Source organism: Tamandua tetradactyla, chromosome 1 (genome assembly GCF_023851605.1).
Source record: "Tamandua tetradactyla isolate mTamTet1 chromosome 1, mTamTet1.pri, whole genome shotgun sequence".
Taxonomy (NCBI): Eukaryota; Metazoa; Chordata; class Mammalia; order Pilosa; family Myrmecophagidae; genus Tamandua; species Tamandua tetradactyla.
The window spans coordinates 222,188,848-222,477,205 of NC_135327.1; the positions used below are offsets into that span (position 1 = coordinate 222,188,848).

A 288,358-nucleotide genomic window follows, 5' to 3' on the forward strand; every position below is an offset into this window, starting at 1 on the left:
CTAAATTCCACACCTCACTAAGCTGCCATCTTCGGAATCCTATCCCTTATCACCTTTGCCGTTACCACACCCTGATCCAAGCCACCATCATCTCTCACCTGGATTATTGCAGGAGCCTCTGAGAGGGTACCCTTGCTTCCAGCCACCCACCCCTTCTCTCAAAGTGAAAGTCAAAGTTTCTACAGCACCTACAAGCTCCCACATGCTCTGGATCCTGTTATCTGCCCAACCTCACTTCCTGCTAATCCCCCTGTGGCACTCCACTCCACTATACATTAGGCATGCTCCAGCCTGGGGCCTGCAGTGTTTGGGAAGTCCCTAAGACCATCTCAGTCCTGACACCAACTGCAAAATTTGGGTTCCCTGAGTTCACCCTCAGATTTGAAAATTCACTAGGAGGAGTCACAGAACTCGCTGAAAGCTGTTATATACACAGTTACTGTTTAGTACAGTGAACGTATATAGATTAAAATCAGGCTTGGGGTGAAGCACAGGGGCCAGAGGCCAAGAAAGTTCAACACATGGAGCTTCCATTATCCTCTCCTGGTGGAATCGTGCAGAGTGCTAACTTTCCCTGGAAATGATGTGAGATAATATTCATAGAAAATTGCCAACCAAGGAAGCACACCTGAATCTTGATGTGCAGAGTTTTTATTGGGGCTTGGTCATGTTCATATTGACATTGTTAACTGCCCTTGCAGTTGACCTTTAGTCTCCAACCCCTCAGGAAATCAAGTTGATATCACGTTACCCAGAGCCCCCACTACAAACCACATCATTGGACTATGTGGTATGACCCAGGACCCCCAAACTAACAAAGATAGTCCCCAGGCAGGACACCCCCAAGGCTTAGAGAACATCTCCCAGGAGCCAAGGGTCAAGGCCAGACCCCTCTTTGGGTAATGTTAATTCTCTAATAAAAGGGAGAATTGTGTTCTTGATATTCCTCCATATATGGCCAACCCACTCATCTCAAGTCTTGGCTTCAATGTCACCTCTCAATGACTTTACCCTGACTGGTCTACTCATCAATTACTTTTGCTATTCATCATCTGGGCTCCCCATGCAAGTATGTGTGCTTCATGGGGGCAGGATTTTTTGTTGTTGTTCATGATACATCCTGAGCACCTGGAACCACATAAATAGATGCTCAGTTAACATTTTCTGAATGAATGAGCAAGAAGAATGTTTCTTTTCACCAACCATGGTCACACCTTATCACTTGGGAACTGAAGCCACCCCACCTGTGCTTCCATGACCCACAGAATCCCTGGTACTTCTGTAGTCCAAACACACCCTCCCACTTGCATGGGGAGTCCAGACGATGAACAGCAAAAGTAATTGATGTAGAACAGTCAGGGTAAAGTCATTGAGAGGTGACATTGAAGCCAAGACTTGAGATGAGTGGGTTAGCCATATATAGAGGAATGTCAAGAACACAATTCTCCCTTTTATTAGAGAATTAACATTACCCAAAAAGGGGTCTGGCCTTGACCCTTGGCTCCTGGGAGATGTTCTCTAAGCCTTGGGGGTGTCCTGCCTGGGGACTATCTTTGTTAGTTTGGGGGTCCTGGGTCATACCACATAGTCCAATGATGTGGTTTGCAGTGGGGGCTCTGGGTAACGTGATATCAACTTGATTTCCTGAGATACCTCTGAATCTCAGAGACTACTGCAGACTGAGACTTAAACCGCTGACACCAGTTTAAGCCAAAGATGGAACACAATATGAGAAAGAGCAGAATTCCATGGCTGCAGTGTCTCCACTGTGGCTCTTGATCAGAGAAAGTGTGGACAGTGCAACACCAGTTGGTCTGGTCTAAAGACCTGGGTTAATCCCAACCACTGCAGTTATGAGCTGGGACAAGCCATGTGTCCCCATCTGAGTGGGTGAATGACAACTATCTCACAGTGGTTTGGCACTGGTCATATGGATTATTTTGCTCAACAACCTAATATATACTAGGTATTTAATTAATGATCACTGAACCATAGTATTTGCCATTTTATCCCAGGAAGCCTGGTTATATTTGCCATTACCTGGTGGTCCAGCCTTTCACAGGCTCTTTCTAGAGCTGCAACAGTGGTTGGGTTGGTAACCACCCACATGACAATAACAGCTCACAGGCCTGACCGTGTAAACCAGCTGTCCCGGAGTGGAAAGCTGAAAGATAGGAGAAATACAGCACATGAAACGGTTGTTTATGTAAAAAGAACTGACTCGTTCATTAGTTATTATTAACTAACTAATTAATTATCTGTTAGTACTTTCTAATTGTAGGAAGGTATCCATGAAGATACAGTAGAGAGCAACAGATACACATTCTTGGTTCAAATTTTTAACTTCAGGAAGAGTTTTAAACTTTCCTCACTCAGGACCAAAAAAAAAAGGGGCGGGGGGGCAGTGGTTTTACATATCAGCCACCATTCCTGCTTGCCTTCCCACATATGTAGGAAGCCTTCCCACTCACTAGTCAGTGCTCAACTCCCTAGCTAGCTTCTGTTGTTGGTAGAGAGAGGAATGCTCTTCCATTCGGTAGATTTTGCATCTCCCAGCTGGATTCTGCTTCTTTTTATTCCCCTTTGTGATCTGAGTAAAGATGTATCTGCAGCTTCCTTATCTTCCTCCTCTTTAATTTATGGCGAATTCCTTAACAATACAAACACCACTCACTTATTAAAATGCTGACTTTCACCAAGTTCTAATAGATATGGGACATACTTCTATGCACCAAGCACTGTGCTAGGTTTTACAAACATCTCACCATTCAAAGAAGGTCACAAAGTCCCCACTGTACAAATGAGGATGTTCACACTCTGAGAGGTGATTTGCATGAGAGCTCACAGCTAGGAATCAGCAGAGTGGAGACTTGAACTCAGGGGCCACCTGACTTTCCTTCCTCTGCTTGTCCAGGCTGATAGCTCAGTGTTTGCCATGGAGTGGAAGCCAGTCCCTGTTGTCCCCAGTCCTCGCAGGGCACTGGCCTGCCTTAGTGCCTCCACCTACCAACACAGAGTCTGCTGAGACCAGAGAGCTGCCCTACCCTACAGCATGAGTTTCATGCAAGCTGGGACCTTCATGCCTCTAGTGAGTTAAGGCACTCGCTAAGTGTCAATAGCTGTTGAGCTAAACACCAGTCTCCTCGCCCATGGTCCAGCCATTTTTCCTCATTATTTCTGGCTCCCACACCAGAGCCCAGCTCTCTATCAGCTTCTGGGCTGGTGACCTATTTAGCTGGATCACTGTCCACTTTAGGCCACTGTCCACTGGAATTGCTGACCCTGTCTCACCCTCTTGCTAGTGACCAGCTCATCAGATGGACCTGCCTTCTCCAGCTACCCCACTCCTATGTCCATCCAATCCCATTTCCTTCTCCAAAACCATCTGTGCCTCAGTGGGACCAGCCTGCTGCAGGATGAGAGTGGGCGGGAAGTGGGCATCTGCCTACCACACGTGCCTTGAGTTTTTCCCAGTGACTAGAATAGAGTAGGCTGACAGCATCCTGCAGGTTCAGACATGAATTGACTCCTCTGCTCATTACTCTCCTGGACACGGTCCTCCAGGGCTGCCAATGCCGTCTCTGTAAGGTGTGCAGCACAGGGCCATCAGAAGTGACTCCACACTCTCTTCAAGCTTGGCAGCTTCTATGATTTGAACGTCAAATGGTAAACCTGACACCAAAGAAATAGCCAAAGACAATGAGACCCTGCCCTGCACCGGTGGGCAGGGAGACAGACTGGTGGGAGACGGATTGAAGCATGGCGGTGGGTGCTGCTTGCCATCTAGGACTGGAATAAGACAGCAGCAGAAATATCCGTTCCCCTCCAACAGTAAGAGAGGTTCAGACAATGAGCTGAGGGTTTTTGCCCGAGGGTGCAACTGTTTCCAGGGCAGGAGTTTCAATCTTTCAAAGAATCTTTTGTAAGCTCTTATGAGCCAGATCCTATTCTAGGTGCTGGGATACAGCAGGAAACCAACATGGTAGGCCAAGTTCTGCCCACCTACAGCTTAGTAGTCAAAGAGGGCTCACTCTCCTCACTGCTTGCCCCTTGTATCTTTCACTTCATAAAATCCCAGAGAGCTTTCCTTATTAGCATATTCAGGAATACTACATTGCATCAAATGTCGGCATGGCATTCCATTGTACGAAGGCCAACATTCCTTTAACTAGTTCCCTGTGAAATCATTTCTCATGTTTTGCTCTAACAATGCTGCAATGAATATTACTGTACCTGTCTTAACTTATTTTCATGAATAAATCCATGGAGTAGCGAACTGGCTGAACCCTAGGGTACATGAATTTAAAATTTTGAGGATATTACCAAAGCAGAAGGCCTATTTCCCATGCATTTACCAATACTGGGTTTTAACATACATTTTGGTTTCTCCAAATCCAAAAGTTGAAAATTGGTCTGTGGCTTTGATCTGCATTTTCATTAATTCACTTGTTCCACAAATATTTATTGAAGGCTTCCTGTGCGCCAGGTAATCTGCTATATTGTGAAATACCCAACGAGTTGCGCAGTGAACCATGTTCTCCCAGCTTCCATTAGCTATTTATATTTCTTCTTCTGAGAAATGCCTATTCACATCCTCTTGCATTTTTTCTCTCTGGTTGTTCATAGTCCTCTTTCAGATTTGTAGGTACTCTTTGTGGAGTCCTTTCCCATTTTTCATGCATTGCAATTTTTTTCCCAGTTTGCTTTTGGTATGTTGAGTTTAGGTTTAGGATTTTTAAATTTGGCTTTTTTCCTAGAAAAGTTTCCGATGCAGTAAAAATAAGTTAGCTTTATTTTGTGCCATTTAAGTTTTGTATCTAGCTTACAAATGCCTTCTCCATCTGAGATTATAAATAAATCCTCTCATAATTTCTTCTGTTTTTATGTTTAAAGTTTTAACATTTAAATGTTTGATCCATCTAGAACTTCTTCTAACAGGAAAGATTGAGATCCAGCTTTATAAGTTTCAAAATTGTTGGTCATATTCACCTGTTTTGAATATGCTTTTGTTCCGCACTAATTGGAAATGTCACCTTTATCACATCCTAAGTTTATATTTATATTTTGGGTCTTTTCTGGACCAGCTATTATGTTTTGCTATATTGTCTATCAGTTATGTAATTTGTACATTTTACATAGTGTTAATGTGTATATTCAGAAAACATTATAGTAATATTTGAAAATTATGTTTAAGATACTTCCAACGAGCTTTTTAGAGAAGAATTTTCCTAATAATCTATACATTTATCATTCCAGATGAACATTAGCATCAGTCCATCAAATTCCTCCCAAAATATCTTATTGGTGCTATATTGGAATTGCATCAAATATATTAACTTGAGGATTTTGATACTTTAAAAATATTGTCTTCTTATAAAAAATATGATGTTTCTAATCTAAGCCATATTCTACATCCCATGGAAGAGTCAAAGTTTTTTCACATAGACCCTATACATTTCTATAGTAACTTTATTGCTATAGCAAATTAAATCTTTATGTCCATTGCACTGTCTTTTTAACAAAGCTACTGAGTGTTGCATATCAAACCTGTAGTTAGCCTTCCTACTGAACACTTTTTTCTCTAAGAGTTTTCTATTTTCGAGATACACATCACTGAAAATGAGAATTTCCCCCTCCTCCTATACAAAAGTCCTGGCTCTTATTTCTTTTTCCCAATTATATTAGCTAGAATTTCCAAACAGTATTGAAAATAATAATGGTGACAGTAATCACACCTTCTTGTGTTGAACTTTATGGAACTGTCCCTGGTGTGCTGTCACCAAGCACAATATGATGGTAAACTTCGTGTAGTTGTCCTGGTCTCTTTCCCCAGGTTCTGGTTCAAAGGTCCCGACTCCAGAGACGCTGCCATGGCTATATGTCCTCTAATCCCTCACCCTCACTCTCCTGCTCAGGATCTTATTACATCGTATTATTTTTTCCACAGCGATTATTTGGGTATTTATTGTGCATTGTGTTTGTGTGTGTGTGTGTGTGTGTGTGTGTGTGTGTGTGTGCTGTATGGTGGAGTCACATTTCATTCTTTTTCCATCTGAGTTAGTGCATGGGCCAGGAATCAAACCCAGTCTTCTGCATGGTAGGTGGAAATTCTACCACTGAACTACCTTTGCACTCCCTGTGCATTATATTTTGAATTCTAAATTTCTTTTGTACATTTACTTTACAAAATTTATCATCGTTCTACTTTTACTTGAAAGTAAGCTCCATTAGTGCAAGAACCTGGTCTGCCTACTACAAAGTACATTTATATTTCTTGAAATTTATGAACATCGTACCTCTCCACTAAGAAAGAAAAATGAATGCACTTATCTTTCTTCCCCTCTTCTTACCAACTCCCATTTTATTATTATTTCAACACTGCTACATTTGATTGTACTCCTTTATCATATTTCACACAGTTCTTAAGCTGTATGTGTAAATTGCTTCCATAATACCAACAATGTTTTTACCGTCATTCCCCATCCATCTCTTGGTTAGATTTTGTCAGCAGTGGTTTTCCTAGAGGTCCCACGAGTGCAATAGTCTCTGGTTCTTTCATGTTTGAGAGTCTGTTGTCTTTACATTCGAACAACTTACTAAGTATAATTACAGTGTCATAATAAATTTTCTTAGACATTTCTTAGAACTTCATGGACATTGCTCCATTATCTTTTGTCAGGAAATGTTGCTCAAATTAGGCTCTTCTCCCACCTCCCATTCTGCTAGTGGGAGTCAGTAGTATGCTGGTTACTTGCTTGCTTGCACTCAGATTCATTTCTCTCCCTTCTCTTCCCTTCTCAGTATTGTAGGGAATGTCCCAGGATCTCTTGCCCTTTTGCTGCTGGGTAAGTTCTGCCATTGCAGGCACCCTCAGACCACCAGAGGAATGGAGGAGGGGCGCTTCAGCTGGCATCTTGGCCAGTGGCTGTCTTTTCCTTGGATCCAGCTCCCTTCACTGCCCCTCGCCAGAGTCCCAGCTCTCTTCTTTGTAATTGCCTAAAGGCCAGCCTGCCTTGCTTTCAGCATAATTAAAGGGTGTGCTAAGCTACACTAAAATTTTCCATCTTTCCTTTCTTTCTGGCCATCACTTTTCAAAGGTAACAGAACAAGTTTATGCTCCTTTCATTGTTTTGATGTCTGTTGAGCAATATTTTGGCTCTTTTTAAAAACTTTTGTTAGGCAATGGGGGAATATTTCACCTGTTCTTACCCTGTAATTCCATTGTCAGTATTTTAGATAGTATCTTTGGAACACGTGCTTGTGAAATAGGTATAGATTGATTTAACTTGAAGCTGCACTAGTCTTTTTACAATTAGAACTCCCACCAATCATAGTAATATTTCCTGTCTGCCAGTTTAACAGTTTTAATTCTTAATGATAATAAATGTCAAGGCACCAACATGTGTAAAAGTGAAATTAAAGCAAAAAGCTTGTTGACTTGAAATTTTAGATAGTGACTCGGCTCAAGTTTTCCTCTTTAATCATGAATTTATTTTTAAATAAAATATATTTTGAAAATATTGAGACTGAAGGCTTCTTCTCTAGGAGTAGGAACAAGGCAAGGACGCCCACTGTCACCACTGTTATTCAGTATTGTACTGGAAGTCCTAGTCAAAGCAATTAGTAAAGAAAAGGAAATAAAAGACTTCCAAATTGGTAAGGAAAAAGTTGTAGATGACATGATCTTACATATAGATAATCTTGAAAAATCCCTAACAAAGCTACTAGACCTAATCAACAAATTTAGCAATGTGGCAGGGTACAAGATCAATATGTAAAAATCAGTAGTGTTTATATATACTAGTAATGAATAATCTGAAGAAGAAATCTTAAGGAAGAAAATTCCATTTATACTAGCAAGTAAGGGAATATCTAGGAATAAATTTAACTAAGGATGTAAAGGACTTATATATGGGAAAATATAAAGCATTGTTAAAATAAATCAAAGCTCTAAATAAATGAAAGGACACTCCATTTGTGGATTGGACAACTAAATATTGTTAAAATGTGAATTCTACCCCAAATGATTTACAGATTCAATGCAATCCCAATCAAAAAGCCAATAGCCTTCCTTCAGAAATGGAAAAGCTAGTCAACACATTTTTATGGGAGGATAACGGGCTCCGAATAGCCAAAACCATCTGAAAAAGATTGACGTTGAATGACTCATACTTCCCAATTTTAAAACTTATTACAAAGCAACAGGATGGTACTGGCACAAGGACAGACATATAGATCAATGGAATCAAACTGAGAATTCAGAAATAGACCCTCACATCTATGGCCAGTTAATTTTTGACAAGGGTGCCAGGTCCACTCAATTGGGAAAGAATAGTCTCTTCAACAAATGGTGCTGAGAAAACCTGATATCCATATGCGAAAGAATGAAGGGAGATCCCTATCTCAAATCATATACAAACCAGCTAAAAATGGATCAGAAACCAAAATATAAGAGCCTACACTGTAAGACTTCTAGAAGAAATACGAGGATGCATCCTCAAGAGCTTGTGTTAGGCAATCACTTCTTAGACATTACACAAAAAGCACCAACAAAGGAAAAAAATAAATGGGACATCACCAAATTAAAAATCTTTATTCATAAGAAAACTTCATCATGAAAGTAAAAAAATCTACAGAAAGGAAGAAAATACTTGCAAACTACATATCTGATAATGGTTTAATATCCAGGATATACAAAGAAATCCTATAACTCAACAACAAAAGGAGAAACAATCCATTAAGAAAATGGGCAAAAGACTTGAAGAGACATATCTCCAAAGAAGATATACAAATGACTAATAAGTACATGTAAAGTATTCAACATGATTAGCTATTAGGAAATGCTAATCAAAATCCCAATGAGGGTGGTTCAGTGGTAGAATGCTCACCTTCCACATGGGAGACCCGGGTTCGATTCCTGGACCATGCACCCTCTCTCACAAAAAAATAAATAAAACCAGTGAGATACTATCACATAGTACATACCCACTGGAATGGCTACTATTAGAAAAATGGGAAATAAGTGTTAGGGGGGATATGGAGAAATAGCAATGCTCATTCATTGTTGGTGGGAATGTAAAGTGGAGCACCCGCTGTGGAAGACAATTTGACAGTTCCTGGGAATGTAAAGTGGAGCAGCTGCTGTGGAAGACAATTTGACAGTTTCTCTGAAAGCTAGGTGTAGAATTACCACATGACCCAGCAATTTCAATTCTTGGTATATACTCAAAAGAATTGAAAGGATTTGAACAGACATTTACACACCAATTTTCATAGGGGCTTTATTCATAATTGCCAAAAGAGGGAAACAATCCAAGTTTCCATCATCAGATAAACGGATAAACAAAATGTGGTATACACATACAATGGATTATTAGGCCATAAAAAGAAATGAAGTCCTGATACATGGGACAACATACATGAACCTTGAAGACATCATGTTGAGTGAAATAAGCCAGACACAAAAGGACAAATATTGTATGATCTAACTTATCTAAATAATTAGAATAGGCAAGCTCATAGAGGCAGAATCTAGAATACAGGTTACTAGGGTTGGTAATAGGGAGTTAATGATTAATTGGTATAGTTTCCGTAGTGATGGTTGAACATTATGGATATAACTAACACCACAAATTATATATTTCAATGTGGTTAAAAGGTAAAATTTTAGTTTATATGTTACCATAAAAAAATTTTAGAACTGTACAACACTGTGAACCCTTATACTATACAGTTAATAGTATATTATTGTTTCATCAATTTTAACATAGGTAACACACTTAATAAAAAGTGTTATTAGGGAAATCTGAATGAGCCCATTATGGGGTACATATAATGGCATCAAGTGACTGTCCATTTTAATCTTCCCACCCCTGTCCTGAAAGCAGGCGATTCTCACATGCCAGCCACTTTCCTATAGAATGGATGTGTAGTACAGATGTGCTATTAGTGATACATGTTAAATGTGACCCAAGAGTGCCAGGTTCCTGCCTATACCTGCCCTACTCAGGATTTGAATGTCAAGGTATTTGAAAAAGATGGACAGACCTATTAAAGCAGTTCTACGTTGTAAATTCAGAACTCAGTCTGCATCTTACATGACTCACATCCAAGCCAGCCCTTCAGAAGGGCCAGCTCCCACTGGTCCATCTACTTAAGCTTGTTACTCCTAAAATGTCTTCATGGAAGGAGAACCTAATTATTGGGTCAGTTGATCCATTTTATACTAACAATTAAAAGTTTTGTAGTTTTGATAATTTTTTTTAAAGCCCGTATTTGCCCTTCCTTTTCTCTCCCCAAAGGTGAAATGGCCATAAACAAAACTGGAACATTTTTAACCATTATGCAATTTCTTAAATCCCTTTTCTGTCCATTGTTCTTTATTCAATATTCATAATACATTCAACAATTTTCACAGACTACTTACAATGTATCAGGCACTGTTCATTTGAAGAAAACCATAGCTGAGTGAAGTATAGTGGCGAATTCTCTTTGAGATGGGTCAGCAGAGGCCTGAGAAGACTGTATACAAATGGGCAGCAAGCTACACAAATCTCTAGGAAAAGCCCTTTCCAGGAAGAGAGAAAGCAAATGCCAAAGACCTGGGGTGAGAATGCAGTGTGGCTGGCACGCAGGAAGGGATGAACTGGCAAAAACGAGACTGTTCAGGGACTTGAATGCATAAATCATGGTTAACAACTTTGGATTTTATTCTGAGTGTTATCAGCACAAGATTTTGAACACATGACATGACCTAGCTTCCATTTCACTCGGGCAGCTGTTTTGAGAATAGACTCTGTGAGGGGAGATGTGGGAGGAAAAGGAAGTAGAAAAGGGAGAAAGGTTAGGTTTCAGGGGTCCAGTTCACCAATTGGGGGTTGAAAAGGTTTTGGTGGTAAACAACACCAAAACACATTTTGAAGGCAGAGCCTATTGGTCTTGGTGATGGATAAAATATGGGGCATCAAGAGAGAGAGAGAAAAAAATAATAATAATGGATGACTCCTTGGTTTGGGTTTCAAATAACTGGAAGATTGTATTGGCTACAAAAAATGGGAATGCCGAAGAGTGAGGCCCAAGGTGTACCTTTTGGCCATGGAAAGTCTGAAATGTCCGTTATATATCCAAGGATCGATGCTGACTGGGGCTCAACTGACATTGTAATGGAACTTGGCAAGCCCTATGACGAAATCACCGAAGCAGACTGCACTTTATGGCACTCTTAAGGCTCAAGGGGGCAGAGTCCAGCAAATGAATCAGGACCCAAAGAACCTCAACGTTTAAGCAGAATTTTCATTACAACAGCACAACTAAGAAGTTATATTTGGAAACTACTGTAACATACTACCTGCTATTGTTTTATCAGTAATCTGGTATTTTAAGTTCCCCTACTCAAATGCAAATTATACACTGCAAGATTATTTCAAAACAGACTGTTCTGAAAACACTGCACAATAGTCAAAACGTATTTATTACTTTTTAGTCATTTTGTACACTCCAGTACAGATACAAGAATATAGCCATATTTACAGGTATTGAAAAGAAATTCAGATTCAAAACTCCACAAACAGTAGCTTCAAGTCCTAAACTACAGTAGTTCTGGTGGGCAGGGTGAATTATTTTGCACCTCCCTTCCCCACCTTTGAAATAGGGTTATGTTAAAACAGACAAAAACTGTTTTTGAAATGGTTAACAATCCATTCCTTGCAAAGTTTTAAGCGCCTTCTTCCTAAAATTTTGTGAGACAGAAATATAAAATTTAGAAGTAAAACCATTCATTTGAGATATTAAAAGAAACAGTATCTTGAAAAAGAGATGGTGCATAGAGCTGTATTTTCAGCGAGCTTAACATCTGGGAATTGTAGTCCAAGTTTTAAAAGTAAAAATTACATTGACTAAACAGAAAAACAAAGGCAGGGCAAGCTGGTTCTTTAGGGGAAACACTTTCTAACAGAGCCATTGCCATAAAATACATTTTGCTACAGTATCACAGTTTTCAAGGTTTCAATATAGACTATTGTCTCTTAAAAAACAAACTAAAATAAACAGTACTGGCCACGGTGGCTCAGCAGGCAGAGTTCTTGCCTGCCATGCCAGAGACCCGGGTTTGTTTCTGGTGCCTGGCCATGCAAAAAAATAACAGTAAACACCCTGAGGTTTCAGAGGGGCTGTTCAGTAGCTTTATTTTCAAATTATCTGAACCAAGGTGTCCACCAAAATGAGATACATGTTCAAAGCCATGGCAACAGGCCAACTAGGTAAAGAATAGTCTAGGATAGTGTGCCCATTTAGTAGTAGATATGGCATAGTTATTTCAAGGTGGTTTATAGCTGGACACCATGTCTGTATTAAAGTGCAATATTTAAAATAATTCACTACAGAATCATAAGTGAATCAAACATCGTAAAAATATTTCCACAAAAGATTTTGATTTTTTGCATGTTTAAAAACTTGCCACCAAGAAATTTCTATTAGGCATCTTCTCCAATGTATGAGTAATTCATTTAGGGATGTAAACATCTTTTTAAGCAAAGGAATAAAGTGATAAAGATCAATATGCTCTGTTAGCAAACCAAATTCAAATTTACCTCAAATCACAAGTCAAACTGTATACAGTTTCTGTATTCAAATCAGGAAACATCATAAATAAAAAGATTCTAACTTAAAGCTCTTCAGGGTTCCATTCATATGCACTAGTTTGGCAAACGTTCACATTCTCACAGGTATGAACATTTCATGATATTAATTCATGACATTTGTCTTACAAATTTAAGAGTATTCTTAAATTACAAGAAGAATAAAAATCAGCTTCCAGAGAAAGATTTTAATTCTTAATTGGACTGGAACATTTTTGTATTTTACCAAATATCATTCATACTGTTGCTTACAATCTGCTTTTATTGAAATGTCTGAGTGTTAATTTCCATACTTTAAGATATGCTTAAAGAATAAGAAAAATTTGGAAATTTAAGTTAGTAGCCCGTAAAATAATATATTCACGTCTAACATCACAAAATAAGCCCTTGGTGCTGGCAGTTCTGAAAGCACATGAAAATCTGCCAGAACAGATTAAAAAAAAGAAAGAAAAAAAAACCCTCTGTAAATCGGAAGAGTCAAGATTTTTAAATTAAAAGATCTGTCTGCAATCAGAACCCTTGTGATTTAATTCAATACTGGCAGTGTCATGCTAAGGCCATGTGGCTAATATTTTAATTAAGAAAAAAAAAGCCAAGGTAATTTAATAGTAGCAATAGTTTCTTTTTTTATTTTAATATACTTTAGGAAACAATATACAAAGCTGAGCTTTTCCCACCATTTCCAGATAACAGCAGGAAGCTCCAATTACACAAATTTCGCGTTTTGTGATGGCTAAGAACAGCAGTCAGCACCAGACTTGAACAGTTAGCTACAACACAAACATCCTTCAAAATGAAATGTCATAATAGCAAGACAGGTAAACCAGGGCTTAACAAATGACGACCACTTGGGAAATGACTTAATTGTTCTTGTTGAATTTCGTATTTCATTAAATATCTTATACACAATCTCCTGTTAATAAGCTTTAAACAAAACCTTCCTTAAGGAATTACTTCAATTAAGTATAAATATTCAACAAGAATAGTTCTGATAAAGAATCCCCAGGTAGTTCAAATTCTAATATGCACTGACCGAAAGCAAAGAAAAGTAACAATTTTTGTTTGTTTTAACATGTTTATTACAACAGATACAATTCACATCTGACTAGCTTTGTTTCCTCTTTCCCCTCCCACAACCATGTTCATTGGGCTTTTTCCTTATATTGGAGCAATCAATGTACTTTCAGCACACATGCCCAGCAGTACTTTTAAGTCCATTCTTACAGGGTGCAATTGGATTTCAATAATTTATACAAACAAGTGGGTTATGCTCAATCACTGCAATTTTAAGCTACTGTACACAGGAATGAAAAGGTTATAGAAAAGTGCCATAGCAACAGTGCCTTAAGAAAGGAGAAAAAGAGGAGCCTTAAAAAATGGATAAAATCAGATTGAGGATTTCAGAGGGAAATGGAACACACGGGAAATGAAAAACATTTCTCTGCAAAATAAATGGAGAAAGCACTGCTCTTGATCAGGTGCAAGTGTGGAAACAGTTGTTTCATGATATTTTGTACACTGCCCATAAGGTTCAAAATCGTATCCTTAAGACACAGATCGCCTGGCGCTTGCACTGAATTTCTGAAAATGCAAGATTTCTGAATGATAAATTAACCCCCCAAATTTTTTTTTTAAAAAAGCTAATTTTGCAGACAGGTTTACATGTAAAAGGCTAGGTATTTAGCCACCTCAGCATTGATTAGTTTTGGATGTCTAAGCTCTGTTACACATGGCTTCCCATGGCTTCACTCTACAAAACATATTTACAACGTGAAGAATACATCTACAAGAAATCTACACTTCAAGGGTTTTACAAATCAATCTTGTAGCTTTCCCCTGAATTGACTCTTACAGATCCCCATCCCCTTGTCATTTCCTTTGCCCAGCTTAACGGTCCAAAGTCTACTTAAATGCAGCTCAAAAATGTTAAGATTGGGCAATAGATTTACAGTTCCTGTACTCAAAACCATGTGCAATTATTCACATCTTCACACCATGAAGGAATTCTGATTTTTTAGTTTTTCGAGTTCCTTAATCTGTTGTCTCAAAAATAGTATCCTGGAAAAGAGAATAAGACATCAGAATCTGTGCTCAAATACATATTACCTAAAGACTGAACTTCTGACTGCAAAAATACTTTTTCAAATAAAATAATCACTAATTAAGATTATAATTAAAAACTGTCTTAGTCTACAGTTAAGACAAAATATCCATCCAATAGATACTTATATATTAGAAGTAGTAGTAGGGTGACAAATGCTAGGATTTCTCAAATTACATTGAACATAAACCTATTTAAAATTTAATTATTCCATACTCTGTATCATATATATTTTTTAAGTCAGTATAAGATCCATCAGTACTGAATGTTTTCTGGGTAGCAATATAGGAAGACAAACCAGGTGCAAGAGACCAATCATTGTGAAGAGCAATTCTTAATATCCATGAAAATGGAGCTAAATTAAAGTCCGATTGATAGGCGTATTTAAAACAAAAAATAAAACACAAACCTCACTAACTAGACTCCCATGGACTTCATGCAGTCTTTCCTATTATGACCCCTCTTTTCTGAAAACGATTTATGGCCTACACCAGTGATTTAACAAAATCACATACTGACTTGGTATCTGTGTAGTTCCCTAAGGTGCAAAAAAGAAGAGTATAATTTTCTAAAAGCCAAATGATGTGTGTAGAAAGACAAAATGATGTATGTTAGAACTATTTTTAGAATAATCCTAGAGTTAAAAAAAAGAAAGATGCAAATAAATCATATCATGGATAACTAAACTCCTGTTGTAATTTCCAAGGGATCTATAGCACATGAATAATAGAGTGATTTGAAAGATCAATTGAAACAAGCACCTTCAAATAGAGTATTACCTCCAATTCAAGAGAGGAGGTAATAGAGGAGGCAATAGATCTAATAGGTAATAGATCTCCAATTCAAAAGAACTTTATAAACAGTTGCTGCCAATATTTCACTTTTTAAACAATCTATCGCTTACAGAGTTGTAACATAAAAAAAAAAGAATTTTAAATGTAGCCTTGAGGTATGAGAAATAAAATCTAGAAATAAAATCATTTACCAGGAATATTACTGAATAATGAAAAAAGCAGTTACAAAATTATGGAATGTGACAAAGCAAAATTTCATAAATGAAATGTGATGCATTCTTCAATCCAACTTAAGATCCTGTAATTCTAAAATACATAAAACTGATTTCAGTGAAAAACTTACCTTTGCTCTCGCAAAGTTGCTTGAATTTCACATACCCGAACTAAAGATCTTAAATTTTTTAATTCAGTACAAATTTCTGACATGTGAACGCTTCCCATGTTATGGGCTTCTTCACGCAATCGTGATGCCTATGATAACGAAATTATAATCACATAAAATATCACATTTAACACATACAAATTAAATATTAAATTACTGAGTAACAGAACCAAGATTAAAGTATATAATCTTTTTCCTTTAATTCCACAAATATGCTAGTGAATCTAAAGGAAAAGTGCTTTTAAGAAACTGCCTCTAATCATACAAGGTTCTTTTTAAAGATTTCTCAAAAATATAGTATTTCTGATCTCATGATAGAAAATACATAAATAGAACACAGGGATTCACAATTTGTGGCTAATAAAAGATGCTAGGTCAACCAAAGGTAATGTCATTGCTACAAGTTCAGGTATAGTATTGATAGAAGGGCTTCACTATATTCCAATGCCTTAAGACACTACATATCTCTGTGAACTTTCAAAACATTCTAGTTGTCCAGTTACCTGGAGAGGAAAGGAGAGAAAAACAAACAGCAGTAATTGGAATGTCCTACAGAGTCTCATCCCCAAATAAAAATGTGTCCTAACTTTTAGTTGCTAATCTAGTAGGGAAGTCATTAGGTTAAGGTTTAACAGACTATGAAACTACCGAAGTGGCAGAGTGGAAAAGCACACTGACTTGGAACCCTGTACTACCTAGGTGACCCTGGGAAATCGTACTTTGTCTTAAGGACTTCATCAGTAAATCGGGAAAGGATTATCTGCACTGCTTAGTAATTTCAAGAAGTGGAGAAGAAAAACAAAGGATTTTGCACAAGGTTAAATGCTTAGTATTTGACAGTGACAGTTATAATGAAAATTACATTAAAATATTTTACGTGAAAAAACAAAAATTATTTCATGAACCACAATGTAAGTACACAACAAATATCTCATGAAATGATTAGGGACATTCTAATTAGAAATTAGTTATTTCAAAATATAGCTTGAATTTAATGGTCCAAATTAGATTTTCTTCAAGTACATTTAAATTTTATTTTCCTAATCGCCCAGAAGACCGTTTTTCACATTTTAATCATGTAACGCACCTGCTTCTCTGCATGATCTGCAGGCCATCCTTGAACATGTTTTATGAGATTTTCACTGAAGTGTGCTGCTAGCGTAGGTGTTAATGAACACGTAGGTCGGGCAGATGAATTCTGTGGCACAACTGTTGCATTTGATGCATTACTACTAGAAGAAGTATGATTTGGACCCGGTGACGGACTTCTCTGGCTAATGAAAGCAAAAACACAATGGAATGTGTAGAAACTAAAAACAGTTTCTAGGTACCCTAAATTGTCTTTTAATACCATCTACCAATTTGAAAATTTCTAAATTCCCAGGAGAAATTTGCTACTTTCCTTCAGATAAAATAAAAAATCCAAAGTATATTTATATCATGTATTTCTCAGTGCACTTTGGGGGAAAAAAAGAGAGCCTTGTAACACTGACATCAGAGTTAAATTTACAGTAACTAACTGTACTCTCCAATTTTGTCAGCAGAACCTGTTAAACTTGTATCCACAAAACCAGTAAGAATGTAACAAAGAAATGGTCACATTTTAACATGTAGCTATAAGGCACATTTGAGATTGTATCTTATATTCATTTAGATAAGGAGAGGAGAAAATACACATTCCTTTTGGCTATTCAGCATCAGAACAAAGCGATAAATCAGAGGGTGAATGTATTGTGGAGCAAAATACAGGCATTTTGTTGGGTAGCAGTCAATGAGTACAGTGGCAAAACAAGACCAAAAAACTAGGGATCTGAGATTGGTTATCTCCATTTAAAATTATTTGGCCCACATTAATAATTTTTACATTGATTACATGTCAAAGTGATATTTTAAATATATAGGTTCAATAAAATATATCACAGAAATTAATTTTGCCTGTTTCTTCTCATGTTTTAAAAATCTGCCTATCAGAAAATTTAACACTATGCACATATTCCTGCTGGTGGCTCTCATTTCATTTCCATTGGATAGCTCTGCTCTAGAGTACATTTGTACCCAGCCCATGTCATCAATACTGTAATAAAACTCCTTTCTGTAGAAAACAACAACAACAACAAAACATTAAAAAAAAGTGTTTGGGCCAGGGGCTAGGGATATGGTGGTGAGAACCAAAAATTTAATCAACCATGTAGGTTTCCTACCTGCTTCACCAGATTTGGCTCTAAAAAATTTCAGTTACTTCCAAACACTAAATCTCCCAAAGGATGAAGAGTTTTCATCACTGATATTTAAAATAATACCGCATTCTCTAAAGATAATCTAAAAGTAGTATTTCCCAAAAACTTTCTGAGCGTGGCAACAAGATGATTATTTTGAAGGAACAACTCTCATTTGGATATATAAGCTGAAATGGTTGTTTAGAAAACAATAATAGAACAAGTTGGATTATTTTCACCTCATATAAAATAAAAATAGGAAAATCAAATGAAAACCATTCTTTCAACAAATTTCATTTAAACGTGTACTGTTAATTACCAAAGAAAAGCAACACCACAATAAGGTGCTGTTTAAAGAACAGTCTGTAACATGTAAGAGTTGAAGCTGTATTAGGAAAGCCTGACATACACACCAGTTGGGAAACATTAGCCAATTTTTCAGATGTGAAATTTTTGGTTTCACCAATATACTCACAAATCTAAAACTGCAATGAGGAGGCTAAAAATGATATAAATCCAACTGATAAAGTATTGTAAACACATGTGTCCTCTTTGTGCAAGTATCCATATTTTTAGTCCCATCATATACCACTAAGTAAAATTCTAGAGAAAAAGAGCCACTTTCTTCAAAGTAATCCAAGCTTCACCAAATGACAACAATCTACTTGTCTAAATTTTTTACAATATATAAAATGTTATTAGGCTATTGACCCTTCTAAGATTCAGTTCTATTACAGATATCTATTTATAATATTCAAATAATATAGTATACCACACTGAAGAAGAAAAGCTACCTTGAGCGCTGAAGACTTCGAGGAGAGACAGGTTCATGACCTTGCTGCTTGTCAGCAGTTACAGGCTGCTGAGCGGCCGATTGTGAAACTGGTCCTTGCTTAACTACAGGAGTACTAACCTGCAATTTCAAAATCTGATGAGACAGGAGTCTATTACATAAGGAAACAGCAGGGAAACTAGATAAAAGCAAAGTTCTAGTATCAATGAAACTTTCCTATTATTTCTATTCTTCAGTAACTTTCTAAGATGAATTGTCTTAATTTTGTTCCATAGTATTAATATCAGTGATACATATTTAATCAGGCAAATTACTGGCATTTAGGTCCTATAACCATTCCTACCCGTCACCACTCAAATCTTGTTAATAATCTTAGTGTAAAATTCTGGAGTTTTTAAAGAAATGGAATCACATGACTTGCCAAAGGTCACAAAAGCTAGACGACAGTCATAATTTGAAACCTAGATCTAATTTCTTAATAAAATGGCCTAAGATTGTAAAGTTATTTTAATAGCACAACCAGCATAACCAGTTTCCTGATTTTCAGGCAGGCTACAATACCTTCTCTGATTTATTACTTCTAAAATGATAAAAAAAAAAATACATAACTATGTCACCACAACATATAAATACAGCTGCTCAGATTCCAACTAAATTTGGAGGGAATGTACATACTAGGTCTGTCAAAGAATAGGCTACGGCCCATACAAAATTCAATGTGAAACCTCTTCAAAGAAATGCTACCTTATAGAATATAATGCTATGCCAATGGGGATTCATTAAGCATTCATTTTCAGATGTCATAAGGAAAAAGAACAAGGAGTTTTGAATATGGGCCTCAAATTAAAGGCACAAACGCAGATGGAACCATTTGTGATTCTCTAACCAAAAGTCCTTTTATAAAGAACATTTTTATAACTTCCATATTAGACTGCAAGAGCAACTGTTTTTAAAAACAAGAGAAAGTTTTTGAATTCAAAAGGCCAACAGCCATGAACAGTTTGAAACTCTAATTTTATAAGTGACTATAAACTACTAACATCACCACTCATTTCACTTTTAGCCACCATTTATTGTATAAATACAATAAAGCCCCGAAGCTTTTAAGCTCTAAAAATAATATTTTTTTTGCTGAGACTTACATTTTAATTTTTCTTCCATCAACATATAGGTAAATTATAAGCCATCACATTAGTACACCCTAAGATTACAATTCAGGATTTTAAAAATCAATCTAGATCAATAAGATATCCTAAATCACAAACAGACCAATGTTGCAGGTAGGAAAGGGAAGAACCAACTGGGAGGTCTAAGCTGGTCTACCACCAATGTAAGCTATGTTTTAACACATTCGTATTTTCAGATTTCTGCTTACAATTTTATTTGAATAGAATTCTTGGCATTAAAAAGTTTCAAACAGCCCAATGTTCAAGCTCAACCATTAATGTAAAAATAATTTTCTCCTACTTATTAAGAGTGAAAAATCACAACTTGTATATAGTGAATTCCAAACTTCCCAATGTTTTACTGGTGGTATGATAAAAGGCCAAATAAGATTTACTTAGGAACCCTGGACAAGACTCTAAAATAAATTATGTGGTATAAAAGTTGACTGTCCCAATGTAAGGTCCTGTTCAGTGTGGCTTAGTTAAAGGGGTTCTGGACTCAGAAAGACCTAGGTTTCAAATTCTAACTCTACTACTAAAACCAGGCTTAACCTCTCTAAGGTTCAATTTGCTTATCTATTAAATGAAGCAAATAGTTATTTTGCATGATATGAATGTTTAATATAATGCACACACAGTTTTTAGCATAAACAAGTGACTCATTTTTTGAAATAAAAATATTGAAGAAATATCACTGGAAAAGATGTTGTCTTTTTGAAATTCAACAAATATTAAGACCCACTTAACATAACCTCTTTTCCTCCATGCCACAAATTCCATAGCAAAAAAAAGGGAGTGGTATAAGACAGTATACAAGAGTGACAGATTCAAGTCTCCCTCCTCCACTCCTCAATGAGCTGAGAGATTTCTTCCCTGTGTCTCTTATTGCTCACCCACTACCACCTCATACTGAGAGGAGCTTTCTCTACAATAGATTCTAAAAGTTATTAAACGAATTTTCCAAAACCAAGTGCTTCCTTTTCCAAAGTGCTCTCAAAGGCAACATACCTTTGGCTGTGATGAAACAGGAGGAGTACTAATCAAAGGTTTGATAGGGACTGTATTGGTTTGAGGTGTGCTTATTCTTGGAGACACATAGGATCTCGGGGACGATGCATCAGATGTTAAAGACATTGGAGACTGATTAGACGGCTGGGCTGTGAAAGAGTGAAACAACTGATTTCAAATACACCAAACACCTGTGTAATATAAGTGGGGGATTATCTTCCCATTTACCCCCCCACCCCCAAGAATCTGAGACATTGCCTGGACACCTGGGACTAAATGAGCTGGTCTCCCCATATGTGTGGAAGATAAGCACACCCAGTATGGTTTTCTCTCTTCTCTCTCCCTCCATCTTGTCCTCTTCTCTTTAGAGGTGGGAGCAAGAAGCTAAGCCTTAACCTATTCTCATGTAAAAGGTTTCCTTACTATCGCTCCTATTTTCTTTCTCATGTTACACTAAGCTCAGTTCTCCTCTCAGTCTTCTGACTCAGGAGGCCAGCCAGAAAGTGCTAAGTCTGTTCACAATTATACTTCAATTTTAGACCAGGGATTCCCATTCAGTTAATCAGCACAATTTGTTCTGGAGTAAAACATTCCATTAAGAACCTAAATTCTAAAATCAAATACATATTATAAACGTGATGGCAATGCCTTAAGATATAAATGTCAATTGTCCATTAAAAAATAAATAAATAAAAATACTATTGTATGTTAGTGTTACAAAAATCAAAATAAATAAAATCACTATTATATTCACTCTCTTCAAAGACTAATAAAAATATACTATTAATTGCAAAACAAAATTAATACAATTCTAGTCATATTTAAGAATATGAATACCTTGTGTAGAAAGTTGAGCAGCTTGCGAAATCAGAGAAGTTATGTTGAAAGCAGAGGGTCCAGCAGTCAGAAACTTATGAATTATAGACTGCAGTGAAGCTTGTGTTACTGCTGCTGTAAGAACTGAAAACACAGTATTTCTTAAATTTAAACAGGAACAGAGATACATGTGTATTAGTAACAACTTGGGAATCCAAAAGGAACCCAGGAAAAACTGAAGCATTTGAAACTAGAATTCTCAAAACGAGAAGTCTAGAAAATAGAAACAACATAATGGGTCGAAGGACTTGAGATGACTTAGCTCTGAAGTAGAGAAAAAGAAATTTAATGGATTTACAATAAAGGAAAACAATAGATTATCCCAACTATTTAGCTATGTATAAATAAAGTGCTTAGGGAATTATTCTTGGGATTTGCTGGTTAAATGGTAGCTACTGCACTTAACTGTTTTATCAGACAAGCTGACCATTCAAACCACACCAACAGCCACTCCAGCAATCTTTTAAAAATGAATTGGGGGAATAATAATAATAAAAAAAGGCCATGTCCTTAGGAAGGTCATGTATTTTCTAAGCATAAAAAATATTTTATTATTGACATTTTCTTATGTCATAGTTTCCTAAAACTGTTTAAAGGCCTCACTTAGAAAAATTTACCTGCCACACAAGGATGACATAGTACCCTACAGAAAAAAATCAAAATAGAGAAAATTTGAATAAAAGAACAGAAGACTAATGACTAATCGGCCTGAGAGTTCTGTTTGTAGGACAGAAAGAACTAAACCACTTAACACTATAATTAAACATGCTATGTGGAAATGTATACAAATAGAAAATGACTGTTCGAAGAAAATTGTGCAATACAAAAATAATCTTAGGACTTAATGCTTAAATCTGAATGGTTTTATGGATCACATCCACTCTTTTCAGACTTCTTCTAAGAGGGTGGCTCCTAAATACTTTAGAAGCATATTAAAAAACAAAGGTTAGAATCAATCAATGCAAAATTTTATATAGTATCTCCCTGCTCAGAATTTTTCCCAAGTCTTGTGTGATGGAAGTAGCTGAATCCTATTCTCGTAGGAATTAAAATATTTTTATATTCCAAATAATTTCCCTGTACAAGTTTTAGAAATAAGCTTTTCAATACCAGTTCTAACAGATACTGTTTTTACTCAAAGAAAAATTCTCCACATACATTTAGTACACAGAATGTCTTACCTCCAGCAAGTCTTGAAAAATGTACAGAAAATCCAAGCATCGCTAACTCAAATACACTACCAAAGGCCTCTATGGAGGATATGAATTCCATATTCCAAAGAATGAAGTTCAAACATGAAATTTCAAAATGAGAAAAAAACCATTCCTAAAATAGGGATTTTACTAATTATATAATTTTGCACAATGCAAATGAATTTGTAAAACTTATTACCATAAAAGCTTACCTTCATTTATTTTGGATATATCCACATTAGAATTATTAAGCTGCAGAGTGGCTTGCAAAGCAGGGAGCAACTGTCTAAGAAGATTTGGATCCTGAAGTAAGGGAGGTATTGGTGACTGTGGGACAGGTGAAACAGGGACTGCAGGAGCAGATGTCAGAGGTGCAGATGTGGGATTCAGTCCAGAAGCAGAAGATGTGGAAGGAGTTGTGCAAGAATGTGATACCGATTTGTCTCCTGATGTAGATTCTAAATAAAAAAGAGATGATAAAGTTGAAAAAACATTACTTGAATTGCAGAAACCGGAATATCAAGCGAGCATCTCTAATGCATCAGGGACCAATCACAAGGAATGTGATATAATCTTCACAAGGTGGTACACACAGCAAACACCTGAATGAACACTGAGGTAGGCATTTTACCCCTATTTTAACAATGAACAAGAAAGATTATGTAACGTGTTTAAAGTCACAAAATATCACAAAGCAGTGAATCATACCCATGTCTGATTCTCAAAATTCTACTCTTTCTACTAATAACACACCTCAAGCACTGTATATGTTAACCACAAATTCAATTAAGCTTCAATCAGGATAAAGAGACAACATAACTTCATTTGATTTGTACACCTGATAAAATAAAGGTAAAAAATATTTATGACCACAATAAATCCTATCTAAATGTGACAACGGCCTTAAATACAAACCAGGATAAGAACCATGGTGGTTCCAAGTAGGGAAAGGATGTGATGAGAGGAGTCTACTTTGATTTTTAAACTTAACATTTGAATTTTAGAACTACACACACCCACCTTATTATAATTAAATATATAAAGCAATGTGTTAGTCTCTAAATCATCTAAAAATTATTAGCACTAAAAAATACATTAATAGCAAAAAATAGTATTTAGAAATAAACAGGGTATGTAACATTCATGAAAATTATCATTATTTGAAAACTGTCATTTCATGTGATCTAAATAGATTCAACGCAATTGCAGTCAAAACTCTAGAGCATTTGAGAAGATGATTCTGTAACTTATGTGTAAAAGTTATAGATTAGTAAGAGTGAAGAAATTTCAGAAAAAAAAAAAACACAGCTAGTAGGAGTGGTCCTACCAAGTATCAAAGCTTAATTTTTTTAAAAAGAAAAATTTAAGGTGGATTTAAGTCTCCTGAAACTGGTACACATAAGGAAGTGGATTTCTAAAATTAGAAAACAGCAAAACAAGTAAATCCAAAGTATCAGTAATCAGATTATTTAAAAGAAATCCTTTAATGAAGAAAGCAAATAACCTACAGAAAAATGAAGAAAATACATGAAATGAAAAGATATTTCACAGATAAAGAACCTTTGAATGGCTAAAAATTGCAAGAAAAGATGTTCAATCTCATTAATAACTGGAAAATTTAAATTAAAACCAAGAAGATATCCTTTATACTTATCAGACTGGAAAAAATTAAAAAATTTGATAATACATATGGGCATGAACAGAGTAAAGGTAACATTTAACATTTCCGATAGAGAGTAAATACATACAACCACACTGGAAAACAATTTGGTATTATTTAGAAAAGTTGGAAGATGCACTGACTTTTGGATTTGTTAATTCCCATTAGGTTATATCATATCCTAGAGAAACTCTTGACATATGTGTATAGGAGAAACATTTAACCATTTGCCTAATAGTATTGGGCTCGTTTTATTTAAGCACAAAATTAGAACCTGACCCAAAGTCCAAAAACAAGAGAAGGAATAAATCATGACATTTTCATATCATGGTATTTTAGTAATAAGGTGACTTCACTGGTGAAAGAAGAAAAAAAAAGGAAAAGAGAAAGAGACACTAAAGGGAACATGATTCAAAATGGACTATTAAAGATGTTCATTCATATTATTTTACAATATTAGCCTAAAGAAAGTAAATATGCAGATTTTCTGAAGTTTCTTTAATTTCCAACACATATCTACTTCTTAAATTTTCGAGCTCTTACATCCATTATATGGCTAAGACTGCTGTTACAGAGTCACTATAAGAGAATGTCAGAAGAAATGCATTTGAATATTACACTGCATACTGCATATTATAAGTGCTTGATATTTGTATTTCTGTTCTTCTTGATTAATCATGATCAACTTGGAAGGCCTAGGATTTTAAAATTTTTTGTGAAGTACACATTTTAAAGGAGGGCCCCTGAATCTAGCAGACCACTTATCATATTCACCTTTGCTGTTTTGGATTCACAGACAAATATAGGAAGGAACCTGAATGCAATAATAAAAAGATTTTTTTTTCTTGTGAACATGCGCTTTAAGTTACTACATTTTATGGGGTAAGGTACAGACTGTATTAGTTATTGACACTGTCAAATCTCTAAATCATATCCCTTTATTTCATATACAGCTTATGGGTATCTTGATTCTATTTTAATGAAACAATTCTGTATTTCTTTTTGCTGCATATAAAATTAAATTTGGACTTATATCCCTCTTTGGAATTATCTCCATTCTTTTTTTTACTTCTAACGTGGATTTTCTTATGCTTTTTAATGACAGGTTTGAAGGAGGTATGAAGTGTTAACGGGTTTTTGCCCTCTCCCATTACTTATTTATTTTTAATCCATATCAACTTGTCTGTCGATAAGGTAGATAAGGACCATCAGACACAAGGTTTTCACCATTACAAAGTCACACTGCAAAAGCTGTATCATTATACAATCATCTTAAAGAGACATGTCTACTGGAATACAGCTCTACATTTTCAGGCAGTTCCCTCCAGCCTCTCCATTACACCTTAACTAAGAAGGTGATGTCTATTTAATGTGTAAGAATAACCTTCAGGATAACCTCTTGACTCTGTTTGGAATCTCTCAGCCATTGACACTTTATTTTGTCTCATTTTTCTCCTCCCCCTTTTGGTCAAGCAGGTTTTCTCAATTCCTTAATGCTGAGTCCCAGCTCATTCTAGGATTTCTGTTCCACATTGCCAGGAAGGTCCACAGCCCTGGGAGTCATGTCCCACACAGAGAGGGGGAGAGCAGTGAGTTTGCTTGCCGTGTTGGCTGAGAGAAGCCACATCTGACCAACAAAAGAGGTTCTCTTGGGGGTGACTCTTAGGCCCAATTTTAAGTAGGCTTAGCCTATCCTTTGTGGGGTTAAGTTTCATATGAACAAACCCCAAGAATGAGGACTTGGCCTATTACTTTGCTTGTCCCAACCGCTTGTGAGAATATCAAGAATTCTCCACTTGGGGAAGTTGAATTTTCCCCCTTTCTCACCATTCCCTTAAGAGGACTCCGCAAATATGCTAACTTTGTTGTGGAACTGACAAATCTAGCCACAGACTTGAAAAATAAACAAGAGGTTAAAAATTTTTCAGTACAGTCCTTCAATCCAAACAAAGGAAACACTTCAAAATAGAAAACTGACAAACATCACCAAAATAAATCAATAAACAAAAATTAAACATCCTTAACCTCTAATTTTAATAGCTTTATTTTTAATGATGCTGTATACGTCAGGGTCCTGTAGAGAAACAGACCCAATAGGTGATATCTGTAAATATGAGATTTATAAAGGTGTCTCACACAACCGTGGGAATGCAAGAGTCCCAAATCCATAGGGCAGGCTGCAAGGCTGGCAACTCTGATGAAGGGTCTCGACAAACTCCATAAGACAGGTTTGCTGGATGAAAAAGAAGTGAAAATTCTCTCTGCTCCCTTAAAATTCTCCAACAGATTGGACCAAATTCAACTGACTGGATTTTCTCATTTGCAGAAAACACGCCCTTAGCTGATATCAGTCACAAGTGCAATCAACTGACTGATGATTTTATAAACCAGCCTTCCAATTAATCAACCAGCCACAAAACATTCTTACACCAAGTTTGGCCAGTGCTTGCCTGACTAGACAAGTGGGCATTATCATCTGACCAAGACGACATAAGAATGCCATCACAGATGCTAAGGGCATATTTCTTTTGTAATTATGTGAGAAAAGAGTATAGACAGGTAGTATGGAGACTAATCAACATATGGAATCCTTGGGCATGTAACATTAATGAAGGCCAGACTTTCTCTATTAAAATGTTTGATTTTGAGTATTAATTAACTGCTATCAGATCCACCAGTTGTGCTTTTTTGTTTTGTTTTGTTTTCAAATACAGATAACTGGGACTGCACTATATAGACCAAATGAATCGGGCCTGGGGAGGTCCAGGCATAAACAGGACTTTCAAAGCTCTGTGGGTGATTCTAGCAAACCCTGCTGGTTATGAAAACCTAAGAGAATCCCTCCATGGTTGCTTACAACTTAAAAAAAAAAAAAAGCAAGATATATATATATCTTTCAGTACATGGTGGATTGAATAGAGCAAGGGTAAGATAAAGACAGGAAAGCCAAACCTCTTTTCTAGGCAAGCCTTCAGTATACTATTTTCAAATAGGCCCACCTATCCCAACAAAAAACATACCCATACAAAATGCACTTCTAAAGCATTTACAGGTTAAACAACTTTACTATTACTTGCCTCAATCAGTATGCCTAACTGAGAACTAATAATTGGCTTTAATACAAATATAAAATGCTGTTCTTAGGAGTCTTGGCTTTATTATTAAAATATTACAAAAGAGAGAACTTTTATGTTTAAGGGGTTAGTTGGGTGATGCTCCTCTCTGTTCAGAGGAACCTAGCACAGACCCTATCACAGTACCCCAAGTTAACTCCTTAAAAGATACGTATATGTATGCAAGTATACACCCCTGCCCCCACTGGTTCTGTTTCTCCAGAGAATCTGATAGTTTCCATAAACAATACATAAAGCAGGCAATGAATAGAGATCATTTTATGTTATATTTATAATAAATCAACTCTATATAGTCTTACAGACAAATTTAACTTATTTAGGTTTATTTTAAGTAACCTCAGGAAATAAAAGCACCTTTATTTTATACAGAAAGGCAACAAAACTAAAAAGAACAAGTAAGAATATCAGTGTCAGTGTTTATATTATAGAATGTTTTAATTAACATTTCTAGTTGTCTGAAACCTTCTAAGCTCGATTACGACTTATTAGGATATTTAAGTTTATACAGATTTATATCAAACTGAACATATAAAATTTTAGATCTTTGAGAACAGCTAAAACCTAAGAAAAAATTTCCATGAGAGACTAAATGTAGCATTTTGTATTAGAAGCTATTTCAATTGGCTCTTCTGCTCTTAAAGAATACCAGACTCCAGTTTCATTCTTTCCAATGCAAACTTTTCCAAGCAATCAAGAAACCTGCCTTATTTTCAAAATTCTTTTCCAACCAGTATCTGGCAATGGAATGATATTTCTTTTTAGCTCCAGTATTTTTATATTGTGTGTGTGTGCCTAAAATCTTTTTGAGGAGATCTAGTGGTCTCCTCGTAAGCTATTTTAAAGTTACTTGAACTAAGTTACATTCTCTTCTGATGTTTCCATGACTTCTTCATGATGCTTCCATGATCTCTAACCAATCTTTGACTTTAACAACAGGCCAAACGCATGTTAAGACTGTGACTTTATTTTAAATAATGTGTTTCTTTAGGAAATTAAACCGTCACTCCACACCATTTTATGCTTGCAATTATTAATTAATTTATACTACCAAATTCTGCCAGTAGGGGGAGTAACATACCAAAGATCAGACTTCACATCTGTAACCACAACCTAATTTTTTTAAGGTTTAATGTAGTATTACTCAACTCTTCTAACTACAGGCACTCTTTCAGACCATCCTAGAAAGCATAAACCGAAGTCAAAATTTATTTCTGACCACTTTCTGGTACATAAAAAATCCTTTTAGATACATATAGTAAGAGCTGAAAAAAATACTGCACTTTAAAAGTAAATCGATTTCTCAATAAAAATATTTAAAAAACAAAAAAAAGTAAATGGTAAAAAAAAAAAAAGTAAATGGAACCAATTGCACCTGTAATCAAATAGGCAAAATAATGTTTATTTTAACGGAAACAGAGATTTTTTTTTCCGCATGGGCAGGCACCAGGAATTGAACCCAGGTCTCCGGCATGGCAGGTGAGAACTCTGCCAGTAAACTATCGTGGCCCCCCCAGTACCAAACACTTTTAAACGTGGGATTACTGGACTAGTCAAATTTCTCTCCGTTTACTTCCTATGTTTTGATAGTGGCTGTAATGCTGTATAGGACATGTGAACCATAAAACTCCAATTACTGCTAAAAGCCAGAATGTTTGGGATTTTTTGTTTGTTTTTGGGGGCATGGTCCAGGAATCAAACCCAGGTCTTCCGCACGAAAGATGGGCATTCCAACCACTGAACTACCTGTAGCACCCAGGCTGTTTGTTTTTAGAAACACAGAGCGTTATAAAGAAAAACACAGTATGTAAGGATAGTAGGAAAAACACGTAAGTTTTTTTTTTAAAACATCTGTTACATAAGCTTACCACGACTTTCATTTTCATTTGCTTCATTATATAATTCAAAAATATTGTAATTGCTGCACAGTGTCCCATCTTACGGATGAATCAGAGTGTTTAACCATTTCCCTTGCAATTAACATTTGGGTTGCTTCCAATTTTTCATGACAACAAATGCTACCAAAAAATCCTTGTGTACAATATAACTACTCAATCTCCAGGTGAAATAAAGGAGAATTACTGGTCTAAAAATACGTATATTCTTAAACCTTAATAGAGTTTGCCAAACTGACCTCCATATTAGCAGCACCAACTTGCACTGTTTTCCTGCATTCAATTCTCAAGGACGAAAAAATGGTTTTTTAAATCTGAATTTTCATATGCACAGAAATCGAATTTTTGTACTAAAGTATAAATTTTACTGAAAAATACAAAATTTTGATTCCTTTATAATTGTCTGTTCATATCCTTTGTTCATTTTTTATTGGACCTACTTACATTAAGCTGTATTGATTTCTATGTAACTTTAATATAAAGTTACAACGTCTCATATACATTGCAAATTATTTTCTCCCAATTTGAATTTGTCTTTCCATCTCTATGGTATCTACATCACAGAGAAGTTTTAAACATTTTTATGTGTTCAAATTATCAATTTTTTAAGGCAAAATGCATTTGAGTATTGCTTAAGAAGGCTTACCTTGTCCCCAAGCAATATTTCCTAAAATTCTTATCATCATGAATGTTCCTCCTGTCCACTGTTCAGAGTATCATCTTTATGACAGAATAAATTCTTCCACTAATGTATTCAGTTATTTGCAAATATCTAAGTAACTCTATGGCCTATCTTTCTAATTTTTCCATGACTGTTTAGAAATTTTGAATATTATTTTAAAGCAAAGCAATAGAGAGCTGAACAAGGGAGGCCCAAGCCACCCATTAGGGGCCATCTAAGCGGGCTATAAAAGGGTACTTCGGTGGTGCAACAGTGGCTCAGTGGCAGAATTCTCATCTACCATGCCAGAGACCCAAGTTCAATTCCTGGAATCTGTCCATGCCAACAAAAGAAAAAAGTAAAAAGGTACTTCCTTAACACATACTGAAAAGCCTTTTAGAAAAGAGAACTTTATTTCAAGCCTCATGTTACACATATTCACACCTCATATTAATGAATCACTAACTCCCTCCCTACTTCTCCTCGTCCCTCCCAGTCAGAATAAGACTACGGAACCAAAATGTAATCCTGTGACTACTCATGATAACCCACTGACAACTAGACTCAGGTCACTGAATAGGTCTGCTTCTGTGGCTACTTTTGTTTTGTTTTCAATCTTATCTATCTCCATAAAACATAATCCTAAATTATTAATGAAGAACACTGATTAAGGTCATTAAATTCACTAAAGTCTTCTGACTTCAGCACTCATTTGGGCAAAGCAAAGACAATGACCCACACACCTCCTGCTTATTTTGCCATTTAACCAAATCTGGAAAAGAGGTTGGGTAGAGTTAAGGCCAGTTTAGAATGGTCATTGTAGTCATAAAAATCAGTTTTAGGATTTTAAGTGTAACAGAGTTAGTGTTATATGGCTGTCCAATGAAGTAATCTTACCAACAGATGATAATAGTGTTGCTATAACACAGGTACAGCTCTAAAAGGAGATACCTGACCCTATTGTTTTGTACTCCCTAACACTAGAATTATTCCCTAAAACCAACTGGCTGGACAGCTTCTCCAAGCAAGCACAGATTCTGAGTTACCTTAGCCTCTTTACCTTGGGGCTAAGCAGATCTAACCCTACTGCTGGTATACTGTATTCTGATGCCCAACACACATACACCTTTACTTTTCTGTTTTTAAAAACCCTGACTAATGAGGGACTTCCTCCAACCTCAACAAACTTATTACCATTCTTTCAGTGATTTATCTTACAACAAATATTTATTAACCGCATATTATTTGTCAATCACCAGGATATGGCAGTACTAAGAAAGATCTCATGCTAATATAATTTAATAGAGCACCCTACCCTCACATTCTTAGGATACAGCTTAGCTACAGAATGAGTACATAAGACCAGCAGACTAACCTGATATGAACCACCAACTCAATTTAAATAATTAATTGTTAAGGGAATTCCAAATTAGGGAAATCATTAAACTGATCAGACATTCACTAGGAAGCATAATACAAATAACATGGAGGTCTCCTTAAAGAAAAAACAAAAATGAAACTTCAAATTAACACTACAAATTTAGACTAACTGAAAACAATCCAGTAAGTTCAAAATTACCATATAATTTATTTAAGGAAATAAAATTGTTATTTAATCTACATGCAAGGACTGGAAAGTGCACGATTTGCCCTATATATGTAAACAATTCCATGGTAATCAAGTTCTTTCCTTTAAGTTAAAAATTACTATACATATAAGCCTGTACATAATGGTTGTGTTCTCTCACTTGTCGGGAATTCTGAATGACTAAAGTCCAAATTAATGTAATTTGTTGCATCTTTCATTACATATAGTACTGTGGAAAGAACTGTGGCAAGAACATGGATTTTGGAGTAGAAGCTCACACTCGTCAAGTGTGTGAACTGTGAGAATTTTCAGGCTCCTCATACATAACGTACAGATATCTTCCTTCAAAGAGCTATTTTATGGATTAAACTAAAACGTACACAAAACACCTAGCATCAAATCTAGTACACAGTGAATTTTTAATTATGTTAAGACAGCAATGGTGGTTGAAGCCTCAAGGAGTAAAAAGGTAGAAGGTAAACAAAGTACAAAATTTCTGTACTAAAAAAAAAGTCTGATCCTATGCTGGGATACAGTCTAACTGAAGATATTAAAACTATAATGTGATGAGTGTTTTGGTAGACTAAAGCACAAAGTGCTTGGGAAATACAGACTGGTAGAAGTTATCTGACACTGAGAACCCAAAAGAGTTGGGTAGTAAAGAAAAAGTACTGCGTTCACAGGAAAGAGCATGTCCTTCTATTTAGCAAAGCTCAGAACATGAAAGAGTATAGTATGTTCTAAGAAATGCAACAAGTTTGTAACAGGTGAATTATAGGGAATTTAAGAGTGGAATGGTTGGAGATCAAGCTAATAAGACAGACTGCAACTAAACTGTTGAGTACTTGCTATATTCTTTACTAAGAAGCATGGATTTAATTCTTTGGATTACAGGAAACTAATAAAAGTTTTCAAGCAAGGAAGTGACACAGTCCAATTTAAATTTCACAGTAATGCTACCATAAGTGGATAGACTGGGCAGCGGACAGCAGAAAGTTATTTCAAGAGAGATGACATGAGTTGGAGTTCCAATTACGTCAGTAGTGAGAAGAGGTGAAATGGAGTTTAAACTCAGAAAAGGGAGCAGGATTTTTTTTTCTTTAAAATGACAGGTGTTTTAAACTAAATTTTTCTGTGACAAGTATTCAAATAAAATGACAAGTACTGATAAACAGTAACATCCAATAGAAAGTATTACTACGCTGATGCCTAGTATATTAATACAAATTTCATCACTCAAGAATTCTCTTGGTAAATTTATTAGGGTAAATTTGAAGTGCACAAGTGCAATTTTGGTACAAATCATCTTGAAGGGATCTGCCAACATTTGGAATGACCCATTAATTTGTTTAATGCATTGTGCACTGTATGATAAAAGTGTATGGTTCAGTTACACGTAACACTAGCGCTACGGTACCAGGGAAATTCAAATAGCATATATCAAAAGAGACAGGAAATCAGAAGCAAAATAAATCCAACTCTTTGAACCCTTTGTCAACAAATTAAATCAATGTGAAATAATGGGTCAGGTAACAGATGACAGGTTTACATTACAGACTCATCAGGTACCTGCAGCATCTCTGAAAGAACATTTTAAAGCTCCTCAGAACATACTAAATAAAGGTCTGCTCAGTCTCCTCATGCTAATTTGTTTACTACTTGCTTTTTACTTTGACTCTTCAGACTTAAGTTCCAATTCAGACATTAATACTGCTTATCTTATGGTCCGAGCCTTTACCATGACTTAGTTTTCCAATTCTCAAACTGAAACAAATAATTATGCAGAAATGACAGGTTTAAAAATGTCTGTATTCATATTAGATTTTAATAAAGGGAAAACTGAGACAATTTCTGAGCTAATCCATCAAGCCAATCATCACAAAAAATAGAAAACTATTTTATATAAATATGAAGGGACAATCACTTGGCTTTGATAAGTCAGTTATTTACAACACTGTTAACCGCTATAATTCAGGCACCTGACTTCAATGTCAAAAGGCGAAAAACAGTACAGAGCCTTAGTAACTACAAACTAAAAAGAAAAAGCTAAATATGACTAGTTCTAGACCTAAGTCTACATAGTAACATTCTAAAAGTAGTTTAAAAATGTATAATAAGCAACTTATTTAAGCTAAAGGAAATAATGTAATAAAATAAAACTCAGAAACTCTAGTTCAACGTGCAGCATCTAGTAATAACGGCATACCTTTTCTTTCTGTTTTCTGTGCAGGGACAGAAGATGTGGGTGTAGGCAGTTTTGATAAAGTAGATGCTCCATTAGCATCAAATGATTTCTTTGGCTGGTGATCAGACTGTAGCGTAAATGGACTAGAAGGAACAGTGCTTGGGGTAGCAGTTGGATGAACCACTGGTTTGATGGGGTGCTGAACTGGCGTAGAACTACTGTGAGTCTCTGCTCTTGGCAGTCTGTAGTCTCTGTCATTGTGTCTGCTTGTTTGAGACAAAATATTCTGTGGGAGCAAACTACTGGCATCACTGGAATGCTTGTCTTCCACTTTAGTTCACAGTTCGAAAAAAGAGATGTTGGAATGATGGAAGGGGGAAGAAAAAAGATTACGTTAGAATCCTGTCTGTAACATCAGCTAATTTAGCAATATATTTGTTCTTATATATCTTTTTATAAAACTGCAAGCCCAGTTACTGTCTGCAGTTTTACCACTAGCATATAAATATCCAAATACTGGATAAGTAGTTTTAGCTCAATTGTAAATATTACTATATACTCAGATTTCATTGTACTTTCAAGTGGGCCACTAGATATTTTCAATTCGTTAGAACCACACTGTAGTTCAAACAAAACATTAAACATACAAAAAAAAAAAATTATCTGGAATTCTAACGTTTACTCAAATAAAATAAAAGTAAATGGTCCATTCTTTTAAACTCTGGAACATAGATTCTGACAAAGACTTAATTACCCAGTGTTTATTAGCCTAATTTTTCTGACTCCTAGGCAACTAATTAGTAGGACCTAAAGTAGTTTATACTAGGAATTAAAAGACCTCTTTTTATGATGAACTATGTATTCAATAAGTAAACAAACTACTAATATTTTAAATAATGCTAACAAATACCAGAGTTAGTTATGAATCATGATGCATAATGCTATCTAAAAACAAAGTTCTATCTATAGCCACAACACAGCCAGAAAAATCCATTTATTATCACCAGTTATATCATAAACACATCCTCTCCCAATTTAAATTCACAAAAATATCTTAACCTCAGAAATAAGTTCTGAACAGTTCAAATTCACCATAAAAGCATTATGCTTCCACAGAATAGCAAAAAATAAATAAAAAAATTTTAAAAATTCAGGTATCATGCCAACAAAATCTGTATTTATAAAAACATCTCCATCCTAAACAATAGTTCAATCAGCAAGTAAATAAAGTAACCTCCAAGGAGAAAAGTACCTTAAGATTCAAACACATGATGTGTAATATTACCAAAGGATGCCCCCCTCTCTGTTGGATATTGTATTTTTTTCCAACCCATACCTACTCCAGTTCTAGAAACCAAGACAGCACAAGTATGCTCAAACTACAGGTCAGTCTGAATTTGTCAGTACCCGACTATTCAAGCCTATGCTACAGCAAAACAAAAGGTTCTAAGATAATGATAAAAAAATTAATCAACCAAAAACTTAAATACATATTGAAATACAAGGTCTTTTGACTTACAATAAAGGAATATTAGTATTATAAATTACACACATAGTTTATCAGAAAAACGTACAAAAATAAGCTGAACCGACAAAAGTAACAGAAAACTGAGTAATCACAGAACACAAACATCTGTTAAATGACATCAATTAGTCAATAAATCAATTTGCACACACATAAAACTTCAAAATTTTTATTCTAGGTTTTCTTCCTTTAAAAGATACTATGACAAACAGAAGCCTTTACGGACAGATATAACCAGAATAGCACCAGGCCTGATTCCCAAAAATCCTTCCATCACTTGAATACCTAGGACTTTCATTTCCTCCACCAAGAAAATTCCCTTACAGTTCTGTATGGCTACAGTTAGTACATCAAGCATATTCAGATGAAGATTAAAAATGATACTTTTAACATTTATAACTTTAAAAAAAAGCAGCAATACTACAGAACCAAGGAAGCTATCTATGGCTATAGCAGTTCTTTGTTCTCACAACTACAGATTGAATAGTTATAAGGCAATGACTCTGATTGGGGCTGATTAGTATACATTCCATTCCATCACCCCCCAGCTGTCAGGACTAGGGAGAGGAGACGTTGCTACTGGGTATCTAGTGGGGAAGGACCAGGGATAGCACTCAACATACTAAGATGCACAGGACAACCCCCACAACAAAGAATTATCTGGCTCAGTTGTCATTAGTGCTTCTGTTGAAAAAACCCCAAGATTTCTCTATTGATGGAGTGATCAACCCATGAGACACAGGTCTGATAAAAAAAAAAATCTAGTAGAGGTCGTATCTAATTAAAAATTGTATCCACACAATTTTCAAAATCAAGTTATGCTAAACATCAACATTTTCTAAAAATCTTATATGGTACATTGCAAAACAAACAAACAAACAAAAAAACCTTGACAGAATCTACTTTTCTATTTTTATCTCTTTATATGTAAAATCTTTCCACTCCTGCTCCATCCTCCCCCTCATTAATGGACAGTTTAGAACTACAAGCCTCACAGTAAGTGAACACCAACGTATTTAACACATGGGAAAACTCTGCCAACATTTTTCAGATAGTCAAAGTTAAAACCCACAAATGGCCTACTAATTTTATTTCCATACCAAGCATAGCTCAACAGATCAATGTTAAAAAGAAAAAAAGGATAGGGGTGGGGGTGGGGGATAGCTTAGGTGATTACTTCAAAAAGAAAAAAAAAGTAATGCAGACTACATTTCAAGCACAGATCCAATGTGATCATCTGCAAATCTAGGAATTTATCTTAAGGGAATAATCAAATAAGTAATCAAAGATGTGAATCACAACATGGTTTATAGCGGGAAAAAGTCTGGAAACACCCAAGTATCAATAGATAGGGGATTATTTATAAATGAAGGCATAATCAAACAATATAGTCAATCTAACAAATGTACAATTATAAACTGTTATGGAAACATATCTATGAATCCATGAAATATTATTATCAAAACAGCTTACAAACAGTAACAAATAATCTTATTTTTGGTGCAAAACACACTATAATTTTTATATGCATTTATATATACATAGAAAAAATATATATACCAAAATGTTCCTAGGTCAGGGGATTAAAATTTTTTCACCATCACCTTCTTTTTTGTTTTTAAATAATGAATATGGCTTACTTCTGAAATCATGAAGAAAAAAGCAAGATAAAGACCTCATTTTTGAAAGAAAAAGATGCAAACTTAAACAATTTAAAAGACACACACAACTCAGATTTTTTTTTTCTTAGAGGTGGTTTATTAAAAAAAGAAAAAATATTTCACTTCCCATCTATTTTTCTACCAGATCTCTAATTCCTTCCTTCATTTATACCACCCAAAGGAGGAGGAGTGACTTACTGATTGATTACTTTGGAAAGAAGAAAGTAGACGCTCAGCTCTGCTCTTTTTTCTCTCTGGGAGTTCTCAGCCACCAAGGGGAGAGGCCTGGCCCAACCCAGGGCAGCCTGATCCTGGGATCAACTTAGTTGGCATTAGGCTCTTATAAACATCACATCCTCCAGCCTACATCTTCATATATTAAAAACAGGTGACTTTTTTAAACCTCATTTGCCATTCTTCCCATATTGCTCTCCACCCCCCATTTGTTCAGAGGTCCTCAAGCTGGGTGCGTTTTATTTACCTCAAGAGGAAAATCTTTGTCTCAGTTCTAACTGCTTTTCAAAAGTTGCAGTTACTTAAAATATTAAGTGAAATGGGACTAGAACCCAAGCCTTCTGTCTGAACATATAATGTTCGTAATTCTACTTCAAATAAATCATTTTCTTTTTAAGAACTAAATAAAATGTCACCAATAGGTTTTAGAAGACTAAATGTTTCAAAGAACTATCTCAAACATGTAGCTTAGCAGAATTATATCATTAATTTATATCCCCTTAAATAATTTTTACCATCAAATCAAAGAAACCAATATCCCTCACTGTGACCACTGTACCAAATATGCCCTTCACGTTTTGTTTTGAGTTAACACAAGAATTTAAAACACCGAAGAATTCTTAGAGAATTTAAAATTCTTCTCAAAATTTAATACACCACTAAAGGACTCTATGTGGCATTTACTTTTCATCTGGGGCAAAAGAAGCCACTGGGAACAGAACATCTTTAGTGAGGCTTTAAATTTAGAGAATAAATTCAAGACAACAACTGTAACACTACTCTGTGTACTGTGAATAAAATTTGGCCTCCAGAGAACAGTATGGTTTGTAAATGAAGACCGCCTTTGAACAAAAGGGGAGAGAAGCTTTCCAGTAGGCATTTCAATAATTTGGGGGAGACTTAGAATAGAGATGTTAGAGAGACCTATGACTGTGGCAAAATTATGTTTCCAAATATAAGATAAACAAGTTTCTCACTAATTACACAAAACACCAACAGATACATCTCTATGTCAGTATCTAGATACTAGATTGAAACTTAGTGAGTTTTAGAAGGAATTTCAGTGTCCAGTTTAAGAGGATACAATTCAGGGGGAAAACGCTCCGTTTATAAAAGAAGTCAAATCAAAACGAATTTTTTTTCAATCAACACAACTGCATTACTTTCATTTAAGGCAGTGATAACTATCTATACTATTCTACTCTGCATTATTTCCTTTTCAGTTAACTTTTTAGTGGAGGTTGGGGAGCAATCCAATCAATGCGAAAGAAATTCTGCCTAGTTCTATTATGTTAGTTTACATATGCAGATGGATTTGCATATAAGTTAACGAACTAAAGGAATGAACTGAACATTAAACTGTTTCAAAGACATACTTAATACTTACTTCCACCGGCAAACCCACTGGTGGCTGTTGCTTGCATCACCTCTCTTCTGTAATCCCTATCTTTTGGGAAGCTATTAACTGCCATCTTGTTTGCTTCTTTTTGTCTTTGCTCTCTAAAAATAAAAATAGATGAACCCATAAGATCTACGATAAGTATACGAGTCTCCATAGAAAATCTCTAGTAAAATGCTTAACAAAATAGTACACGGAAAATAAAAGAACAGAACATGGCCATAATGTAGTTTAACTGATGTGGGAAATGGTTTGCAGCCAAGAGAAGACAGATGGCAAAACTGTAATTATTTACACCACTCAACCAAAACTCTGCCATGCTAATATCACATATATGCAGGAAATACCTCATCAATGTCCTGTAAGAATTATGAAGATGTCTATCACAAATTATTAGGAAGATACACATGCAAATTAATAATATAAATTTTTCTGTCAAATATACTGACTTCTCACAAGGTTCATATATACAGCTGCTTATCCATCTTAGATTTTTAAAGTAAAGAGAAATTGTGGGACAATGACCACAGACGAAACTGTAATTAAAAGGGGGAGCAAGGAGTATTGCTATAGGGAACCTAAAATTACAATGTTTAATTCCATAAAATGTCAATCTCTAAAATCAAGAATAAAAAATGTTGTTTAATTTAGATTAAAAGCAGATACCTTTCAAGCCACTCTTTTGGTTTTTCCCACTGTGAAACTTCTGTTCGACAATTGTAGTAGTATTTTTTTCCAGAAGAGCTAATGTGCTCAGACCAGTCATCTGCAGAATCATAAGGCTTAAAAATACATTTTAAAAATCAGAAAATGTTAATACTATTTAACTACTTGATATGAAATGTCAGTAATTTTCAAACATACATATGGAAAAAGACTCATGAGATAAAAGTATCCTGACCCAGAATGTAATTATTAACCACATTCTGACTTCAGAAAAAATTATAAAACTCCCATAATCATAATCTTAGTTGCTGAAATGTAGTCACATGGGAGCAATCCCATTCGTAACTGGGTTCTCTAATTTTATGGGTTCACATGGGTTCTAAGATCTTTAGAGGATAACTATAAATCCTGTGTGGTGCAACAAAGAATAACCTGCTTGCACTTACTATTACATAGTGGAAAAAGGCACACCAAAAACTATAATAAACTGTATTACAGAAAGTAATTTTTAAGTAGCATATTTCTCTTACATTATTCTTCTTTTAAAAGAATTCATTTCAAAATATGGGAGAAGGTACAAGGAAATGTAAGAATTCTTTTTTCTCAATATGCCAACCATAAACGATGAAGTGGGAATAATATGTAACACTTGGATCAAGATGGCATTTACTTAATTTTAAGGTAAAACAGAACACTTCTTCTTAAATATTTTTCTCATTCTAAAGATAAAATAAACACAAAGTGTATTAAATGCCATCACTATGTTTGCACTTTGAAGTCTGAGACTGGTCAGTTAACTAGAATCTGCCTCCTATAATGTATGGGGTCACCATCATCACTCACGTTCCTGCAACTATAATTTGTCTTTCAAAAATTCTCAAATATGCTCTCCTGCACATATTTTACAGGCACTATATAATTCTGATGAAATGAGAAAAACCCGAGAGGCCCAATTTTCATGGAACTGTTTCTAGAAATGAAAAGTTTAATTGTCTGCATTGGCCCTAGGAAATCTGGTACAACTCCAAGTATTCTCATTGAATTTGTAAATGAAATAATGTTATACTATGGTAGCTCTTTCTTCTGGATTCACCACAGTGTAGAGCGACACATTTTAAAACCTGAAGAAAGGAACTCTTGTTTCCTATTTCCTCCTCCCTCCATCTTAATTTTATCAATTAGGAAACAAGCTGAGAGAATTTGTCAGTTGTCCACAGACTACAATATTCATTAGTGGTATAAGAAAGGACCAAAATTCAGGTTTCCAGATGCCCATTATTTCTACTAAATCAACACCAATTCTAGAAAAGCCCGAATAATCTTGAAGGCAGTTGGAGAAATATTCTATGTTCTGTCTTTTGCTTATGCTCTCAGGTTTACCGGTCAAAAAATTATTTACTATCAGCTTGGTGTCTCCCAATTTCAAAAAGCAGTAACAAATTAATTCTTAATCCTCCTAGCTTCCAGAACTGTACAACAATCAAGCTGGAGAAACCCAATCACAAAAGATCAAAATCAGGAAGTTTTTCTATCAACTATCTCCACCCCTATACCCTAAATCATGGTGCAAACTGAGCCCTTTTATGGACCTATCTGCAAGATTTGGTTTGTCTAGAGAGTAGTTAAATGGGATTACTGGTTTGGTCTGCGAAGGAGAATGAGATTTAAGTTACTGGGCAAAGGAAACTGGAGGACATCCATGTGACCTAGGCCAGCAGTGCTCTTCAAAGTGACGGTTTGTGCCAAGTTCAGGAGAAGCACAATGCTTTCTTCAACAAAAGTCTTACTACTTTAAGGAGAAAAAAACCCAGTTGAACAAAATAGTGACTTAATGGCAGTGAATATACTCTCTCCAGGACAGCTCACATACCAGGATCTTGAAAAGCACTGGTCAAACACACCATACTGGTTTTGCTACCCAGCATATCAAATCCTAGGGTAGTACAAGTTAACATCTTACTTAACAAAACACGTTCCAAGATACAAAATTACAATCACATACCAGTAACTTTAGCTTGTCTTCCCCTCCCCACTTCCATCCTCAAGAAAGAAATTAAGAAAAAAAACTTCATGTAATGAGGTGATTACTTCTTAAAATACTGTTGTGTGGCCACAGATGATAAATTTCTTGATTTAAATAAATCAAAGAGCTAAATTGAAGTTAAAAAAAAAAAAAAAAGCCTGCATACGCCCTTAGTTTCCTACATTAGGCTTCCAACAGTTGTCAACATATGCTCTAAAGCAGCCGTTTTCTAGATACCCTTGGAGGACTCCCAAGATCCTTACAGAGTATCCACCAGAACAAAACACCATCTTCACAGTAAGACTGAAAATTTTCGCCTTTGTCATTATCATTGTACCACAAAAACATGGAAGTTTCTCCAGAGGCTATAGGACATTTGATAATCCAACAGCACATGCAGAAGCTATATGAAAATCCAGGTATTTTCTATTCAGACAGGTATGAAAAAGATGTGCTTCCTTTTGTTTCAAAAAATAGGTATTTTTTCATAAAAACGTTACAGGTGTTAACATGTAATTGTTAGTAATTGAGATTTTTTAAGCGAATTACTTTAAAAGTTTTTCAGCTCTAATTTTTAATATGGTTAATATTGATAAGACCACATAAACAAAAACTTCAATTTTCAGAGTGAAAGCGAGGTTTGGAAAGCAAAAAGACTGAGAATGGCTGCTTTAAATGAACACTATCCATTCATAATGGATAGTGCAGCACCTAATAGGGCCCCTCCCTGCATGCAAAGTGCCTTTTAGGCTTTTTATAAGAATACTGCTTTTCTCTCCTCACAAAAGCATCTTCTTTACCATTCTATCTCCTAAATATAGTCACAAGCTTCTTCTCTAAGTTAAACTAAGGAAAAGAAACAGTTAATCTTGCAATGAATTTATGAATTATTATTAAAGAACAGCTCATTAATCTCATCATCAAAGATGGCCCTTTGTAAAGTTAACAAAGGTAACAAATACGAATTGTTGGCATTTATAGGAAAAATAAGGTGAAAATGATCAACTGATTCATTTAAAACAGTATCAATGCCTCATTTTATGAGTATGCCACAGCAATATAATTTACTTTACTCAGACTTGAGCTTGCACTCTTCTTCAACATTACCTCCTTTACACGATGACCATACACCGCCAGGCTGTAAACACGATTTTAGCCAAGTCCAAGGAAATTTCCAAGAATTTTTTTTTTTAACAAGTTTCAAGTTTTTATAACAAAGTATTTTATGGAGGCCTAAGAGTTTTCTAACAAATACCTATTATTTTTTAATCTTCACCCAGATTTAGACAGATTTCAGAAGACTCAACTTAAAACCTCCAGTACATGCAGAGACTATGTAGCTGATAAAAGGAGTTGGAATATGAAGGCAAAGTCACAAAAGGACTAAATTTAAAGACCTTCCCAACAAATCAAAAGTACTCCCTAGTATATAGTGTGTCTTTAGTGGGAATAAACATTTTTCTCTCTAATGAAGAAATTCAGAGCCCTTTTTATGCTCTTTTCTCTGTACGCAACATATAAATTCCAGGTCTCTTCAACTGGCTGAGTTACATTCAATCTGTTAGGGAGCATTCATTATATACTTTCCTCAGCCAAGCTGCGATCTTCCCTCCCAAGTGCTCTCAGAGCAACTTAACACGCACTGTTCAAATTATTTACTTATTTCCTTTTTATCTCCCCCACAGGTCTGAAAGCTCCTTTAAGATAGGCCACGTTTACTTAGTTCTATCTATCTACATGTCTGGAATAAGCGGAACCTTTATTTTAGATATTTCAATGAAATTTGTGGCTTCAAAAAATTCAAACTATGAGTAACAGTTACTTCATTAAATTAAACTTTTGAAATTAATTGGATTTCATGTCCCTAAGGACAAGGACCTCTATAACCATAATATCTAGTAGGTGCTTAGTAAATATATGCTCTAAGGAGATTATATATTATGGAAAGCAAGCAAGCGCAAGTTTAACCATTATAAGTAAAACTACAGAAGTTCACAGCCTGAAGTTCTTCAGATACAGCAAACAGCAAAATTTTGCTTTCACAGGAATGATGACAAAATAATGCTAAAACAGTATTTTCAAAAGACTATCCTTAGTTCAACTAATAAGGTTAGCTCATGAATAGATACATTTCCCTAAGACAAGGATAACTCTAATTAAAACATTTCAAAAACAAATGACATTAGAGTTGACAGAATTTGCTGTGGGATTTTTTGTTATAGATTCCAAAAAAGAAAGAAAGAAAGAAAGAAAGAAAATCAGGCACATTTATAATACTTACTGCATCTGAAGTTTTGCTTGGATTATTGCTTGGATTAGAAGAATGTGAATTTGAACTATGAAGAGCACTGTGGTTGTGTGAATTTTCTTGTGGAGAGTAACTGGTCCCTTAGAGAAATTAAAAACAGTGAATTACTGCTAAGTTGTATTTCATGTCTGTTTACCATCATACTAGAGAACATCTGTATATCCCTAAATCATCATTTTACATAAACATAGGAATATATCCATATTCATACTCTTTAATATACACAAACTATTTGTGAGCCTACTAAAGATATGGTTTAAAGAGTATATACACTAACTGACTGATATCTTATAGAACAGTGTCCTTTATACTATGTTAGATGAGCAAAACCTCACCCAAAACACTTCTAGCATCTTCTAGTATTTATGTATTTTATAAACATTTTATTGGGAGAAAATAGAATCACCATGCAACAAGAGAAAAAAGGTGCAAAAATTCAAACGATACAGAACAAGTCAAATTCATCCAATATTTTTCAATTACTTTATGAATTCTTAAGTAGTTCCCCCAACTAGCTTTTTAATAATTTTGCCAATTTCTCAGTTGAAACAGCATCAAGTTTTCAAAAAGCTAAGTCTCAAGAAAGGGACTTTCAAGATGGTGAAGATGGCATGGAGTGTCCTCCTAACAGGACCAAATCTGTGAAAAAACTGCTTCAGAATAACTCCTGCACCTTAACAGTCTATGCATCACAAAGATCAGAAAGAATAGCTATTATTTAAAGAAAAGCCAAACTATGAAAATCCATACTTGCAAAAACATTGATTAATGATGCAAAAAGGTTCACTACAAAATTCTCCCGTTAGTATTTCAACTTTCTTCTACATATTTAGGTGTCCTTCAGCAATAAATTGACATAATTCAAGTTGTAATTAAAATCACTGACTCGCCAATAGTTTGAAGGCTACATCATAATGAATAACAATGAGTTGAGAGCAATTTAAGTGGTTAAGTGGTCTAGGAATTAGTTAATATAACCAGAGTGGTTAAGAGTAGAAACATAAAAGCATTAACTAATTTCATCAACAGGAAAAACTAAATGGGTAAGAGGGAACTGGGTAGCAGAACAGGCAGATGAAGACTCTAATACATCCAAGTGGAAATGGTCAACAGAACTCATGGTACTAGGTATTCCCTTTTCCATTAGAAGCAAAAGGTAGGAGATACTAAATTTGTCTTGTATATAATAAACAAGCACAGAGTGAAACAAGAGTACAACAAGAGAAAAGGTAATGGCTGAACACAATGAAGGAACAGAAATAGGAGTTTATATACTATACTGTTTATACACTAGTAGTAGAGGTGATATTTACACAGGAATTTCCATTAAAATGTCAACAATACAGAGAAAAACCAATCTTATTGATTAAAATGAAAGCAGATTAAACCATCAAGAAGCCTAGATCAGATGCTCTATTTTGACATTTATCTGCATATTTTTGTACAAGTTGGTTTATAAGCTTAAATCTCCATATCTATGAAATATAAATACCACCTTAAAGACATGACAGATAGAGAATTCTAGGAAAATAAGGTATAATATGAATGATGTCTGCTGATCTGTCCTGAGGTTAAAATCCAGGGATTCACTCCACTTCAGTGGTGTTCTTAGAATCAATGAAAATTCGACTATTTACAAGCATTCCAAATTAATTACATACTTCTGGACAAACAGTATGCCTTTCACCCTACTAATAGATGCTATCAGACAGCTTTCAGGTCTATATATGGGTTTTCAGAGGGCATGACATAATAATCAAGGAACCTAAGCTTCAAGGCACACTAGCTTAAGACTCTGGAATCAAATGACAAGAAAACTGAACCAGTTGTTAAGTGGGTACTCATTTACAGAGACAGGAATTTTTGGATAGGGACCAGATTATAAATTCTATAGAATACATTTTATCTAGACCACTTATTAAACATGAGACTTCATGTTTGAAAAAAGTGAGAAGATTAAGATCAAGATAGTTTAGTAAAAAACTACAAAGATTCTTAAACAGAGTCCAAATACAAACAAATGGGGTTTTATAGAAAACATAATATAGTCAGATAGGCAACAGATCTTTAGGGTGTCAGCCAGAAAGATGCCTTGTATAAAATGAAGTCTGGGTGAATTTATCCCAGAAAAATATGAATATCATAAGATACGTCTCTCATGATTAAAAATTAGAGCTTATATCATAGATTACAAATGTTTTGGGGGTTAAGTACTTCATTTGCACTTACAACATCCCCGAACTAAAGTAAAAAAGAGGCAGAAGAGCAAAGTGATAACTCATACTCTCTCCCCAGGGGGCAGAGGAATGATGGCAGCGGTAATGAATTTCCAGAGCCATACCTAAAAGAAGTGCTTATAGTACAAATTTTGGTGGGGGACTCATTTTAATAACTCACACGAATTCTGTATCTTACCTCACAATGAAATCGTATGTTAGGTAACATGTTTTATTTTTCTCTTCCTATAACAGAAAATCTAAGGCTGAGAGAAAGAATAAGTGATCTGCAGAAGGTAACATATCCAAAGGAGAGCAAAACCATAAAACCTGAACCCAGGATTCCAATGCCAAATCCAGAATTATTCAAGTGCACAAAAGAATTATGCCTGCCTGTGAGAAAGTCTCAAGGATACTGTTAGACCTAATGAAGTAAAGGAAGCAAATGGTCCAGTGCCTTTATGCTTTCTGTACATTACACCAAGGAAAAAAACTGGCTACTTTCAAGGAAAAGAAAATTTCTCCCCAGGAAAAATAAGATTAGTGGAAAAGGGGGTGAAATTGCTCTTCTGCCTCTTTTTACTTTAGTTCAAGCTTAAGAAATTAAAGTTAGGACTGATAAAGCAAATCTTAAAGGCTTATAAGAAAGGGATGCTAGTTAATATTACACAGTTGAGTGTGGGTATGGGAGGAGGGGAATGATCAATGGGTTTTATGTTTATGCTTGCAACTTGAAGACCCTTTAGAGTAAGTGTGCTTAACCAAAGGACGTGAAACAGATATGCAACAACACGGTTGGGTACCACTGTCAGAAAGAGTCCAAGAATAGGCTAATTACAGCCTGCTGGGTAGGTCTTTATAAACAAGTTTTATTAGGTCACAACCGTAGCCAATCACAAGCATTCTCTATAGCTCCTTTCTCTCTACTAGATGCAACAGAGACTATCGCCTTGCAAGACTAGTATTTATCATCTAGCCCTTAAAGAAAAATCTGCTGACCCGTGGACTAGACAATTCTAGTGTTGCCTTCAAACTTAAAACACTAATGTACTACTATACTGCAAGATACTGACCATTTCCCTGACACAATCTTCAATATTTAAAAGGTAGAAAAATCCTTGCTTGGCATCTTCGAAAACTTCAGAAGCCAGATCTTAAGGTTAAAAAGAATATATCCCTACATTCTGAGAAAGAGAAGGCCTTAGGAGAATACTCTGGGAAACAAGCCAAAAAATGTAGCAAAACATACTTGACTCAGCAAGAAATAGGTATTAAGCAATTAGACTGCCCTCTCATTTAGAAAACGGAACTTGGATATTATAGGGAGAGCAGGAAGAAGTATATATAATACTATATGCTTTGAAACATGCACCCAGGTTTCCAGAAGGTAAAACGACCCGTTTTATTCTTCTCTGGAACCTCACTTTTCACGGATTCTGGAACTGTGAATTTGCCTACTTGCTAAAATTATGTGCAACCCCCAAATCAATACTTCTGAAGTTTTCACAATTGTTGATGGACATGCACAGAGCAGCAAAAAATTTGAGTGGCTTGACATGCATACTCCCAACTGAGATCAAACAAGGTGATGCTCTGCACTCTTATTTCAATTTTCATACTATAAACAAATATACTTTTCATGCTATATTTAATGTCACAGTGTTCTAGCTTGCTAACTGCCAGAATGCAACACACCAGAGATGGACTGGCTTTTAATAAAAAGGGATTTATTTTGCTAGTTCTTCAGAGGAAAGGCAGCTAACTTTCAACTGAGGTTCTTTCTTACGCGGGAAGGCACAGGGTGATCTCTGCTGGCCTTCTCTCCAGACCTCTGGGTTCCAACAACTTTCCCCCAGATGATTTCTTTCTGCATCTCCAAAGGCCTGGGCTGAGCGAGTGCTGAAATGAGGTATGCTGAGCTGCTTGGACTGTGCTATGCTGAGTCTCTCATTTAAGCACCAGCCAATTAAATCAAACATCATTCATTGCAGCAGGCACACCTCCTAGCCAACTGCAGATGTAATCAACAACAGATGAGGTTCACGTGCCATTGGCTCACGTCCGCAGTAATAGAACGAAGTACCTTCACCTAGCCAAGTTGACATCTGAATCTACCACACATAGGTTTTGCAATTTTGTGCTTGTTGATGATTTTGCTGTTTAAAATGGCCCCCAGCATTGTGCTGAAGTGCTGCTCTAGTGCTCCTAAGCACAAGGAGGCCATGATGTGTCTTTTAAAAATACGTGTGTTAGATGGGGTTTGCTTAGGCACATGTTTTAGGGCGGATGGCCCTTAAATTCAATGCTATTGAATCAACAATACATATTAAATAAGATGTCTTTTAACAGAAATACATATAAAACAAGGTTATGTATTGATTGGCTGCTGAAAATGGGACCAAAGGCTTGCAGAAACCTAACCCTGTATCTCTCCTTGGACCAACGGTTTAGTATTTGCTAATTTAGTGCTCACAGAGATTTCTAGAATGTAACTATCATGAATAACAAGAATTGACCATATTACGGCATTTGTGTCCCTATTCAGACTATGACAACCATTAGAATTCACTAACAGATTCTCAGTCCTAGAAGTTAAGTCCCAGTGCCATCTACAAATAACTGGGAAGAACAGATATACCCATAAAACTAAAGGAAAAATGTGAAGGACAGTATCACACTAAACCTTCTGAAACCACCAAAAGCAGGCAACAGGAAGAAAAAGACTCAATAAGGTTCAGCAGTAATTCTCAAATATTAGATTTCAAGGTTGCACAGGTTGCACCTCACCGAGACTTTGACTCACAGTACATGGGATGGGACTTTGAGATCTGAAATTTTAACAAGCATTCCCCAGATGATTCTGTACCGTGAAATGCTAAAAAAGTTAAATGGCAGAAAACACTCAAAAAATCTCCCCTGAAAAGATGGCAATATATAAAACCCACTGCGATTATGCCCATTTCACTGGCTGATGATCAAACTCTATACACACAGAGCTACCCATGTCTTCCCACACTCTTATTTATGTTTATCTTCAGGGTAGTGATGAGGATTTTACATTTTAAAAAGGGGGACAAACACTCTGGAAGGCAGTTTGGAGGATCTTCAGGAAGCTAAATATACAACTACCATCTGATCTAGCAATCCCGTTACTAAGTAAAGGGAACTGAAGGCAAGGACACAAACGGACTTTTTTTTTTTAAATTTTTAGTAATAAAATCAATCAAGATACAATTTGTGCAACTCCACACTTGGTGTGCAATCAATGGCTCACAATATCATCATAGTTGTATATTCATCACCATGATCATTTCTCAGAACATTTACATCACTCCAGAAAAAAGAAATCCAAGAAAAAAAAAGAAAAAAACTCATACATATCATACCCCTTCCCCCTTTCTCTCATTGACCGCTAGTATTTCCCTCTACCCAATTTATTTTAACATTTGTTTCCCCTATTATTTATTTATTTTTAATTCATATTTTTTACTCATCTGTCCATACGGTAGACAAAAAGCATCAGAACAATGCACAAACCAATATTTATAGCAGAATTATTTATGATTGTCAAGAAATGTAAACAGGGTGGGCCACGGTAGCTAAGCAGGCAAGAATGCTTGCCGGCCATGCCAGAGGACCCGGGTTCGATTCCTGGTGCCTGCCCATGTAAAAAAAAAAAAAAAAAGGAAATAGAAACAGCCTAAACGTTGATGAGTGGCTAAACAAGCTGTGGTATATACATACAATGGGATATTATACAGCTTTAAGACAGAATAAAGTCATGAAGCATGTTAACAATGTGACTGGACCTTGAGAACACTATGCTGAGTGAAATTAGCCAGAAACAGAAGGACAAACACTGTATGGTCTCACTAATACGAACTAGCATTAATGAGTAAACTCGGAGAATTTAAATTAAGAACACAGGTTATCAGGAGATAGAAACAGGGTAGAGACTGGGTAACTGGTGCTGAAGGAATACAGTTTGTGCAACAGGACTGAGTGTAAAAATTCAGAAATGGAAAGCACAGTAAACACAAGTGGTGAAAACGGGCATCCTTATTGTGTCCTGATCTCAGAGGAAAATCTTAAATCATTAAGTGTACTTTGCTGATTTGGGAATGTCTTTAGACACCTGTTATCAGATCAAGAGCTTCTCTTTCTAATGTGCTAAGAATTCTTTTCTTAAAACATGAATGTTTATTGAATTTTATAAAATGCTTTGCTGTATATAATGAAGCATTATATATTTTTCTTTCTTATTCTGTTAATGTGAATTATAGTGATTGATTTTCAAAAAGTCAAGCCAGTTGTACATTCCTGTAATAAACTCCCCTTGGTCGTAATTAAAACAAAACATCAATTTCAAACAGAATCGAGAGGTTGTCCTGGAGGTTATTCTTCTTCATTATGTGGATGTTCCTTTTTAATTCGTGGTGTGTTGGAGTGGCTGGAGGAAAGTACCTGAGGTTTCTGAGCTGTGTTTCAGTAGCCTTGATTCTTGATTGTGTAACTATGTAGTTTTTTCAATGTGACTAAGTGATTGTGAAAATCTTGTGTCTGATGCTCCTTTCCCCAGCGTATGGACAGATGGGTGGAAAAATAAATGAACAGTGGGGGGGGGGGGGGGGAAGGAGGGTAGAAAATTGGGTGGATTAAAAATAAAAAAAAAAGAAGGGGAACACATGTAAAAGAATGAAGTTGAGCTGGGACCCCTTCATCATATCATAAACAAAAACCAACTCAAAATGGACCATAGACCTAAATTATAAAACTCTCAGAAGAACATGTAGGCATAAATCATTTTGACCTTGGGTTAGGCAAAGTGTTCTCAGATATCACATCAAAAGTACAAGGAACAGCAAAAGAAAAAAAAAAAAGTACAAGGAACAAATGGTGCTTCCATGAACACTGTCCATCCTCAAGAAAAAGACAATCCACAGAATGGGAGAATACAGCTACATATCCCACATCCCATAAGGGACTTTATAAAGGCTCATTTCATTTTACTGTACTTCACAGATACTGTGTTTTTTTACAAACTGAAGGTTTGTGGCAACCCTGTGTCAAAAAAGTCATCAGTGCCATTTTCCAACAGCGTGTGCTTACTTTGCCTGTGTCATGTTTTAAGTAAGGTGTGTACAATTTTTAGACCTAAGGCCATAGAACACAGATTATAGTACAATGTGAACATGACTTTTATATGCACTGGGAAACAAAAAAATAATGCATGTGGCTCACTTTATTGCAGTGGTCAGGAACCAAACCGACCATATCTCTAAGATACGCCTGTATCTAACTCTACTTGTAAGAACTCTTACAATTCACAACAAAACAGACAACCTGATTTAAAACTGAGCAAATGTGAATAGACATTTCTGCAAAGATACACAAATGACCAAAAAGCACAAGAAAGGTGCTCAGCAACATCACCATTATGTAAATGCAAAGCAAAGCCAAAATGGCATACTGCTTTACACCCACAAGGACAGCTATAGAGAAAAAGACAAGCAATAGCAAGTGTATGAAGATGGAGAGAAACTGGAACACACAGACTACTGGCAGAAATGGAAAACAAAGCAGTTGCTTTGGAAAACAGTCTGGCAGTTTCTGAAAAGATTAAACTTAAGAGTTACCATATGTATGACCTAGCAATTTCACTATACTTATATACCCAAGAGAAATGAAAACACGTCCACACGAACATTTGTACACAAATGTTCACAGAATTATTTCTAACAGTCAAAAACTGGAAACAAAGAAAAAGTATATCAACCGATATACAATGGATAAATAAAATATGGTACATATCCATACAATGAACTATAATTCTGTGATAAAGAGGAATGAAATACTAATACAACCTGCAACAAGGATGAACCCTGAAGATATTATGTTAACTGAAAGAAGCCAGTTACAAAAGACCTTATGTAATCCCATTTATATGAAATGTCAGAAGAGGCAAGTCTACAGAGACAAAGTTGATTAATGGTTGCCCAAGGCTAAGGGGTATGTATTGGGGATAAAAGCGGAATGACTGCTAATGGGTACAGGATTTTTGAAAGGAGGTAATAATAGTATGGCATGTGAACTGTATCTCGATTTTAAACAGTAGCCTCTAAAATAGATTTTTAAAAGGGGGGAAAGTCTAACAAGGTTTAGTGAAAAAAAATCACTCAATCGGAAGTCAGGCAGTATGGGCTCTGATCCAGAGTTTGCCACTACTTTACTGGGGGGGAAAAAAGAGGATAACCTCTATGGTCATCTTCACTTGTCAAACATTTAAGGTATTGGTCAACAGCATGCAGACCGCTCAGGTAACATCTATGTCTGAAATGTACTTACAGATGTTACTAACCTCTTCTAACCCTCACCTGACTTTTCACTGAAGAATTAGTGAAGATTTTAAAGGAAGATTTTTATTTCCCTCCCTTTTACTTGCTCTAGGCGAGGGATCTATTGACAAGTAACAATAAAAGCCTCAAGTTTTCTACTGGCCTATGTCCTTAAGACTCAGTACCTTATACTTCATTTGCTTAAAAAAATTATCAGCATGTAACTCTAAAATTCTCAGTGATGTCAGATGTTTGACTTAGTACCAAAGCAAAGTGTCTCTATTAGCATTATTGGACTACACAGAACTAATCTTGCTAAGGAATACCTTGTTTTTCTTCCTGGTTCCATTATAACTCACTGGTTTCACTTCACTATTATAATTCATTGGGTTCACTAAAATAGTATTCTGACTACTCTCTTCATTTTCATCCTTGCCTCCCCATTATAAAACTCTCTCTACAAAATAGTCAAAGCAGTCTTTCAATCATGTATCTGGGACCAAGACAAGTCTTTGGAATTTCAATGAAAACACATGGAAGCCATTGAAACTCCTCTGCATGATCTGGTCCCTACTGACCTCCCAAGCCTTATCCTGCAATATTCACCACTTTGCCTACCAAACTTAAGCTACACTGGCCTCTTTCTGTTCTTTGATTATGTCAAATTCTTTCCTTCTCTAAGACTCCTTCATGCATTCTATTCTCTTCTTCTTGGAACACTCTGTCTCCATACTTTGCCTTTTTCTTCATCATCCTTCAGGCCACAGCTTAAATACCACATCCTCAGAAAAACCCTTCTTGACCCCCAAATTTAAAATGATTCCTTTGTGACAGCACACATCTCTTCTCAATAGCTATTTTTATGTAGTATAATTAAGTCACCTCCTACAGGGCTTCTTATGTTTTCTTGTTTTTAAATTAGCTAAGTAGCTAATCTAAGGAAAGCACTCCTTTGCGAGAAAAAGAATATGAGTTAATATTAAAAATAACAAAGCAAATCAGTTTTGGGAAAATTTATCAAATTATCCTAAGATTCTATATGAATGAGTAGAGACAATATGGTTTAAAAATTGAATGTTATCCTTTCCCAAGCTAACGCCTTAAGAGTTGCGGAATAGCAAACGAGGAGAAACAGAACAGGCCCTGGTAAGCAGGTAGGTCTCTGCAGGTAATTTTACCTCCTGACTCAAAGAAAATAACCAACTCAACTTCGAGAGCTGCATGGTACTTTTCAATATGAGAATGGCTAAATATGATCTAGAATGCAAAGGTCTCTCAAACTTTTGAGCTCTCAGTAACATTAAAACAGTAAGAAAAACTACAAAGATTATTTAATACTGAGCACAAAGAAATGTAGAACAAATTTCAGTCAAGGGAAAGAACAGGAGCAATGGGATAAAGGTGACAAGGGTTCAGAGGGCAGTGAGTGAGAACTGCTCTGACAAGAACATGGGGTTCCTAATATGTGAGATAACGGGTGTAAAACTAGGTTATGTCAAAGATTACTCAAAGAAAAAGAAACTTAGATTTCTCCTTCTGGCCAAGGAACTCTCAAAAGTTTTGTGGGCATGAAGAAAAACCGACTAAATATATCTCTCTGAATATTACACAGAAGACTAAAGAAGAAGATTCCTTTTAGAGAGATAGTTTGCCATTTTTTCAAACTTAAGCCATAAATTTTCCTTACAAGGCTATAGCTACTCACATTTCAGGTGCTGATTCATAAGTTACCCCTTACCAAAGTATATATTCTTCCTACCTCCCCACCATTTCTATTAATTGCTGTTTATATCCTTCATGCACAAATCACATTATGAAATTATGGTGCTTGTCTACTTAAATCTTGTCTGTCTCTGCTACTAGGAGGGAAACTTTTTGAGGACAGAGACCTTGCCTATCATGCCATGGTGAGGTTCCCTGTAATTACAACAGTGCTTGTGTCTGTTAGTAGACTCTAAAATAAAAATAAAATAAAGGCATGAATGGAAGCCCAAAATGTAAAATGGAAGTCACTCAAATTGCAATAATGTGGCAGGGGGTGGGCGCCACATTATCAGAATATCAGCTCCTAGCCCATTCTCTAGGCTTCATACAGCTCATTTAAAAAGGAATGATACACAGAATCTCTAAGAGACTAGTTCTCAAAAAGCTGGGTAGTAAGTGACAAATCACATCACAGGTGTCAGAACAAGGCACGTAAACTTAATTTTAACTGTTAACTATAACTGTTAAGGACACACCATGAAAGTTTTAAAAACACACTAATCAGCAATAGCCTCTGGAAATGTACCATTTAAAACATTAACATTTTTCTAGATTCCTTTGTATTATCTGTACAACAGACCATTTTGGAAATGTGCTTTCCCCCAAAATGCATGGCATTAAAAAGGAAAAAGGCAGTGTATGACAGGAGAGTTACCTCAAGGAAAATAAGTTTCCTTGTACAAGCAAAACTTTTTCAATACTACTTGTGTGTCTCTCAGATGCACAGCACACAATTTATTTTATACATCCATCTGTTTCTGCTTCTTAGGTGATCCACTTTCATACTGGGACAGTCAGGGCTATGTTTTTTGGCTACAACTGTTAGTAATCTAACATTGGAAACTTTGTGTTTAGGTGTTCTCCAACTACGAAACTGTAATCTATTAAAGGGAAATAATAAACACTGCCACACTAAACCAATTTTATACACACTGAGAGAATGATATAAATATTTCTTACTACAAGTATTTTAAAAATAGAAGCTCAGATGATTGATTAGTGGTTGGGAAGATTTGACAGTTCATAGGTGCTTGAGATTTTTAAGTATGTACCCGTTTTAGGACAACATGTTTTGGATTGAGTACCTTAAAATCTCTTCACTCTCCTCTCAGTCCCAACATTTTCATTCCCCACCACCCTTCTTCTCCAATCACAGCTCTGGCCAGACTGATGGGTTTACTGAAGAATTGTTTCAAACTTCAGGAATAAGTAATTCTGCAGTTATAAGCTGTTTCAGAATTAGATTCAAAAATAAAAGTAACCAACTGCAAAATCCAGACAGAAGTAATCAGAACCACACACAGAGCAGTTAACGTCTATATTCACCTTAGAGTTAAAAAAAAATCTGCTATCAACAGATACTGAGATAAAATTCAGGCTTCTAATAAAGCATTAACTCTAGGAATAGACAGATGCTTCCTTAATATAAAAAAGAAAATAAATTTCAAATAGCAACATCTTTACATAGCAATTATTTACTATTAGGCAATACTTTTTTTAACAAGGATAAAGTTTCCCAAACTCAGTCTATTTTTATTATTTTTGAAACTAATAACGACTTTATCTGAATTTCTAAAATAAAGAATATGTATTATTATAATTAAAACTATAGAAAAACATTAGGAAAGATAACTATAGGCTTTTTTGTACACACATATTATATCCAAAGAAATATCTTCACTCATCAACAAATGTGGCTCTACACCATCATTTTTAATGATATTATACTCTACATGTATGTGCATATATCGTATGTAATCAAACATTTATTTTCCCTAGTTACAAATTATCTGAGTATTTTTAAGTCTCAATCCAGACAAAAAGAAATCAGTGATATCAAAATATTGGAAAGAATCATATAAAATGTTATCTTAAGATATATTTCCAATTGATTTAATAAATTAGTTCAACAGAATGACTAGAATGATGTATTTTAACATCTAACTAAAGAAATCAAGGCACAAAAATCAACATAAAAATTTACATTAAAAACATGTTGGAGACCTGGGTTCAATTCCAGGTACTTGCCCATGGAAAAAAAAAAAGAAACAAAAAACAAAAAAATCATTCAGAAAGATGACAGCATGAGAATTTGAGAATTTATTTCTATATTTTCCTTCTATAAAACCTATTAAGGGGTGCGAGGGTAGTTCAGTGGTAGAATTCTTGCCTGCCATGCAGGTGACCCGGGTTCGATTCCTGGCCCACGCACTTCCCCAAAACAAACAAAAGAAACTGACAACAACAACAACAACAAAAAAACAAATGAACAAAAATTCAACAAATGGTGCTGCAATAATGGGATACTCACATGGAAAAAGAAATAAATGTGACCCCACCATACAGCATACAAACAAAACAAAACAAAAAAATCATCAAGATCAACCAAAAGAACCAAAAAGGAAAACTAATTCAATCATCACAACCCAAAAAACTGGTACTGGCAAATGGTTTCCAGAAACAACGAAATCCTTAATAAAGGGTAGGAAAATATTAAAAACCAACTTACAATTCTTCTCAGTCTGTAACGGTATATATTTTGAACTTATGGCAGGTAGAATACAAGGAAGAGAAGGCTCACTTAGCCTCCTAAACAGACATCTTGGAGTCCAATGAGTAGAGAACTAACTGCCTGAACCTGAGGAGAGTGAAGTTACTTCTAACCTGGGCCTGGACCCCAGAAGTGATCCCTGAGAACAGAATTTATTAGGTACAGTGCAAAATTCAGAGCAAACAGAACCAACTTCTACCTGCTCACATTATCACTTCCCTACAACTATACTCCTCCCACATCTCCTCACTGCCCTAGATTCAAATTATAAACCACCAAATTCAAAGGTAGTTTAATTAAAATAGTATCCCTTCGTAATGGCATGTTGAGACAGTCATGTTTTCTTAGAGGAGACAAATGATCCATTTTCCTCATACTTTTGGGAGAGTGTCTATAAGCCCCCCAAAAGGAGTGAGTGGGCTTAAGTGACCAGAAGAGTATCTAGGACAGGATGAAGAATCAGAAAATCTGCCCTCACTGTATCTAAATATGTATTTTAAAGACCCAATGAATGACCTCACCCAAGACAAGTCTACAGAAACCAACCAACATAGAGCCTACGCAGAGCATGAACCAGGGTCTTTAAGTTGAAAGAAATCTCAGGAAACCAAGAACTTTTTAGAACCAAATTTTGTTCTATCTGAAACAATAAAGCGAACATGAGAAACGAATGAGACAAAACAATGTTAAAAAAAAGCTACAAGAAACAAGGGGAAGTTCAAGATGAAATCACTTAAGAAATGCAAACAGCATTAGAACAGAAGACTCAACACTGCTGAAAGCATTATCAACTATACGAAACTGAGAAACATCATAAAGTATATGACAAAAGGAAAAAAACATTTAGCGATAAGATTCCAGATAAGATAAAGCCAGCATATGCAAACCGGAGGTCTGGAAGAAGAGAACAGAAAGCAGGGAAGTCATGACATAAAAACAGTAACAACAACAGATTAGAAGGGCTCACCTCATGCCAGGAAAGAACCAATTAAAACTGGCATACGCCCACCTATTCTGGTGAAGTTACTGGGCTTGAAGCACAGAGAAAGAATTCTAAAAGAATCCAGGCACAGCTGAAGCTTGTCACAAAAACAAACAAGCAAAAAAAAAACCTGAGGCTGGTCTCAGACTGTTCTATAGCAACACTAAATGCCAGAAGACAATGTAGTAACTTACTTCTAAGAGGAAAAAAGGATCGGACACAAAGAATTATTTCCCCAGTCAGGATGGCATTCAGAAAGTAACGGCAATAAGCGGACATTCTCAAATATTTAAGAATTCAAAAATTAAAGCACTCAATCTGGGAGTGAGGAAGTGGCAGACTACAGAACACAGGCAATCAAAAGGAAAAATCAAAGTAACAAATTCACAAATAGAGATGTTGCACTTTGAGGACTGGCAGTGTGCCGTGAATCTAGCTAAACTTACCTGTTTAATATTTCGAATCAACAGCCACTTTATGGTTACCAAGTGTTTCTTTTGATAACTTTATCGTTATGTCAAATGTCTGACAAATATTGATTATACAGCAAACATTAATTTACATAAGAACTATTTAAGCTTTTCCTTGTAAATGTTATAAAAACAAATAATAGCACCTCCCCCTATGACTCACTTAAATATTTATTAAAATAGCTTAAATAAATAAAATTAAAATTCAAAAAGATTACCTTAAATAAACTGAATATATTTACCCCATGGTATATATGGACCAAATAATAAAGTGAAAGTTATCCAGAAAGACTGATTATTATTTATGAGCAAATAAAAAGCAAATCTGGTACGGTATTAAAAAAAAAAAGTTAAATTCATCAACTTGCTAAAAAGAAATAGCTGCAAGTGAAACTCAAGTGTGAGTCTGCTTCTTTAATTTTGCTGCCTGTGACTAGGTACAGGTGTGTAGTTTCTTCTCTCACTGCATCTCATCACAAATTCTTTTGGGGGTGCTCTTTCACACTGCCCCTCATCACACAGGTCACCTCATCTAACCTCCCTGGGTTTTCTTTTCAGCTCTGTCTCCATGACCCCCGTCAACCTCAGACCTTTCTCCACAAAATCTTTGCCTTACAGAGACAAAGCCAATGTCAGCCAATTATTTCAGGGAACCCCACACTACACTTCACCGCTGCTCTTGCTCAATTCTTTTTCCTTTTTTTAAACTTCTGGATTTGACGCTACTTGAATTCCCCTTAGGAATCTCATGTGTTGTTTCATTCAAGAGCCATAAATCCGAAAACTACTAAATATAAGAACCCCAAATAATTAAGGTATACTTCATGCCAAGACTTAACTGTAAAATTTCCAAATTTAACTTTCTAAAAACTGATTAAAATTTAATGTACTAAAGGAAATTACTACCTAGAAGGGGATTTTGCTGTAGCGAATAAGCAGCACCACATCTAACCTTCTCTCTTTTTTTTGTTTTACCTCCAAACCTCATTCATTCTGCCCTCATAGAACACAATCACTGAGCTTTGCTTTAAGCCAAAATTAAGGACAGAGAAGCATCAGGTATTACCAGACATTCCGTAATTACGTGCACCTAAACCTGAATAAATTTTTGCTTTGACATACCATAAAATAGGGGGGGTAAAAACCAGTTAACTGAACATTTATTCAGCTTTAATTAGTTTAACCCCTTCAAATAAGGTATAGGATTAAACTGCCTAAATACTGTAATTTTTATAAAATTAATTCTTGCTTCCCTTACTCTTTAAAGTATGTTCTTAAAAGCATATTCAAATTCAGAAATTAACAGTAACATTATTTACTCTTTAAATCACCCCCATTATCAAGTATCTACTATGTGCAAGACAACATATGTCAGACCAAAAAGTATGTTTATGTTTACTTTAATCATTCTAGTTGAATTAAACTTTCAATTAATGTGACTGCTCTTAAGGAACTAGGGAAAAAGAGCCAGAAAGCCTATTACAAAATAGATCTTATCAAACTATCACAACCTCTCCCATGTCAGCATACCATAACTGGCTTTCTCACCCTCTCTTTCCAGAAGAATGTTCCTGTGGTCTAGAAGATGACCCTATACTATTTTACCTACCCATCTTCACCTACTGAAAAACTTAAGCTCTTTATTCTTTCCCCCTACTTAGGGTCAAACACTATTAAAACACACAGCCACACTACACACCCTAACACACACTTATTAACACAAAATTTAAAAAGCCACATTCATGGGAAAGACAGGCACCAAAATGAGGACAATAACGGGAAGACAGGGCAAAAGGGCAATCTGAGAAGAGAGTAACACACCGGACTTCCTTCAGTTGTACAGTTTTATTACTTAAATTGGGTGGGATTTACATAGCTGCTCGAGTCACAGATCATTGTCTTCCATTATTCTTTTAAAACTTTGACATCATGTCATGTTAGAATATAAACTAAGATATTTTGAAAAGGGATTTTCAAAAACTTTTAAAAAGGAAACTTTCCAAAATGAAATCTTATACAGAACATACATAAAACAAATAAAAGTGAAATTGGTCTCTGTCCCCCTTGCTCCTAACAGTGGCCCACAAGGTACTTTTTGCAGAACATGCACAGAACCAAAGACTGCAGTTAGAAAGCACTAAGGAGACATCCATTTAAGCAACCATAGCCTAAAATCAAATAACCACCCCATGTATAATTTTTAAAATGGTGCTAAAGTGATCTCCTCAGCTATAAGTACATAAATGGAAAACTGTGCACTATAAGCCACCCTCTTTATTGTTATCAATGAACTGTTAATGCTCCAATCTTAGGCCAACCTTTTCATCTGTTCACTCAATATCAACACTGCTTCAGCAATTGCCCCCTGCAATTTTTTTCCTGATCATCCCCATCCGCATACCAACATGCTGCAGTAGCTCCTAGTTTTAAAAATAGAGAGAAGAGCCCCTTCCTTCAACCCACATTCTACTCCAGTCAAAGCCTTATTCTCCTTTTACAGCAAAACTCCTTGAAAGAGTTGGCCAAATTCACTGTCTTTACCTCCTCTCCTCCTATCTTTTAAACCCACTCCAATAAGGCCTTTTTTCCTTCTAAATCCACTAAAACTGCTCTTAACAAGGGTGATTCTTAGGTGGTCAATTCTCAGTTCTCACATTCAACAAGTTTAGACCTAAGTGATTACTCCCACGTTCTTCAAACATTTTCTTCATTTGGCTTCCAGAAGACACACTCATTCGGTTCTTCTTCCTACTCCACTGGCCACTCCTGTCTCCTTTTGCAGGTTCCTCATATCCTTCAATTCTAAAAATCAGGGCTCAATCTGCAGTTTTCACTTTCTCTGTGTATAGCAGGGGGAAAATTTCCAACTGGTTAACTATAGCAATGTCCACCGTTCACACAGTGTCATTTGCACTACAATCAGTATTTGCAAGAGACCCTATAGCTGTAAAGTGGTCATTTTTCACTATATGTCCCTTTACAGGAAAACTGTAGACCTCCAATCTTTACTGGCTTTCTACAGAGTCCGAATAATATCTAGTCTTTATGCTGAAGGAACCCAGTCCAAATCTCTCCCTTAAACTCCAGACTCACAGCTACCTGCCTACATGACATCTCTATCTGGTGACTAATCTGGACTTTTAAATGTAAGACAACTCAAAAAAAAAACAAACTCCTGATTCTGCCCACGCTCCAAACTCTTGGTCTACAGTCCTCTCTACCTCAATAAATGACAATTCCAGTTTATAACTGCTTAGGCTAAAACTCCGGAAGTCAAACTTAACTACCAAAATTGATCCAGAAGATTCCAATCTCCTAAGCAGTCTCTGGGCTCCTCTTAGTCACACTGTCACTCAATATCCTCCCAATGGTTTTTCATCTTATTCAGGATAAACCTAAATTCTTTCCAAAGCCTACAATGGCCCTGCAAGATCTGGCCCCTGCTACTCCTCTGAGTTCATCTTCTACCACTTCCCCACTCTAAAATTACTCACAGACATCTTGTTCAAACATGCTCTCACAGTAAAGCCTTGACACTGTCCCCTATGCTTGGAACATTCTTCCCCACCCCCATATCAATATGCCTAGCTTCCTCATTTTTATGGAGTAGGAACTTTTACCTCCCAAAGCACATCCCTTATTCAGCTCTATTTTCCTACAAAGCAGCACTTATCTCTAATTTTTTTTTTTTTTTGCATGGCAAAAAAAAAAATTTCAGGCAGGCACCAGAAATCGAACCTGGTCACTGGCACTGCAGGTGAGAATTCTACCTGCTGAGCCACCCTCGCCCTGCCCTCTTTAACTCTTATACGTTAGTAGTTTGTTGACTGCTTATCTCTCCCCAAAGCGTCAACCTCAAATGCATAGAGATTTAACTGCCTTGTTCCTTGTTGTCTGCCACATCCAGTGTGTGACATGCACCAAGTGCTCAATGTTTGTTGAAAACATCTCTGCATACTACTACTATTTTTTTTCATGGGCAGGCACTGGGAATTGAACTGGGATCTCTGGCATGGCAGGGGAGAACTCTGCCATGGAACCACTATGGCCCACCCTACATACTATTTTTTAATTAGTGCTACTACATCAACATCTCATATAAACTTACACTCACCCCCTAATGCTTTCCTTTATATAATGCATTTGCTATATCAGTAAATTCAACTTGGTTGATTTGTACCAAATGCACTACCACTCAGTCTTCATTCTAGGATTTTTGATGTCTTTCAACTTTTCAACAGTTCCTAAAAGCAGTACTTGACCTCTAGGTGCCTTTTGACTAGTACAAAAATTATGTTCCACTCTTTTCAGAATATCTCTATTTCAAGATGGCAAAAGCTTGGGTTTGATGGAAAATTCTGAGCATACACAGGTTTGGTTCTTATTTAAATCTATGTATTTTATAAAATATTTATACAAGTAAATCACAAAGAAAAAAGTAAAGCGGCAACAGGAAAAAATTTAGAAAAATAATTTCACAGAGAAAAAGTTTTATCTCTAAAGACTGAACTTGCAGGCAGAAATAAAGAAAAGAGATAGGCAAAAACATAAAACAGGAGTTTCTCAGGAAGTCAATCAAATGACTATCTTTTTTTTTTTAACATGGGCAGGCACCGGGAATTGAACCTGGATCTTCTGGCATGGCAGGCAAGCGTTCTTGCCTGCTGAGCCACCATGGGCCGCCCAAATGACTATCTTAACATCTCTCAAAACCCTACCCAAATAAAATTCTCCAAATTCCATAACCGTTTCAAAGTTACTCTTTTATTTTCTAACTGATTTTGAATATTTAAAAAAGAAAATCTTATATCCTTTATATAGCAAGCATGATATGGTATCATATTAAAAGTTTTATAATACTGTACACCACACTGTCTGAATGTGTTATGCATTAAATTGTATGTATTGTTTACAAAGTTAACTCAAGTTCATATCTAAAAACCTGACATTAGAATCCTAATCAAGGAACAACCGTTCATTATTTGTTTTTTTAAGTAGAGAAAGCTTCCACTTAAATAATCCTAACTTAGCTGTTTTTCAGGACTGTAACCAAAGCATGCAACTGCCAGTATCACATGTTTAGAACATTACTCCCCATCTTAAAACTGTTTTGTATTAAATGGATTAAAGTGACATGTTTTTATTTCATGTAACTATTACTAGCAGGAAAAACAGTGTCCCTCAGATTAAAATAAACCGTTCACACCAGGCCAAAAATCGAGTGCTAACATAAAACAATTCACAATTGTTGTCACAAACACCTGAAAAATATTGATGAAATTAAGGCACTAAAATAAAAGAAACATTTTCCTAGAAAACAGGTTCACAGAAATCTTTACAATAGGTATGTATGTTTCTGTGGGGTTTACTAAGGTCCTCTAGTATAATCCTCAAGTGATAAAATGTCACTAAGAATGAGAAGGCATAAGCTTGGCCACTCCAAGTGGAAACTACTCAATCCCAAAATAAGTTATACCTGCTTCCAGAAAAACTGAAGTAAATTTTTCCAGGATCAAAGGTCCCATGTTCTCATAGCATCAAAGTTTTCAAGTATATTGTTAGATTTTCTGCCACTAGTCGTACTACAAGATTCTTCGTAACTCTGGTCCATAACAACTCTTACCAGGCATACAGCACAAAGCGGCTGGTAAATTTTAATGTGTATCAACATGACTTTTGTGAGCATGTAAAGGTGCAGACATCCGGGTCTCATCACCCAAAGGTTCTGATTCAGTTGGTCTTGAGTGGCATTATTAAACAACTCAAGTGATTCTGGGGTAAGCGATCCATGAACCACACTGAGAAGCATGGGACAATTTTTATGACTAAGCAAAAGCCGAAATATGAGCTAAAATCATGTTCTTAAGAACCTTGAAAAACCCAGACCAGCAGTATACTTTACAGTATTCATTCACTTTCCACTTCAAAACATGCAGAAGACTAAAGCAGGTTTAGAAGGAATGTGTTAACTAACCTAGACTTGGGAATATGAAGTTAGAGGAAGTAACTGCTAAACTAAAGCCCCCAAAGAGGAAGGAATCAACCTAGCAAAAAAAAAAAAAAGGGGGGGGCCTAGAGAACAGATCATATTCTAAGAAAAGGTAACAGTATGTGTGAAGGATCCACAGTAGGAGAGATCTTACTATTTTCAAAGAACTAAAGCACAGAAGAGGGCTGGGAAGGTAGAAAGAAATGTAGCTGCTCACTGCAATGTCTATACTTTATCTTAAGGGCAGCAGTAATACACTGAAAGATTATCACATAAAGAATGAGTAAATGTGATTCTGGCTTTATTGGGGCAAATGAATTGGGGAGAGGGGGAGGCAGTACGCCACTGCTTTAATTCAGGCAAAAGAAGCTAATGGTCTAGACAGAAAAAGTAAAAAACATTCAAAAGATATTTCACAAGTAGGATCTAAGAGACTTGGTAAGTGTGGATACTGCTACTACGGAAGATGAAATACAATGATACTGAATCAAGAACTAGACTAAAGAGGAAACCAAGATACAAAGAGCACCTAAGTTCATACAGCAGTAAAAAGCACGGCATCAGTGCGCATTCCATGGTATCACAACAGAAGCCTAGAGGTAAATGAAGAACTCTACTTTGTCTGCATATATGCACTTTTGAAAAATAACATTTTCGTCAAAATAAAGAGTAAAATTTAGGTACCAATACCTACTCAATTTATGTTAAAAGTAAGAACATTGACTGCCCTCAATCTAAAATGGCATGATAAAAATTTATAACACCCTTGTTTACAATACCTTAAGTATCTGTTGAGTAAAAACCAGAAAAGCTGTATATTTAAAATGTATAGGATATACAAGAATTCCTGTAATGTAAGTTAGCATTTCCTTAATTTTTTAAAAAGCAAACCTACCAGAAATAAAGATTGGTACCTGACCAGTTGGTTAAAGTTAATACCCAATATTTTAAGAGTCAAAATGAGCATATCCAGAAAAATGGATACTGTCTTTGGTGGACAACTTACTCTTTTTTTTTTTTTTTTTTAAACTTACCCTTAATAAAGGGTTCCTTTTAAAATTTTATCCACCTTATTTCTCAATTTAAACTTAAGTCCAAAGTATTTTCTCTTTCTCCTTTATGTATAGAGTAATGAAAATATTAAATGAACACTTGTGGGATATATTCCAAATGTCCCCACACAAACAAAAGAAGCCATAAATACTATACTGTATATGTGGGAGGCAGAGAGCATTAGTTATCATGGGTTGGGAGGACACAGCAAATATGTGAAACCATAAATCACTAAAGCACAAAAAAATCAGGTTCTCCTGATTTTATTTGGAAAAGACCTTGGGGATAATAAAATTCAATCTTGCTTTTTAGCACAGGAAGAAAAAGAAAAGAAGAAGAAAAAAGGCAGCAGCAGTCAAAATTATACGATTTACACACTGTCAAAAAAACACTAACTAGCAGGACTAAAACTACAATATTCAGATCTCAAGATGAGTCTAATCCTCTATTTTACATTTTCTCTCTCTAATTTGTGTCACTAAGTTAACAAATGATATACCTACCACCAACAGCATACCCTCCTAAAAGAAACGTAACATCCGAACTCAATAAGTAATTTTTTTTGCAGACATTAAAGGCCAGCCAGTATTCAAAGAGCTCTGACTTTTGATTTAACATTTTCTTTTTTAAGTTTCAAATTTTATTTGGCAGTATTTTCTTAATGTGAAGTTTTGACATGTGCATTAAAAACCCAGGGACCAATCAAATAGGATATTTTTAATTAACTGCACAAAATGAAATAGAAGCCTTCTTTTCCTTCCTCCACTGGCACCAATATTAATGATATGGAACGGATTACAGAAGGGAAATATCTAACTAACATGTTGTAAAGAGACAGGGTCAACAAACCAAAACTTACCAGCCTGACCAACAAGCCCGAATTTCTCCACCTGACTTTGATCAATTCTGAGCCCAAGTAAAGGAAAAAAACGTAATATCATACACCATCCCAGCACCTACAAAAATCAATTAGTGCTTTTTTGAAGCCAGAAGATGGCTTTTAAAAACCACACATACATATCTTTAAGAATAAACACTGAGAGAAAAATGAAAGGTGACAGATGTGATTATTTTTAACAAGTAAAATATTAGAATATTCAAAAACATGCACTCACCTTAAGGAGGCTCTAATGATGCCAATTCTCAAAGCATTTATCACTCCACTTTGAGGTACCACTTCAGAGCCTGTATCACATCCATTCCAATATCTTAATTCATAATCACTGAGAATGGGCTTAATAGTTTTTAAAAAATTATTCAAAGACTAAACTAGTAAATAAGGAAGAAGGCAAGCAGCTAACATTGTTTCAGATCAAAATTAAGATAGGAGTGAAGAGAAATTAAGACTGTCTGCTACTGTGACTCTTGGCTTTCCAACAAGATTTGAATCTATCCCAAAGACCAATCAACAACTGGGTCATCACTGGACTGGAACAACTTATATTCTTTTAAGGTTTCTACAGTTTAACAGGTTTACTTTAAAAAGTTATAGTTATACTGTCAAAACGCACAAGTTCAAGAGCTAAAATATGCTCATATGATAGCTGCATTCATTTTCTTCCTGATAAAAAATTATCTTCAGTTAACATTAGAGCCAGTCATTTCAGGAATAAAATTACAACAATGAATTACTAATTCAAAATAATTAGAGCAGTGATTCTCAAGAGTGAGGGACACAGGGCACCTTGTATGAGAATTTCTAGGGATGTAGCAGCTTGAAAAAGCTTATTCAATATTCAACTACAGAGCTATATTTGAAATACTATTCTGCCTAATAAATAGTAGAAAGTAAACCCAGAAAAATCTCCCTAGCTAGTGTAGCATGAAGGTTTAAGAAATAATGACTTAGGAAAAGAGCAAACATTAGTACGAAGACTTAAATAAAAAATGAGATCATACCATAACTGCATCATAACCTAGGTAAAATGAACAAAACAGCAAAGTTTAGAAAATTTACATGCTTAAATGTCTTCAATAAACAAAGATGGCATTATAAACTTAAGCTTTCAATTGAAGAAGCTAGGGCCAAGGAAGAGTCCAATAAAAACTAAAACGAGTGAAAGAGAAACAGTTGTTGCTCTATAGCCAAGAAATGAATCTTTAGTAAGTCCGATTCTTAAAAAATAGGAAAAGGTACACTGTTAGTATAAGAAAGGAGTCCCAACTATTGACAGACAAAACATATATTAAAAAACTTATACCAACATAATTTTCTAATTAAATACTGAGGGAAGTGGTGTGTGTGTGTGTGTGTGTGTGTGTAACCAACCACAGAGGGAAAGGAGCCAGAGTTCTAACGCTAAGTAAGGCAACAGGTCTAGGTAGTTTTATAGCAGAATTCCACCACACCTTTCAGAAATAGATAAATCTGTTCTGTTATTTAACCTACATCAGGGGAACAGAAAAAGACAGATCTTTCCAATCGAATTTAGATGGCGTTTCTCATTTATGGACATGAAAACAAACAAACAAACAAAAAAAACAAAAACAAACCAAAGTATCAGCACATCAAAACCTTGAATAAAAGAATACTATATGACCAAGAAAAGGTTTTTCAACATAAGAATCTTACTATAATTTATAACATTAATAAACTGAAGAAAAGTAGTTGCTGAAAATCATCTTCCATTTCTGATACTCCTGGCAAGCTAAGAAAACAAAGAAAATTGCCTTAAGTTGATAAATTAAGAGGAAACTAAAAAAAAAAAAAGCAGCATCCTTTAATTATGAAACCTCAAGGTATGCTCATTTAAGTCAGGAATAAGGATGCCCATGATCAACGTCACAAACAGCATTATCTGGAAGCACAGCTGATAGTCCATAGAGTTAAAGGAAAAAAACGTTATTTAGCGGAGAAAGATGTTTTCTAAAAAAAACAGGAGGACTTACCCTAACAAAAAGGGAAACACAATACAAATCTTTAACATCTTAGGCTGAAGTACATGAAATACCTGATATTTAATTTTTTACCCACAGAAACAGCAAATTCATATGGTTTCAACCAATATAAAGCTATGGTGACATGTTGCAGTGGAAATACACATTCTACCTTTCGTTAATGTTCCCTTTTCAGTTTTAATAAAGAAAAATAGTATGTAATTAGCAAAAATATATGTAATGATTGCCTTATACTTTCATTGTTATAAAAATTATCTTTGGATACTTTCTTACCAGTCTTTTGAATTAAAAAAAAAATAGTAAAACTTTCTTTTTTAAAATAGAAAAACTGTAAAATATTTTTAAACTCAACACATTCCTTATCAAGGTGGAAATCAGAAGTTTCCACATTAGTGAGTTTTTATATAGTTCCCATGCAGCAAAATTCAAAACAAGATTATAATAGCAAAGGAAGGCAAAAAATAACAAGCACATGTCCAAAATATAACCATTCCAGTACCTCCCTTGCCCTCACCCTCATTACTCTTGGATTCTTCCTGTACAATAGGTTCAAATTGGAATATGAGACTGCTTTTCCCTCAAAATATTCACATCAACTGCACTTCCCTTTGATTTCTTGTAATTCCCTTGTATTCTGCTGGAATACAAGAGGCAGTGCTGATAACATATGGCCTTATATTATCAAAGGTTAGCTAATGCTCCCCAAATCATCACACAAAAGTAGAATTCTCAAGACCTAAATGTATACTGTACCAATGTGCAAGGACAACAGGGGGTGGGGAGAGTGAGCAAATTGTGAATTGCCCTAACTACTAATGGTAATACTGAGGAAGTGTTCAGATAAAATGGAAGAAAGTCAAATTAAACAGTTGGGAGTAATAACCAAATCACTCCTGCTCTAGACCGACTATGCTGAAGTCTTGGCATACGGTATTTTGAAATGAAAATGAAAATGAAATTTGGCTAATTTACTAATTTAACAGCAAAATAAGTTTTGCAATTCTCTATGCCTGCACCAAAAAAAAAAAAAAAAAGAATTTCACATTTAATCCTAGTCAATGTTATGTCTGAAATCTTTTCTTTCCAGAATCAAAACATCCCTAAACTGTCAGCTACTATTAGGGAGATTCACCCCTTGCAAAAATAGAAACAAATTAAAGGAGAGATCTAGGCACTTAGCCCTACTTTTCCAAAATAATCAACACTGGCATTTAATAGTTACATAGAAAAAACAACTTATAACCCCACAAAAATGCAAAATTAAGGCTATTCTACAGTTTCAGAAAACACAACCTTGACTTGATCCTTAACATCCTTTGTAATTCAAATGCCCCATAATAAATGAGACTCACATATCTGTTCATGATATATTACATATGAGAACTTAAAAACAAGGCTGCCAAACAACTATCACACTCAGTTTTCCAACTTCCCTGGCTTTTCCCCATTACAATGAATCTTTTCACTCAACAGGCACACCTCTCTATTAAGTTGGAAGAGTTTGCAAAATTATTCTTCACATTATCAATTATTAAACGCAGAAATACTTCATCATGATCCTCACACCTTCTAACCAAATGTTCCAAAATAACATTATTTTATTAGCTACTAAATAGGACTAGTTTCTAGGAGTATGAAACAGGTCTGACTTTTCAGAAGATACCAACTGCATGTCATACACTGAAGGCAAAATATCACAAATCAGAAACAAAGATTAAAGAGAAAAACTGGCACTATGAAATTGACACATATCCTGAGTTTCTTTTAAAGTGCAAATAATCTAGTGTCAATTTTGAAATAAACCTGTTTGTTAACACCTGAAGTCAGTTTGAGTAGTTTGACTTGGGTGAAGGCTGTTTCTCAAACCCAAAGGAAAAGACAATGATGTTTAACCACAATTGTCTGCAGACAGCCTGAGGGCACTGAGGGGAGGGGAAAGGGATACTGAGCCCGTGATACGGTTTTATGTAAAACAAGAGCAGTGGATCCAGATATGCCCAATGAGATCACCACCTGAACAGGTACTAATACCAGTTAGAAACTGTTCTACTGCCACGCGTTAAAAAGTTGGCTAGTTAGCTGTTATTCAATGTATAACTGCGTACAAATTGTACCACCATATGTGAATATAGGAAGGTATTACAGGGAAGAAATTCTTGAAAACTCAAGACATGATTTGGCCAATAACCATCCTAGATTCCTAATCTTACAATTCACATTCCATAAAATCCAATTCAGAATTCTCCTTTTTTTGTGTTTACTTCTCCCAAGACCTGCAGCTTATAAATCTTTAAATGACACCAGTGTTCATTTTAAAAACTCAGTTTCCTAGGTTCCATCCCCTATTGTTCTGATTCACAGAATCAGGGAAAGCTGCATATTTAAAAGCTCCCCAGCTAACTCAAGCAGCCAAATTAAGGAACCTTAAACTTTGTGCAGCTGTTTTGTTTTGGGCTTTTAACCCCCTACATCTATTACAAAAATCTCTCCACTGCAAAGTTTTAGGTATGTGCAGGTGCCAAATTAGAATTTCCCTGCATTTCCCTCCCATGTAGCTCTCACTTGCCAGACTCCTCAGTTGGCAAGTGAAATGCCCATATTTTCCTCCTAACCCCAAAAAGAAAGCAATACTTGAACCCTAAGGCTGCTAATGGAACCAACATCTTTAGCTTTATATATATATATATATATATCTACTAGAAAACTACAGAAGTGGTTTGCAATGTGGCACATGGTCTATTTCCACTGGACATGGCTGCTCTAGAACCTTGTTACTCATGTATGGCCAGGAGCAGAATCATCATCTGTGAGCCTGTCAAAAAGGCAGTTCCCACATCTCCAGCCCCTCCTCACTGCTGAATCAGAATGTGAATGTGAACAAGCTCAGATCTCCAATTGATCAGTATACACATTCAGGTTTAAGAAGCAGTGCTTCAGAAAACTGTAATTTCATTTCCCTTAACCTATAACAAGAATCCCCAAATTTCTTCATCCATCCATTTATTGCACTGTTCTCAGCAATAGGGATACAAGGGAAGAAAACTTTTAAACTCATTCCTGTTCTGATAGGGATCATATTCCACAAAAGACAAGCAAACAAAAATTAAACAGTTCTGCTTTACCACTTGTACCTTAAACATGAATTTGTTCAAAGGCTAAGAGCGAATAATTTTACCTTCAAGAAACACTATCTGTACTCAGCTTACCTGAGTTCCAAAACACAGGAGTACACACCTTACACACCCAACTACTTCAGTTCATCCATGTACATTTGGTGTTGTAACTTTCCATCTGATTTCAGATAAAATCTTTCTGACACATGTCCACTTCCACAAGCAAACATCAAGTATTTGTCAAGGTAAAGTGTCATATTTATCATAGTATTTATCTATTTCACAACCATTTAATATGTATAAAACTATGCTACAGTTTTTAGTAGGTTTCTATCTTTTTTAAACTGACAAATTTTTGAGCGTTGTGCCCCTAAATCCATTTTTCCCCATAAGTCCTGTGGTCTTCTGTGTGTGATCTGCATACATGGTAATCTTTAGGAACACAGATGCCATATTATAGCAGAATACAAGTAAGTGATACTTTCAGGCCATGTTAAGTATGAGAACAGAATAAAGCAGAGGAAAGGAAGAGACAATGATGGAGACAGCTGGTGCAGCACGGCCAGGATGGTCAGGGAAGGCTTATGAGAAGGTACTTAGATAGACACATTACTGAAATGAAAGTGTGCACCAAAAGAACGTGTAAAAGGAAGAGCATCCCCAAAAGAAGGAACACAAAGTGCAGGACCCTAGAGACAAGAATAAACAAATTTCTTCCTGGAGGGACAGTAGGGACAAAGAAGCAGAAACAAGGGTGGTATGAGACGAGGCTAAAGAAACACCCAGAGACTAGATTACTGAGGGTCTTTTATAGGCCTTGAGAAGTAAAAGGAAGTCACTGGAGAGCTTTGAGTATGAGAGCTATGTGAGCCGATTTACATTTTAACCAGATTATTCTGGCTACTGCGTGTGCAAATAATTCTGAGAGGCAAAATGGAAGCAGGGGGACCATTTGGGAGGCTTTTGCAGAGTTCAGGCTAAGAAAAGGTGGTAGCCCAGATTAAAATGATTGCAGTTTTAAGTACTGAGGAGGGGTTATATTTGAAATGTACTTCGAATATTCTATGTATAGTAAAGAATCGTAAAAGCTGTCCAGTTTCAACTATAAACTTAACAGAAGGCTAAATACCTTAATTGGATTCTATTTCTCATCATGAAATAGGAATATTGATCAGCTTATTTCAAATGACTGTTACAGGATCAGTTAAGAAAAAAATACAAGAGCTTTAAAAATATAGCATTATATAAATCATAAAAAGGAGGATTGTTCATAGGATATATTTTCCAGTCCTAAATAACTGGTTTTGTATTGATTAAACTGACAATTAGTATCTCCAGTTCCCAGAATGGAGTCCCAGAGGTCCCAGCTCATTATTCTCTTCACTCATTTCAACGTAACAGAATGACATACTATTCACCAAAACCATTCTGCACAACAGAGTAAGACAATAGGCCAATGCTTACCTGGACAGACAATCTAGAATATATACATTTTCCGTGAATTATGGACCAAAAATCCTAGGTATGTTATTCCAAGAACTTCAAATACATCTTACCCAACTAGAAAATATTTCAATTAAGACTGTCTAAAAAGACCAAAGTGAACCATTTCAAAATATTATCATTCTGAAATAGAAACCATGAATACCTAACAACCATCTCCTAAAAAATCCCCCAAATACTCAAGTGATGTGATGACTAGAAGCCCCAAGACAAATTACTTGGCAATAGTGCTCAAATGCACAGATGCTAAGATCTTATATAGGTACGTACTGTTTCCTTAAATTAAGGGAAAAAATACTGAAAAGTTTAGACTTTAAGGCTGCAATCCGTAAACCTTAATCTATTCCTCTTGAAATGGGATACCTATTTCCTGTGGTCTTTTAAATGATCTACAGAAATCCAATGCAAAAATATATATCCAATCTACTATCTTACTATGAAGTTTGGATCAAGAGAAACAGGCAATATTTCTTATTTTTCACTAGCCAGACAAATATTTAATATTAGTCAATGATAGCAGTAAAAGCTAAACATTAGTAAATTTTAGATTTTCCATGTTTCTAAAAAACAGGTCTCTGAATATGAGCAGGAGTGAAAAACTGCTTCTTCCTAGTGAAATGTTTGGCAAGCCTTCATGTTAAAACTTATTCTAAAATATAAAACACTGACGTGTGATAAACTTGGCAGAGAATTAGACACATGATACACAGGATTTCTTTACTATCTTTGCAACTTCCTGTAAATTTAATTTCGAAATAAAAAGTTAAAAAACAAATTGTAGTCTCACCAACAATTTTCTTGGAATCTTCTGGTCCTGAGCCTAGAATATAGTTAAACCAATGAGGTCTTTCTATCTAGTAGTAAACATAAGAAGAAACAAGCAAAATCAACCTATACCTAAATGTTTCATCTCTAACACTTTATACAATTTACCAGAATAGGGAGAAACTAACTTGCAGACTAGGTCCTCAGTATTTGTTCAATCTTGTTTCAACAAAATTTCCCTCATTTATAAAACTGTTAACTGTGTGCCCTATCTACCTTTCAGGATCAATATGAGGCTCAAACAAGACAGCTAATTTTACACTACTGACACTTTATATGAAAAGCATATTTCATTTTAATAAAAATGTAAAGTTATTTATGTGACCATAAGGCTATCTTATACAATGAACAGTCTATTATTCAAAGCAAAAATATGCAACCACTACTTAACAAATTATATTTTTTAAAACTCTGAAAAGACTAATTATTCCAAATGGTCCCAATACAATTTCCTCAAAATGTTAGCATGATAATAGTAATTCTTATTTGAAAATGACCTAATAGGAGCTAAAAACTCATTTCCAAACAAGAAAAAAACTTCACGACATAGCTACAAACTTTAAAAATCGTTAGAAACAATGTTTCCCAACCCACCAAGGGCAATTTTCCTTTATACTTAAAAGATACTAAAATGCTAACTAAAGAGCTATGCAAATTTACTAGAGGTTCCACAAATCATAGTACTGGGAATCTATAAGGAAGATTCAACCAACCCAGTGAAAATGTTTCTTCTAACAGATATTTCTGCTAGTTTCTTATAATAATTTTGAGAGGTATACTGATAAAAAAGGGACAGCCCCCAAGAGACTGATAGCTTTTGGAGTAGATTTATGGAATACGTATAAAGATATCCTTCTTTCCTAAATTCATTTGTACTGTGACTCTTAAAGCTGCTTGGTAAAAAAGTCACTAAGAACTAATTCTCAAGAAAAAGAGGACAGGAAGGAACAAGGGAAGCTCTTAAAGTTCCTTAATTTTTCACAAAATGCAAACAGTTTAAAACCACATATAAACTACAAGCTCAATCTGTATTCACACTTGTGACATTTGGGAGTCAGCTACACCTTTAAAAATATACCTAGAACTGTAACTACCAAATCTAATGATTCTACCTTAAGAGTCTTGCTTTCAGTTATTTTTAAACAAGAAATTTTAAGTTTTATAAACTGATCACAGAATATACAGAAATACTCTATTTTATTAAGTTAAATTATTCACCTTAACTTGTTAAAGTTTATGAACTTGAAAGTTTTATTTCAACTTTTAAGTAAGTTATACCTTCTCATAGCCTCGCTTAATTCACAGTAGTTAATTCATATTCCTTTTATTAAATTCTAAGAAATAAGATAGCTCTAACTCTTGAAACTGCACATGCTATACTGTCAATAAGGATTTTTAGGAATGAAAACCTACCCTCAATCCCTGCTTTTTTGTTTTTATCAGTACCAGCTAAAGTCCTCTCTGGCAATATATCTGAACTGTTATTTTTCAAGGAAACTTGAGGTCATATGAAAAAAAAATCTATTAATTATTGGGCAAAAAAATAAAGTATCGCGATGTCAACAGGCACCACCAGTGAAGCCCCATCCTGAGAAAAACATAAAGCACACTTTACAAGTTAGACATTTAATTTGCTTTGTAAACTGCAAATCACAGCATGTACTTTTAAATTACCAGATACTAAAATCCTAAAATGAAAACAAAATTGAAATAAGCAGTTCAACAAACAACATGGCAACTTCTTATACTGTTAACTCTGCATGTGGACAGCACATATAATCCAACTCACATCTGACTTTGAACTAAGGTTTTGAATTTATATTTATGGATTACTCACATATACTTCGCTTCATATTTACTTAAAGATAAAAATCTAAGGGAATTCATAATGCTCCTAATAAATCATACATGAAGACTTGAAAAGCCCTAGTTTCAAACACATATTGATATGAAATAAAGGAAAAAAGCTGCACACATGCACCTGAAGTCCAACTAGTATTATATATTATACATTTTATAAAGTCCTTTACCTCAAAATGAATAATTCTCATAGAATGTAAATGAGGAAAGAATCATAATTTTTTATCTTTAAAAGACTAGACTAACTTGAAGGGATACTCAATTTCAAAGTGAAGATATCATGTTATGATGTTAGGTTTTATTTCCTTTATAAATGAATATGGCAACAGGTATATCAGAGATGGTACAGGCATGGAATTACACATGATGCTTGGTAGTTAAAACAGGGGCCCAAAGGAAGACAGGTAAGCAGCTGCAACTTGTATACAAAGTATCTGGAAAGCAAATTAGTGAGTGGGGGCATAATTTAGCAAATAGCTAGACCAGACAAAATAAGTAACGAGTTTCTTACAAATGGAGCTGATGTTCTAAAAGCCAACAGGAGGCATATGGAGTTCATACAGGAAGGACAATTAAAATAGACTAAAGAAAAAACGGGTAGTATCTACTAGCTACCACTAGCCCTTGAGCCAAAGCCTTGAAGGAGAGAGCCTCAAGGCCAGGTTACATCTTGACTCCCTAGAACATCACAACATTATTGGCAAACAGTGGTCACCTTATATTGGTTGAATAGATAAGCGACAGAATATTTTGGGAATTATTTCATCTGCACAAAATCTACCAGGGACAGTTCACTGTAAAAGATAAAAGCATTTACAGAAGTTTCCTTGTGGATCTAACCAGTTTCCTTTTTAGATGACAACAGATTAACTAGATATAGTTACTAAAAGACAATCTTAGATCCTATGGACAAGGACAAGAGGTACCATACCCTAACTCTGCCACAATCTTCAAATATTTAAAAATAAGAGAAAGCACATAGCACAGTACTGACTATACCTACCCTACAAAAGCTTGTATTTGAAATTAAATCCACTACAGAGTAGAGTTTAATAGTATAATCTCAAACTATACTAGCATCATGGAAAATATACCCACAAAAATAAAAATGGCAATAGTCTAAATAATTTTGCCAAAGAAATTCTAACACTTCAATGATCAAACCCATCTGCTATGGTTTCCAACAAAAATATGGCTTATCTGCATAAGTAATACAAAGACAGCTACATTCTGAGAAGAAACTACACTTTCCTTTCAACCAATAGTCATCTAAATTACTCCCTCCTAATGCAATCTTCTGACCATCCTTAATTTCCTTTCAGTAATTTTAAGTTGAGGAAGCCAGTGTTGCTCAGCTGATCAGTGAATAAGGCTGTTTTTTTTTTTTTTTTAAAGTAAGCTCAGTATTGAGTTAGTTGCCAATCAAGGGAGAAACACGTCACATGGTACTCCACTGAATTTTCTGAGAAACTTAAAAAAGCGCAAGCTATGCTATTTATTTATCTCCACCATTTCATCTGTTAAACAGTATGAGTGGGGAAAAGAAAGATTTCTTAATTACTTTTGTAAAACCTGGATTTTTCCTCAAGGCATGCTTTAGACATGAAACCTGGTATTTTGGTAAACTTTGGGCAAATTAAGCCTGAAAATAGTTACCAAGAATTGCTTTCATTTACTCATTCTCAGCCTCCCACTGCAAAGTGCTTGAGATAACTGAAAGGCAGCAGAAAGCGAAAAGGAAGCTCACTTTTTAAAAAGCTGAGTATATGAATGAACAGAAAATAAAAGTTAACAAGTTCCTGGAGAACATGGAAAGCATTTTAAACGTTCACAACAAAAATTTAAATGGGATTTTCAAACTCTCAGAAATCTCAGTAAACCTTTGAACTGTCTTGAAAACTTACTGAATTTCCGAATTCATAATTTATCATGTATAATTATCAAACAGATTTTAACCCTTTAAAAAGTAAAAGTTTCTTTCCGGGAAAAATGTTCTGTATTTCTCCCATCATTTAATAAAACATTTGGTAGATTATATTCATAAATATATTCTTATCAGTGTTCTAAATTTTACACATTCAGGTCAGCATCCTATTTTTACACAGGGACTGTTTATGAATCAAATAACATGACAGACATAAAATCCCTTGATGACAAAATTACATGGTAACATCCTCAAGCTTGAAATACTAATGGTGCCAATTATTTTGCATAGCACTACGTTAAATAATAAATATATGTGAAAGTTTCAACAGGAAAACTACTCACCACCATCCCTCTCTCTAACTCTGTGAGTATGCACGTTTTTGGCCTTACTGTGACCTGTGCTGTCACTGTATTTGTTTTCAGGACTATCAGATCTCCGCAACATTTTATTTGGTGGTGAAGGATCTGCGGCGTCTCGCATCTTTTCATGTCTGTGATCACCACTACTGGGGTGACTCTTCGATGAATACTTAAGTGCCTGTAAAACATCACCCCCCCAAAAAGAAAGAGAAAGAATTGAAACTTCAAACTCTCTAAATTGATTAAACTCTAAAACTTGGTGTACTGAGCTTTATGAGTTTATGTAACAAAATTAAAATTCCCATTTTGAATTCTGCCCTTAAGTTAGTGAGGCAAGTCCCAAATGCTGACAAGTTATTATAAGGCTCCTGATATAAACCATAATATCAAATGAAAAAAAGAAAAAGAAAAAAATTCACTCCATTTTGTAAATACAAGAAACCAAACACCTTGGCACATACATTCCTTAATAAATTTTTCTGGGAGTTAATGTTTGAAATCCTTTTTTGCAAACTTAATCCAAAGAAAACTAGAAACTCAGTAATACTGTAATTAACTTCTGCTCTACAACTGCGTATCTTCATATAAAAGGCTCCTGATATAAACCATAATATCAAATAAAAAAAAAGAAAAAAATTCACTCCATTTTGTAAATACAAGTGTTTTTAACTTGAGCTTTAACAAGTCTTGATATCCAGTAACAGAACTGTTTCTCCAAGTGATTAGACTTAGAAACCACTTACACAACTTCTAGTGTCATCTGATAGTTGTCAACCATTTACCAGATGTCCCCCCCACTCCGGAAACCTCAGGCACACCTAACATAAATTTTTAAAACTTTACCAGTAACAACTGCAGTAACAAAAAAGAATTTACATACCATGAACCACATATTAGAGTGAATTATACAAGCATCCAAGGATCTTAATTTTTACAGTAACAAAAACTATCTTTCACATGTAAGACAATTACGTGCACTCAAAAGAAGTCAAATGCGGAGAAATAGTTCACAGCAGAATTCTGAGTTGAGTATCAACTGGCTCTCTCGTCCCAGGCCCTTGATCGAATTCTATTCCTTCTCATCAACTTCTAGTTCCCCAATACAACAGATGAACATGCCTCACAGCTTACAGCATCGATTCCTTCACACCCGAAGCATCAAGTCGGGTCTTCCTGGCTGCTAATGTTTTCTAATAAAAGTGAACTTTCTCCAGTCACCTGTCAAAATAAGTCACTAGGCCTCGTTGGAGAGCGCTCCCGGAACCAAACACAACATTTTATGAGGGCCCCGCGGTGCTAGTTTCGGATTTGCAGCACTGAAAGGCCTGTAGCGACTTCTGAAGCCTGCGCTCGAGTAGCAGTCCCTCCCCCTCCCCCTCCAACCCCTCCACCCCGGCCTCGGCTGGTACCTGGAAAGGCTGCGAGTCCCCCCTCCGGTCGTGACAGCTGAAAAACAGGAAGAGAGGCGGCGACATGAGACATTGAGGGGGGAGGACGGGAAAACGCGGGCCCCGGCCGCCCCTCCCCGCGGGCGACCTACCAGGCGGGCCCAGCGGGCAGCCCCGCACACTCGCACGCTCCCGCCCGCCCCGAGGAGGCGACGCGAGCTGGCCGCAGCCCTCCAGGCAGCTCCCGCACACGCGCCCGGCCCCCGCTCCCGCCGCCGCGCCTCCTCCAGCCCGAGCCGGAACAGGGTTAACAACAAAAATGGCGGCTCGGCCAGCTCCCGATAAGGAGGAACAGCCCCCCCGCGCCGCCGCCGCCCCCCGCCGCCCGGCCCGAAACGAAAAGACAATTTACCCATCACTGAGTCTCTGCTGTTTCCTCGCATACATTACCATCAATGCCCGGCCTGTGAGTGTGTGGCGGGGAGGGGGGACAGCAGCCGCGAGAGGCGGGCGGGCGGCGGGGCGCCGGCACCAGGGCCCGGCGCGCCCTCGGCGAGTCTCAGCACCTCCCCGTTACTGGAGCCGGCGCTCCCGGGCCATCTCCCTCCGCCACCACGCTCACTCTCGGCCCGGCCGGCGGCGCCAACTACACGGCGGCAGCGGCGAAACGGGGGGAGGGGGGCACCCAGACGCGTCCGGCTCAGCCCCGCGGAGAGCGAGTGCCTGCTCCGCCTTCCCCTCCTCCTGCTCCGCCGCCTCCTCTCCTCCTCCCCCCGCCGCCGCCGCCGCCGCCTGGTCCCTCTCCGCCTCCTCCTCCTCCTCCTCCTCCTCCTCCTCCCGCCGCCACCGCCGCTGGTGCCGCCGCTGCCGCTCCACCAACTACATCCGGGCAACTCGGACGAGGCCACCTTCGGCAAGCATCGGCAGTTTCCGCCTCGCTCCTCCTCTCCCGCCCTCTCCTCCCGCCCCTCCTCGCGCGGCTCCGAATACCGCCTTCGGCAAACCTCGGCTCACTTCGGTCTTCCTCTTCCTGCCGGGCCTGGCTCGCCTGCTCGGACCCGACGGGCTCCTTCCGTTTGCTGTTCCTTTCGTTCGCGCGGACGTCGGTGCCAGCGTCCCTGCTCGGGGCTGATCTTGCTGAGGGACTTGCTAGAGGCCGTTTGTAGGGGCTCCGGGATGTGCAGTCAGCGAGCCGCCTTAGAGAGGAGGGCGGCGGGGCGCGGCGGAAGCCAACGCAGACTGAGGGAGGCCGTTGCGGCGCGCCTGCGCCCCGCGGCGGGCGCGGGGAATGGCGGGTGACCTTGGGCGAGCCCTCGGGCCGCCAGCCTCTTCCCTCCGGGTTCGGGGTGTGGGGTGGTCGAAGACCCCTCGGTGAGGCGAGTGGAGGGCGGTTACCAGCAGCTTTCTTTGTTTGCAGCCCTGGGAAGCGGCTCTTAGGGAAGCGAGGCCTCTATAGAAACGAGGCCTGGGCGCCTGGCTCACGCCGGACGCGGAGCGCAAGACCCGCGCCGGGCCTGGGGCTTTTACTACCACGCTCGTCGGCATTTGAGAAGTAAGTCACACACCCAGAAGCATAAAGGAAAGAAAGCTTTCTAAGTGAGAACTGGCAAAAGTGAAAGAGTTTATGGGTATTGAACAGATTGTGAGAAGGCTGTGTGTCTGCGCGGCTGTACGGTGGGGATTCCTGGATCGAGGAGGGAGAACCACTTTGGGCAGTTAATTAAGAAATTGGATTAAACTGAGATTCGGGGAAGGGCTGTTTGGAAAAAGCGTTGAGCCACGTCATTTTAAAAGATATTTTCCATCTCGGGCCTGGGAAATTGGCTGTGCCCTCCCCTCACTCTCTCCTTTCTTTGTTTCCCATTTTACTCTTTTCTAATGTCTCTTCCTCGATAAGTTCTTTGGCGAATTAAAATGCATTTGTAAATTCCGTGCTAATTAAAAATGTAACAGATTTTTGTGTGTCATTATAGGCATAATAGCAACATTGGTAAGTGGGGAGCGGGGAGTGTCGAACAGATACGCCAAAACAACAAAATGTACTTGAGGGCGGTGCCATTTAGGTGATTTTTTTTTCCTGTTAACTTCTTGTTAGGCGATCATGCAGCATTGATTTAACATGAAGGATTGTAATAAACATAAAGTAAAAATACAACCATTATTTATAGTATATAGGAAAACAAAGCAAACTGGGAAACAAGAGACATTCCTCAAAAAAAAACATATCAAAAACTAACTGAATTGGTTGCTAACAGCTTAAATTATCGTTGGGCCTAATGAGATGGATGATGGAGAAAATGACCCTGAACTCTCAACTGATTGAAAAAAATAATTATATAGCCTTATTAAATCCATCTACCAAATGTTGAAGTTGTTGCTGTTTAAGAACTGGAGAAAGTCTACTTAATGCTCACATAAACTGAGTAATTAAGACAAAAGCTGCCCGTGACTGAAATAGCTACCAGTCCTCGATTAAAAAAAAAACAAAATCAGTTCAATAGTAAAGTCTTTTGTACACTTTTGAAACAAATACATCGAGGGCAGGGGACATCAGATTAGAATACAAACGTGATTTATTTTATGATAGTCAAATGTCTTTTGCTGATAATGCTATATGAACAAGAGCACTGGTCTGAGCTATGGGGAAAACGTGTTCCTCACTGTTACGCCCATTTTTTTAAAAGCTCATCCCATTGCTCAACTTAGAGTCCATTATCTTTTCTTATGAATCCTTCCTTGCAGATATTCCCTACTCCTTTCACCCCTCTTCCTCTACCTTACGTGTCTATACCACAGTCCTAGTTAATTACTACATATCTAGGAGAGCAGTTGAACTGGACAAAAACACACAGCTAAACTGACTCTGAAGTAAATCTCTTCATGCTCCTCAGCCTTCAGGCTACATTTCCCTAATCCATTCACTTTATTCTTCTTTCTAACTGTTTCACATCTAAGACTGCCAGTGTCATTCCTCAATGGTGTCACTGGTAGCTAACTAATTATTTTGCATTTTTCTGAGAACAGAAGGAATCAAAGCAATAAAAACTTCCACCTGCTTTAACCATCGTATCTATCAGCCTTACTCCATTTGAATCCATATGTAGTACTGCACTGTCACCCTCAAAAATGATAGATAAACTAAGTTTCTATCTAAAACCAAACTTCCGCTTTGTATCGACTTCCATTTCATTCTTTATCAATTTTTTTCTCAAATGGATCACTTCTATCAACTTAAAACATGCTGTCGTACTTACCATCCTCAAACAAAAGCTCAGCCTGTATCTTTTTCCAGATACTGTGCCATTTCTCTGCTCTCCTTTACAAAGAAACTTCATTTCTACTTCCAATATTACATTGTTCTGTATCCACAACAGTCAGACTTCATTCTTACATGCCATTTACTCAAGATAATCAATACCTTCCATGTTCTCAAATCCAATTTTCATTTTTCAGCCTTCATCTCACTTAGCAGTGATTGACAGAGCTGATAGATTAACTCCCTCCTTCCTGAAACTCCATACTTAGCTGCCAGGGTACTACTATTCTAATTTCTTTTCTTTCCTACTGGCTGTTCCTTAGAGTCCTTGTCTAACCCTCCCCTAGGGTTAAACTTCCACAATATGATCTGCCTCTCTTCCCTGTACTCTCTCCCTAGGCAGTCCCATCATCTGTAACTGGATGGGACCCATGTTTGAGTCTCTAGCCCAGATCTTTTAAATACCTACCTGTCTATTCTAGTTGATTGCCCAGTGGGCATCTCCACTTCATATCTGCAGAACCACACTCTTTAATTCTTCCCCAAAACAAGTTCTGCTCAAGTTTTTCCAATCTCAAGACCTGTCAGATCCATTCTTCCAGTTGAGGCTAAAATATTTTGTCATCCTTGATTCTTTCGTACTTCACATAGACTCCATTAGCAAAGCCTGACAGCATCACCTCCAGAATATATCCAGAATCTGATCTCTTTTCACAAGCCACCATCGTTTTTTACCTGAACCTATAGCAGTGGTCTCTTAAATGAGCTCGTCCTTCTTCCCTTGCTTCTGTTTTCTCCCAGGGCAGTCAGAGTGGGCTCGTTAAGTCACGTATCATTTCTGCCTTAAAACCCACCAATTGTTTCTCATCTCACTCAGAATAAAGGCCAGAGTTTTTTGCAATTACCTGCAAGGCCCTGTGTATATTGCTTCCACTGGCATTACCTCCAGTAACTTGCTTATTCTGCCTCTGTCAACTCTGTCCTTCTTGTTACTCCATACCAAACATGCCTCTGCCTCAGGATTTCTACAGTACTGCCTCTTTGCCTGTTATACTCCTCCCTTTTGTACCTGCTTGGCTCACTCCGTGTCTCTCTTCTAATCTCACCTTATCAGAGGTCTTTCCTGGTAACTATGTAAATGGCATTCCATCACCATCTCCCAAACCCTGCTGTATTTTTCTAGCAGCATTTACTGTCTAATTTGTTACATATTTTGCATACTGGTTTTCTCCCTTCCACTAGAATGAAAGCTTCATGTGTCGCCAGAGAAAGGCAAAGGGTTTAGGTTGTAGCTTCCAATCTTGGCTGTGCCTAGTGTCTATTATCTGAGGAGACTTAAAATTATATACTGTTTGGGAGATACAGAATTTACCTCTATTGCCAATTAATGATACAAAAAATGATGCCTACAGGATCTGTTACTACATAATTCACATTATTATCCCTGCCGAGAGGAATATAGCTTATATTCTAGATGTGTGATCGAGATATGCTTCCCTCCTATCATAAGCCAAATACGAGTTCATTCAATTAAGGAGGAAAAATAGGACAACTGCAACAAATAACTATTTAGGAAAGGACAGGAGAACCTCCAGGATACCGCCATATCCAATAAAAACCCATGATAGTCAAAATCATATGGATCCTCAGAAGATATAGGCAGTCTTACATTCTTTACCTAATTTTCACCCACTCCAAAAGGTTTTTCACATTTTCTTTTCCAACCTCACTACGCCCACCCTCATTCAGCAGATAATCTCACGACCTTCCAGACTAAACCTATCAAATGGAAATTTCTTCCTGCTTCCAAATATGCAGCCCTGCCTACCTCATCCTTCAGTCTACTCAACAGATATCTATTAAGTACTTGCTGTATGTTCTAGGCACTGTCTCTATCTATTAGGGATGCATCAGTGATTAATACAAGATATAGTTCTTTCCCTCTTGAAGCTTATATTCTGGTGGGAAAGAAATGCAATAAAATAACTGGTAAAGTGCCAATGTACTTAGAAAGTAGTAATTGCAATGGAGGATAGCAGAAAGTGATAGGAATGTTGGATTGAGGAGAAATATTTCAAATAGCATGGTCATTGAACAGGAAACATTTGCACAAAAACTTGAAAGTGACAAGGGAAGAACCGGTATGGGTACCAAGAGAGTTGTGTTCAAAAAACAGTGTGATTAAAGGGTGGTGTGTGAGCAGAAAAAGTATTAGGAAATGAAGCTAGGTAGGTTATAGCAGGAAGTGCAGAAGCAGATCACAAAGAATCTTGTAGGATTTTATAAGAATGTTGCGTTTTATTGAGTGCGATGGGAAGCCTTTGGAGGCTTATGAGTAGAGAAATGACACTGGCTGCTATATTGAGAATAGTATATAGGGCAAGGAAGGCAGCAGGGAGACTGCTGTTAGGATGTCTATTGCACTGTCTTATCCTTAAAAAAACCCCCCCTTGACCCTGCAGTCCCCTTCCTCACCTCAGCCAAACTTGTTTGTGCTGTCTTACTGGTTTCACTACTTACCTCCGTTCATATTTCAGCTCACTGTGGTCTAAATAACATCACCAAAACAGATCTTTCTAAAAGCAGTGATTCTTCAGGAGGTATTTGGAAATGTGTGGCAGTGTTCTTTGGTTATTGTTATTTTCAGTTATGACTTTAGGTGTTCGGGCACTACTGGTGTTCAGTTGTTGTGAGTCAAGGATAGTAAACATGCAGGACAGTCCCTCATATTGAAGGATTATCTTTCTCAAAATACCAGACTCACCCGATTGAAAAACAATCCTAAGTTTACCAGTAACGCCCATATCCCTTGGTCCAGTGACCACTTCTCAGTTTTTTTCTTACTTGCTCTCTGAATACTTGACATTGTTAACTACTCTGTTTGCATTATCCTTCTTTGTTAGATTCTGTAATACAGCAGTGTCCGTATTTTCTTCCTACCTCTTTGACAGCTCCTCTGATTCATTTTCCAGACTTATTGTCCTCTACTCCATATTCTACAATATATTTGTGTCCTTCAAGAATGAACGCCTTGGAGTTAATGTCAGAGGAAATGGCAGATAGGAAACTCTTAAGGTTTATACCTTCCCAAAGGTATAAAAACTGTCTGAATCAACTCTGTGGATTAAAAACCTTTAGAAGCTAGCCAAAGGTTTGTGGCAACCATGTGAATACTTTATCAAGAAAAAAGCAACTGGTTCTTGATAGGAGAACTTACATTTGAACTTACTTTGGCCTCATTCTCCCTCTTCAGCTTGGCAGCAGTATTGCAGACAGCACCCATGTTCCCAGAATAGATTCCTGGTGCCAGAAGGAGCAGAGCAGACTTTCTTAAAGAATTGTCGTTGGTTGTTTTAACCTGTTTGGTGGCACCTTGAAGGAGTCGTGCAGAGATGTTGCCTTTATTTCACCTGACTTAGAACATTCCCAAGCTAGAGGTGACTGCCTAAGAGGTATTTTTCAGAAATATTTAAAGGCAAATGAATTAGCCACTGACACATGGGTCAAGAAATAACAGTTGAAGCAAACAGTAGATACCATAAAGTCTGGGAAGAAAGGTCAGGGATTTTAAAAAAACTTTGAAGAATAAAGGCACTTAAGAGCACCCAATTTAACTGCTGTGGATCTAAAATGCCATATGCATGTCCAGAGTGAAACACATTACTATGAAAAGACCTGGGAAGGCTCCTAAGTTCTCAACTTTGATTGACCTGGCTCTGCGCAAGCAGCAAGTGAAGGCTAAGCCAGGATTGTAAACTGCCTAGCTAAGTAGTTGAAGAGCTGTTCAAACACACACGGAGCCCACTGGTAAAGACTGGGAATTTTTTTTTAATTGTTATTACTGTTGTTTTCTAGTTTCAGGTATTTTAAGGAAATTGTCAAATCGCTAGCTGACTGTTGAGTGAACCAGAGACTTCAGGGGCTACACAAAAGAAAGAATTTAGACTTTACAATTTTAGTTCAGAAAAGTCACTAAACAAATAGCAGCCACCACAACAGGCAGCAGCAAATTGAGGAATGGGAAGACTGATTTCAGGGTTTACACCCTTGTAATATTTAGAAGGTCCAGTTTTCAACAGAGTTAGGCATATGGTCAAATATGGGCTATATATTGGGGAAAAAAAAAAGAAAATAGTAACTCACCCTGTAAAATGGCAAGCATCAAAACATGGTATCTCTAGTACTGAATACTCCATGTTTGTAAATATGTTCAAAGGAAATAGTGGGAAATGTGATAAGTGAGTTCTCTAAAGAGTTGAAGTCATGCATAGTAGAACCAGTAAAGGTAAGCAAACCACTGATAGAAATAATTCAGAGAGGATCAAAAAATTTAAGCCAACAAAAACCGAATGAACAAACCTGAATTTAGATCCACTGAGATTACCCAGTCTGTGAATGAAAAAAAGAAGGAAGAAAAGAGAGCCCAAGAAATTTGTGGGACACCATCAGGCATACCAACATACATACAACAGGAGTCCCAGAAGAAGAGAGGGGAGTGGAGCTGAAAGAATATTTAAATATTTAAAACCATAAAATTATGGTTGAAAAGTTCCCAAATTTGATGAAAGACATGAATCTACACATTCAAGCTCAACGAACCCCAGAGAGGATAAACTCAACCACACTGAGACATGAGGTGTTGAAAGTCAGAGAGAATTCTGAAAGCAGCAGAGAAGTGTTTCACTATGTACAAGAGATCCTCAATAAGATTAACAGCTGATATCTCATCAGAAACTATGGAGGCCAGAGGCAGTGGAGTGGCATATTAAAAATTTTGAAAAAAAACTGTCAACCAAGAACACTATATCCAGCAACACTATCATTCAAAAACCGCAGATATAACATACTCCCATATAAACAAAAATTGAGTTTGTTGCTAGTAAACCAGCTCTCCAAAAAAAATGCTAAAAGGAGTCCTTGAGCCTGAAGTGAAGGGCACTAGAGTAACTTGAGTCCAAAGAAATAAAATACACTGGTAAAGTTAGCTATATATTTAAATATGAAAGTTAGTATAATTGGTTTTATAAGTCAGTACTTTTTTTTCTTATATCTAAAAAATAAGTATATAAAATAATAAGTCATTATCAGTGGACATACAATTTAAAAAGATGTGATTTGTAACAGTAACATAAGGGGAACGGATCCATGTAGGGGCAGTTTTTGTATAACAGGAAGGCAGCAATGGAGAAATTGAGCAATAAAATTATGACCTAAGAAACAAATGGAAAATGGCAACCTAGTCTCTTTCCTTATCAGGCATTACATTAGATGTAAGTCAGTTAACTTCATTTAAAAGGCAGGGATTGGCAGAACAGATTAAGGAAACCATGGCAAGCTTGCTGTGTACAAGAGATTTAAATTAGAACCAAAGATACAAATGCAATGAAAGTGAAAGAATGGAAAAAAAATTTTCCATGCAAACATTAACCAAAAGAGAACTGTAATGGCCTTAACTACTATCAAACAAGAAATAGACCTTAAGGCAAAAATTGCTATAAGAGATAAAGAAGGACATTATATATTGTATCAGCAGAATCCCAATGTTTATCAAGCAAAAGTGATAGGTGAGTGGGAAAGTAGCACTTGAAGTTAGAGACTTCAGCATCCCAACTTCCTGTTTGATAGACGTGAACAAAAGATAAGCCAAGAAGTAGAAGATTGGAATAACAAAGCAACTGGATCTAACAGAACATTCCATCCAGCCACAGCAGAATATACCTTCTCATGTGCACATGGAATATTCTCAGTATACCATGTTAGGATACAAAATGTGCCAATAAATTTAAAAGATTGAAATCATAGATTATCTCTGACCACAATGGAATGAAATGAGAAGTTAGAAGGAAAATTGGCAAATATGTGGATGTTATATTAAGCAGTACATCAAAGAAGTTGGTAAATGCTTTCAGGTAAATGTAAGTGAAGAATCATAGCAAAAACTGATGGAATGGAGCAGAAGTAATGCTTGGGGAAATTGGTAGCTAGCCTACATAAAGAATGATTGCAAATCAATACCTTGATCTTCTACCTTGATGATCTAGAAAAAGAGCAGAGCCGCAGAAGGAAGAAAATGAAGTTTAGAGCTAAGTGAAATAGGAAAACAATCAGTGAAACAAAAAATTGATTCTTTCGGGAAAGATAACCAAAATTGGCAAGGTTTTAGCTAGACTAACCAAGAACAAAAGGAAGCATTAAAATTTTGCTTCCTAAAATTTTGACTAAAATCAATAAAGTGGTAACATTACTAATGATATATATAGGAATAAAAGAGGATGCTATAAACAATTTTGTGCCGTCAAATTAGATAACCTAGAGGAATTGGATTAAGTCGTAGAAACAAACTGTTAAAACTGACTAGAAGAATTAGAAATTCTGAATAGGTCTATTATAATCAAAACCTTCCAACAACACAAAGGTCCTGGACCAGATGGCTTCATTGGTGAATCTGTCATAAAAAACACCAGTGTTTCTCAAAACTCTGCCTGAAAATAGAGAAAGAAATGCTTCGTAACTTGTTCTACAAGGCCCATATTCCCCTAATACCAGACACACTACCAGAAAGGAAAACTATAGGCCAGTGTCCCTAACAAGAACACTTAAGAAATCCTCAACAAAATGTCAGGAAACTCAATCCAACAGCCTATTAAAAGTATTATTATAACATGACTAAGTAAATCCAATCTGGAATAAATACCCAGGAGAATTGAAAGCAAAGTCGTACATAAATGTTTAAAGCAGTGTTTTCCACAATAGCCAGAAACTGGAAACAACTAATATGGCCATTAACTAATGAATAGATAAACAAAATATGGCAAGTCCATACAGAGGGATATTCAGCAATGGCCATTAACTAATGAATAGATAAACAAAATATGGCAAGTCCATACAAAGGGATATTCAGCCATAAATAGGAATGATTTACTGGTAGCATGCTATAACGTGGAACCTTGACAACATGAAATGTGAGCAAGACTAGCTACAATAAGCTAGGTATTAATATAATTCCATTTATATGAACAATCCAGAATAGGTAAATACAGCTGAAAGATTAGTCAGTCAGGGGCTGGGAAAAGGGGTAGTGGACATGAATATTTGCTGGGTATGGAGTTCCATTTTAGGGTGCTATTCTGTAATCAGATAGTGGTGGTTGTACAGCATTGAGAATGTGCTGGAAGTCACAGAATCATACACCTTAAAATAGTTAAAATGGTGAATTTTGTGTTACATGAATTTTATCTCAATAAAAACGAATTCTTATATTTCCAGCCATGGTTATCTACTCCCATGCCTTCTGTATAATACCACCTGTATACTCACTAATTTATATCTCCAGCCCAAATCTTCTGATTTCCAGGGCTGAATGTCCAACTGCGTATGTTTCTAACGCATCCACAGATGTACCTCAAATGCAACTTTGAAACATGAACCTGAGCCCCATTATCTTACCTTTCAAATTTGGCATCTGTAAACTCTCAGTAAAGAATAAAAATAGCTCACACGTATTGAGGGCTGTGTGCCAAGAAAGCCAGTAACTGTTTTACAACTGCCAACTCTCGTTTTATCACAGGAATCTCATTTATTAATGTCTGCTTTTTGCAATGAGAAAATTTAGAGGTAAAATAACTTACTGATAATCATGTATTTTTGTTTCTTTGGAGCCAAGCCATCTTGACGTTTCAGATCCTGTTCTTAACTACTATGTTAGACCATTATTCACCTTTTCATAGACCTAAATGTCCTTGTCACTTGCCTTCACACACCATATCCAATTCATCATTAACTGCTATTTGTATGATTTCTTAAATCTCTGTCTAGTCACTTTCATCTCTTACCACCAGCCTCATTCAAGTCTCTATCTTATATCTGTATAATGGTATAATGAAAAATCTAAATATAATTTTCTCCTTTACAAATGAATTCATATCCTTTTATCCTAAAAGGTCATTTCCTGATATGTATTATTGAGCTTGGCCGCATAGAAAAATCTTAATGAATTTCAAAACCTAGAAATGTTAAAAGCTGCTCTTCAAATCTCAGTGCAGTGAAACCTGAATTCAGCAGTTTACCCTTGTTTCTTGATTTTAACTTCTGGTTCATTGTCAGTCTTTCCACACTCCTGTCTTAATTATTGGTGATTTCAACTCATTCAGTGATGATCTTTCCATTATCCTCAGCTTATTGAACACCTCCACTTCTATTCTACTTAAACCACTCCCGGGGTCATTCCCTAGTTAGATCTGCTTAATGGAAGATAAAGCCTTCCATTGTCTCAGTTTCATGCATTTCCTGTCTTTTCCAGTTCATCCCTACTAGTTAGCCATCTCCCAACATTTTTTTAACCCCAAATGTTTATACTATCGCTACTTCACTGTCCCTTACTCTCATTTCCTTTTTGCCCAGCTTAATTCCATATGCAATCATTGATCACTCTCGGGTATTCCATAACTAGTTGACTTCTACCTACCTCACTCTTGCACCCATGTAGCTGAATATAACTGGAAAAAACATGTAAGGGTGATGACAGGTCTCAGTTTAAATTCATGAACATAATCCTTAGGTGATTTCCAAGTGCTGCCAGCCACTGAAATTGTACTTCCTGTTTATTCATTCTCCATTTTGATAGTTAACTTTGCAACAGTGTCTGCAGTTCCTCTCTTCAAATATCCAACACCTACCTCTGATCTTATCCTCCGTGATAAATTCCTACTTCCTGGAGGAAAATGAACCAATCAAAAGAGAGCATCTGCTACTATATCCAAGTACTCTATTTTTCAGCTTATTATTATTCAATAACTGCGTGCTTTTCATGTTCTATCTAAAATAATCTCTGCTTGCATTCTAGAGCACAGGTTGGCAAACTGGCCTACAGGCCAGATCCTACCCATTGCCTGTTTTTATATGACTTGTGAGCCAAAGGTGAATTTTATATTTTTTAGTGGTTGGGAAAACAGTATGCAACAGAGACTATATGTGGCCCAAAAGCCTAAAATACTCACTTTGTGGCCCTTTAGAGAAAAAGTTTGCCAACTGCTCTCCTAGATTGCATCCCCTCACCTACTCAAGGATATTTATCCAGCAGTTCTCTTCTCTACAATAGCAGTTTTTTGCCCCCATATGAGATGATGTCTTCTAGCAGTGAGATTCTGTTATACCCCCCATTTTTTAAATAATAGAACAACAAATACTCTTGACCCCAATTCCCTTGCCAGTTACTTTTCTATTTTCTTTCCTCTGCAGCACAGTCCCTTGAAATAATAATCCTTACTTCCTGTCTCAAATTCTTCTCATCCTCATTTGAACTTTTAACAGGGAGTGAAAGTCCCTATCACCAAAATTGCACCTTTCAGGGTCACCAATGGCTTCTGTATTGCCAATTCCAACAGTCAGTCTTCAATCCCTAATATTTGACTTGTCAGCGACATTTGACACTGTGATAAATTCCTTGTTACACTTTATTCACTAAACTGAGGATACCACATTCTCGGTTTTTCCCCTACATTTGTATCTCCTGGTTCTGACTCTTTTCCCTGATATCTTCATGTTGAACTGTCCAGGACTAAGCCCTTGTCCTTGTTTTCTCCATCTGTCCATCTTGTAATTGTATCTAATTTCATGGCTTTTGAATCCATGTGTTTGCTGACACCTAAATTTATAACTAGCCTTGACTCTTGTCCTGAAATCTAGATACCTATATCCAGCTTTCTACCCATCCTCTCCATGTGGATATCAAATAGACGCCCCAAACCTAACGTGTGCAATACTGGAACTCTTGATCTTCAACCTTAAGCATTCAGCAGTCACCTTCATTTCATTGTTGCAGCCTCCTCTATGCATGAGACTAGAGGCTAAACCTTTGAGGTCATCCTTGCTGTCTCTTTCACAGCACATACCCATTCTGTCAGTAAATCCTGTTGGCTCTACTTTTGAATTATATCCAGAATCTGATCACTTCTCAGTTTCAGTTCTTCTGCCACCTTGATTCAACCTTATCACTTTTCACTTAGATTACTGCTTAGCAGCTTCCTACTTAAGCACTCCATGCCTACCAGAGTGATACTTTTAAAATGTAAATTAGATTATGTTACTAATCTGCTCAAAATTCTCCATTGGCTCTTCCTATTTCTTAGAATAAAACCTGAAGCCATTATAATTACCTGCAAAGCCCAGTATGAACTGGCTCCCATATTTCTCTGACCTTATATCCATCTCTCCCTTGATTATTCCAGTGGCCTTTTGTGTTTCAGGTTCTCCAGACATGCTACCATAGAGCTTATGCACAAGCTGGCTCCTCTGCATCCTTCTGTTTATCCATGACTGACTCCCTCACCTTCAAATTTTTGCTCAAAATTTATCTTTGTGAGGCCTTGTTCATCATAATTAAAATTTCAGCCCCTTTACCTGTACTCCCCTTCCTTTGCTTTTTTTTCATTTACTTATGCTATTATAAAACATGCTATATAATATACTTATGTTTGTTGTTTATCATTTATCCTTTTTGTACTAATGTACTCTCCATAAGGGTAGGAACCTGGCTCTTTCCATCACTGATTTATCTGAAGCATCAGACTCATACTTGATGAGTCAATAAATATTTGTCAGGTGAATGAACAAACAATAAAAAAAACTTACTAATCTAAATACTAAGTGATTCTTAGATCAATGCAGAAATCAAAGTTGAGATTAAAAACTGACAAACTAGAATACTTTATTTTTTTAAACATAACATGCAAACACCAACATTCTTACCATATGATCATTCCATTCTTGATATTATAATAACTCACAATATCATCACATAGTTGTATATTCATCGTCATGATCATTTCCTGGAACATTTGTATCAATTCAGAAAAAAATTTTTTTTTAAATTCATACATACCATACCCTACCTCCCTTTCATCGATCACTAACATTTCAATCTACTAAATTTATTTTAACATTTGTTCCCCCTAGTATTTATTTTTAATTCGTATGTTTTACTCATCTGTCCATAAGGTAGATAAAAGGAGCATCAGACACAAGGTTTTCACAACCACACTGCAAAAGCTGTATCATTATACAATCATCTTCAAGAAACATGGCAGCTGGAACACAGCTCTACATTTTCAGGCACTTCCCTCCAGCCTCTCCATTATACCTTAACTGAAAAAGTGATACCTATATAATGCGTAAGAATAACCTCCAGGATAACCTCTGGACTCTGTTTGAAGTCTCTCAGCCGTTGACACTTTATTTTGTCTCAGTTCTCTCTTCCCCCTTTTGGTTGAGAAGGTTTCTAGAACACTTCCTACAAAAATATGTGGAATGCAAATAAAACCAAACTTGAAACCCACCTTTAAAGGAATATAATACCAAGCATAACAGTTCTAATTTGTGATCAGTGCTCTGACTTAGAATGCTTTTTCCACCACCACTCTGCTCCCATCTCTGAGCAAGACTACTGGACTTCGCCAAGGTTACTACATTAGAACATTGGTACACAAAGTGTAGTCCCTAGACCAGCATCTGCATCATCTGGAAACTTGTTAGAACAGCATCTTCTCTTTTGAGGAGCCCTCAAGGTGATGCTGGTGCACCCTAAAGTTTGAGAATCATTACATTAGAATCAGGGAGCTTATTGCTTACTGACTTCTTTTAACAAGGCCCAGGTAGAAGAATAGAGCCTAACTACTACTGTTGATGCTAATACTACTCATGCTTAATGAGACAAATTTAATGGCTCAGACAAGTAGGCAGTCATATCATTCATGCTGGCCAGTACAAGATTATCTTTAATTCTTGGTACATTTTGTCCACCATATGAACCTTGAGTATTAGTACCTCAATTTCTTTCTTTTCAATGAAACAAAATATTAGGCAGAAGAAAATTCAGTCATGGGGTTATATGTGCCTTACAGTTTTGATCCTGAGGTCAGTAATCATGGACAAATCTTTACAGAATACTGTACTTAATATCCAGGAATATGTATTAAAAGAAATATCAAAGCTTATACTGAGAATAGTTAAAGAACCTATTAAAGGACATAAAGCAATATTACTAAATTGAAACCCATTTGATTTCTTGGATGGGACAGCAGTATTGTAAAAGAAGATGGTCCCAAATTTACATGTAAATTTAATGAAATTTCAATCACAATAGTGGGGAGTTGAGTTTAGTATTGGACAAGTTGACTCAAAAATGTGTCTTGAATGAATGAGAAAATTATGAAAAAGAATGAGGGCAGCTTTTAATACAATGCATTAAATCTTATTTTAAAGCTAACGTAATTCAAAATGTATGTTCTGGATATTGGAAGAGACAAATACTTTATGAAACCAAAAAGACCAAAAATAGATCCATGTGACTGAGAGTTCTGTCTGTTAAAAAGGAGACAGTCTCAGTCAGTGGCAACTTGGTGGAGTGTTCATGTAATTTTGTTGAAACAATTGGCTATCTATTAGAAAAGGAAATTAGATCTTCTGTTCACATCATGCCCCCAAATAAATTCTTAGTGTATTAAATATCAAAATTTTCAAATAGGAAGTATAAAGATACTAAAACAAAATATAAAATATAAGTGTAGGGGGATATACTTCTCCAGAAGCCATGGAGAAAAGATGGATAGATTTTACACATACAAATTTAAAGTTGTATGGTAAAAAACGAAAGTGAACAGATGGATTTGGAGAAAGTAATCACAGTACTTATAGAGATAAGATAAGCGAACTCTTCATACTCTGTAGAACACATAAAATCAGTAAGGAAAATAACAACTCGAGAAAAATGGATAAAATACTTTAATAGGTGAAACAAAAAGAAATACACATGGTCAGTAAACAGAAAAAGTGTTCAATCTTACATACAAAATTAAGTACAAATAAATATAATAAGCTTCCAGTTCAAGACTAGCCTGAGCACCTTCATCTACCCACCTCTCAAGGTCCCCTTTTATTTTTTCAATTTGATAACTATATCCCCTTAAGTATATCACCTCATTATTATCTTCATTTTACAGATGAAAAGCAAAGGCACAAAATATTTAAGTTACTTGGCCAAAGCCATACAGATAGTAGAAGTGGCAGAGCTGGAATATGAGCTCTGGCAGTTTGGCTCTAGAATCTATCCTCTGAACTGCTACACTGTGTTGTCTCTAAATGAGTTAAAGCAGAATTTTCAAGTATGATTCTGGGGTGATTAAGCCCTTTCAGAAGATTAAGTCAGAATTTACCATAAAAACACTAGAAAAACACATTTGCCTTTCTCATTTTCTTTCATGATAGGTGATATTGCAAAAGACAATGCAGAAGTAAATGAGAGTCCTACTGAGTTCCATTAAGCCAGATATTAAAGAGATTTGCAAAAAAAGTAAAACCATTCTTAATTAAGCTTTTTTGTTTTGAAAATATATTTCTAATAAAATATTATCATTTAGTTTATTGCTATTTTTAAATGAATTAGTAAACAGTTTATATTTTGCTCAGTTTTAATTTCTAATTAAATGTCAATTGATAAAACCCACCTAAGCAAAAGGGTTATCAGGTCTGCGCTTCTTCCGAAGTCTGCAGGGTTTTGATGTTGGCTTGTCAACAACCCATAACTCAATTTTCATCTTTATTATGTGGCCTGCTCTCTCTCTGTTTTGGTCTCTATCTAAATTTCCTTTCCTTATGAGGACACTAATCATACTGGCTTGGTCCATCCTAAGCCCAGCTAGGCCTCCTCTTAACCACATCTTCAGAGATCCCATTCATAAATAAGTACATTCACAGGATCAGGGGTTAGGACTTGAACATGTCTTTTGGGGGGACACAATTCAATCCATAACACCTGGTAAAATTACAACAGAGTGAGCTGGAGCCAAAAAGGAAGCACAAGGCTCTGTGCCAGGAAGTTACTCCAAAACAGAAGCACCAGTTCTCCAACTAATGTATGAAGCAGTTCCACTTGGCCATGGGGTTATAATGCTACACAGTTGGTTAATAGTTGCTCAGGCCCTACTTCAGATCCTTGGTTTATACAGAGCATTTTATAATGCATCTTTCCTCTGTAACCTTCTTTTGCCAAAAATTGTGTGCTGTACAATATCTTAAGACAATGGTAAGCAATTTCTCTGAATCTTTTTTCTTTTTTTACCGAGATACAATTAACTCTTCTGTGAATGAATGATTTTAATTTTTATAGTTTTAGAAACTACATAAGCTAGGACATTTCTCCATTTAAGAATGGAAACAGATCTTTAATCTTTCTTTCTGAGTGTGCTTTCTCTTGCCCCTTACTCAATGCTGGCTCATATGCTGTCATTCTGTCCTAAATGCTGTATCTGTTGTGGAAGCCTTTGTCCTTGAGCGACAGCATGCAACTTCCTTAGCCCCAGTAAAGTAGCAGTAACTCATGAGTGGGTGTGAACAAGTGAGGATGAATCCCTTTGACTTGAGTTTCTTCTTGCCCTTGTGACAGGGAGTAGTGTTAGGCAGACTACATGCATTGCCTTAAAGCCTTCTCTGTTACCTTTCAGCTATTTGTCTTTGAATCAAATCAGAAGGAAAGTCTGCAAGTGGTTTCTTGGGGCCTTTTTATTCTCCTAAATGTTAGAGAGATTATACAAGTTTATAGGTTTTGGCTAAAGGAACATTTTATTATAAATAGAGTGTGGTGTAGAAGCCAAAAGGTTTCTAATACGTTCTCTGTTTCTCTTGCTAGAGGAGGATTTCTCTGAATCCTGCAGTCAGCAATCATTACTCCTGTCAGCATTTTCTCCTTCCAGACTCTTAACGCTTCACCACAATATCATACGATACACTTTCGCAAAACCCTCTAAGCATGCATTTTCAGGTATTTTGTTCATAGTTTGAAGTCCTGGGAGATAGATCGTGGAAGTCATGAGGGCTATAGTTTAATCCAACCAGAATAGGGTTATCAGGTACCTGGTTTTTCATGCTGCATTTGAGGAAATATAATTCCTCACATGTAAATATCCAATATTTCCTACTTAATCAAGTTTCATTATCATTTCAGAATGCTGTGACTTCTGTAGGGATTTTCTTGCAAGCTCATCCTTGCCTAAATTATGTGCTTTGGACACATTGAGTTAAGCGCATTGCAGCAGGCAGCAACCTTGGCACATGCCCTTGTAGCCCAGCCTAGCATGGACATATGACTCCATCGGCATAGGTCCAAATTTGTATTGTTGTCTGCTTGCCAGGTGATATACAAGTATGCAATAATCCTGAATTTTTTCCCTTTAAAATGTTGTTCTCCATCTGGCTTTCATTCTTTCTTACACAAAGTACAGTTCTAAAAAAAAGAAAACTTACCAGCTATATCAGAAGATACAGGCATCTTAAAACAATATTTTAAAAAATTAAATTGCAAAATATGTGAAAGTTCCTTTATGTTGAAGGAATATTGACCTGTTCATACAATAAAAATCTTTTACCTATGGAACATCAGAAACATGAAAATTCTCTGTGACAAGGAGGCTTTCTCCCAATATCTGTTTTTCTTTTCTTTCCTTGTAGACTCCTTCAACTTTAGTGAGGCATATCTCTACCTGCAAGAAGACTGTAGTTCCAGTCTTCCCGGTAGCTCAATAAGGCCATGTGACCAAATTCTGGCCAAGAGGATATAAGCAGAGGTAGTACAGGCAACTTCCAGGAAATGCACTTAAAGGGAAAAGGCATCTTCTGTTGCTCTCCTTCCTTCTGCATACGATGTGAATGTGAGCTGAAGTTTAAATAGCCATCTCGGACTATGAAGTAGATGCCATGTAGAGCAAAAATATAGAAGCTTGGTTTCCTGGAATGGCATATCTGTCCCTGAGGTGCTAGCTGTAGATTTTTTTATTTGAAACACAAAATGATCTTTTTTAAGGCAATATCATTTTGGATTTTCTGTTACTTGTGGCTAAAACTAATTCAAACTGATTAATGTTCAAATGTTGAGAAAAATAATCACCTTTTGAAAATATACCATACTGTGCTCTAAGTTTTTATGTTTCGCTAATTGTAGTATCTTCTTTGAATTAAGTAATTCAAATCTAGATGATGTCATCATCATAAATAATAATAAAAAATAATAGAGCTCCAGTGTTCCTTTCTGAAGAAGTCAATACATGCAACATGTTTATTTCCTTTCAAAGGATAGCACGTCTTAGCAAGTGGAAACAGGTTATCTAAAGCAAATAACTTGCTGCTTCAAGTTTTTAAAGACAAATTCAGTATTCATTTTCAATTCTTGGGTCTAATGCAACTTTGGAAAACATCAGTGCCATGGATAATTTGGTTTTGATGAGTGCTAATGATCAAATATTAAATGAATAATACGTGAATTTTGCATAGTAGGTGTTGTAGTTTGCTAGCTGCAGGAATGCAACACACCAGAGATGGATTGGCTTTTAATAAAAGGGGGTTTATTTTGTTAGTTCTTAAGAGGAAAGGCAGCTAACTTTCCACTGAGGTTCTTTCTTACCTGGGAAGGCACAGGATGGTCTCTGCTGGCCTTCTCTCCAGTCCTCTGGGTTCTGACAACTTTCCCCGGGGTGATTTCTTTCTGCACCTCCAAAGGCCTGGGCTGAGCTGCGAGTGCTGAGATGAGGAATGCCGAGCTGCTTAGGCTGTGCTATGTTGTGCTCTCTCATTTACGCACCAGCCAATTAGTTTGAACGTCATTCATTGCAGCAGGCATGCTTCCTAGCGGACTGCAGATGTAATGAGCAACAGATGAGGTTCACGTACCATTGGCTCAAGTCCGTAGCAGCAAAACTAGGTGCCTTCACCTGGCCAAGTTGACAACTGAATCTAACTAACACAGGAGGGACTTGCTTCTAGAGTGCTGGTAATGTTTTATATATTGACCTGGGTGGTGCTACATACATATTTGCTTTATAATCACATTAAACTGTTCATATGTTAATATGCTTTTCTGTATTATGATATATCGTTCACAATAATAAAGGATTAAAGAAGTGAATTTAGTGGCTTTTTTTAAAAAAAATACACCTTTTACTTGTTTTGAAACAAATATTTTGACTTTTTTTAACAAAAAGAAATGGAAAATATGAAGTTTATATTATTGTCAGTATGCTTCCCGATCAAAAAGGTATTATTTTGGCTAACACATTTTTATCGCATATATTTGGTATTTTGGTTGAAACCATCCAGTAACCCTAACTAAGGATAATTCCATGAAGTCATCAGACTTTCTACATCTAGCATCTACCTTTGCTAAATTCTTTAATATATAGGATCTAGCTGAAATATAGCCACCTCAGATCTTTTATTTGGCCACAAAATTTGGATAGATAGATGACTAACTAGATCTAGATCTGAAAATTGTAGTATGTTTCCAAGACATCTTCTCATAAGAAATAGAGCATAATGAAATCAATTCTGGTTCCACTACTGTGCTTGGACAAAAATATGCATTTTTTTTTTTTAGTTTTAGTTCCTTTTACCTATAAAGGAGGCATAAAAATCTACCCTCATCTCACAAAGTTGTAAAAATATAGTGTGAGAATATATATGAAAGAGCTTTAAACAAGTCCTTCATAAACCTGTTATTATTAACTTAGATTTTCTTATATCCAGATAAAGACACAGTCCAGATTCACTCAAATAAGATTCTAAGTTAGTAGAAGGGATGTATCCATTAAGTTAATCAGTGCTAACACCTTAGCAGACAACCCTACTTCTCAGTGAACGGACACAACGAAGGTTTATTCCGCCACCATATATATCATGATCCAAAGTGAATCAGGTAGATCTTCTCCAGTGGTGATTCTGGGATCTGGGATGCTTCCATCTTGCAACTCCGCCATCTTGAAGTTCTTTGTTTTCAGTCCCACAGATGGGAAAGAGAAAACATGGAGAACTCACATCTTCCCTTTATGGTCTTAGACCAAGAGACATGTCACGTGTCTTTTCTTTCAACAGTCTGCTGGCCAGAACTATTTCTATAGGCCCATCCCAACTATAGTGAAATACATGGGCATTTGTAAATGAACACTGTCTCTTCCACAGGAGACTTTTTTTTTTTTTTTTTTTTTTACATGGGCAGGCACCAGGAATCGAACCTGAGTCCTCTGGCATGGCAGGCAAGCATTCTTGCCTGCTGAACCACCGTGGCCCGCCCCACAGGAGACTTTTAAAAGGAAGCTCCCTGACTTACAACAGGAGTACTTAATTTGAAGTCCATGGAATGGCTTTAAGATATCTGGGAATCCCATGAAAATTTATACAAAAATCTGGACTTGTGTTGTGAGACTTAGTTTTCTAGAGAAAGGATTCGCATCTCTCTTTGGTCCCAAAGGAGTACTTGACCAAAAGAAAAAAGGAAATTAAGAACCTCACATTGAAGGCAGCAGGTAAGAGGAGGAAACAGCCGGAGGCTGTTGTACTTCCTTTAATACTGGCTATAGTTGACTCCCTACTTACATTGGATGGTAGATAAATATTAGATGTTCCACATACAATGGATTGCACAGCATAATGGCTTAATCTTCATATCCTTGATCTTCACATTGACCATCAAGAAAATGTCCTCATTTTCTTTGTGTAAATGAAGAATCTAAGGAACATAAAGATCATGTAATATGCCCCAGATCACACAGCTGGGAAAAATGAACTGAATTGTGTATCCAGGACTGTTTAGCCTCCTTATCACATTTGGCAGTTTTAGGTGTTTGTCATCCACTGTGAGTGAAATTTAAAAGACAACATGACCTGAAAATATTCATGTTTTTGGGTTTTTTTTCTGCAAACCGAACAAACCAAATGTAAGGCTCTAACAAATAATATAGAAATTTCTGTGGTTGAATCAATAGCCTATAACATCGGAGAGATTCTGTTGCATAAGGAACTGGTTACAAACAGGAAATACTGTGTAGCAAGGAAGAAAAGTGAAAAAAAAAATCTGCCTGATTCATACCTAGATAGATAGAGATAAATAGACTACGAAAATATGTGCTTAGACTTCCAGAAAGATGGCTGACTACAGTAGCTCGAAATTATCCCTGCTTCACAGAAAAGTTATAGAAGGGACAGGAGGGTGACTGAGGTGGCAATTCGGGAGTGTGGTTGACCTGGGAGAGCCTTCTGCACCACATGCGGCATCCCTGGTTGCAGAGATGGAGGAACCAAGAGGCAGAAAGATGGAGTCTGGTGCATAGGCGTGGAGCTGCAGAATCCATGGGAGTGCACAGATGGGAACATGGGACTAGGAATTAGTAAGCCAGGCCGTGTTCCTTGGGTGTGCTACCCTCACCAGTGCAGCCCTGTGACCAGCAATTCAACCCATACCCCATGCACCTGAACCCTGTCTCCTGCTTACATTGCCTGTGCCCCAGGCTCCCCCACCCCAAGTGCAGCCCAACCCACCTCTCCTGCACCCCTCCCGAGCACTACTTCCTCCTCCCTGTTCCCTGCAGGCTATTGCCAGTGCTTAAAGGTTGCAGGCACTAACCTCCATACTTAGGCTATCCCCACACCCTTGCCCATAGTGTCACACAGCTTCACCCTGCCCTCCTGGAGCTCAGCACATCCATTTATGGCACTCCCAGGCCCACGCTGTGCGTGGGCCCCCAATCAAGTCATTCAGCTCTGGGAACTGCATTTACAGCAGTCCTAGAACCGTGCATGAGCACAGCCCTCTGCCTCACTTCCCAATTCTAAGCGTTAGCCTGTGCTGCTGGGTCACATCTGCCTCCAATCCATGAAGGCATAACACCAACCTGCTGCCACAGCTCTCTGCATACGCACAAAGGGCCCTGTGCCTTAGACCAGCACACACCAGGTTTATGCTACAAGAACAGTGCACCAGCACAGCTACATCCTCCCTGGCCACTGGGCACCCATGTTCACAAGCATCAGCATAACATCCCCAACCTGTGCCCATACGTTCATTGAAACAAATCACCATACTGAGAGCTCAACCCCGTGCCCACTCCCTGCTGTACAGCCATCCCGCAAACACAAGGCCTTAGGCTACTGAAAGAAATGAACTCCCAAAGTAAATCGTCAAGATATTTACATGTGACAAAGACAGCAGAAGATCACGAAGCACACCACAATGCAGACAGATACACCCCTGCCTAATGACCAAATTAAAACACCAGAGGAGACAGCGACTTTGGAACAACTAATCAAAGATGTTCATACAACTCGACTTAATAAAATAAGTGGGATAGTGAATGACATAAAGGAGATCAAGAAGACAGTAGAAGAGCACAAAGAGGAATTTGAAAGAATAAATAGAAAAATAGCAGAAATCATGAAGATTAAAGACTCTGTTGACCAAATAAAAAACATACTAGAGGCACACAACACCAGATTTGAAGAGACGGAAAAAAGAATAAGTGATATAGAGTGATATAGAGTCAATTAATTATCCTTAATTGACTTCGAAGACTCAAAACAGCAAATGGCAAAAAAAGACCACAGATTGGCAAAATGGATTAAGAAACACAATCCAGTTATATGCTGCTTACAGGAGACTCATCTTAGACACAAGGATGCAAATAGATTGAAAGTGAAAGGATGAAAAAAGATTTTCCATGCAAGTTGTAACCAAAAGAAAGCAAGAAGAGCTATACTAATATTGGACAGACTAGACTTTAAATGTAAAGACATTATAAGAGACAAAGAAGGACACTATATGCTAATTAAAGCGTAATTCACCAAGAAGATATGACAATCATAAATGTTTATGCTCCCAATCGAGGAGCTCCGAAGTACATGAGACAGACATTGTCAAAACTGAAGAGAGTGATAGATGTTTCTACAATAATAGGAGGAGACTTCAATACACCACTCTCCTCTATAGATAGAACAACCAGACAGAAGGTCAACAAGGAAATAGAGACGTTAAATAACTTGATAAATGAATTAGACCTAACAGACATGTATAGCTCGTTGCACCCTAAAGCACAAGGACATACATTCTTCTCTAGTGTACATGGAACATTCTCCTGGATAGACTGTATGCTGAGACACAAAACAGATCTTTATAAATTTACATATATTGAAATTTTTCAAAGTACATTCTCTGATCACAGTGGGATGAAGCTGGATCTCAATAACCGTCAAAGAACGAAAACATTCACAAATATGGAGATTAAATAGCACACTCTTAAACAACCAGTGAGTCAAAGAAGAAATTGCTAGAAAAATTAGTAGCTATCTGGAGATGAATGAAAATGAAAATACAACTTATCAGAACTTATGGGATCCAGCAAAAACTGTGCTGAGAGGGAAATTTATTGCCTTAAATACCTAAATTAAAAAAAAAAACAAGAAAGAAGAAAAATCAAGGACTTACGAGCAAACCTGGATGAACTTGAGAAAGAATAGCAAACTAACCCCAAAGCAAGTAGGAGAAGAGAAATAACAAAAATTAAAGCAGAGATAAATGAATGGGGGGGGGGGGGGAACAAAAGAACAATAGAAAGAAGAAAAGCAAAAGTTGGTTCTTCGAGAAAATCAATAAAATTGATGGGCCATTAGCAAGAATGACAAAGAAAAAAAGAGAGAGGATGCAAAGAAACAAAATCAGAAATTAGAAGGGGTGCATTACCACAGCCTCTGAAGAAATAAAAGAAATCATAAGAGGATACTATGAATACCTATATGCCAACAAATTAGACAACTTAGATGAAATGGACAAATTCCTGGAGACACACAAAGAAGCTACACTGACTCAGGAAGAAATAGAAGGTCTCAGCAAACCAGTCACAAGTAAAAAGATTTAATCAGTCATCAAAAATCTTCCTACAAAGAAAAACCCGGAGCCAGATGACTTCACAGGAGAATTTTATCAAACATTCCAGAAAGAACTAACACCAATCCTGCTCAAACTCTTCCAAAAAATTGAGGAAAAAGGAACTCTACATAAGTCATTTTATGAAGCTAATATGATTTTAATACCAAAACCAGGTAAAGATGCTATAAAAAAGGAAAACTATAGGCCAATCTCACTAATGAACATAGATGCAAAAATTCTTGATAAAATATTAGCAAATTGAATCCAACAGCACATTAAAAGGATTATAAACCATGACCAAGTGGGGTTTATACCAGGAATGCAAGGACGGTTCAACTCAAAATCAATTAATGTAATACAGCACATTAACAAATCAAAAGGGAAAAAAACACATGATCATTTTGATTGATGTTGAAAAAATATTCGACAAAATTCAGCATCCTTTTCTGATAAAAACACTCCAAAAGATAGGGCTCAAAGGTAACTACCTCAATATGATAAAGGGAATATATGAGAAACCAATAGCCAGCATCATACTCAATGGAGAGAGACTGAAAGCCTTCCCCATAAGATCAGGTACAAGACGAGGATGCCCACTGTCACCACTATTATTCAACCTTGTGCTAAAAGTTCTAACTAGAACAATCAGGCCAAACAAAGAAATAAAAGCATCCAAATTGGAAAGGAAGAATTAAAACTCTCATTATTTGCAGATGATATGACACTATACTTCAAAGATCCTGAGAAATCTATAGCAAAGTTACTTGAGCTAATAAATAAATTAAGCAAGGTGGCGGGATATAAAATTAACGTGAAAAATCAGTAATATTTCTATACACAAGCAATGACCTAACTGAGGAGTCAGTTAAGGAAAAAATTCCATTCAAAATAGCAACTAAAAGAATCAGATACTTAGGGATGAGCTTACCTATGGACATAAAGGACTTGCACACTGAAAACTACATAACATTGCTAAAAGAAATCACAGGAGACCTAAATAGGTGGAGAGACATTCCCTGCTCATGGATAGGAAGACTAAATATAGCTAAGATGTCAGTTCTCCCCAAATTGATCTACAGATTCAACTCAGTACCAATCAAAATTCCAGCAACCTACTTTGAAGATTTGGAAAAGCTAACTATCAAATTCATCTGGAAGGGAAAGAGACCCTAAATAGCTAAAAGCATCCTAAAAAGAAGAACGAAGTGGGAGGATTAACACTCCCTGACTTTAAAACTTTATTATAAAGCCACAGTGGTCAAAACAGCATGGTACTGGCACAAAGACAGAAGCATTGACCAATGGAATTGAATCGAGAGTGCAGAAATAGACCACCAAATCTATGGCTAACTGATTTTTGACAAGGCCCCCAAGTGCTCTGAACTGGGACAAAATAGTCTTTTCAATAATGGGGCATTGAAGAACTGGATATCAATAGCCCAGAGAAGGAAAGAGGATTCCTATCTTACACCCTACACAAAAATTAACTCAAAGTGGATCAAACACCTAAGTATAAGAGCTAGCAACATAAAGCTTCTAGAGAAAATGTAGGGAAACATCTTCAAGACCTAATAATAGGAGGTAGCTTCCTAAACTTTACACCCAAAGCACAAGCAACAAAAGAATAAATAGATAAATGGGAACTCCTCAAAATCAAATGCTTCTGCACCTCAAAAGATTTTGTCAAAAAGGTGAAGAGGCAGCCAACTCTACAGAAGAAAATATTTGGAAATCACATATCAGACAAAGATTTGATTTCCTGTATATACAAAGAAATCATACAACTCAACAACAAAAGAGCAAACAATCCAATTATAAAATAGGCTAAAGATATGAACAGGCATTTTTCTGAAGAGCAAATGAAGATGGCTCAAAAGCACATGAAGAGATGCTCATTTTCACTGGCTATAAGGGAAATGCAGATCAAGACTACAACGAGATACCACCTCACATCTATAAGAATGGCTGTTATTAAACAATCAGGAAACTAGATGTTGGAGAGGATGTGGAGAACCTGGGACACTTATGCACTGCTGGTGGGAATGTATAATGGTGCAGCCACTATGGAAGACTGTTTGTTGGTTCCTTAGGAAACTAAATATCAAGTTGCCCTATGACCCAGCAATAGCACTACTTGGTATATACTCAGAAATGCTGAAAGCAATGGTGCAAAAAGACATTTGCACACTGATGTTCATAGCAGCATTCTTCACAATTGCAGAAAGATGGAAACAAACCAAATACCCATCAACAGACAAGTGGATCACCAAAATGTATACACATACAATGGAATATTATGCAGCACTAAGATAAAATGACATCCTGAAGCACATGACAAGATGGATGAGACTTGAGGACATAATACTGAGTGAAATAAGCCAGACACAAAAGGACAGATACTGTATGATTCCACTTTCATGACCAGCATAAGGTGGCTGGAAGATGCAGTGACGGAGAAGTAGATTGCCAAATGACGGTGTATACTTATGAATGAAGGTTGTGCTGCTACAAAAAGGAACTGTCATGAGGCATGCAATGATGTGAATGACCATGTGGGACACTTGGTGAGACAAAATAAGCCAGGAACAAAAAAACAATGGTCACTTTTAGAAAATGCTTATAAGAAAAACAGGGCATAGATTGTAAGCTTTTAGAGCAGACACATTAAGTCCAGAGTGGTGATTATATTTCTGGAATTTGAGAGGCTGTTATATATATATATATAACCTGAGATTTAAAGATAAGAATGAAGCTGAACAGGTTGGGGTTAAAGTAATTCAGAACATAGGGGTAAGGAAGACAGTGTCTGTATTTTAGAACCACACATACTCTTTGAGACCAATGGAAGAAAGGTTTATTTGATCTGGAACTGAAATTTTCTGTAGTGCATGATCGAATTCAACCTATCTGTATAGCTTATTTGAATAATTCCCCAAAAGGGAGATTGGGATGTAAATAGGGCAGCCAAAGAGTAAGTGCCCCCATTATATCCAGCCTTCCCATGTCTCATAGGCTGTTGGTGTATGTTCTAGTTTGCTAAGTGCCAGAATGCAATATACCAGAAACAGAACGGCTTTTAAAATGGCGGATGTAATAAGTTGCTAGTTTACAGTTCAAAGGCTGAGAAAATGTCCCAATTAAAGCAAGTCTATAAAAATGTCCAGATTAAGGCACCAACAAGAGGTTACCTTCACTCAAGAAAGGCTGAGGAAGTTCAGGGTTTCTCTCTCAACTGAAAAGACACATGGCAAACATGGCGATATCTGTTAGCTTCCTCTCCAGGCCTCTTGCTTCATGAAGCATCCCCCAGAGATATTCTCCTACATCTCTGAAGGTCGCTGGCTGGTCGACACTGTAGTTCTTGTGCCTCTGCTGCTCCAAAATGCTTCCTCCTTTAAAGGACTCTAGCAAACCAATCAAGATCCACTGGAATGGGTGGAGTCACAGCTTCCTCCAATGAAAAGTTAATAAAAGTGGTTGAGTCACATCTCCGTGGAGACAACCCAATCAAGTTTCCAACCTACATCATTGAATAGGGATGACAATCTTGTTCCCACAAGATTGATTAGGATTAAAACATGGCTTTTTATGGTACATAAACCCTTTCAAACCGGCACAGTGTATAAACTTTTAAGAAAGGAAATTAGAAAGTTAAATGTCTTAGTTAAATTTCTTAGTTTAAGTTACGTATGCAAAAGAATACATTAATTTGGAATTACTGCTCATCTCTTAATAATTACTACTGCTTCCAGTATTTATAGGGGAGGTGGTAGCAGTGAGCCCCTTCTCAATGCTAAGATTATTGACAACTGATGGTGGGTGTGGACAAATACATTGTGATATATTACAAGTGACATGTGGGTGTCCCCATACATGTGTGAATGGAAACATAGAAGTCAGTGGAAGGATGGCAGCTCAAAAAGTGAGACAGGACCATGCTGCTGCTGCTCTAGAGCTGGCTCAACCCCAGCACAGATGCTAATAGTCCCTGTACCAGCAAGAAAAGTCAGGTAGAGGTTGGACCTGAAAAAGAATATATGCTCAATTATATTGGAGGAGGTGTGAGAAGAAGAGACAAGGAATTGCAAGTGAGTGCTTAATAATAAAAGTAGCAAGAGATAGAAAACAGAAGGAGGAAAAGCATAATATTGTAGTGGGAAAGAAAGGGAGAATATAGTAAAAAACGTGTGCAAGCCTTTGGCAATTCCTTCCTACTGTAGCCTCACTGTGCTGGTTTAAAGCTTTTATGTACCCCAGACAAGCCATGTCGTTTAATCCTTATTTGGTATTGCTGAGTGGGACCTTTTTGGTTGTTTCCGTGGAGATGTGACCCAGCTAATTGTGGGTGGTAACTTTTGATTAGATAATTCCATGGAGATGAATCTCCACCCATTCAATGTGGTGTTGCTTACTGGAGCCCTTTAAGAGGGAACCATTTTGGAAAAAGCTCTAGAGGCACCAGAATCAACAGAGCCAACAGAACGAACAGAGCCCTGGAAGCCATTGAAGAAGACTGAAGAAAAAACTAGCAGACATGGCCATGTGCCTTTCCAGCTGAGAGAGAAATCCCAAACCAAGATATCTTTATCTGGATGCCTTCATTTGGACATTTTTATAGCCTTGTGTTACATGGGACATTTTCAAAGCCTTAGAACTGTAAACTTGCAATTTAATAAATTCCCTTTTCTTAAAGCCATTCCATTTCTGGTATATGGCATTCTAAGGCTTACAAACTAGAACACTCATCATCACTTGGATCAGTCTCACTGAATTCTCCATACCCAGAAAGACACACCGCTCAGAGTCATTTACCAACGCCAGAAAGCGCTAGGAAAACCAGAAGAACCAGCTTCTACGGCTGCCCTGAATGATCTCGTCGTGGGCTGCAGAAAACTGTGGGGCTGGCAGCAGCAGCAACTGTGTGCTCCAGGAGAAGCCTGCTGGACAGAGATGACAGCATTGCCCTCGTACCTGTATCTCCCCTTTCCCTTTTCAGTACCCAAAGCTTTCCTAAAAGAAAAGGCACCATCTCCTACTGTTGACCAGTAAAGCCAGCCAGAGGTCACCCACTCCTAAGGCCTGCCCTGGCTCACGGGGGAATTTGCTAAAGTACATCTATTAAGAACTTCTTAGTGTCCTTTTGTCATATTCTCCCTCAAATTCACCTAAAACAGAATCTGAAGTTTAGGTGTTCATTTTTCAAAGTTTTCTTCACTAAGCTTAAGCAAAAGGGACTGCTTTTGATTGACAGCATGCAACAACATAATCACTGGTTACCAGAATCTTGAAAGATCCATACAACTCCCAAATCATAGTCTACTTTAAAAATAAATAGTTATTTTAGACAAATACACAAAGTCTAGCAGTAGTATGCTCCTAAATTTTTGTCTACAATTCTAAGATTGTGATCATATCATAAGTAGGCAGAGGTAGACAGAAAAAAATGATTGTGCAAAAAATCTTCCTACTCTATGTGTTCTCAAAAGAGGGTTTTTCTTTTCTCCTTTACAAATTATTTCCCTATGAACATTGTGTTTCAAACTGTGGTCAAGTTCTGCTCTATTTGGTGAATCTTTTTTGCTGTCAGAAATAGCAAGCATGGAAACTTTAAACCAAGAAAAACTGTATCAAAACTGAGACCTCAGGAAGAATAAAAATACTACAATTTAGGCTCCTTTTCATGATGTGTATCTTTTTAAAAAGCAAAGTAGCAAAAAAGTAAAAGGGGGTTCTGTACCTAGGGCTCTATCTGAGATTCTACAAACACTTCACCCACTAAGATTACTTTCCAGAAACCTATAACCTCCAGATGGGTTCCTAGGCCAGGTAAGTCCTCAAACCCAGAGGGGCCAGCCTCTCCAAGATCATCAACTAGTTCCATCCCCTATCCCTTACTATTGACACCCCTTTCCAACATGAAAAAGTTAGAATGGGCATAGCCCACATACCCCGAAAGATTGAAAGAAAGATCAAAGGAGAAGGAGTTATAACAGAGAAGACAGAATTTAACAAATGAATTTTATTGCTGAATCATTATATTGCTGTTTCTTTTAGTCTCCAGTGAGCAGTTAGACGGAAAACCTAAAATTGTGGAACTGTAACCCACACAAAACTGAAATCTGTTCTGTAATTTCTCGTTAAAATGTACTTTGAAATTTATTGCTTTTTTGTACATATGTTCTATTTCAAAATTAATTTTTTAATATGAAAAAGGGGAAAATAAGGGGGGGAGGTTCTATATGTGGAGTAATTTTTAATAAAAATTTTGCTATTTAGTAGGAATAACCTAATTTTAAAAAGGAAACAGGCTTTGCAAATTTTACTTGAAAATTAATACAGATTTGGGACTATGTCCTCATAATTGGGGAGTAGGCATATGGTATTTAGTAGGCATATGGTATTTAATGCAGAAGACAGTGGTTTCTAAGAAAATCAGAATGTGAATGTTATGTCACAGAAAGGCTGGTGAAAGTTGCGAATAGGAATCAAAATACTTTAAACTTTTCAAGAAGCCATGCTTTGTCAACAGATGAAAGAGCTTTAGAGTGGGAATAGCTTAGGAGAGATATGCCTGGCTCTGTATTTCTAGAAAAAAAGAACTGAAATTAAGAAAAATGTGTAAGATTTAGTTAAACTAAGTGGAGGGTCATTTGCCTATCGAAAGCGCATTTTTGTACTTGCACTGAGAGGCTAGACTTAGGGCCCAGATAGAAAGGAATGTGCTTCCATGGTACCCGAGGGAACTGAGAAAAATAAATCTTGTGGCTGCTTTAAGTCTTCTCAGTAGCAGGCAGGAAAAATATCCAAACTAACTAATAGCTTTGGCTTTGGCCTGGCAATGGAAGCAAAAGTACTAGATGGAAACTGGAAACAATTTAAAAGACAGTGCTCTGCGGAAACATGAGTTAAATGGCTTTAAGCAACACCGCTGTTTATTCCCCTCCTTTGTTTTTCCACCCAAAATGTCTGACCTTAGTATGTATGTTGAATGGGAGAGCGCAAGTATTATGATCCCTTGATAAATGTTTAAGTCATAAATGAATGAGCCTGATTGAGCTGCTTAGCCTAAACCTTGAGCTGGCCCGCCATTTTCCCTTGTGCTCCTTTAGTTTGGATATTCTACTACCTAACTGTGTTCGGTTGCAAGAAAAACGGCTCCCTATCTGCATATACACTACTTTCCAACATGATGGAGGCAGAGTCTATTTTCTACTCCTTAAATCTGGACTTGGCCCTGTAACTTGCTGTGGCCAGTGGAATATCAGCACATATGAATGCAAGCAGAGGCTTGAAAAGCACTTGTGCCCAAGGCTTTCCTCTCTTGCTGGTGGGAACTTCAAATAAAGGCCAAGCTAGCCTGCTAGAGGATGAAAGAGCAGTGGAGAGGACCCAGCCATCCCAGCCAACCCAGCTGCTTCAAGTGGGGCCCTTGCCCAGTATAAGCCCAGCTGACCGCCTCTGTGGCATACAGCAGCCCATACTGCTGATTCACAGATTTGTGACCAAATAACAAATTAGCACCCTTAATGTAGTAGTTAAGTTCAGGTGTCAACTTGGCTCGGTGATGGTACCCATTTCTGTTGCTGTGGATTTAAATAATCAGCATGTGAATTTCATCTATGGCTGATTACATCTGCTGTCAGCTAAGGGAAATGCCTTCCACAATGGGTGGCATTTAATTTACTTAGCTGGGGGCTTAAAAGGAGACATCAGAAGAGAGAGAAACAGCTCAGCAGCACTCAGCACAACCTAGCACAACTCAGTTTAGAGCTCAGAGCTGCTTAGACCAAGACATTTAGAGATGCAGAAAGGAAACACCCCCAGGAAAGTGATTTGAACAGAGAAGCCAGGGCAGAAGGCCAGCAGACATTGCTGCGTGCTTTCCCAATTAGTAAATTTGTAACTAAATAAATCCCCTTTATAATCCATCTCTGTTATATAGCATTCTGGCAGCCTTAGCAAACTAAAACAGATGCCAATTGCTATTGTTCAAATAGAAAATGTTGTTACATGGTGTTTTGGTTTTCTGAAGCTACTGGAATGCAATATATCAGAAAAGGAATGACTTTTAAAAAGGGAATTTATTAAGTTGCAAGTTTACAGTTCTAAGGCTGTGAAAATGTACAAATTAAGGCACCAATAAGAGGTTACCTTCACTCAAGAAAGGGTGATACCATCCAAAACACCTCTGTCATCTGGGAAGGCACATGTTGATGTCTGCTTGTGTTCTCTCCAGGCTTCTCATTTCATAAGGCTTCCCAGGAGGGCATTATCTTCCTTCATCACCAAAGTTCTCTGAATGTGTGGGCTCTGAAGCTTTTTCCAAATGGTTCCCTCTTAAAGAACTCCAGTAAGTGACCACACTTTGAATGGGTGGTTATACATCTCCATGGAAAGTACCTAATCAACAGGCCCCATCCACAATTGGGTGAGTCACATCTCCATGGAAACAACTTAATCAAAAAGATTCCACCCAGCAATATTGAAACAGGATTGCAGAACTTGACTTTTCTGGGGTACACAACAGTTTGAAACAGGCACACAAGACTTTTAGCAAACATGCATAAGGATGAATGTTTTTGAAAACTAAAATAAATCTAATATAACTTTCTTTTTATACTAATGCATTATACATTTTACAGGATGATACCATTTAAAGCAAAAGTCAAATGCTTAGATACAATTAAGTAATTAAGTAACTGCAATTCCAATGTCCTTAATAAATTAATCCAGGGGCCAGCATATACAGTCAAATCCTGATTGTGGCCCCCAGTTTTCTTTTTAACTTTTTTTTATTGTACAGTGTAACATATATACAAAGCAAAGAAAGAAAAAAGCAATAGTTTTCAAAGCACTCTTCAACAAGTAGTTACAGAACAGTTCCCAGAGTTTGTCATGGGTTCTCATACTTTTCTTTCTAGATGCTCCAGAATATAGGAGGCTAAAGGGCTTAAATAATTTTTTTATCATCACAATCGACTTTTTTCCCTTCTTTTCTTGCGGAAAATAACATATATACAGAGAAACTATAAATTTTAAAGCACAGCACCACAATTAATTGTAGAACGTATTTCAGAATTTGACATGGGTTACAATTCCACAATTTTAGGTTTTTACTTCTAGCAGCTCTAAGATACTGGAGACTAAAAGAGATAGCAATTTAACGATTCAGCATTCATATGCATTGGTTAAATCCTACCTTCTCTGTATAACTCCATCACCTTTGATCTTTCCTTTTCTCTCTTTAGGGGTATTTGGGTTAAGGCAATTCTAAATTTTTCATATTGGAAGGGTCTGTTACCTGTTACTAATATGGGGTAGGGAGATGTAGCTATCTGATGTTCTGGAGAGTCTGGGCTAGGTTTCAGGACTTATCTGGATGAGGGACTCATCTGGAGGTTGTAGGTTTCTGGAAAGTTACTCTAGTGCATGGAACCCTTGTGGAATCATATACTGCCCTCTCTGTTGTTTAGGATTGGCTGGAATGGTCCCGGTTGGAGGTTGGCAGGTTATGATAGGTAGCAAAGTCTAACTAAAGCTTGCATAAGAGCAACCTGCAGAGTAGCCTCTCGACTGTATTTGAACTCTCTCTGTCAGTGATGTTTTATTAGTTACACTTCTTTTCCCCCTTTTGGTCAGGATGAAATTGTTGATTCCATGGTTCCAGGGCCAGATTAATCCCTGGAAGTCATCTCCTGTGTCACCAGGAAGACTTTCACCCCTGGATGTCAAGTCCCACATAGTAAATTTCCCAAATTTAATAATTAGGAGAGTCCCACGTAGAGACCCCTGGATGTCATGATTTCACTTGCAGAGTTGGGTTTAGAGAGACTGAGGCCACATCTAAGCAACAAAAGAGGTCCTCTAGAAGTGTCTCTTAGGCATACCTCTACGTAGTCTAAGCTTTTCTGCTACCTACATAAGCTTCACAAGAGTAAGCCTCAGGATCGAGGACATGGCCTATTGGTTTGGGTGTCCCTAAAGTTTGACACAGTATCAGGGGATTCCCTGATGGTAAGGTTTAATAGTTCTGCATTCTTTCTTCCATCCTTCTGGGGACTTTGCCAATACTTTTTGATTATCTTCTTAATATACTCTAGGGTGTATTCACGTATTACAATAATCTATACAGGACTCATTTCTTGTAATTATACATAGTTCTTTTTTAATGCCTGGTTGGTTTTTATAGTCTCCTCTTTTTAGGCATACATCTGATACCCTCTTTTATGTATTTAAGCAAATTAAACTTATTTTATATTCCAAATCTGAAGAATTAAACATTATTAGTTTTTGCAAGTCTAATTCTATTATTTCTGCTGACTCTCATTTATGGTGGCTTGTTTCCTCATGTGTTTTTTATTTCTGGTTGTCAGTTTGTATTTGTTGTAAATGGATCTGTTGGTATTTATGAGGCCTAGGTTTAAGTTGAATTCCCCCAGAATAGCTTTATATTTGTTTCTTCCAGATATCTGGAGGAACATAGATGGTATGAAACCATTCCTTAAAACTATAAGATTACCTGCTTATTATCAGGAGTTTTCAGAAAAATTCTTCTGATGACCCACCTCCAGCCAGAGCCAAAGCTAAAACAGGTAAATTCCATGAGTATCTTATTCTGGGGGTAGGGTTGCCAGATTTAGCAAATAAAAATGTAGGACACCTAGCTTTTTTTTTGAATTTCAGGTGAATAACTTTGTAGTTTAAGTACATCTCCTATCTGGAGACGGATGATTTTCTAATTCATCCCCTTTGGTGTCTCCTTTCAGGGTTTCTCCTTTATATGGCGCTCTCTGACCTGGCTTTCTACCTTGCATGGGTAAACTTGGGCCTTTGTCTCCCTCTATCACAGATCAGCTAATACCATCATGATAGCACCTGCTTTAGTGAATACTTAGCCATTTGTTTTACCTTTGAGGATTTCCCTTACTTTCTTGAGTACTGAGATTTGATCTGAATATTAATGAGAGAAAAGTTACTTAACCTATTAAACACTTGCATTTTGTGGTTACTGAGATTTGATCTGAATATTAATGAGAGAAAAGTTACTTAAGCTATTAAACACTTGCATTTTGTGGTTGCCTCAGCTTTATGTGTCAGCAGTAGTGCTTAGGTACTTAGCTTAAAGTCCATCAATAGCACAAAACTAGCCTGTCTGTCTTCTTTATATTGTCCATTTGAAATGGTTTACTCCAATGAAAAAATGAGTTTTTAAGAATTTACAATCAAATTCCATTTAATCAGAATTTCGAAAATGAAGAACACAGCCACGTAATTTTATAATAATCAATATCAGTCTCCTTGTTTTCATGTGCTATGTAATACATAGAACACCAGCCTACCCCCACCCCCCACCCTTCTCAGGAAGCATGCAGAGATTTGGCTGCTATAGCCTTGAGGACAGCCTACCCCAAACACATCTTGTTTTGGGAAAAGAGCACATACCAAGTTGCTTTCCCAATACTTGTACATAAAACTCCTGGTGCTTATCCACCTTTGTTCCTCAACCATATTATCTTCTGTAGAGTGTTTGCCATAGGCACAGACATACTCCAGAGAGTTTCTTGCCATCTTGCTGTCTGTTGTAAGGTAGCTGCAGCTCTCAATGTAAGTTCCCCTAACAAAGGCTTTTGGACCGATCCCCCTGGTATTAAGGGTTGCTGTCTTCAGAAACTCAACCAGCCCTGTGGTAGGGCAGTTTAAGACAGTCCTAGCTGGGTCTTCCTCTATTTCTTCCCTCAGGGCAAATCTTGCTGCAGGTTTAGTGTATTTTTCTACATTTAGAGAATCTTCTTGTCCAAAATTTAGAATGGCCATAGCCCAAACACCCCTAAAGAGAGGGATGGAAAGATCAAAGGTGATGGTGGAGTTACACAGTGAAGATAGGTTTTAAGAAATGAATACAAATGCTGAATCATTGAATTGTTATCTCTTTTAGTCTCCAGTATCTTAGAGCTGCCAGAAGTAAAAACCCAAAATTGTGGAATTGTAACCCATGTCAGATTCTGAAATATGTTCTATAAGTAATCATGTTGCTGTGCTTTGAAATTTATTGCTTTTTTGTATATATGTTATTTTTCACAAAAAAAAAAAGAAGGAAAAAAGTCAATTGTGATGATAAAAAAATATGTAAGCCTTCTAGCCTCCTATATTCTGGAGCAGCTAGAAGGAAAAAAATCTGAAGCTTGTTGAAGAGTGCTTTGAAAACTATTGCTTTTTTATTTCTTTGCTTTGTATATATGTGATACTTTACAATAAAAAAAATACAGACAAAAAAAGAATCTTCTTGTCTAGGAAATCAACTAGCTTCCAATTTGTCTATTGAGAAAATATATAAATGACAAATTCCAGTTGGTTTTAAGAATGACAAGCTTATGAGAAAATAGGCCTGAGAACTTAAATATATGTGAAATGAGTGTAATAGAAAGTTAGAATTTAAAAAGTTCAATCAGAAAAGAAGAATTGTGTTTTACAGGAATAAAAAAAATGTCAGAACCCTTAAAGCATTGTTTCTTTGCCTTCTAACCCATTGTTTGTTTTGCTTTGTTTCTGTCAAAAAGCTTCTAAGAGCTCTTTGTCTTTCTTGTAAAACTTCAATAGGACAAAGCTACATATCAGTCTTTTAAAAATGTGTTCTGCATAGTACTTGGTAGGCCCCGTCAATCTTAACTTGAGAATATTTTCTTCTATTGGATTTCTTTGGTTATTACCTCTCTTCTAGCTCTTATTTCCTCTTTGACTACTCCTCTCTCTTCCTGGAATATTATTAGTCCTCTTGGTTTGAGCCTCCATGCCTCGTAATTTAGCATTAATATTTTCTATCTTTGCTTTTTTTCCTGTCTGGAAGATTTCCTTTATCTTTCAGCCCTATTATTGTTTTGTTTTGTTTTTAACTTTGCAATCCTATTTTTATTTCCAAGAACTCTTGTATTCTGATGCTCCTTTCCTTATCATCTTGTTCGTGCTTTTTACAATTTAAAAAATTTACTGAATTCTATTTAAGAATACTACTTAGACTATTATTTTTTCAAGGAAATAGAAATATTTTAAAAGAGTTCTTTTCTCTGAGGTCATTTGTTCTGTTAGCTTACTTTAATCCCTCTCAAATGCCCTGTTCATTTTCCTCAGAGGTTAGTACTCTTGATTCAATTTAAATTTATGAATGGTTATGTTGATTGACCTAGGTAGCTATCATGAATTTCCTTCACCCTTATCTTGAAGGTTGACTAAAATTATGCAGGCTACTCTAGTAGCTCTTTTAGTTTTTTGAGGTAGCAGATCTCTGTTTTTATGCTAGCCGCACTCTCTGTTTTTAAGGGGGGGGGGTTATATTAGTAGTTCCAATTGACCCAACTGTTTGCAGTCATTTAATTAAGTATTCTGAAAACAGAACTGCAACCCACTCTGGTTCATTGTCTGTGGACTCCATGCTCAGAGTTTCTCTCAGGCTCCACAGAACACATGAGGTCCCACTTCCCACTGGTGTCTTCTCCTGTGTCTGTTTTCAGCTGCAACTTCTTCAACTCTGGGTAATTCACCACTCAGAGAATACCTACTTTACATCATTGTGCCCGTTTGAAATGATGTATGTACCCTAGAAAAGCCATGTTTTAATCCTAATCACATTTTGTAAAGGCAGCCACTTCTTCCAATCCCTATTCAGCACTGTATGTTTGAAACTGTAATTAGATCATCTCTCCGGAGATGTGATTTAATCAAGAGTGGTTGTTAAACTGGATTAGGTGGAGGTGTGTCTCCACCCATTTGGGTGGGTCTTGATTAGTTTCTGGAGTCCTATAAAAGAGGAAACATTTTGGAGAATTAAAAAGATTTGGAGAGAGCAGAGAATGCTGCGCACCACAAAGCAGAGAGTCCATGAGCCAGTGACCTTTGGAGATGAAGAAGGAAAACGCCTCCCAGGGAGCTTCATGAAACTGGAAGCCAGGAGAGAAAGCTAGCAGATGATGCTGTGTTCACCATGTGCCCTTCCAGCTGAGAGAGAAGCCCTGACTGTGTTTGCCATGTGCCTTCTCACTTGAGAGAGAAACCTTGAACTTCATTGGCCTTCTTGAACCAAGGTCTCTTTCCCTGGATGCCTTTGATTGGACATTTCTATAGACTTGCTTTAACTGGGACATTGTCTCGGCCTTGGAACTGTAAGCTAGCAACTTATTAAATTCCCCTTTTAGAAAGCCATTCTGTTCCTGGTATATTGCATTCCAGCAGCTAGCAAACCAGAACAATGATCAAAAAAATTGTCTAAATTTCTGACCATCTATGGAAATTCTTGCTTGATTTTACAATGAGAGGAATCTACTTCCCTTTACTATACCTTTAATGTCATTTCATAGGTTTGAAGGAGAAAGGAAAGTAAAAATGCATGCTTACTCCAAATTTTGAAACCAAAAGCCTGCAAATCAATCTGTTATTTGTATTTTTTTAATTATTATATATTTTTTTACATGAGCAGATACTGAGAATTGGGTCCTCTGGCATGGCAAGCGAGAACTCTGCCACTGAGCCACGGTGGCCAGATCTGTCATTTCTAATTCATGAATGTGAACTAAATAAAAAATTAGCTTCAGATATAATATGAATTAATTATGCTTAATTCTTTTGTATCTATCTTTTCACATTTAAAATATGTTAACTGAAATAGATGCTGTTCTACTTTGCTAGCTGCTGGAATGCAACACACCAGAGATGGCTTGACTTTTAATAAAAGGGGATTTATTTAGTTAAAAATGTATAGTTCTTCAGAGGAAAGGCAGCTAATTTTCAACTGAGGTTCTTTCTTACACGGGAAGGCACAGGGTGATCTCTGTTGGCCTTCTTTCCAGGCCTCTGTGTTCCAATAACTTTCCCCGGGGTGATTTCTTTCTGCATCTCCAAAGGCCTGGGCTGAGCTGCAAGTGCTGAGCTGAGGTATGCTGAGCTGCTTGGGCTGTACTACGTTGAGCTCTCTCATTTAAGCTTCCAGCCAATTAAATCAAACATCATTCATTGCAGCAGGCACACCTCCTAGCCTACTGCAGATGTAATCAGCAACAGGTGAGGTTCACATGCCATGGGCTCATGTCCACAGCAGTAGAACTAGGCACCTTAACCTGGCCAAGTTGGCACCTGAACCTAACTACACAGATGCCTAAACATTAATAAGTATTTTATAACTTCCTAAGTTTAATGAAATGATATTACCTATCAAAATATAATGATCAGAAAGGTTGGCTTATTTTGGATACTCTTTTTATAAATCGCTCATATAAATAGAAGTAACTAGTGGCAGAGTAGGATTAAAATATATTAACTCTGAATTGAGTCTAAATGAATTCACAACAATAAAGTATTCTCATCAGCCTATTTCAAATGGAAGTATCAGCTTCTAACAATTATATATATATTTTACTGGCCCAATAGATTGCTTTATTTTCTTACCATATCACATTCAAACTTTTCATTTTTATTTAAGGTAAACTGTAACTTCAGTAGACAGCAATACACAAAGATTTTTGTCACATTTTCCATTTAGGCGGTTATTTTGACTTGCTAAAGCTACTAGTGTACCAGAAATGGATTGGCTTTTATAAAGGGGATTTATTAAGTTACAGGTTTATAGTTATAAGGCCATAAAAATAACCAAATTAAGGCATCAACAAGAGAATACCCTCACTCAAGAAAGACTGTTCATGTCCAGGGTTTCTCTGTCATATGGGAAGGCACATGGTGGCATCTTATGGCCCTTTGCTCCTGGGTTTTGTTGCTTTCAGCTTTTGATTCCAATGGCTTTCACTCTAAGCATCTGTGGGCCTTTACCTAATGTCTCCAGGGCAAATTCAGGATTTCATCTTTTAGCTTAGCATCTCCAAATGTCTGAGTCTTATTTCATTTCTCTACTGTCCATGTCATTTCTAGGAGTGTTCTCTTTCCATGAGCTCCTTTTAAGAACTCCAGTAAACTAATTAAGACTTACCCCGAATGGGTGTGTCACAATGCCATTGGAGAAATCTAATCAAAAGATCATGCCTGCAATTGAGTGTGTCACATCTCCATGGAAACAAACTAATCAGGAGGTCCCACTCTACAATATTGGGGTACATAACAGTTTCAAACCAGCACAGTGGTCAGGTGTTTCTAGCAGTTTCAACTGGGATAGATGCACTAACAGAACTGGTTGTGCTTGAGTCTTCATTGCTTGCAGCTTTATATCTGCAGTGCACTTGGCAATTTTCTCATTTTCCTGCTGTGTAGGGATGCTCTGCACCATGTGCTCCTCCACCCAGTTTATCAAGTGCTCTTGCTCCTTTTGGTGCGTCATATTCTGCATAGAGGTCTGATAGTTCAGGCAATTCTTTACTTCCTTGTATACTCCATGCAGCCATTCCTGAAGTAACCTCCATGGTCGAAGCAATGTTATTCCTCTAGACATTGAACAGGTAATGGAGGTTCAGCATCAATGCCTGCTGTGATTTCTCGAAATCAGTTGCATCTTGGATGTTTCTAATGGAAGCCTGCTTCACCTCTTCTAGTTGGGCAGTTTTTTGCTCATTGAGTTTAACAGCAAATTGTCCAATAGAGGCACCATAATTTTTAACTACATGGATGAGTAACCCTACTGTTAATAAGGTAGAGAAGTTCTTTGGGGTAATCACATATATATTCCTTTGTATAGAAAATATAGGATAAGCACAGTTCTAAGCATATAGGGTTCTGTGACCCCAGTTTTAGGATAAGGGAACTGAAAGAATTCCTTAGGGATCAGCACAAGGTGAAATTTTCCTCCATATTCCAGGAAGAGATGGTAGAGAGGCAAAACTTGGCCGTGCTGTGTGAGAGATTTTTGTTGTCTGTAATATTCCTGGACCTAGGAGGACTGCATTCTCCAGTGAGAAGGCTGCAGGTACACAAGGCGCAGTTCAGCAAGGTCCAGGTGGAATTAGGTTTGCCCCTTTCTCAGTCCTCGCAGGGCCTGATCATTAGAACCATGTGCCCCTCTTTCCCATCCCCAAGACCCAGGAGCTCCTTTCCAAGCAGCACTGATTACTCTTCTCTCAGGTCCAAGTCTTGCTGCACTTTTTTTTTTTTTTTTTTTTTTTTAAAGGAAAGACAGAGAGAAGGAAGGAAGGATAGAAGGAAGGAAGGAAGGAAGAAAGGGAAACATCTTTTAAACATTTTCTTGTTTTATTGTATTTTGTTTTTCCGTTTTTTGTTACATGGGCTGGGGCCGGGAATCGAACCGAGGTCCTCCGGCATAGCAGGCAAGCACTTTGCCCGCTGAGCCACCGCGGCCCGCCCTTGCTGCACTTTTTAACAAATATAATTTTATTTTCTCTTTAAAGTAATAGAATTATTGGCTCTTTTAATGAATCCACAGTGATGCATTACATTTATCAGCCTGGCTTCTGATGGAAAAATCAACCTCTAACAAATATGTGCCTTACTAATAAAAGTAAGTATTAAATATATAAACAAAAATTGAAAACTGAAAGATACCTAGTCCAACATCTTCATTTTTGAAATGAGGCAATAATAGATACATATAAATACAATCAACTCAGAATGTGCCTCGCAAGCCCCCTTTCTCTCTTATCCATTTCTCTCTCAAAGCTTCTTTTCTTTGTCTTCTTTCCCATCAAGGCTGCTCTGCATGGTTTATTTTTACCGATTATACCTCTAAAATTTGTGTTTTCAGGTTTGGGGGAAGACTAAAAAGTATGGAACTTATAGGCAGTGTAATTTCCCCTACATCCTGAATCTCCTAAACTTGGTCTTAGGTATATAATTTGACAATTTCCCCTAAATATTTAAATCCAAGGTAGGTTAAAAAGAAAGCCATATCTTTTCTCTTTTAAAGAATTATGGTTTTGCTGCATTATACACCTATGCCATACTTTGATTAAAAAAACTTGGAGGAGAAAAATAGAGCATTAAGTTTGTCATACATTTATAAGATTGTAAATACCTCACCCCATAAAACTTGATAAATAAAGGATAAATACCTTTACAAGTGCCTGTAGCTATGAAATTTAGCTGTTAGATAAAGGCTTAAGAACTTGTGAATAGTAGAACCCTATTCTCTAATTCCGTTTTCTTTTTCTCATATGCCTTTCCTTTAAACACTCCACCTTGACAGAGAGTTCACTTAGTGTTTGGATTGGGCAGGCAGCGGCAGCCAGTCTGTCAGCAACCTGAAAGGCCCATTCACTCTCACCATGTTGTCAAAAGGAAATGAAAACTGTGCGTTTCTCAAGCTGTGTTAATGACATGTAAGTATGAGCCAATTTGCAGTTATTCCATGATCCCACTTTAGTCCTTTGTAAACAAATAATGGCGTTCACACTGTGTTATATCTTTTAAAAATATCTCTTTATACTTTTGTGTAAATTGACATTCAATTTGTTTATTAAGTTCTTATTTCCATCATGTAATATACCATAGAGAATGTAATCTCTAAGTATGAACACATGAAATCATACTTCTAGCTTCTACCTAGTCCTCAGCCCTAGCAGTTTGCATTTGGGGGCTACTTATGTCCTAACTGAAGATAGAAGCTAGGAATGTTTTAGTTCAGACTCTGGAATAATTGAGATATTCTGCATGTGGTGAATAAGGAACCCTGCAACTTTCCTTCCTTCCTTCAATCCTTCCTTCTTCCCTCCCTCCCTTCCTCCCATCCTTCCTCTCTCTCTTCTCTTCCCCCTCCCTCCCAAGAGTCAGACCTGCATCATAGTCTGATGACAGTCCCATCCTCTAGAGATCATCAGCTCAAAACTGGTGTCATGGTCAGGTTCATGTGTCAACTTGGCCAGGTGGTGGTACCTGGTCATCTGGTCGGGCAAGTGCTGGCCTGTGTGTTGCTATAAAGACATTTCATGGACTTAAATCATGATTAAGTTGCCCGCACCCACAGCTGATTGCATTTAATTTAATCACTGGAAGTCTTCTAAGGAGAAGTCGGAAGAGACAGGCTCTCTTCCTGCCACAGATGGTGAGCCTCTTCTGTGGAGTTCTTCCAGGCCCTTCGTCAGAGTCATCAGCTTCACAATGCAGACCCTTAGGATTTTCAAGCAAAGCCTTACCATCTGCTGCAGATAACTGCTTTCCTTTTGAGAAACTGCTTTTGGCCTGCTACTAGGCCTTATTAGAGACTGAATGCTTAACCATGGGCCACCAAGTTACCATGAGACCTATCATGAGCTGGGTGTGGTCTGACCCACCAAGCCATAAAGTTGGGCATGCGCAGCAGCACTTCATCATAAAATGGAAATGGTTTAGACGAGATAGGGCCAGAGCAGGTCCTGAAGGCACAAGTAAGTTACATGAGAAAGTGGCCCAAATGCCCACAATCTGCACTCCTGCCACATTACCTTCTCTTTTCCCAGACCAGAGCTATGGCCTCTTGGGGAATTCCTTACGGTGACTTGACTGAGGAAGAGAAAGCTCAGGCCTGGTTTACAGATTGTTCTGCATGATATGCAGGTACCACCCAAAAGTGGACAGCTGTAGCACTACTTTTATAAATTTTATATCTACAGATATCTCCTGCTGATTCTGTTTCTCTACAGAACCCTGGCTAATACAACTGGGTCAGACTCTAACTACTGAAAGGATCTGATCCTCATTCTCAGTATTTCAAGAAAATTGATTCCTCATTTATAATTCTGTACCTGACTCCTTGCCTTGTAGTTTAGTAGGTCAGACACTTGATTGCTACTTTCTCCCCACGCTTCACTGTTCCCACCCTGCCAATTCCAGTACTTTCAGAAACTGGATTCTCCTCTATTTGCACAGTTCCACCTAGCCTCATCAACAGATTGCTCCTCTGAACATCACTGCTCTGTGACTAGGTATCCAGTAACTGCTCTGAGACCTCCCGGCATGATTGCCCTTTCCTCCTGGCACTTTTAGTGGCGTGGGACTTGGACTTCCACCAGTCACCTGCCTTTGCCAGCAGCAGTGTGGTGGAGCTAGGATTCAAAGCCAGATTTTGTCACCTTTGAAGACCGTGCTTGTCTGTACCAGATCCTACTACTATTTCTACTGACAAATTAAAAGTTTCCTGAAATCTGAGGTTAGCAGAGGGGGGAGTCCTTCTTGTGGACACTGGCTTCCTAAAGAGCCTTCTTATAGGAACAAGGGTGGAGTCTCCTGGTGAGTTTGAGATCAATGTCAGCACAGGCCTGTTAGTTGAGGGGAGTAGTCTCCCAAGGCAGACATAGGGCATGGAGGCAAAGATGACACACATAGAGTGACTTTTTTTATTTGTCAGTATAGGCAAATTTGAAGGTTTCTTGGCCCATGAATCAATCTGTAAAAATAATCCAGTGAAAAAAGAAAAAAAAAATCCAGTGAGGCTTTGGAGTAACAACCATGAGTTCTATAAGTCAAGCACACCCTCAACTTACAACATCTGAGTATCTTTCTGAGGCAGAAGGAAAATAATGTACCCACTGTATTTCAAAATAAAAACAGGAGAAAAGCAGAAAATGTTTTGCTATAGAGCAATAACATAACATTTTCAGCAAAACATGGGTTGCTTTTCTCAGTCTTCATTTTGGATGCTCTGATTCCAACTCCCCATTCAAAATTACAAGCTATGAAAGCGTGGTCTAGACAAATGATGAAGTCATGTGTCCCAAACTTGCCTCACTGATCATTCCACTCTTTTGGGAAAAATCAGAGGGTGGCTAAGCTTTAATTATGTAAATTATTGTCTCTGATAGCCGAGAGAATATGCCTCTCAGATCTCCTGAGGAAGCATAACTGACCTCCAGCCCTAGCTCCTTAGCTCTGAAATCCACCCATGGGCCAGGTTTTCCACAGTCTGCTCCCAGCTGATGACCGGGCATGATTGGACACCAAGGAGGCCCATTCCCAGGAGACAAGGGGGCCCTCTGACAGGGGACTTTTCTCAGGAACTCCCTTTTGAAATTGCCAAAACTTTCTTAGAACAACACCGCAGTCTACAGCCTGCCTGCTTCCCGCCCTCCCCCCTCCATTACAGGGGTCAGTCCTGCTTCGTGGTCTGATGCCTACACTATTCTCCTCCAGCTCCTGCCCCTTTATATCTCACAAGCATTTGCCCCAGTAAATCTCTTATACACTGAATCCCTTCTTGGCATCTACTTCTCAGAGAACTGGTCCATATCATTATCTAGCTATTTTGATTTGTGTGTATAACTTTGGAGCAGATAGAAATAGAAAACCTCAGAATGAAAAAAACAAATGAATCATATTGAACAGTCAATTCTGTTGGTCTAACCATGTAGAAAAATATTCTAGTTCTGAATAATTTGAAATCTATAGAGCAAGGCCCAATGGATTAGAAGAGCTACTAAGAGAGCCAAAAGGAAATGGGTGGGGCAAACCAGTTCTTATTAGAAATGCAGTGGAGTGAGTAGTTCTAAAGAAGGGAGTGTAACCTGGAGATCACAGCACTCCTCAAGGCTTGGCCAGGGCGGGTTAGGGCTCCTGGGGACATGTCTAACCTTTAATAGCTGTCCACTCATCCATGCATTAAACGTTCACCCGGCACTCCCTCCACTACAGGCACTATGGTGGGCCCTGAAGGTAACAGAAGTAAGACAAGAGCATTATCCTCAGGAAGCTCAGATCTGTGAGGGAGACAGGCTTGGAAACAGATTAATGCTATATAATAAGCCCCAAAATTGAGATATGAATTGATTCGGGAACGCAGATAAGGGCAGATCCAATTCTGTTTGGCAGGTAGAGAGACATTTAAATTGGGAATTGAAGGATAGAGGAATTGGTCCCGCAGTGTAAGTGGGGGAGGAATTGGGGTGGGGGGGGGGAATTCCATTCCTAGAGAGCAACACGGGGACACACCCACAACCTCTTAAGCATCTCAAAGGCTCTGCATGGCTGGTCCCTGCCTCCCTCCCTGCATCACCTTGCCCCAGGGTGCCCCGCTCAGCTTGCTGCACACACTCAGTCTTTCTCTCCTCCTCCAGTGTGCGCATGCCCTCCTGCTCAGGTTGCCTGTCCAGCATCTGTTTATCCAGCTCTGGGGATAAAATAAGCCAGACAGACTAGACCCTTGCGCTTGTGGCACTTACATTCCAGTGAGGAAGACAGAAAATAAACAAGTAAAAATAATTCCAGATGGAGAGGATGAGGGCAACTGCTCAGAGTGGGTGCTCTCACTCTTTCCTGCCTCAGGTTTCAGCTTCCCCTTAGGAGCCGAATCACTGTCGGGACCGAAAGCTCCTAAGGGATGGTGGAGGGTCCAGTAGACAGGCCCGGGGAGGGCAGAGGGGGTGTGCTCAGAGCAAAGGGCGTGGCATAATCCTGACCTTCGAATGTCGAAGGAGCGGAGTCCCGTGTGCTGATCTGGGTGGAGGGCGTGTTAGAAAAGGAATGAGATGGTGGCTGGGAGTCCTTGCCAAGCCACGGCTCTGCCTTTCACTTTTGGTGAGGGACACAGGGGTCAGTCAGTCACCCACCTCCCAGGCCCTCAAGTTTCAGATCATGTTCCGGAATTTACTTGCCCCTTATTTTCCTTAAAAATTCTTTGTGAAAAGTAAGTACATGAGCATTCCTTAATACTTTTCTGTTCAAAATTCGTCATAATAAAAAATAGGTAAAGGTGGAAAATGAGTTAATGGATTAAAAAATTACTTCTCATAGGGAAATGATTTAAAACTCACAGAAAAGTTGAAAGAATAAGAATAGTTCAATGATAACTGTATTTTCCCCTGTTGTTAGCATCTTACCTCTTTGCTTTGTGCATTTGCTCCACCTAGCTCTTCCTAATACCTTTTCCTGAACTATTTGAAGGTAATTTATATGCATTATGTTCATTTGCCTCTCTCTATTCTTGCGTATTTGTTAAGAACAGGGATGGATCTTTTCTTACATTACCACAGTACAGTCATTCATTTCAATGAATTTAGCATTATGCAATACTTGAATCTCATCTGCCGCCCAGGCCCCAGCTTTGTCAATGAACCCCACCAGGGGCTCTGTAACATCTCTGTCCCCACCCAGCCCAGCCCGGGTCCCAGGTCCCTCCTTTAACCTGTAACATTTCCACAGCTTTCCTAGACGGTTTTGAAAACTGCAGTCTCCCACCCCACCCCCCGCAACCCTTCTTTGCACAGCATTTTCCTTACTTGGGATTTGGCGACTGTTCCCTCCTGAACATATGCAGGTATGCATTCTTGGCCAGAATCCCCCAGAGGCAGCCTGTCTAGAGGCACATCCATCCAGGTCGCCAGGTTCCTTCGCTCTGCTGCGTGAAGGCTGGTGTCTTTGGAGTTAGTGAGCATCCATTGAAGGTGCCTTCAGACCCCGCTCATCATCCACTGGGGATATTCATCGGGGCTATCGCTGGAGCCAGCCTTCATGGAGATTTCCCAGCTCCAGTGCTCCCTCCACATTTACCAGCCAGCCCACCACAGGGCTCCTCTTCTTTCCCGGTTGGGTTCTTATCTATTGACCATTGATCACTATCGTTATTGATAACAACTCATGGGTTTCTATTTTTTGTTCCCCAGCAATTTATAATTTATAAACGTGCTTAGTTATCTTGGCACTCAAATTGTCCTGTATCTGTCCTGGCTCCTGTGCATTTCTGACATGTCATGGGTGCTTTTGTTTTTGTTTTAATAACTGACTTCTAATAGTATATTCTAAATTACTGGACAGAAAATAAAAAGCTAAAGCAGATTTTTTAAAAACGCAGGTCTCATCTCAAAGAATTTCAGCAGGTAGACTCGTTTTGTTACTTGAATCATATTGCTGATAGACCTTTTTGTTATAAAGTCTTAAACATCTTTTTTCAATAGATAAAAATTTGTTGAGAAGCCATAGCATGTTCCATGTGCAAACTGCTATTAAGGTGCAATGGGGAGAGTAATGGAAGTATAAAACATGGTCTCCTTCCTTAAAAATCTATAATATACGTGCAGACAATGTCTTAGGGTTCCTTCGGTGTTTGAAGAACAAATGAAGTCCAAGCACACGTGAAGGTAATAGGAAGTTACATCAAACCTCTTACTTCTGATCCATTGCAAGGGAAATCCCACCAGTTCTGCCTTGGTGCTGCCCTGCCTCCCTGAGCCTCCCGGGGACCTGCTGAATGCTGAGGCCTCTCCACGGGCAGGTGGCAGAGGCATAAGGGCAGAAGCCTCTGCGAAGCTGCCACTCCCCAGAAGCACAGGACAAGGGCTGCCGGCAGCCTGGGCTTTAGCCCTTGCCTTGGCTGCCCTCGTAACCGCTGTGCAAGTTACCCAGCCCCTCAGATTCCTGTTTTCCTGACTAGTGGAATTCAACTCATCAGTTTCATCTCCACCTGTCACACTCTTAGGAAGCATTTACTATGAGCCAGACACTGGGCTTTACAAATATGAACTTATTTACTCCTCATAATCACCCTATGAAGTAGGTGCTATTATTTTTCCCAAATAGACAGAGAGGCTAGGTAACTTGCTAAAGGTCACAGACTAGGAAGTAACAGAACTGGGATTCAAACCCAGAAAGTTCAGCCGCAGAGTCCACACTTTTATTTTTACAGTTTTTACAAACAATGTCTAGGAGAGCCCAATAATGCCAGCAAACAGACTTACCTCCTCTCACGAGTTTGTGTGCCACTAGGAGGGCAGTGTCTTCATTCCAGGGTTTGGTAGGAAAAGCCTGGTTCAAATCTCTTTACCTCTATTTGTGTATTAGGACAAAGGCAGGGCATTGGGGGGCGGGTTCTCTGCCTGATGCCCTGCAATGACCAATGCATGAGACCCTGGGGAGTCAAAGAAAGAGCTTATTGCTACGTGCAAAGCAGGAGATCAGATAGCCTATCGACCCAAAAATCTGTCTCCCAAACTACAGTAATTCTGATGAAAAGATGGGCAGATTTTTGGATCATGAGCCCAGTGGCTCCAGATGATTGTGATTAGAGGTGATCTATCTAATTACGGAGCATGTATAGATTGATTACCTGCTTAGTCACAGGACATAGGTAAGAAAATAGCAGGCTTAACATGGTGATGGGCATGATTTTTAGTATTATAATAAAGTATTGGTAACTTATAGGTTAAAGTCTAAACTATTGCGTATGTCAGGCAGACCCACTTTGGTTAGATCCAGCTTTAGTTAATAAGATAACTTTGGACGTGGGGTGGGTTAGTTCTGGGCTGACCCAAGGCCCTTTATTAATAAACATTAGGGGCTGTCTTCAGTGATCACAAGACGCAAAAGTCAAAAAACTGGATAAAATGGGTGCAAGTGAGGGCCAGTAACAAGGTTTTTACAACCACAAAGATACAAGATAAAGGCTATACAATCGTTATCAGAGATCAAGGCAGACAGGTTGCAGTTTAGAGATTTCAGGCATTTCCCTCTGTGTACTCCAATATGCCAGAAAGTAAAAATATCTATATAATGATTCAGTAATCATAATCATCCCCTAAATCCTAACTTCTTGCTTACAACCGTAAAAATTATTTCATCTAGCTGAGCCCCAGTTTCCCCTCCACAAAATGAGGACAGTACTACCTGTCTTGCAGAGTTGTTACGAGTATTAAAAAAAACTAACAAGGGCAGGCCACAGTGGCTCAGCAGGCAGAGTTCTCACCTGCCATGCTGGAGACCTGGGTTCGATTTCCGGTGCCTGTCCATGCAAAAACAAACAAACAAAAACACAGTCCACAGTCTAGAAGAGGAAGGGGATAGCTGAGGGATACTGAGGCCACTGGGTCTCTGCTGCTACTGAATGTGATGCATGAAACTCGACTATAAGGGAAAACTATCCCCTAGATAAGGGAAAAGATGAAGGAAAGGAAAGACCTGGAGTTGCAGAGATGGAGGTCACTAAACCTCAACTGCCTCCTGGTCTTTTTGCATTATTTTCTAAATAATTTCATTTATGTCATCTTGGGAGAAAGTCCAAGCCTCAATGAATAATTTGACTTATTCATGAAGATGTTTTATTGGCATGTTTTGGCATGATAATGTTTCACATAAATATACTGTTCTTTGTACTCATTATAATTCTACAATGTATATCAACTTTTAGAAACAACAAAAAAAGGTTTTTTAATCCATAATGTTGTCCCAGCCATGTGATATGAATATGTCCTGGGTGTGTCAATCTTGCCTCCCATTCATGAACTCTGTCCAGATGACAGTTGTCACTGCAGGGCCTCTCCTGGTCACCCTTCTGCAGCAGCATCCTCGTCAGCAGATGTTTGTGCACCCTGTACAGATACTGTAGCTTGGCTCACTGTCCTGTTGGACCCCTTCGAGTGAGCCTAGCCAGCTGGAGACCACGTTTCCCATTTCCTATGCAGTTTGGGTTCCACGGGTGCCCAGCGTCCACCAGGCAGCCACTCCTGGGCAGTATGTGGAAGGTGGAGGGTGACAAGCTGTCTCTGCTGCCTCTTCATGGCCCCGTTTGCTTTTTCCCAGGCAGGGGCAGGGGAGGTCTGTGGTTCAGCCTTCGCTTCCCAGGGTTGAGGGACAGAGTGGAGGCAAAATTTGTTCTGGGGGTCATGGCTAAAGATAGCCCATCTCAGAGCCCAGGGTCAGGTGGCCAACTTGGGGAGTCTCTGGAGTTGTGATGGCTAAGGAGGCGGCTCCCTTGTGGGGCCTGCCCTCTGGTGTTCCTGGAGTGGGCTCTGAAAGCTCAGCCAGAGCCTGCTCCTCTAACCCTTCAGGGATTTTGCTCACCCAGTTCCCTGTATAAACCCCTTTCTGCTTAAATGTGCAAGAGTCATTCCCGGTACCTGAAGCTGAAGCTGACTCAGGAGAAGTTGCCTGGCCCATGAGTCCAGCTGGCTGGGAGCAGTGCCCCACTGCCCATTCAGGGCGGAGCCTCCAGGCCAGGAATAATGCCCAGCACAACCTCTCACTAAATAGTCATGGAAGACTGTTGGATAAACTGGTGATTAAATTCCTGCCCCCTTATTAGTTATTTGCTGCTGCATAACAAACTGCTATGCCGGTTTGATACTGTCATGTACCCCAGAAAACCCAGGTCTTTCAATCCTCATTCAATATTGCTGGGTATGATCTTTTTTGTTTCCATGGAGATGTGATCCACCCAACTGTGGGTGGGACCTTTTGATTAGGTGGTCTCCATGGAGATGTGTCTCCACGCATTCCAGCTGGGGTTGTTTACTGAAGCCCTTGAAGAGGGAACCATTTTGGAAAAAGCTTTTGTGTTGACAGAACCCACATAGCCGGTGACCTTTGGAGATGCAGAAGGAAAATGCCCCCAGAGAAGCCTTATGAAATGAGGAGAGAAAGCTAGCAGATATCACCATGTGCCTTTCCAGCTTAAAGAGAAACCTGGAACGTCATTGGCCCTTTCTTTGGAGTTAAGGTATCTGTGCTAGTTTGAAAGGATTATGGGCCCTTGAAAAGCCATGTTTTAATCCTGATCCAATCTTGTGGGTTTTTAAATCCCTATTCAATAACATAGGTTGGAATCTTTTGATTAGATTATCCCCATGGAGATATGCCGCACCCAATTGTTGGTATTAACTTTTTTATTAGATGGAGATGTGACTTCACCCATTCCAGGTGGGTCTTGATTACTTTACTGGAATCCTTTAAAAGGGAACCATTTTTGAGAGAGCAACAGAGCCATGAGAGAGCCACAAGAACCAAGAGTGCCCATACAACTAGAGACCTTTGGAGATGAAGAGGGAAAATGCCCCAGAGGGAGCTTCTTGAAACAAGAAGCCTAGAGAGAAAGTTAGCAGACAGACATCACCATGTTCACCACATGCCTTTCCAATTGAGAGAGAAACCCTGAACGTCTTCAGCCTTCTTGAACCAAGGTATCTGCTGTCCATTATGATAGCCACGTCCACCCTGTCTTTGACAATTAAGTGCTGCCACCTGGCTTCTGCCAACTCGGGATCCGATCATCCCCATTGTGTTTAAGGATTCCAGCTCAGTGACTGCAGTTCCCACAGTAATATCTGGTCTACAGAGAAGTGCAACCACAGAGCTCTTCAGGGATGATGGTGCTAGTCTCACAAATTTATTTCTCACTGTTCTGGTAAAAGGTGCATCCTCCGGATATTCCTGGGGTATAAGAGAAGGCTTTGCATGATAAATCCACTCTAACATGCCAATCTCTCTAAGCCTGTGGATCCCCTCATCTACATTTTACCAGGGCAGTTCTGGCATTTCAACCTCAGGTGATGTCAGCCACCTTTTGATCCATGTTTCAACCAACCATCCAAACAAACTGTTAATACCTTTTCTAACCTCTTGAGCTATAATATTGAATGCAGAATCTCTGCTTAGTGGGCTCATATCAATAAATTCAGCCTGATCCAGCCTTATATTCCTCCCACCATTATCCCACACTCTTAAAATCCATTGCCACACATATTCCCCTGATTTCTGTCTATATAAATTGGAAAACTCACACAATTCTTTTAGAGTATAACGTACCTCCTCACGTGTAATACTTTGTACCTCACCTTTAGGGGTCTGTTGGGACTTTAGTCTAGTTATAGGTCTGGAAGAAATGTGGGGTGGGGGGGGAGTCATGAAAAGAACCAAAAGTATCTTCCAAGCCATTTGCTTCAGGGCCTTCATTTGCAGTTTCATCTGGTGAAACAGGATTAATCACTCTAGGGCTAATCCCTTCAGGAGGAGGTTGGGTGGCCAACTCCTCAAGGCAGGCTGGAGGTGGGGCGGCTATGTCCTCAGGGCAGACTATTATAGGGTTATCTAGAGAAGACTCAGCATGACCTAGGGTTTCAACCTCACCCCCAACATCATTATCAATCCATATGTCACCATCCCATTTTTCAGGGTCCCACTCCTTTCCAATCAGTGCCCTCACTGTAAAGGCAGACACCGTGAAAGATTGAGATTTCAGTTTATGTTGTAAAGTTGCTACTCTAACAATAAGAGTCTGAGTCTGATTTTTGGAGATCTCAAGTCTACAGCTACAGGAAATGAGATTTTCCTTCAGGATACTCACAGAAACGTCTACGTCTGTCAGATGGCATTTAAGCTTCTCATTTGAAGCCTTGAACTTATCCCTTTCCCTCATTAATGTATACAGTGTATCTAACAACAACCAGCCAAATCTCCGTACTTTCTATTTCCACAAAACTCCATTAAGATGTCAAAAACATCCCCCACAGCCTGACTTCGTACAAGCGAAGCATGATCGAATGATAATATTTTGAATATCTCTTTTGTCAACTCACCCCATGGATTGGGAGTGTCATTCTGATAATGGGAATCAGAATCCTTAGTGCCTTTGTGTCCAGTCAGAGTAGAAAACCATTCATAAAAACCCATTTTTAAGATTCTGTTTCTTAAGAGCCACTTCTGGTACCAAGTTGTATTAGTTAGGGTTCTCTAGAGAAATAGAAGCAGCAGGAAATACTCATAAATATAAAATTTATAAAAGTGTCTTGCATAACCATGGGAACGTAGAGTACAAAATCCTCAAGGCAGGCTGTGAAGCTAACGATTCCGATGGAGGGTCTGGACGAACTCCACAGGAGAGGCTCAGCAGCCGAAGCAGAAAGAGAACCTGTCTCTTCTGAATCTTCCTCAAAAGGCTTCCAGTGATTAGATTAAGCATCATTCAGTGCAGAAGACACTTCCCTTGGCTGATTACAAATGGAATCATCTGTGGATGCAGCCAATGTGTTCATGACTTAATCCTATGAAATGTCCTCATAGCAACAGACAGGCCAGCACTTACCCAACCGGACAAACAGGCACCACCACCTGGCCAAGCCGACACATGAACCCGACCATGACAGGTGGTGAGTACATGGACGCTGGTTATATTATTCTCTATACTTTTCTATATGTTTGAAATCTTTCAATATGCAGGAATAATTTTAAATATTTTTATTTTCAGTCCAAATGTACCAACAAAGTGTCTGAAACTTAGAACTTTATAAATGATTATACCTTCACATTAAACAATTTCATATAAGAGGTAAATAGTCACTACAAAAGTACACAAATAAATTACATATAACAGAGTATATTATGCCTAGTACAATATTGTAATTTTAAGTATGAACCAGCAGATTCTCGCAACCCCTTAGCTGTATCAATTCTTCCCTAAAAATCTTAAGAGCAGGTAAGAACTACAGAAATTAATCCATTTTCCAAGGTCATTGAGTGAAAAGACTCTTAAATTTTAGTTATCTATATTTCCCTTCTTTCCAAATCCTTTCTAAGTCACAAACATAAATTCCACAGTTCAGTTCCAGAAACTCTCTGACGTTCTGTGTAAGAAGTCAAAACCTGCTGGGATCATCGTATTGTTAAGCAGACACTGATGGAATTGTTTTATCAACTACATTTTCCATTCACTAACTCATAGTAAATAAAAGTTCACTTTTATTGACTTACTTCTCTAATAAAAATTCAAAAGAAAAAATATCTATCCCAAAATCCAAGATAAAGAGGGCAATGCCTGGGGTAGCAAGCCATCGTTTTCAAAGCACTCTTCAACAAGTGGTTACAGGACAGATCCCAGAGTTTGTCATGGGCTACCATACCATCCTATCAGATTTTTCCTTCTGGCTGCTCCAGAATATAGGAGGCTAGAGGACTTAAATACTTTTTTATCATCACAATTGACCCCCTTTCCTTCTTTTTTTGGTGAAAAATGACATATATACAAACAAATCTATAAATTTCAACGCACCACACCACATTTAGTTGTAGAACATATTTCAGAGTTTCACCTGGGTTACAATTCCCCAGCTTTAGGGATTTTTTTCACAATCGCATAGGCACATTGCAAAAGCTGTAACATTATACATTCATCTTCAAGAAACATGGCTACTGGAACACAGCTCTACAGTTTCATGTACTTCCCTCTAGCCTGTCTATACATGTTAAATTAAAAAGGTGATATCTATGTAACGTGTAAGAATAACCTCCAGGATAATCTCTTGGCTCTGTTTGAAATCTCTCTGCCACTCATGCTTTATTTTGCCTCATTTCTCTCTTCCCCCTTTTGGTCGAGAAAGTTTTCTCAATCCCTTGGTGCTGAGTCCCAGCTCATTCTAGGATTCCTGTCCCACGTTGCCAGGAAGGTCCACACTCCTGGGAGTCATGTCCCATGTAGAGAGCCGGAGGGCAGTGAGTTTGCTTATTGTGTTGGCTGAGAGAGAGAGGCCACATCTGAGCAACAAAAAAGGTTCTCTAGGCCCAATTTTAAGTAGGCTTAGCCTATCCTTTGCAGGGTTAAGTTTCATATGAACAAACCCCAAGATTGGGGGCTCAGCCTATTGCTTTGGTTGTCCCCACTGTGGAATTCTCCCCTTGGGGAAGTTGAATTTTCCCCCTTTCTCACCATTTTTTTTGCAAAATGCAAAATACTTTTTTGCAAATACTTTTTAATTCACTTTCAAATCACTCTGGGATTTTTCAGGACATTACTCTGGACAAACCAACAAAATTTCATGTCCTACTCAAGGTTCCATGTACTTATGGTGTTCAATTAAGCTGTCTACATAAGTTATATTAGGAAATGCACTAGTCAGACTATAAATTTTGTACCAAATAAACATTTTTTGCTTTAGTCACACCCATATTAAAGCTTTAAAATATGATTGACCATCTATTTTCAACACCCTGCAATACTGACATTCCTTTGTTTTTCCTCATGGTTACAGGACTCTTAACCCCATCCATTGCCAACATTTTTCCATCACCCCAGACAAAAACCCTGTACCCGTTATGCTCTGACTCCCCATTCTGCCCTTCCCCACCCCCAAGCTCTTAACCTCTGCTCTACTTTCTGTCCCAAGCAGAGCTGACTTGGGCATCACCTCCAGCACTGCTCCTGGAACAACCACATCTGAGTGTTTCCGCAGCCTCCAACGTCACCTGTGGAATGTATAAAAATAGTAAGTGGTTTCCCTGGCAACCACCCCTGCAAATGGTGCCCAGCACAGCTGGTCTCTGAGAGCCGTGAGGTTGAGAGGGAAAAGAACCCTACCCTTACTGGGGACTCTTTGACCTTGGCCAGCCATGGGGCATCTGAGCCGCCTCTCCTCCCCTCATTGGTTTCCTGGGGACTCTCTGCCCTGAAGCCCAAAGGGAAAAATGGGTTGGAGAAGCTGTCCCATCTGCCTCCACTATGCATCTCTGTCGTTCCCTGTGTCACTGCCCTCTCTGCTGGGCCCCTGAAGCCTTCCTCTGGCTGCCTCGTCCAGTGCATCATCTGAGTGGCCAAATGGACCTCAGAAGCCACCAGCAAGACATTCAGTCTTGCTGCCAGAAGCCTAACTTCGAGTGTGCCTTATGTCCATTGTGCTCATCCCTGCCCCCACCCCCAGGTTCAGGGCTCTGCCGGGTGTTCAGCTCCCCTGGGTATGAGCTCTGCCCTGCCCCCCTAGACAGGCTCACACCCCGGTTCTTACCAGCTGTGCCCCACACCTCAATCTCCCTGTTGCCCGACGCCTCTGCGACCTGCTGGCAGCTTGTGACTCCCAAACCAGCTCATCTCTAGGATGATTCGAGAGTTGGGGGCTCCTACATGCTGAGGTCCTGGGGCTTCTGTGTTATGGGGGTGCATGAATGGGAGAGTGAGTGATGGGAGAGGAGAACTGAAAGGCATTGGCAGAGTGGGCTGCAGACTGCCTGTGGGAAGCAAGTCCATCGTGGAGCCCAAGACAGGAAAAAAACAGCAAACAGAACACTGAGCCCATTCGGAGGGGTGGGGGGAGGCAGAGCCTGGGGTGAGATGCTGAAGTGTGGGAAAAAGGAGCCTAGGTTTCAGGTGGGCCCCTCAGAGCTGGGTGGCTGGTCACGCTGCTGCCGCTGCCTTCTTCCTCTTGACTGTGAGTGGGAATTCTGCTCCTCTCTCATCCCCCCGTGCCTAGAGTGCTGTATTTGCTGCATCTTCTTGGTTGCGGTCAGCTCGGCAGAGGCCCGCCTGCCTCTGTCCCCTCCCAGCGGCCACACTGAGGACTGTGAGCTGCCTTGGTGACGGTTACGGTCGCACACTTGGTTGAACTAGACATGAGCCCCGTGCCAGCATTAAGTATTTGTTACTGCACTTGATTCTCTGCAAGGAAGGAATGACTTTTTACAGATGACAAACTGGATCTCAGGAAGTGTAACTTGCAAGGGAAATCCCACATCTGACCAGTAACAGGTGCTGGGACTGAGATTCCCATGCAGGTCTTCCTTCCATCCTGTGCTCTTTTCATTCTGCTCCACTGACCCTTGAGGAACAGGCCCCCCACCCCCACCCTGGGCCATTGGAATCAGGATGCAACGGGCTGGACTGGTAGCAAAGACTGACTCTTGGCCAGGGAAGGTCTCTTGAGACTCTTTTGGACTGAAGACCTTGATACAGGTAGGGTGCTGAGCTCCATGCCATCTCCCAGGGGGAGCCGGTGGGATCTGGGCCCCCTGCGACAGAGGCAAGCCAGACCCCCAAGACAGGAGGGAGTAATGATCTCCCAGGAGCCAGTGATGGCCACCTGGAGCCCAAGTGAGCAGCGGCTGGGGGCTGCTTGGGCTCATCTCCCTCATGTTCCTGGGGATGCCACCAAGGGTTCTGAAGGCCGAGGACTTGACCCCAGCCTTGAGGAGACGCTTTCTACTTGGGATCCCTGAAATATATCCGTTGTCTTCTCTGGATGAGCCTTCTCATTCTCCCCCGGCCTTGTCATTCATCCCTGACCTGACAGCAGCTGTCAGTTCCTGACCCTCTCTCTGATTCTTATCACTCTGCCCTCTCTCCTTTTACCTCAAAGCTCAGGCAGTTTCCTTCCTACAATTTCTCAACAACCTGGATTTGACATATCCATCCATCAACCAACCAGATGCTATTTCGCGTCTCCTTTGTGTCCAGCACTGTGGTAGGTCCTGAGAATGAGGTGGGGGGAAGAAGCAATCCAAATAATGCAAGAATGCAGGAAAATAAATGCAGGAGCAGTCCCTCCTCTAAAAGGCCCCAAGTAGGAGAGCCTTGGGCTGAGTAGCGAAGAAGCTCCCCTAGGACCGGCACTGGTGATTTGTGGGATCTGAGGTTGCTGCAGGGATTTCCCAGGTCTTCTGACCACCAGCATGGGGTGACAGTGCCACCTGGTGGTTAATTTGTGGAATTGTTCAGCAGCTGTTTTGTAAAGCCCCGAGGATTAGGCTCTCCCCAAGAACTTCTATTTTGGGGCCCCTGCATTTCCATACTGAAAATGCTCACAGGAGCTACCAGACAGCTTCCCAAAGGACCAAAAAAAGTTGAGCTGCTGAGCTCCTGTTCAGACATCTGTCCTTTAGGGGTCGGATCTGCTCTCCGGTCTCAGGTGCGGTTCTCTGTCCCGTAAGGCTTGATTCAAAGGTCCCGGTGGCAGCACCCGTGTGTCCAGCGTGAAGTCTGGCGTCAGAACGAATGCCATGCGCACATTCAGAGAGACGTGCTGGAGAGAACACTGGATCCAAGATCAGCAGTCCTGGATGCTCGCCCCACGTAGCCGCTAACTAGGGTGAGATGATAATGATGATAATAGCTACATTTATTAAGTATTCACCCTGTCAGGCACTGCACCAAAGGCTTTACGTACATTATTGTACTAGGTACGTACAGTGATCCTCACAAAATATCTGTGAGGCTGGGGTGGCTATCTTCATCTTACAAGTGAGGAAACCAAGGCACAGAGAGGTTAAGTAACTTTCTCAGGATCACACAGTGTGTGCCAGAGTCAGAACTTGAACCTGTGTCTCTGCCTTCCTACTATATTACACTGAACTACAAACCGAAAAGAATCAGAAACTAGTGTAGGAGCCAAAGGGTTAAAACAAGACCTGCAGAATTTGCTGGGAGCAGCTGGCATCCCTGGCTGGGCAAGAAACTGAGGAGATTGTTACTTGTTTTGTTTCCATCAGTCTGGGAGGAACAGAATGTTCCTTTACCCCCAAATGGTTACATTAAGTATGAAGAAAGTTAAGTACTTTGTTTCCTCAGGAAAAGCAGGCATGCCTTTTGTTACCCTGCGGTCTATAAGCAGGAGCTGGTTCAGAATAAAGTTGTCTGTTGTTTGCTGAAGTTAAGCTTCAGACCCCCTGATCCCGTCTGTTTGTCTCTTTCTTTCTTTCAGTCTCTCTCTCTCTTTCTCATCATTCCTTAATATCCTTCAAGCTCCGTTTAATAGGAAGCAACAAACTAGTGGTAGTTTCAAATGTTGCTCAGGTGATTGTAATGTGGAGCCTTACAGCCTAGTTCCTTCCCATAGAAGCAGCGAAATCCAGTTTGCAGTTTTTCCAACACTGGCAGAAGCAGCTTCATCACCCTCCACTCAGAGACCTCTGCACCAGCTGGCAGGTGCCCTCTCCTTAGACGTCTGGGTCCCAGACTGCCTGGCTGCTCCTCTAAGTTTACTAATTTCAACCTCTTCCTTTGGTTCCCTCACCCTAGAGGCAGTAGCGCTTCCTGCAGTGGCCGCCTTCACGTTATCTTCTTAGCTTCTTAGCATTAAGTGGCTCAAACTATTTCATGGCCCAGGGGTCCTTTCCTGTCATGGTGGGACCACAGAAGGTCAAAAGCAGCTTTCCTAATCCCACGTGGCTCGTGGCTGCTCTGCCCTGAGAAGGAAAGGCCAGTTTGTCCTTGAGAGGTCAGTGAACTCCCTGTGCAGGACGCTGCACCCTGGAGAGAAGGGAGAGTGAGTAGAGAAGGGCTGCAGCCCATTTCCAGTCACCTCTCACACCCCTCCCCTCCACCCCTCTTTCCCTGCGCCTTATGGACCCATGGGGTGCATGCAGAAAGATAGGCCATGGGCTTCCCCAGGCCTCTTGCTGCCCCTGAGAAGGTCCTGGAGCAGGGACCCTGGTTCCAGAACTGGCTTCTGGTGACTCTAGGAGTATGTCAGGGTGCCTGAGAAGAGTGATCTGGAGGGGCTTCTGTACTGCGGGGACACTGTGTGGCCACCTGCCCTCCCCCTAGCTGCTCTGCTCCGCGCGGTCACCCCTCCCCTGAGGCTGACCCGAAGGCAGCTGGTCCTGGGGCTGGCAAGCCAGTGACCGTGACCTGGAAAGGTGGCCCAATCAGTTCTCTGTAAAAATTCAAATTGGGGAACAGAGAAGCTGAAGCAGCTGAGGGAGCTGAGCTGAAAGCTGGTGAGATCCACAAGCAGAGGCTGGATCAAGAGCAAATGGAACTGAGGAGGAGGAGGGCAGAGGGAGGAGAGAAATGTGAGTGGGAGGCTCCGGGGCCACTGGGACCCCTGTGGCTGCCTGGCATCCGGAGGCCTCTACTCCCTTGCCCACTCACATCTATTTTGATGATAAAACACTTTTCCTTGAAGTAACTTGACCAAGTTCTTGGTTCCTTGCTACCAGAAAAGCCAGGAGGTGGGAGCTAAAGGGGAAGTCAGAAGCAAGGGGGACACAAGAAGGAGAACTGCTGGTAGGAAAACAGGAAGCTTTTGTGGACTGCGGCCCTACTATGTGCAGGCCCAGCTCTGGGTGCCCTGCAGGTCTGATTCATACCACACTCAAAGTCCAACTCAGCAGTGCTGGTTGGCGGGGGGGTGGATGGGAACAATGAGGGAGAGGAGGCCAGTCTCAGCAGAAAGGACAAGGAGGGGCTATAGGACAACTTGCACAAGGCAGGTCAAACGAGTGGAGGATGCTTGGCTCTTAGATGTTTTCCTGTCCTTTTAGCTCTTCTCATTTTGTCTTGGGGAGAAACAATACCGTTTTCCAACAAAAAGCAAACAAGGCAACGTTGTGCACAATGTAACCCAGTTCACGTGGGGCTGTGAGTGAGACCCTGGCTGGCCCACCGCACACATCAGGTTTCTGCGGGAACCAGCTGCCTTGGCTGCCCTTTCCCTGCAGGCCTCACACTGTGCAGAGATCGGCCCTGTCAATCCCCCCAGTTCCTGTTCACGGAAGAGGCTGTCCTGCTAGGGTGCGTCTGAAAGGACTGCTGTAAGACACCCTTGTGTTTGTCTAGCTTTTTTCTCATCTTTTCTAAACATAGCTCCGTTTATTCTAAGTATCTGGAACCCTGATTTCTCCAGCCAGACAAGTGTGGGGTAAAAATGGGTCGCCTTTTCAGGAATTAATCATGTGCCAGCCTAAGCACTGGGTGGGGCCTCCATTGTCCCCTTTAGAGTTGTCCCCAGCCAGCATCTGACCTGTGCTCAGGAACTCAGTGCTTACCGGCTATTCAGATTTGGGGTCTGAATCTGTGGTGGACCCCAGAGAAGCCATGTCCTTTAATCTCATTCCATATTGCTGGCTGGGAGCTCTTTGATTGTTCCCATGGAGATGTTCCCAATTGTGGTGGTAACTTTTGATTAGATGATTTTCACGGAGGTGTGTCTCCACCCATTTAAGGTGAGGCTGCTTACTGGAGCCCTTTAAGAGGGAAGCCAGAGACTTCTAGAGATGCAGAAGGAAAACACCCCCAGGGTTGCTTCATGAAACAAGAAGCCTGGAGAGAGAGCCAGCAGATGCTGCCATATTTGCCACATGTCTTTCCAGTTGAGAGAGGAACCCTGAACATCATCAGCCTTCTTGAACCATTATCTGTCCCTGGATTCCTTAGATTGGACATCTGTATAGACTTGCTTTAATTTGGAAATTGTCATGGCCTTAGAACTGTAAACTTCAACTTAATAAATTCCCCCTTATAAAAGCAATTCCATATCTGCTTTATTACATGCCAGCGGCTAGCAAACTAGACCAGCCTAGCCCTAGCTCTCTGAGATGACATCTGTGGGGGTGGGCCTCAGTGCCTCCAAAGTTTGTGATGGTGCCATGTCCTGCCAGGTGCTGCCCACATGGGGCCCATCCCACAGAGGGGGCCAGTTGTGCTGGTCGCTGCTGCCTTCTGGGACTATTGGGCCATGAAAGAGCCCTGGTGTGTGGTGCTTGTCTCAGTTTGCTGAGGCTGTTGTAGCACAGTACAGACTGGTGGACTTACACAAGAGGAGTTGATTGGCTCACAGTTTTGGAGGCTTAGAAGTCCAAACTCAAGGGGTTGGCGGGGCCAGGCTTTTCCGAAGTCTGTTGCCTTCTGGGGTTGGCTTGCTGGCAGTCCAAACCTCCATCTCTGCCTCCAATGCGTGGCTGTATCTCTCCCCACTTACTGTGTCCCTGTTTTCTCTACTTATAAAGATTTGGGGTCATATTGGATTAAGCCAACCCTCATTTAGTTTAACTTCATCTTAAGTTAGGCTCTTTGAAGATCTTATTGGCAAAGGCATTTACATCCTCAGGACTGGAGGCTGGGACTGAAACATGGGTTCATTAAGGACGTGAGTCAGTCCATCACAGCGGACTTCCCTGTGGGCAGACGTCCTGCCTCTGCCCGGACTGCACGGTGCTCCAACACTGTGTGGCCGCGGGCTCCTCGGGTTTCCCCAGGAAAAGCCTTTTCTGTTGTCTCCTCAGGCACAAGCTCTCAAAGGCCAGACTAGAGGCTAATCTGAGTGACCAGCACAAGTAGATCTCTAAGCTGTCCCTCCTCCTTTCCCTCTCCAGGAATTTGCTCATCACTCTTGGGCCAAGACTAGCCAGCTGCCTTTTCCCCTGAGATGAGTTCTTTCTGAAAAGACAGTGTTGTCCCGTACGCCACTGCACTCGTGGGGTCCCGGTCTCCAGACAGGTGTGAGAGCAAACCACCCACCATCCATAAAGTGCTATCTTCCTCACCTTATGGATGGGGAAACTGAGGCCCTGAATGTTAAGTAACTTGCCTGAGGTTGCAGAATCTCCAGAGCCTGACAACCAGTCGGTCCTATGCTGCCACCGTGACACTGTGCTACACGTCACTGCTTGGCTGTGCCAGGAGCTCGTATCCAAGGTGGGCACCTTGGCTGTCCCACACTGGAGACCTCACGTGGCTGCTCCAAGGCAGCACTGCCCTGGAGGCCCTGCATTGGAGTCACCCCTGGAGGTTTGAGAAACACAAGTGGGGATCCAAACCCAGGAGATTCTGATTCACTAAATCTGGGTGGGCCCAGGTATGGGAGCTCCACCGCCACTGTGCCAGGTTTTATGGCAACTGGCAGAGGAAGCTGGGAGGGTGTGATGGAAGGGACAGAAAGGGCTGAGTGTGGGCCATGGGATGGGGGTGGTAGGGTCTCACAAAACTCCCTTGAGAGCTATTTTAGTTTCCCAGGTGCTAAATCAAATATCACACAACAGGTTGGCTAAAACAACAGGAATTTATTGGCTCCCAGATTTGAGGCTGGGAGAAGTTCAAAACTGAGGCATCAGCAAAGTGACGCTTCCTCCCCAAAGACTGGGGTGCTCTGGGGCTGGCTGTTGGTGACCCTTGGGGCACCTCGGTTTTTCTGTCACATGATGATATTCTCTCCTTTGTCTTCCGGCTTCTGGCTTCTGGCTGCTCATGTCTTCTTTCTCTGTGACCTTCTCTAAAAGAACCCAGTAATAGGACTAAGACCCGTCCTGATTCAGCTAGGTCAACCTTAATTGAAGTCACCTCATCGGGAGGTCCTATTTACAATGGGTTCACATCCAAAAGAATGGATTACAATTAAGAACATGTTTTTTCCTTCTCGACCAAAAGGGAGAAGAATGAAATGGGACAAAGTGTCAATGGCTGAGAGGTTCCAAACAGAGTCGAGAGGTTACCCTGGAGGTTATTCTTACGCATTAAGTAGATATCACCTTGTTATTCAAGATGTAATGGAGAGGCTGAAGGGAACTGCCTGAAAATGTAGAGCTGTGTTCCAGTAGCCATGTTTCTTGAATATGATTGTATAATGACACAGCTTTCACAATGTGACTGTGTGAATGTGAAAACCTTGTGTCTGATGCTCCTTTTATCTACCTTGTCAACAGACAAGTAGAGCATATGGAATAAAAATAAAGAATAGGGAGAAAAAATGTTAAATTTAGTTTGAAATGCTAGTGATCAATGAAAGGGAGGGGTGAGGGGTATGGTATGTATAATCTTTTTTTTTTCTGTTTTTGTTTTATTTCTTTTTCTGTTATCTTTATTTCTTTTTCTGAATTGATACAAATATTCTAAGAAATGATCATGAGGGTGAATATGCAACTATGTTATGATATTGTGAATTACTGATTATATATGTAGAATGGAATGATCATATGTTGAGAATGTTTTTGTTCGTTTGTTGTTAATTTTAATTAATAAATATAAAAAATTTTAAAAAAAGAACATGTTTTTTTGGGGTACATACAGCTTCAACCCCCCACAAGGGATGTATCAGTCAGGGCTGTCCAGAGAAACAGAACTTACAAGATCTCTCTCTATATATACATATATGTAAATATTTTGAGACATTATAGAAATTGTGTCATGCTACTGTGGGGATTGACGTGTTCAAATTCTGTGGGGCAGTCTGCAAGCTGGAAACTCTGGTGAAGGTTTTGACAAATTTCCCAGAGAAGGTGGCTGGCTGAATTAGAGAGAGAAATTCTTCCTTTAAGGTCTTCAACTGATTGGATGAGAGTTCTATCTTTGCTGAAAGCAATCTTCTTTGTTGACTGTAGATGCAATCAGTCATAGATGCAATCAGGTGATTGATGATTTAAATCCATGAAATATCCTTACAGTAATGATTGGGCCAGTGCTTGCTTGACCACACAATGGGCCGCCATTACCTGGCCAAGTTGGAACATGAACTTAATCCTCACAAGGGGTCGGGGCTGCTGGGCAGGACGGGAGGGGTGTGTGTCTTTTTCTGAGTTTCCATAGCACTGCTACATTACCCACGCTAAGGAGGCTACCGGAGGTTTGACTGACCTCCCTGCTCTGGCCACTAGAGGGCAGTGGCGTGTAGATGAGCATCCGGCCTAGGGTGCAGACCTCAGGGACAGGCGGCTGGGGCGAGGCCACTTCACACCCCTGCAAGGTTGCATTGCTCCTTTGTGGGTCTCCTGGCCTCTGCAGCTCTGCCTTTGCTCCTTTAGGTCAAGGACAACCCCGACCGTCTCCCTTAACCTTCCTCACCTCTCCTCTTTCCCACCTACCCCACCCCACTCCATCCTTCCTCAAGAACTTTTAATAGCTCCTTTTATTTCTATATTTTTCTATATATTTCTTGTCAGTTTGGGTTTCTCTGGTTTATTAAGCCAGTGCTGCAACTTTGATAGCAATAAAAATGTAAGAAAAAGTAATACACTGTCCATCTACTGATTTTCTCATGCCGTCTTTTGGTTCCTCTCTCCTCTCTGCTTCCTTCATGTTGTGAACAGGACGTACATAGAATTTGGAATTTTTTTGACTTTTACAGTTTTGAAACCATAGGCATAGTTTAAAACTTTATTTTGAAAGACTTTCAAACTTACAGGACAGTTACAAAAATAATACAAAATCCACACAGAAAACTCCAACAGACTTCACCTCCATCCACGAGTCACAGGTCCACCAATCCTTAACGTTCCGCCACATTTGCTGTGTCACCCTGTCTTTCCCCTATATCTGTCTGTCTTTGTTTTCTAAACACTGGAGTATAGGCTGTATACATCACGCTGTTCAAACACATAATACCACCAGGTACATCTAAGAAATTACTAAGCATTTACTTATTGGGCCAGTTTGAAGCTATCCTGTATCCCAGAAAAGCCACGTCCTTTAATCTTCATTCAGTATTGCTGCGTGGGATCTTTTTGATTGTTTCCATGGAGATGTGACCCACCCAGTTGTGGGTGGTACCTTTTGATTAATTGGTTAGGTTTCCATGGTGATGTGTCTCTACCCGTTCAAGGTGCGGTTGCCTACTGGAGCCCTTTAAGAGGGAACCACTTTGGAAAAAGCTTCAGTGCCCACAGAGCCCGCACAGCCAGAGAGCTTTGGAGATGCAGAAGGAAAATGCCCTCGGGAAAGTCTTATGAAATGAGGAGAGAAAGCTAGCAGATGTTGCCAAGTGCCTTCCCAGCTGACAGAGGTGTTCCAGACCCACTGGCCTTTCCTGAGTGAAGGGAACCTCTTTCTGGTGCCTTAGTTTGGACATCTGCATAGCCTTAGAACTGTAAGCTTGCAACTTAATAAATTCCCCTTTTAAAAGCCATTCTATTTCTGGTATGTTGCATCCTGGCAGCTTTAGCAAACTAAAGCACTTGTGTAACCACCCTTAGTGCAGTTATCAACGTCAAGAACTTTAACGCTGATGTAAAGCTTACAGTCTATAGTCCAATTTTTTTTCATATGTCCCATTAATATCCTTTTGTGGGGGGTGGGAGGAGGGGGCATGGGCCGGGAATCAAACCTGGGTCTCCTGCATGGAAAGCGAGCATTCTACCTCTGAACCACCCATGCACCCACATGCCCATTAATAACCTTTTGCTCTTTTCCTCCCCCATTATTAGATCCCATCTAGGACCCTGTGTTGCATTTAATTGCCACGGTCTCTTCAGCTGCCCACACTGAGGACCCAGGTAATGGAGCAGTCACCGTCTGCCACCGATGGTGCATTTTATTTATTTATTGTTTCTCCTGTTTACGTTTTTATTTGCTAACTTTGGCCCACTTACTCAGGTGTGTTACTTTTTTTTTTTTTTTTTTACATGGGCAGGCACCAGGAATCGAACCTGGGTCCTCAGGCATGGCATGAAGCCACAGTGGCCCGCCCTACTTTTTCTATTTTATTTTGGGGCTGAGGTTAGATTTTGTTAGAATAAATGTTTTCGCTGCCCCCAAAATAAGTTTTGAAAGTCACGTCTAACTCTCTTTTTCTTTTCCACTTTGAAAACCACTTAACTATAATGAATGTTTAATTCACTCCTTCCCCTCTGCACATATTTTATTGAGCCTTATACAGCCCAGACACAGTTGCAGACGAGGGGGATAAAATGAGGTGACAAAGGCAGAGCTGCTACTTTCTAAAAGCTCTTACTCAGTTTACGGGGTGCAGTGGGGGGGGAAGACAGATAGTCAAGCATCAGTCACATGTGGTTGGAGGTGCAGGAGACACAGAGAGGGGTTTCACCCCATGTGGGTCTCGTCAGAGCAGTGAAGAAGGAAGGGAGGCAGTGAGGGGTGCTCACCGGGCACTGCATGTGGCACTCGGGTTCCAGCAGGTCACTGGGTGCCCATGGGCAAAACTGTCAAGTACAGCAATTGGAAGAGACCAGTGCTCTTGAACTTTCTCCCTCTCTTTCCCTCCACTTTGCTTTACAGTTTAATATTGACCCAGTTAAGCAGCAAAGCAACTACTTTATGTTTGGCTGGAAAAACACAACATTGGGAAAACATTTCTCAGGGCATCTTTGGATCTAAATGGCCAGAGTCCAGGCAGCTTGAGGCCCGGCTGGTTTGGGCGAGGAGAGTGCATGGTCCAGGACCCATCCACAATATCTCACGGCTCCATCCCAGAACTCACAGGGACAGGAACGTGGCCAGGAGAAATCAAGAGATTCCGATGGAGCAGGAGCATTCAAAGGGCAAAATGCTCTCTTCCTTATCAGCTCTCAAGTAAATAATTCAGGTCCTCTTGTGAAAGGGAGGCGCTGCTTTCTGTCACCCAAGGAAACAGTGTGATCATGAATACTGACCGTTGTTCTTTTCTCTTCTTTTCAATCATTATAGGAAATTATTCCCTTCCCAGAAGAGAGACGCTTCCCAGAAGAGAAGAAGAGAAGAAGGTCTGGCTTTCAGTGGGTGCCAGAGCCCCTCCACATCATACCAACCACCACAATCTGCCTATATTCTGCAAACGCCTCCTAATGGGTCTTCCAGCTTCTGCACTTGCTCTTCTCTATCCATTTGCCACTCAGCAGAAAAAAATGGTCTCAAACAGAAACTAGATCGTGTCACTTTTTTAGTACTACCCATGCAGTAATAACACTGAATGTTAATGGGTTAAACTCTCCAATCCAAAGACATAGTCTGGCAGAATGGATTAAAAAACAGGACCCATCTATATGCTGTCTCTACTCAAAGGACACGAAGCCAAGGACACAAATGGACATTTACACACCAATGTTTATAGCAGCATTATTAACAATTACCAAGAGATGGAAACAGCCAAAATGTCCATCAACAGATGGGTGGCTAAACAAACTGTGACATTTACATAAGATGGAATATTATGCAGCTGTAAGACAGAATAAAGTTATGAAGTATGTAACAACATGCATGGACCTTAAGGACATTATGCAGAGTGATTAGCCAGAAACAAAAGGACAAATACTGTATGGTCTCACTGATATGAACTGGCATTAGTGAATAAACTTGGAATATTTCCTTGGTAACAGAGACCATCAGGAGATAGAAATAGGGTAAGATATTGGGTAACTGGAGCTGAAGGGATACAGATTGTGCAACAGGACTGAATATAAAAACTCAGAAATGGACAGCACAATATTACCTAACCGTAATACAATTATGTTAAAACACTGAATGAAGCTGCATATGAGAATGATAGAGGGAGGAGGGCTGGGGCATAAATGAAATCACAAAGAAAGATAGACGATAAAGATTGAGATGATGTAATCTAGGAATGCCTAGAGTGTATAATGATAGTGGCTAAATGTACAAATTTTTAAAATGCTTTTGCATGAGGAAGAACAAAAGAATGTCATTACTGCAGTATGCTGAAAATAGATGGTACTTAATATTTTAAAATTTCAACTAATGTGTGAGACTAAAGCCAAAAATGTTTATTTGGTACAAATCTATACTTCGACTAGTGCATCTCCTAATATAACTTATGTAGATAGTTGCTTGAACACCTTAAGTACATGGAACTTTGTATAGGACATGAGATTTTGTTGGTTTGTCCAGGTGATGCCCTGATGAATCCCAGAGTGATTTGATCAGTGAGTGGAAAAGTATTTACAAAGTCCCCTTCAGGGAATGGTGAGAACAGGGGAAAACTCAACTTCCCCAAGTTGAATTCTTGATATTCTCACAGGCAGTGTGGACAACCAAAGCTATAGGCTGAGCCCCCAGTCTTGGGATTTGTTCATATGAAACTTAACCCCACAGGGGATAGGTCAAGTCTACTTAAAATTAAGCCTAAGAGTCACCCCCAAGAGAACCTCTTTTGTTGCTCAGATGTGGCCTCTCTCTCCAGCCAACACAGCAAGCAGACTCACCACCCTCCCCCTGTCAGGTGTGGATCTTCCTGGCAGCGTGGGACAGAAACCCCAGAATGAGCTGAGATTTAGCATCAAGGGGTTGAGAAAAACTCTAGAATGAGCTGAGACCCAGCATCAAGGGATTGAGAAAACCTTCTCAACCAAAAGAGGGAAGAGGGAAATGAGACCAAGTGTCAATGGCTGAGAGATTCCAAACAGAGTCAAGAAGTTATCCTGGAGGTTATTATTACACATCAAGTAGATATCACCTTGTTATTCAAGATGTAATGGAGAGGCTGGAGGGAACTGCCTGAAAATGTAGAGCTATGTTTCAGTAGCCATGTTTCTTGAAGATGATTGTATAATGATACAGCTTTCACAATGTGACTGTGTGATTGTGAAAACCCTGTGTCTGATGCTCCTTTTATCTACCTTGTCAACAGATGAGAGGTACATATGGAATAAAAATAAATAATAGGGAGAACAAACGTTAAAACAGATTTAGTGTGAAATGCTAGTGATCAATGAAAGGGATCAGTAAGGGGTATATGGCCTGTAAAAAATTTTTTTTCTCTTTGTTATATTTTTCTGTTGTCTTTTTATTTCTTTTTCTGAATTGATGCTAATGTTCTGGGAAATGATCATGATGATGAATATGCAACTATGTGATGATATTGTGAATTGCTTAGTGTATGTGTTGGGAATGTTTGTTTCTTGTAATTTTTTTTAATTAATAAAAAATTAAAATAAAAATAGAGCAATCCTTTAATAACAGATGCGTAGGTGCTCCTCCCTAAACCATCACATAGACCCTGGCAAACCTCTCCAGTCTCGTTTCATGCCTCTCTCTTTCTCTTTCTGCTTCAGGCTCCAGCCTTTTGGCAGGTCCAATAGTGCCAAATTCTGTCCTGTCTGAGCTCCTGCAACCTGCCTGGATGGCACTGCCAACCCGCACACTCCCAGCCCCTTCCCTGCCTGGCTCCTTGACCTCAACTTGAGCGTCAACTCCCTCCTGATTTTCCCCCTAAAACACCGAGTCCTTCCTCCTCTATTATCAGCCTCTAGTTTGCAACCAAACAGGTGAAGCACTTGGTAATCCTGATGCTCTGTGTATTATGCGCTTGCTGTTTGCTCCTCTCTCCCATTACAACCAGCAGAGGCACTGCGCGGGGTGAGCAGCAAGCCGGGGTCTGGAGGATGGCTTCAGAGGGAAAGTGGGATCAACAGCCAGGCCACGGAAAAGTAAGGCGGGAGGACACCAGGAGCGGAGCACAGCCATCAAAAGCGCTGTGGGGTTAGAGAGTTTACCGCTCTCCAGGAACAGAAACAAACCGCTATGCTGAGGTTAAACAGGGAAGTCCCTCCTCAGTTTATTTCATTCATTCAATAAGCATCTCTGCTTTTCTCAATTCCCCATTACATTTCTTTCTTTTCTCTCTTACTACTCTTCCTTCCTTCTTTCCTCCCTCTGGGAAAATCCAATATGACAAAACTGCATTTACCCAAAAGACAAATCAGGGGCATAATTATTCCTTTTGAGCCTACAGGACAGACCCAACTGCCCTTTTCCCCAAAGGGGGAAAAATTCACTGGCCACAAAAATTAAGCAGGAATGAAGAGTATAAACTATGTTTTTTTGATCTCATGACCAGGTTCAAGGAGTATATGAGTTGCATTAAAACTACATCTTTGTACTTGACAATTAAAGCCAAGAATTATTTTCCTCTTCTCCTTCTAATATCTAAATTGCTACATATCTTAAACCAATGATTTTCAAACATCAATATACATAAAAATCCTGTGAAAAAATGCTATAAAATTTAAGTTCCCTGGCCACGGCACAGAATTTCTGGCTTGCAGGTATGCATTTTAATAAGTATCCTTTTCTATTCTGATACAATCAGTCAGGAATCTATACTTTTGCAATACACTGCCTTAAACCCGCATAAAAATTGGCACAAGTATTTTAAAACACGACTTAGATTATCTCACTTTTTATGTAACCTCCTTCTTCTGACAACTGCTACTAATTGCTCTTAGAGGAAGTATCAGTAATGACACCATTAAATATAAGAAAAGTTAGAAAAGGTGTCAACTTCGGGGTACTATGAGAAAGCTTTCTTAAATCTCTCTTCAGGTAAAAAGCCTCCAACCAAAGTTGCTATAAATGAGTGCTGAACAATTTCTGATTTCCTTCGAAGAGGGCAAAAATACCATCTTTAAGGTATATAGAAATTTAGAAGCAAAAAAAAAAAAAAAACTTAACACACTGAGAACATATAAGCAGGGAGAGCAAATTTGAAGCTAGTTCTAGAATAAACAAATAGTTTTACCCCTTCAGTTATTTTTAAGGAACTATACTGATGGACCTAATAAACAATGTGGGGGTCTGGTAAATGGGAACTTTTACTTTCTGTATGATTTTTCTAAAATGTAAAAGAAAAAAAAAGTGTAAAATTAATTTGCAGCAGAACCACAGGAACAAAATAACAATTAGAGTAATTACTCAGAGTCAACACATTTCATATTTTAATAAGGCTTTGATTAATGTTAGATATAAATCAAGATATGTATATGAATAATCGAAGCTCATTTCTTTTTGCTCCCTCATCTGGTAGCACTCATCTCATCCCTATAGGGCTCTTTTTTGGAAGAAAAGGAACAAGCAAATGAATCTAGTTATAAAAGGGTCATTCCTAGATGTTAAAAGTAATCCCAGGTTTGATGCCACAAAAACATTAAAAAATACATGAAAAGTCTTGGGATAAAGTCCTGAGCAAGGTCAACCAATGTTTTTAATCGTACATCAGTTTTTGTCTCATAATTGCCAATTATAAATGAAGCAGATCACATTGGGTACAAACTTAACTGTAGCTGAGAAATTAATTTGAACCACTTAAATCTGACATCACACCACATAAGTGAACTGAAAAAATACTAATGTGGGATTCATTTGAAGTAATCCGGACTATTTTAATTTGTATTGCTACAGTAAAAATCTCTTACATTTTTAATTTTATAATTGGATAAGTATCATTTCCTAAAATCTAGGAAATTAACCACTACTAGAAATTGAACTAACATCTTTCATTCTAATATAATTCCCAGAATTTCAACAAAATGGTATATTCTCAAAACAAGTAAAACAAACTTTTCCATAGTATGAAAGAACTTTTCTTGTACTCTATAAAACAATGTAAATATAAAAAGCCCTCTGACACTGCAGATGGTACACAATCACAGCAGATTAAAACTTATCTACTTGAATGCAAAAAACAATCTCAAAGGCATCTTGACTATTAGGAATGAAAGGCCTAGACCGTAGACCTCTAATCTTAACATTTTCTTTTTCTGAGTTTTAGGCAGACTAACTATGAAAGAGAAATGACTATTTAAAGGAATTAAAAATTAACAAATCAGATAAAAAGAGCCAATAAAAAAAGATTTCAAAAGAAAGTCTTTACCAGATAAAAACGGGTTTTTTAAGAGTCCATAAATGCCAAGCAGCAGCAGAATAAGAAGAAACAGACGAGTTCGCCTAAGAGAATCTGGAAGGGGAAGAAAAACTTTCAATCAAATGACATGAATGAATTATGACAATTCACCAAAAAGTAAATATTAGGTTGTTGTTGATAATCATATTTTTTCACATGCTAGCTTAGAACCTTGCATAATTGCCATGATTTCCCTTTAGCACCCCGGTACCAGAAAGTTCACAAAGCCACAGGGGTTAGATGGACACTCAGACTTCTATCCTTGAGTTTGGTTTCTCTCTTGAGAATGTGCAAGTGCCAGCAAATGTTTCCTCTTTCACTCAGTTCAGGTTGCAAATATGTGGCACCCAACAATGGAAAGACGGATGATTGCTATTAATCACTTAAATGTAGGACTAAGAATTCCTTTCAGACCTTCTCAACTTACCATTGGTCTTTTGTGTGAGGGCTTGTGCTTTAAGAAAACCTTCTGCAAAACCAGTTTTAAATGCATCTTGGTGAGCTTCAGGTATGTTTTTGGTTTTCATGAGTTTGTCCAAACTCTCAACATCAGAGCCCCTGTCCCGCAACAGAAACCCCTAAATACACAAACAACGTTATCAGTACTGGTTGGCTATATGCATAACAACACTATATTGTCATACAGGTAATAATAATAATACTGTGACCATCTCCAAAAAAAATTCATTAAAATTCTAAAATTTTTAATTTTATTGTCAATATAAAGAATTAGATTAAGGTTCAACAATGAATTCGAGAATCAATGACTAGGAAACTTAACACCAGACACTAGAACTGCATCAACCGACGACTATAAAGAAAGTGACAACATACTTTGTAAGAACATTATATTGAAAATAGTTGAAGATATCTGTTGACTTGAGTTCTAATGGCTTGATGCTCACATCTCTTTATCTCTGCTAGATGAAAACCTTCTTTAGTTTATTAAACATATGTTTACTGAGTACCTTTTATATACTCAATCCTCTATAAATTATGAATTTATAAAATTCAACTATTGATCTGAAACTCTACTGGAAAGAGATATGTAAATAAATAAGTTTCAGAAATTACATAGTCATTATGTTAGAAGTACTAAGTAAGGAGTAAAATAAATCCTACCTAAGGAAGTCAGAAAAACCTTACAGAGAATGGGAAATCTAAACCACAGGGAATAAATACTGTGAATCATTTCACAGAGGCATGAAACATTCTTTAGTGCTCAAGAACTGCAAGAAAACTTATGACAGTACTTTAAAATATCAAGAAAGTAAAGGCGGAAGTAGAGTGGGCAACACATTGAAAGATGACACCAGAAAAATGGTAGACAGAAACCAGATGATGAAATACCCCATATATGATATCAGGGACTTCAGAATAAATGCATTTAGATGATCATTTCAGAAAGCTTGGGTTGGAAGCAGCCTAGAGACTAGCCTGAGAGGAGCGAGAACAGAGGCAGAGACTATATGAGTGTTTATTAGACCAATCTAGACAAGAAATAATTATAGCTTATCTATGGCAGTAGAGTTAGAGATGAAGAGAAAGGGAGAAACTTAAGAAATAGTTAGGAGGTTCAAGCAAAAGAACTTTATCAGTGGACATGGGAGGTGAAGCCAGATGGACAAATTTAGGTTGAATGCCTAGTTTCCAACTTGGGTGAATGGGTAGATGCTACTCATTAATGCAGAGTACACATAAACAGGTAGAGGTTGGTGGCAGAAAACTAGCAGGGAAAGGTCTAATAGTCAAGTGGACAGACAAGTTTGGCATCCAGAAGAGTTGTGGGTCTAATGATTAAACAAGTTATTAATCCCTTATCTTAAGTGAAAAAACAGGAAAAAGATCCATCAGCAAATAACAAAACATGTTAAAGGCCCTTCTTTTAATAACTTGAACATTATTGCTTTTTGGAACAAACAAAAAAGATCTAATTACCTTCACAAAAGACGGCACTATATGCTGTGTTTCTGCTAACCTTTCAGAGGTGGACTGTAGACGCCGTGTCCTTGATTTCAAAGTTTTAAAACCCCGAGACTGTAGGAAAACTGAATAAAAAAACACCATTTACTTCTCATTGTAAATTTTTACAAGAAAAAAAAAAATGCCTGAGATTCAAAGCTTTGAATCTCCACAGGTGTAGATCCTATTTTATTTTTAAGTCTAGCCTTTTTTTTTTTTTAACATGGGCAGGCACCGGGAATTGAACCCGGGTCTCCAGCATGGCAGGCAATCTAGTCTATTTTTTAACAAGTTTTTACATGATATAAACACAAGCTACATATGTCTATCATCCTTTATAAAGAAAAAACTTTAGACATATCTATTTATTTCATGCATAAAGAGGGAAAAGTAAACAGAGAAGTTGGAGGATTTCACACTATAATTTGGAAAAACAGAGTAACAACTCTGATAAAATTGTCCAAATTCCCCCAAAAGCCAAGTCATTAAAATCAGTTAAATCTATACAATTAATTATATATTTTCTTGGTAATTAACAAATGTTTTAAACAGGAAAAAAAGAAGAATGTCACATTATAAATTAGTGTCTCCTAATTACTTAATTCTCCAAACCTTCCTTCCCAGAGGTAACCACTTTCAATTTCATGACTATCCTTATATGCAAACATGTATACACACGTTTTCTGTAAAAATTATTCTAGAATTGTGGATAATTTTCTATGATTACCTTCTTTCACTTAACAAAATATCATGGACATTTTTTCAAAACAGGACAGATGCTACATTGAGTTTAATGGCTAATTATAATTTTCTAACTTATGACAGTACTACGATCTAGTCAACCATTTCCCTACTACTGATATTAGCTGTCTCCCATTTATCATTGTTAGAAACTGTCCCCCAAAAGGCTATTATCAATATCTACTCCCATCAATGAATATGAATGTGTCTGTTTATCCATACCCTTATCAACACTGGATAATATAATTTAATCTGAATGGGCAAAAAACTGGTTCTTGTTTTAATTTGCTTTTCCCTGATTACAAGCAAGGGAAAATCTTGAAAAACAATTTGTATTTATTGACTTATTTCTTTAGTGATGGAATCTAAATTCCTTTGCACATTTTTCTATTTTTTTTACTTGTAGAAGAGTACAGATGTCACAAATTATAACCTTCTGTTATATATTGCAAATATATTTTTAATACATCTTTTGTGTTTTAACTGTGACAAAGTAATTTAGAAATTTAACATAGCCATGTATTTTAAACTTCAGCAGTTTTTGAATTTTTTTGATTAAAGAATCCCTTCCCCACATGAGTATTTTAAAGACAGTCTATCCATTTCTGATAACACCATTATATCTTTCAAATTTTCAGATCTCTAAAGTATTTGGGACATTAATTTTTTCATAAGATGTAAGAAAGAACCTGACTCCCATTTTCCAAAATGAATAGCCAATTATCCTAATAACATTTATTAATAAATCATCATTTGTTCACTGATCTCAAAATCTTAATTCTATTATATTTATGTATACGGTAAATATCTATGCCAGCACTAGCTTAAATTCTGTAGTTTTATAGTTAATTGATAGTACACTAGTTTGATTTCTGTTGCTAAAAAATGTATTTTGATGTGTTTATTAAATGCGGGGAAATCCTCATGATCAGTATTCTTTTTCAAAATATTCTCCACTACTCCAAATTAAATTTAAAACAGCTTATCTATTTCTAACAACAGATCTTTACAATTCTGATTGGAATTGTAATGAATTTATACATTCGGTCATAGGGCTGATCCTGCTTGTGTCGTGGGTCCTTCTAAAAAGGATTATGATATTCTATTTTATTTTATTTTGCAAAAAAGTGAATTAATTTCCTCCAGTAAAGATGTGTGTTTGTGTGTGAGAAAGAGAGAGGGTGTGCATGTAAGTTGCATATTCCTTGTCAGGATAAAAATCATCTACTAGGTTTGAAAGAAACTGTAAATAAAACCGATTGCTAAAATACAGGAAAGCTTTGGTTTTTATGCATTTCTTTTCTATGGTACCAACTCAGCGAACTCTTACCATTTGAAAAGACTTATAACTAACTTTCTGGTAAACAATCATATCACCTGCAAATAATGATTTTGCCCCTTCAATTAATTTTTTTTTTTTTTTTTTTTAACATGGGCAGGCACCGGGAATCGAACCTGGGTCCTCGGGCATGGCAGGCAAGCATTCTTACCTGCTGAACCACCGCGGCCTGCCCGCCCCTTCAATTAATATGATTCATTTCTTTTTCATTTTAATCACATTGTTCAAAACCTCCAAATAAATGTTGAATAAAAACAGGATACTGGGCGGGCCATGGTGGCTCAGCAGGTAGAGTTCTCACCTGCCGTGCCATAGCAGAGACCCAGGATCGATTCCCAGTGCCTGCCCATACAAAAAAAAACCCGAACAAAACAGGATACTAGATATTTTGTCTTTCATATTAAATGGGAACATGACAATTTCACTCAATTTTTAGCTTACCAAGAGTTTTTTAAAACAAGTATAGCAATTAAAATAGACCAAATTCCTTTTATCATCTATGAAATAACGGATTTTCTTCTTTAACTGATCAACATAATCAATTACATAGATGACCTAATGTTAAAACACTGTTGTATTCCTTAAATACAGCTTTTGATAATATATTTTAGCACAACTCTAGATTTATTTTCTTCAGATTTTACATCATATCTTAAGAATTATTCTGTCTTCTGCATTAACTAGCCTCTGCTCAACTTTGTGCCTGTTTCACGTTTTAAGTTTTCCTCAATTATGTGGAGATTCTTGGTAAAGAATACAGCAATCAATACTAACTACAGATGATTTTCCTTAACATTATTAGCAAAGCAGTAAATTTAACAGCATTATATAAAACACAGACTACAGTGAGTGAGCAGGATACCTTCAGTAATTGTGTGATTAAATTCCAAAGTAAACTGGTACTGTTGTATATCTGACATAACTGTTCAAGCCATGAGTCTACAGAGACAGATTCTACAACACACACACACACACACACACACACACACACACACACACACACACACACACACACACAACCCTCATTAGAAAGCTGTTTTTTAAATTATCTAAACTCATTTTAGTGTGAAGGTTGAAAGCCATTATTTGCTCTGTGATCGGCCCACTTTCAGCAATCTTTCAACCATTTACTATATCAATATCTCACAGCCAACTCTTACTGGCTTTGGGTTTGGGTTTTTTTTCCTGAATTCCACTGGAAATAGTACTGGAAAAGAAGTGGAAGCACTTCTTCCATACACTGTATTATAAGTTCAAGAGCACACTTGGAGTTATATTGTCTTTTTTCATTTATAACAATGAAGGTAGGGAACACCTGTTTTTCATCTATAACTAGCATGTAAATAATATTACTAGAGCCTGGTACCCAATAAAAATATTAATGAATGTTTATTTAATTTTGCTATAAATGTGACATCATGTACTTATATACCTTATGGAAAGTTCTCAAGTTATTGGCCCACTGATGAAAACTTTCTGTTATTATCACTGACTATTTTCTCATTTTCTAATTTTTTCAATATTTCAATGGTCTTCTGAAAATGAGACATAAACAAATGTGCTTTGTCAATTATCCTGAATGTGGTGTAGATAAGTTCCCAGGAGTGTGATTCACTGTTAGACTTATCACAGACACTCAAAATTCACACGTTATTTCATATTCTTCAGTTATAATGCTACATAGAGGCATCAAAACTAACTCTACATATTCTTACAGTGAGCTACAAATAAATGTTCATATTCATTAACAGCAACAAGAAAAACAAACCAGATTAATTAAAAGTTTTTTTAACAAAATAACTGACATTATTGCTTCATACCTGGCAAATACTGAAGATGTGAGCAAATGTTTTGAAGAGTTCTTGGATGTTGTCTGTACAAGCAAGAGGAACGTAAACTACTAAAAATATCTAAGTAACCTGGAGGGAAATTGCAAAAAACTAAACTTTTGAATTACAAATCCAAAATACTTCATATGCAATACCATCATTTTATCAAATATTAGAAAATTCAAAATATGAGTCTCATGTTTTATTGTACATGATATGACTCCATTTTTACAATAATATCTAAATACTGCTATTTACTTTAAATCTTGAGTTCATTAGTGTACTGTACCTGTCCATGAGACTGTCATTTTTATGTGGTATACAAATATTGAGGCTGATGATACTACATTCAAATTAAGAGGCAAAAAATATATATACGTTTAGGCTAAAGTTACTTTTACTTAAGCACATACAGAGATAAGGAATTGTTATTTCTTAAAGACAATCGACAAAACTCTGAAGTATATTTTTTCTATTGTCTTTTTATTTCTTTTTCTGAATGGATGCAAATGTTCTAAGAAATGATGAATATGCAACTAAATGACGATATTGTGAATTACTGATTATCTATGTTAATTTTTATTTCATTTGTTGATTTTTTAATTAATAAATAAAATTTTAAAAAAGCTCTAAAGTATGAAAAACTATAAACCAAAGCTACTGTTATCTTTCTCTATTAAGAATTCCATAAAGTGTCATCTGATATGAAGAAAGTTCTTTCCATAACTGTAAACCATGAATGCTTTGGTCACCATCCTTCCTTATTCTTTTTTTTTTAAATTTTTTATTAATAAAATCATTCAACACACAATGCAAACATGCTTAACTTAGTATGAAAATTCCATACTGGTATGTAATCAATGGCTCACAGTATAATCACACAGTTGTATATTCACTGCCATGATCATTTCTCAGAACATTTACACCACTCCAGAAAAAGAAATAAAAGGAAAAAATTCATACATGCCATACCCCTTACCTCTCCCTCTCATTGACTACTAATATTTCCCTCTACCCAATTTATTTTAATGTTTGGTCCCCTTATTATTTATTTACTTTTAATCCATGATTTTTACTCATCTGTCCATACAGTAGATAAAAGGGGCATCAGACACAAGGTTTTCACAATCACACACTTTTATACAATCATCTTCAAGAAACATGGCTATTGGAACACAGCTCTACGACTTCAGACACTTCCCTCTAGCCTCTTTAATACACATTTTTAAAAAATGTTTATTAATAAAACCAATCAACATGCAATGATATTTTTTATCACAGTTGTATATTCATCAACATGATAATATTGTTAGAACATTTGCATCAATTCAGAAAAAGAAATAAAAAACAGAAAAAAATTCATACATACCATACCCCTTACCCCTCCCCCTTTCATTGATCACTAGCATTTCAATCTACTAAATTTATTTTAGCATTTGTTCCCCCTATTGTTTATTTTTAATCCATATGTTTTACTTATCTGTCCATAAGGTAGAAAAAAGAAGCATGATGCACAAGGTTTTCACAACCACACAGTCAAATTGTGAAAGCTACATCATTATACAATCATCTTTAAGAAACATGGCTACTGGAACACAGCTCTACATTTTCAGGCACTTCCCTCCAGCCTCTCTGTTACACCTTCACTAAAAAGGTGATACCTATTTAATGCATAAGAATAACTTCAAGGTTAACCTCTTGACTCTATTTCAAACTCTCAGCCCTGACACTTTATTTTGTCTTATTCCTCTCTTCCCCCTTTCAGTTGAGAAGGTTTTTTCAATCCCTTAGAGCCGAGTCCCAGCTCATTCTAGGATTTCTGTCTCATGCTGCCAGAGGGGTTTACACCTCTGGGAGTCATGTCCCATGTAGAGGCAGGGAGGGCAGTGAGTTTGCTTGCCATGTTGGCTGAGAGACAGCCCACATCTGAACAACAAAAGAGGCTCTCTGGGGGTGACTCTGGCCTAATTTCAAGTAGGCTTAGCCTATCCTTTGCAGGGATATGTTTCATATGAACAAACCCCAAGATTTTGAGGCTCTGCCTATTGCTGTGGTTGTCCTCACTGCTTGCGAGAATATCAGGCTTTCTCCATATAGGGAAGTTGACTTTTCCCTCTTTTTCACCATTCCACCAAGGGGACTGTGCAAGGACTTTTTTATCCACTGTTCAATTCACTCTGGGATTTATCAGGTCATCACTCCAGACTAACCTAAAAAATCTCATGCCCTACTCAAGGTTCTATGTACTTACGGTGTTCAATTAAACTGTCCACAAAAGTTATACTAGGAAGTGCACTATTCAAAATATACACATTTTGTAGCAAATAAACATTCTTTGTTTTAGTCTCACACATGAGTTTTAAATATGAATTACCATCTGTTTTCAACACCCTGCAGTGCTGACATTTCTTTGTTCTTCCTCACGCAAAAACATTTTTAAATTTGTACATTTAGTCACTATCCTTCTACACTTAAGGCATTCCTAGATTATACCATCTCAGTCTTTATCGTCTATCTTTCCTTCTGATTTTATTTGTGACCCCAACCCTCCTTCCTCGATTATTCTCACATTCAGCTTCATTCAGTGTACTAACATTATTGTATTACAGTTAGGTAGTATTGTGCTATCTATTTCTGAATATTTACAATCAGTCCTGTTGCACAATCTGTATCCCTTCAGTGCAATTACCCAGTATCTACCCTATTTCTATCTCCTGATGGTCTCTGTTCTTAAGTGAAATTCTCCAAGTTCATTCATTAATGCTAGTTCATATCAGTGAGATCATATAATATTTGTCCTTTTCTTCCTGGCTAATCTCACTCAGCATAATGTCCTCACGGTCCATCCATGTTGTTACATACTTCATAACTTTATTTTGTCTTACAGCTGCATAATATTCCATTGTATGTATATGACGCAGCTTGTTTAGCCACTCGTCTAGTGATGGACATTTTGACTGTTTGCATCTTTTGGCAATCATATATAATGCTGCTAAAAACACTGGTGTGCAAATGTCCGCTTGTGTCCTTGCCCTCACATGTCCTCTGAGTAGATAGTTAGCAATGGTATCGCGGGATCATACGATAATTCTATACGTAACTTCCTGAGGAACCGACAAACTGCCCTTGCACAGCAGTTGTATCATTTGACATTCCCACCAACAGTGGATAAGTGTGCCTCTTTCTACACGTTCTCTCCAGCATTTGTCATTTTCTGCTTTATTGACAATGGCCATTCCGGTGGCTGTGAGATGATATCTCATTGTGGTTTTGATTTGCATTTCCCTAATAGCCAGGGAAGTTGAGCATCTTTTCATGTGCCTTTTGGCCATCTGTATTTCCTTTTCTGAGAAGTGTCTGTTCATGCCTTCTGTCCATTTTGTAATTGTGTTGTCTTTTATGTTGTTGAGTTCAACAATCTCTTTATATATTCTGGATACTAGACCCTCATCTGATATATCATTTCCAAATATTGCCTCCCATTGTGTAGGCTGCATTTTTACTTTCTTGACAAAGTTTTTTGATGCACAAAGGTGTTTAATTTTGAAGAGTTCCCAATTATTTATTTCTTTCTTCAATGCTTTGGTTTAAAATCTAAGAAACTGCCTCGTATTATAAGACTTATAAGCTATTTTCTTACATTTTCTACTAAAAGTTTTATGGTCTTAGATCTAATGTTTAGGTCTTTATTCCATTTTGAGTTAATTTTTGTATAGGGTATGAGATATGGATCCTTTTTCAATCTTTTGCATGTGGATACCCAGTTCTCTAGGCACCATTTATTGAAGAGACTGTTCTGTACAATGTGAATTGGTTTCACTGACTTATCAAAGATCAATTGTTCGTGCGGTGGCTCAGCAGGCAAGAATGCTTGCCTGCCATGCCAGAGGACCCGGGTTTGTTTCCCGGTGCCTGCCCATGTAAAAAAAAAAAAAAAAAACCAATTGTTCACAGATGAGAGGGTCTATATCTGAAAACTCTATTCAATTCCATTGGTCAGTTTATCTATCTCTATGCCAATACCATGCTGTTTTGACCACTGTAGCTTCGCAATAGGCCCTAAAGTCAGGTAGTGTGAGACCTCCAGCTTCATTTCTCAGAATGTTTTTAGCTATTCAGGGAACCCTGCCTTTCCAGATAAATTTGGTTACTAGTATTTCAATTTCTGAAAAGAAAGTTTTTGGGATTTTAACTGGTATAGCATTGAATATATAAATCAATTTAGGGTATAATTGACATCTTAACCATATTTATTTAGTCTTCCAATCATGAACACGGTATGCCCTTCCATTTAGGTCTTCTGTGATTTAGCAATTTCTTGTAGTTTTCTTTGTGTAGGTCTTTTGTATCCTAAGTCAAATTTATTCCTAAATATTGTGCTCTTTTTGCAATTGTAAATGGAATTTTTTTTCTTGATTTCCCGCTCAGATTTCTCATTACTAGTATATAGAGACACTAGAAATTTTTGAGGGTTGATTTTGTAGCCTGCCATTTTGCTGTACTCATTTATTAGCTCTAGTAGTTTTGCTGTGGATTTTTCAGGGTTTTCGACATATAGTATGATATCATCTGCAAACAGTGAGAGTTTTACTTCTTCCTTTCCAATTTTTATGCCTTGTATTTCTTTTTCTTGCCTAACTGCTCTGGCTAGAACTTGCAACACAATGTTGAATAACAATGGTGACAGTGGACATCCTTGTCTTTTTCCTGATCTTAGGGGGAGAATTTTCAGTTTTTCCCCATTGAGGATGATGTTAGCTATGGGTTTTTCATATATTCCCTTTATCATGTTGAGGAAGTTCCCTTCTATGCCTATCTTTTCAACAAGAAAGGATGCTGAATTTTATCAAATGCCCTTTATGCATCAATCAAGATGATTATGTGGTTTTTCTACTTTGATTTGTTGATATGGTGTATTACATTCATTGATTTTATAATGTTGAATCATCCTTGCATACCTGGAATGAATCCTACTTGGTGATGGTGTATAATTCTTTTGATATGCTGCTGGATTCGATCTGTAAGAATTTTGTTGAGGATTTTTGCATCTATATTCATCAGAGATTGGTCTGTAATTTTTTTTCTTGTAATATCTTTGTCTGGCTTTGGTATGAGGGTGATATTGGCTTCATAGAATGAGTTAGGCAGCCTTCCCTCCTCTTCAATTTTTTGGAAGAGTTTGAGCAGGATTGGTATTAATTCTTTCTTGAATGTTTGATAGAATTCACATGTGAAGCCATCTGGTCCTGGACTTTTCTTTTTTGGGAACTTCTTAATGACTAATTCAATTTCTTTACTTGTGATGGGTCTGTTAAGGTCATCTTTTTCTTCTCGAATCAATGTTGTCTGTTCATGCCTTTCTAGGAGTTGTCCATTTCATCTACATTGCCTAGTTTATTAGCATAAAGTTGTTCATAGTATTCTGTCATTACCTCCCTTATTTCTGAGGAGTCAGTTGTTATGTCTCCTACTCAATTTCTGATTTTATTTACTTGCATCCTCTCTCTTTTTTTGTCAACTTTGCTAAGGGTCCATCTACTGATTTTCTCATCAAACCAGCTTCTGGTTTTGTTGATTTTCTCAATTGTTTCATGTTCTCAATTTCATTTATCTCTGCTCTAATCTTTGTTATTTCTTTCCTTTTGCTTCTTCGGGTTAGTTTGTTCTTTCTCTAGTTCTTCCAAGTGAACAGTTAATTCCTCAATTTTTGCTCTTTCTTCCTTTTTGATTTAGGCATTTAGGGCAATAAATTTCCCTCTTAGCACTGCCTTTTCTACATCCTATAAGTTTTGATATGTTGTGTTTTCATTTTCATTTTCTTCGAGATATTTACTGATTTCTCTTGTAAATTCTTCCTTGACCCACTGGTTGTTTATGAGTGTGTTGTTCAGCCACCATATCCTTATGAATTTTCTGGCCCTCTGCTTATTATTGATTTCCAACTTTATTCCTTTATGAAATGAGAAAGTGTTTTGAATTATTTCGATCTTTTAAAATTTATTGAGACTTGTTTTATCTCAATATGCTGGTCTATCCTTGAGAAATAGGTATATCCTGCTGTTGTGGGTGTAATGTTCTATGTCTGTCTGTTAAGTCTAGTTTGTTTCTCGTATTATTCAAATTCTCTGTTTCTTTATTGATCCTCTGCCTAGATGTTCTGTGCATTGATGAGAGTGGGGGAACTGATGTCTCCAATTATTATGGTAGATGTGTCTATATCTCTTTTCAGTGTTTGCCTCATGTATTTCGGAGCACTGTGGCTTGGTGCACAAATATTTATGATTACATCGTTTTTGTTAAATTGTTCCTTTTATTAATACATAGTGTTCTTGTCTCTTTTAATTGTTTTACATTTGAAGTGTAATTTGCTGGGTATTGGTATAGCTACTCCTGCTCTTTTCTGATTGTTGTTTTTATGAAATATCTTTTCCCAACCTTTCATTTTCAACCTATGTTTATCCCTTTAGTATTTCTTGCACAGACGGTCTGTTAGTCCCAAATATTCTCAGTGATTTTTTTCGCTGAAAATGTTTTAATTTCCCCCTCATTTTTTTGAAGGACAGTTTTGCTGGATACAGAATTCTTGGCTGGCAGTTTTTCTCTTTTAGTATCTTAAATATATCATAGCACTGTTTTCTCACCTCCATGGTTTCTGCTGAGAAATCTACAGTCTAATTGGGCTTCTCTTGCATGTGATGGATTGCTTTTCTCTTGCTGCTTTCAAAATTCTTTCTTTCTCTTTGACAACTGACGTTCTGATTAGCAAGTGCCTTGGAGTACGTCTATGTGGATCTATCCTGTCTGGGGTATGCTGCACTTCTTGGATCTGTAATTTTAAGTCTTTCAGAAGAGTTGGGAAATTTTCAGTGACGATTTCCTCCATTCGTTTTTCTCCTCCTTTTCCCTTCTCTTCTCCTTCTGGGACACCCACAATACATATATTCACACCTTCATGTTGTCATTCATTTCTCTAAGACCCTGCTCATGTTTCAATGTTTTTCCCTATATTTTCTTTTGCTTGTCAGATTTCAGATGTCCTGTTCTGCAGTTCACTAATCCTATCTTCTGCCTCTTGAAATCTGACACTGTAGGTTTCCATTGTTTTTTCATCTCTTCTACTATGCCTTTCATTCCCATAAGTTCTGTGATTTGTTTTTTCAGACTCTTAATTTCTTCTTTTTGTTTGTCTCTTGCCTTCTTTATATCCTCCCTCAATTCATTGATTTGATTTTTGATGAGGTTTACCATGTTGAACAAACATTCTGAATTAATTGTTTCAACTCCTGTATCTCATTTGAATTGTTGGTTTGTTCATTTAACTGGGCCATATCTTCAATTTTCCTAGCATGATTTATTTTTTGCTGGAGTCTAGGCATTTAATTTCCTTAATTAATTTATTCTGGAGATTGCTTTCCCCCTTTTTTTTTTTACCTTGGGTTTTCTTGCTGGATGACTTTGTTGTCTATCTGTTCTTTGACATTCAGTTCAGCTTATTCTAGACCTCTAGCTTCGGTTTTCTTAAACAGATCAGATTTTTTCAGTTCTTGTTTTCTTGTTTCTTGCCCTGCTTTATGGTGGCTTTTTTCCCTCCATAGGAGGGTCTACTCAGGTATTATAGCCTTCAGTCAGATTTTCTCAGACCAAACTGGCCTCCTCTCAGGAGGAGTCACCTGCATCCGTTTTCCCTGAGAGTTAGACCCAGCAGGTTGAAAGACTTTCCTATGAAGCCTCCAGAGTCTTGTGTTTTTTCTATCCTGCCCAGTATGTGGTGCTTGTCTGCCTTCGGGTCCCACCAACCTAAGGTAATGTGGTACCTTTAACTTCAGCAGACTCTCCCTGCTGGGGGTGTGGTCGAGACAGAGGAGAGCCCTGAAGGAAAGAAGGGGGCACATAGGTGGGCTGGCTTTAATCACTTCAGTTTTCCAGACCCCAGGGTCTGAATTCCTTGAGGGAGAGATTTCACCTGAGCTGGGCCCCACCCGTCTCCTGGGGAAGGTACAGCCTCCGAGAAGCTCTCAGAGAAGCTTAATCCTGCCTCAGAAGCCTTGCATTTGTATTCAAAGAGCAGTCAAGCCATTGAAACACAGCGACAAAAAAGAGAAGACAAAAATAATCCTTTTCAGAGCAGGACCCCTGTTCTCAGGTTTGCCTATCGAGAGCTTAAGTTGGTGCACTGCTCTGTGTATCTCCAGGTCCTATGTGCCCCCTTCTTTCCTTCAGGGCTCAGACCCTTTCAAGTATTTTGTGTTGCCTAATCCAAAAAACCTCTACTTTTTTTTCTTTTTCCATCGGCTCTGCCCCCTTCTGCGCTGGGGCAAAAAACAGCAACCTCAGCTTTTACTCGAGGTTCAGCTGAGCTGGGTGCCTATTTTTAGTAGTTAGAATTTGTTAATTAATTCCACAAACTGGAATTTGGTAGAGTTCATCCCCTTGTTGCTAGTAAACTCCTTTTCTTTTCCCCTCTGGGAAGCAGCCTGTGGGGTCAGGGTACTGGCCACCATGGCTTGGAGGACTCACACTTCTGGGTAGGATTGCACCTGGTCCAGCTGGTCCAGAATGGTGTATGCTCTGTGTCTGGTCATTGATGTGGCCTCAGCAGTTGTTATGTACTGTTTCTGGCTATTTACTGTCTGCTCTGGAGGACAAACAAAATCCTACTCCTCACTAAGCTGCCATCTCAGCTCCTCCAATCCTTCCTTATTCTTGTTTAATGGATCCCATCCTACTTTATATTCATGATCCTAGAGAAAAGGTTGGCAGGAACAATAAAACAAACAGTGGCTATCACCTATCCCTGTGTCCGGATTTGGATTCAAGATTTTTCAAAGGACCCTTACAGTCTACTCAAGAAACCCCTTACAAATACCTCTGCCACCTAAACTTAGAGAACACCTGGCAGGGTGAGTAACCTAAAGGGAAATGTATATATGCAGACTAGAAGAGCAACAGGAACAATTACAAAAGCAACATTAAAAATTCTACTCTATTCGACACTTGCTAGTGACAATACTTTATCTCTATAAGTTCATTTCTTCCTCTAAATGAGATATGGAGTTATTATTCCTATATGACAAAACAATGGTTTAGAGAAATAAAGTAAATTCTGCAGTTAATCAGCAGCAGGCTGAGTGTGATCCTAGTCCACTACAAAGACCTCACTTTAACCATTAAGACTGAAATTCAGGAAGTAGGCAGACAGTATAAAGAGATAATAAAACGGAAGAGATTTTTAGACTAAGCCCCGGGTTCAAAACCTTTTCATTTTTTCTCACTCTTGCATTATTTATAATTCATCCCTCTTATAAAATAAAGGCAAATGAAGAGTAAAGAATTAATAAATGAATTAAGCTTGTAGAAAATACAGTACCAATTCAAACCTTTGCTTAAAACAGTTCAAAAACCTGATCTCGTTTCTGGGCTTTAATTGCTGGTATTGATTTACAAAAATCTATTCTTGCAGTATAAAAAACAAGTATTTTGATAATCTGCCAACATTCCTTATTTTAGTTGCATACCAAAAAATAAAGAAAAGAAACAACCTCATGAAGCTGACATCCTTTTCAACAGACTGAGTACGAGCCCACTATCAAATTGTTTCAATCCTCAAAGTATATATTCTGTCAAAGGGAAGGTGACTGTGCCTTCATACAATGTTTGTCTAAATTAAAAAAAAAAACCAACCACTCATCTAAATGCAATATAAGTTAGACTGGATCCTAGAACAGAATAAAGACACGACTGCAAAACCTAGCGATTTGGGGAAATCAAACTTTATTTGGTGAAATCCAAATGAAGTTTGCAATTCAGTTAAAAAGTAGTGTACTACAACCAAGTAAGGATACTGTAAGACATGGTTTGTTTATTTTGAACTTTATCCATAATGCCCAACCGACTGAGGAACCAAAGTGTACAATGACTGAGAAACTGTGATACATTTAGATGATGCAATATGATGTGGCTACAAAAAGGAAGGATGCCAAGAGGCACACAATGAACTGAATAAACCTTGTGGACAATGTGTGGCACACAATAAGCCAGAAACAAAAGAACAGACATGCTAAGATCTCTTTCAGAAAATGGGAGCCTAGAGCCTAGATGGCAAGCCCTTATAACAGCCACATTTACAATGAAGTTGTAAATGTACTCCGAGATTCATTTACAACAATGAAGTTGTAAATGTACTCCGAGATTCGGAGACACTGAGCTCTATGTGCATCAGCCAGTATTTCCCTGAAACTCTGAATAACTCTGTGACACCTAAGACACAGAAATGAGTGCTACAGCCCTGAAAGTTAGCATAGCTATATTCAGTAACAGTTAAAGCAACCAGAAAAAGAGATCAGGCTTCAATTAGATAAAAAAACGAAGCCACTGTTGCTGGGTCTAAGGTAAATAAGAACGCAGGGTAAAAGATGATAATATATGTTCTTTAGACCTTTAACTACTGTATGCAACCAAAGACAGAGAGGTTTATTATATCTAGAACCTAAACTTTTGGTAACACATAATATAAATCAACCTCTGGAAATAGCCTGTTTAAACAACCCAAACTCCTGGAGTCCAGAATGGGAATGAGGCCTTGTAATTCTGTGCACCTTAATACAATACCAGGATACATCTCAAACTGTGGTGGGCTGATAATGAAAAAGTTATCGATAGAGTCCATTGAGGGTGCAAAAGGGGTGTGGGTGTTCCATATACATATATGGAACAGTTAAACTTTCCCACTTTCTCATCTGAGAAACCCCAGGTATCCTCTCAACCATTAGGGACTCCCAAGAAAATAGGCCAAGGTCTTCTTTCTGAGGCTTGCCCATATGAAATTTTTTTCTGTAGAGGAGAAGCTAAGACTTCTCATAACAAGGTCTAAGAGTTGCATCCACGAAGCTTCTTCTGTTGCTCAGATGTAGCTTCTCCTTCTCTAAGCCCAACTCTGCAAGGAGAACCATTACCCTCCCCACTATGTGAGACATGACATTCAGGGGTGAAATCTCCCTGACAACATGGGGCCTGACTTCTGGGCATAAATCTGGCCCTGGCACTGTGGGACTGACAATCCCTTGCAGACCAAAAGGGGGAAAAGAATAATAAAATAAGCCATCAGTGGCCAAGAGAGATTACATAGAGTCAAGAGACTATTCTGGAGGCTTTTCTTATGTAAACTTTTAGATACTACTAATGGCCACGGTTGGCAAAACCCAACCAACATTACTCCTGTTGACTCTTAGGAACAACTAGGGTCAAACTGAGACTCTATAAAATGTTCATGCACTAAGTTTGCTTTCTTGGAACCTATAATTCCTGGAGGGTTCCTAGGTCAGATAAATCCAGAAATCCAGAGGGACCAGCCTCTCCAAGATTATCGACTGTTTACATCCCCCTAACTTTTAATGTCAACATCCCTTCTCAACATAAAAAAGAACAGGCATTACCTAAAGAGCCGTAGAGATCGGGAGAAAGATCAGAGGAGGAGGTATAACACAGAAAACTGGATAACAAATGAGTATGACTGCTAAATCATTATATTAATATTCCTTCTAGCCGCCAATGTTTCAGAGCAACTAAAAGGAAAAATGTGAGATGGTGGAATGGTAGCACATGACAAACTCTGGGATCTGTTCTGTAACTACTTGTTGAAGTGTGCTTTGAAAATTATTGCTTTTTCTTCACTTTGCTTTGCATATATGTTCTATTTGTACATGTGTATGACACAAGTGCAGTGAACAGCATCCCCACTTTAACATGTAGTTAACTCTGAAAATCAATCAGTGACAAGCCACTTCTTTTCCAGATCCTTTTCCAAAGCTAGACACCAATCTGGGGGGTACCTGAAGGACTGATGCAAGGCATTTGTCCTTGTTGCACCCAACTCAGAAGTCACTCAAGGTGAAAAAGCAGTGAGCATTCCTGAGAAATATTGCAGGGTTAATGAGCAATCCAGTGCCGGGAACAAAAGATTAAGGTTGAGGCATACAGTAGGGCACTAAAAGTCAGGAAAGAAGAGCTGGGGAGAAAATCTATTTGGGAAATTAGGATTTTCAAAAGTAATCTTATATAGAATAGTTTAGAAAGCCATATGCGTACGCAGGGTAGGGCACATGATCAGAATGACCTCGGAAAGACCTAAGCTTCCCCCTCTGCCTGATCCCTGGATTCAGTGCAAACATTTTTGATAATAGAAATGAAGACTAAAGCAAAGTGGAAACAGCCTGGCTACTCATCAAAGTGCCAAGCACAGAGTCAATCTGCAAAGACTGAGAGAGGTTTTTTTACTTTTCTTTTCTTCTCCATAGCTCCCTCCTCTCTTGCACTCTGCCTCGCGTATTCCAGCCACTCTAGCCCCTCCAAACTCGGATCTGTCTCCTCAACGTAGAGAGAATGTCATGATTTGCCTGGGTCCGTCTTCCTGTCCTGCCGTCCAAAAAACATCTGTTTGTAGAAGCACAGGACAATTGTAGGGCTCACCTCATTTGTTTCCTTTCTTTCGTGGATCACAGTTCTTCACTGTCTGCCATCTAGTTTCTGGAAACAGTTATCTAACATATTTTCTCCAGGAGTTTGCAGTAAGAAGACAGGCTCTCTCCCACTTATTTTTTTATTTCGTCATGGCTGGAAACAGAAATTCCCCCCACCCCGATATTTTCTGTTTATATTATTCATTTTTTTTGTCTAAGTTACAATTAGGTTTTCTCCAGTTCATTCACTTGAAGTATATTCTCAAGCAAATGAAGTATATGGGATTTCTATATATTTAGAGACTTCATTTTCTCTTAACATATTAATAGACATAGGATACTACAGATGGTCTCAGATTCCTCTGAGAGATCCTTACATTTTTTAAAAAGGCTTTGCTTTATGGAAGTAAATAGCCTTTCAAGAAAACTGCATAAGAGTAATATATACTATACCAAGTGCCCAAAAAGTCCAGAAATTGTCTTCCAAGTAATATTTTCACCGCCAAATTGCAAAGAGCAAATCACCAATAGAAAATATCCTTTACTGCTGCAAGTCAAGATAAAGTAACTTTCCGTCCCCATAGCCACCTTCTCCTCCCACCCCCACAAACACATATGTTTTCTCTATTTCTTTAAGGAGAAAGATCCTGGAAATGGATGAGCAATTTAAGTATAAATTTGTTGGTTAGTATTTGTCAAAGTCTAACATTCACACTTTTTAAAGAAAAAGGATGTATCGGCCATATAAGATTCAAATGATAGCATAGCTATACTTATAATTGAACACACAAGTACTTACAGTTACCATAATGATATAATGCTCAGTTCATACTCGATATCTGTTATTGCTTATATATTATATCAATAAAAATTAAAACCCTTATTATCTAATGCTGTGCAGAGATGAGCTGATATTCCTGGAAATTATAGATTTGAAATAAATTTACTTTTTATTTTTCTCATATCAATAGAGGGGAAAAGAGTTCATTTTCTTTTTTATCTAGGTAAGTGAAAAAGAATATATTCTTTTCCCTGAAAAGAAAAAGTTTTTTAAATATCTAAAGTGCAAAATGTTCTCAAAAGAGACCTGGCCTGGAACAGATGGGAAATCGCTTCAGGTCCTGTCCCCTCCACTGTGTGTGGAAGGGGCCCACAACCAACCCCTGCCCACATCTCCCTCAGGCAAGGAGACAGGCCATTCAGGGGGAGCCTTCCAAACCACACTCCGTGTTAGCCATTGCAGACGTGATCAGGAGAGTACCCTCTAGCCATACCCTACCCGGGAAGAGGAAGGGTAGACACCGGCGCTTGACGACGCTTTCTCCTCCTCAACAACAGTATCCATGGACTCTTTCAAGAGTTACATGCTGTTTTTGTTTGCTAAAGCTGCCCAAATGCAACACACCAGAGACGGATTGGCTTTTAATAAGGGGGTTTATTTAATTAAAAATTAATAGTTCTTCAGAGGGGAGGCAGCTAGCTGTCACCTGAGGTTCTCTGTCACATGAGAAGGCACAGGGCAATGTCTACCCTCTTCTCTTCTGACTCTTGGGTTCCAATGGCTTTCCCCAGGGTGATTTCTTTCTGCATCCCCAAACGTTTGGGCAGAGCTGCAAGTGCTGAGATGAGGTATGCTGAGCTCCTGAGCACTCTTCTAACCTCTCTCTTTTAAGCCTCCAAGCTAATTAAATTGAACCTCACTCATTGAGGAAATCTTTCCCCTTAACCGCAGGCAAATGTAATAACCGTAGATGAATTTCACATGCTGATGATTTAAGTCCACAGCAACAGAACAATGGGGCAACATCCCCGGGCTAAGTTGAACCTAACTACCACATGTGCCTAGCATTATAGGTATGCAGTTCATTGATTTATTTCACAAGTATTTCATGAGCTATTGCATTGTGGCAGGCATTCTCAAGCATTGGTCATAAACAATGAACAAAATTAACAGGAGTCCCTGCCTCCATGTAACTTCAATCCTAGTGACTGAAAGAGAAAACACCAAGATAAGTAAGTAAATATATAACATGTTAAGAAGTGATAACAAGCATGGACAAACCTAACAGCAACTAACATGAAACCTCAAAAGGTTTTGTGAGTCCTTGTCAACAAATAGGGCTCTGTGCGTGCACACGCGTGGGTGGGAAAGGCAGAAAATTATCCCTATGTCTATCACCCAACTGCAGAGAAAGGAAAGCTTATTCTTATATTAACATGCTGTGTTAGGGTTCTCTAGAGAAACAATCAAAAGGAGAGATTTGTAAATATGAGATATATATAGGTATCTCACACAACCATAGGAATGGAAGAGACCAAAACCCACGGGGCAGGCTGTGAAGCTGGCAGCTCTGATGAAGGGTCTGGAATAAACACACAGGAGAAGCTCCATGACTGAAGAAGCAGTAAAAGAAAATCTCTTCTCCCTTAAAAGCCTTCTACTGATTGGATTATTTCATTGGTGGGCTCTGCTTTTGTCGACTGCAGATGTAATCAGCCACAGCTGCAATCAACTTGACTGATGATTTAATACACCAGTCTTCAGGTTTATCAACCAGCCAGGAAATATCCTGGCAGCAATGGCCAGGCCGGTGCTTGCCTGACCAGACCACTGAGTATATCACCTGGCCAGGTTGACAACAGCACCAAACCATCACACATGTATTAACTTGGAAAGTAAATTAGGGCAATGGCGGTGCAGGGTTCCTGCATATTATCAATCATGATTATTGTTTCATTTCTCTTTTCTGAAATGGCTTGGGGTCAGCATCAATTTCTGGGTATGAGCAAGGAAATTGATTTGGAATTATAAAGCATGCACAATTATTTAAACAGAATTTATTAAATTGAAGAATTTGCTGTAAGGATTATAGTTTTTAGCAAGTAGGAAACAATAAAAAGAATTGATAATCTAGGGAGTTGCACAAGAAAAAAATCCCACACCTCATTATTTTGCCATAACAAAAGCCTTCACTCACTGACCACTCCAGCCAAGCTCTTCAGAAGGTCTGGGGAAGGGACTCTCATATATCCAGGAGTGATTAAACTTGTTTTATGGAGAAATTCTATCTTCTTGAAAGTAGGCTAACAAGAAAAATAAAGGAATTCCACATGTGACATGACTGAATCCAGCCAAAGGGACGTTTTCCTGAATTCCAATATAATATCCGCCCCCTCTGTACAGAACCCATCTGCTCTACAAAGCATATGTAGGTAGAGTGACTTTGGGACATACAACATTTAATGTCTAGCAAGAAAGAGAACTATAGCAGAAAAAAAAATGCATGGGAGTATGCTTTGAGGGAAAAAAGTCATTAGGTATTCAAAAAAATAGGTATTCCAGATGTCCAAAGTCATTCTTAAAGGATTCAACTGATACCATCTAAAGAAAAATCACATTCCTTTTTCTTCTTTTGTCCTATTGGTCCAATATAATAAAATTTACATACGTAAGGCTTCAGGTTGGGTAAACCCATGTGGAATGATTCAAATGATAATTATTCTAAATGTCATGAGTAAAATCAAGTTCATGATTTTAAAAGACTTTGGAAAAATTAATCAAATGAAGTAAATAGGTCTTCTTCATCCAAAAGAAGAACCACATTCCAGGTTTTAAACTGCTGTGGAAATCATAAAAGAAATGTTAATAGGAAAAACACACAGTTTGTCAATAAGAACCTAAAGCCAACTAAATCTTGAGCCACGAATCAACTGCAGGCCACGATGAAGCTGTTGAGGTGCTTTCAAAACCGTTTATTGAAGAATCAGACACTTGGGATCGAACTTGTTAAGCCTGACTCTCTTAAGCAGGTATGCATACTTCTTTGGATGTCACCCATTGAGGCAGCAGCCATCACACACACACACACACACACACACACACACACACACACACACACACTCACACTCACACTTCTAAGCCTGCAGCACTGAACGAGGTGCCCAAATTTATCAATACTTTAAGGTTTTACTTGCCATTTTGCTCTTTTTACTAAGAGTTCTTTCTCCCATGATGATTTCTATAGATTTTTTTTTCTCTCTGTATCAGGCAATGAATGAAATCATGTACTTATACCCCCATGTAAAATACAGAAGGCTTTTCTTTCTTAACCTCTGTCTTCTTCTCAGAGTGAATATGTTTCTAAAGCAGTCTTCTACCACGTTATTCAAATAACAGCTCACCAGATATGGTTCCCTCTAAAATAGTGCACCTGTATCTTTCATCAACTTTAATGGAAATTATATGTGAGCAAACGCCCAGCACTGGGTTTGAAAGTTAAAGAGGGGACAAGACATTATGAATTTTTCAGATTGCTGACCAAGGAATATATTTCATTTCCTACATTATCAATATTATTTAAAATGGTTATGAAATTTCTGAAACAAATGTGGTAACTTTAAAAACAATCAGTAGCTTACTTTTAATTCATGGCGTTTTTTGGGGGGTGGGGGGTGTTTAAAAGGAATTATGCTACTGAGGACTTTTATCAACAATGATAGTAATAAGATGAATAAAAGCTATTGTGGGGCGGTGCAACAGTGGCTTAGTGGCAGAATTCTCACCTACCATGCCAGAGACCTGGGTTTGATTCCCAGTGCCTGCCCATGCCAAAAAAAAGCTCGTGTCACAAAATCCCTTTGCCAGTAAGTAAAATCTATAGTGTTGATGCCCCTTTTCAGTAATATTTGCAGATTTTTCACCCAACTGATGGTTCATTTCATCGTCACATGGTCAAATATTTTCAAGACAAACCCTTGTCCGACAATCCTTATTTATTTTCTTGCTGAAATGCAGTTAAATGAGTATAGTTTCAGGTTAACTTCAGGTTATTTTGAGAAACACTCTTTGTCCATTCCCTAAGAAAAAGCTTCATATTTCCTTTATATGACGTCTGCTCCCAATCAAGTCACGTTTATAGCAGCGTTTTGACAGCAAAAACTTCTCAGCTAATCGTTTTTCTAGGGTAAAGCTCTAATTCTCATGTGTGTGTTTCCCCTTCCTCTATATCCACTGCCATTGGACAGAGAGAAAAAGGTGAGTTTTGAAAGATACCAGTCAAAAATGGTTACTTGCCTTAGTTTGGCTAAGTCATCTGCCACTGATCAAAGGAAAAATCTTCAAACCACTGGCTGTTGGCAGCATGAAAGGGGATATATGTAAGATCCAAGACCAATTTTGGATACTCTGTACTGAATATTACATTGCCACATTTATTCTGGGTTTAACTATGGTGAGGGCAATTGGGTACATAGCCTTACAAGTGAAATTTGGGGATACCGTGAATTACATCTACCTGTGCTGTTTGAGAAGAACAGAGGTGCTTAACCTATTGTAGTTGGTTCGAGGATTTCAAAGCAGAGCAAGGAAAAGATTTGACCACCAGAGGGCAGTAACACACAAGCTATTTGGGTGGGTGGGGGGACGCTGTTTGAAAGATTGTGGAGTGAAGAGGAATTTCCTTCCCAAAGCTGTTGAGTGACCCAGAAGGGGATGCAGGACCAGTGAAAACTCCTGGGAGAGAAGCAAGGGCAAGTTTAGGGTCTCAGCAATGTTACAAGATCAGTTCAGCCACCCCCAAGGGCTGAAGTGGCTTGGGGCCTTATAACTGCAGGATTTTATCTTATCTATGGTTGGTAGATGTCAGGCACAGTTTCAGAGGGTTTGCAAAGCAGGTCAGCTCCAAATGGTTACAAATTGCTTTTTCGAGCTATCTGAAAAATAATTGCCTATGTGGGAGGATTTGAGTTTGGTGGGGGCCAACTTTGAGGTCACAGCCCACAGCCAACACCTCCCTCCCTAGTCTAGAAAACACCATGCAAGGGGGGCACATGGGATTTCTCCATTTTGGTCGCTTCTTCTCTAGATCATCTCCAGCCATGGACTTGCACAGACCAATGTCACATTGCACAGCAGTGAGAGGAGAAATGGTTCTAGCTCCTGCTTCAGAGACCCTAATCTTATCTCCTAAATATCCAAGACCAACTCAAACTGGGGCTGGTACAACACATGACAAAAACAGCAAAACCCAAAGCAAATGATGTACTGTGCTTGTTCACAATCATGAGGCAAAAATGGTGATATTCCTCTGGATGTGATGCTTATTCTGAAGGGGAAGGCTCTCCTGTCCCGGAGCCAAGGTGATTTCTTTTAAACTACAAATGTGGCGCCTTAAGTGTTTTAAAATGTGGAAGTCAATGGATATCGTTTTTCAATAAAATTGATTACACTGAAGAAACAAGGGAGCATTCAAGCCATGGGGCTTCCAAGGCAGGCACCTCCCTCCTCTGAGATAATATGACATCACCTGCCTTGGAGCCCACAGACCCAGTTTGACAAACAAGTCATTTTAAATTAAAAATTGTCCTTTAGGGAAGCATCAGGGGAACAAAGTTGACTGTGACAAGAAAGGCCAGCACAGAAGTCAGGGAGCGCACCAGGGTAAAAAGTTCTCTCCCCCTCCACTTGACCCTCCCAGGCCTCCCTCCTGTTTGCTGCTGGTTGGAGGGTGGGGTTCAGGGGAGAGGGGTAAGGTCACAGCGACTCTGGCTGTGGTCCCCTCTGTTCAGGGAGACTTTTCCCTGTGGACCTCATTTGTGGGTTTCTAGCATTCCCTGAGTCAGGTGTGCTCCAGCTGGTTGAGCCACTCACCCTCCAGCTGCTGAGGCCCCCCAGCCTCCTGCCAGGGGCCTCTCTTGGCCATTCAAACCACATCATGGACGTGGGTTGACTTTTTCAATCTACCTACAAGCCTTTCTTTTGAGAATGGCACATCATGTGGTCCAGGTGATTCTTAAGGGGCAGTCATCAAGGTCCTCGCCCCCACCCCCACCCTAGGAGTGGGCATGTAACCAGACCCATCAGTCAGCGTGCTTTGAAGGAATGCTGGAAGAGAAAGGGGCTTCCTGCTGAACTCCACGGCTAGAAACTTTACCTTGGCCTGCCGCTGCTGGGGCAATCTCACCATCACATGGACAGACAACACAGAGAAAAGCAGAGCCCAGAGTGGAGGCCTCGATCCACCTTTGTGAGATGTCATTCCAGCCCTGAACCTTTACATCTCCTGAGCTGATAAATTCCTTTTTTGCTTCAGTTAGTTAGCACCGGTTCCTTCATTTGCAACCCAAAGAGACCTGACAATTGCAGAGGAGGAAAGCAGGTGATAAAGAGAGGGTGGGAAGAGGACCTTCACACAGGGGTAGCTAGAAAACAGCCTTAAACAGCAGTTATGACAGGGAGTTAGCTGGTTTCCCAATTGGTTCCCTTCACTCATCTTTTGAAGGCCGCACACCAGAAAATGTTTCAAAGTCAGATCAAAGCCGAGAAGTTGGTGGAATTGTCTTCTGCTTCTTAGGCATGCTTCTCCTCCCCTAGTCTCTTCTTTCTTCTCTCTCAACACCCCCAGAGTGCTCTCCTCACTCCAAAATATTGTTGCAGAGAGAACCTACCCGTATCTCTCACTTCTCACCCTGCTCCTTCAGGCTCAGCCAACTTACATCCTTGATCAGGTCTCACTCTAGACAAGGAGCTCCTGGCCAAGACTGCTTCACAACTGAGTTCTGTCTGCCTAGCTGAATTTAGACTGCCCCCTTGCCTGTTTGTTTGCATCTCAAGTCCTTTGCTTCCACCCAGTTCTAGGGATTGCATAAATCCTTATCAACCCCAGACGCTTCCACCCCTCCATTCCCCTCCCCCAGTCACTGAGATGTGAACATCCTAATCCAACCTTGAAGCTAAGAAAGCTTCCTTACAGTGGACCATATCCCTTTGCAGTGCATTCTTTTTATTTTTTTCAAGTGCTCAAATTTTTATTTTAATTCTTATAAAATATGGTAGTAATGAACCCAACCCAAACAGACATGTACATGTACGTATGTACAAACTTTACCTCTGAAAAATAATCTATAAAAGTAGATGGCTAAAAAAAAAACTTAAGATTTAAAACCAGTTCTGTGCAGTTGATTATCTCAAAGTAAATTAACAATAATCTTAAATTGCTGGTTATTGTTCATTTTTTAGGGTTATTTGCACATTTTATGATAGTCATAAGCATAAAGGAGTTCATCTTTATTTTAGAAATATCTTCATTTTCATTTTATTTCATCCAATAGTCTGGAATTTTTATTCCCCTTTATAAGTCTTTCAATATGAGGACACAGCATATTAAGTTACAAAATCCACTCTGATCATTTCTTTTCCTGAGTCACAGGTCAGAAAAGCAAAGTAGTTTGTCCTCTTTCAGGATCAGACATTTGAAGACTTTTACTAAATTTACTTGTAGGAAGTGAGCTCAGACTTTGAGGAATAAGCAAGATAAATTGTCTAAAGCCCTGGGCCTCTGATGTCTTGAGGATCCTGTCCATTGCAATTCTCCTGTTTACCATATCCACATAGACATCAGATTCATCCAGGCATCTGGAAGGGGATTCAGCAATGGGCCACAGAGAAAGGATGACGCAAACCACGGGAAAAGGAGCATTCACCTCCAAGTAAGGCCCTCATGTCATTGAAAGCAGCTTTATTTCCCTCTCCTGGCTGACCTGATACAGTAAGAGTCTCATTTTTTTTTTTTTATTAATTAAAAAAAAATTAACACAACATTTAGAAATCATTCCATTCTACATATGCAATCAGTATTTCTTAATATCATCACACAGATGTATGATCATCATTTCTTAGTACATTTGCATCGATTTAGGAAAAGAACTAGCAAAACAACAGAAAAAGATACAGAATGATAATATAGAGAAAAAAATAAAAATAATAATAAAAATAAAAAATAAAAAATATATATAAAAAGAAAAAGAAAAAAAAACAAAAAACACAAGCAAACAAACCAACAAACCAACAAACAAAAAAACACTATAGCTCAGATGCAGCTTCATTCAGTGTTTTAACATAATTACATTACCATTAGGTAGTATTGTGCTGTCCATTTTTGAGTTTTTGTATCTAGTCCTGTTGCACAGTCTGTATCCCTTCAACTCCAATTACCCATTATCTTATCCTGTTTCTAACTCCTGCTGGTCTCTGTTACCAATGACATATTCCAAGTTTATTCTCGAATGTCGGTTCACATCAGTGGGACCATACAGTATTTGTCTTTTAGTTTTTGGCTAGACTCACTCAGCATAATGTTCTCTAGGTCCATCCATGTTATTACATGCTTCATAAGTTTATTCTGTCTTAGAGCTGCATAATATTCCATCGTATGTATATACCACAGCTTGTTTAGCCACTCGTCTGTTGATGGACATTTTGGCTGTTTCCATCTCCTTGCAATTATAAATAATGTTGCTATAAACATTGGTGTGCAAATGTCCGTTTGTGTCTTTGCCCTTAAGTCCTTTGAGTAGATACCTAGCAATGGTATTGCTGGGTCGTATGGCAATTCTATATTCAGTTTTTTGAGGAACTGCCAAACTACCTTCCACAGTGGTTGCACCATTTGACATTCCCAACAACAGTGGATAAGTGTGCCTCTTTCTCTACATCCTCTCCAGCACTTGTCATTTTCTGTTTTGTTGATAATGGCCATTCTGGTGGGTGTGAGATGGTATCTCATTGTGGTTTTGATTTGCATTTCTCTAATGGCCAGGGACATTGAGCATCTCTTCATGTGCCTTTTGGCCATTTGTATTTCCTCTTCTGAGAGGTGTCTGTTCAAGTCTTTTTCCCATTTTGTAATTGTATTGGCTGTCTTTTTGTTGTTGAGTTGAACAATCTCTTTATAAATTCTGGATATTAGACCTTTATCTGATATATCGTTTCCAAATATTGTCTCCCATTGTGTAGGCTGTCTTTCTACTTTCTTGATGAAGTTCTTTGATGCACAAAAGTGTTTAATTTTGAGGAGCTCCCATTTATTTATTTCTTTCTTCAGTGCTCTTGCTTTAGGTGTAAGGTCCATAAAACCGCCTCCAATTGTAAGTTTCATAAGATATCTCCCTACATTTTCCTCTAACTGTTTTATGGTCTTAGACCTAATGTTTAGATCTTTGATCCATTTTGAGTTAACTTTTGTATAGGGTGTGAGATATGGGTCTTCTTTCATTCTTTTGCATATGGATATCCAGTTCTCTAGGCACCATTTATTGAAGAGACTGTTCTGTCCCAGGTGAGTTGGCTTGACTGCCTTATCAAAGATCAAATGTCCACAGATGAGAGGGTCTATATCTGAGCACTCTATTCGATTCCATTGGTCAATATATCTATCTTTATGCCAATACCATGCTGTTTTGACCACTGTGGCTTCATAATATGCCTTAAAGTCCAGCAGCATGAGACCTCCAGCTTCTTTTTTTTTTTGTCCTCAAGACTTTTAGCAATTTGGGGCACCCTGCCCTTCCAGATAAATTTGCTTATTGGTTTTTCTATTTCTGAAAAATAAGTTGTTGGGATTTTGATTGGTATTGCATTGAATCTGTAAATCAATTTAGGTAGGATTGACATCTTAACCATATTTAGTCTTCCAATCCATGAACACAGTATGCCCTTCCATCTATTTAGGTCTTCTGTGATTTCTTTTAACAGTTTTTTGTAGTTTTCTTTGTATAGGTTTTTTGTCTCTTTAGTTAAATTTATTCCTAGGTATTTTATTCTTTTAGTTGCAATTGTAAATGGAATTCGTTTCTTGATTTCCCCCTCAGCTTGTTCATTACTAGTGTATAGAAATGCTACAGATTTTTGAATGTTGATCTTATAACCTGCTACTTTGCTGTACTCATTTATTAGCTCTAGTAGTTTGGTTGTGGATTTTTCTGGGTTTTCGACATATAGTATCATATCGTCTGCAAACAGTGATAGTTTTACTTCTTCCTTTCCAATTTTGATGCCTTGTATTTCTTTTTCTTGTCTAATTGCTCTGGCTAGAACCTCCAACACGATGTTGAATAATAGTGGTGATAATGGACATCCTTGTCTTGTTCCTGATCTTAGGGGGAAAGTTTTCAATTTTTCCCCATTGAGGATGATATTAGCTGTGGGTTTTTCATATATTCCCTCTATCATTTTAAGGAAGTTCCCTTGTATTTCTATCTTTTGAAATGTTTTCAACAGGAAAGGATGTTGAATCTTGTCAAATGCCTTCTCTGCATCAATTGAGATGATCATGTGATTTTTCTGCTTTGATTTGTTGATATGGTGTATTACATTAATTGATTTTCTTATGTTGAACCATCCTTGCATACCTGGGATGAATCCTACTTGGTCATGATGTATAATTCTTTTAATGTGTTGTTGGATTCAATTTGCTAGAATTTTGTTGAGGATTTTTGCATCTATATTCATTAGAGAGATTGGTCTGTAGTTTTCTTTTTTTGTAATATCTTTGCCTGGTTTTGGTATGAGGGTGATGTTGGCTTCATAGAATGAATTAGGTAACTTTCCCTCCACTTCGATTTTTTTGAAGAGTTTGAGGAGAGTTGGTACTAATTCTTTCTGGAATGTTTGGTAGAATTCACATGTGAAGCCATCTGGTCCTGGACTTTTCTTTTTGGGAAGCTTTTGAATGACTGATTCAATTTCTTTACTTGTGATTGGTTTGTTGAGGTCATCTATTTCTTCTTGAGTCAAAGTTGGTTGTTCATGCCTTTCCAGGAACCCGTCCATTTCATCTAAATTGTTGTATTTATTAGTGTAAAGTTGTTCATAGTATCCTGTTATTACCTCCTTTATTTCTGTGAGGTCAGTGGTTATGTCTCCTCTTCCATTTCTGATCTTATTTATTTGTGTCCTCTCTCTTCTTCTTTTTGTCAATCTTGCTAAGGGCCCATCAATCTTATTGATTTTCTCATAGAACCAACTTCTGGTCTTATTGATTTTCTCTGTTGTTTTCATGTTTTCAATTTCATTTATTTCTGCTCTAATCTTTGTTATTTCTTTCCTTTTGCTTGCTTTGGGGTTAGTTTGCTGTTCTTTCTCCAGTTCTTCCAAGTGGACAGTTAATTCCTGAATTTTTGCCTTTTCTTCTTTTCTGATATAGGCATTTAGGGCAATAAATTTCCCTCTTAGCACTGCCTTTGCTGCGTCCCATAGGTTTTGATATGTTGTGTTTTCATTTTCATTTGCCTCGAGATATTTACTAATTTCTCTTGCAATTTCTTCCTTGACCCACTCATTGTTTAAGAGTGTGTTGTTGAGCCTCCACGTATTTGTGAATTTTCTGGCACTCCGCCTATTATTGATTTCCAACTTCATTCCTTTATGATCCGAGAAAGTGTTGTGTATGATTTCAATCTTTTTAAATTTGTTAAGACTTGCTTTGTGACCCAGCATATGGTCTATCTTTGAGAATGATCCATGAGCACTTGAGAAATAGGTGTATCCTGCTGTTGTGGGGTGTAATGTCCTATAAATGTCTGTTAAGTCTAGTTCATTTATAAAGTATCTATTGCTTCTTTACTGGCAGGCATATGAAAAATGTAGAAAAGATGTAGTTCTTTTCCTTTCACAAAAATAAAATCTGTTAAGTTTGTATGAGCGAAGTCTTATAAAATGGCCTTTGAGTTAAAAGCTTAATCTGTCACTGAGCGTTTGTAAGCAAAACTCATTAGAGTCACTCACTCCACATTGAAGCTCTGGTACAAGCAAAGCAAATTACAAATCTTATTCCAGCAAAGGATTCTTGTTTAATGCAGTGACCCTACTTTTATAGACAACGAGTCCATAATTGAGACAAGGTTGTAATCTTTAGGGGAAAAAAAATGTAAAAAAATGAAAACACAGCAATGTGCCAAGGTTTTAAAAACAGGAAATTGGTGCCATCTTGTGGTTATACAAAAGCAAAAATAAAAATTTTATCTCACTTTTTTCATATTAAAGAATTGTTGCCAAAATCAGGTCCACCTTCAGTAATCGTTTTCCTCAGTGTCCTGAAACCCCTAAATAAAACCTCTCTTCCTCCTTTAGAGCATCACCACAGTGTAGACACATTCCCTGACATTCAGACTTGTTGCTGTTTCAGGTAAGAAATTCCAACTTACTGAAAAAAATAGTCTCCGTGATTATACTTTGGTGGCAGGATCAAAGGTAGGTCTTAATTCTGGATGCTAAGGTGATGAACTCAGGGGGTAAAAACTCAAAATGTGTTCTAGGCATTAGCATGATAATTGGCAAATGTCTTCGAGGTATGACCAGGAACACTAGAGACAGCAGGTGTTGGAACTTTCTAGGGTCCGTGAAAGTGCACACCTTCCCAGAAACTGCTGGAATGATCAAAGAAATGAACCAAGATGAGCATGAGCGCAAGAAGTCATCCAAAATGCCCCACATTTTGCAGAGTTCCTTCCCAAACAATGTGCAAATGGGACTATCCTGAAGGAAAATGCCAAGGGCTGATTCACATACATCCTTATTATGACAGCAAAATGGCAGCATGAAAAACACAAGCCAGCCCGACTCTGCGTTAGAGATGTAGTCTGTTAAATGATACATCCGCGGGCAGATCAGTTCTTCCAGGGATTTCCCCAAAAGCAAGAATGTTCAAGTGACATGCATTTTTAACAGATGTCATGACCTCTTAGCCTAAATTGATACAGTAATTTAAAGAATTCACATTTAAACTTAGTAACACACCTTAATATGAAATAGGATATATTTCTTTCTTTTTCATAGGAATAAAAAATAGATGTACAAATTGACACTACCTGCCTGGGGCTGATATGGATAGGACGGATGGGGAGAGAGATGGTAGAGGACTTGGAGAATGATTGTGAAGCTGGCCATGGCAAGGAGAGAAAGAGAACGATGACAAGTGAGAGAGTGGGTGGCGAAAGAAGGAGAGAGAGAAAAAGAGAGAACAAGAAGGGATTATATTAGCATAGAGTGAAATCATGTACATTAGATTCTATGTGGCTGGGCTGAATAAAAAAATAACAATCATAAAAGTCATCATTTGTTGGATGCTCACCACATGCAGAATGTTAAGGTTTAAGACTCTGAAGAAGTACTGGTGACAGCATCACTTCTTATTAAATCATTTTTCCTAGTGAACTGAAATATCAACTTGACCATCCTTCAAATTTTCGCATAAATAGAAATCTATTCTGCATCCCATATTCTGCTCTCATTGATTTGATTATTGTAGCTTCACATTATTCCTTTTCATTCTTCTCTTTGGCTTTTCTCAGGATTATTTTAATATAATTTTATCCAACTAAGAACACATTAGTTTTCTATTAAGAATGCATTAGAGGGCAGGCCACGGTAGCTCAGTAGGCAAGAACGCTTGCCTGCCGTGACCGAGGACCCGGGTTCGATTCCCGGTGCCTCCCCATGTTAAAAAAAATAATAAAAGTAAATAAAGATTTATATTCCCAGATGCTTTAAAAAAATGCATTAGATTCATATTGATTGCTTTGAGTTAAAATTTCATTAAGTCATCTGTTCTAGTTTGCTAGCTGCCAGAATGTGATATACCAGAAATGGAATGGTTTTTAAAAAGAGGAATTTAGGGTGCTGCAACAGTGGCTTGGTGGCAGAATTCTCATCTGCCATACTGGAGACCCAGGTTCCTTTCCCAGAGCCTGCCCATGCCAGAAAAAAACAAAAACAAAAACAAAACTTGATGGTGGTGAGCGAGCTTCCCTCATGCAATCCAGAGAATGGAAAAGCCACAAGATAGAAGAACTCGGAAATTCTAGTTCACCTTGAGAGACAGATCGCGGGCCAGGGCAAACTTTTGTGAATAAGAGAAATCAAACTTCTATATCATTTTTTATTTATTTTACTTTTGTGTGTGTGTGTTTTTGTATACATATTCCAAAGTACTATAATTTGGTTTCTGTTAAAGCAGGTGGACCCATTTTCTAAACTAACCCAGAATTGTACTGGATTTTCTTTTTAGCAAGATCTCCTTATATTTCTTACAGTTTGATATATGTAGCTGCTGCACAATCGCTATGTTTACATTTACATCTCCTAAAGAATTGGCTTTATTAGCACTGTATAATAACCTTGTATCTTTGTCCCTTCAACCTTAAATTCCACTCATTTCATTTTTGAAAACATTTTTTATTGTGTAATATAATATATATGCAAAAAAGCCATATATTTCAAAGTATATTGTAACAAGTAGTTACAGAACAGATTTCAAAGTTTAAGTGGGTTACAGTTCCATAATTTAGGTTTTTCCTTCTAGTTGCTCCAAGACACTGGAAACTAAACAAAATATCAATATAATGATTCAGCAGTCACACTCATTTGTTAAATCCCATCTTCTCTGTTATAACGCCTCCTTCCCCTCTGATCTTTCTCCCACTCTTTAGGGGTATTTGGGTTATGCCCATTCTAACTTTTTCATGTTGGAAAGGGGTATCAATAATATGGGATGGGGGATGGAACTAGTTGATGTTCTTGGAGAGGCTGGCCCCTCTGCACTTCAGCATTTATCTGGCTTAGGAACTCATCTGGAGGTTGCAGGTTTCTGGAAAGTAATCATAGTTCATGAAGCTTTTGTAGAATCTCGGAGAAAGCCCTAAGTGTTCTTTAGGGTTGACAGGAATGGTTTTGGTTGGGGTACTTGTTTCATTTTAATGCTGACAGTTCTGTTTTCTTTTTGTTTGTGTTTTCTTGATAACTTTTTCCCATCCTTATATTTTCAACCTCCTTTTATGATATTCAACTGAATATCTTATGAACAGAACATAGCTGGATTTTGTTTCTTTTTTAAATCCAGCTTGAAGACATCTTTTTCTTAATGGGAAAATTTCAGTCCACTTACTATTTGTGCATTAATTGATATGTTTGATCTTTTTCATTTCATCTTCCTTTATTTTTTATTTATCACACCGTATTGTTTTCCTTTTCTCCCTTCTCTTATGTTTGCAAGTTTGATCAAGTTGCTATTCAGTCTCTTCTCTTCTGTAATTTATCAGTTTTATAGAATTTTCATTTTATTGATTACTAACACCCTGTTCTTAGCACTCCTCCATCATTTTCTGCTATCACACAAAAACAAGATGCCAAACACCCTACGTGATGGTTAGGTTCATGTGTCAACTTGGCCAGTGACCACACCCAGTTGTTTGGTCAAGCCAGCACTGGCCTGTTACTGCGAGGACATTTTTTGGACTTAAATCATGAGTCAGTTGATGCCTCTATGGCTGATGACATCTATGACCAGCTAAGGGGGGTGGCTTCCACAATGAGAGCCAATTAGTTGTACTTGATCCAATCAGCTGGGGACTTTTTAGGGGGAGGTGACAATTTCAGCAGTCAAAAGCCGGTCTCTCCTAGGAAGTCATTGAAGATCTTTATCATTGTTGCCAGCTCGCCACCTAACCTACGGAATTTGGACTTGTGTATTCCCACAGGTGCATGAGACACTTTTATAAAATCTCATATTTACAAATATCTCCTTTTAGTTCTGTTTCCCTAGAGAAGCCTGACTAATACACCCTAACTACTCACCTCCTTCAATAAAGATGGGAGGTTAAAAATGTCCAAATGTTGTGGGGTGGGTTCTCCAGAAGCAGAGATAGAGTTTGAGGTTCACCTGTTTTATATGGGATTCATGCCTGTGAAATGAAGGAGTCAGAAGCAGAATCAGGCAGAGCGATAATTCTATCCTATACTGGGTCACCCTGCTCAGGACTAGATGCAGCTGCCCAGGAAAGAAGTGACGTGGGCTATGTGGCCTCTTTCACTGAGGCGCACCCTGAAAGGGCTGAGAACCTGAGGCCCTGAGGCTGGCTGCTCTCCCTGCTACCTGTAAACCATTCCCTCATTGAAGGAAAATCTGGGCAGTGCACTTCGAAGAGGAATACAAATCACCCCTTGAGCTACTTGGATACAGTTCTCCACATACTTTGAGGACCAGCTCTTCCTGGCCACTCCTCCTGAGGGGAGCCCTAGAGGAGGGAGGTTAGTGAGACCAACTATAGCCCCCACCACTACAACTGATCTTGGGAACAGGAATGAAACTCGCCCTCTCCTCCCCCACTACCCATTTGGGATTTATCTCACCCCAGCTCTGCTGGCCTTGGTGGATTCCCTAGTGGCTTGAGCCCTGTCACCAAGCACATTTCAGATTGGGGGTACTGACTCTACACTTTCTCAATAATGGTTGGGCGAGCAGTGCCCAAGTGGATTCAGTGGGTGTCACTTATTTTCCTGTCTGTCCCCAACCTGTAATGGCAGCCCCATTGCCTTTGATGATCCAGGCAAATAAAACTTGTCAAGATAGTGGCCCTTCCACCCACCACCTTATCTTTGGACAAAAAGAGCACAGAGTTTCCAGGTGGTAGCTGTAGCAATTTGATAAGACTTTTGCTGAATCTCTTAACAAAAGTGTGTTCCTTTTGTGAACTAGGTCCCTTAACCATTCATATTCCAGAGATAGAGGGAAAGGAAGCATAAATTTCCCCATTGGGTCATTAAAAATATTAGTAATTAGGGCCACTTCTTAGTTTCTGGATCCTTTTCTAGTCTTCCTTTTGAAGACACAGGCCCACATAAAGATTTCTTAAATCAATGCACATACTCTATCCTGGAGGATGGCACCCTGTCCTCTCAGGGTATTACCCAGTCTGAGCTGGTGCTTCAGCTGTGTTTCCAACAGACCATTCGACACTGTCAACAACAGTTCCTTGGTGCAGTACATGATACAACCAATGTCTCTCACAATGAGAGGCCACTCCCCAAATACCTGGCCTCCCACATGATGCAATATTATATGTTCCCTTGGCAGAGGGTCAAAGACTTTGTAAGCTCTCAGACAGCCGTACTGGCTGAGGGCCTGAAGGGAAGAAAGATAAACACATATCAGGGATGCGTACTACTCCTTTGAGAATGAACTGCTGGTCTTTCCAGGATGAAAAGGGTCCAAAGTAGCTTACTTGCCACCAGGTAGGTAGCTGGTCTTCTCAAGGACAATGCCACACTGGAGCTGAGCAGGGGTCTCTACAGCAGCAGGTGCCAGACCACACCTCACAAGTGGGATGCTGTACCTCAGGCCCATGCATGATCTCCATCTTGGCCACCACAGCCAGTTTGTTCACATTCATGTGCCTCCCATGTTGGCCCTTGGCTGTCTAATGACTGATATCAACTACCCTATCACTTTGTCCCACGAGGACACTGTCATCCCTTTTTGTCTAAATTTTGTACAAAATAACAAACTGTCCATCCTTTACTTCTATACTTTAAGGAGTATTAAAGACCAGATTTTTAATTGTATGGCTTGATAAAATTGCCAAGAGCCCAAATTATTGTTTAAAACAGTCATGATTCACTCTCTGTCTCTTCTCTCTATCTCATGGATATGTGTATAAGTGTGTACTGAAAGAAAAAAAAAGGCTTTTCTGCATTTAAACTTTCTCCTCTTTCTTTGGAAAGGGAAAATAAGTAGGCTTTTATAGTAATTTGACCAAAAGGAGGAGTGCTTCCACCAGGAGACCCAACAATGATTCCATTGAAGATGGGTTCCCCAATTCTGGGGAGAGTGAATACATTTCAGTTATGCATAGGACAGTTGAATTATGTTAGCTAAAAATATGACCATTACTATGTATGGATGCTAAGTTGTCAAGGGGTGGACTGTGATGGTTTAGTCCATGTGTCAACTTGGCCTGATTATAGTATCCAGTTGTTTAGTCAAGCAAGCACTGGCCTGACTGTTACAGTGGGGATATTCTGTGGACTTACATTTATGGCTGATGACATCGACAATCAGCTAAGGGGATTGCCTTCAACAATCCCCATCTCTACTTCAGCCAGCTAGCCAGCTTCTCCTGGGAAATTCATCAAAACTTTAATCCAAGTTCCTTGCTTGTACCCTGCCCATTCTCAGACCCGTGAGCCAAGTCCTATAATAGATCTCATAACATTTACATAATACATATGTATACATATCTCCTGTTAGTTCTGTTTTCTGTAGAACTCTAATACACCATTGAATGTTCTGCTCTCATCTCCTGCTCTCCCCAGCACTCCTCCTCATCACCCACACCGGCTTCCTTGTTCTTCCTCCACCTCAGCCTCAGGGGCTTTGCACCTAGCGCTTCCACTCCCTGGTTTGCTCATTTAAAAGCATCTGCTTATTCTGTCTTCCCTTTGGGTATCTGCTCAATGTCCATTTGTCAGAGAACATCCATGCATCCTATTTGAAATACCTGTCCTCCATGCCACTGCCATTCTCCATTCTCTTTCTCTGCTTTATATTTTTCCATAGAGCTTACCACCATCTAACCTGCAGGATGCATTTTAATCAAACACACACACAGGTTTTGTTTTCTCTCTCTCCCCTACCAGAATGCTCCATGATGCAAGGATTTTTGTATGTTTTTGCTCATTGCTGTAACCCCAGGGGCTAGACAGTACCTGGCTTATAATGGGTTTTCAGCAAATATTTGTGGAAGAATAAGTGAACTAGGCAAGTTCCAACAATATTTACCACTATGTGCCCTGTTTGAGGAAATTTTTAAAAGATAAGTCATATTAAATAAAATTAATGTAGAACAAATATCTCAATGTAGAGGAAAGCAAAGAGTCTAAGAAGCATAACAAGTCACTTCTCAGCCTTTTGGCTGAGATCCAGTGTAGAAGCACAGTGAGCCATGAAGCTAACAAAATTAAAATAAATTGAAGTATATGGGACTTCTTCCAACCAAAATGAAGAAACAGGGACAGGATTTACCCTCTTTCCCTGAAACAACAATAACAAAGACATGAAACATGCAGCAACAGTTTTGAATACACTGGATCTTGTGACCAGCCCACAATCCAGTCAGAAGCAGCACCACTGTCAATGATCCAAATACCTGAAACATTTTGACCAGTTACCAGTTTTCTGAAAACTGTTTCTGCAATGGGTGATAGACAAATGCTACCCAGATAGATACACAAACAGCACTGACTTGGGCAGTGGACTTCCAACTTCTCAGGATCAAAGAGAGGCAAAGTGTGCCAGAAATGAACTCTTAGTTAATAAAAGAAAGGCTGGGGTCAAAAAGATTGTTAAATTATGTGTCCAAAACAAAATTTTAGTACTTGATAGGATCACTACTAACAAAACCTCCTATAAAACAAGCAAAACCCATGCTACTTAGAGCTCATCTCTCTCTTGAGCACAACTGTGCTAATTTCTTTAGCACGTACTAATCTTTCAATAAACTTCACTGCTCATTGCTATTTGCTTTCTTGTCCTTAAATTCTTTCTTGTGGGGAAAGTCTTAGCTTGGAGCAAAGCTCTATTCTGGTGTGGGCAGAGCTTGGATACCATCTTTTTTGGCAAGCCAGCCAGGAGGGTCATTTTCCACGTAAGGCACCAAGAATCTGCACTTTGTAAGTCATGCCCCTCAATACTGATTTTTGCTGCTCCATTTGGCTCTTTTTCCTTATCTACCTTTTCCTGGATGTCATTGTTCTTATTATTGTCACTCTCATTGGCCTCTGTTTTCCTCCATCTTGGTGGGCTACTTACCATGAATTCCTCACCTAGTTCCTTCCCCTAAATTCCCCACTTTGGGTGCATTCTCTCTTCTTTCTGCCCCTCTCTCCTCCCTTTGCTTCTGACTGATAAATCCATCTTATGTTCCTTTGTCTTCTCTGCTATTCTTCATCCTTTATGCAGACTTAGTGTTGAGTTTGTGCTAAGATTTTTCATGGGGAAACTTCCTGTGATGTGGAAACTGTGAATTTCCCAGGGGACCATCTTTATTGCCCTATACAAGATATTCATTCCCGGCCTTGCCCTCCAATTCCACTCCCTTTCCTCAAAGGAAATTCTCCAGGATATTTTCACCTATCTTCTCTTTTGCATATGGTCTTTGTAGGAATCTCACAAGAACCCCCATTCTCTCAAAGACATCAAACTTCTTTTCCCAAAGGATAAGACAAGCCTTAAACTTAGCCAAGTGGGACCCACATAGAATGGGTGGAGACACGTCTCCATCTAATCAAGTTAAATACCCACAATTGATTGAGTCACGTCTCTGTGAAGATAGCCTAATCAAATTTCCAATATACAGTACTGAATAGGAATTAAAAGAAATAGTTGCTCCCACAAGATTGATTAGGATTAAACATGGCTTTTCTAGGGAACATAAATCTTTTCAAACCAGTACACCATGTCCAAGGATTAGAAGACTAAATATAGTTAAGATGTCAATTGTATCCAAATTGATTTATAGATTAAATATAGTATCAATTAAAATCTACCTTACTTTTCAGAAATAGAAAAACCAGTAACCAAATTTATTTGGAGGGGAAGAGTGCCCCAAATAGCAAAAAATATCTTGACAAATAAAAATGAAGTGGGAGGTCTCACACTACCTGACTTTTTTCTTCTTTTTTTTATTGAGAAATTTTCACACACATACATTCTATACATGGTGTATAATCAATGACTTGCAATATCATTATGCAGTTGTGTATTCATCACCATGGTCATTTTTTAGAACATTGGCATTACTCCAGAAAAAGAAATAAAAAGAAAAAAGAAAAAAACTCATACATACCATACACCTCACCCTTCCTTCTTGTTGACCATGAATGTTCCCATCTACTGAATTTATTTTACATGTTGTCCCCCTATTATTTATTCATTTAATCCATATTTTTTACTCATCTGTCCATATACTGGATATAAGGAGCATCAGACACAAGGTTCTCACACTCGCATAGTCACATTGTAAACATTATATCTTTATAAAATTGTCTTCAAGAAGCTAGGCTACTGGAACACAGCTAAATAGCTTCAGGTACTTCCCTCCAGCCACTCCAACACACCATAAACTAAAACAGGATATCTATGTAACATATAAGAATAACCTGCAGGATAACTTATTGACTCCGAAATCTCTCAACCACTGAAATTTTACTTTGTCTCATTTCTCTCTTCTCCCTTTTACTACCTGACTTTAAAGCATAGTACAAAGCTACAGTGGTTAAAACAGCATGGGACTGGCATAAAGAGAGCTATACTGACCAAGAGAATTGAATAGAATGTTCATATATAGACCCTCTCATCTATGGACAATTGATCTTTGACAAAGCAATCAAGCCAACCCACCTGGGACAGAGCAGCCTCTTCAATAAATGCTGCTTGGAGAACTGGGTATCCATATGCAAAAGAATGAAGGAGAATCCGTATCTCATACCCAATACAAAATTAACTCAAAATGGATCAAAGAAAAAAACATTAGAGCTAAGATCATAAAACTTTTAGAAGAAAATGTAGGGAAATATCTTATAAAATATATAATAGGGGGTGGTTTCCTAGACCTTATACCCAAAGCACGAGCATTGAAAAAAGGAATAGATAAATGTGATCTCCTCAACATCAAACACTTTTGTGCATCAAAGAACTTTGCCAAGAAAGTAAAAAGGCTCCCTACACAATGGGAAACAATATATGGAAACCACATATCAAATAAGGATCTAGTATTCAGAATATATAAAGAGATCCTTCAACTCAGCAACAAAAAGACAAACGACCCAATTTAAAAATGGGCAAAAAACATGAACAGACACTTCCCAGAAGATGAAATATAAATGACTAAAAGCACATGTTATACTTCACTGGCTATTAGGGAAATGCAAATCAAAACCACAATGAGATATCACCTAACATCTATTAGAATGCCAATAACAACAACAACAACAACAACAAAACAGAATATGACAAGTGCTGGAAAGGATGTGGAGAAAGAGGCACACTTATCCACTGTTGATGGGAATGTAAAATGGTACAACTGCTCTGGAAGGCAATTTGGCAATTGTATAGAATTGCCATATGATCCAGCAATCCCATTACTAGGGATATATTTAGAGGATGTGAGGACAAGGACACAGACGTTTGCACAGTAATGTTTATAGCAGTATTATTTATGATTGCCAAGAGATGGAAACAATCCAAATGTCCATCAATGGATGAGTGGCTAAACAGGCTGTGGTATATATATACAATGGAATATAAGGCAGCTGTAAGATAAAATAAAGTCATGAAACATATAACAACATAGATGAACCTTGTGGACATTATGCTGAGTAAAATTAGCCAGAAACAAAAGGATAAATACCATATGGTTTCACTAATATGAACTAACATTAATGAAAAAATTGGAGAATTGAAGTTAAGAACACAGGTTATCAGGAGATAGAAATAGGGTAGAGATTGGGCAAGCAATGCTGAATGAAAACAGATTGTGCAACAGGACTCATTGTAAAAATTCAGAAAAGGATAGCATAATACTACCTGATTGTAGCACAATAATATAAGTGCTGAATGAAGCTGAATGTGAGTATGATCGAGGGAAAAGGGCTGGGGGCACATTTGAAACCAGAAGGGAAGATAGAGGATAAAGACAGACAGTATAACCTAGGAATGCTAGAGTTAACAACCGTGGTGACTAAATGTACAAATAAAACATTTTTTGCATGGGGGGGGAACAAATGAATGTCAATATTGCAGGGTGTTGAAAATGGATGATAGTATATGGAAAAAAGTATGATCATCTCAAGCTAGGTCTAGAGTCAACAGTAACATTGTAATATGCTTCCACTGAATGTAACAAAAACATTATGCCAAAACTAAATGTTAACAGGCAGGGGCATGGGGAAGGGGTATGGATTCTTTGTGGAAGAAAAGGAAATGTCTTCAGATAGATTATGGTGGTGAAGGCACGTCTATACTCTTAAGTGGATTGTATGATGTGCAAATGATAATGATCATCTTTTAGAACATTTACATCACTCTAGAAAAAGAAATAAAAAGAAAAAACTCATACATGCCATACACTTCACCTTTCCTCTCATTGACCACCAGTGTTTCCATCTACCCAGTTTATTTTAACCTTTGTCCTCTCTATTATTTATTTTTTATCCATAAGTTTTACTCATCTGTCCATACCCTAGAAAAAAGAAGCATTAAACCCAAGGTTTTCACAATCACTCAGTCACATTGTAAATATTAGATCTTTGTACAATTGCCTTTAAGAATAGGCTACTGGAACACAGCCCAACAGTTTCAGATACTTCCCTCTTGCTATTCCAACACACCATAAACTCAAAAGGTATATCTATATAATGTGTAAGAATAACCTACAGGATAACCTGTAGACTCTGATTGAAATCTCTCAGCCACTGAAACTTTATTTTGTCTCATTTCTCTCTTCCCACTTTTGGCCAAGAAAGCTTTCTCAATTCCTTGATGCTGGGTCCTGGTCTATCCCGGGATTTCTGTCCCATGTTGTTAGGGAGCTTACACCCCTGGGAGTCGTGTCCCCATAGGGGAATGGTAGTGAATTCACCTGCTGAGTTGGCTTAGAGAGATGCCCTCTCTCTCTTTTTATCCTTTAAATTACCCTTACTGGTAGTCTTCAATTCTGTGCCCTCCAGACCTCCCTCTCCCGTTTTGTTTTTTTAACTGACAGGACTCCCTTTCCTTTCCTTGTAGGGTAGGTCTCTTGTTGACTAGTTCTCTCAGTCGTTGTCTTTGAAAATTTTAATCTCTCCCTCAATATTGAAAGAAACTTGTCTGGATATAAAATTCTTGGCTAAAAGTGTTTTTCATTTAGAATCTTAAATATATCATATCACAGCCTTCTTGCTTCCATGGTGCCTGTTGAGTAGTCCAAACTCGATCTTATGTGTTTTGCCTTGTATATACAAGATCACTTTTCTCCTGCTTTCAGAATGTTCTGTTTCTCTTCAACATTTGAAAGTTCTATTAGTATATTTTTGGATTTATTCTGTTTGGAGTTCATTGGGCTCTTTTATTTGCATATTTATATCTTTTATAAGAGTTGGGAAGTTTTCCCTGATTGTATCTTCAATTAATTTTCCCAGCCCTTTAATTTTTCTCCTTCTGGGGCACTGATGTTTCTTATACTTGTGCACCTCTCGTTGTCCATCATTTCCCTAAAATCCAGTTCCATTTATTCCACCTTTCTTGCCATTTTCTTCTTTTGTTTATTCTAATTCAATCATTCTGTCTTCTAGCTTATTCTTCTATCTGCGCCTTCAAATCTACCATGTGTCCCTAGTATATTTCTAATTTGATCTACTTTTTCTTTCATCTCTGTGAGATCTACATTTTAATTTAATTTTTTGAATTCTTCTTTATGCTCTTCTAGTATCTTCCTGATATCCTTCACTCTTTATAAATATCCTCGAGTATTCCATATTCTGTGTCCCCTCGGAGTTTTTGCTTTGGCTGAGCCATTTCTGCTTGGATCTCCACATACTTTGTGATTTTCTTTTATGTTTGGGGCATTTGATTATCTTAGCAAGGTTATTTTGAAAGTTGGTCTAGTTTTGCTTTTACTTGGTTTTGTACTGAAGTTTCCCTTTTGCACTTGGTTTGTCAATAATCCCCCATCAAACCAAGGCCCAGATATCATGTATGAGGTACAGTTCTACTTGAGGGTCTATTAAAAGCTAGGCCAGCTTCCCCTCCCCTACATGGGACATGACTCCAGGGGTGGAGTTCTCCCTGGCAATGTGGGACAGAACTCTTGGGATGAGCCAGGGCCTAGCATCATGGGATTGAGAAAGACTTTTGACCAAAAAGAGGAAGAGAGAAATGAGACAAAATAAAGTCTCTGGCTGAGATTTCAAACAGAGTCGAGAGGTTGTCCTAGAGATTACTCTTATGCATTAAATAGATATCCCTTTTTAGTTTATGGTGTATTGGAGTGACTGGAGGGAAGTACCTGCAACTGTTGAGCTATGTTCAAGTAGCCTTGATTTTCTTTCTTTTTTTTTTTCCTTGTGGGTAGGCACTGGGAACAGAACCCAGTTCAGGCAAGAACTCTGCCTGCTTAGCCACTGTGGCCTGCCGAGCCTTGATTTTCTTGAAGACTTTTCTATAACTGTATAGCTTTTACAATGTGACCGTGTGATTGTGAAAACTTTGTCTCTGATGCTCCTTTATCCAGGGTATGGACAGATGAGTAAAAACATATGGATAAAAAATAAATAATACAGGGGACAAAGGGTAAAAAAAATTAGTGGATTGAAATAGTAGTAGTCAATGAGAAGGAGGGGTAAGGGGTATGGGATGCATGAGTTTTTTTCCTTTTTATTTCTTTTTCTGGAGTGATGCAAATGCTCTAAAAATGATCATGGTGGTATATACACAACTGTGTGATGATATTGTGAGCCACTGATTGTATACCATATTTGTACTGTATGTGTGTGAAAAGACTTCTCAATAAAAATATTTTTAAAGTAAAAGAAAATAAATAGAATAAAAAATAAGAAATAAAAAGCTTAAAGTCAATTAAAAATATAAATACATAAAATATGTACATAAAAATAAAACATATATATGTGTGTATATATATATATTTTTTTTTTAAGGGAAAAAAAGAAAAAACCTAAGTAGTTTGCTTGCCTGCACTTATCACTTTTCACCAGCAGGTAGCATTCCTGAGGTACCTCCTCCCCTCAGGCCCACCCCTCTCCAACTGCTAAGTCTGACTAGAGAGTCTGTGTGTATGGCAAGGAGGATTGGGGGGCCTTTCCCAGCCTGTGGCAATGGGATGGTTGGTCCCAGTGCACGGGAGGGAGGTACCCGACAAGGCCCAGGGCAAGCAGCTGCCTCACAGCACCCGAACAGCTGTTCTTGGCACCTGGTCTGGTGACTGCTCCCAGGGCCCGGGGCCCGGCTCTTCAATCTGATGGCCATGCTGCCTCAGGGCTCCCTATGGGTGCTACGAGCTGTAGTGATGTTCGGGGAAGATTCCCCAGCCAATAGCTGATGTAGGCTTGAGCAGAGGGATGACCAGTTCCCTCTGAACCACACCTCACTGCATGCCTCCAGTGGGGATCATGGCTAGGTCTGACCCACCCGCTCTCCCTGTCCCAATCCCCCTGCCTCTCTCACCCCCAGAACACCCTAGAAACCCTCTTCGAGTACTCGCCTCATGGGATAACAGTCCTGGTCATTCTCTCCCCCACCTATCTTGTTCCACGGAGCAGGGGTGATTTCAATCTGCCCCATTACAGCATCTTCCCAGAAGCGTAGGCTACTCTTATGCAAGCTTCAAATTAAGATAGTGCTAATTGCCATGGTTGCTAAACTTCAACCGACCTCACCCCTGTTGACTTGAGAACAGCTAGGGCTCGAACTGAGACTCTATGAAGGTTTCATACACTAAGTCTGCTTTCCTGAAATCTATAATTCCTGGAGGGTTCCTAGGTCAGAGATATCCTGAAACTCAGAGGGACCAGCCTCTCCAATATTGTTGATTGATTACATCCCCCTATCCTATAGTGTTGAAACCCTTTCTCAACATGTAAAAGTCAGAATTAGGGCAATTTGTAAAGAACCCTATAGATTGGGAGAGGGATCAGAGGATGGGAAGGTATAGCAGAGGAAACAGAATTTAACAAGCAAGTATGATTGCTGAATCACTATATTAATATGCCTTCTAGCCTCCAATGTTTTGGAGCAGCTAGAAGGAAACTCTGAGATAGTAGAATGGTAGCACATGACAAACTCTTGAATCTCTTCTGTAACTACTTGTTGAAGTACAACTTGAAAATTATTGTTTCTTCTTTCTTTGCTTTGTATATATGTTATATTGTACAATAAAACTGTTTTTAAAAATTTTATGGACAGTTCAGGGAACAGATTGGACAGAGCAGAAGAGACAATTCGTGAGCTGAAGGTTGAAAAAAAATAGAACATAGCAAATCAAATTGTGGGTCATGTGATAGGATGTAATGAGAAGAGTGCAGGATTCTTTCTAAGATTCTACAGCCAGAAACATTTAATCTGAATCTAATCATAAGGAAGCATCAGAAAAACCCACACTGCGGAACATTCCATATTACTGACATTCAATTTTCAAAAGAATCAAGGTCTTGAAATTCAAGGAGAGACCAAGAAATTATTCCAGACTGACAGAGACTATAGGGATACAACAATGAAATTCAATCCGCAATTCAGAAATGGATCCTTTTGCAGCAAATGGCACTGAGACAAATGGCAAATATTAAAAGGTCTGGGGCTTAAATGATAGAATGTATTAATGTTAATTTTATGATTGTGATGGTTTTACTGTAGTTGTACAGAATGTCTTTGTTTGTGGGAAATACATACTAGAATAATCAACAGTAATGGGCATCAATCACATGGGCAATTTATTCTTTCAAATGGTTCAGGGGAGAAATAGTCCTTTCTATTATAACTTGCAATTTTTTCTCTATGTTTTTAAAAGTGAATAAAAAATAAATAGAAAAGGTGAAAAGCTTTAGGCCAATCTTATTTCTTCATGAAGAAATATCTATAAATCAATGTATACAGTTATTAAAATTCTATATAAGTTTGATGGCACTATAACAATTGTAATAGTCTAAGCATTGACAACTGACATAGCAGCAATATATTAAATGATGGATACCTGGTTTTTTATAGTTATATAGTGATAACAACTTACAAATAAGCCATCAATTAACTCTACTTAAATACTAATGACAACTTTAAATGGCTAGAATTTTGGCTATGTAAAAACTCAATAATGATGGTTTTCGTTTGCAAAATCCATTTAAAAGTTATAGATTCCAAGAAACATGGCTTAAAGCAATACAGAAATTTTTATTAAACAGATATGATACAAAATATTTTAATATTTTCACATATCATACAAGAGGAAACCATTAAAACATTGTATAAACAGCCTAGTAAATAAATTATTATTTATGTTTCAGATCATACAATTTTTATTTAAAATTTGTACATATTCTTGTGATGCTTTTAAAACTAGGTCTTGATTTAGATTTGACTCATCAGTAGATCCTAGAAGAGAAGCTCTATAGGATCCAGATTCAAACTCAGCAGCAGCTGGAAAGAAAAAGAAAAAATTACATCCTTAATCTTAAAAACTTCATGGTTAAAACTAAGTAACAGTCAAGAAAGTTGAGATTTTTATTAGCGTTAGGAAGAATGAAAAATATTTGTACAGCTTCAGTACAAATTACAAGGCTACTATTCAGTATAATTTGCCCATATTTACACAATGGACTGTGTGTAACTAATTAGCCCTGTGACTAAATATCAGAGCTTCTGCTTTCCTTATTCTTCATTCATGGTTTATTCAACAACCATGTGCTAAGGCTCTATGACAAGCAAACTGGAATTATAAGATGAAATGACCAAGTCCACCCCTCTACAATAAGTACTATAATCTGAAAAACCAAATGAACAGGCCACTTCCATACAAAGTCATATATATGATAACAGGTACAAAAACAGAATACTATTGCAACACATGGGAGGAACATCTATCCCAATTTTATGTCAATATCATAGGCCTTCTGGTGCAAGTGATAGGTAAGTTGCTAATTTAAGGATAAATATAAATTACGTCAAATAGAGAGAAGCACCTGCAAAGAGCCACAGGTGAGGAAGAACCTTTCTGGAATGATATAAGTAGTCTATATTATGCCAGAGCAAAGGGGGAGAGTAGGGGCAAATGAGCAAGCGATAAGGCTGAATAACTTAGCAAGAACCATATTGGTATGAGCATTTTTAATCCAGGCTAAGGAATTTGAAATTATCCTGAGGGCAAAAGCAAAGCAATGACACAGTGAATAACTGGAGATTCAAAATGCCACTAGTCAAGTAACCACTTTTCAAACAGTAATTGTTCAACTAGGTATCACAAGATGAATCTGTTTTTCAGCCTTCTACTACTACAGTAAAGATGAGAAGTGGCTAAAGCTTTCCTTATGTTTTCTGAGAAGAGTTTCAGCTCTCTAGGCATGGCAGAAGTAAAGGAAGGTCATAGCCAGAAATAATAAAGGTTAGGGATACAGAGACTGTTTGAGATTGTTTAAAAGAACCAGAAACATGATGAAATGAAGAACAATTACATTCTTCATTATGAATGCTATGCTTTAAGGTCTCTCATTAGATATATATATAAGAAAAAATACTTAACATTGTGTCTAATATCCAAACAATAGAAAGAGATGCCATTTACTATTTACAGTTCATTTCAAAAATCAATATCTAAATTTAATTCATAATTTTTATCAACATAACTTCTTCCTCTAGTTCTCTAGTTATATTTTTTTCCAATTCCTGCCGCATCTGCAATAAGTCAAATATAATTTATGATGTTAAGTTAAACAAGAGAGACAATATAGTAAGAATGACACACATCTTATGAAATGTAGTCTTTGATATTTTTAGAGAATAAACCTAACTTGGAGAAAAATGATCACATACATAAAATTTTAAAATTTTTTACCTATTTTAAGTTTAGATAACCAAAGGGGGAAATATATATGATGTTGTTAAATTACTCTAATAAAAAGCACAATTAATAATTGGTATACGGAATAGACATAATTTCAGAAAGGTGGTATGTGATCTTAACGGTACAAAGAATGTTGATCAATTCACGTCATGTTTAACACTGAATGCATTACTTTGCAGTTCATAGCAAAACTCTGTTCGAAACCATTTTTTGACTTTAATGGATTTTTCCTTAAAATAAAATACACTTTGGAGAAGGGGGAAATGGGGCATTAATGCTCAATATGTACAGAATTTCTGTTTGGATCATGAAAAAATCCTGGTAATGGATGATAGTGATGGTAACACAAAATTGTGAATGTAATTAATACCAACAGTGTATAAAAAATGGTTGAAACAGGAAATTTTGTGTTTTATATATATATATATATATATATATATATATATATATATATCCACAATAAAAAATAAAACAAATTTTCCATTCTATACTTTTAGAAAAGTAAAATCTAAAAGTATGATCCATGCTATTACTTTTTCAACACAGAATCATAAAGTAAGTGGTACTGTGTCTTAATATCATGTGAAAATCCTACTGGCAAAAAATTAAGTTAATATATTACACTACCTGTATCATGATTCAAACATTCTTCATTTGTACGAACACAAAGAGTTCAGAAAATTTGCTTGAAGGAAGGATAAATTTAGATTTTAGGGCTAGTTTTCAAACGTAGTTTCTCTGATTTATGACTTTCTAGAATTGGAAACGAGGACAGCAATGTATAACTTTAATTGTAACTTTGTTTTCCTTTATAGAAATTAGGAAACAATTAACTGTATGGTTACATTTATCTACTCAATTATGAAATGTGTGGGAATATTTTAAACCATATTGCCTGTGTTTCCATCTAACACTGTCTAAAAGGGTACACTGATGGCTCGGTTTGCCAGGCTGCTATGACAAATACCAGAGTCCACACACTGGGCAGACAAAAGACATTATGAATGAAATATATTCTTTCATCACAACATCCCCAAAAGCCTTAAGCCATATTTCAGTGACAATTCTAAGTATAAAGTCTCATCAAAATCTGCTATGCATGTGGTCCTTCCTGGGACAAAGTTCCTCTCTGTGGACCTATTAAACTTAGAAAACAGATAACTGCTTCCCATACAAAGATAGGTTAGGCATAAGACAGACATTCTCAGTTCAGAAAGGAGAGGAAAATAGGGGTCACAGTTCCAAGCAAGTCTGAAACCCAGCAGGGCAAATTCTAATAGATTTTAAGGTCTGAGAGTCATCTCTGGATAGACAGTTGTCCTCTGTGACTGCTGAAGCAGCAGCCCCACCCTTTACAAGTGCCACGGCAGTAACTAGGGTCTTCCTGAGTGGTAGCCAGGTTCCCCCGAATGCAAGGGCATAAGACCCACCCTCTCCAAGCACTGGGGAGACAGCCACACTCTGCAGGAACATTGGGGTGGAGCCCCCTCCCCCACCTTCAACCACTGTGGATGAGCCTTCCCTCTTGGCTCAAGGTCTCTTTGGTCCAGCCCTATGCTTCCATGGTTATGCCTTCATCTGATATCAGAACAATTTTTCCATGACCATTCAAAAGTATTTATTGACAGGCTACAGTTATACTGATATTTTTAAATTAAAATTTATCATTATTTTAATGAGATTCAAATGTTAAAAAATAAATATGATGCACTCAAATGAATAAAATCAAACAAATTCTTCCATTTAAACCACTGCAATTCAAAATCTAATAGTAAAAAGATTAATGTCTCAAGTAAATTACATTTATCAGTTTGTAATATTAAACACATGTATTTCGCTACAGAGAAAATAACTGAAGAATGGTCTGTTGATCAAGGAGCTGAAAAATTAAGTGACAAAGGCATATACATATTTAAAGAACTCATAGTAAAATGAGGTTGGTTTCTGGAATGTAGTCCTAGTGCATAGGACCTTCGTAGAATCTCATATAAAGACCTAGGTGTTCTTCAGGGTTGGCAGGAATGGTTTTGGTTGGGGTTTGGCAAACTATGCCTATCCCATATTATTCTTTCCTGACTGCAATTAGAACTTCATTACAAAGTTAAATAAAAGTAATGAAATCAGACATGCGTCTTATTCCTAATATTAGAGGAAGGCATCCAGCAATTCACTATTGAGTATGATATTAGAGGTTTTCTATAGACATCCTTTACAAATTGAAGAAGTTCTCTTCTATTACTAGTTTGGTGAGAGGCTTTTCAAGAGTTGGATGCTGGAATTTTCTAAGTATATTTTCTATGTCTATCCATATAATCATTTGAAAATTTTTAGTGTGTTGCTAGGTGAATTACATAGATTGATTTTCAATATTAAACTGAATTTTTTCTTGGATAAGCCAAAAACAAAACAAAACAACAAAAACTCAATTATTAACTTATGAGTACTTAGCATAACTATTATGATAGTTTGATTAGAGTTAAAATTCAGAATAGACAGGCATTGTCTTGGTAGTCTAAAAAGGGTCTATTTTTAGTTGGGAAGAAATGTGATTCCATATTCTGTTGAGATACAATGTTCTGTCATGTAAAAAGTTAAAGTCTTATGAATATTAATTGTTTTAACTTTGATGTGTTTGTAAAACCACCTTTAGAAAAAAATCACTTGACAGAGAACTTACTTAAATAAATCATTACAAATTATTTAAAAGTGTCCAAAATGTACCAAAAATATAAGAGCAATCAATGTAAAATTAGTCTTCCAAAATTTAAGCAAATTTAAACAAGTCCTAAGCAACTCCTGCATGCCAGGCCCTGAATGCAGCACTTGATATGAACAAACATACTAGACAAGTCTTGAACATAAATTTTTAAACCAAATTTTTCTTTCACAAAATTATCAGGAATATATTTTTAGTTTTCAACTGTTAAGAATTCTTTCAGTTAAAATCTAGCTCGTGATCTGTCAGGCTAGTTTTAATTTTTTCTTTTCTTTTCTTTTTTTTTGCCCAGGCACCAGGAATCGAACCCAGGTCTCTGGCCTGGAAGGTGAGAACTCTGCCTGCTGAGCCACTGTGGCTGGCCCAAGTTTTAGCATAGAATTGAGTAAGGAGAAAGCTGTAAAACTACTTCTCATGTATAGAACAAAGTATCCCAGAATTAAATTAGAATGTGAAATCTGAAACTAAAAATTAGCAAAATATATATGTGGTTGCCTATTAGCACTAAATGTCAAGTGGCAAGAGTAGCCTTCATGTCAAAGTAAGAGATACAGTAAATATTATGAATGTGGAGGAAACTTGCTTCTACAGGCAGTACAAAAAATCACAAGACTAGAGACTAATTGATCATAATCAAAGCCAGGAGAAAACAAAAAAGCTGGGTATGATAGGAATCACAGTATGAATAATCCAAGATGTTGAAACCTTGCAAAGTAAAGATTCATAAACAATTTTAATATTAATGCTATCTTTAACATTTTAATTTCTAGAGTCATAGCTAAAAACCTTTTTAAAAGTTTGTGGTTTTGTAATGCTCCACCCAAAATCCATCCCCTTCCATCATATCAGACAATATGCTACCACTTCTCATCATGTTGATTTAGGTTTTCCTAGTGGAAATAAATTCCTAGCAACTCTAGAAGGTACCTTCTTTCTGCAACTCTAAGAATTCTGTAGGTAACAACTGTGTAGCAACTCCTTCACAGCATCACACAACAGTTATGGAGACACCAAGAACATGCCTTTTTGTTTTGACAGAGTAGTGCTTTTTAATCTCGCTCATTAAGTCTAGCATGAGCTGGCAAACCCGTGCCCCACAACGGAACCATGTATACCTCAAACTACTATGTTAAGTTTAAAATAAATTCTTTCCAACTTAGCAGAAATACTAAAAAGTAAACACCCCTTTCCCTAAAAAATTAAAGGGGAAAAAATCCTCAAATACCTTCTTTTTTATTGTTTCCGCATTTACATACTCTTTCAAATAATACATTATCTGATTTTATGGTGAGAATTAATAAGAACATTTTAAGTTCGCATCATGCTTAACAATTTAAAAGAGTATTTGACACTCATTTTCTTATCTGTATCCAATAATCCAATGTCATGACTGAAGCAGACTCTGAAACCTTCTCATTTTTTCAGAAAAATAAAATGAAATTAAGCTAACTAAATGATGAAAAAATATAAGCTAGCTAGGACCTTACATTTATGTACTAAAATAGTCAATTTACTTATTTTTAGGAAATTTGGTAGCAAGGCTAAGAAACCTTACTAGTATAGAGAAAAATAACATAGGCTCCAGAAGAACTCTTTGATTTGCAATGGCATGAAGCCAAAAAAAATGGTTGCAGTTTCATTTAACACTGTTCTATGTTACTCGTTCCTAGAGTAGAAGATGAAAACACCATCAAAATGATGAGCCAGTGTATACTGAAATAGATATTTTAATCACCAAATGCTATTTTCTTTGCTATTAAGATACTCTTCTTATCAATGCCCTCTAATAGTCATGGCCATTCAAGCGATGGCAAGATGTAGAAACATAAGTGAACTTCATTTTTAAAATTCAAACATTTGCTTGATTTGAAAATATGGTGCAACTGCCTGGCAATAGACACATTTTATAAAAATTGAAATAAAAATGCTGTAAGTAAAACAGCACCCATTTTTTGGTTAAATATTTGGATGCCAATCATTCATTTGTACTTAAGGGTAGAAAAGTTGGGGTGATGCAGGAAAACTGTAAAAAGGTTATGAATAACAACCAACCTGAAATCAACAAGAAAGTAAGTAAAAGCATCTCAAAGTACTGGTTATTAAACAGTACTTTCTAAAATCTAAATATAGCTTTTCAAGAAATTTAAAATGCGTCAGTTTAGTTACGTTTATTAAATAAAGTTAACAATGGCTATCTCTTAAAAATGAGAGACCCAGGGTCTTGAAAAAGAATTTAAATTTTCTATGTCCTTTTTTCATTAGCACAAATAATTATGACATTTACTTAAGGTCCACAAGTAATTAAGCAGCACAGTATTTCACCAAATTAAAAACAAGAATTGTGTCTGAAACCTGAAACCCCAGGGAAAAAAGATAACAGAACTAACTTTGGTCAAGTAGTTTTCCATGCTGTTATTTGAAGGCTGTGGGCTTGAGGAAGGAATAACTAAGTTTTCTCTCGGAAGAAGATTTCTACTGAGCACTAAACTATTATTAAGATTTCCAACACAAGGTGGCTCCAGGACTGGCCTCACAGCAAGAGTGCTGACTAAAGATCTGTTCTGTTGTTTTTCAACGAGAAGTTTGGTGCTGATCTCTGCAAGTTGCTCGTTAGCCCTATGACCATTATAAAAGACAAATGCTTAGGATTTCATTTTTCCCTAAAGGAATCTCAATGACTTACATTTTTTAAGTTGCCATAATAGTAATTTCGCATTAAACAGTGATTTAATACTGAAAATGTGACAGAGCATACCTACTGCATATAATTACAATCTTAAAATTGTTTTAGGGAAGTACATATTCTATGGGGGAACCAAACACAACAAATTCAAGCAAAGGCTAGAAGGGATAGAAAAGGTTCTCAGCATTGTCGATGGCCATGTTCTGGAATGGCTCCACTGATAAGACTCCTGATGCAAATAGAAACACTCGTACTAAGGAAATCAGTTTAGACATGAGGAAAGCTTATTTTCAAGCATTTGCTGAAACCACCTTTGTTCATTTCTCACTACCTTAGAGAAATTAAGCATGAGACACTGAGAAATAATGCCAAGTTACACAACCTCTGGGGTAGAACGGTAAGCTGAATTCTTGATCCAAAAGAACAAGAACAGCTCCAAACCTTGATATCAAGGCATCGTAAATGAGACCTGCCCTTTCTGTCTTCCATACAGCCCTAAGGCTAAATTATACTTTCCTCTGCCCCTAGGTTCATCTTTTTCTCTACCTCATAGGTACACCTTTATGGAGAGGGGAAAAGCAATAAAAGACAGTTGATCTCAAGGCACCCTCTAGTGATCATACCAAAGGTCACAGTCAAGAAAACTTAATTTATCAAGTGCCAAGAATAGTAGTACTTGACCCTTTCTCTGGGATTAAGTTATCTTTCAAAAAATAGCTAAACTCATTAATATTTATACTTAAGAGAGTGTTGACAAGCAATTTTATAATAACATCACTGTATAAATTATAAAGCTTCAAATCAAAACCACAATGAGTTAAAAGAAATCACAGAAGACCTAAATAGATAGAAGGGTATACCATGTTCATGGATTGGAAGCCTAAACATAGTTAAGATGTCAATTCTACCTAAATTGATTTACAGATTCAACGCAATACCAATCAAAATCCCAACAACTTACTTTTCAGAAACAGAAAAACCAATAAGCAAATTTATCTGGAAGGGCAGGGTGCCCAGAATTGCTAAAAGTATCTTGAGGAAAAAAAACGAAGCTGGAGGTCTCACGCTGCCTGACTTTAAGGCATATTATGAAGCCACAGTGGTCAAAACAGCATGGTACTGGCATAAAGACAGATATATTGACCAATGGAATCAAATAGAGTGCGCAGATATAGACCCTCTCATCTATGGACATTTGATCTTTGATAAGGCAGTCAAGCCAACTCACCTGGGACAGAACAGTCTCTTCAATAAATGGTGCCTAAAGAACTGGATATCCATATGCAAAAGAATGAAAGAGGACCCGTATCTCACACCCTATACAAAAGTTAACTCAAAATGGATCAAAGATCTAAACATTAGGTCTAAGACCATAAAACAGTTAGAGGAAAATGTAGGGAGATATCTTATGAAGCTTATAACTGGAGGCGGTTTTATGGACCTTACACCTAAAGCACTGAAGAAATAAATAAATAAATGGGAGCTCCTCAAAATAAAACACTTTTGTGCATCAAAGGACTTCATCAAGAAAGTAGAAAGACAGCCTACACAATGGGAGACAATATTTGGAAACGATATATCAGATAAAGGTCTAGTATCCGGAATATATAAAGAGATTATTCAATGCAACAACAAAAAGACAGACAATCCAATTACAAAATGGGCAGGAGACTTGAACACACACTTCTCAGAAGAGGAAATACAAATGGCCAAAAGGCACATGAAAAGATGCTCAACTTCCCTGGCTATTACGGAAATGCAAATCAAAACCACAATGAGATATCATCCCACACCCACCAGAATGGCCATTATCAATAAAACAGAAAATGACTAGTGCTGGAGAGGATGCAGAGAAAGAGGCACACTTATTCACTGGTGGTAGGTATGTCAAATGGTACATCTGCTGTGGAAGGCAGTTTGGCGGTTCTCCGGAAGCTAAGTATAGAATTGCCATTTGACCCAGCAATCCCATTGCTAGGTATCTACTCAGAGGACATGAGGGCAAAGACACAAATGGACATTTGCACATCAATGGTTTACAGCAGCATTATTTACAATTGCAAAGAGATGGAAACAGCCCAAATGTCCGTCAACAGACGAGTGGCTAGACAAGCTGTGGTATATACATACGATGGAATATTATGCAGCTGTTTAAGACAGAATAAAGTTATGAAGCATGTGACAACATGGATGGACCTTAAGGACATTATGCTGAGTGAGATTAGCTAGAAACAAAAGGACAAATACTGTATGGTCTCATGGATATGAACTAGCATTAATGAATGAACTTGGAGAATTTCAGTTAAGAACAGAGGTAATCAGGAGATAGAAATAGGGTAGATATTGGGTAATTGGAACTGAAGGGATACAGATTGTGCAACAGGACTGACTGAAAAAATTCAGAAATGGGTAGCACAATATAACCTAACTGTAATACAATTATGTTAGAACACTGAATGAAGCTGAATGTGAGAATGATAGAGGTAGGAGGCCTGGGGGCACAAATGAAATCAGAAGGAAAGATATATGATAAAGACTGAGATGGCATAATCTAGGAATGCCTAGAGTGTACAATGATAGTGACTAAATGTACAAATTTAATAATGGTTTGCATGAGGAAGAGCAAAGGAATGTCAGTAATGCAAGGTGTTGAAAGTAGATAGTAAATAATTTTTAAAACTTTAACTTATGTGTGAGAATAAAGCAAAAAATATTTATTTGGTAAAAAATTTATGTTTCAACTGGTGCATTTCCTAATATATTAGGAAAATGGGCAGCTTAATTGAACACCAAAAGTACATGGAACCTTGAGTAGGGCATGAAATTTTGTAGGTTTCTCCAGAGTGATGATGCCTTGATAAATCCCAGAAGGATTTGAACAGTGAATAAAAAAGTATTTGCAAAGTCCCCTTGGGGAAATGGTGAGAAAGAGGGAAAATTCAAGTTCCTCAAGTAGAGAATTCTTGATATTCTCACAAGCACTGGGGACAACCAAAGCAATAGGCTGAGATCCCAATCTTGGGGTTTGTCTATATGAAACTTAACCCTGCAAATGATAGGTTAAGCCTACTCAAAATTAGGCCTAACAGTCACCCCCAAGAGAACCTCTTCTGTTGCTCAGATGTGGCCTCTTTCTCAGCCAAGATGACAAGCAAACTCACTGCCCTCCCCCGCCCTACATGGAACATGACTCCCAGGGGTGTGGACCTTCCTGCAACATGGGACAGAAATCCTAGAATAAGCTGAGACTCAGCACCAAGGGATTGAGAAAACCTTCTTGACCAAAAGGGGGAAGAGAGAAATGAGACAAAATAAGTGTCAATGGCTGAGAGATTCGAAACCGAGTGGAGGCTATCCTGGAGTTTCTTCTTACACATTAAATAGATATCACCTTTTTAGTTAAGGTGTAACAGAGAGGTTGGAGGAAACTGCCTGAAAATGTAGAGCTATGCTCCAGTAACCATGTTTCTTGAAGATGATTGCTTTTGCAATGTGACTGTGATTGTGAAAATCCTGTGTCTGATGTTCCTTTTATTTACTGTATGGACAGATGAGTAAAACATATGGATTAAAAATAAATAAATAATGGGGGAACAAATGTTTAAAAAAATTAGTAGATTGAAATGTAGTGATCAATGCAAGGGAGGGGTAAGGGATATGGTATGTATGAATTTTTTTTGTTTTCTTTTTATTTCTTTTTCTGAATTGATGCAAATGTTCTAAGAAATAATCATGATGATGAATATACAACTATGTGATAAAAAAGAATGTTCATATTGTATGTTGGTTTTATTAATAAAAATTAAAAAACAGAAAACATAGTCCAAAAATGAAGCCAAGATGATGACTGTAAAACCCTTTGTTAAGACTTACAAGAAATTTAAGATAATACCTCAAATTCTTCTAAAGATCTTGAAAGTATAAGAATCTTAAGGGCACTGTCCTACAACAGTTTCACAAGAAGCCAAAGGTGGAAAAGAGCTTGTCTCAAAACGATATGTGGGGGTGACTTTTCTAATGGAATGGACCCAAATAAAATTCATAGGAAATTCACAGAGTTTGTAAGAGAAACGAAGTAGCACCAACACTACTTGCTACCCTGGATTAAAAGGAACCAAGACAACACACGCACACACTCCCATCACACACACAAAGAAGCCTTTTGACCTTAGTAGTTCTACAGGGAGGAAGCAGGCTAAGAAAACTACTAAACTGCAAACGTAGGTCTTTTTTTTATGGGAAAAAAAGGTAGAACAAAGAGCACAGAAGGTACAGAAAAGCTCTAAGGAGAATCATTCCCATACTTAGGATGACTGAGGCCTAATCAAAGAATGTCAACATGCAACTGCCTGGATTTCAGAATTACTATGGACTAGAGACTCCCATGTACCTCTTAGTTTTCCACTTTGTGAATGGGAGGGTCATTAGTAATTTAGAAGAACGTTGGGTGTGAGTAATAATAATTTGTTTCTTTAGTTCTCAAGCATTCATACTGAGAGGAACTGTATTCAAGGGGCCATACAACTAAGGTTCCACATCCCCCTCTGGACCTGATTAAGATGGGGAGATCTTGGACTTTGAACCTGAGCCTGTTGCCATAATAATTGAGATTGTCAGGGGTGTTGGATAAAAATGACTTTTTTTCATGTGGGGATACTTAAAACATGTTCATAAGTTCTTTGACATCGGTAGAATATTGGCCAACTTAATCACTTTGCTTCTAATGAATAGCATGTGGAAGAAGTGATGACTTCCAATCCTGGGTGAAAAAAGGCAATATAGCTCTGCCTGGCTCTCTTTCTCAAGGCGTTTGACCTTGCAGCCCAGCCCCCATGTGGTGAGGAAGCTCAGGTCACAAGGAGAGGTCACATGTAGGTGTTCTCTCAGGTGCCTGCCCCAACTAAAGTTCCAGCCAATAGCCAGCATACAGCCAGACTTGTGAATGAACAAACCTCCAGATGACTCCAGCTCCCAGCCTTCGAGCCTAGCTAAAGCTGTGGCCAGGATCTGTTATTAGGGTTACCCTCAAGAACCAGTTCAAAAGAGAATCCAATTATGAATTACAAGGTGTTGAATTAGCTAGATTTCCAAAGACAAAAACTTAGACTTAATCTTTTCCTTCTTAGATCATGAAATTTATGAATGAGCATACAAATTAAAAAGAATTAGTAATAAAAGATAATGAAGTGAACAGTAGTGAGTCTGCAGAGCCTGTGACTAGGATCTGATGGAGAAGGGAGGGAAGAGACAGGTACTGGGGAAAGACATTAAAGACTTGAATAGCAGAAAGAAAAGGTCACACTCTATCTTTTTGTATTATATATAGGCCTGACATCCCATCCAGTCAGAGTCAGCAAAGGCATAAGCTGACTATAGGATTCTTCAAGAAGCAAAAAGTCTCCAAAAGCATAAAGTTATACATTCTACTACAATTACATTTTAATATCATGTAAGACAAATGGTAGCATACAGAGTAACTCGGAGACAGTTCTCATATAAAGTTTGAGTTGGTACTGGCATAAGGATTAGATATATACATATATAAATGAAATAGAACTGAGAATCTAGAAATAAATCCTCACAAATGCATCAGTTGATTCCCAGCAGGGGTGCTGTGGTGGTTGGAAGTTGTATATATTCCAGAAAAACATGTTCTTAAAGTTCATCTATTCCTGTGAGTGTGAACGCATTGTAAGTAGGACCTTTTGAAAAGGTTACTTCAGTTAGGGTGTGGCCTACCTCAGTCAGAATGGGTCTTAATCCTGTTACCAGAGTCCTTCATGAGAGAATGAAATTCAGAAAAAGAAAGTCAAAGAAAGCAAAATAAAATAAAACCCAAAACAGAAGGAAGATACCAAGAAATACCATGTGCCTTGCGATATGACAGAGAAACCAAGGAGCACTGGCATCCAGCTTCAGAAATGCCTGTCTAGGGTAGGTCATGGTGGCTCAGCAGGCAGGGTTCTCAAGTTTACAGTTCAAAGGCCTTGAAAATGTCTAAATTTTTTAAAGTATCCAGAGAAAGATACCTTAACTCCAAAGAAAGGGTCAAAGAAGTTCAGGGTTTCTCTCTCAGATGGGAGGGTACATGGCGACATCTGCTAGCTTTTACTCCTCATTTCATAAGGCTTCCTGCGAGGTGTTTTCCTTTACTCCAAAGGTCTCTGGCTGTGATCTCTGTTAGTTCTGGTGGTCTAAAGTTTTTTCCACAATGGTTCCCTCTCAAAGGACTCCAGTAAGCAAACCCACCTTGAACGGATGGTGACACACCTCCATGGAAATCATCTGTTCTAGTTTGCTAGCTGCTGTAATGTGATATACCAGAAACAGAATGGCTTTTAAAAAGGGGAATTTAATAAGTTGCTAGTTTACTGTTCTAAGGCTGAGAAAATGTCCCAATTAAAACAAGTCTATAGAAATGTTCAATCTAAGGTATCTAGGGAGACACCTTCATTCAAGAAGGCTGATGAAGTTCAGGGTTTCTCTCTCAAGTGGAAGGGCACGTGGCAAACACAGTGAGAGTTTCTCTCTCATCTGGAAAGGCATATGGTGAACACGGTCAGGGTTCCTCTCTCATCTGGAAGGGCACATGGCAAACACGGCATCATCTGCTAGCTTCTTCTCCTGGCTTCCTGTTTCATGAAGCTTCCCAGTAGTCATTTTCCTTCTTCATCTCCAAAGGTCACTGGCTGGTGGATTCTGCTTCTTGTGGCTATGTTGTTCTGCTTTGCTCTCTTTGAATCTCCTTCATTCTCCAAAATGTTTCCTCTTTTATAGGACTCCAGAAACTAATCCAGACCCACCAAAATGGTTGGACCTAATTCAGCTTAACAACCACTCTTGATCAAATCACATCTCCAGGGAGATGATCTAATTACAGTTTCAAACATACAAAACTGAATAGGAATTAGAAGAAATGCCTGCCTTTACAAAATGGGATTAGGATTAAAACATGGTTTTTCTAGGGCACATACATCTTTTCAAACCAGCACACCATCTAATCAAAAGTTACCACCAACAAATAGGTGGGTCACATTCCCATGGAAACAACCAGAAAGATCCCCCCCATCAATATTGAATAAAGATTAAAGGATATGGCTTTTCTGGGGTACGTAATAGCTTCAAACCAGTACATTATACAAATGGCCAATAAATACACTAAACACATGAAAAGATGCTCAATATCATTAGTCATCAGGGAAATGCAAATCAAAACCATGTGAAATGCCACTTCATAACCACTAGCATGGCTATAATAAAAAAAGACCCAATAATAACAAGTACTGGGCAAGGATACAAGTGGGAATGTAAAATGGTCCAGCTACTTTGGAAAACATACTGATAGTTCCTTGAAATGTTATACAGAATCACCATTTGACCCAACGATTCAACTCTTTAGGTATTTATCCAAGAGAAATGAAAACATACACATGAATGTTCATAGCAGTATTACTCATAATAGCCAAAAAGTGGAAACAACCTGGTTGTCCATCTACTGATGAATGGATTAAACATGTAAATCCAGCAGCCTGGGGCATGGGACTCAAGATGGCAAGAGCAACCACAGCTCTACACACAATATTCCATCATATATATATATACATACACCACAGTTCAACCTTCTGCTTCTCAGCTGATGTATCCTTCAGCCATCTCCATCCACTGAGTATCATGAATAATGTCACCACAAACATCGGTGTGCAAATGTCTATTCAAGAACTTACTTTTAATTCTTCTGAGCATATTCCTAGTAAAAGGATTGCCTAATTATATAGCGACCCTATATCTAGCCTCCTCAAGATCCACTATGCAAGTCATGAGGCATGCAGTGAGGTGAATAAACTCTGAGGACATTATATTGAGCAAAAATAAGCCAGAAACAAAAGGCCAAATATTGTATGATTTCTCTTACACAATTCTTATAAGAATTAATTCAGTTTGAAATAGTGGTAAATGAAAGCGAGGGGTAAGGGGTATGGTCTGCATAGTCTTTTTTTTCTCTATTATCATTTTATTTCTTTTTCTGTTGTCTTTTTATTTCTTTTTCTAAATTGATGCAAATGTACTAAGAAATGATGAATAGGCAACTATGTGATGATATTAAGAATTACTGATTATATATGTAGAATGGAATGATATCTAAATGTTTTGTTTGCTAATTTTTTTTAATTAATAAAAAAAAGTTAAAAAAATTCTTATAAGAAAATAGAGGCCTAGATTGCAGTCACATTTATTCCTGAACTTTAAGTGTTATATCTAAATTCTGAGATGTTGTGCTTTATGTATACAAACTAGCATTTTTCTTGAACTTTGGGTACCTGTGTGTACTAGTTTGAAAGTGCTGTGTACCCCAGAAAAGCCATGTCCTTTAATCCTCATTTAATATCGTAAAGGGTAAACCCTTTTGATTAGATTATCTCCAGAGAGATGAGATGTGGCCAGCTCTGGGTGTAACCTTTTGATTAAATTACTTCCATGAAGCAGTGACTAAAGAAGTATTTGCAAAGTCCCCTGGAGGAATGGGGAGAAAGGAGGAATATTCAACTTCCCCATTCAGAGAATTTCTGGTATTCTCACAAGCACTCAGACCTCGGAAATCCACCAGTGCTGCCAGCCAGGGTTTCCTTTCCACCCCCACACCTAGCTAGTTGTTAAAAATCTACCCGTGCAACAAGGTGAAGCCTGTGGGGAAGTGGGCTTTGTGGGGGGGAGAGGAGTGAGGGTCTTCTGGAATAGAAGACTGGAGGCACAGGGGCAAGGTGAGCTTTGTCATGCCAATTGCCCCCTCCACCCTGTCCCATGGGAGGTGACAGAGATTTCTCTGCCGGCCTTTTCCCAGACCAGAAAAGAAGTCTGACCAGCCCATGTGTGAGGAGCATGAAGAGGAGTGCATCAATATCTACTGTCTCAACTGTGAAGTGATTTGGGACAACCAAATCAACAGTCCGAGCCCCCAATCTTTATAATTATGCCAACTCAGCAGGTGAACTCACTGCCATCCCCACTACATGGGATATGACTCCCTGGCAATGTGGGACAGAACTCCCGGAATGAGCCAGCACCTGGCACCAAGGGACTGAGAAAGCCTCTTGACCAAAAGGGAGAAGGGCGAAATGAGACAAAATAAAGTTTCGATGGCTTAGCGATCTCAAACAGAGTTGAGAGGTTATCCTGCAGGTTATTCTTATGCATTATATAGATATCCCTTTTTAGTTTATGGTGTATTGGAGGAGCTGGAAGGAAGTACCTAAAACTGTTGACCTGTGTAACAGTAGCTTGATTCTTGAAGATGATTGCATAACCACGTAGCTTTTACAAGCGACTGTATGATTGTGAAAATCTTGTGTGTGATGCTCCCTTTATCCAGGGTATGGACAGAGGAATAAATAAGTATAAGAATAAGAATTTAAAAATAAATAAATAATAGGGAAGATAAAGGGTTAAAAACCGGGTAGACTGAAATACTATGGGTCAATGAGAGGGAGGTAAGGGGCACAGGATTATGAGTTCTTTTTTTTTTTTCCTTTATATGTCTTTTTCTGGAGTGATGCAAATGTTCTAAAAATGATCATGATGAAGAATACACAACTGTGTATGATATTATGAGCCACTGAGTGTATAATATGGTTGGACTGTATGAGTGTGGATATTTCTCAATAAAAATATATATTTTTTAAATCTCAGAACTACAAGTAAATGATCTATCCCTATCAGACTGACAGAAAATGGTATCATTAGCAGAATCAGTATCAGGAGCTGACAGCATCAAATTTAAATAGTATGATTTTTCTAGACTTTTGCCACTAGAGGCAATTGGAAGAGAGTAAACATATTTTGTTGTGACACACGCACAACGCTGAAGCTCTTCAGCTGAGACTGTTCCATTAAGGATTAAACACCATACTATAGGGGAGCAAAGCAAATAAGCACTCTACTTTGAAGCAAAGATTTTCAAGCTGCCAGTGAAGAGAAGTGTGAGAGAGATCAGCATACTTACTCTCTCTAATCTTCTTCTGGGGAAGATACTGGAGAGTTAATTTAGTTCTAGTCATTTTCTCTACTCTATATGTAATGCAAACAAGGTTCAAATTCAGCTGGCATTTTACCTCCCAGAATAAGAGGTATTGGAGAGAAAACTCTCCTAAGATATCATAACCTGCCAAATCCCAACAAGGACCATTCCAGACAATCTTAAAGAACATCTAGGGCAACAGGTAAGATTCCACAAAGGTTCCATACACTAGAGTAACTTTTCAGAAACATACGAACTCCAGACGGGTCCCTGGTCCAGATAAGTTCTGAAACCTAGAGGGCCCAGCCTCTCCAGAACATCAGATAGTTCCATCTCAATACCCCATATTAGTGACAGATCCTTCCAATATGAAAAAGTTAGAATAGCCATAGCTCAAACACCCCTGAAGAGAGGGATGGAAAGATCAAAGGTGATGCTGGAAAAATACAGTAAAGATAATCAAAGATGATGATGGAATTATACAGTAAAGATAGGATTTAATAAATGAATATGACTGCTGAATCATTAAATTGATAGCTATTTTAGTCTCCAGTATCTTAGAGTAGCTAGAAGTAAAAACCTAAAATTGTGGGATTGTAACCCATGTCAAACTCTGAAATCTGTTCTACAACTAATTGTAGTGTTGTGCTTTGAAATTTATTGCTTTTTTGCATATATGTTAATTTCTCACAAAAAAGGAGAAAAAAAAGTCAATTGTGATAAAAAGATATTTAAGCCTTCTAGCCTCCTATATTCTGGAGTAGCTAGAAGGAAAAACATTTGAGCATATGGTAGCCCATGACAAACTCTGGGATTTGTCCTGTATCTACCAGTTGAAGAGTGCTTTGAAAACTATTGCTTTTCTCTTTCTTTGCTCTGCATATATGTTATACTGTATGATAAAAATGTTAAAAAAAAAAGCTTTCCTAAGAACTGCAAAAAGAAGTTTAAAAAGAGGTTGTGTTGAATGTTTGCATGTAAAGATCTATCAGTAAAAAAAAAAATTTTTAAAAAGGTGGCAAGTTGCCATGAAGCATTACCAGAAATGCCAAAAAACAAACAAACAAAAAAAACCCCAACTCCTATCAACACACACAAGCAATGAGAAAGTGCCATCGGTTGTTTCTCCCTTTGATAGGAGAAATCATTCTTTTTCATTGCTTTCCAAGGAAAATAAGGAACTTTCTAAAGACAATTCCCATGACCATGAATGTACTTGTCGAACATAAGTCATGTTGTAGAGCACAGACTGTTTTCAAACTCATTCCTCCCAGGAAGAGGATCAATGAGAAGCATACTGATACATACTGATCCGGGTACTGAATGCCAGATCAAACAATCTGGCCTTATTTGCAATTGCCAAATAAGAAAAAAAGACCCTGTGATTTCAGTTTGATAAAGTATAGCCTATTGAGAGCATCTTCTTCCAGTGCTAGAATGTATATCTGGGCCCACCTCATAGAGCATGATGGTCCAAACAGTTAGTGTTCTATAGTATTATCTCATGTCATTTTTTCTCAACCCTTCCCATTATGTGACAAATGTCTACAGAAATCATGCTTTTCCGCTTGTAAGGCATATGTCATCAGATACTACGATAATGGACCAAAAAAAAAAAAGATAATAAGAGGACAAAGAACATCTTAAATGACCACATTCAATTATCTTGGAATTTAAATGTTTTAGTTCAAAAAAGTAAAGAGAGAGGGGCCAGCAACGGTGGCTCAGTGGCAGAGTTCTCACCTGCCATGCCAATTCCCGGTGCCTGCCCATGTCAAAAAAAAAAAAGTAAAGAGAATGCAAATAAACAAAATCAAAATTGCGGGTGGGGCAGGGTCATTACCATGGAACCTGAAAAATTTTTAAATCATAAGCGGATATTATGAACAACCATACATAAACTAGACAATTCAGATGGAACAGACAAATTTGTAGAAACACATAAATTACCTATACCGACCTGAGAAGAAAAAGAGAAGATCTCAACAAACCAATTACAAGCAAAGAGATTCAATCAGTCATCAAAAAACTTCCTAAAGAGGGTGCAAAGGTTGTTCAGTGGTAAAATTCTAGTTTGCTATGCGGGAAACCCAGGTTCAATTCCCAGTCCATGCATTTTCCCAAAAACAAACATACAACAAACAAAAAGTTAACACATGGTGCTGCAATAACAGGATACTCACATGGAAAAGTAATGAAATGGGACCCCACAAAAAAGGAAACTTCCTAAAAAGAAAAGCCCAGACGGTTTCACAGAAGAATTTCGTCAAACATTCCAGAAAGATCCAACACTAATCCTGCTCAAACTCTTCCAGAAAACTTAGAAAAAGGAACACTACCTAACTCATTTTATGAAGCTTACATCACTCTAATACTAAAACCAGACAAAGATGCTACAAGAAAGGAAAGCAGCAGACCAATCTCCCTATGAACACAGATGTAAAAATTCTCAACAAAATACTAGCAAATCAAACCCAATGACACATTAAAAGAATTATACATCACACTCAAGTAGGATTTATACCAGGAATTCAAGGCTGGTTTAACATAAGAAAATCAATCAATGTAATACAGCACATTAACAAATCAGAAGGGAAGAATCTCATGATCACATCAATTGATACTAAAAAAGCTTTTGACAAAATTCAGCATCCTTTTCTGATAATAACATGCCAAAAGATAGGAATCAAAGGTAACTACCTCAATATGATAGCGGGAATATATGAAAAACTGATAGCCAGCATCGCACTCAATGGAGAAAGACTGAAAGCCTTCCCCCTAAAATCAGGTAGAAGACAAGGATGACCACTGTCACCACTATTATTCAACATTGTGCTAGAAGTTCCAGCTAGAGCAATCAGACAGGACAAAGAAATTACAGGCATACAAATTGGAAAGGAAGAAGTAAAACTCTCATTATTTGCTGATGATATGATACTATACTTAGTACTTCCTGAGAAATCTACTGCAAAGTCACCTGAGCTAACAAACAAATTCAGCAAGGTGGTGGGATATAAAATTAATGTGCAGAAATCAGTAACATTTCTATACATAAGCAACGAGCTAGTTGAGGAGTCAGTTAAGGAAAACATTCCACTCCAAATAGCAACTAAAAGAATCAAATACTTAGGAATGAACTTAACTAGGGATGTAAAGGACTTGTACACAGAAAACTATATAACATTGCTAAAAGAAATCAAAGGAGATCTAAATAGGTGGAAAGACATTCCCTGCTTATGGATAGAAAGTCTAAATATAGTTAAGATATCAATTCTCCCCAAACTGATCTACAGATTTAACAAAGTACCAATCAAAATTTTTAACAACCTACATTGAAGATTTGGAAAAGCTAACTACCAAATTCATCTGGAAGAGAAAGAAACCCTGAATAGCTAAAAGCATCCTAAAAATGAAGAATGAAGTGGGAGGATTAACACTCCCTGACTACAAAACCTATTATAAAGCCACAGTGGTGAAAACAGCCTAGTACTGGCACATAGACAGAAGCATTGACCGATGGAATCAAATCGAGAGTGCAGAAATAGACCACCAATCTATGGGTCAACTGATTTTTGACAAAGCCCCCAAATCCTCTGAACTGTGACAAAATAGTCTTTTCAATAATTGGGCATGGAAGAACTGGATATCAATAGCCAAGAGAATGAAAGGAGACCCCTATCTTACACCCTACACAAAAATTAACTCAAAATGCATCAAATACCTAAATATAAGAACTAGCACCATAAAGCTTCTAGAAGAAAATGTAGGGAAATATCTTCAAGATCTAGTAATAGGAGGTAGATTCCTAAACTTGACACCCAAAGCACAAGGGACAAAAGGAAAAATAGTTAAATGGGAACTCCTCAAAATCAAATGCTTCTGCACCTCAAAAGACTTTGTCAAAAAGGTGAAGAGGCAGCCAACTCAATGGGAAAAAATATCTGTAAATCACATATTGGACAAAGGTTTGATTTCCTGTATATGCAAAGAAATCACACAACTCAACAACAAAAGAATAAACAATCCAATTGGGCTAAAGACATGAATAGGCATTTTTCTGAACAGCAAATACAGATGGCTCAAGAGCACATAAAGAGATGCTCATTTTCACTAGCTATAAGGGAAATGAAGATCAAGGCTGCAATGAGATACCACCTCACACCTATAAGAATGGCTGCTATTAAACAAACACAAAACTCTATACATGTTGGTGAGGATGTGGAGAAACTGGGACACATTTACGCACTGCTGCTGGGAATATATAATGGTGCAACCACCATGGAAGATTGTTTGGCAGATCCTTAGGATACTAAATATCCAGTTGCCCTATGACCCAGCAATAGCACTACTTCGTATATACCCAGAAGAGCTGAAAGCAACGCTACAAACAGACATTTGCACACCAATGTTCACAGCATCATTATTCAATCACCAAAAGATGGAAACAAACCAAATGCCCATCAACAAAGGAGTGGATCAACAAAATGTGGTATATACATACAATGGAATATTATGCAGCAGTAAGACAAAATGATGTCCTGAAGCACATGACAAGATGGATGAGCCTTGAGGATATAATGCTGAGCGAAATTAGCCAGACACAAAAGGACAGATACTGTATGAGTTCACTTTTATGACCAGCATAAAGGTATTATCAGAGGCTTATAATACAGAATATAGGGGACTTAGAGATACACAGAAGCTAGAGATGGGTGAACCATTCTAATGCGGTTGAACTCCAATGTAAGGGAACAGATAGGCGTGAAAGTGATTCTCTAATGAGTCTAGAAGTAATATTACCATATTGAAGATGAACAAGATTGAAAGGGGTTGTACAGTCCTTCCTACATGTCTCACTGACTCACTAGAAATATGAATGAGTTCTCGTAAGAATTATTTCAAAGATATGATTCTTGTAAGAGTGTTTAAGTCCAGAGTACTGGGAGAAAACTGTTATTGCATGCTATGAGCTATGTTCAAAAGGAAACAATCAGCACTACTACAGTAATAGCAAAGGTAAGTAACGGGGTAAGGGACAACAGTTAAGAGGAGGTTTAGATTTTCCATTTGGTAAGGGTGTGTTTATTGGTTTTCTGGTTCTTGGGAACAATGAAATTATCTAAAATTGAGAATGTTGATGGACTGTGGATTTGGGGCCTTCTACATGATGCCCAATGAACGCAGGTGGCTGAACCATGCACTAACGGAGAAGTAGATTGGTGAACGATGGTGTATATTTATGAACAAAGGCTGTGCTGCTACAAAAAGGAACAATATCATGAGGCATGCAATGATGTGAATGAACATGTGGGACATTTGGTGAGACAAAATAAGCCAGAAACAAAAAAACAACAATGGTACGGTCACCTTTAGAAAATGCTTACAAGAAAACAGGGGCCTAGATTGTAAGCTTTTAGAGCAGACACATATTACGTTTGGAGTAGTGATTATTATTTCTGGATTTTGAGAGGCTGTTTTGTATATATAACTTGATATTTAGAGATAAGATCAAATCCGAACAGGTTGGGGTTGAAGTAATTCAGAACACAGGGAAAAGGAAGGCAGTGTCTACATTTTACAATCACACATACTCCTTGAGACCAATGGAAGACAGGTTTATCTGCTCTGGAACTGAAATTTTCTGTAGTGCATAATCTAATTCAACCTATGTGTATAGCTCATTTGAATAACTGAAATACAAGAAGCACAGAATAAGAAAGTTGTCCTTTAATCCTGGATAGATTATTGTAATGCCTGGAAACATCCTAGAGTATAGTAAGCAGATAATCAAAAAGTATTGCCAAAGTTCCCTGAGGGAGGGGAGAAAGAATACAGAATTATTAAACCTTACCAGGGAATTCCCAGATACTGTGTCAACTTTAGGGATACACAAATCAATAGGACATGCCCTTGATCATGAGGCTTACTCTTGTGAAGCTTATGTAGGTAGCATAGAAGCTTAGACTACCTATAGGCATATCTAAGAGTTACTTCTGGAGGACCCCTGTTGGTGCTCAGAGGTGGCCTCAGTTTCTTTAAGCCCAACTCTGCAAGTGAAATCATTGCCCTCCCCCTACATGGGATATGACATCCAGGGGTGTAAGTCTCCCTGGTGATGTTGAAGATGACTCCCAGGGCTGAATCCAGACCTGGTACCATGGGATCAACAATTACAACTTGACCAAAAGAGGGAAAAGAGGTGTAATTAATAAAGTATCAATGGCAGAGAGAGTTCAAATAGAGTTGAGAGGCTACCTATCATAATCTGCCAATCCCCAACCAGGACCATTCCAGCCAATCCTAAAGGACATCTACGGCAATTTCTAAGATTCCACAAGGGTTTCAGACACTAGAGTAACTTTTCAGAAATCTACAACTTACAGATGGGTCCCTGGTCCAGATAAATCCTGAAACCTAGCCCAGTCTCTCCAGAACATCAGATAGTTCCATCTCCCTACCCTGTATGAATGACATACCCTTCCAATATCAAAAATTTAGAATTGTCATAGCCCAAACAACCCCAAAGAGAGGTATGGAAAGATCAAAGTTGATGGTGAAGTTATACACAGAAGATAGGACTTAACAAATGAATATGTATAACGAATCATTAAATTCATATCTCTTTTAGTCTCCAGTATTTTAGAGCAGCTAGAAGTAAAAACCTAAAATTGTCAAACTATAACCCATTCAAAGTCTAAAATATGTTCTACAACTAATTGCGGTGCTGTGCTTTGAAATTCATAGCTTTTTTGACTATGTTACTGTTCACAAAAAAAAAAGAAGAAAAAAGTCGATTGTGATGATAAAATATTTAAGCCTTCTAGCTTCCTATTTTCTGGAGCAGCTAGAAGGAAAAATATGAGGGAATCATATGGTAGCTCATGACAAACTCTGGGATCTATCCTGTAACCACTTTTTGAAGGGTGCTTTGAAAACGATTGCTTTTTTCTTTGCTTTGTATATATGTTATACTATACGATAAAAAAAGTTCAAAAACACCTGGGTTCTTGATATCATCACTGAGCCACCAAAACATCCCTGGGGATGGTTAAGGCACTGTTCATCAGGTCATCTGTTATTTTCGGCCAAAATCATTCTAGCTGGTAAACTTCCCATGGCCCACAGGATGTCTATTCCTTTCTATGGTATTAAAAAGACTTTCAGAAACTTGCGTAACCTATATATTCACTCATTCCCAACCATTCCCATATCACACTTTATGCACCAGGAAAACTGAACTACTCATATATCTTGCAAAGTTCTCACATGTATCTTAGCCTCAGCCCTTGCTGTCCATTGTACAAAACATGTAATCTTGCTGGATGTTTTCTTCTGCCAAATATAGTCCTCCTACCTCTTCACCTGGCAAACTTCTACACACACTGATGCTTATCTTAAACCCTACCCACTTTTTTAAAGTTCTAATTCCTCACAATAGACTTAAATGTCTGGCACATATCACACACCAAACATATTTTAATAAATAATAAATAATAAAGATAATTGGATGGTCCTGAAGGGCTTCGAGTACTTAGTAAGCACTTTAGTAAATAACAAAAACAACAGTGATAATAACACACACTTGGAGAGCAGGACCTGTGTTTTTAAAATGCTTGCTTTCTGCAACATTAGAATAATGCTTAGTACCTAAAAGACAGATATTTAAAAGATACTTATTTAAGCGGGCAAGGGAATAAATGAATAAAAGTGGGTTTTTTATTCTTTTGAAAAGCCAGAGAACAGTTATTTTCTATTATGAACAACTTAATGATCAAAACTGTCTATTTCACCTCTGCATCTAACTTGCAAAACCTAACTTACAGAAGTTCTTTGACAAGTGTCCACTAAATTAAAGGGGTCTTTATGCTGTTCAGGTTGTACCCTACATTAGATGCCACATCAGGGGCACAATTATCACTGTAGCATTCTGTTACTGTGAAACACTTTGTCATTTAATTATAATTTGTCAAATCCACTGTTGGGCTACTTGATATTCATTATGCTAATCTTTTGGCTAAAGGTAATAAAGCAACTTGTTCTAACAAATTTAAAAATTACTAAATCATGACAATTATTCAAAAGATAGGACAAAGTGTCTTGTTATAAAGAGGTCAATATATCTCACTGTATTTTAACTTACATGAAGAACGAAGCCGATAATATACCAAGGCCTTGTTGGCATAACAAAATGTTAAATAGCCATGTTTCTCAAAAAGGACTTGCTTTCTACTTTTGTACCATCTGTAGGTATCTTTTAAAAAAATGTATCAATGTTAGCGCACACAAAGTTTTGTGCTAACTTCATTCTTACAGATTGGTCATTTGTTTATGGTACCAAAAAGGTAGCACTGGGTTCCTATCCTAAAGACACTTCTTTTTTAGTGACACAAATCATCATGTAATAATTAATATTCATTTACTAAATGTAATCTATTCGTTCTAAAATTAAAATAAAATATCCACTTTTATAAGGAGTACAAATTGTTGTTATGTGATTATACAAGAAACATACAACATTCTAACTTTAAATTTCTTTTTCTTAACCTTCTCAACCAAAAAGGGGAAGAGTGAAATGAGACAAAATAAAGTGTCAATGGCTGAGAGATTCCAAACAGAGTTGAGAGGTTATCCTGGAGGCTATTATTGCACATTAAATAGATGTCACCTTATTAGTTAAAATGTAATGGAGATCTTGATATCGCTTTCACAATGTGACTGTGTAATTGTGAAAACCTTGTGTCTGATGCTCATTTTATCTACCTTGCCAACAAACGAGTAGAACATATGGAATCAAAATAAATAATAGGGGGAACAAATGTTAAAATAAATTTAGTTTGAAATGCTAGTGATCAATGAAAGCGAGAAGTAAGGGGTATGGTAGGTATAATCTTTTTTTTTCCTGTTTTCATTTTATTTCTTTTTCTGAATTGATGCAAATGTTCTAAGAAATGATGAATATGCAACTAAGTGATGATATTGCGAATTACTGATTATATATGTAAATGTTTTATTTCATTTGTTAATTTTTTTAAATTAATAAATAAATTAAAAAAAAAAAAGAACCAGCAGTAACTGCATAATACCCAGAAAAATTAAAGAAAATTTGAAAAAAAAATGTAATGGAGAGGCTGGAGGGAACTGCCTGAAAATGTAGAGCTGTGTTCCAATAGCTATGTTTCTTGAAGATGATCGTATAATGATACAGCTTTCACAATGTGACTGTGTGATTGTGAAAACCTTGTGTCTGATGCTACTTTTATCTACCTTATCGACAGATGAGTAAAACATAAGGAATAAAAATAATAAGGTGAACAAACATTAAAATTAATTTAGTAGATTGAAATGCTAGTGATCAAGGAAAGGGAGGGATAAGGTATGGTATCTAAGATTTTTTTCTGTTTTCTTTTTATTTCTTTCTCTGAATTGATGCTAATGTTCTAAGAAATGATCATGATGAATATTCAACTATGTGATGATATTGTGAATCACTGATTATATATGTAGAACAGAATGATCATATGCTAAGGATGCTTGTGTTGGTTTGTTGTTATATTTTTTAAAAATTAATTTAAAAATTCCTTTTTCTTATTTACTCAAAGATATATGGCAATTTCAGGGGCTGTGATTAAATAAATGAATTTCTTTTCAGAAAATACTGTTTAAGAATATAAATTATCTACAATTAATTTCTTTAAAAATTCTGAATTCTAGACCATTAAGCAAAAAACCCCAGGAATTTACACACTGATTTTTTAAATTGCTCTTTCATTATATCAAAACCTTCTTGCTCTGATTTCTTTATTTATGGTAGAACCACCAAGAGTAATTTCACTACCAGAAATCTTACCTGGATTATTATTTTGAGAGAAATTTTTAGATAGCTTTTCTTCTTTATACTCAAAAATTAGTTGGCGACAGCTGTGTATAAAAAAATTTGATAATATTATTACTTTGATGCCAATATGAAATTGATGCCAATTTATCATACATATTAAATAATTCTCAAAAGATTTCAGACAGTGTCAGAGTTAAGAACTCAGGATTTAATTATCCCATACACTTCAAGCATACAAGCTCCACAAACTTTTTCTTAAGCATTTAATTGAAGAAGAAGAAAAAAATAGAGTGAAGTGGTCCTGAATTGGGGGCAGAACAGCTCAATAACTTACCTGGATCTAGTGTAACATAGTGGAAAGTTTCCTGCACTCAACACATCCTAGCTCTGTAACACACAGCTATCTGTTCTTGGATTAGTCCCTGCACTGAGGCTCAATGTCTTCCTCTACAAAGCAGGGATCTTACTGCCCCCGGCGTCTTGCACTGGAAGCCAAAAATTCTCTTCATCGCTGAGGCGCGGTGAGGCACCTCACCTGCCACTCGGTTTTCCACCGCCCCCCGAACTCAGAACCAGAGTTAGACGGGACCCCACCCGGCCTTGCCGCAACATCGCCACAGCGAAGCTCATCTTTCCAGCAAATTAACTGTAGCCAAGCGACGCCGTTAAACAGAAGCGCGCGTGCTCGCCTCAGAAGTCGGCGTCCCTGCGCGTGCGCACGGGGCCGGGCTGGTGAGGATTCCCGGTGCGCTTGCGCAAAGTCCGGGCACCTCCAATCTCGGCGAACGCCTGTGGGCATCCGGCGTGGACGTCGCTGGGGAAGGGCTGCGCCGGAAGTGGGTTGCGGAAGGAAGACTCGCCTGTGAAAAAGCGGTGATTGCACAACACTGCGGCCACCGTGGCTTGGAATTTAGGGGTTCTTAAGACTTCATACCCCAGAATACTTCCCTAAGAAGTCGCTAAGCTCTTATTCACTAGGCTTGTTTCTGATCATTCTGAAGTTCCATTTCTAGAACTGATTTTTATCCATTCTGTCTTGCAGGTCTTATCTGTGTTCTATGTTGCTATCAGTAGGCCCCTTTTGGACCACATGGATGCAGATTATGATTCTTCTTTTATGGTATATGCAATGTCATCTCTATTACCTGTGCTTATACATCTTTTTCAATAGTTTCTCCCAGCTTTGGTCAGTATAGTACAACATCTAGAGATCGTGGTAGCTATGGTCTTGCAGCTTCTAGTGTTACACCTATTTCTTAGTGTTTATGACGTCTTTGGAGGGGTAATCATGATCAATATTTTTGACCTTACTGGATATAAACTTTATTGGAGGAATTTTAAAAGGCAGGATAATCGTGAAATATTAGACTCTCCCATTAAATGAATACCTGATTATTTTATCAGTGTTGAATTATTATATGTACACTGCCATTTCAATGTTCACCTATAAGTGTTTTCTGTGTTGTATAACTGACAGAATGCTATGTAATATATGACTAATATATACAGATGGAGAAATATTTATTCTAATATATTCAAATACAAGTATTAAATATGTGAAATTTCAAAAAAAAAAAGTTGCTAAGGTCTCTTTTTCCCTCAATTTTAGCCTCGACCAGTTTCTATGAGAATTTAGCGGGGGCAACAACAGCAGACCGTTTCCAGGGTTTCGGAGATTGTGGCAATGTGTGTCACCGAGTGCCAGTTGATGAGAAGCCGATGCACGTTCTCCAGATGTGAAAACGCATTTCCACAGCCTGCCTTCTCCCCCTCCCCTTCGGTCTAGCCTCACGTTCACAGTTTTACATTTTTTTCTTTTTGCTTTATTTTCCCCAATTAAATCTTTAATCAATCCAAGACATATTGATGCCTGGTATAACAGAATTGCTTAAGTGTAGTCACTTTAGCAAACAACTCATCTTTCCTCGCCTAATTTAAAATGCCATTTTATCATACATTAAATTTTTAGGCATGTTTTTTCTGTTTCTGAGTTTTTCAGTCTGTTCAATGGAATGGGCTGCATCTTCTTGCGTCAGAAGAAGAAAATAATTTCACTATTTTACTTCTTTATAAAATATGTTTTCCTATTCATCATAAGTCCATTCTTCCATTTCAATAGTCTTGGCAGTGTTTACCTCTTCATCATTTGAGATGAATTTTTAATCACTATGTCAAATTAAAAAAAAATTTCTTAGTGAGATTCTGATTGTTACTGGGTTAAAAGAATCAATCTTAATTGACAATCTCTTGAAACCAACTCGAGTATATCTGGGGAAAAATAGTAAAAATAGAATGATTTTATATTTTCCCAATGTGATAATGCTATGTCAACACATTTTAAAACTTAGAAAAGATATAAGAAGTGTGCTCATCTTTGTTCCTGTCAAACAACCATTACTCCTTCCTGGACAGAAAGAAGAAAAAGAAAGAAAGACGAACACAACAGTTCCTTCGGGAAATATTTCAGTATTCTTGAACCCACTGTCGGTTTAATCCTATTTTAAATGTCATGCCCCAGGTGAAATATAACTTGCCTTTGAAGTTGCCTGGCTTCAAAATACTCCGTGAAATTCAGAGCCAGGTTTCCTTAGCTCCAGAACCTTTTAGAGTGTAGAGATTAAATGTGTCAATACATATAAGTGTAAAAAATTGCTTATTATGCACTACTGTCTCTAGGATCAAGTCTTCATTTGCTTTGTTTTGTTTGGCTTACATTCTGGATGAAGTTTTCGGTAGGGTCATAGAAAATGAAAAATTCATCTATGCTATGCTAGCTTACTTTAAACTTCTTTTTTCGATGCTTTCTCGTCAGAAGTCACTTTCGTGTATGTGGATAACTGGTACCTGACAAATTCAGCAAAGAAATAAGTGAGATGTTTGCCAAACATACCAACAACTGCTTCTTCAAACTGCTTCCAATGAGCTCGTCCTCCCCCACTGAATTAATCGCTGTGATGATACAATTTGTGCTGGGATTAGAGACAGCAGATTGCCCCCTATCTACGGAAGATCACTTCTGCAGGGCAACAAGCAGTGATGAAAAACCAGTAGTTTCCAAGAAGAATTCTGCATCACCATTTAAAAAGGTTTCTGGGAACTTATGTGAAATGTCAGTGTTGTCTACAATGTATGCAAGATAGTGCAAACAAGTTAAAGCACTTATAGATACTCATCCTGACACTCAAGAAAAGATTTAACTGTCTCTATATAAATCTGCAAATAGCTGCAGGTGGGCAGAAATGCACAAAGCTCCACATTGCACACGTTGGTGTAACTCAATTTGTTAGACACCATAACTTACACTTTAAAATTTATTTAACACTAAACAAAAAAAACTGTGACCTTAGTGTTATAATGGTATACAAAGCAATTTGTCTGAGTAACAGTTTCAGAAGCATTTTCAATTACAAATTTGGTATAATTTTAGAATCAACAGCCATAGGGAATTTAAAGCAGAATATAGAAACATTTTTCTTAAATACCTTCTCATATAACACTACAAAAATGGATTTCTTGACGGTGGTATATTGTAAACTAAGCAACTGGCTCTATCTTGCACACTGTACAACCTGGAATTCCAAACCTCTTCTTTGTGATTGGGTTGTAATCAGTCAGGAAGAGTGAGTGGGTTGGATAACTGGGATTCCTACCAGGCCAGCTGCAGTGCCCAGGGGAGTTGCGATAGGAGGGAGCTGACAGTCCTCAGCTCCAATTTGCACCTCCCCATGTGGTCATAGTGGAGAGCACCTCTGGATGACCAGTGGCGGGCTGATCATCTACTGTGCGGCCAGGCCTTGGGACAGGGAGGAGAGGGAGTGATCTCTTGGCCAGATGCAGAAATAGCCAGTCTGCAGACACCGTGTCTGGCAGACTCACCAGCACTGTGCTTTTGTTGAGTACTTGATAATATACCTGCATGGAGGGTCAGTTACTGAGACTATGTTTAGTTTGTTTCCCAGCAGTAAGGAAATAGGGAGTGCCCACTCTTGGTCATTTGATCCCATCCTTGTTCCTGGAATCTGTCTTCATATACTGAATATTTAAGTATTGGGACTGCCACTGAGTCCTGCAGAAGGAGGCATCTGGAGGTGAGTGTTCATAGGAAGGAAGATACCTAGACAGTATTTAGGGAGATAGAGGTATAACTATCAGGACACTGTTTTTTTGAAAGTCACTCTCCTAGGGTATCTAAGCACCTGTTACGGATTTTATGGACTTGCTAGTTTATGTGGACCTGAATAAGACAGAATCTGTATAGGAAAGAAATTTGATTTTGTAATTTTTGATGTTTTAGTCTCTCTGGAAGCAATGGTCCCACTAACAACATATAAATACATTCTTTGGCTTTTGAACATTTTGTTTTCAAAAATTTCAGGGACTTCCTATACTGTTTTAGAGTAAAGGGAAGAAAGAGGAGTAGTACTTTTACCTTCTTGATAAGGTGCTAAAGAAGCAAGACTACCATTTCTGAAAGATAAAGATTACTCTATTTTGGTCTGTTAAAGCTGCTGAAATGCAATATACCATAAATGGAATGACTTTTAAAAAGGGAATTTAATAAGTTACAAGTTTCCCATTCTAAGGCCATAGAAGTGTCCAAACTAAGCCATCCAGAGAAAGATGTTGGGCTGGTGGGTCCAGAACACAGAGGTGGGAAGACACATGCCTGGCGTTTGCTGTGGTCTTTGGCGTCTGGTTTTAAATAGCTTCCTTGGGGGCATTTTCTTTCTGCATCTCCAAATGTCTGGGTCTTATGTAGGCTCTCTTTGTCGGCTCTGTCAGCTCTCACCTCTGTCCAAAATGTTTCCTCTTTTAAAGAATTCCAGTAAACTAATCAAGGCACACTTTGATGGGTGGAATCACATCTCCAGCTAATCAAAAGGTCACACCCACAACTGAGTGGATTCTCTCCATGGAAAAAATCTAGTCAAAGGTTCCCACCCTACAATATTGAATCAGGATTAGAAGAACAAGGCTTTTTCTGGGATACATAACAACTTCAAACCGGCACACTCTTGAAGCATGGGACAGACCATGGAGAAGGGATAGTTTTAGGTTATCAGGTTTGTTCCAATTCAGGTAACAGAAGTTCTGTCCGTCTGAAAAGCTTTGGTGATGAAAAGTATTCTCAGGTTTGCCAGTAAATTGACTGTCATTTTTTGTTATGAGGTCTAAAAATGAGTCTTCATTGAATAATTCATAATTTGGTAGAGGTGGAATCAGAAATAAATAACTGAATGCTTTTTTAAAAATAAGCCAAATTTTAATTATGTTAAGAAACATTCTTTACTATATAGATAGCCAGCTTCTCATCAGATTCTTTTTTTTTAAATGAATGCATCATTTTGTTGTATATTTTTGCTCTAAAGGCTTTCCAGCAAACCTGGTGTTGATGATTCATGGCCTACATCCGATGATGAAGACTTAGATTTTGATACCAAGGTGAAATGCTCTCACATAAAATTAATTCTCCTGCTCTAAATTTAGTTTTATGCAGTATTTACTCTTAAACAATCAAAAAGTAATATAAATCATTATTAGTAGGGATGTAGTATGGACAAAGTTTGTTGTAATTATCTGTGAGTCACACACACACACACACACACACACAGTTTTCTACATGCTTTTTTTTGTAATCTATTTCTCTTTCAGTTCTGTTAGCTGTGGATCTATTTAGATAAATCTATCTTCTGTTGAATCTTTTTTAAAATTATTTTTATTGACAAAACAAAACAACATACAAACAATAACATTCTTAACATATGAACATTCTATACTTGGTGTATAGTCAGTTGCTCATAGTAACATCACATAGTTGTGTATTCATCACCATAATCATTTCCTGGAACATTTGCATCACCCCAGAAAAAGAAACAAAAAGAAAAAACTCACACATACCATACCCCTTACTCCTCCCTCTCATTGACCACTGGTATTTCCATCTACCCGATATATTTTAACCTTGTTCCCCATATTTTTTTCCCAGTACCCTTACCACTCCCTTTCATTGATCACTAGTATTTCAGTCTACTCAATTCATTTTAACATTTGTTCCCCCTATTATTTATTTATTTTTAATCCATATTTTTTACTCATCTGTCCATACTGTAGATAGAAGGAGCATCACACACAAGGTTTTCACAATCACATAGTCACATTGTCAAAGCTGTATCATTATACAGTCATCTTCAAGAAACATCTACATGCTTTTTTGTAATTATGTTTCTTCTGTTCTGTGTTGGCTAAGCTTGTATTTGATTGAGTGGTCATGTCTCATACCTTCTACCCCTGTTTTTTCTTTTCTTTTCTTCTTTATTTACCCCAAGACTAATTCTTCCTTCACAGTAAACATTTTTGTGGTCTATTCTTTTCCTCCATTTCTCTGTATCTGTTTTCACATTTTATTTGCAGCTTTCTACTTAAAAGCTGTTTGTGTGTGTGCGTGTTTATGTGCATGCCCGTGTGTTCATGCTCACTTTCATTCATCAGTCATTGCCCCACAAGGATTTTTCTTTTTTTTTCCCCTTCTTTTTTCTTGGAAGGGGATGAATTTGTACGATAATTTGTTTTTAGCTTTTTTTCTTCATTACTCTGTTTATTTGTTGTGGTTTTATTTTTTCTTATGCAGCTTTATTGAGATATATTCAAATACCATATAATCATTCAAAGTGTAGAATCAGTGGTTCACAGTATCATCGTATAGTTGTGCATTTATCACCACAATCAATTTTTGAACATTTTCATTACTCAAAATAAATAAATAAATAAAAATAGAAATAAAAAAAATAAAAAAGAATGTCCAAAACATCCCATGCCTCTTACCCCTATATTATTTATTTATTTAATGTCTTTATTTTCTTGCTGATATGTACATACTCTGGATAAAGGAAATGTCATTCTCAAGTTTTTCATAATCACACGATCAACACTGTAAAAGTTATATTGTTTTACAGTCATCTTCAATAATCAAGGCTACTGGATTACAGTTCAGCATTTTCAGTTATTTCCTTCTAGCTGTCCTAACACACTAAAAACTAAAAAGGGATATCTATATAATGTATAAGAATAACTCCAGAATGACCTCTCAACTCTATTTGAAATCTCTCAGCTACTGAAACTTTATTTTGCTTCATTTCTCTTCTGCCTTTTGATCATAAAAACTTTCTCAGTTCATTCACGATGCCAGGACTAGGTCATCCCCGAGAGTCATGTCCCACTTTGCTAGCACTGTGAATCAGCTGATCCCCCAGGCACTGACTAGCTCCTGACAGAGACCAGTCAATGAGCCACACTGGGCCAGGAGCAGCCCTCCTGTTTGGTAGGCTAATCTTGAGTCACTCCCACCAGGAAGGGTAGGGCTGAGAGGAAACTCGGCATGCCATCTGCTGGCTGGGCCAGTACCTGCAGGTTGCCTGCACCAGACAGGGGGTGGGGAGCCTGAGGGCGGAGCCCCGACTTCTGGAGAGAAGGCAGAAGCGCAGGCAAGCTAACTCCCAATCTGCCTCGGTTTTTATCTTTATTTTTTTCTTAATAGTCTTTGTTTCTTTTCCCCCTTTTAAAAGCAGATTCTTTCTAAACATTTTTATTAGTAGTATAATTGTTCTTTTCATCATTTTTTATTTTTATGGGTATTTCATATATATTTTTTCTTTGTCTATTTTTTATCTTGCATATTTTTGTTATTCCATTTCATTTACTTTTATTATTACTATTATTTTTCTCTTAAATTTTCTCTCTCTCTGGTGGGTACCAGCTTGACTTCACTCCCAGTTTATTCCGGGATGTCTCCTTTTGATACTGTTATACTACTGTTGAGGTATATTTCGCTGTTGTTCTGGTTTTTGTGTTTCAAACATATTATTATTTTATTATTGTTATCATCTCTTGCTTCTTCTTTTTTGCATAAGCTGGGAGTTGAGCCTGGATCTCCTGCATGGTGGGCAGCTATTCTGCCACTGGAGAACCCATGCACCCCGGCCTAGCTTCTCATAGACCCATAAAGTTGAACTGTATCCTACATGAGATATGGACTTTGATTTGATGGAGAACAACCAACAAAGTGCAAAAGGAACCGTTCAGCAAAAAATGAGAAAATGTTCAACAAAAACAAGTAAATACAGAACTTTACAAGAGTGAAGGAAACCAACTTGCAAAATAACGATATCAAGATGATCAAATTCACTGAACACAACAGAAAATCACAAAACACATGAAGATCCAAGCAGAAATGGCTCAGCCAAATGAGCAAATCAAAATTCCAGAAGGGACATAGAATATGAAACAACTACTCAAGGGTATTTCTAAAGCAAAATATCAGGAAGACACTAGAAGAGCATAAAGAAGAATTTGGGAGGTAAAAAAGAAAAATGGCAGCTCTCACAGAAATGAAAGATACAGTAGACTAAATTAAAAATATACTAGAGATACACAATAGCAGATTTGAAGATGCAGAAAGAAAACAAGTGAACTAGAAGCTAGAACAATTGAACTAGAGCACACAAAAGAACAAATGGCAAGAAAGATGGAAAAAATGTAACTGGATCTTAGGAAAATGATGGACAACAAGAGGTACACAGATATAAGAATCATTGGTATCCCAGAAGGAAAAGAAGAGTAAAGTGCTGGGGAAGTTAGTTGAAGATATAACAGGAGAAAACTTCCCAACCCTTACAAAAGATATGAATACGCAAGTCAAAGAGGCCCAGTGAACTCCAAATAGAATAAATCTGAACAGGCCTAATCCAAGACACACAATAATCAGATTGTCCAGCATTGAAGAGAAACAGAAAATCCTGAAAGCAGCATGAGAAAAGCAATCTACATATGAAATATGAAAATTCTTAACAAAATACTACCAAATTGTATCCAACGACCATTAAAAGAATTATACATCATGAACAAGTAGGATTCATACCAGGAATGCAAGTGTGGTTCGATATAAGAAAATCAATCAGTGTAATACAGCACATTAACAAATCGAAAGGGAAAATTCATATGATCATATTAATTGAAGCTGAAAAAGCATTTAACAAACTCCAGCTTCCTTTCCTGATAAAAGCACTTCAAAAGTTAGGAATCAAAGAAACTTTCTCAATATCATAAAAGGCATATATGAAAAACCCATAGCCAGCATCATACTTCATGGTGAGAAACTGAAAGCATTCTTCTTAAGATCAGGAATGAGATAAGGATGCCCATTGTCACCACTATCATTCAACACTGTATTACAAGTACTAGCTGGAGCATTTAGACAGGAGAAAGAAAGAAAGGGCCTCCAAATAGGAAAGGAAGAAGTAAAACTTTCACTATTTGCAGATGACATGATCCTATACTTAGAAAACACTGAGGAGTCTACAGCAAAACTTCTTGACCTAATAAACAAATTCAGCAAAGTGGTGGGATATAAGATTAACATACCAAAATCAGTAACGTTTCTATCTACAAGTAAGAAACTATTTGAGGTGACAAATAAGGAAAAACTCCCATTCAGAATAGTGACCAGAAGAATCAGGTATCTAGGAATAAGCCTAACCAGGGATGTCAAGGACTTATACACAGAAAATTGCTAAAAGAAATAAAAAATGAACTAAACAGATGGAAAGATATTCCATGCTCATGAATAGGAAGGTTGAATATCATGAAGATGTCAATTCTACCAAAACTGATCTACAGATTCAATGTAATACCAACAAAAATCCCAACAACCTACTTAGAAGAACTTGGAAAAGCTGGTTATCAAATTTATATGGAAGGGAAAGAGACTCCAAAAAGCTAAAGATAGCCTAAAAATGAAGAATAAATTGGAGGACTATCACTTCCTGACTTTAAAGCTTACTGTGAAGCCACAATGGTCAAAACGGCATGGTACTGGCACAAAGACAGAAGGACTGACCAGTGGAATAGAATCAAGAGTACAGAGACTGACCACCAATTTTATGGACACTTGATCTTTGATAAGGCCCCAAAATCCACTCAACTGGGACAGAATCATCTTTTCAATAATCAGGCATGGGAGAACTTGATTTCAGTAGCTAAAGAATGAAAGAGGACCCCTAACTTACACCCTATACAAAAATTAATTCAAAATGGGTAATAGCCAGTACTATAAAACTTCCTGAAGAAAATGTAGAGAAACATCTTCAGGATCTAGAAAACTGAAGTAGCTTCTTAAACTTTACAACTAAAGCACAAGCTGTGAAAGAAAAAAGACAAATAGGAACTCCTTAAGATCAAGAACTTCTGGGCTTCAAAGGACTTTGTTAACAAGGCGTAGGGGCAGCCAACTCAATGGTAGAAAATATTTGAAAACCACATACTGGACAAATGCTTAATATCCTCTGTACATAAAGAAATTATACAGCTCAATAACAAAAGAACAAACAATCTAATTATAAATGAGCAGACGGAATGAACAGGCATTTTTCTGAAGAGCAAATACACATGGCTTTTTAAGCTCATGAAGAGCTGCTCATTTTCACTGCCTATCAGGGAGATGCAAATTAAAATGACAATGAGAAATCACCTCAAACCTATAAAAATGGCTGCTATAAACAAACAGGAAACAATAAATGAGATTATTAGTATAGAGAAAGTTAAAAAATTGTGGTGAAATAAATGTACCAGAAAATTTTCCATTTTAACCATTTTTAAATGTACCATTCAGTGTCAATTACTTTTACAATGTTGTGCTACCGTCACTTTCCATTACTAAAACTTTCATCACCCAAAACAGAACCCCTTTACTAATTAAGCAGTAAATCCCCATTCACCCACCTTCCACCCTAGCCAATCACTAATCTACTTACATCTCTCTAGATTTGTCTATTCTAGATATTTCATATAAATGTAAAAATATCATGTGTGGTCTTTTGGACTAACTTTTTGTATCCAGCATAAAGTTTTCAAGGTTCAATACAATACAAATTATTTTTACAATTAAATGGAAATCTTAACCACATAAAATGGATATCTTAGCTTATCCATAGGCATATTTAAATAAAATACCTAAGCAATCATTGTAAAGCCTGTTTGTACAGTATGTTTCATAAACCAATTTAAAATTAAAGCAAGGAAAAATAAATAAATGACTATAGTGCTTTTAAGGTGTGTCCATGTGATTGTGAAAATCTTGTGACTGACACTCCTTTTATTAAGTGTATGTACAGAAGAGTAAGTAAAAAAAAAAGACAAAAAATAAATAATAGGGGAGTACGGGGGAATGGGATGTTTCAGGTGTTCTTTTTCTTTTTCTTTTTATTCTTTTTTTGTTGTTGGTGGTGTAATGAAAATGCTCAAAACCCAATTGTGGTGACAAATACACAGTTATCTGATGACACTGCGAACCACTGATTGTACACTCTGGATGATTATAGGGTATGTGAATACATAAAGTATCTCAATTTTTAAAATGCAGTGAAACAAACAAACAAAAAACCCCAGAGTACATAAAAGCGCAACTTCCAAAACAAAAGACAGAAAAATAAGAGAATAAAGGAAATTCTATGAACATAACAGAAGGCAAAATAGTAAAAGAAAAGTCCTATTTTGGAAACTAAAAAATATTTAGAGTATAAAAGTTCTACATGTAGGGGCGGGCTGCGGTGGCTCAGCGGGCAGGAGTGCTTGCCTGCCATGCCGGAGGACCCCGGTTCGATTCCCGGCCCCAGCCCATGTAAAAAACAAACAAAATATAATAAAACAAGAAAATGTTTAAAGATGTTTCCCTTTCTTCCTCCCTTCCTTCCTTCCTTCTCTGTCTTTCCTTCCTTTCAAAAAAAAAAGTTCTACATGTAAAAACTGGTAGGACACAGCTAAAGCAGAATTTTGATACTTTTGTAGCCTTAAAATGCATTTATTAAAAATTAATACTGAAATAAATGAATTAAGTGTTCTACTCAAGAAATTAAAAAATAATGGACACAATAAGAAATCAGGAAGACCTCACTAAAGATAAGATCAGAGATTAAGGAACTAGAAACAAAACAAGATGAGAAACCCAAGAAAACTAAAGTGATTTTTTGAAAAGACTAATAAAAATAAAGAAATCCAAGCAAGATATTAAGAAAAATAAATAAATAACATTAAGAAGGAGAAACTAATCATAGATGGAACAGAGAGTTTTAAAATTATGAGCAAAAACTATAAAAAGTTTTATACCAATAACTGGAAACATGGATGAAACAGAAAATTTTCTAAACAAATACTGCCAAAAATGATTTAAGAAAAAATAAAAAACCCAAAGATACCAATTACCATTAAATATACTAAATCAGCTAAGTCAAATATTCCCCCAAACTCCACCAGGCTCAGAGAGTTTTACAGATGAATCTTATAAACTCTTCAAAGAGCAAGTAACTCCTATCTTTATGGCTATTTTAAGAAAAACAAAAAGAGGTAAAACTACCCAACTGATTTTATGAAAGTGAAAGCTTGATATTAGAGTATAACCTTGATATCAAAACCAGTAAAGGATAGTAATATTTTTAAAAGTCACATGTTCATTTTTTATGAATGCAAATATTCTAAATGTATATACACAAACTAATTCAATAGTGTATGAAAGAAAATGCACATTAATGAACTATGGGGGTTTACTCTAGGAATGCAAGGATAACTATTAGGAAAAAGCTTCTATACACAAAGTCATTATAAACAAATCTGTTCTAGTTTGCTAGCTGCCAGAATGCAAAATACCAGAAGCAGAATGGCTCTTAAAAGGGGAATTTAATAAGTTGCCAATTTACAGTTCTAAAGCTGAGAAAATGTCCCAATGAAAGTAAGTCTATAGAAATGTCCAATCAGAGGCATCCATCCAGGAAAAGATACCTTGGTTCAAGAAGGCCGATGAAGTTCAGGGTTTCTCTCTCAAGTGAGAAGGCACATGGCAAACACGGCATCATCTGCTAGCTTTCTGTCCTGGCTTCCTGTTTCATGAAGCTCCCTGGGAGGCATTTTCCTTCTTCATCTCCAAAGGCTGCTAGCTCATGGACTCTCTACTTCGTGGTGCTGTGGCATTCTCTGCTTTCTCTGAATCTCTTTCATTCTCCAAAATGTTTCCTCTTTTATAGGACGCCAGAAACTTATCAAGACCCACCCAAATGGGTGGAGACATCTGTCGTTACCTAATCCACCTTAACAACCACTCTTGATTAAATCACAACTCTAGGGAGTAGATCTGATTACAGTTTTCAACATACAGTATTGAATAGGGATTATACTGCTTTATTGAAATGGGATTTAGATGAAAACTTGGCTTTTCTAGGGGACATACATCCTTTCAAACCAGCACAAAAGTGAAAAGAAAAGCTGAAAATTGAGAGAAAATATTTACATTGCTTATAATCAAAGGATTAGTATCCAGAATGCATGTGTGTGCTTGTATGTCTATATGTGTATGAAATTTTTAAATGATTAAGAAAAGTTCAAATAACCCAATGGAAAATGGGCAAAGAATATAAACAGCCATTTCACAGAGGAAGAAGGGTCAACAACTATTAAGCAAAGATTATCTGCCTTTAAGAACTACCACATATCCATCAGATGGTAAAAGAAGAGAAAGCCTGAGAGTAACAGTTGCTGGCAAAATGTGGGGAAACAGGAACTTCCCCACACTGCTGGTGAAAATGTAAACCAATAGAAGTACTTTAGAGGGGTAGCAAAGTGTAAACGCAATAGAGCTGAATAAGAACAAACCCAATGACCTAGAATTTCTGCTTCTAGAAATCTACACTAGAGATGCTGTTACATATTTACTGTATACAAGGAGATTGGTATGTGACTATCCACTGTAGCAATATTGGTAACAACAAAAAGAGAAACACTTCAAGTGTCCCTAAGTAGAAGAATGGGTAAGTAGTAGTGAGTTTACATACTAGAATACTATTTACTAGACTAAATATAGAGAGAGCTATATGCACCGCAGCACAAACAAATCTCGATTAACAATATTCAGGGTAAAAAGCTACACGATGAGATGATCAGTATGATACAATTTGTATATAAAATTTAAACTCAAACAAGAAGGAAAAAGACAGCAGCATACGAAGCTCCAGGAACCAGTTTCTCTTACAGAACAACTATTAAATAGGGAGGAACTGTCTGAATCAACTGTTCTGAAACACCACGCTCTAATAGAATATTGAACAGCATCCAGGGAAGAGCAAGAGGAAGAGGCTGGTAAATTATGCTAAGTACCAGGAAATCACTCTCTTGGAGCTGTGGTTACCGACGCCCATGCTCCACCCTAGCAGCAGGCAGCAATGGGTTCTAGCTCATGGGGTAGCTTGCTGGGTGCCAGAGAAGGACATAAAAATCAACTTCCTCAAGATCACAAAGTATGGTGAAGGCCAGTCACTGATCACTGCTCTTGATGAACTACTCCCAGACAAAGGCAGTGGAGGAGACGTAAAGACAGTATGTGTCCTCAAGAGATGCAGAGAATAGCTGAAGGGTATCAACGACTGGTCAGGGGCCTAGGAAAGAAAGCTCAGCTTTGGGGAGTTGGAGGAGAGGTACCTGGAGTTCCTCCCGGCCCCACCCTCAACCCCTCTCCAGAGCAATTTGGAGATAAGCAGTGCTCTCCCTTTGATCCACCAGGGAAAAAGTGACTTGGAAAATTCCTCTCTTTTGTGCCCCCCTACCCACAATTTTCCCTGCAGGCAAAAGAAGCTTGACAAAAGGAAAGAAGTGGAAGAAACAACTGAGGTGGATGGCCTAGGGCAGAGGTTTATCTGCTTGAAGTTGCTCAGTGGAAGATCAAGGAGGAGATCTATTTCCAGGGAAATAGAGGAAATATTCAAACTCCTTTAAACAGAGGAACTCCTATAGCTTCTAACAAGCACCAGACTAGGACAAGGCACAGATACAAAAGGGACAGGGCAGATGTTACACTTCATATTTACCTTGGACTGATCTGCCAATTAGGAGGTCTGAGCTGTGACACAGACCACTAAACAACACAAAGCCAGGTAGCAAAACACTGAATGCTGGGGTTTTTTTGGCCTAGATTTGCTTGGTTTTGTTAGCTCCTGGCACTCAAAAAAATCTCTTGTCAAATCACCATCTGGTTATTAACTCAAGAAACAGACATCTCAAAGAATAAATCTCAGCATTTTACACATTTAAAATATTAAAATGTGCAGTGTGCTACAAACGATTACAAGACAAAGAAACAGGATATGATGGCCCATCCCAAAGAAGAGGATAAAAAGCCAGAAAACATCAAAGAAGAATACCAAAGACTTTTTTTTTTTAAAAAAAAAAAAAGATCTTCAGTATGCGCAAAGAGGGTGCACAGGTAGTTCAGCAGTAGAATTCTCACCTGCCCTGTGGGAGCCCCAAGTTCAACTCCCAGCCCATGCACTCAACAAAAATCAACAAATGGTGTTGTGATAGGGAGATATTCACATGGAAAAGAATGAAATGTAAGCCCCACTCCCACCACACAGCATATAAAAAAAAAAAAAACTGCTCAAAGAGAAGAAAAAAATAGATACAGAACTAAAGGGTATCAAGAAAACAACCAATGAACAATGAGAATCTTAATAACAAGATAGAGATGCTAAAAATCAGGGTGCATGGGTAGTTCACTGGTAAAATGCTCACGTTCCATGCAGGAGATCCGGGTTCAATTCCTGGACCATGCACCAAAAAAAAAAAAAGAAGAATCGAACAGAAATAATGGAGTTAAAGATCACAATAATTGAAATGAAAAATTTCCAAGGGTCTCAACAGTAGATTGGAGCTGACAGAAGAAAGTATCAACAAACTGAAAGACAAAACAATTGAAGTGAGCAAAGGCTGAGGACCAGAAGGAAAAAGAATTATAAAAAGGGAAAACAGCCTAAAAGACCTTTGAGACACCATCAAGCATACCAGTATACACATGATGGGAGTTCCAGAAGGAGAAAAAAGAAAGAAAAGGGCTGAAGGAATATTAAAAAAAAAAGACAGAAACCTCCCCAGATTTATCAAAATACATGAATATGCACATCCAAGGATCCCAGAGAAGGCTAAACAGGAAAACTTAAATCAGTCACAGACTGATTAAACTGCTGAAAGCAAAGTACAAGGAAAGAATTCTGAAAGCTGCAAGAGAGAAGCAATGTGCTACATACAAGAGAGTCCCAATTAAATTAGGTACTATTTTCTCATCAGAAACAATGGAGAGAAGAAAGCAGTAGATTGAAATACTTAAAAGTGCTGAAAGAAAACAAATGCCGACCAAGAATTCTGTATCCTGCGAGATTTTCTTTCACAATGAGGAAGAGATTAAGACATTCCCTGATAAACAGAAGTGGAGGGACCTACCCACAAACAATGCACACAGAGAGCTCCCCAAACTGAAAGTAAAGGGAAATACCTTGAAAGGGTTCAAGGTAATTTGAAACAAAGACCTCGAACAAAGGTAACTACTTCAGTAATTATAAATGCTCATACTATTATATTGTATTTTTTAGTATGTAACTCCAATTCTTACTTACTACAGGTACTCAAATGCAAACACAAAAAATTAATGGTCAATCTGATTTGGACATACAATGTACAAAGATATAATTTGTGTTGGGTAGCTGATGGCTGGGGGTAAGTGGCCATACTGAGTCAGTCACACAGACACAGAGCACACAGCACACGACTCAGGAGACAACCCTCAGGGGAGAGCGGAAGGCGTCTGCCTTATTGAGGAATATAGGCTGGAGCATGCAGGGACACGTGTTGGGCTGGGAGTGGTCACCGTTGTTGCTAAGGTGGAGGGCAGATTTCTGGGACTGGTCACCACTGTTGCTAGGGTGGAGGGCAGATTTAAGGTCAGCCATTTTGTGTTGCCTTGAATCAGCTGCGGCAGCCATGTTGGCAATATTTTATGATTTCTCCATCAATTCCTCCTTTTTTTTTAGCTTTCCGGGTAACTGTGCCAGTCTTAGGTTGCCTCCTCTGGAGGTCTTACCCGTCTTTGGCTACCAGCTAAGCCACCAGAAGCGAGGGGCAGCAGCGCCTGTCTTAGGTTGCCTCTCCAGGAGGTCTTACCCGTCATTGGCTGCCTGCTGATCATCACCCAGGAGGACTGAGATGCGCAGTCGGTAGAGCATGGGACTCTTAATCCCAGGGTTGTGGGTTCGAGCTCTGCGTTGGGCGCCACTTGTTGGGTAGCTGATGGCTGGGTAGCTGATGGATGGGGGTAAATGGCCGTACTGAGTCAGTCAGACAGACACAGAGCACACAGCACACGACTCAGGAGACAACCCTCAGGGGAGAGCGGAAGGCATCTGCCTTATTGAGGAAGTGCACCAGCTTATATAGGCTGGAGCATGCAGGGATACGTGTCGGGCTGGGAGTGGTCACCATTGTTGCTAGGGCAGAGGGCAGATTTCAGGTCAGCCATTTTATGATTTCTCCATCAATTTGTAACAAGTGAAAACAAGCTGGGGAGATGGAAAGGTAGGCCAACAGGGTAGTGTATGCTATTGAAGTCAAGGTGGTATCAAATCAAATGTGATTGTTCTATATGAACTTTTAACCTCCTGGTGACCACATGGAAAACACATCCAGATAGAAATGAGAAGGGACTGAATGTGGCACAACACAAAAAATAAAAGAAATATGAAAGTTGGCATTAATGGAAGAACTGAGAGACAGAAAATGTGTAAGATTTACAAACACTAAATAGCAAAATGGCAAAGAAAGTCCAGCCTTACCAGTAGTGACTTTAAATGTAAATAAACTCTTCAGTCTAAATGCAGAGACTGGTAAAATGGATTAAAAAAAAAAAAAAAAGCATGACCCAACCACATGAGGTCTAGAAGAGGCACATCTTAAACTCAAAGGCATTAAGTAGATTGAAAGTAAAAAGATGGGAAAAATGTATCATAAAAGTAGTAAGCAAAAGACAGCTGGTGTTTGGGCAGGCAACGGTGGCTCGTTCTTGCCATGTCAGAGATCTGGGTTCAATTCCTGGTGCCTGCCCATGTTACGAAAAAAAAGAAAAGACAGCTGGTGTAGTTAAACTAATATCAGATAAAACAGACATTAAGGCACTATAACCGTTACGAGATCAAAGACGGTCATTACACTGACAAAAGGAGTTGTGCCAATTTGAAACTGCTGCGTACCCTAGAAAAGCCATGTTCCTTAATCCTCAGTCAATATTGTGGGTGGGATTTTTTTGATTGTTTCCATGCAGATGTGACCCATCCAATTGTGGGTGGTAACTTTTGATTAGGTGGTTTGATTAGGTTTCCATGGAGATGTGTCTCCACCCATTCACGACAGAGTTGCTTATTGGAGCCCTTTAAGAGGGAACCATTTCAGAAAAAGCTTTAGGGCCAACAGAGCCCACACAGCCAGAGAGCTTTAGAGACGCAGACAGAAAACGTCCCCAGGTAAGCCTTATGAAATGAGAAGCGAAAGCTAGCGGATGTCATCATGTGCCTTCCCAGCTGACGGAGGTGTTCTGGACTCATTGGCCTTTCTTGAATCAAGGTATCTTTCCCTGGATGCCTTAGTTTGGATATTTTCACAGCCTTAGAATGATCAACTTACAACTTAATAAATTCCCGTTTTTAAAAGCCATTCCGTTCCTGGTATATTGCAATCCAGCAGCTTTAACAAACTAAAACTGGGGTCAATTCAACAAGACGTAATAACGATAAATACATATGCACCAAACACAAGAGCCCCAAAATATATGAAGCAAATATTGCCAGATTTGAAGGGAGAGACAGTTTTACATTAATAGCAGGAAATTTTAATACACCACTTTCAATAATGGAAAGCACATCTACAGAGAAGATCAATAAGAAAATACAAGACTTGAGTGATACACTAAATCAATTAGGCCAAACAAACATGCAAAGAACACTTCACCCAGCAAGAAAAGAATATACATGGCTACTCTAGTGCACATGGATCAATCTCCAGCACAGGCCAGATCTTAATTCACAAAACAAGTTTCAATAAATTAAAAAATACTGAAGTCTCAATAAATTAAAAAAATATCTCTGACCACAAAGGAATGGAGCTAGAAATAAATAACAGAGGGAGAAATGGAAAATCCACAAATACATGGAAATTAAGCAACTATTCTTCAACAACCTAAAAGAGGAAATCATGGGGGAAATTAGGACTATCATGAGGTGAATGAAAATGAAAATACAATACACCAAAACCTATGGGATGCAGCAAAGACAGTGCTGGAAGGGAAATCTATAGTTTTAAGTGTTTACAGTAAAAAAGAAAACAAAATTTTCAAGTCAGGGACCAAACCTCAAAACTAGAAGAGCTAAAGAAAGAAGAAAAAACTAAACTAAAAGAGCGAAGATGGAAAAAAAATAACAAAAATTAGAGTGGAGCTACATGATAGAAAAAAACAATAGGGAGAATCAACAAAGCCAGGTGGTTCTTTGAAAAGACCAATAAATTGGACAAACCTTTTACTCGACTGATAAAGAAAAAAAGAGAGAACACAAATAATTAAAATCAAAACTGAAAAAAGGGACATTATACTGACACCACAGAAATAAAAAGGACTCTAAGAGTGTGCTGGGTTGAAAACATTTATGTACCCTAGAAAAGCCATGGTTTCATACTAATCAACCTTGTGGGAGCAACGGTTTCTTCTAATCCCTATTCAGCACTGTATGTTGGAAACTTTAATTAGCTTACCTCCATGGAGATGTGACTCAATCTGTCTGGGTATTAAACTTGACAGGTGCTGCTGTCTCCACCCATTCCAGGTGGGTCTTGATTGGTTTCACTGGAATCCTTTAAAAGAAGAACTCTGGAAAAAGTAAAAATGACAAGAGAGAAAGCCATGAGATTCTGAGAGAGCAGAGAATGACATAGCCATGAGAATGAGAGACACCACCAGCCAGCGACCTTTGGAGATGAAGAAGGAAAACACCTCCCAGGAAGCTTCATGAAACAGGAAGCGAGGAGACAAAGCTGACAGATAACGCTGTGTTTGCCATGTGCCTTTCCAGATGAGAGAGAAATGTTGACTGTGTTCACCGTGTGCCTTCTTACTTGAGAGAGAAATCCTGAACTCAGAGAAATCAGCCTTCTTGAACCAAGGTATCTTTCCCTGGATGCCTTAGATTGGACATGTCTATTGACTTGTTTTAATTGGAACATTTTCTTGGCCTTAGAACTGTGAACTAGCAACTTATTAAATTCCCCTTTTAAAAGCCATTCTGTTTCTGGTATATTGCATTCCAGCAGCTAGCAAACTAGAACAGAAGTGCTTGATAGAGAAGGCCTAGAATGTCTGAAGAGACTGTTGGTAGAAATGTGGACTCTGAAGATACTGTTGATAAGGCCTTAGACAGAAATGAGGCATGTGTTACTGCAAACTGTAAAGAAGGCAATCCTTGTTCTAAAATAGCAGATAATCTGGTAAAGTTGACCAGTGGCTTTGGCTGGAAGGTAGATTTTAAAAGGCGTGAACTTGGAAATTTAGCAGAAGAGATCTCCAAATTAAATGTGGAAATGCAGCCTGGTTTCTCCTCGCAGCTTACAGTCAATGTGACAGGAAAGAGATAAGCTGAGAACTGAACTCTTGGGTACAAAGAAACCAGAAATTGATGCTCTGGAAAATTCTGGGCTTCCAGGAGGGGAGACCCCAGAGAATAGTGCCCCACATGAGGATTTAACCAAACATGGAACCAGTCAGCCATCTCAGAGAAAGCCAAGATTGGAGATGGAGTTATCCGGGAAGGATCTGTGGAAATTCCTTATGTCTGATGGGCATGATCCAAGGCTACTGCATAGAAAGCCAATGACAGTGCTGTGGGACCTGTATAGACAGGGCCACTGCCAGTTTGGACTGGGGGGCTAAGAGAAGGGACCCATTGGAGGAAAAATAACTTCAGAGGCAAAGCCATGGAGGCTGAGGTCTGAAGTCAAGAAGCTTCGGGCCATCTCTCTCTCAGTCAACACGACAAGCAAACTCACTGCCATCCCCGCACCCCCCCTACATGGGACACGACTCCCAGGGGTATGAACCTTTCTGGCAAATGTGGGATAGAAATCCTAGAATGAGCTGGGACTTAGCACCAAGGGATTGAAAAAAACTTCTCAACCGAAAGGGGGAAGAGAGAAATGAGACAAAATAAAGCATCAATCCCCGCTGAGAGATTCCAAACAGAGTCGAAAGGTTATCCTGGAGGTTATTCTGACGCATTAAATAGATCACCTTTAACAGAGAGGCTGGAGGGAACTACCTAAAAATGTAGAGCTGTGTTCCAGTAGCCATGTTTCTTGAACATAACTGTATAATGATACAGCTTTCACAATGTGACTGTGTGACTGTGAAAACCCTGTGTCTGATGCTTCTTTCATCTACCTTATGGACATATGAGTAAAACATATGGATTAAAAATAAATAAATAATAGGAGGAACAAATGTCAAAATAAATTCAGTAGATTGAAATGCTAGTGATCAATGAATGGGAAGGATGGGGGGTATGGTATGTATGAATTATTTTTTCTGTTTTCTTTCTATTTCATTTTCTGAATTGATGTAAATGTTCTAAGAAATGATCATGATGAATATACAATTATGTGATGAAAAAAATGATATTGACTGGTTTTATTAATTAAAAAAAAGATGCCTCAGGCCAGGAGAACAGGCCCACCCAAGCAGGTGGAGAGGGTAAATTTGCCCCAAAGGTAGAGGATGGGCCTTCCACCTCATTGCAGTGGAAGAGGCATGCCACCTCAGGCCTTGGGGAAGGTGGAGCACACTCCCTGGGGTTTAGGGAGAGTCTGGCTGCCACCACATTGCGGGGTTGAGCATGTATCCTAGAGATGGCCGAGAACCCAGATACAGGCCCCGATCCTTGGAGAGGGTGGTGCTGAGAAAAATGTGGTCTCTCCACTGTCCCCCAATGTTGCGTTCAGAGAGGTAGGCCACTGTGTATGCCCTTGGAAAGGGTGAGACTGCCACTTTCTAAAGCCCCAAAGATCAATGACTCTCAGACTCTGAAATCTAATGGACTCTACCCTGTGGGTTTTTGAAACTGCTTAGGTCCTGGGACCCCTGTGCTTCTTACTCCCTATGGAAACAGGTACATGCATCTTATGACTATTCCTCCTCTGTATGCCGGCAGCAAATAACCTGTTTGAGTTTTACAGGTCCACACCCGTTCTACAGGTCCAGACCCAGAGGAAAATTTTGCCTTAGGACTGTCCATGCCTATAGCTGACTTTGAGACTCTGTACTGGTTTTAACCTCGCACTGTATTTGTATTCTAACTGAAATGGTTTAAGGATCTCTGATATTGTTATGGAATGAATGTATTTTGTATATGGAGAAACATGTCTTTTTTAGGGTCCAGAGGGTGGAATGTGCTGGTTTGAAAAGATTTATGTACACTAGAAAAGCCATGTTTTAATCCTACTCAACCTTATGGGAGCAATGGTTTCTTCTAATCCTTATTCAGCACTGTATGTTGGAAACTTTAATTAGCTTACCTCCATGGAGATGTGACTCAATCAGTGCGGATATTCAACTTGATAGGTGGAGACGTGTTTCCACCCCCTCCAGGTGGGTCTTGATTGGGTTAGTGGAATCCTTTAAAAGAAGAAGCACTTTGGAAAAACCTAGAGAATGACAAGAGAGAAAGCCATGAGATTCTGAGAGAGCAGAAAATGATATAGCTACAAGAATCAGAGCGTCCACCAGCCAGCGACCTTTGGAGATGAGGAAGGAAAGCGCTTCCCAGGGAGCTTCATGAAACAGGAAGCCAAGAGAGAAAGCTCGCAGATGATGCCATGTTCATCACATGCCTTCCCAGATGAGAGAGAAATCCTGAATTTCATTGGCCTTCTTGAATCAAGGTATCTTTCTCTGGATGCCTGAGATTGGACACTTCTATAGACTTATTTTAATTGGGCCCTTTTCTAGGCCTTAGAAAACTTGCAACTTATTAAATTCCCCTTTTTAAAAGCCATTCCATTTCCGGTAGGTTGCATTCCAGCACCTAGCAAACTAGAACAAAGAGCATATCATAACCAACTCTATGGGGACAAATTAGGTAACCTAGATGAAACAGACAAATTCCGAAAAACACACAAACAACCTAAACTGACTCTAGAAGAAATAGAAGAGCTCAACAAACCAATAACTAGTAAAGAGATTGAATCAGTAATCAACCCCCCTCAACAAAGAATAGCCAAAGACCAGATGACTTCACAAGGAGAAATTTATCAAGTATTCTGGGGAAAAAATTGACACCAATCCTTCTTATGCCCTTTCAAAAAGTTGAAGAGGACAGAACACTCCCTAATTCATTCTGTGAAGTCAACATCACCCTCATACCAAAGACAAATAAAGATGCCACAAGAAACGAAAATTACAGCCAATATCTCTTATGAATATAAATGTAAAAAATCCTCAACAAAATACTAACAAACTTATGTTTAATAGGAAAACAAAAGCAGTACCACAGCAATAGCTGGGGTAAGTATTGGGGGGAGGGACAAGAGTTAAGGGGAGGTTTAGATTTCCTGTTTGGTGAGGGTGTGTTTACTGATTATCTCTCTCTTGGGAAAAATGAAATTATCTAGAATTGAGAGTGCTGATGGACTGTGGACTTTGGGCATTATACATGACTAATGAATGGAGGTGGCTGAAGTATGCACTGACTGAGAAGTAGATTGGCAAATGATGACGTATACTTAGGATTGAATACTGTACTGCTACAAAAAGAACGATTTCATGCGACATGCAACAATGTATATGAACGTGTGGGACATCTGGTGAGGTGAAACAAAGCAGAAACGAAGACAGATTATCATATGGTGTCCTTTAGAAAATGCTTATGAGAAAAACAGGAATCTAGATTGTAAGTTCTTAGAGCGGACACATTTAGTCTGGAGCAGTAATTATTATTTCTGGATTCTGAGAGAATGTTTTATATGTCTATAACCTGGTATTTACAGATAAGAACTAAGCTGATCAGGTTGGGACTAAGGTAATTCAGAACACAGAGACAAAGAAGATATTTTCTAAATTTTAGAACTGTACCCATTCTTTTTAAAATTAATTTTTAAATTTTTTTAAAAAATATACAAACACAAACATTCTTAACTCATGATCATTCCGTTCTACATCTATAATCAGTAATTCACAATAACATCACAGTTGCATATTCATTATCATGATCATTTCTTAGAACATTTGCATCAATTCAGAAAAAGAAAGAAAAAGACAACAGAAAAAAATTCATACATACCATACCCCTTACCCCTCCCTTTCACTGATCACTAGCATTTCAGTCTAAATTTATTTTAACATTTGTTCCCCCTATTATTTATTTTTATCTCATGTATTTTACTTGTCTGTTCATAAGGTAGATAAAAGGAGCATCAGATACAAGGTTTTCACAATCACACAGTCACATTGTGAAAGCTATATTCATTATACAATCATCTACAAAAACTTGGCTACTGGAACACAGCTCTACATTTTCAGGCAGTTCCCTTCAGCCTCTCCATTACATCTTGAATAACAAGGTGATACCTACTTAATGCGTAAGACTAACCTCCAGGATAACCTCTCAACTCTGTTTGGAATCTCTCAGCCATTGACACTTTATTTTCTCTCATTTCACTATTTGCCCTTTTGTGTACCTATTCTTTGACACCAAAGGAAGAAAGGTTTATTTTGTCTGGAACCTAAATTTTCTGTAGCACATAATCTTACTCAACCTGTCTGGACAGCTCATTTGAACAACTGAAACACAGGTAGTCCAGAATAAGAAAGAGGGATCTTTAATCCTGTACGGCTTAATGTAATGCCTGGATACATCCTAGAATATATCAAACAGATAATCAAAAAGTATTGGCAAACTTCCTTCAGGGATGGGAGAAAAAATATGGAACTATTAAATTTTACCATCAGGGAATTCATTCCCTGATATTGTGTCAAACATTAGGGACATCCAAATCAATAGGCCAAGCCCTTGATCTTGAGGCTTACTCTTGAAGCTTATGGAGGTAGCAGAGAAGCCTAGCTTACCTATAGGTATGCCAAAGAGTTACTTCTGGAGGACCTCTTTTGTTGCTTAGATGTGGCCTTACTCTCTCTAAGTCCAGCTCCATAAGTGAAATCATTGCCTCCCTCTCCCCCCCCCCCCCCCGTTACGAGGCACATGACATCCAGGGGTGAAAGTCTCCCTGGTGGTGTGGGAGATGATGCCCAGTGATGAGGCCAGCCCTGGCACTGTGGGATCAACAATTCCAGGCTGACCCAGAGAGGGAAAAAGAAGTGAAACTAATAAAGTATCAGTGGCTAAGAAAGTTCAAACAGAGTTGAGAGGTTATCTCGATCTGGAGATCACTCATACACAAGCTTCAGTTAGATACTGTTACCTACCACAACTTGCCAAACCCCAACCAAAACCATTCTAGCCAATCCTAAACAACACCTAGGGTAATACAGAAGATTCTACAAAGGTTCCATGCACTAGGGTAACTTTCTAGAAACCTACACTTCCAGATGGGTCCCTGGAGCAGGTAAGTCCTGACCCAGCCGCTCCAGAACATCAACTAGTTCCATCTCCCTCCCCCACATTACTGACAGCCCCTTCCAACATGAAAAATTTAGAATGGCCATATCCCAAATATCCCTAAAGAACGGGACAGAAAGATCAAAGGTGATAGTAGAGTCAAACAGACAAGGTAGGGTTGAACAAACAAATATGATTGCTGAATCATTAAATTGATATTTCTTTTAGTCTCCAGTATCTTACAGCAGCTAAAAGTAAAAACCAAAAACTGTGGCATTAGAACCCATACCAAACTCTGAAATCTGTTCTACAACTAATTGTTGTGCTGTGCTTTGAAATTTATTGCTTATATATATATGTGTCATTTTTCACAAAAAAGAAAAAAAAAGTTGATTGTAATGATAAAAAAATATTTATTCCTCCTAGCCTCCTATTTTCTGAAGCAGCCAGAAAGAAAAATCTGAGATGATGGTGTGGTAGCCCACAACAAACTCTGGATTCTGTCCTGCAACTACGTGTTGAAGAGTGCTTTGAAAACTATTGCTTTTTTCTTTCTTAGCTTTGTATATATGCTATATTATACAATAAAAAAGTTTAAAAAATATTAGCAAGTTGAATCCAACAGCATATTAAAAGAACAATATAACATGATCAAGCAGGCTTTATCCCAGGTATACAAGGATAGTTCAAAATAAGAAAATCAATTAATATAATAAATCATATTAACGAAACTAAGGGGAAAAAATCACATCATAATCTCAATGGATACAAAAAAGGCATTTCACCAAATCCAGTACTCTTCTTGATAAAAACACTCAGAAAGTAGGACTGGAAGAAAATTTCCTCAACATGATAAAGTGCATATATGAAAAGCCCACAGTTAACATCATATTCAATGGTGGGAGATTGGAAGCTTCCCCTCTAAAATAAGAAACAAGACAAGGATGCCCACTGTTATCAGTTATTCTACACTGAACTGGAAATTCCACCCAGAGCAATTAGGCAAGAAAGTGAAACAACGGCATCCAAATTAGGAAGCAAGAAGTAAAACTTGATCTATTTGCAGATGACATGCTCCTATATACTGAAAATCTGAAAAAATCCATAACACAGTTCCTAGAGCTAATAAATGAATTCAGCAAGCTGGCAAGGTACAAGATCAATACTCCCAAATAAGTAGTGTTTCTGCACACTAGTAATGAACAGTAAAAAAAAATCCATTTACAGGAGCAACTAAAAGAATCAAGTATCTAGGAACAAATCTATCACAGCATGTGTATTAGTTAGGGTTCTCTAGAGAAACAGAATCAACAGGGAACACTTGCAAATACAAAATTTATGAAAGTGTCTCACGTGACCATAGGAACGCAGAGTTCAAAATCCACAGGGCAGGCTGTGAAGCCGATGACTCTGATGGTTAGCCTGGATGAACTCCACAGGAGAGGCTCACCAGCCAAGCAGGAATGGAACCTGTCTCCTCTGAGTCCTCCTTAAAAGGCTTCCCATGATTACATTTAGCATCACTGATTGCAGAAGACACTCCCCTTTGGCTGCTTACAAATGGAATCAGCTGTGGATGTAGCTGACGTGATCATGACCTAATCCTATGAAATGTCCTCATTGCAACAGACAGGCCAGCGCTTGCCCAATCAGATAAACAGGTACCACAACTTGGTCAAGTTGACACCTGTCCCTAACCATGACAGTCCACCCCTTGTCAACTTGGCACCTATATATATATGTCACCTTAGACCATACTTAATTTCCAAATGAAAACAAATAAGCACGTATTTTTTTTCTTTTACCTGACAATACTCAACTGTCCTGCATATAACTGGAAACACATTAAATCTCTCCAGAATAGGGTGCAAATCCTTGGGCAACATTCATTCTTAAACTTCATATCTTACAACTTAAATAGTATAACATGAACAAAACAGCATTACAGTCCTCGTTTCTGTAACTGATCATGTGGTGGAAGTTCATATTTATCACTACCTTCTTCCACTAGCCATTCCATGTTCCCTTTCCCCTCAGCAAGCACTTCAGCTGGCCGTGGTTCTTTGCCTGGTGGGGTGACCCAAACCTTCATTCCTGAAGTTTCAGAGCCATTAGTAGTCCTGCCTGGATTGCGTTGTTGCAATTTTCCATTGATTTTAATCACAGGGCATGGTAGTACTAACAGACGCCCCAGGGGATCTCCTGTATTCCAAGAAAACTCTTCTTTACCTCCAGTATGTAGTTGCAGTCCTACTTTCTTCTGATAGTCAGGGTCAATAACCCCAGACAATAATGTAATCCCCTTCTTGGTGTGTTGATCCAGAGGCATAAGTAGCCCAAAGTGACCAGGTGGCAATCTTAACTTCCAGTTCAGTGGTATCACTATTGTTTCTCCTGGAGGAAGCACACCCCGTTTTGGAACTAAAACCTGTAGACCAGCAGAACTCAGGGTAGCAGGGACAGGAAGCAAAAATTTTCCTAGTGGATCACTAGGGGTACTAGTGAGTGGCACCACACCCATTTCCACCCCTTGGTTCCTGGACCCATGGATCCTGGCTATGGGAGAAACAGCACCATACAGTAGATGCTGATTCAGAGCATACACAGCTTCCTGGAGAACATTACCCCAGCCTTTCAAGTTTTTGCCACCTAGTTGGCACCGTAATTGAGTTTTCAAAAGGCCATTCCACCATTCTATCAATCCAGCTGCTTCTGGATGATGGGGAACATGGTAAGACCAGAGAATTCCATGAGCATGTGCCCATTCCTGCACTTCATTTGCTGTGAAGTGTGTTCCTTGATCTGAAGCAATGCTATGTGGAATACCATGACGATGGATAAGGCATTCTGTAAGCTCACAGATGGTAGTTTTGGCAGAAGCATTGCGTGCGTGCAGGGAAAGCAAACCCATATCCAGAGTATGTGTCTATTCCAGTTAGAACAAATCGCTGCCCCTTCCATGAAGGGAGTGGTCCAATGTAATCAACCTGCCACCATGTAGCTGGCTGGTCACCTCAGGCAATGGTGCCATATCGGGGGCTGAGTGTGGGTCTCTGCTGCTGGCAGATTGGGCACTCAGCAGTGGCTGTAGCCAGGTCAGCCTTGGTGAGTGGAAGTCCATGTTGCTGAGCCCATGCATAACCTCCATCCCTACCACCATGACCACTTTGTTCATGAGCCCATTGGGCAATGACAGGAGTTGCTGGGGAAAGAGGCTGACTGGTATCCACAGAATGGCTTATCTTATCCAGTTGATTATTAAAACTTTCCTCTACTGAAGTCACCCTCTGGTGTGCATTCACATGGGACACAAATATCTTCATGTTTTTAGCCCACTCAGAAAGGTCTATCCACATATCTCTTCCCCAGACCTCTTTGTCACCAGTTTTCCAATTATGGTCTCTCCAAGTCCCCAACCATCCAGCCAAACCATTAGCAACAGCCCATGAGTCAGTATACAAACACACCTCTGGCCAGTTCTCCTTTCAAGCAAAATAAACAACCAGGGGCACTGCTCGAATTTCTGCCCACTGGGAGGATTTCCCCTCACCACTGTCCTTCAAGGACACCCCAGAAAGGGGTTGTAGTGCTGCAGCTGTCCACTTTTGGGTGATACCTGCATATCATGCTGAACCATCTATAAACTAGGCCTGAGGTTTACTCTTCCTCAGTGAACTCACTGTAAGGGATTCCTGAAGAGGCCATAGCTCTGGTCTGGGAAAGAGAAGGTAAAGTGCAGGTGTGGAGACCATGGACATTTGGGCCACTTCCTTATGTAAGGCACTTACTTGTGCCTTCAGGACCTGCTCTGGCCCTATCTTGTGTATACCATTTCCATTTTATGATGGAGCACTGCTGCACATGCCCAATTTTATGGCTTGGTGGGTCAGACCACACCCAGCTCATGATAGGTAACTCAGGTCTCATGGTAACTTGGTGGCCCAAGGCTAAGTGTTCAGTCTCTACTAAAGCCCAGTAGCAGGCCAAAAGCTGTTTCTCAAAAGGAGAGTAGTTATGTGCAGCAGACGGTAAGGCTTTGCTCCAAAATCCTAAAGGTCTGCATTGTGATTCTCCTATAGGGGCCTGCCAAAGGCTCCAGACAGCATCTCTATTTGCTACTGACACTTCCAGCACCATTGGATCTGCTGGATCATACGGCCCAAGTGGCAGAGCAGCTTGCACAGCAGCCTGGACCTGTCACAGAGCTTCCTCTTGTTCAGGTACCCACTCAAAATTAGCAGCTTTTCTGATCACCAGAGTGGCACACCCAAATGAGGAATATGTTGTCCCCCAAATCCAAAGAGACCAACTAGGCGTTGTGCCTCTTTTTGGTTGTAGAAGGGGTTGGTTGCAGCAACTTTTCCTTCACCTTAGAAGGGATATCTTGACATGCCCCACACCACTGGACACCTAGAAATTTCACTGAGGTGGAAGGCCCCTGTATTTTGGTTGGGTTTATCTCCCATCCTCTGACACACAAATGCCTTACCAGTAAGTCTGGAGTAGTTGCTACTTCTTGCTCACTAGGTCCAATTAATATGAAGTCATCAATAAAATGGACCAGTGTGATGTCTTGTGGGAGGGAGAAATTATCAAGTTCCCTGCGGACAAGATTATGACATAGGACTGGAGAGTTGATATACCCCTGAGGTAGGACAGTGAAGGTATAATGCTGACCTTGCCAGCTGAAACCAAACTGTTTCTGGTGGCCCTTACTAACAGCTATTGAGAAAAAAGCATTTGCCAATCAATAGCTGCATACCAGGGACCAGGGGATGTACTGATTTGCTCAAGCAATGATACCACATCTGAAACAGCAGCTACAATTGGAGTTACCACCTGGTTGAGCTTACAGTAATCCACTGTCATCCTCCAAGACCCATCTGTTTTCTGCACAGGCCAAATAGAAGAGTTGAATGGGGATGTGGTGGGAATCACCACCCCTGCATCTTTCAAGTCCTTAAGAGTGGCAGTAATCTCTGCAATCCCTCCAGGAAACTAGTATTATTTCTGATTTACTACTTTGCTAAGTAGGGGCAGTTCTAGTGGCTTCCACTTGGCTTTTCCCACTATAATAGCCCTCACTGCATGAGTTAGAGAGCCAACGTGAGGATTCTGCCAGTTGCTCAGTATGTCTACCCCAATTATGCATTCTGTAACTGGGGAAATAACTACAGAATGGGTCTGGGGGCCCACGGGACTCACTGTGAGACGGACCTGAGCTAAAACTCCATCGATCACCTGACCTCTCTAAGCCCCCACTCTGACTGGTGGACCAGAGTGACGTTTTGGGTCCCCTGGAATTATTGTTTAATAATAATTCTGAACTAGTGTCTAATAATCCCCGAAATATCTGATCATTTCCTTTTCCCCAATGCACAGTTACCCTGGTAAAAGCTGTCGGTCTCCTTGGGGAAGGCTTGGAGGAAGATTAACAGTATAAATTTGTGGCAGTGTAACAGGGTTCTCCCCCATAGGGACCTGGCCTCCCCTTCATTCAAGGGGCTCTGGGTCTGTAAACTGTCTCAAGTCTGGAAATTGATTAAAGGACCATGACTCTGGTTTTTGTAATTCAAGTTAGACTTCTGTTCACTTGACCTAGAACACTTTTGCTTATATAGCTCGAACAAGAATTTAGTAGACTGCCCATCTATTGTCTTTCTAGGTACCGCATAATTTACTAGCCAATGCCACAAACCTCTGTGAGTCAGATTATTTTAACTCCAGCTTTGAGTCTGCTTTCTGGGTGCCCTAGATTGGACATTTATATAGTCTTGCTTTAATTTGGATATTTTTACAGTTTTAGAACTGTAAATTAGCAACCTAGTAAATCCCCCCTTTTAAAAACCATTGCATTCCTGGTATATTACATTCTGGCAGCTAGCAAACTAGAACAGTATCTTTCTCTGGATGCCTCAATTTGGACATTTTGGACATTTTCACAACTTCAGAACTGTAAACTTGCAACTTAATAAATTCTCTTTTTAAAAGCCATTCCCTTTCTGGGTATATTGCATTCTGGCAGCGTACAAATTAAAGCACATGCCAAACTTAGTGGCTTAAAGTAACGATTTATTATTTTACAGTTGTGGTGGGTCAGGAGCCTGGTAAGGCCTTGGCTGGTTCTACCAGGCTGAGGTTTCTCTTGAGCTTGCAGTCAAGGTGTGGGCCGGGCCGGCCACCCGCTCCAGGCTGACAGAAGGAGACCCGCTTCCCAGCTCACTCACGCAGCTTTGGGCTGGGGGCCTCAGCTCTGGGCTGTGTGGACCTCTACATGGGCTGTCCGTGTGCCATGTGTCCTCACCAGCAGTAGGCTGACTCTCCTCTCTCCAGGACTTTCTACTCCAGAGTGAATGATTTAAGGCGGAGGTGGATGGGAGGGAGAGGGAAAGGGCCAAACAGAAGCTGCAGGGTTTTATTCGGGGGTGGGGGGTGGGGTTCAGTCATCTTTATTAGCCTATCAATGCTACATTGTATACATAATATCTAGTTGTCTTTTTAAAGGGATCTATTTTAGTACATCATGTTAATAGTAAAAAGCCAAGTAAGATAGCTAAACCTTAACCTAACATTTTAATATCCTTTGGACAAAGCAAGCTAGAAACTCAACCATTTTACACACATTTAAGCGTAGTGTTCCAAAATAAAATAACTAAGAAGCTGCTATAATTTAAAACAGGGGAGGAAAAAAAATTCATCTTAGTCTTTTTTCATGATCCAACAAATTATACTTTCATTTAACAGAAACAATGATATTGATCTAAAAAATGTTCTGCTTTCTAAATTTCTGAACTTCAATACAAATGAAAATGAAATAGCAGTATTGGTGTCTTTGGGGAGGCAAATAGCTAGCAGCTACATTTATCAGTGTAGCCGAGTCTCCTTATCAATAACCAGGTCCGGGCTGGGTATGGTCCTGACTGAAGGGAGGGCAGTTCCATGCACAAGGTTTAGGCCACTTGGAGGAGGGGTCATGGTACTCCCAGGAAGTGCCGTAAAACCTGGTGTTTTAGTCTGCCAAACATGCCAGAATGCAACACACCAGAGATGGATTGGCTTTTAATAAAAGGGGATTTATTTAGTTAAAATGTATAGTTCTGCAGAGGAAAAACAGCTAACTTTCATCTGAGGTTCTCTGTTACATAGGAAGGCACAGGACAATCTCTGCTGGCCTTCTCTCCAGATGTCTGGGTTCCAGCGGTTTTCCCCAGGGTGATTCCTTTCTGCATCACCAAAGGCCAGCAGCAAGTACTGAGATGAAGTATGCAGAGCTGCTTGGGCTGTGCTGCCTTGACCTCTCTCATTTAAGCATCCAGCTAATTACATCAAACATCATTCATTGCAGCAAGGACTCCCCTTAGCCAACTGCAGATGTGATCAGTGACAGATGAACTTCACATGCCATCGGCTCGTGTCCACAGCAACAGAACTAGGCACCTTCACCTGGCCAAGTTGACACCTGAACCTAACTACCACACCTGGTCTTGGTTGATGGGCCCCAGGTTGGCTTGGACAATTCCAGGTTGTGAAGTAGGGGCCAGGGTATGATTAGTAGGCTGAGAAGTTTGGGTGGTATAACTTGGTGGAGGATAATTGCTCACCTGGTAGTGCTGTGGTGGTTGAGCAGCCAGTGGCTGAGGCTGACCAGAAAAGGCAGGAACCGATGCCTGGGAAGTTGGTTGCTGGCCATATCCCCGGGACTGCTGCTGTGGTTGGGGTCCAGTCTGCTGACTGTGGTCTGAATAATGAATACTATACTGTTGTGGGGGCTGAGGGGGAGCCTGAGGCTGCTGAGCACCATAGCCAGCCTGTTGTTGGTATATCTGACCTTCTATCTAACCTGCTTGTGTCTGAGCTCCTGTATGTAGTGGCTGCTGTGGCTGAAGTCCTGGTGGGTGAGCTGCTGAGGAAAAGGAAGCAGTGCTGTCAGTGCTGTCACCAGCAGTGCTGGGTGGCCCTGACACCTGGTCATCTGTTAATCCAAATGCAGACATGACATTTTATTGATTCATCTTGTTTTTTTAAAGGATCAAAGACTGACATACTTGCAGCCATAACTTGAGCAGAGTGCTTTCCAGAAGAATCAGAAGCAGTAGGCTTTTCTTCCCTACCATCAACAGTATCACTTTCAGGAATATTGGTGGAAGGTCCTGGTTCTCCGGGTGGTTCCAAGCCATCCAATAAACAATTTTATTCTGAAGTTCTATCAGTTCTCGATGGAGATATTTTACCTGGCTTGATTCAAGGGGCCTTGGTTGGCCATTAACAAACAATGTCAGTTTCGGTATCCTACTACACTGAATTGCAAAGAAGAGGTCAGAACTACCAAAAATTGTGAGGAGATCTCCATCTTCATCTTTATGCTTTACTGTAACTTCAACTTGACCCAGAAGGTTTCCTCTGAAAGCTCGTTGCATCATTAGCACTAACTCATCTAAGTAATATCTTCATTATGAATGGGAATTCGCCGAATATTTTCCCCAAGTTAAACTTTGGTACAACTGCCCATTCATAGTGGACTCCAGGATGCTGTATGTATACAACTCTGGATAAAGACGGCCTGCTTAGGTCTCTGCTGTCACCTACCTGCAGGTCTTTGCTGGCCGCGCTGGTGCGAGGCTGCCACTGCCACCAGGCCCTGGGCATCAGGGGACTGCTGCAGCCACGACCCACTCAGTTGCCCTCCAAAGGGGAAGTTTTTTATAACCTAATTGCAGAAGTCACATCTCCTCGTTCCTGCCGTTTTCTACCCACTGGAAGCTAGTCCCTAGATCCAGCTCACGCTCCAGGAGAGGGGAATTAAGCTCCATCTCTTCAGGGATGGAATATCAATGAATCTGTAGATATACCTTTTTTAAATTTTATTTTTAGATGTTTTGTGTGTAGACTCATCTTTAAGACCACCTGCGCTTGTTTGAACTTGTTACGGACCCCAGAAAAGACCATGTCTTTTAATCCATTCCATGGGTGCAGATCTGTAGTGGGTGGGACCTTTTGATTAGGTTATTTCAGTTGAAGCCTGCCCCAGGGTGGGTCTTGATCCTCCTACTTTATAAGAGTCCCTTATAAGAGGATAAAAGCCACAAAGAAGCCAAGAGATGACATTCAGAGAAGCACCCAGAGGAGTTTAAAGAAAAATCTCCCGGAGAAGCTGAGAGAGGACACACGCAAAACAGAGAGGAAGCCACTGAAGCAGGAGCTGAAAGCAATGTCTCCTGGGAAAGAAGGGCCAGCAGCCACCAGCCATGTGCCTTCCCATGTGACACAGGTGTCCCAGATACCAGCAGCTTGTCTTCTGAAAGGGTATTGTTCTGTTGATGCCTTGATTGGGACTTTTCATGGACTTTTCATACAAACTGTCAGTTAATAAATCCCCATTGTAAAAGCCAACCTATTTCTGGTATATTGCATTACAGCAGCTTTAGCAAACCGAAAGCCACCCTCTAAAGGCTCCCATTCCAAAACAGACATGATTGATATAAAGATAGAAAAATACCCAAACTCCATGCTCAGAGTACACGTCACAAACAACCTCGGTGAGTGGGTGTGCTGCAAAGATGGATCAAGAAGGCAAGGATAGTACTTAGCCTTATGTCGCTAATACCAGGCTTAGCATTTACCTCTTTACACAGGTGGGGCTTGAAAGGTGAGAATAAAAATACCTGTATGGAGATTAGCATACATATAAAAGGTTCCATTCAAACTCAGTGAGTTAAGAGTCTTTTAGAAAGAAGAGTCTACATTTAACTATTTTAAACCAAATATAAGTACCTAAAGGACAGCCTTTGAAGTTGTAGCCACAAAATACACAAAATTTGTAACAGAATTTGCCATCTGCATCTTTGTTGAATGGCTAGCAAGCATATGGAAACCATCTTCCAGAGGTTTCTTAATGAACTCTCTCGCCACCTCTATGAGTTAACACCCTGGGTTCACTCACAGAATAGAATGAGGGCCCACGTAGGCTGGAAGAGCAGCTGCCATTTGTTTTACTAAGGGCCTTAAAAATTCTGTGCAAGATCATAATCAGAGTAGCAGACAGCGTTTTCCACTTCTTCCCCAAGTGTTATGCTTTGATAAACTAACGTACATGCTCTTAATAAGTTCTCTTACCTAGCTTAATTTGTGTGTGTGTACAATGAGAATGTTATTTTTTTCTCTCTGATTTATTCATTCATGCCTTCCTGCATGTTTTTCCCCTTTTGGTGAGAGACCAAACTGTTTCCCGTTTAAAGTAACATTGAACATGCTTTTTTTTTTTTGCTACTAATATTGTATATTTCTTCCTTCCTTTTCTTTTCTCTTTCCTCAGAGTGTATTACAGAAATGTAGCTATTACTCAACTTTAAACAGTTGCTTTCTGGAGGAACAAATTAGTAAGAAAATAGACTTCATGAAAAATAGGTCAGCACTTTCACTCTTGCTTTTTATTTGTTGGTTTGTTATTTGACATGTCTGTAGTCACATCTCCATCAGGAGACAACAGAATTTATTAAAAGAGTTGCACACAAATTACAGACACTTTCATCAAATCTGAGATTTCTGCGTCTCAGGGGCTTTTACTCCAATCATTTCTTTTCGAAATGACTCTCTCTCTCTCCTTCTCTCTCTCTCCCCACACCCACCCATCTCCTTTCTCGCTCCTCTTTCCTCTTCTCCTCTTCCTCCTCCCTCCCACCCTTTCCCGATGAGCTCTGAACCTGGGGCAGCCCTTCCGAGCTGTCCCTTTTGAGTGAAAGGATAGGCCAATCAGTCCTTGGATGTGGGCCACCCGGAAGGTGGGGTGACTTTGGGGGAGGCCCTTCTATTCCGTGGGACAGTTCCCGAGAATGCCAACCACCGAGAGCTGCCTGCTGGCCGCCCACCCACAGCTGCAGGGCCACGTCCTCCTCCTGCAGGAGTCCTGGGAGTGCTGACCTGTGCCCTTTGTGGTCAGAAGACCCTTTGGTAAGAAGAACCGCCGTACCGCCAGTCTGAGAGGGAGAACTTACCTCGGCCCTTCATGAGGCTGTCTGTCTGTGGTGTTGGCAGAAGCTTCTCAAGGCTGCACCAAGGCCTGCTGGGCAAGCTCTGATCATAGCAGTCAGAGAAAGGGGGGTGGAGGAGGCCATTTACACTCGCCTTGCTCCCCTCCTGCCTCCAGTGCCCTGCCTCTCCGCAGGTGGATAGGAAGAGCGGGTCTGTCCCTGTTGCCTGCCTTCAATTGTACTGCCTCCAGTCTTGCACCTGGCTCAGGTTTCCACCAAACTAATCCATCCCCTTTCTTCTACTTACATTCTATCTACTGTCCTCATGTGATAACCTGAAAATGTAGCCCAAGGTGAGGAAGGGGTGACTTTTGGAAGCTGTAATCTCCCCTGCCCTTCTTTTTCTTTCTCCCCTCCCCACATGACCCGAACTCAACACCTTTTAACCCCATCAAGGCTCAGCTGTACCACCACCCCCACCCCCATCCAGACACACAGAAATTATTCTGAAGCTGTTTTAGAGGAGGGGTATCAAAGGTAGATTCTGCCTCGGACATTCTAGAATGGTTTGTATGAAATTCACCAAGAAAATTAGAAGAAGACAACCATTTCAAAACCACGATAAACCACTGTTCTAGTTTGCTAGCTGCCAGAATGCAATATACCAAGGGCGGAATGACTTTTAAAAGGGGGATTTAATAAGTTGCTAGTTTACAGTTCTAAGGCTGAGAAAATGTCCCAATTAAAGCAAGTCTATAGAAATGTCCAATCTATGTGAAAACCTTGGGTCTGATGCTCCTTTTATCTACCTTGTCAACAAATGAGTAGAGCATATGGAATAAAAATAAATAATAGGGGGAACAAATGCTAAAATAAATTTAGTTTGAAATGCTAGTGATCAATGAAAGCGAGGGGTAAGGGGTATGGTAGGCATAATCTTTTTTTTTTCTTTATTGCATTCATTTTACTTCTTTTTCTGAATTAATGCAAATGTTCTAAGAAATGATGAATATGCAACTAAGTGATGATATTGTGAATTACTGATTATATATGTTGATTTTTATTTGTTTTTTTTAAATTAACAAATAAATTTTTAAAAATAAAAAAAAAATAAAAGAAATGTCCAATCTAAGGCATCCAGGGAAAGATACCTTGGTTCAAGAAGGCCGATGAAGTTCAGGGTTTCTCTCTCAAGTGAGAAGGCACATGGCGAACATAGAGTTACTCTTTCATCCGGAAAGGCACATGGTGAACAGAGTCAGGGTTTCTCTCTTATCTGGAAGGGCACATGGCAAACATGCTGTCATCTGCTAGCTTCTCCTGGCTTCCTGTTACATGAAGCTCCCTGGGAGGCGTTTTCCTTCTTCATCTCCAAAGGTCACTGACTGGTGGACTCTGCTTCTCGTGGCTATGTCGTTCTGCTCTGCTCTCTCAGAATCTCCCATCTCCAAAATGTTTCCTCTTTTATAGAACTCCAGTAAACCAATCAAGACCCACCCAAATGGGTGGAGACATGTTATCATCTAATCCAGTTTAACAACCATTCTTGATTGAGTCATATCTCCAGGGAGATGATCTAATTGCAGTTTCGAACATACAGTACTGAACTGGGGTTAGAAGAAATGGTTGCCTTTACAAAATGGGATTTGTTCTAGTTTGCTAGCTGCTGGAATGCAATGTACCAGAAACGGAATGGCTTTTAAAAGGGGTAATTTAATGAGTTGCTAGTTTACAGTTCTAACGCCGAGAAAATGTCCCAATTAAAACAAGTCTATAGAAATGTCCAATCAAAGGCATCCAGGGAAAGATACCTTGGTTCAAGAAGGCCGATGAAGTTCAAGGTTTCTCTCTCAAGTGAGATGGCACATGGCGAACACAGTCAGGGCTTCTCTCTCAGCTGGAAGGGCACATGGTGAATACAGCATCATCTGCTAGCTTTCTCTCCTGGCTTCCTATTTCATGAAGCTCCCCGGGAGGCGTTTTCCTTCTTCATCTCCAAAAGTCACTGGCTGGTGGACTCTCTGCTTCGTGGTGCTGCAGCATTCTCTGCCCTCTCTGAGTCTCTCATTCTCCAAAATGTTTCCTCTTTTATAGGACTTCAGAAACTAATCAAGACCCACTCAATTGGGTGGAGACATGTCATCCCCTAATCCAGTTTAACAACCATTCTTAACTAAATCTCATCAACCAGGGAGATGACCTCATTACAGTTTCAAATATACAGTATTGAATAGGGATTATTCTACCTTTATAAATGGGATTTATATCAAAACATGGCTTTTCTTAGGGGGCATACTTCCTTTCAAACTAGCACAGGCTTAGAATTAAAACAGGGCTTTTCTAGGGTACATACATCCTTTCAAACCAGCACAGCCACCTTACTTTATAGTGGAAAGAAAAAATGCATCCATATTTCCTTCTAAGGTTTTCTTTGGATTTGAGCTTTGTAAAGAGGCATATTAGAACAGATTACAAGTTCTGTGTCTGGTTTATACTTATAGAAGAGTCACTTCATTTTATATCTTATTTTAATATTTGATTTTGAGTGCCAAATTACATTACTGGCAGCCACTTTAGGCTGACTCAAATCAAATAGGGCTTAATATTATACAATCAAATAAGTAGCAAGAGTGTGTAAGGAGCTGAATGTGAGCTCAGATTCTTTCCTCACTTGTTGGACATGTAAGAAATTAAGAGGCACTAATAGGCCTTTGATGAAACAAAGGTTAGACTATTGAAATCAGAAGGTTTTCTTATATTTTAAAAATGACTTTACATGGAGCCCAAACACTGCATACATGAAGAGGAAATTAAAAAAAGAAAATCAGTAAGCTTTTCTTTGCTCAATTCCTTTGTTAACTGCAGAGGAACAAATAATAGCTTCAAATAACTAAATAGCTGATATCGTGAGTTACAAATAACTAATGTCAACTGGTGCAAAATGTATATTGTTTAAAGTACATAAGCATTTTGATTTTAAGAGAGATTTGAGGATTCTTGTCATGGCTGAGTAGGGATATGAATAAGGAAAAAGTGAATTATTTTCGAACCCTGTAGCTGAGCAAATTTGGGGTTCTTTCTTCTGGTCAGACACTCACTGGGTGACTCATTTTTGCCTCATTTACTTTTTCCAAATGATTAGATTTCCTAGTACCCACCTGTCACCCCACAAAAAAATTTTAACTCTCATTTACACAAATTCAAATGAGGTAAAATGTGCTATAAAGATAGAAGCTGATTTTATGAGGCCAGTATTCTGATAATCAAGCTTAGACTTATAGAACTGGAAATTTCTTTTACATGGGCAGGCACCGGGAATCAAACCCGGGTCCCCTGGCATGGCAGGCAAGCATTCTTGCCTGCTGAGCCACCATGACCTACCCAGAACTGAAAACTTCTTATTGTAACTTAGCTCTAAGTGAGCAAAAGGCACTCAGGTGCCTTGAAGCATGAATCAAAAATAGAGTTTCAGTAGTATTAGTCAGAATAGGACTAAATTTGCTGCAGTGACAAATAATCTTAAATTCTCACAGACTTGTTTCTTGCTCATGCCTCATGTCCATTGAAGGTTGGCAGGGATTTTTCCCCATGAAGCAATCAGAGGCTCAAGCTGACATTGGCTCCTCTATCTTGTGACACATGATTTCCAACTTCACAGCAGCAGGTGCAGAGTGTGGACGGCTCACAGCCCATTGGCCAGGATAAGTCACATGGCCCTGGCCCAACTGCAGGGAGCTGGGAAGGAGGATGGGGCCAGCTATGGCAAGCCAGTCATCTCGACTGCACCACCTTACTGGAAAGGGGTTTATTCTCTTATATATGTATACATAATTTTTTTATTGTAGAATATAACATATATGCAAAGCAAAGAAAGAAAAAAGCAATCGTTTTCAAAGCACTCTTCAACAAGTAGTTACAAGACAGATCCCAGAGTTTGTCATGGGCTACCATACCATCCTCTCAGATTTTTCTTCTAGCTTCTCCAGAATATAGACGGCTAAAAGGCTTAACTAATTTTTTATCATCACAATAAAAAATTCTTTTTATTTTTTGTGAAAAATAACATATATACAAAAAAGCAATAAATTTTAAAGCACAGCACAGCAATTAGTTGTAGAACATATTTCAGAGTTTGGTGTGGGTTACAGTTCACAATTTTAGATTTTACTTCTAGCTGCTCTAAGACACTCGAGACTAAAAGAAACATCAACTTAACAATTCAGCAATCATACTCGTTTGTTAAATCCTACCTTCTCTGTGTAACTCCACCATCACTTTTGATCTTTCCATCCCTCTCTTTAAGGGTATTTGGGCTATGGCCATTCTAATTAGAAAAGGGGTTCACTCTATGTGTAGACTGTGTCAGTAGTACCGTCCATTTAGAAAATGCTTCACAGAGTTTTTATTGTACAGACCTGATAGGGAGAGATGGCCGTGTCAGCTCACTCAGAATAGAACATTGATAGAAAAATCCTCCTGTGTTATAGAAGTTTGCACATTTTAATGAATATCAAAATACAGGCTCAGATTCCCTCCCCCCAGGGATTTTAATGCAGTAGGTGGGAGGGGAAGGCCAGGAATTTTGATTTTAACAAGTACCTCTTAGGGTTTCATGCAGGTAGTCTTCAGTGATGGAGTTTGAGAAACATGAAATCATTCCTCTCTGCCTCTGACAGGGACATATCAGGGATCTCTCTCTCCCACTCTGCGTTTGTGCATGATATTTTATTTTGCAGAGTAGGGTGCTTAGAAGCAGATGCTTCTTGTGCAGTGATTTTCACAAACCAGGAAATGGATCTCAAAACTTTCGAGGTGTGTGGAGAAGCACAGCTGAAAATGAAAGCAAGTAAGTAGAAGGCACCGGGAGAGAAGTGGTGGGGGGGAGGACACAAGGACCAGGCCAAGGGTGTGGGGACAGAGTGGAGGAGAGGATGGCGACCCTCCCCCTGAGACCAGCCGTGGTGACAGGTGCAGCGGTTCATCTCTCTGTGTTGACATCGGCCTGGTGGAAAGAGTAGGTGCCAGCGGTGTTCCCCAATACAGCAGAGGACTGTTAGGATGGCTTAACTCATAACCACTTAACTGAGAAATGAGGACAGTGCTAAGAAGGGGTGAAATACAGTTGCACTCCTTATCATCATTGAAAAATGCAATAATTTATGAAAGACATCATCAGAGATATGTGCACAAATATACGTATATGATTTTTGCAGCATTTTTATCATGATGAAAAATTGGAAATCACCTAAATTTATGCCAGCTCAAAATTGGGTAAGCAAATTTTGTCATCCAACAAGAGTGGACTTGGGACTTCCAGGAAAGAAAGAAGAGTATTTGCAGCTGTACCAAATCACCTTTGACAGGACAGAAAGAATAAAACAAGATAAACCAAAGAAAACATCATCCAACACAGAATCTAGCAAAATTTCCCAACCTCCTACCATAGACTTCAGGAAATATCATCTAATACAAAACATTAGTCCTAAATTGAAATAAAATTCTGGGAATCAACTTGCAACTCCCTTTCTGGAGTGAGCTGCACAATGTGGCAAAGTTAAGAAGCAGAACTTCTGGGGAAAAAAAATCCCACTAATACCTCTTCAAAAAAAAAGATATGAAAATTTGCTTCTATTTCTAAGTAAAATAAACAACAAACATATGATCAAAATGCAGAGTGGAGAAGCCTGCCTGTCTCCAGAGATCCAGGACTTACGGTGTATCCAATAGTTGCTTCCAACTCAGGGAGAGGAAATAGGGGCCTGAGTTGGCAGGAGAAAAGATCTGGAATGTTCCACTTGGGGCCCTTTCTCCCACTGTAAAGCCAAGCGTCAGTCCAAGGCCACAGCGGTGGGAGAGAGTCCAGAAGTAAGCTTCTAGCAGCGGTCGCCTGTCAGGGAGGGTGCCAGCTGGGTGGGGAATTCTCCCAGGCCACCACGGAGGGGGCTTGCAGGTCGCAAGGCTTTGCTCTAACGCCGTTTCTGCGTCAGGGCAGCAAAAGATGGCGACAAAGCCCAACCTCCAGACCCACACCCACCCTTGGCACAGGACTGGCTCTCTATTTATTGGGCCTGGCCTCTAGTTCTGGGTTTCCACCAAATCAGAAATCAAAGGAATGTACAAAGATGCCCCTGCCTTGACTGCTGGTGGAGCCGTCTCCCTCCTACCATTTCAGAGGACATCGGGACCCACAAACCTAAAGCATGCCATGTGCTGCAGGGAAGACACCAATGGTGCCCAAGTAACCCAGGAGAGAGGGGAAGAGGCCACGTGGATATTGTTTCGAGGTGAATAACAGGCCCATGTAGATCTGTCTTTCTTTCAATATGACAAGACGCCTGGCCCTGGGCAATAATTCTTCCCCTAATACCCTTCGAAAAGAAAAGAAGGGAAGGGAAGGACCTTAAAACACATGAGATAAAGAATTTGAGCATATTTTAGCTGAAATTTTCAGAAAACATTCTCAGTGGAATCTAAAGAAATATATGATGATCAAAATAACTGAACGGAGGACACTGCACATCTCCCAGAGATCCAGGACCTACAGTGCAAAAGCTGGAAGAGTGTTCCTTGCTCTCTTTAGGAGGAGGCTGTGGAAATGTACTTAGGAAGCTGTGACTTTTTTTTTTAATAAAATTCATATTGGAACAGTTTAGGTTTACAGAAAAATTGTGCAGTAAGCACAGAGTTCCCATATATCATATATGCACAAAGCTCTCCCTATTGTTAACATTTTGCATTAGTGTGGTAACTTTGTTATGATTCAGGAAACAATATTGTTAGAATTATACTATTAACTGTAGTCCATAATTTACACTAGGGTTTATTCCTTGTGTTGTATCCATTGTGTGGATATACAACATTTTCTTTATCCATTCTTCCATTGATGGCTATTTGGGATGTTCCACTTTTTGGTAATTGTGAATAATGTCTCTATGAACACTGGTGTGCAAATATCTGTTCAAGTCCTTGCTTTCAATTCTTTTGGTTATATACCTATAAATGGATTACCAAGTCATATGGTAATTCTATACTTAACTTTCTGAGGTACCACCAAGCTGTTTTCTGCAGTGACTACACCATTGTACACTCCCACCAACAATGTACAAGTGTGCCTCTTTCTCACATCTTTGTCAACACTTATTATTTTCCATTTTTAATAGTAGCCATTATAGTCTGCGTGAAATTTTTAATTTGTATTTTCCTAATGGCTAATCATGTTAAGCATGTTTTCATGTGCTTATTGTCCATTTGTATATCTTCTTTGGAGAAAGGTCTATTCAAGGCCTTTGCCTATTTCTTCATTGGGTTGTTTGTCTTTTTGTTGTAGAGTTATAGCAGTTTTTTTTATATTCTGGATGTTAGACTCTTATCAGATATATGGTTTCCAAGTATTTTCTCCCATCCTGTAGGTTGTCTTTTCACTTTCCTGGAAATGCCCTTTGATGAAGTCCCATTTATCTTTTTTGTTTTTCTTTTCTTGCTCAAGCTTTTGGTGTAACATCTAAGAAACCGTCCCCTAATACAAGCCCTGATTATTTTTTAAAATAACGATATGGGAAAAGGTGTAGGCATGTTGGGTAGCTGGAGGGCTGCATTGAAGTGAACACTTGATTGCTGACCTAACCCACATCTTCCTTCCCTCTTTCTTGACAGAAACCCCACTGGGTTCAGATGTCCACCCCTTCATCACAGAGCCATGCCCTTAGGAAGCAGTTGAACCCACCCTCTACTCTGGATACCCATTCATCCAACTTGATCAGCATTGACCTGGTGACTGTTATTAGCCAGAAAGGGCACATGACACAAGTTGGAGCAATCAGATGGAAATAACGTGCTCATATTCCATGGCAGGGTGGCATGAAGAAGGGCCAGGAGACTTGACTGCCACTGGGCGCCATCTCATGACCCTGAAGAAAGTAAGCTTGTCAGTGAGACCCTCAAATATGTCAGAGGAGAAACAAATAGAGCCTGTGGCCTTGATGACATCGTCGAGCCCACCTTACTGTGGGCTTTCTGTTGTTAATGATTTATGCCAGTTTAAGTCATGGTGTCTGTTTTAGTTTCCTAGCTGCTAAAACAAATACAATACAATGGGTTGGCTTAACAATAGGAATTTATTGGTTCATGGTTTCAGAGGCTAGAAGACTTGCTTCCTCTTGGGATAGGTATCTTCTGGCTGGCCAGCAATCTTTGAGGTTCCTTGGCTTTTCCCTCACACAGCAATGTACATGGTGACATGTTCTGCTTTCTCCTCCATCCAGCTTCTGATTGCTCTCATGGCTTCTCTCTCCATTCAACTTTCACTCCACCTATAAAGGACTCCACTAATCAAAATGACAGCACAACCTAACTCAGCGGACCATACCTTAACTACAGTAACATCCTGAAGACATCCTATTTACAATGGGTCCACACCCACCAGAATGCCAACCAAGGCCAAGAACATGTCCAAACTACCCTGTTTTTCCTGACTTAACCTCCTCAACCCTCCCTCTCTGCCCCCAGATATACTGTATCTTCTCCCTGCCAGGTTTCATGCTGTCACTTCAGCCTGGAGCTTTCTTCCTTTCCTCATCTGACTTTGCAATTCTAATCATTAAGCAAGAGATAGTTGGACAGAGTCCTTATCTGGAGCAGCCCTACCTCCTAATCTTAAATTCCACTGTATCAGCCTTCAACCCAAACCGTCATTTTCTTGCCTGTATTTCTCTAGGTCAGGCTCTGTGGGGACACTGCTGAAGCACGGCAGTTTGCCTGGTGCTCAAGATATGGGAGAGATGTTCATAGTTGTTGAATCAAATAAAACTGGATCCCTCTATACCTTCTTCTCTATCCCGGTAGGAGCTCCATTCCCTCAAACCCCTCTTCTTTTCCCCCTAAATTATTCAGTCAACAATTATTTATCAAAATCCATCCATCACTCCTTGTTGCCCCCAAGCTACCATCTCATCTTTTTCTTTCTTTTTCCATAGCCAAACTCTTTGAAAGGGTCACGTTCATTTGTTATACATTTCCTCACCTCCCCCAAACCAAGCTTGGGGCCTCAGTGTTCCCCTAAAACACTCTTATTAAAGTCTTTAAGAACTTTTTAGATCATGATCCAATCCAAAAGTCACAGTTCTGTTCTGTACTTGGCCTTTCCATAGCATTGGCATTTAATGGAACTAACCACTTCCTTTTTTTATTTTTTTTAAGAAAATTAACTGTATGGCTTTTTCATTATTGGGATTATTTTTTTAACTGCAGAAGAAATGTATACTCAATGTCACAACAAAATAATACAAAAATCTATGAAGAAAAAGCGAACCCTCCCCCACTCCTGGTTTTCATTGTCCCTCTGTGAGGTGTCATCTACGCTGCTGTCTCTGCCCACTCAGGCATGTGGCTATAGAGCTAGACGGGGAGGAAATTCTCCGTCTTGGATTTCCCTGCCCCATCCTCCTCCCCTCTTCCTTTGTCATCTTCCTCTCAGGTGATGGAAATTTCTTGTTCATATTCCTTGGCCATTTATTATTTGTTGTTAACAGGGAGCACATCTTCCCCACCCCTGATGGTTCAGACCAAATGAGGGAGTCTAAATACCCCAGACTCTTTCCTGCCTTCACTCACTCTGTCCCGGGAGAGGTGATGAGACTCGTCTGATTATAGAGTGAAGAAACTAAGCTGACCCTGTCACCCCTTCTTCTGCTCTTCTCTGTTGGGTGGGGGTAACTATGCCCCTGTTGGGGGAAGGGGGCTGTTCTATTGCAGTAGACAGGGGGTGCTGTGTATGATTCTCACAGGAAGTATTAGGAAGACATTTGTATTTCACACTAAGCTGTGTCCTCTATTGTAGCCACTATTCCGTATGAACGGGGTTATTTGGGTTGCAATCTACTCTACTTTTTGCCCACATTTCTCAATTTGTTCAAGTTGGACAAGAGTTAGGTGGTCTTGGAATCTTGGAATCTTCAAAGATTCCATCATTTACTCAGTTATTTGTGCTTTTTTTAATCAATTAGAGAAGCTCTTTATATTTCAGGCATAAAAACTATTATTCCATCTCATGTATCATACTGTCTATTATTTGTGTTATGATTTTGTTTATGGTTCTTCCCCCTTTGTACGTGACTAATTTTTATGTAGTCAAATATGTTGGTCTTTTCTTTCTTTTTTTTTTTTTGCATCTTTCACTTCAAAGTTATATGAAAACTCTCCTAAATTTTCTTTCAGTATTTAACATTTATGTATTTGAAATTTAATATATGAGAAACTTTATTTTCATACATAGTATAAAGTACAGCAGTCAGTTATACATTTTTCCAGATGGATAGACAAGTATGACAGCGTTATTTATTATATAAACTACCCTTTATTCACTGAACATCTCTTTTTTAATATCCAACAGGAAACTCGCACTTAAGATACCTCAAATTCAATTCACTAACTTTATTCCCTCTCCTGCATTCTTTAATTTATCAAAAGTACCTCTACTTCAGTGCTTGTCTCATATTTCCAGCCATCACCCAACTACTTACAAATGAACACAGGCTTTTAAAACTTAGGGTAATATCTATTTTTATAGAAAAATTAGAAAATACAAATAAGCAAAAGGAGGAAACAACGCATTCCTTATTCCAACACTCAGCGACTTGACCACGTAGTCTATATTATTATTATGGAAATACTAGTGGTCACTGAGAGGAAGGGGTAAGGAGTATGGGATGTATAAGTTTTTTCTTTTTATTTCTTTTTCTGGAGTGATATAAATGTTCTAAAAAATGATCATGGTGACGAATACACAACTACGTGATGATATTGTGAGCCACTGATGGTACACCATGTATGGACTGTACGTGTGTGAAGATGTGTCAATAAAAATATTTTTAAAAAAATTCCTAATTTGTACCACCTGTTTCCTGGTGGCACCTGCTGCTGCAAGAGGGTCAATACCCATCAAATGAAAAAAGTCCACCTTGACTTTCAACCTCCAATTGTAGTCTCAGCCTTAGAGGAAACTACTGTTTTCAATTTAGTGGCTAGCTTTCCAGACTTATGTTTCTTTACATTTACTTATATAGGTGCATGTACAGAAAATACAGCTTTTTATGCATATGTTTACGTGTATGTGTTTACATGTCTGTATGTGTATGTAAATGGTAACATGTCCGATGTATTGTTTGACATGCTTTTTAAAAATTTCAGTCTTGGGGATTTTTCCACTTTGGAACAATAAAAACCTGACACAACTTTAAAATTTGCTGCTTAGTATCCTGTAATGCAGAGATAGAACTGTTTATTTAACCACTTTCCTATTGACCCACGTTCAGGGTCTTTCCAAGATTTCGTTATTATAAACAACCTAATCCTGAAAATCCTTGTACTTCCCTTTATTGGACTTGAGTGATTATTTCTCTAAGGCAGAGGCTGAGAAATAAGATGCTGGGTTGAGTGCATTTTTGTTTTACTGGTTTCATGGATACTAATAAAATGCCTCCCCGAGACTCAAATACATGCTTGATTTGAGCAGCATTAGTCACAAGAGTCAACCAGGTGTCCATCAGCGCGTAAGCAGGTGAAAAAACATGGGACACACATTCAACGGAAGGTTATTCAGCCATGCTGCATGAGACAACATGATTGAACCTTGAAAACATTACACTGAGTGAAATAAGCTAGACACCAAAGGGCAAATGTTGTATGATTCCATACTATGAAATGTCTAGAAAAAGCAGATTTCCAGAGACAGAAAGTAGGGTCTGTGGGAAGGGGAAATGGGGAGTTATTACTTATGGGTACAGAGTTTCTGTTTGGGGTGAGGAAAGAATTTTTTAATGGCTGGTGGCCATGGTAGCACAGCACTGTGATTATAAAGTGATGACACTGAATTGTACACTTAAAAAGAATGAAAATGGCAAATCTTATATTTTAAATATATATCAGTGTATATATGTTACCACAGTACAATTTTAAAAAATAGCTTTTCCCAAAGTCTGTTTTCTGGGAATAGATGCTCATATAAATGTAATAGGACACTCTGCAGGCTGAACACTAAGGTAGGATTTTTAAAAGGGAGACTGGTATTTAAAAGGCGCCAGAAGTGAAAAGAAAAAAGGTGCCAGAAGATTGTCAAGTTTTGTTAACAGCTGCTGGAGATGGTGATATTGTGAACATAATTAGCAGCACTTGAATGAAGATGGTTAAAGGTGGGGGGGGGGGGTGTTAGGTTGTATCTATGTTATGAGACTAAACATTTAAAAGCAAACACACATAAACAGTGAACCCTCATTTAAACCATGGACTATACTTAGTAGTACAATTATAAAAGTGTCCTTTCATGAGTTGTAACAAATGTACCACACTAAGGGAAGATGTTCATGAAAGGGTGGTACACAGGAATCTGTATTTTGTTTATGATTTTTCTGTAAACCTACAAAAAACTGTTGCAAAAAGAATTACATCTCTAGAACTTGAGGCTCTTTGAGGCCCTCTGTGTCTGTGGAAAGTGTGCAGGACATATCAGTGAATTTGTAACCACTTCATTTCCATTTCGAGTCCCCTTTCTGCCTGACACCTGAAATGATGTCTCAGCCAAGTTAGGGCATCTCAGGCCACTCCATGTGTTAGAAGGGGGCCCCTGCATGCCCCTGGTTGGTTGCTCTGCGGCATGGGGGCGCTGGTGGGGGGCCCGGTGGGGGACTGCCTTCTCCCTTGCTGCCATCTACTCTCCCAGTCCCCCGCAGAGTCCCACTGTCCCACCTGGCCCTTTCACAGGCCGGGGGGTGCACAGCCGCTGCACCCCCGGCCTCCCCATGCCTGCCTCTTCCTCAGCTACCACCGAGCCACCTGGGGGGCAGTGTTGTTTAGTGGCCCTTCCTTGGCTGGCTGGTGTGTGGACATTGGCTGGGGACATCCACCCTCTCTCCCTGTCGGACCACTCTGCTGACTTCCCACGATGAACTCATCTCCGGGTTTCCAATATCCAGGCCAAGAGTGGAGGCCCTGAATTGAATTGTGTCCCCCAAAGAGGCATGTTCAAGTCTCAACAACCACCCCTCCCGTCCCGTGACTGTGACCTTATTTGGAAATAGGTTCTTTAAAGGTGGAACCTCATCCCATAGGTCTGGTGTCCTTAAAAGAAGAGGAAATTCAGAAGCGAAGTGGGAGAGGTGAGGAGGCAGCCCCCAGGGGTCAGAGCAGCACGCCCTGCCCATTCCTTGGTCTTGAACTTCAGGCTCCAGAACTGTGAGACAACAGATTTCTGTCGTGGTACTTGTCACGGCAGCCCAAGGATACTAAGGCAGTGGGGGAATGTGGAAGGGAACCACGAGGCGGTCCACGTGTGTCCCGGGTTGCAGGGGCCAGGTTGCGTTTCTGTCCGTGGCCCCAGCATGATCAGTAGGACGCCCTTTCTCTTTCAGAAGGGTCCCAGTGTAAACACGAAACTCCATGGTCACCCTCCCTGCCCGGACTCGAATTTCCCTGTCTACTTTCTAATTCTACTCCCGCGGTGTCCTCTTGTGCAGTTAGAGAAACTGTACCTCATTTCAGGCTGGAAAACCTGGCTTTTACCATCATCTCAAATTCTTTCTAACCTAGTGTTTATGGCCTAAAGCTAATGCCTGTGACTCTTTCAAGGCCAGTCTTTTACTACTCAGAAGCCCGGATATTTTATCCTCAAAAAGCATCTCCTCGGCTTTTCTGATGTAATTAATCCCCCTTCCCTGGGACACATGATGGATGCCTCACAGCCCACTTTGACTAGTAAAAGGATCGTGGGGTAAAAATAAATGACCGACAATGGAAACCACATTGGTTAGTATTTTTAAAAAACGTCCTACCAGGTCCCTCTCCCCCCGTAAGGCCCCCGCCCTTACAATGAAAGTTTCCCTCTCACATAGGTGTCCCCTACTGGCCCTTCCCCAGGAAGTGGGAACACGGCCTCATCCTGAGCCGCTCTCTGGGGTACAGGTTCCCCATGCAGGCACCCAGGGGAGTTGTTGACCTAGGACCCAGCCGAGGGTCACACATCTGTCCTGGTCATTAGCACCACAGGCCCAGGAGTTAGACCCAACCCCGGGGAAAGGGAGAGGCTCTGACTTGAGGGAGTTCCACCCTGAACTAGCTGGATTGAAGTTTCTGCCTCCAGGGCAATGGGCAAACAGAATAAAAGCTAAACAGATGGGCCACGGTGGCTCAGCAGGCAGAGTTCTCACCTGCCATGCTGGAGACCTGGGTTCGGTTCCCGGTGCCCGCCCATGAAAAAACCCAAAAAACTAAGCAGCATTATGGAAGAATCAAGCAAGCACCACTTTAGCATACTTGAGTTGTGGCATCAGACTCACCCGTGCTCCATGTGGGGACTCGTGGGTTTATAGTTGTAACAATAATAATAATAACAATCAGGATGATGATGATAGTGGATATTTATTGATTGCTTACTGTGTGCCAAGCTCTATTCTAAAGGCTTTACGGATATCGTTTGTTGTAGATACTATGATTTGTCCCATTTGACAGAAGAAAATTGAGCTCCAGAAAGGTTAAGTGGTTGTGTAAGTTCTGGCCACATAAACTGCCGACCAACCCTGCCACGGACTCTGCGGGGCAGGTTACACAAGGACCCGAGAGCCCTGTTGTGCAGAGAGGAGGCCCATTTCTCAGAAATCCTTTTTGGTTTAGACATCTTAATGCACTGATGAGATTGCATGTAAGGAAAGTACTATACTTTCTGGATACATGGAGGATGGTCAACAAATGGAAAAAATTGGGGGGCAAGGAAGGGGAATCGAAAAACTCTTGTGTAAATTCCTCCATGAACTGATCCTGGGAAGGGGATTGCTTTGCAGCCTGCAGCCCCATACCACCTGCCCTGCTCCCGCTCCGGGTGGAGGGAGCCCAGACACAGCCAGCCAGGTGCACTCTCAGCTGGCCCTGAAGTCCTTTAGGTGCTGCAGAGATGTGATAGCCCTGAGGGTCCCCGTTTCCATGACCAGAGAGTAAAAGCTCTCCCCATAGCTAAGGGAGAAACTTTTGAGATGACTGCTAAGAATTTCTGGAAGAGGAAATGCTTTTTATGCTGCTTCTGCTTTTGTCGGGAGCATTCTGATGGTGTCTGCAGGTGAGCAACAAAAGAAACAGACGCGTCTGGTGTAAGAAAGACTCGGCAAGGCCCTGTGGACCCATGGCGTTGGCTTGGGCCCAGGTGGCAGTGTGAGGACAGACCCCCAACCTGTACCTCTCTGGCACCCTCAGGGATATGGCATCAAAGCATTTTGGCAGAGCCACTGGTGACCTTGTCCAAGAACACAGACAGCCTCCTTGGGGCCACCTCCTGAGCAGCTGGTACCAAATGGCATTGAGGAAACTGGGAAGGACACACAAGGCAGAGTGGGCCATGCAAGTTGAAGGTTGCCAAAAGGGATGAAAGAAGCTGAGACCTGGACTGTGTTCATGGAAAAGGAAGGAAGCGCTCCTTGAAACTCAGGTGCAAGAATATCTCATTTCTATACCTTTCTAATTAAGATAAAATCTGGCCTAATGCCCATTGGCTTGGTTAATAGGATACCCTGGGCAGTCGTTTTTGGAAAGCTGTGTCCTCAGGTGAAAGCATTTCTCCTCTGGGGATCAAAATCTTCAAAACAGAATCTGGGGTAAAGGAAGACTTTTTTGTTGTTGTTGTTAGTAGGTCAGTAGGTATTGTCTCAGTCTGCCAGGGCTGCTATAGCATTATACCACATGATGGGTTGGTTTATACTACAGGAATTTATCATCTCATGATTTGGGAAGTCAGGTCTCAGCAGGCCCTGGCTCCTCTGAGATCTGCAAGGTTCTGATGGTGGCTTCCTGGCATCCATCCTTGCCTCTGCCACAGCCCCATCTATCTCCTCTGGCCTCCTCCTGTATTTCTGGTTTGGTGTCTGAATTTCCTTTGCTCATAAGGACTCCAGTCATATAGGATTATGATGGTTTGAAGCTGTTATGCACCCCACAAAAGGCCATTTTCTTTTAATCCATTCCTGTGGATACACACCTATCATAAGTGGGATTTTTTTTTTAGGCTATTTCAATTGAGATGGGACCCACCCCATTTAAGGTGGGTCTTAATCCTTTTACTAGAATCCTCTATGAGAGGACTAAAGGCAGAAAAGCCTAGAGAAGTTGAGCGACAAGGACACACCCACAGAAGCTGTGAGAGGAAGCCACGGAAGCCAGAAGCTGAAAGCAACAAAACCTGAACAAAAGGACCAGCAGATGGCAGCCATGTGCCTTCCCATGTGACAGGGGAGCCCCAGATGCCAGCAGCCTTTCTTCAGAGAAGGTATCTTCCTGTTAATGCCTTAATTTGGACATTTTCATGGGCTTAGAATTGTAAATTGTCAGTTAATAAATCCCCATTGTAAAAGCCAACCCATGTCTGGAATAGAGCATTCTGGCAGCTTTGGCAAGCTGAGACAAGGATCAAGGCCCACCCTAATTCAATTGGACTTCATCCTAATGGGATTATCGAAGATCCTATTTACAAATGAGTTCACACCCAGGGGACCGGGGTTTAGGATTTGAACATGTCTTGCAGGGAAGATGATTCAGTCCCCAACAACTATAATGTTGAGAAATCGCTCTCCCACTTCTACCCTTTTGACTCTGGGCCTGGTGTTTTCTGGCTCTGGTTATGGGCTGACTTATGTCCCCCGACCCCTGTGCTCCCCACGTCAAAGGATGTGTTGAAATCCTAACCCCTGTTAACTGTGAACGTGACCTTATTTGCAGTCAGGGCTTTGCAGACGTAAACAAGTTAAAATGAGGTCATACTGATTAGAGCAGGGCCTCATCCTATATGACTGGTGCCCGTAAAAGAAAAGGAGAGGAGGCACAGGCCTGAAGTCCACGTGGAGACCGAGGCAGAGCCTGGGGTTAGCTAACTGCGAGCTTCGGAATGCCATGAATTCCCAGCTACCAGCAGAGCTAGGGGAGGCAAAGAAGCCTTCCTCCCAGGACCCTCCCGAGGGAGCCTGGCTCTTTCCACACCTTGGGATCAGATTCCCAGCCTCCAGAACTGGGAGAGAGGATGTGTTCAGAGTTTTGAGCCACCCAGTGTGTGGTATTTGTCACGGCAGCCCACGGACACTGAGACCAACAGCGACGCTGCTTCAGAGCACATGCTGCCTCACCGAGGGTGTTTTTTCCAGCTGGCCCTGCACTTGGCTGCCAACACACCGTCCCTCCGCTCTCTGGCCCACCTGCTTCTGGGTGACAGGATAACATGGTAAGCTCAGGGGCTCCCGTGAGCATGAGCTCGTTGGCTTTCCTTTTCTCTGTTGAGCTATTTCTCAGGCAGATGTAATATTGAATAAGAATCCATGGCAGTGTATGAGCTCGTCAGCGAGTCCGCAGAGAGAGCTCTGGCAGCGGCAGGATGGCAAGTGAAATCAAATCCAAATCCAGACTCAGTGTCTGTTCCAAAGACAGCAAATCTCTGGCCCCTCCCGGCTGGAAGAGGCCCAATGCAATCAACCTGCCACCTGGTTGCTGGCCCCGCCCCCAGGCTTCCTCATTGCACAGTCATGCTGCCAGCCTCTCTGCTGCTCAGGCCAAAATTGTATGGGTCCTCTCTGACACATTTTTCTTTCCCTCATGCGCAGTGTCCAATCTGTCAGCAGGTCCTTGTGCCTCTCCTTACACAATGGACCCAGTGTCTGATAACTTCTCACCCCTCTCCACCTCTCTCGTCTAATCCAAGCAGCTGGCTGGCCTCCCCACTGCTCTGTCTGCTTCTACTCTCTCACCTAAAACCTGCGCCCCACACACCAGCCAGAGAGAGTTTTAAAAAATGCATGTTAGACTCAGTTTCCTCAACAAACGTAAAGCAAATCAACCAATTGTAAGAGTGGACCTTGTTTGGTTAATGATTTGAACAAACCAACTATAAGAAGATGTTTTTTGAGACAATGGGGAAATTTGAACCAGAAACGGGGGGTGTTATTAAGGAAAATATTTAAAAAGTATTATTTTTGTTTCATGTGATAAGGGTACTACATGGTTAGGCCTTTAAAAAGATCTTGTATGTTGGAGATACATGCTGAAGTATCAGTGAGTAAATGTTGTACTACCTGGAATTTGATTTTAGTACTCCAGGAGGAAAAAAAAGATATGTATGTTGCAGTAAAGTAGAAAAAATAAGATTGGAAAAGTTTAATCATTTTTGAAGTTTGGTGATGGGTAAATGGGGTTCAGAATATTTTTTTCTCTATTTTTGTATATATTAGAAAATATTCCCTCCAAGAAACCACTTTTAATGTCAGACCTTTTTCATTCCTCCTTTCAAAACTCTCCAGAAGCTTCTCATCACTTACAGAACAAATTGCAGCTGTGTATATTATAGGAGCTACTGGTCTAATTGTACAATAATAGTACCTCCCACCTAAGATGGTGTGAGGATTGAATGAAATCATATATGCAAAACAGCACTGGGAAGAGTACCTGGCCCATCAAAAATGTTACAGAAGTGTTCATTATTAATATGTCAACAACCAAAAGATGAATTCATTCTGACTAAAATTCAACTATATATATATATATATATATATTTATTATTATTATTTTTTTGCATGGGCAGACACCAGGAATCGAATCTGGGTCTCTGGCATGGCAGCTGAGAACTCTTCCTGCTGAGCCACCATGGCCTGCCCAATGATATAATATTTTAAAAAAATGAATTTTGGGGGGGTGGAGGGGAAGTGCACAGGCTGGGAATTTAACCCAGGTCTCCTGAATGGCAGGTGAGAATTCTACCACTGAACTACCTTGCAACCCCTTAAATATGAATTTTACAAAAAATGCTCATTAAAAAAAAAGATTTTAATTAAAAACAAAAGTGTGCTCCAGTGTTTTGGAGCAGCCAGAAGGAAAAATCTAAAATTGTAGAACTATAACCCATACCAAACTCTGAAATCTGTCCTATAACTAATTGTTGTGGTGTGCTTTGAAATTTATTGCTTTTTTGTACATATGCTATTTTTCACAATAAAAACAATCAAAATGGAAAAAATAAACAAATAAAAATGCAAAAACAATTGGGAAAGAATAGTTTGTTTAATAAATGGTGCTACTAGGGTTTATAGTGGCAGTGTTTGGGATTTGAAATGGATGGAGGTGGCCTAAGGGTACAAAGACTGAGGATAGAAGGGGGAACTGTGGTATATACACACAACAGACTACTGGGCACCTCAAGAAGGAATGAAGTTGTGAGGCTTGCAAGTAGGTGAATGAACCTTAGGGGCAGTAAGCTCAATAAAACTTCAGAAACCAAAAGACAGTTATCATGCCTCACTCATATGAACTAACTATAATATAAAAACTTGGTGAACTGAAGTCAAGAGCATGGGTTATCAAGTTGGGGCCTATTGTCAAGGGTCCTAGACTGTAAACTCTTATAGCAGTCACATATATTCAGGACTTGCTATTTCTAAATTCTGAGCTACTGAGAAACTTGTATATAACCTGGTTGTTTGAGTATTTATATGACACCTGAGACACAGAGTTAGAGCTCTGAAGCTGTGAAAGTCAGCATTGCCCCATACAGCAACTGTTTAAAAAGCTGAAAAGGTGATCAGACTTTAATTAGAGATATGAGTGAAGCTGATCTGGGTAGGACTAAGGTAAACCAGAATACTGGGTAAAGGATGATATGGCCCATATTTTCAAACTTCAACCTCTATGTGAGACCAAAGGGAGAGATGCTTATTTGGTGCAAAATTTATATTTTAGGTAGCATATCATCTAATTTAACTAGTATGATCAGTTTCACTGAACACCATAATTACAGGAAATCTTGAATAGGGCATGAAATCTTGTCGGTTTGCCCTGGTTAGTGTGATGCCCTGATATATCCCAGAGTAATTTGGGCAGTGAATAAAAAAGTATTTGCAAAGTCTCCTTGGGGCATGAGGGAGAAAGGAGGAAGTATTCAACTTCCCCATCTGGGAAATTCCTGATATTCTCGCAAGCGGGAGGACAACTAATTCAATAGGCTGAGCCCTCAATCTTGGGGCTTGCCCCTCTGAAGCTTATTCCTGCAAAGGAGGAGCTAAGTTTACTGATAATTATGCCTAAGAGTCACCATTGGAGAGCCTCTTTTGTTGCTCCGATGTGGCCTCTCTGTCTGAGCCAACTTGGCAGGTGAACTCACTTCTCTCCTCCTACGTGGGACATGACTCCCAGGGGTGTAAATCTCCCTGGCAATGTGGGACTTGACTCTCGGAGATGAGCCAGGAGTCAGCATCATGGGAATGAGAGCGCCTTCTTGACTAAAAGGGGGATGAGAGAAATGAGATAAAGAAAAATCTCGGTGGCTGGGAGGTTTCAAACAGTCAGGAGGTTATCCTGGGAGTTATTCGTATGCATTGTATAGATATCTCTTTTTAGTTTATGGTGTATTGGAGTGGCTAGCGGGAAGTACCTGAAACTGTTGAACTGTGTTTCAGTAGCCTTGATTCTTGAAGATGACTGTATAACTATATAGCTTTTATAGTGTAACTGTGTGATTGTGAAAACCTTATAGACAGATGAGTTAAAAAAAAAAGAGGTTAAAAAATAAACAAATAATGAGGGGGAGGAATAAAGGGTCATAAATGGGGTAGATTTAAATACTAGTGGTCAGTGAGAGGGAAGAGTAAGATAAATGAGATGTATGAGTTTTTTCCTTTTTATTTCTTTTTCTGGAGTGATACAAATGTTCTAAAAATGATCATGGTGATGAATACATAACTATGTGATGATGCTGTGAGCCACTGATTATATACTGTGGTTGAACTGTGTGTGAAGGTTTTGCAATAAAAATATAAAACATATATATATATTATTTCAGAAAAAAATGGTCTTGGGAAAACTGGATCTGCATTTAAAAAAGAAGAAGAAGGGGCGGGCCGCGGTGGCTCAGCGGGCGGGGTGCTTGCCTGCTATGCCGGAGGACCTCGGTTCGATTCCCGGCCCCAGCCCATGTAACAAAAACGGAGAAACAGAATACAATAAAACAAGAAAATGTTTAAAAATGTTTCCCTTTCTTCCTTCCTTCCTTCCTTCTATCCTTCCTTCCTTCTCTCTGTCTTTCCTTAAAAAAAAAAGAAGAAGAAGAAAAGGAGGACCCTTACCTCACACATTATACAAAAGGCAACTCAAAATGGATCAAAGAACTAAATATATAACCAGAATTATCAAACTCCTAGAAGAAAATACACAGAACCATCTTCAGCACCTTTGTTAGGCAATGATTTCTTAAACTTCATACCCAAAACACAAGCAACAACAACAAAAATAGATAAATGGGACCTCATCAAAACTGAAAAATTTTTTGTGCATGAAAGAATTTTATCATGAAAATAAAATGACAGTCTACACAATGGAAGAAGATATTTGGAAACCACATATCTGATAAAAGTTTAATATCTAGAATATATGAAGAAATCTTTCAAAAAGATAAATAAATTCTGCAAAAAGACTACAATCCAATTATAAAATGAGCAAAACACTTGAACAGACATCTCTCCAAAGAAGACATACAGATGGTCAGAAAGCACATGAAATGATGCTCAATGCCAGTACCCATCAGGGAAATGAAAATCAAAACCATGAGATACAATTTCACACCCTTTAGAATGGCTGCTATTATAAAATAGAAAATTACCAGTGTTGGAGGAGATGTGTAGAGATGGGAATACACCTTCTTTGCTGGTGGCAATGTGGCAGTGTGAAACGGTGCAGCCCCTGGGGAAGACAGTTTGGCGGTTCCTCAGAAAGCCAAGTATGGAATTACTCTATGACCCGGCAATCCCACTACTAGGTATATACCAAAAACGAGTGAATGCAGGGACTTGAACAGATACTTGCACACCGATGTTCACGGTGGCATTATTCCCAATTGCCAAAAGATGGAAGCCACCCAAGTGTCCATCATCCAATAAATAGAAAATTAAAATGTGATATATGCATACAATAGAATAGTATTCAGCCATAAAAAGGAATGAAACCTGATACATGTGCAACATGGATGAACCTTGACTACATTACGTTGAGTGAAATAAACCAGATACAAAAGGACAAATATTATGATCTTACTGATTTGAAACAAATAGAATCAGCAAATTCATAGAGTCAGAATCTAGAATACAGGTTACCAGAGGATGGAGTGAGGAGAAGGAATGGAAGTTAAGGCTTTAAATGTACAGGGTTCTTACTTGGAATGATGGAAACGTTCTGGTAAAGGGTGACTGAGGATGGTAGCACAACATTTGAACATAATTACTAGCACTGAAATATGCATGTGAATGTGATTAACATGGGAAATGTTAGAGTATATATATGATAGCAGAATGAAAACATGTTTAAAAATTCATGGAATTACACTATCCAACCTGTGAACCCCATATTAAACCGTGTAGAATACAATTGTAGAATTGTAGAATACAATTACAAAAGTGTGCTATCATTAATTGTAACAAATGTTTTAGACCCATACAAGGTGTTAATAACAGGGAGGTATATGGGAATCCTGTATTTTATGCATCATTATTCTGTAAACCCACAACTTCTCTAATAAGGAAATACATTAAATTTAAAAAACCTTTTATGTATGTTAGTTTATATATACATACATTACATGCACAGCTTAAAATATATAGAAAAAAGATCTGGAAAAATAAAAGCCAATTGCATTAACAATGGTTACCTTAAGAACTAGGAATGTATTGGGAGATGAAAAGAGAAACCTTCATCTTTTATTTTGTGTACACTTGTATCATTTGAAATTTTGTAATGAGCATGCAGTATTGCATAATAATAACAGTATAATAAACCAGAAAGCAAATGAAGAAAAAGTACAAATAGACATTCATTGTTGCCTGAACCGACGGTTAAAATAGTTTCTGTATATTTGGAATGAATAAAACAAGTAAATACAATAGTTAGAGTTTCAGTAGTGTCACATTTTAGAAATATTTGGACAAAAGCCTGGCAAACTAACTTTATTCTAAAATCTATCAGTTATAAAATACAAATTTATATTTAGCTTTTCTTGCTATAACTTGGGTTTTATATTGCGGAGGTTCTATTATTGGAGAGAGTAAGAGGTTCTTCAGGAAACCTTCAGGAAAAACCTTCAGGAAAAAGGAAAGTATTTATGGAAATTTTTGTAATCAGCGGCGAGAAACACTGTTAATCAGACTGTAGGACTAAGAAGTATTCTTTCACAGAAAGAGACAATTATTATGTGTACAAAGTATTCATTAGTCTAGGGAACTCTGAAACTAATTGCTTTTAAAATTCTCTTTAAAAGCTTCTGCTGATGTAGGGTGGTGCGATGGTGGCTCAGTGGCAGAATTTTCACCTGCCATGCCAGAGACCTGGGTTCGATTCCCGGAGCCTGCCCATGCCAAAAAGCAAACAAATAAAGTTTACACTGATGTAATTTCTGAAAAGATGGAGTGGGTGCCCTTTTCCCTATTTCTTCCACTACGTGCAGCTAAAAGATACTCTTGACATTACAGGTGAAACTGGCATGAAAAAGATGCAGGCTGGAAAATGGAGAAGCCCACAGCCAAGAAAGGCTAATGGGTAGAGAAAAAAGTGAGCCCCCCACCCCCCAAAACAACAAGCTGGCTCTCTTTATCCAAAGGTACCAGGAAAAAGCCAAGCAAGACAAAAATTTTTAGACAATAACTGCCCTAGTCTAGCCAAACACCACAGAGAAATCTACACCATTATTCCACCTCCTTGCCAGGCAGGCTGTAGCGTGCTGTCCCAGCTCCCTGCTCCCAGCTGGGTGGTGTCAGAGGAAACTTTCGTCCCTCTGAATGTAAAGAGCAGCCCCGCCCCGCACCTCTCACCCCTCCAGGGTGGGAGCTTCCACTTCTACCTGGCAGGAACCCGACGCCCTGCCCCCTCCTCACTGGGTGGTGTCAGACCAGCACAGTGGAGAGTCAGGACTTCGCTTCTGCTCTGCAGTAACGAGGCCCCCTGGCAGTGGCAGTGCCGGCCATGCAGGAGCAGAAAGGAGGCCCTCCTGCCCTCCCGTCAGTGCCCACGAGAAGAGTAGAGGAGCTGGGCTTCCACCCCACCTGCAGGAAAGAGGTGGCGCCTGTGGCCGAGCCCTGTCAGCAGAAACCTGCGAAAATGCAAGATTTGAATAAGAGCCAGGGTCTCCTAACAAAACACCTAAAATGTCTAGGTTTAGATTTAAAAAAAAAAATCCATCATACCAAGAAAAAGGAGACCTCGACTCGAATGACAAGAGACAATTAACAAACACCAGCACTGAAATGACACTGATGTCAGAATTGGCTGACAAGGATTTGAAAGCAGCCCTCTTAAAAGTGCTTCAACAAGCAATTTCTTTGCACACTTAAAACATGAAAAATAGGAAGTCTCAAAGAAGAAACAGAAAGTTGCAGCAAAGAAATAGAAGATCTAAAGAGGAACTAAATGGACATTTTAGAACTAAAAAACATTCTAATGGAGGGGGCCTCATTGGATGGGCTTAACAGCAGAAAAGAAAGAGGAAAGAATCCATGAACTTGAAGGAAAAACTACTACAAATTATCCAATCGGAACAATGCAATAGAACAGACCAAAAAAAAAAAAAAAAAAAAAATGACGAGCGCCTTTGGGACATTGGGACTATAACAAAAGATCTAACATGTGAGTCACTGGTGTTCCAGAAAGAGAAAGAGGGTGGGGCTAATTTGAAGAAATGATGGCTGGAAACTTCCAAATTTCACAAGAGACAAAAATAAACTTATAGATTCAAGAAACTGAGCTAACTTCAACGACTTTCCGAAGAAATCCATACCAAGGCATTTCATAATCAAACTTCTGAAAAATAAAGACACACACAAAAATCTTGAAATAAGCCGGAGAGAAATATACTGTTTTCATGAATTTGGAAGATTCACCATAGCAAAGAAGTCAATTCTTCCTAAATTAATACATAATTTGAACATAATTATTATTAAAATCTCAGCAAGATTTTTTGCAATATAGTCAATCTTATTCTAAAATGCATAGAAAATGGTAAAGGAACTGATAGGTAAAACAATTTTAAAAAAAGAAGAATCACTCTAAAACGAAACAAAACATTTATACTACGCATAAATTATATTACGGTTATATTATACCTTCTCTGCAAACAGGCTGTTGGCTAGCTTATCTTTTGAGTGTACAGTATTTAGCTTCGTGATATTTTGTGTTTGTATTATTTTAAAAACAAAGAGTGAAGTTGTAAACTTAATTTTTTTTTGTTTTGTTTCTTTGCATGGGCAGGCACTGG

The 288,358-nt window shown here is 38.6% G+C and overlaps 3 protein-coding genes, 2 long non-coding RNA genes and 1 pseudogene across 15 annotated transcripts in view; 2 read left to right on the forward strand and 4 right to left on the reverse strand.

Annotated features, from left to right (window-relative positions):
- Positions 1-13,236: 13,236 nt before the first annotated feature.
- Positions 13,237-80,581, reverse strand: WAC (WW domain containing adaptor with coiled-coil). 7 transcript variants are annotated; one of them, XM_077152934.1, is made up of 14 exons: positions 80,338-80,581; positions 79,354-79,391; positions 77,928-78,140; positions 44,074-44,180; positions 39,770-39,885; positions 39,092-39,204; positions 34,306-34,614; positions 23,377-23,622; positions 21,933-22,055; positions 21,096-21,244; positions 18,923-19,041; positions 17,000-17,186; positions 15,874-16,001; positions 13,237-14,693 (listed from the first exon to the last, which is right to left on the reverse strand). In XM_077152934.1, the coding sequence occupies exons 3-14, from the start codon at positions 78,064-78,066 to the stop codon at positions 14,624-14,626; spliced, it is 1,806 nt and encodes a 601-aa protein (XP_077009049.1). In that variant the 5' UTR covers positions 78,067-78,140; positions 79,354-79,391; positions 80,338-80,581; the 3' UTR covers positions 13,237-14,623. The 7 variants fall into 7 exon arrangements, with proteins under 7 accessions (XP_077009049.1, XP_077009009.1, XP_077008995.1 ...); XM_077152894.1 differs by having other exon boundaries at positions 77,928-78,123; positions 79,355-79,391; positions 80,338-80,359; XM_077152880.1 differs by lacking the exon at positions 80,338-80,581 and adding an exon at positions 79,746-80,166.
- On the forward strand, positions 79,789-150,014 carry LOC143682789 (uncharacterized). The gene is made up of 10 exons (XM_077159271.1): positions 79,789-79,799; positions 79,831-80,885; positions 114,788-114,914; positions 121,656-121,765; positions 122,450-122,582; positions 136,095-136,190; positions 138,622-138,779; positions 146,004-146,267; positions 146,605-146,673; positions 147,824-150,014. Exons 1-2 carry the CDS (start codon positions 79,789-79,791, stop codon positions 80,630-80,632), a joined length of 813 nt encoding a protein of 270 aa, XP_077015386.1. The 3' UTR covers positions 80,633-80,885; positions 114,788-114,914; positions 121,656-121,765; positions 122,450-122,582; positions 136,095-136,190; positions 138,622-138,779; positions 146,004-146,267; positions 146,605-146,673; positions 147,824-150,014.
- A 1,821-nt stretch (positions 150,015-151,835) lies between these two features.
- LOC143688220 (uncharacterized) lies at positions 151,836-158,767 on the reverse strand. Its single transcript, XR_013177884.1, has 4 exons — positions 158,673-158,767; positions 154,749-154,858; positions 153,238-153,388; positions 151,836-152,864 (listed from the first exon to the last, which is right to left on the reverse strand). It is a non-coding gene; the product is annotated as an uncharacterized LOC143688220 (long non-coding RNA).
- Positions 158,768-199,660: 40,893 nt separating this feature from the next.
- The window catches only part of ANKRD26 (ankyrin repeat domain containing 26), a 1,272,391-nt gene continuing 1,183,693 nt past the window's right edge, over positions 199,661-288,358 (reverse strand). Inside the window, exon 34 of the mRNA XM_077153143.1 lies at positions 199,661-199,926. Within this exon, the coding sequence (XP_077009258.1) occupies positions 199,917-199,926 (10 nt within the window). The 3' untranslated portion in view covers positions 199,661-199,916. The remainder of the gene's footprint in view (positions 199,927-288,358) is intronic.
- On the forward strand, positions 227,361-252,632 carry LOC143688224 (uncharacterized). 5 transcript variants are annotated; one of them, XR_013177889.1, is made up of 6 exons: positions 227,361-227,712; positions 228,202-229,678; positions 230,552-230,680; positions 231,962-232,034; positions 240,312-240,439; positions 252,524-252,632. It is a non-coding gene; the product is annotated as an uncharacterized LOC143688224 (long non-coding RNA). The 5 variants fall into 5 exon arrangements; XR_013177886.1 differs by lacking the exon at positions 240,312-240,439; XR_013177885.1 differs by lacking the exons at positions 240,312-240,439; positions 252,524-252,632 and having other exon boundaries at positions 231,962-233,190.
- The window catches only part of LOC143679887 (protein TFG-like), a 149,079-nt pseudogene continuing 119,704 nt past the window's right edge, over positions 258,984-288,358 (reverse strand).

Bases quoted from the DNA above. Each gene is read 5' to 3' on its own strand.
- WAC (XM_077152880.1), bottom strand. From the start codon at position 79,786: ATGGTAATGTATGCGAGGAAACAGCAGAGACTCAGTGATGG. The intron at 78,141-79,353 runs TACCAGCCGAGG...TTTCTTTTTGGG, and splicing joins GGACTCGCAGCCTTTCCAGG to GGGGTGATGTTTTACAGGCA. The intron at 23,623-34,305 runs GTATGCCGTTAT...TTTTTTATTTAG, and splicing joins ACAGAAAACAGAAAGAAAAG to AATCTACATCAGGAGACAAA.